This window comes from Ursus arctos, unplaced genomic scaffold (assembly GCF_023065955.2).
Source record: "Ursus arctos isolate Adak ecotype North America unplaced genomic scaffold, UrsArc2.0 scaffold_13, whole genome shotgun sequence".
NCBI lineage: Eukaryota > Metazoa > Chordata > Mammalia > Carnivora > Ursidae > Ursus > Ursus arctos.
This window is the reverse complement of record NW_026622797.1, coordinates 5,249,284-5,493,390: the sequence shown is the minus strand read 5'-3', so window position 1 is coordinate 5,493,390 and position 244,107 is coordinate 5,249,284. Positions and strand designations below refer to the sequence as shown.

Below are 244,107 nucleotides of genomic sequence, written 5' to 3'. Positions count from 1 at the left end.
GTGGCTAAGCCTCAGGCAGGTGGGTTAGACCTGGAAAGAACAGGGAGACGAAGCCCGGTGGTGGAGGACAGGCCCCCTCACGGTGGGAGCAGAGGGGTCTGGCCGGAGGAGGGCCTGGGCTTGACACTGTCCCTTTGTGAAGAGAAACAAGTGAAGCAAACCGGCTCTGGGTTTTCTCCGACACTCGATGTGTTCAGACAACAGCTTACTACGTTACACATACAGAGAAAGAGTTGTTCAAAGAACACTTCACCACACTCTCCATGTCCATAAAAAAATAAATTCTTAAAGGACACAGAGTCTGAACCCAAAAAAGCTTACATTCAAATAAAGTCCAGAAAACAAGAATTACAGAAACAGGGGATATATATATTCTTTATAGCTGCTCGTAAATGTCAAGGAGTCGCCGAAATAGCTGGAGCGACTTGGAGTCCTGAAGGAATTTGATTCAAAAGCTCCTTGAAGGGGTGTGGGAGGTGTGGGAGGAATGTGGGTTGGTGTCCAGAAGGGAGGCAGGCACGCCAAGGGCATGCTGCAGGGGACAAGCTGGGAGGACGGCGTGGCGGAGCCCCAGGGAAGGGACAGATCGGGGGTGTGACGCACCGAGCTAGGTCGCACTTTCATTTGTATTTTAGGGAGGAAGGAGCACTTGGTGGGGGGCTGTGAAGGTCATAACTAAGAGTCGTAGGTTTCATTTGAAAGGACATGGGAAACACCAAGCTTCCAAGAAAAATGGGCCCTTAGCCAGGCAAGTTCTGTAGATGCAGGGTACAGGAGGCTGGAGGGGCCTGTGGACGGAGTTTCTGGGGATTGGTCTCACCTGTGGTGTGCGCGGAAGACGGGGAGAGGGAATAGAAAGGAGCTTCACTCGCAGGGCAGAGATGGGCTGAATCGGGGAGACAGAGGAGAGACAAGTCACAGACAACCCAGAAGTTACAACCAGGATCCTAGGAAAGTGATCGCTGAGAAACAAGGAAAGATTACAGCAGGAGGGAAAATTAATGAGGGTCTTGGATTTAGATATGTTTAGCTTTAAATACTAGTGGATTTCTAAGTACAGATTTCCTACCCAAAGAAAGAGGAGGCGGAGGAGGAACAGGAGGAGGAGGAAGCGAAGGCGGAGAAGGAGAAGAAGAAAAAGTAGGAGAAGGAGAAGAATGGCTGGACTTGATCTGATGAGCACAGTGGAAAACAACAGCCTTAGAAGTGCAAGTTTCTGGAACTAGGTAGACCCACATACTCTTGTAGAAAAGACATTGCAGCTAAAGACCCAGCATCAACGACTCGGAGAAGGACCCTGCAGGCCACCAGCCCCCACCGAGGAAGACCTCTGGTCGGTCTCAGTAGATTGATGATTATTGGACTGATACCACCTGGCAAGGGGTCACTGCAGAATATCACAGATTTCTTGCTTTTGTGAATTGAACATTATTTTTAAAGTTACAGATTTTCCCTTCTTTCATGTTTTAGTAATATGGGGGGGATAATTTAGATATGTAGAAAAGTTGCAAAGATAGAGCCTTTCGTTGTCATGATTCCTTAGTCTCCTCTGCTTTGGGACTGCTCTCAGTCTTGTTTTGGGTGGCATGATAGTTTTGAGGACTACCAGTCAGCTATGTTCTAGAATGTCCCTCAATTTTGTTTTGTCCTGCTTTCTTTCTCGGGAATAGACTGCAGCTGGTGGGTTCTGAGGGGAGGGGGGACCACAGAGATACAAGGTCATCTCATCCTATCATATCAGATGCACACTATCTACGTGACATCAATGATGTCATTTATTCCTGGTCACCTGACGAGGCCGTGGTTAACAGATTTGTCCAGTAGACAGTTACTTTTCCCCCTTCCATGCTCTATTCATATTCTGCTCCGAAGCAGGTCACTAAGTCCAATCATCCTCGAGCGCAGAGGGTTAAGGTGGAGGAGTATCTGTGTAAATTATTTGGAATTCTTCTATAAGGAATATTTGTCCCTTTGCTCCCATTTAGGTACTTATTCAGGCATTTGTTTATGTCAACATGGACTCATATAGATTTACTTTGGACTTTGAGCCATAACACAGTGCTACGTTGCCACGTTATTTACTTTTTTGCTCCAATCATTACAGCTTTGGCCACTGAGAGCTTCTTCAGGTTGGCTCTTGAGTCCCTTCGACATCTGCCCATCCTTATGTTTTGTGAGCATTTCCTCACTTCCTGCCATGACGACATGCTCCAGGCTCATCTTGTGTTTTTCCTGATCCCGTCCCAGAATGAGGCATTTCTCCAAGAAGCCCTGGTTCACTTTATTAGAGAATTGCCTTTCAAAACCGAGATCTGGGCCCTGGGTGTATTTGATGCTACCGGAATATCTCTGTTTATGGGCCCTTTCAGCAGACAGAGCTGGGAAAGATGTGTTTGCACGCTAACTCACGTACACACGTATCTATAGTTATTTTTACCTGCATCTATCCTAAGCTAACTGACGTCTTGGACTCTAATCTAGCAGCTTTCTCACCATGTGTATCCTTAACTTCCTTCTTTCTCCTGCCATCCACCATCCATTTACTCATTTGCGTGACCCCAGTGCACATGTAAAGCTGTTTCAGAATTGTGAACCCGCACCCCTACTGAACATTTTTATCTATGCTTTTGAAGCACAAAATACTCACGTATTAATACTCGCAGTAAAATCTCAGGGGAAATGTAAAGGCATGTGAAGAATAGAGGTTCATAAAAATACCAACCAGCTAGAATAAAGAATCCAGGTAAAAATAAGAATTTCCAGGATACACAAGAGTTTGAACATAAATAAATGACATAAGTAGAGACTAACAGAGAACAGGCTCAGCAGCAATTCACATGAGAGGGGACAGGAGTGGACGTATTTGGTTGACCACAAGCTTGGGACGTGGCCGAGCTGGGAGACAAAACCAACGGACAGAGTCCGCACCGGTGAAAATAGAATATGGTAGTCAAGGCAGGAAAATGCCCCCCAGTCTACGTGCAGGTCAGACACCATGTCTACAGATGCATTTATATCCATCTTTTAAAACAGGGCATGGGAGGGGGAGCAGAGTCATGCAAGAGGGATAAGATCACACTCTGGAAATACTAGCAGGGATTAGATGTACCATGTGCCACTCCAGAGAGAAGAACTAAGATCCAGGAGTCTGGGGATCATCCCCTAACCGATGGGGCTGCACAAGCATAGGGCAAGCGATCTGCCCCAAACACTCCTGACGTGGGGGCAGCAAACAGCACGGTCCAGATCCGGGACACTGGAGAGAAATGCTAGAGGTCACACCCTAGAGAAAGCTTTAAGGAAAAGCTGGAAGGATGGTCCCACTGGGTTTTTAATGTCAGAGCTTCGGTGAAAAGTGCAAATAGGATGAGGAACCAAAATGAGGGAGGACAGGGGACCAGGAGAGTCACGATCAAGGAGCAGGAGGAGGGTGGGCTGGGGAAACTCCCAAAGACCAGCTCCCCCCCTTTCTTTAGCCCCACTGCACTGCTGGCTTACCAGCCAATTCCCTCTGAAGGGCGTGGAGCAAAATGGCCCCGGTGAGGACAGCAAAAGGAAGGCAGAATCTGTGTGACTAGAAGGAAACCTTTCAAACAATAAGAATTGTCCAAAAATAAAGCATAATCCCTAATCAAGAGAGTGTTTCAAACAGGAGGGCAGGCCACCGAAGACCAAGCGCCACTGATATGCCGTGATTGTAGGGGGCAGGCAAATGCTGGGGAGAGAGACCTGGGGTTCCGGTGGTTTCGGAGGTCCCCAAGGAAGTAAACAGTGCTAATCAGAGATTCACGATCCCTGGGAAGAAGGAGCGCGTGCGCATGCCACAGAGCACTGGAAACCGGTTTGATTTGACATGACCTTGGGAGTTGCTTCTGTTCTTCCTTTTACACATATATTTTTAATTAAGAAAAGATAATCTTAAAATAGACCTAGGAGGCCAGGATGCCAATCCTGACTCAGGTGCACACTGTCTGGAGGACCCCGGGCGAGTCACTTGGTTGCTCCGAACCTCGATTTCTCCATCCATAAAAGGAAGGGAGGGGACCAGGAGATTTCTCAGGCCTCATCCACCTCTACATTTTTTAAAGAAGCGATCCCCTTATTTAAAATGAGACTACCCAAACTGTTTCCTCCCTAGGATGCAACGGAGTCCCCTTTTCCAAGCCTGGGTATAGTTTCTTTAACATCTTTGTTAGCAGAAGGAAAATGGATTGCAAAACACAGACATCTGACTTCCCACCAGGGAACGCAGTTTGAATAGTGGTGAGGAGGAAAACTATGAATGGATTCAAAGCTTACAAATAAAGGAGCCAAAAAAGTCAACTCAGATCTATAACGGTACTGTACAATGCGTGCCACAAGGCGACCACAACGTGTGAGAGGTGAGGCTAGACACTATGTCTGTACGAGTTTAGAAAGGAATACGGCCCCACGGAGGCTAGTGCTATTTTGGTTTGCACATGGAAAGACATCCTGTCATGGGATATTATATTCTGTGTGGGCACCTCGGGGCGCAGGAACAGGGAGGACTCCTGAGGGATGAAAAGAAGGACGGGAAGCTGAGAATTAGCGAATGAGCTAAGAGGCGAGTGGGTTTAGCCCAGAGCCCGGCGCCTCAGAGGAGCTCAGCAAATGTCGCCTGAATGAAGAACTCACAACTAAGGGTAGAGTGTGGGGGTGGGCAGATGAGAAAACGTTCAGTCTGTAAAATGTGGGAATAAATAAATCTACGTCCAGGCTGAGACTTGCCCAATCTGACACTGATATACACCTACCCGGATGTTTGTGAAAGGTGTGAGGTCAACACCTGCACCAAGATTCTGAACCAAAACATTTAGATGAAAGTAAATATATACAGAACCACCAACAGGAAGTACGTACTTTCTGGAAGTTTCTGGAAGTTACCAGGGAACTGTGAAATTATTTCCCAAAAGGATTAGGAGCAGCCCAGAGGACAGTGAAAATCCATGTGGTAGGAGCCTGGCCAGAGCTGTTTCCTGGGTCGTTCCTGTGTCTCTGGGGTCTGCATGTGTCTCTAGCACATTCTTGTGGTCCGCCCAGGGCTAAGGGAGAGGTCTCACCTGACCCTCTGCCGTTCTGGGGTTTGGGGAAGACTGTGTGAATAGTTTAAAATGAAAGAAAAAGCCTGGGTTTGGGACATTTTGCTCATTCTGTTTGTTAGCAAACTTCCTGAGAGTCTAAGGTGGATAAAATAAGGAATTGAGGGGCGCGTGGGTGGCTCAGTTCGTTAAGCCTCTGCCTTTGGCTCAGATCATGATCTCGAGGCCTTAGGATCAAGCCCCGCATCAGGCTCCTTGCTCAGCGGGGAGTCTGCTTCCTCTTCTCTCTCTGCCCCACCCCCCATTTGTGATCTCTCTCTCTCTAAAGAACAAATAAATGAATTTTTAAAAAAAATAATGAATTGATAAGGGAGTTGAAAAAGAAAAAACATGTCCTTTTGAAATTCAAATCACGATGTAAGAGGAGGAAAACAGTACAAATGTTATTGTAAAAATTGGCGGCTTAATAAATCTTAAAATAACGGAATAATAAAACATTAGAAGAAAACAACAAAACAATAAAGGGATGTACAGAAATACTCTGCAAATGAGAGAAACAATTCTTAGGTGTTTGGGGATGGCCAAGTTCAAACACACAGAAAACTTCCACCCTTCGGCGAGTCTTTAGAAGGCTGAGCGTAGAGGTGGGCCTTGGCTGGGCACCTTCCAGCAGCCCACATACCGTGTCATCTCCTCTAGCCTCGATTGCCCTGGGAGCCAAGGTGAGGAGGATGCCTTCAGGTCTGGATTTGAGGGAACTGAGCCTCCGACAAGTTAGCTTACTTGCCCCGGTTCCCACAGCCACTGCATAGAGGAGTGGAAATTCAGTCTCAAATCAGCCTCAAGGTGAACACTCCTGGCACGGATCCCCATGGCTATGTGACTGGCTAGTGGCGGGTAGGACAGACATCAATACTGAAACGTGCCAGCTTTGGGTAAGTACAGGTGAGAATGAGGGGAATCCAAGTTTGGAAGCTTTCCGGAGTTAGGTGGCATGGGCAATGCTCCCCGCCGCCCAGAGCTCCACGGCTGGGGTGTGCACTCACAGTCGGCTCCGCCCAAGGTTGAAAGGGCTTGCCTCCAGCTTTTCACAACTATCTTTCTTGCAACTTCAACCTTAGGTTTAAGCAAGATCAACCTTAGGATTCAGGGAAGGCCTAGGGTGACCTCATACAGGTGCTTCTGTCACGTTGTGAATCTACACGCCTCTGTCGCCGTGGATTGCACCTGCTTCCCTTTCCAAAGATTGGGCCTGTCAATCAGACATGCGGGAGAGCCCAGGAGCAAAGTTTTAAGAAAGCATTGCTTTTGTATGCCGTTTGTAAATTGCGTTTTCTTTGTTAATTGGATCTAAAAATAGACGTCAGACCCCCCTGGACTGCTTGAGTGGTATTACCACCCATAAAGAAGGAAAAAACCAGGCTGCTGGTAAGGAGCCATTTCCTCTCTGCTGCTCCATTTTGTGTCCTAGCCTTTTCGCCTTTCCCCATGGAGAATGGGACTGCGTGGATAATTCATCCTAGAGACGAACATTTTATCCTCTCCAAGTGGGGATCTGCTGCAAGCATAGGGTTGAACTGAAGTTAATTCTGAATGGGAATGTCACATTTAAGAGCTTTTAAGGTTATGATATAATATAATATTATATAATATTTCTCCACCGTAATATCAAGTTCTAGAAGTAAGGAATGTGTTAAAATGCAATTCTTTGTTATCATGGTTCCCAGGATGATTCTCTACTTTGGGCCCTCAAGCCTTCCGGAGGCCCTGACTCATAGGTCAGACGCCTGGCCTGGGGGTCAGATCTGATTTCCAGTCTTGCCTGTATGAAGCAACATGGTATGGCACAAGGCACCAAGCCGCTCGGGGCTTAGTTCCAGCTCCAAAATCGAGAAATCCTGTGCCTCAACCTTCAGAGACCCAGCTACCATGCTTTAAATATGGCGTTCTGCATAAAACATGGACACAGGTCATTAACTATCTCATTAAATATCTGTCAAATGAATGAATGAATGAACAAATGAGTGCCAGTCAGGGCTCTGGAACCATTTTCTTGAAAACTTTGAAAGAACAATCAAAGGCAAAGTTCAGCAACCAAAAACTGGAGACTCTGATTTACTGTCACCGAACAAGTTGAAAAATCTTAGTAAGAGACACTTGAACCTTTTAAGTATCATCTTGCGGTAATAATGACCTCTCTCATGCATATTTATGCACTTAGCTTTATAATAACCACTTGAAAGACTAGGTTTTTTCTCCCCCAGGGAATGAAGCTATGTGAAGTGTGACAAAATATTCCAAGTTCAAAGGTCCAAATATGTAAAATACAAAAACGCTGGAATTTCTTCTACAAGAAGCACCTTAGTGTTTATTGACTCGGGGAGCATTTGGACACTCAAGTCCTCCTTGAAAGTCGCCGAATGCTTGCCTGTCCCCGGCATTCCTTCTGAGGAACCCCGGCCTGCCTCGTTGAAGTGTGTGCGGCTCAGCCTGGGTCCAGACAGGTAACATTTGGAGACGGAGGAAACTGTTGGCTGTCGGGTGTTTCACAAAGAATTCCAAGCAGGTTCCACAGCCAGGGCTCTCTGCAAAAAACCTTTCTGCTACCGTGACTCAATGTCATTCATTACCCTCCCAAAGTAAAATCATATGACCCCATTTCCTCAGTAAGTTAATTATTTCATTTCTTTGTATGAGGCAAAACACTACTTTTATTGTTAATTAATATGCTAAAATTAGGTTATGCCATTCTGGACATGTGAAATTGAATTTGGTACTTTCAAATATATTTTTTAAAAGCCGGTTAAAAATAAATGCCTTCAACTTCTTTTCTTTTTCCAACAGCATAAATTTCCTTCCTATGAAATTTCATTTCTTCCTGCTGTTATAAATGACAGAAAGCCACTTATTTTCCAAAGGGAAGGAGGAATAATAATAATGAGACATTCAGTGAGCATTTCAAAATTCAGATATTTCATAATTGAGCAAACTGAAAAGAAAAAAAAATACAACAGAAGAGAGAGAACTAGCCATGGGTTTCAGGAACAAAATAATTAAATAGAAAAATGAGAGGAATTCTTTATTTGTGGACTGATTTCAGGCACTTAACAGGTTTCTTTTTCTTTCTTTTCCCATTGATCAATGCGAAGAGATCATAGGAGATTCAGAAATTTCCATTTTTTGAAGAGAAGCAGAAATCACACGTTCATCCTAGAGACCGCAGGAAAGCTTCCCCGGATGGTGGGCTACAAAATGGCTCCTTGATTCCCTTAGTTCTTCTGCTCTAATGAAATTCCCCCTGATACATCTGCCATCGCACACTGTTAATTACTTTTCTATTTATTTAGTAGACCTACAAGTGGAAAGCAATCTATTGCCAGGGAATTGTTTGACTCCTATGCTAAGTAGACGGCATTCCGATCCGCTGAGGTTGACAGCAGCCCGAGCCCAACTTTTATCTCATTGCCATGTCAAATTAGCACCCAGCAGGCCCTACATACAAGGAGGGGTTTTTCCCTTCTCTGCAAAAGGTGACTCGTTCTTAGAAGTCAATAAACTGATGCTGGTCATTCTCTGTTGCGCCCTGCTTCTTTATCCCTGAAAGTGACCGCGGAGATTCAATGTCGAGTTTGCAGGGTGGGGAGGGGTCTTTATGCTAAGGATCCAACTGTGAAAGGACGGAGGTGCCTTTCAATCTATGCGGTAAAATACACTTTAAAAAGTATGTGGTGTCTCCTAGAGAAGAAGGGAAGAGTGAGGTCACGTCTACACAGCAGTGAAGCTTGCAGGTCCCCGCTATGGCTTCATCCCTTCTCACCAGGTCACCCCCAAGCACATGTGTGATCAGGGCCACGTTACAGCGAGCTTCGCTTCCTTCTTGGCCCCGGGGTCGTTGGGTGGTCGGTGAAGAGGAAAACTGAGTCAGAGGTGAGACTTGTCTTGGCGGTCCGGTAGGGTCTTCCAGGGGCTGTCCAGCTGCACAGCAGTTCCCTCAGGCTAAGAGAGAGGAGCCCAAACCTGATGTGGAGAGAGCAGTCCAGGCTTCTCTCGAACGCCAGAGTGAGGGCCCTCACGTTCAGGAGTAGAAAAATGGCCCTCTCTCTGTTTCAGTCTCCTCTCATTATTTGCTCTGGCTGGGTTTGTTGGTGTTGTTTTTTGTTTTGTTTTGTTTGATTTGGTTTTGGTTTTGGTTTTTTGTCCCCCCCCCCCCCCCACCCGTTCCTTATCCTTCAGTAAGACCGCCAGCCACAGGGTCTCTTTCTGGAAAGTTAAGAGAAGGCAAGAGAAGAGGCACAGACAAGAGAGCAGTAGTAAGATAAGCTAGCAATTCAAATTCGACTTCCCATTTCCATCTTTTCGTGAGACTTCCTTCCTTTATTCAGGGCATCACCAAGTGGCCGAGCTCTGCTCTGTGAACGTTCTGTCGGCTTCAGAAGGCAGTTCCAGCTCTGAGCGCGCACCCGGAGGCCGCGACCAGGGTCTGGCTGTTCCCATCCTGGTCCATCCTGGCCTCCTTGGTCCAGGCGTGTGTCCTTCCCACCGCTGGCGAGTCAGCTGTCCTGCCTCTGAGCCTGGCTCCAGCCCTTCCGTTGTGTCACGGTGGCTTCCTCCCCGATCCCCTCCTCCAAGGCCTCTGTTTCCTTTGACCTTCAGCTCTGTCAAGAAGCATTTCCTGACTCTCCAGAGTCCACACGAGAGAGGCCCTGGCTCCGAGTTCGTTACCACTTAGGAAGATGGGCCCTACCGTCCTTTCCAGCTCGTATTTGCTTTCAAAGTAGGATTCCCATGTCCTTCTGCAGGTCCTGCTACTACACTCTGTGACCCCAGAAAGGGAACAAGTAGCCCCAGGAGGATGCCTGCGGCACAGACTAGAAGCCTCCTCTCTGAATCCATTTCCCTTTCCTTCCCCTTCCTTCCTTGTTGGGATGCCCTGTCCTTGTTGCAGCTCACAGCCCAGGCTTTGCTGCCTACTGCGGAGCTGGACTGCGTCCCATGGGCTCTGCAGCCGTCTGTTTGTCACAGTGCCCCGTCAAGCCTCTAGGAAAGGTCGGACTGTGGACCCTCCCAGAGCACCTTCTCCAAGGCTGACCGCTCTCCCCAGCTCTTACTCTCCTCCCTACCTTGACCCATCCACGAACACATTCGCCATCTCGCTCTAGGGGTGGTACTTTTGTGAAGGCTGGGATTAGATGCTCTCTCTTTTCTTCTCGAGGTGGGAGAGTCAATTATGCATCAGAGTCTATTAATCTTATAAACAGTTATGGAGCTGAAGAGGCTGAATCGAACAGCTGAGGTTTTAAAGAAGTTGGAGTACCGGAGCCATTATTATAATGAAGTTCCGTGATGTATAATCATGTCTCTGGGTGACCAGGCACAATTCTTTAAGTCCGAGAAATTGTAAATGAAGTGCAGGGTTGTTTATGTATACAAAGCAGCCTCCCGAAAGGTTGTGCTCAGAACCAGTAGCCCCGGGCCCCCTGTCTGGGGAGGCGCCTACTCCCAGCCTGACTGGCCCGCCTTTGGTGCCTTCGTCCCCAAGCTGGCAGACTCCGCAGTCTAGTGAGACACCTCTCGCTCCCCCTGGGGCCTGGGAGAGAGGATGGCCAGGATGAGGAAGAGGAATATGCTATGGTCCTTTGCTATTAAGATCTGTTTGGTTGTCTGTCTCTTAAATTTGGTTCAGTGGCATAAAGAAGGGCATTTATCTTCCTTCACAGATGCAACAAACAGATGCTGGGACCAGAGATCTTGCATAGTCAATAAAAGATAAGTCATACAATCTATAAAACTGCTGAAAGAAATCAGAATTTCAGCAAATTCTAGTTTTTTTTTTTTTCAGCTGCTCCTTTTGATCAACTATGGGGAGAGGGGGAAAAGCCAGTCGTGCATAAATTCCATCTGTGATTATAGCACGGTATGAATGTGGCTGGAAGAGGAATAGGGGCTAGAGTGATGGTTGAGCTGCGATATTGACGAAGTAGAATGGAGAATGATGCCAGTGATAAAGACAAAGCTGTCATAATTAGCATTTAACTTTTTGTAAAGATCTTAGAGGCGATGGGTTCTTTAGATTTTAATGTGCATCTTCAAAGTAATTTTGTAAGCTATTTAAATGATGCTCCCTTTTTACAACTCTACATAATTTGATTATACGAACCATCCTCCAATCCTTGGATATGCAAATGCAGCATCAAAATGATTTTTTCCATATTTTGATAGAATCTGACGATCGTTGCAGTGATAAGATGTGACACAGATCGCAGCAGGGCTTTGGTAACCTGTTCATCGGGTACAATGAGGCCGTTCAGATTTTAAACGACTGCGTTTTGAGAATTACCCTTGACAATAGAAATCTGGAAACCAAAGACAGGGCAGTGATTGGGGTTTGGAGTCAAAATGCCTTGGATCTAATCCCAGGGCCACCAGAATTGAATCTGCGAATTCAACTCTCAGATCTTCAGTCTTCCCACCTGTAAAATGGGAATAATAAGACACAGCTGACAGAAATGTTATAAAGGTCAGCAGTTAGAGTGAAAACACCTGGCAGAACATGGAGAGGACCCTCCTATGGTGGCCATCCTTGCTCTGCTACTAAAACTATGACCATCGCCAACATCTGTGCTATATTCCTTTGGCAAAGTTATTCTTCAAGCAGGTATCAAGTGACGTAGTGATGCTGAGATTATGCCAATGGCTGAGCTTCGTAGTGATCTTAGAGGACAGGGTAATTGGGATGCTTCTTTGAGGAGTCATCACGAGAACGTACCAGCCTAGAATGACAGATTGTGCACTCCCTCAACATTTCTTCAACTCCTTCTGTGGATGAGACCATGTGCTGAGGGCTGAGGATTTAAGAATATAGATTTGGAGGGATCATCATTGACCTGTAGGAATTCATAGTCTAATAAACTCGTAGAGGTCAAGAAACTCCAAGAGGTCAAGGGGTAGGGGGAGACAGGCAATTGCACAGCCATGGAACAAGCACCAAACAGGGGTGCAAATTTATAAGGTTCGGTAATCAGCAGAGAGAGAGGACTGCTTAGGGCAGTTCCAGAAGTCTTTGTGGTGGACCTGCAGTCTGGGTTGAGGCATGAGAGAGGAATAGGTTTGCTGACAGACAAGTGCCACGAAGCCCATTCCCTTTAGAGCAGTGGTTACGGACTGGGTGTGATTTTGCTCCCCAGCAGACATTTGGCAAGATCTTGAGACATTCTTGATGGTCATGACTTGGGGGTGTCAGTGTCCTCTTGCAGGTAGAGGCCAGCTAGGGATGCTGCTATAGTGTATGAGACAGCCCCCCCCCCCCCGACAGAGAATCATCCAGCCCCAAATGTCAATAGTGCCCAGGCTGAGACTCAGTGGACTGAGGGCGCCAGGAGGGCGAGCACATGGGGCAGGAAATCACACAGCATGTCTGGGAAATCCCAGCGGATTCGGCGTGGCCTCGTGCCCTTACAGGCGAGGGAAAGGAGTCTGGAGGTGGCCAAATTGTGAAAAACCTTGTCGGCTATCATGAGCTAAGTTTTGGTCCTGTTTTGTGCGCCTTATACTTGCCCTAAAGTAGCCCTAATGTTAGAGGAAAACTATCTCAGTCCACCGTATTGGGAAGCAATAGCCTGAGAGAGCCCAAGTTCCTGTATCACCTTCAATTTTCCTTCTCTTCATAATTAAAATTAAAAAAAAATTAAGTAAGGTGTCGTTCCCCTACAAGTTTAAAATCAGTGCTTTAGGTAGACCGGCACGTATGTGTAATCCAGGATGAGATGCTTGAATGAGCCGGATCGGCCCTGAAGAATTTCGAACAAGGGGATGAGAGGAGCTGGTGTGTGAGTCTGAGGTCTCTGTCATGCAGGGTTGCATACGCGTGGGCCAGTTCAGCAGTGCTGACACAACCAGCTCCCAGAGGACTGATTCCTGATCTGGTGCCATTGAGATCCAGGGTCACAGCTGATTTTGAACCGTCTGCCAGCAGCAAGGGGACAAGAGGAGCAGGCTCCGTGAGTAGACAGAAGACCAGGGGCTTCTAAAGGCTCTGGATCGGCCACTCATTAGCTGTGTGACCTGAAGAAAATCACTTCACCTCTCTGGTCTCAGGTGAGAAGAGTTAGCTGGATGAGAAGAGCTTGTAGGCTCCCGGCCTCGCACTCTGCACTGCTGGGAGTAGGGGAAGCCTTTCTGCAAGGTGCTCACACAGTGGGTGTCCTAGGAAGTCAGCTGCATTTGGCCGGCCCCTGCACACCAAAGACGGTGGAGTTTTGGGTTTGGGGAGGGCCTGGTGGAAATTTAGCAGCAGTGAGTTTAATTTTCCACTTTCGTAACTTCATTCCTTTGAGTCTTGAGAATTCTTTGGCCTTCAAGAGTCCCTTATTGTTATACAAATCTCCGGAATCCCTATCAGCTGACCTCTTAGGCGTTGGAGAAGCCTTCAGTGCAGTGCAGATTAACGAGAATGAACTTGGAAGCACAGGAGAGGCCCGCGTGCAGTACAAGAGCATAAGTACTGTTAACATTCTCTCAGACACATTTACTCACCTGTTCATTTAGGTAAAGCTCTTTCTCTCTGGGACACAAAACATTTTACAAAACTAGAAATGGATTGTTTCCACCTGCCCAAAGGGCCGCTGATGAACAAAAGGCACATACAGTGAAAGAGGAGGGGGATGGGACCAAGCACCTTTGTCCTTGGTGGCCACAGGCTCTGAACCGTCTTCCAGGACATCCACGTGGTAGCCCTGAGGCAGTCCTTAACCCCCTCCCGTCCGTGTCCTCATCTGTGAACTTAGAAGTTGAAGGAGAGGGCCCTGCACCTCCTTCGGCTCTAAACTTGCAGGATTGTGAGGGTTGAGCCTCCGGCTCCATGCTGGCTCCGCGGTAAAAGCTGGGGAATATAACTCTGGTTAGTAAGCGAACTTCCGATGAGGCGGTGACGGGAAACAGGGCTGCTCCATGGGCATCTCTGCACTGACAGTATGGCTATTGCTCAATAAGTAATCGATAAGGAAAAAGAATGGCTCCAGATTGAAAGTTGCCCCATTGAAGGGAGGAAACCAGAAAGCCATGGGTGGGAGTGGGCAGTGGGGCCCCAAGAGGAGGAGAGAGCCTGGGCAGGGGAATGTGGGTCCTGCTGCTGTCGCTTGGACCTCAGGCAGCCAATCCCAGTGTCGTTTGGGAAGGCAGACTTAAAAAGAATTTGGGGACTGCCCCCTTGACTCACCAGAACTTGTAAAATACATTCTTCCTTTTTCATCCTCGTTTTACCGGAGTTATTCACGTAGGAATGACATAGTCCTATCATGGGGCAATTTTCAAAGGCAGTCCACGTGACCTGAGTATGCAGCTTTTGGGGCATTTGTATGTGGACAAGCTCCTCCAGCATCACCCCCTGTCCCCGGGCTCCTTCTTCCATGGATCTGTCTGTTGGTTGGTCCTGCACCCCCCAACCTCAGAGTAACCCCTGATGGACAATCCAGGATGATCCCTCTCGTGCACGGGAAGCTAGTAGAGTCCTGTGTCGGTGAGTGAGCTGGATCGGGAGGGAGACAGAGGTGGGGGTGAGGCAGGCCCCAGCCGATGGCAGAACCCGCCTCCAAGGCTGGCCTCCAACTGAACTGATGCCCTGGAAGGATTCAGGAGGTCAGAGGTGTGTTGACAGACTTTTTATTATTTTTGAGCATTAAAAACGCAAATTTTGTTGTATATGAAATATTCATAAATTGGCCCAATTGCACATTTCTACTGATTGCTGCAGAGAAATAGGTGTCTCAGCAGTACAAACCATGGGTACCATACAAAAGATGTTTTTTTGAGAATCACCTTTGCTGAGATGCCAGGCGGCCTCTTATCTCCACGGGCTGTTCCTCCACCCACTCCTGAGAACAAAGCCCATGGAGGCCCCATGGCACACTCCAGCTACACTCGGGCTCCTGGGCCAGAGCTGGGCTCACTCCCTGGGGTGGGGGTGGGGGTGGGGGTGGGGGTACCTAGTATTAGATCCCCTCTGGGAGCCAGGAGGCCGAGTGTTGAGTCTGGATCCCAAGGCCAGTCCTTGGGCCTCCAGCTAGCCCACCCAACTGGTGCCTCACCAGAGCCAAAGCACCATGACCCTATGCTGGTACCAGGCCGTGTCCTAGTGCCCCCAACAGCCCTATAAGGAGTCACCACCGTTGCCCCATTTTCAGATGAGGACATGGAGGTGCTGGGGGGGAAGGGTGAGAAACTTGCTGAGCCAGCAGTGGCAGATGCCAAGTTCCAAACTCAGGCAGTCTTGCCCTGGAGTTCACATCCTGAACCACTGTGCCGGCCATTCCCCATGTGGTCAGGGACTGAGCGGGACTCCAGGGCCCTTTCAGAGGATCTGCAAGGTCAGAACTAATTTCATAACAACACTAAGATGCTATTGACCTTCATCCCTCTTCCCCTCAGAAGCATGCAGTGGGGTCTTCTGGTGGCTGCCCCAGGTGTGCTGGCATCATCACGCTGACAATAAGGGCATGCATGCTTGTGTTCTTGTGTCTTACAAAGCCTTGGCTTTAATTTCTAATAGGTCAATGTTGATAGATATAGACCACTTATCTCTTTGTCTCTTTATGTCTCTTTGGATTTCTCTATAATTTTTGATGTAAAGAGGTCCTTAGACAAAACGGTTTGAGATGTGCTACTCTGGACCAGGCACCCCCCAGTTGGCTTCTTTGCTCCTGTTTTCTGGTCCCACCCTATGCCTGTCCAGCCCCGAGGCCACCCCCGCCCACCCAGACCTCAGCTGGGGGCACTTCTCCAACTCACAGCCGCCAGGCGTGTTCCATGGCTGATCATTCTCACACTTGGCTGGAGCCAGATTCTCCTTTGGGTATCTGGCACATGAAAGTAGAGCGAGCCCGGGCATTGTCAGAGCAACACGTGTCCATGATGGAGTTCCGCAAAACGCAGCATTCAGTGACGGCATCTGCTCCGGATGCTGTGTGGGTTCCAGAAGTGGATCGTTGGTTCTTGTGCTAATTCTCTGAGCCACCCCAGCAACTGTCAAATATCTTTTTATCACTTAAGGTTGTTTGAATAAACAGAAGCTGAACTCACAGGGAAGTCGTAACATACCCTTCTTGGGTTCCCCTACTCCATCCGCTTAACGTGGTCCACTAATTTACCTTCGGGCCCCGTCAACTGGCCAATTGCTCATCTCCTGCCTGAAGCTGCCGGGGTCTTGTTCCCTGCGGATCACCCCACCCCCACCCCCAAGCCAGTGTCAGGCGGCTTTGTCTCCATGTCTCTGCACCTGTCCCATAGCTCCTCAAGGGAGACATCATGCCTCAAGCTTCAGTGCTAAGATGAGACAAACAAAACCTGTAGGTGGATTGGTCCAGGCACCCTTTGGAATATCTTATTGTTGGGGCTCAGACTCCACAAAGGAACCTGGGTGCCTCTCTCCCCTGAGCAGCCAGACCGATTGGCACAGAATCCTCCTCTAGTAATAGGCTGGCTATTATGTAGCATGAGAAAGTTTAATCAAAAGAAAAACAGCCAACATTCACCATGAAGTAACAGGAAAGATGCAGGAATTCCATGTTGCACCACGAACATTCCCTCTGCCATTTACCATCAGCAGTGTGTTGACCAGCAGCCCACCAAACACATGTCCGCCCACCCAAAAATAGGTCCATATCCCAACCCCAGGAAGTTGTGAATGTGACCCCATTTAGGAAAAGGGTTTTTGCAGATGTGATCAAATTAAAGATCTTGAGATGAGATCATCCTGGCTTCCCAGGGTGGGCCCTAAATCCGGTGACAAGTATCCTTACAAGAATCACCCAGAGGAGAGACCGAGAGAAGAGGAGAAGGTCACGTGGGGATGGGGGTGGAGGCAGGAGTGGTGCAGCCATACGGCCAGGAGAACCTGCAGTCCCCAGAGCTGGAAGAGGCAGAGAAGAGAAGCGTGGTTACAGCCCCTGAGGGAGCACAGCTCTGCTGCCACTATGACTTTGGACTTCTGCCCTCTGGAGCCGTGAGAAACTAGATTTCTGTGGTCCTTTGTGATGGCAGCGGCAGGAGCCCACCACCTTCTATGGAAAGCCTATGATCCTGGGATTGCTGCTTGCTGGCCGCCCTCTGATCCCGGAAGGGGTTTTGGGGAGGGTGGCCGCTCCACTGTCTCATCCGATGTGCGAGGGCCCTGTCCCCTACCTTCCCTACAGCTTGTGGGTGGAGAAGCCGCCTATGTGCTGGGGTGCACTGTGTCCGGGTCCCCTGCCTCTGCTGTGTTCTGGAGCTGCCAGTGACGTCCACAGGTCTCCTCGGTCACTGTGACTATTTCAGCGTTTCACTGGTACGTAGAGCATGACCCACACGAGTTCCAGCAAAAAGCAAGAGGCATTTATTCTGCAGATGAATGGACCCCAAGGGCCAAAAGCGCAGTCAGGTCCTACGGAGGGCCAAGAGCAGATACTGAGAAGCGTCCAGAACGCAGGCAGTCACTTGATAGCTTATCAAAGGTTTTTTTTTTACGGTTCTTTTCGTTTCTCTGTCTGTACCGGCTTTCCTTGCCTCTGTGAGACAGCTTACGAAGGCCACCCACCTGCCTCCCATCAGTTCTGGCTTCCCGATTGGCCTCACCTCTGTCGAGAGAGCTGTGGAGAGTCCGCAGCTCTAATTCCAGCTCCAAATTCTTGGGCGAGAGAAGCTCATCGGGAGAGACCGCGGGCTGAGGCCGAATGCGCAGCATCAGGCAGTGCAAGCGAGGCAAGCGCGCCCGCTGGGGCAGTGCGGACGGTTCTCGGAGAAGGGGTCCGCGGTTTGTCGGACGTAAGCAAGTGCCGGGGCCCTGTCTCTGGCGGGGGTGCAGCCCTGGCGACAAAGGCCACACCAAGGCTCTCTCGGTCTTCAAGCTCTGCACACACTGAGCGCTGAGCTCGTGCAGACGCTCTTCATCTGCCCTCTCACAGTGGCCCTTCCCGACCCATCTCTCCAGCTGTCCCGCACGGGGGACAGAACACATTCTTGTTGAAAACCCGACTTTCAACAGCCCTGTGTGCTTCCAACACCCCACACTGGACTGAGTCTTTTCCAGGAAGCGTCTCCGCTGCACGTTTGCTAACGTGCCCGCCTTCCAAACGCACCTGCCGATCTCCTCCCTCTTCGGCCCGGCAGACACAGGTACCAACGGGGAAAACACCGAATCGCAGAGCCCCCCCCACTCTCCCTCATCCCAAGGGGTGGGGATTCCGCTTCAGGATGATGACTAAGTACACATGTTGGAGACTCACCTTCAGACCCCCTCCAGGTGCGCACGAAGGAGGTCCGAACTCAGGCGTTGCCTCAGCTGGCCAGAGGTCACCGACGTGGACGTTCTCTGATGGGGACAGAAAACAGTGTTCTGTTTCTGTGTATGGGTGTACGTGTGTAGCTGAACCTGCAGCACCAAGATTAATACCCAATTTCCGAAGAAGTGAGAGAAGAAACACAGTAGACGGGAAATGGGAAACACTGAGCCCCCGGCAACTCAGGTGGGACTTCGAATTTCCAACCTCCGCCACGGCCCGCTTCATGGTCGGCTGCCCCTGCATAATGGAATTTGAAAGCGCCTCCCAAGCAAAGGGCAGAGCACCCTGTTAGGTCTGAAAATGAATAATGATGAACCCCAGGCTTAGTCCTGGTTGGATAAGGATAAATAAAATTAAAATTCGGAAATTTGTTTTAAATGGGTTGTTAATTGCTGTTGAGCTTTAAATATTTGAGTTTATTAATTTCTCCCTCACCCCCTGAATTATATTTCAGCAACATTCCCCTGTTATTAGGCTATTAAATCAGACATATCAAAAAGGAAGCATTTATTTATATCTTCAGAGACATGTACATCTAATTAAGACTGTGTTACTGTGCATATATTATATCAGGCAAATGCTGTCTGTGATCTCAGCCTCTTCAGCTCTGAAGGGCCTCCACGAGTGTTTGGAAGATGTAACTTCAGCTGGATGAGGAAGACATCCTGTAAGATTTCTTAAGAAACTTCACCCCGAAAGAAGCGGCTGCTCCTGGACAGTAAAAAGCCCCTTCTTAAAGTTAAAGAATCCAAGATGGCAACCTCCAGAAAACAAGAGATTTGAAAACTGGCCGCACTGCCAGAATGTTCCTGTGTTAATAAAAATAGTGAAACTGGCTAACATTTAGAGAGCACCTGCTGAATGCCACAAACTCTTAGTGAATGTTCATTACCTCGTGTAATGCTCCCAACAGCTCAAGGGGGGAGAGAATATTTTTACCCCCATTTTACAGATGAGCAAAACAGAGGCTTAAGAAGATTAACTGATTTCCTAAGAGGCAGAGGCAGGACTAAAATGAAGGCCTGCCTGACTGGAGCCCAGGCTTTTTCCACTTGATTTCTTTTCAGAGTCGAGAAGAGTTCATTCATTCTAGGACTTTCTCGGCCAAGGTGATATCAGCCCTCCCCCCAACAAGGTGATGAAAATTGGTTTTAGGGATCAAAAATCACGTTAGTTTTATGTATAAAGCACAGATAAGCATACAGTACATAAACTGATAAACAGTATTTCTGTGATACTACAGCTTGTCAGGCAAGGACACTTAGGAAGAAATGTCTGAAAGGGCATCTTAGGGAGAAGTCCATGAAAAGAAGGAGAGAAATGCTGTTTCATAGCAATTGCTGGAATGCCCCCCCCAATCATTCACCTGTCCTTGTGTATGATAATAATACCACTGCATGCCTGTTGCTACGTCTGCTTTCTTTTTACAAGGCAGATAAACTGGACATAAGCAAGCCCTGTGGGCCCTTCCGATGGTAAAGCACCAGTGTCCGAATGCAAAGTCAGAAAAACTCAGGATTGAATCACGAGTCTAGCCCTTCCAGTTCATGAGTCCTTGGGCGAGACACCAACCTCAAAGCATCTCTGTTTTCTCACTGGGAAACCCAGAGTCTTCCTGTATGGTAAGCATTTTACCCATATTCTACCCTAGACTCCTACTGTCCAATATGGAGACCACTAGTCACATGTGGCTATTTAAAATTAAATTCCTTAAAATGAAATAAAATTTAGTATTTAGTTCCTCAGCCACACTAGCCACATATCAAGGTCTCAGGAGTCATACATGGTTACCAATTGGACAATATAGATAAGGGACATTTCTATCACCATAAAAAATGCTACTGGACAGTGTTGTTCTGCAGACAGTAATACCAAGAAGACAGGAAACTTGCCCGCAAAGGGTGGTTACTTTTCATTTGACAATTTTTTAGTGACAATCCCCTTTGTGCAGGCCCTACTCTGAGCACAAGAAAAGATCTATAATTGAACCAAATTTCCTACATTGGAGGAAGCGATCATTGCCATTATTTTTACTCCAGGTTTTTGTGATTTCCTAGTGAGTGGGCAAGAGTGTAGTATTTAAAAATATTAGTAAGTAGTTGAGCAATGTGACTTCGAGACTGAGCAGGGTGTTAGGAGTAAATTTACTTATTCTCTCTAAGACTTACTTTCCTCATCTGTAAAATGGGTATGGTAATAATTTCACAGGCTCGTTTTGAAGATTAATTAAGGACATGGATGAAGAGGGTTTACATACAGTGTTCGAATCTAGTTTGTTCATATAATACGGTATTTCCTCGGCTGTATGGGTTTTATTGGTTTGCTATTAAGGATCTAGTTCAGGATATTCCTAAAGGCTACCTGACAAAATAATACTGAAGTCATGCTTAAGGTGCCATTGGAATCCGGATATTCTTTAGTGCACATTTGACAATGCATCGGTCACATAATAATCTAACAACATTCTTGCTGGGCTTGGTTGCTGTAATGACAGGATGTTACCTTGAAGATGTTCGAGAAAATATAATTGAATTCGCGTACTGTAAAGGTAAGGAAAGTAAAATGCTGGGAAGTGAGAGACAGACTAGAACGGGGGTCTCTACTCATCACATACAATGTGCTTAGCATTTCAGCAAATGGCCTTCAATCTCTGTCTCTCTGGCAGCGGCTCCACCTCCCCAAAGAAAGTTACTACCAACACCTGACCATCCCTCAGGCCAGTCAGTCTCCTCATCCTGGGGCAACGAAGTGGGCATTCACTCAAACTAATGCAGCCCGGAGAGCACTCGAGGTGCACTCGGGAATAGTTCCCGCGACCCCCACAGCAGTCCTGGTGCTGGCGACCTGGGGAGAAGTTTCCCTTCCCTCGTTTTAGGTGCTGCTTTGTGCATTTCGTTATCTCCCCACCAAACCTAAGGAGTCTCTCTCCAAAACTACAGGCCCGGGAGGGGAGGCACTTTCCCCTTTCTCCTCCTTGATGTTAAGGTATCCAGTGCTAGGGATCATCTACCAGGAGATGTGCCCGAGTTACTCCTTTTTTCTGGTCCCTGCATGGAAAAGAATCTTGTGCTTTCTCCCATTTTAAGTGACACATTCAAATTTTGATAGAAAGAGTAAACGTTGAAGAGAAATTGCACATATAGATCCTTGGATACAAAGCAGGTAATAGTATAATCCTCAGCCAGGTTTGAACTTGTACCAGAAAGGGAGGAGTTTTACAAAAGTGATCAATTTCACTTGATGGATGTGAGGCTGTGAATAAAGAAGACTTTTTTTTTTTTGTATAAAGGACTTTTTCTTACTTTCTTGTCCTCCAGCATCCAAAACATTTTTATATTCCCATTAGAAAGCCCAGAGAATGAAAATTACAGCGGACTCTGGATTATTCATGGGCCACCTGGATGCTTCCACCTACTGCCGCCAAGGTGGGTCCCCATCCAATTACATAGTTCAGGCAGTGAGGGAGGTGGGCTCCTTAGTTCTCTCTTTTCCTGACTTCCCCTCTGCCAGGGGGAGGGAGCGAGGGTGGGGAAAAAGGAGCCGAGCAGAGAGAGGGCGCTTTTCCCAGGAACTTGTGCAGAAGGGGGTTGCATCAGCATTTCAAAGCCAAGTAACACAGGAAGAATAACTTGATCACCAAAAGCTGCATTACTAATGTGTGTGAATTTGGGGTAGCCGTATACGTTTGATTTTTCTGTTAAAAATGTTTCTAAGGAATTAAACAATTTAGTGTCTGAGTAACAGGCACCAATATGGTTTGGCCATTGTAGGAGACAAGTGTGCAGTTACAGATCAATGAAGTTGTACAAGTGATCAGATTATGCTTGGGTTTTGAGAAGTTTTCTTTTTTTAAGGAGTATGGGTGAATCTTTATGACATGATTGAATTTGTAACAGAAAGCCTGGCCTTGCAATTGGATGCTGATTGGGATCATCATAAAGTGCTTGTATTTCCTTTGGAATCTTACGGCATTGAGGGCGTACAAAAATGTCCCAACAGGAAGAGGAGGGAAGAGCAGGAAGTGTATGGATCCTTAGATAAGTATGGAAACTGTCACAGAATAGCACACTGTCCTGTCCCCTCCACACCCACGGAGCAAGCAAGCAATCACAAACTCATTTGTACATGCACTGTTGATTGCCTGGCTGCCTTAGCACTTTTAGCTGTGAGGGCTTTTCTCTGCGGACAGGCAGGGCGCTCTGGATGTTCTCTAGGGCTACGCAAAAATGGGGACTGATTTCAATTTGGATAAAGGTAACGTGGCTAAACCTCTGTCTGCATCATGGCTCATTTGGAGATCAGAATAACAAAGGAATAGAATTTCTTGCCCATCTGTGAAGAGCTTTAAGTTAGAGTTAACTCAGAGGATCCCTGGGAGCAGATGGAATGATCCAGTAGATGAGCAAGCACGCTCTCGCCTACCATGTCTCTGGGGGCCTGGCAGCCTCCTGGGCCCCGCCTGCCTGGAGCAGGAGCGCCTAACTGACCTCTGACAGTGTGGTCTGCTGCATTTCTTTCCTCCCTTCCTTCTTGGCTTGTTTGGTGGCTCAGCACCACTCATTCTGGCTCCATAACTCACAGTGCCCAGTTTTCCAATAGTTACTTTAATTTATGACATGGTTTGGACACACGCATTGGCCATGACCTTGGCCCTCAGCCCAGAATATTATTTTCAGCATTTATCCTCTAGCTCTCCCTTTGCAACCACGGGCAGGAGATGCTCCATCCTACCATGGCCCCACGGCCCAGGCCCAGGGGGACAAAGGCCAGGGCAAACCTAGTGCAGTTTCCACCCCCAGCTCCCAATCAGGTAAGAGGTCCACATGGGAGTGGGGCGGAGTGACGGAGTTGGCTGAGTTTGCGGCTGTGCGTCCTACTTTTACAATGACATACCAAATACGTTTCTTCTGGCAGCACTCCGGTCGCTGCACCCATCCTATAAAGAAACTTGGCACTCACTCAGGTTTTACCTTTGAGGGGACAAAACATATCCATGTAGCACCTGGAGAAGATGTACAAAGCTAGGTTGTTGAGCCGTGCCAATGGATATGCTTGGATCACATATTCACCCCAATATAGAAGCACTCTTAACGAGAGAGGGACAACAGAATAAGATCTCTCCCAGAGCACTGAGTTCACGCTGGGCCTGAAGGACATGATGGACATATCCCATGCATGGGCAGTAAAGAATGAGGTTAGACAGTACCCACATGAGCCACACAGAGAAGCGGGATCTGGCGGACACCCTGACGGAACAGAAGAATGGGATCTAAGTCCCCACCACTGGGCCACGGATAACTACATAGGGCGGGCACAGCCATCGCCCAACAGAACAGGTCCCAGAGCTGACACACGTCACCGGAGAGAAGTGTTCAGGAATGGAAAAGCCCTATAAACAGACCTAGAAGGAACAGGGAGGACATTTAAACTAGTGTAGGACCAAAGAGTTTCTATTTGTTGTTACTCTAGTGCTGTTTATTCAGGTGATACTCTAAAACACACTCAACTGTGTGTACAGGATGAATAATGTATTTCGTAATTTACATTTTTCTAATTGAAAAAAATTCAGGAATTGCCCCAAGTAAATCGCATGCATGATTTAACAGGAGATGAATAACATTTTAACTATGAAAAAAGCTCTGAAATGGTGCTGTTTCCAAACAAAATAGAATTAGAGAATGGTTCTAATCCTTGGTTCTGTGCTTTCATGAGATTAGCCGCTGGAAGGGGTTCGCGTACAGAGCCAATGCAGAGCAAGAACTAGTCAGTCCACCTCTTACTGGGGTGGCATTTGAAACTTCTGAAGGCGCCTCTGAATCGATTCTGTCACTTGCTCCTCAGGCCAACTACAGAAGGCAGGAGATGGTTTTGTGTGTCACCGGACAGAAAGCCGCCTCCGTGAGCCCAACGCCATCCTCTCCAGAGAGCGGTGGAAAGACCAGCGCGCGGCCAACCTTCCACGCTCGGTGAGCACTTACTGCTCTGACTGCTTCAGACCTTCCCTCCTTGCCGGGAGCTCCACCTCTTCTTGGGGAAAGCCGCTTCTCTCTCGCTCGGAATCTGGTGAACGCTCCCAGCCAGGGCCCCTGACCTGACCTGAGGCGACCAGAGTCTTTTTTGGGGACTTTACAACTGTGATCAGGCTTGGGATGAGGAGATGGGCAGTTTGGTCAAGTTTTAATTTTCTTTCTTGGGGCAAAATTGTGAGATGTGTGGGGTGAGCTGGGGGGCAGGAGCTGTTGGTGGCTGTGTGTCCCGGGCATGTGTAGGAGGTTTAAGAAAAATAAAAACAATATGCAGTGAGAACAGAGAGAATCTTCCCAGCATTCGAATTTATGGTCCCAGTGGTTTTTGAGACTCTGTTGCTTCTTTTCCATGGTTACTTGAGACTTTCAATAGACTTCTTTTTTTTTTTTTTTTTTTGCTTCAACTATTTCAAGTTGAGTTCATGTCCCTTAAAAAAACAAAGGAGTCCTAACTAACACAGCTGTCCTCAATATTACCCTGCAATCAGTGTCACTTCTACCCCCATGAACCTTTAATAATCTACTTTTGTATAAGAAGAAATAAGGTTCAATAAAGTTAAGTAAGTTGCTCCAAATCTTATGTTGAGTTATTGGTATAATTATGTCACTCACCAGTACATGTTATTAGGACCGTACATGTAATCAATAAAGTTTCACATATACTATCTGCTTTGATTTCTATGAAAAGCCCTTGAAACAGATTGGAAAAGAACTGTGAACCCCAACTTTAGAGGAGACAGCTGACGTTCATAATTGTAGGTGATGTCCCTGTTCTCAATCAGCGAGTGATGGGACGGGGCTTGAACCCATGGCTTCCGACATAACGCCCAATGCTCCTTCTAACCACACCTCACTGTGCATCTGAACATACATACAACACACATAGACATGCCTGCAGGAAAAAGTCCATTTCAATTAAAAATGAAAATCAAATACGGCGAAATAACTGTCCTTCTTAGGATAATTTTTACAAAGTGTTGTAAGATATCGTTGCCCATGATTATTTGTACTTTAATTTTGTGCCAAAACATCGGTTTAGGACCCACTAGCTCCTCTGCAGATCTAACTGGGGTAAAATATCTTCCATTATCTTGAGACTTGATAAAATATAAATAGCTTGTACTTTGTCTCTCTTGGTTTTGATACCTAATGAAATGTGAAAAAGCAAGATGACACATAAAAGAAGAGCAAAAGATAACTAATTTAGAGATTAACTTTGGAAAAGCTCCAAAATTAGATCATGTAATTAGTTCACAGTTTAGAAGCCTTTGGTGGAATAAGATTTATGCAAACAAATTCCATTCACATAGTTTAGGAAGACTGAATGATTTTATAGATGAATCACGCTTAAAATTGAGGATTACATAAGCCTTGTTCCTCATTTTCTCTTTTATATCAACGGGTTTAAACAACCAAGAAAATCCAAGAATGGGCACTGAATTGTTCACTGGAAAAACTGATGGTGGGCACTAACATGGTGGAAAGAAGACTCCAACAAAGCTGAATTATAGCAAGTCTCTAAAAGGCATAAACATCCCTTGAAGGCAAGTAGCCAAGGTTGGTGGGCTCCAAACGTGGTCTGCTCTGGTTTTCACGTCTTTGTGCAGTCCTGTACAGGGGTGACAGGCGTCAGAGGCAAGGCTGGATCACCGGTTTTGAAGTTGGATTTTTGTTGTTGGTTCAGGAGATCTGACATATAAAATGGTCAAAGGTGAACTGCTGTCATTGTATGGGTCAGGGACGGAAACACAGAAGCCCAGGGCACTCTGATAGCCACCGGCCACTTGGAGCACTTATGACTTGATGTTAGCTGTACCACCGTACGCTCAAACACTGATCACAGTCGTGTGATCACAATTTAACACGTTCCTCAATGGCAAATCTTCCTCAGATGATGAGACTTCAGATTTAAGACCCATCTATGCAGATGACGACTTACCAGTATAAACAAACCAGGTATTGAATAAGTAAACTCCCCAAATATTAAAAAGAAATTGTTTTTTCTTTTCATCCGAACTGACTGCTGGTTGTCTGTATGGGCAAAATAAAATGATTATCTCATTGTGCGAATACTTCTTGGACAGCTCTTCCCTGCTTACAAACCAGCCTTTCTTTTGGACAAGTCAGTACGTGTCCACACTGTCAGAGGAAAGGGAAGACAGGTCAGGGGAGTCTCGCACTTGCCACTTGGCCAGTAAACTTTTTCATTCAGTTTGGATTTAGGCTCAGCTGTGAAGCATGTGTCTCAGTGCAGGGCGGTAACAGTTTCAGGTTGGACAAAGATCGGTGTGTACCAGGAGCCTCTCCCCCGGCTTCCATGAAAACAACTGGGGCTGGTCGGCCTGTTCCTAGCATGTTTGAGAACTCTGTGTAAACATTCTGAAATAGGCAGTATTTCTAAACTTCGCAATGAGTTGGGCGAAGGTTTCAAGGATCAAATATTTGAAAATGTTTGAGAAACACAAATTATACCGTGAGATAGACCCTTGAGAAAAATGGCACTGAATGTAAAACCGGCATTTTTAACATTTCAGTTTTGAGGGAAGACTTCATATAGACAATCTCATTTGCTCCTTGCTGTTTTAATACTGATTTGGGTCAGTTCTGGTTTGAGAAAAGACGACGTCCTGCAACGCTTTTCTGTTTGGAGGAAACCTGACAGTAATGAAGTTGCTCTACGAAAAGCAGAGGGTAGATGAGAGAGGAGGTCTACAAGTTGTTGAGAGTGTAAATGATAAGTGTTGCACATTTCGTGTGAATTTGGTTGTATTTAAAAAAGCAAGTGAGAAGTTATAAATCGTTTTCAGAAATATATATATTTTTATTTGAAATAATTAAAGATGTCCAATTTTGTCTACATTTCTCAAAATGCGACCATTTCACTGACATTTTGCATGTTTTATTTTAATGTCAGGAGACACATTGTCTTAACAGTATTGGCACATAATTTTTCCCTGCATCCTTGGAACCTGAGCATTTCTGTGACCCTGGAGTAGTTTCTACGAAGTTCCCGGAGAGGACGCTCAGTCAATGAGACACCAAGCAATTTGCTAATTGGGGACAAACTTTTTTTCTTAACAAATTTTATCTTATTATAGAAAATATAGCTAAGAAAAAATAATAAAATAATAAATAATAAAATGCAATTTCTTTCTTCTAAATCCTCATTAGAAATAATAATATTGCTATATCTTTGCCCAGTTATGATTATTTATATAAAATAAATTCCCAGAAATGATATTATAGCCCCAAGGCACACAAATCCTAAATACTATGATATATGGTAACAAGTTATCTTGCAGAAAACTCCTATGAATTTTTAGTATTATCATTAGTATATGAGAATATCAGTTTACTTGCTTTGTTTATGGTGGATTATATCGATAAGACATATTTTAAAAATTTACAGGTAAAAAGATAATTTTCATTTTCCTGGACAAAACTTCTGCACTGTACATAGTTTTTCTTCAGCTTCCTCTACCCTGCAAGCTGTCACCTGTATGTGCTAGTCTCCCCCTACCCCAAAAAGGTATCTTGGATTCCCAGGGAACCCTGTTCTAGCACGTTCTAGTACATTCTAGTATGTTCCTCTACATGACACTGTTGCAAGGGCCTGAGCTCTTCCTCCCTTAGTGTATTCTGTTTTTTTTTTTTTTTTAAGATTTTATTTATTTATTCGACAGAGATAGAGACAGCCAGCGAGAGAGGGAACACAAGCAGGGGGAGTGGGAGAGGAAGAGGCAGGCTCATAGCGGAGGAGCCTGATGTGGGGCTCGATCCCATATCGCCAGGATCCCGCCCTGAGCCGAAGGCAGATACTTAACCGCTGTGCTACCCAGGCGCCCCTGTTTTGTTTTGTTTTTGAGAGGCAGGGAAGGGTAGAGGGACAGAGAGAGAATCCCAAGATCCTGAGATCATGACCTGAGCTGAAATCAAGGGTCGGACACTTAACCAAATGAGGTACCAGGCACCCCAATTCTGTATTTTAAAATATGTTGGGTTTTTTTCTTCCCTGCTAAGGTGAATCCAATACAATAATTTCAGTCAGAGCCTAACAACGGATGACATGTCCCAGATATACACAGGTTTATCAATAACCGGAATCTTAAAAAGTGCACTGATGAGGAATGTATTTTTAGTAAAGGGAACTTTTCTTGGAGACCTTCAGCTCCATGCAGATCATGGCCTTATCCTGTGGTCTTTAAACAGCCAGCCCTGCTGTTTTCCACTGTATGGTGGGTGGGAGATGCCAGTCCCAGCCTAGGCCTGGCGATGAGTGTGGGGTGGTCCCTTCACACTAGGTGTGCTCTGGGTGACAGGTGCCTTCTGCAGGGCTCCAGCAGCCTCAAGTATGGGATAGAAGTTGGACTTACTCACTGAATACTCACACTGATTTTCCACGTTTTATACAAAATTCCCTTCTGGAATACCTTCCAAACAATGCATTTTTTTCTCAGTGCTATTGGCGGTAGGGAGCTGGAACAATTTTGTGAAGGTTTCAGTAAATTTTTCCTTAAAACCTGGATACAGTTTTCTTTCAACTCAGACATAGCCAAGTGCCTATTCATCCAGACAAGTAAGTAATAGATGACTATGGAATAATGCTGAGTTAATGCCATTCCCTGTCAGCGTCTCAGATGAAAGACCATTAACATTTTCTGTGTGAACGTTTTGTCTTCGTTTTTATTGATGACACTGATTTAAAGACCCTCTGGTTTAAGCTGAGAATATGTAATGTTTAGATTATATAACCATTACATAAATAGACTAGAGTCAATTATTATCTGAACTTCAAATAACTATTAATCAAGTAACCAGTTTTTTTGGGGGGGGGAGTGGGAAATAGTAGACTATGCTCTGTATTTTATCCCAGTGTGAAAGAAACAAATACTAACACTCAACAACTAATTTTCAGTTTGTCACAAAAGTGCGTATGTTAAAAGGGAAGTTGGAGATTTAGTTTCTGGTTTCCCTCCTTCAGCCACAGCAGCAGTGTGGGCTGTATGGGGTCAGAGGTAGGATTTCTTAACTTTTCTTGTACCCTATCAAGATAGGTGATGAGAGCCAGGTTAAGTATTTCTTGAATCAAGCAAGAATTCTCAAAAACAACAAACACAATCTTAGCCTTTTTGTATATTATGACCTACAAATGAAAATAAATACCAGTTGAGGGGCAATATATTTTTTTTTTAAAAAAGAAGAAAAAAGTACCCTTTTAAGCCCCATATCGTGACACACAAGTATTAAAGATAATTACAAAGCCGCAGAGCCCTGGGTGAGTGGGGGCCCTGACTGCTCTGGTCTTCCGTGTTCACAGGAGAACAGGATGGAAAGGGGAGGCCAGGAGGATGATTAAAGGGCTGGAAAGATGACTTTCTGGCAGTGTGATATTAAGGCCATTAATATGTCTGCATTTCAGTTCCAGTGTGCTAATATATTATTTTACCTATTAAAATATCATAAAGATTACCTATAATTAAAGATGATTTAGAGCCTAAGTCATAAGTAGATCCAACTTCATGCAAACACATTTAAAGTGAATTCACTTTAAAGTGGAATTTAGCTAGCCTAATGAAAACAGTATCTACAAGACGCTGAAAAGACAGAGAAAAGAAAGACACTATATATGGTCAGTACGATAAAAACTCTGACAACCCTTTTATGGATTCACACCCAAATAGTTTGTCTTGAAGGAAAGTGTATAAAGCGCTGCTTAAAAGAAAATGTTGGTTAGTTCTTTGTTTTCTAATAAACAATGTATTTCCAATATTGAAACTCTGTCCTTCATTTCCTTCATCACTGGGAAGAGCTGGCCAGCCCGTTCTCCTTTTTCAATCAATCAGCATGTTTTACTTCACATTTGTACCGACTTGAAACAACAGTTACATTTGCAACTCCAGAAAGCAAAGATGAAACTTTGTTCTTGCTTTTGTGTTGAGCCCTACAATTTATTTCTCTCCTGGCAACAGATTTTAAATCTCTCTTCCTCCCCCTCTCTCTTTTCTTCCTTTTCATGGGAACTGTTTGGTGAGTGCCGACAAAGCCCTGTGTGTGTGTGTGTGTGTGTGTGTGTGTGTGTGTGTGTTTCCCTTTGCCTGGTTTCTGTGTCAGTGCGCACAGGCACGCATTCATTAACGTAATTCCTCAACATCCAGCAAGAGCGCATCACAAACCCGGGAGAAAAGCCTCATAAATATTTAGATGTTCCCTCTACCTTCCAAACTGGAGTGAAAAGCTTATTTAGTGAAGAGTTGGTCTCGGTTCATCTGCATGTGAATCAAGATGGGGGACAAAAGGATGAAAAGGTGATGGAAACTCGAATACAAACCCTATGGTCTCCAGGGGGTCATTCATCTTGTTCTTGTCAATATCAGCGCGGGGCTTGGCTTTTTTCTGCGCATGAGCAAACAGAGCCGGTTTCCAAAGACAGCTGGCAAAGGATGTATATGCTTTGTTCTATCTTGTAGTTTCCTAAGGAATGAAATTGCTTTACACTTTATATTTGACTGATTTCTGCATTCTTCTGAGTTGCTGCTAGCCATATGAGTGCTGCGTCTATATTTAGTATTGTATACAAATACACAAGACAGGCAGTATGAACAAGATTTTTTAAAATTGTGATGAAATATACATAAGACTTACCATTTTAATCACGTTAAAGTATATAATTCAGTGGCATTTACTACATCAGTGTTGTGTTGCTGTCACCACTGTCTATTTCTAGAACCTTTTCATCATCCCAAACATGAGTTCTGTACACATGAAACAGTAACTGCTGACCCGCCCTTCCCCCAGTGTAAAAGAGATTTGTTAAAACTCCATACCTAAAACTCTCCATGAAGCGAGAACTCCTGGCACTTGATGTTGGAGGCGTTGCGGTGCTGGGCAATGGGGAGTGAAGAAGAAAAAGAAGGTAAGGGTAAGGCGAGAAAAGTCTTCTCCGAAGTGGGGTTTCACAGAGCTACTGAACTCAAAGTCGGGAAATGAATATGGGGAAAGAAACTTGGATGTCAAGTAGCCAGTCTGCTTTTCACCAAAATGAAAGAAAATGATAGTGAAAAGTTGAGCAGCTTTTGAAAATTCCCCATTATTATAAAAAAATCAGTTTAGGTAAGAATTTCAAAATGAAACTCAAAGATAAAAGCCTATAATACTTGATATTATTTGAGACAAAACAAGCGGATTCTGTATTTTTATAGAACGATTCTGCCAAATACTGGGGGGTATATTGTACTTGACCAAAGACTGACACGAAAGCTAGTAGGATAACCTTATAACTAACTTAAAATTAATATATATTGTTATTTCCCATTTTACGTATCCCTGAGGTTGTAACCATGCTGCTTTCAACGAAAAACACTGCAGAAGCACTATTGGTCAGATTCCATCACAAGGCCACGTGTTGAGGAGGAAATGTGCAACCCCAACCTCCAAGTGCACCACTTACTTTAAGAAATCTTAAAAAAACAAAACAAAACAAAACAAAAAACCCAAAAAACCAATGCCATTAAAAAAAAAAACGGGGGCAGTCCTACTGAGCTTGTTTTAATGGGATCCTGTTTTCCTAGCACCTATAGCCAGGCTCCCTCTTTAAGAATGAGCATTACCAGTTGAGACCACATGTGAGTGACTAATAGTCTTCTTCTTTCAGTGGAAGTCATGCCTGTCATTGTCACTGATTATTTAAGGAATTGTATTATTTTATATAGTGTGGAGACAGCAGCTTTCAGGGGCAGGTGTTGGGGGAGGGGAGAGTGTGTGTGTAGAGCCAGAGGCCCAGGGGGACTGGGGGAAGAGGGGAAGAGGCAAAGCTGGTAAATCGGGAACTTGCAGTTCCCAATACTGGGAAAACGAGTTCTGATTAGCTTAACCAAAAAGGAGGTTCATGGACCAAGGTAATTGAGAAATATGAATCTGACATTAATGCAAGAGCTCAAACGATGTCATAAGGAAATGTTCTTCCAGATCGGCTCCATTCTCCTGCATAGCTGCTTCTTCGGCCAGCTCTTTCTGCGAAGCGATGACCACCACAGTTACTGTATCCTTAAAATATTTTCATCCTCTGCAGCCAGCAGTCCCACCAAAAAAAGGGAGGTCCCTGTTTTCCTTACGTTTCAGTGGGAGTGGTAGCAATGACTGATTTGCTGCCGGGGGTCGGGTGGCTATCCCGAAAGGGCGTGGAGTCCCGTGTGCACTTCCTGCTGATGGTGGCAGAGGTGTTCAGGCACCCCAAAATCACACTAGATTTCCCATGAAACAAGAAAGGCTCTTTAAGGAAAGCAGGAGGAGTAAGGGCAAATCGGCTAGGCAGACAACTACAGCTCTGACACTTCACTGCAAAACTGATCCTTTGTTGAGTTCAGGGCATATGAGTTGTATCGGTGAGGGGTAGTGAGGCTACTGGCCAAATGCATATTAGTTTAACTACAATAAAAGTGTGTTTCTTATTTGAGTAACAGAGCTATACAGATGAAGAGGTCTGCAAAATGGCCTTTCTCCAGGCAGTGACTTGGGGACTCTTATCTTCTGGACCCAAGCCCCCATTTCAGCTGTCCCCCAGTAGGACAGACCATGCTAGAGGACACTGGGAGGCTTCTATGGGCCAGGCAGGGAAGGGGCACCTATCACCTTGGCTCCTATTCTATTGACTAGAACTCAGTCACATGGCCACACCTAAGTTTAAGAGAGATGGGAAATGTGGATTAGCTGTGTGCCCAGAAAGAAGAGAAATCATTTTGGTGAACTGCTTTCAATTTTTGCCTCATCGGTTACCAGGATTCTGCAAATGGACTGGAAACCGGAGGCATGTAGTGGGGGAGACGAACAGTTACTGTGTTCTCACCAAGGGCTTTGCATGTACGAACTCATAAAATCCTCTCATCAACCTGGGGGTTGGGACAAATCTCCTTATTGGAAGTGAAGAAACAGAGGCACAGAGAGGGTATGTACCTTGCCCAAGGTTGCAAAATTAGAAATTGTTGGAGCCTGGGGCGCCTGGGTGGCTCAGTCGTTAAACGTCTGCCTTCAGCTCAGGGCATGATCCCAGAGTCCTGGGATTGAGCCCCACATCAGGCTCCTCCGCTGGGAGCCTGCTTCTTCCTCTCCCACTCTCCCTGCCTGTGTTCCCTCTCTCACTGGCTGTCTCTATCTCTGTCAAATAAATAAATAAAATCTTTAAAAAAAAATTGTTGGAGCCAGGATTTGATACAAAACAGGCTGAGCACACAGGGCTGTAGGGGAGACTAGGTGAGATGATGTTTGTGAAGACCCACGTCATGCCAGGCACTTGGGAAACTGTCGGTGGAACTTCTAATATTAATCTGGTCCTTAGGTTAAGCATAGCGTCTCAGAAGAAGGCTCATCTGGAGGCCAACCTTGAGGTGGAGGGATGATGGGTGTCCGTAGAGGCAGGTTCCAGAAGGTTCCTTCCTACTGAGTATATGGGACTATTAGAGAGCCTGGATCGATTCATTAAATGAGAGCCATTACTGAGCTGGCCAAGTTCATGCTAGGGCGGGACCAGCCATCACTACGGCCTGTGCACACTACTTTCCCCAGGTGGGAATGCCTGGACAACCTTCTCCTGTTCTTGTCCTCAGGTGGAGTTAGCTGCTCCTTGCTCAATACTTGCGAAGGACTTCAAGCACATTAATTGACAGCCAATTGCTTGTAATTTGGGGCTTACTCGCTCCCTTTGCCACCCAGCAAATTTGCTGAAGGCAGAGACAATTTCTTTGTGTCCTCACATCATGCATAACGTACGGTGAGCCATCTCGGTGTGGTAACTGGGTGTTGATAATAATGCCAATAGCCAAGACGTATTGAGCAGTCTATAGATGCCAAGCATATGTCTGGCCTTCATAACTGTTGCCCCATTTCATCCTCATAGTAACACTACAAAGTGGGTTTTATTAGTGCCCCATTTTTCAGCTAAGAAAACTGAGAATTGAGGAGATCAAGGTGTCTGCCCTACATCACAGCAGAGCCAGAGCTTTCCATCATTATATCACCTCACTGGGCCAGCTTTTTTTTTTTTTTTTTAAGATTTATTTATTTATTTATTTATTTGAGCAGGGGTGGGGGGGCGGAGAATGAGAGAGTGGAATCACAGAGTGGGGAGGAGGGGCAGAGGGACAAGCAGACTCCCCACTGAGCAGGGAGCCCAAAGCCTGAGAGAGCTGGATCCCAGCACCCTAAGATTGTGACCTGAGCCCAAGGCAGCCCAGGCACCCCTGGGCCAGCTTTAATTCCATGACAGAGAAACCCACATCCTCTTCTGTGCCAGAGGCAAGGGGACACTCAGAAGGAGCAGGGAAGCAATGGCAAGATCACAGAAGGATGGCTCAGTGGGGAGCTCTGGGGTGTGGGAGGAGAGGCAGTGAGGATAGATCCCTAAGACCTCAACCAGGAGGTGCTCCATTAGGGACCATGTTGGCAAATTGAAGGTCAGAACAAGTAGCCTCAAGCCCAAGAGAGAAACCTGAGAGGGGAAGAAGGGACTCCTTTGTCATAGGGGCAGAGATCGGGGCCTGGATCCCCCGAGATCTAGGGCAGCACACCCAGTAACAGAGAAGGGCACCACCAGGGAACCTCTAACTACAGAAAAGAATAAGAGTGTTCAGAAACATTGGGAAGGGTTGACCTGGGTCTCCACTGAAATGTAAATGAGGCCGGGCTTTGGGAAGCCATGCTGAATTTTTCTGAGATTCTTCAGCAACCTTGTAATTTTTCTCACTGTTTGTAATTTTTAAAACTCTGACCTTTCTATAACTAAAACGCCTTTGTCCTTTTTTAAATTTCTGTTTGTTTTGGAGGCAGCAGGGATGAGGAGAGGTTGAGGAAGCTGTGTCCTTCCTGCAGGGGTCTGTAGGAGGGGCTGGCGAGGAAGAAGGAAACCAGGTGGAACTGAAGGGCTGGGGATGGCGGCTGGCCGGGGACGCAGGGGCATGGAGGAGGCTGATCCAGGTCTTTGGTTACTTCTAGAACTCAACTCTTGGACCCAAGAAGGATCTGTGTCACTCAGAATTTCACGTCCACGTCAGCGGGAAGCCGGGGCACACACTTACCTTTTTATTACTAGTGCAGTTTAAGTTAGGAAGGAAAGACCACAGGCTTTGCAAATCTTCTTTGTCAGAATTTGGGGGTCAGAAGCACCTTACAGCTAAAGTCATGAGAGGCCTACCATTGCAAACGGTGAACCCTAGCTCCTGAGCTATCTGGTTGAAACTGCCAGGCCACAGAAGCTTCCGGATGCTGTGCAGATTGGGCCTTGGTAGAACAAACTGCGGGGTTAAATTAGCATGAAGATTTTCTCCCCATATCTGGGGCTTCCTTTTGATTCTTAACAGGGGAAAATAGATAGTGAATGACGACATGTTTTAGTTTTGTGAAGTCGGCCACGAATTTAATTCAATTCCAATAAAAAAATAAACGGTGGGTCCAAGAACACTTTTATTTTTTCTTCTCTGAAATGCTTCTTAATATTTTCCTATGGTTAACACTATACAGAAACCAGGACGCTTCCGTCAACAATGCAGATCTTGCAAACAATTTCAAACACAGCGCAGAACCTTAAAGTCCTGTTGAGCCACCTGGAACCAACGTGAAGTTTAGGATCCATAGAAGGACTAAAGCCGTGTAAACACCATGGGGCTGACAGACAGATGAGCTAAAACCCGAGCTAGCAGACAAGGAGTGGTATTTTTGTGTTTAGAATTTGAAAAATAAAACTGCCTGGTGGAAGTGTTTTCCTTGTGTGCTTTTCTTCCCCATGCAATTCCCCTTTATTTCCTTTACTATAATGACACCGTTAATGAACACTGAACACTGTTTAGTCTACTGAATACGGGGCCAGATGAAGGATAAATGGCAATGATAAATCTTATGTTAAGTATTTTTATTTATTTATTTACTTACTTATTATTTTTAAGGAGGCTCCATGCCTAGTGTGGAGCCCAATGCAGGGCTTGAACTCACGCCCCTGAGATCAAGACCTGAGCTGAGACCGAGTCAGACGCCTGACTGAGCCACCCAGGTGCCTCAAGTTCACTGACAGACATTAAGAACAAGGTTACAGGCTGTACACAGTGCGCTGCTGATATGCATACGTTGTGTTATAAATAAAAAATTCTATCACATCACGCCAGCAAGTTCCAAGTTTAAAGTAACTCATGGTGCCATGGAGACTGTGTGGAGAGGCTTTTGGGCTGGAAGGAACTGACCCTTTAACCAGAGAAAATGGGAGAAAGCAGAGGCAGGGAGGTGAGCAACTGAGCTTGAGACTGGATAGGGGAGGGGAACCCCCAAGAGGGAGGCCCAAGCCCTGAGCTCAGGTTTGTGTCATTTATGAAGTGACCTGACAGCTCAGTCATGGGACCAAGATTTTGCCTTGGGAAAATCTGGTGTAAAAATCAGTGATTTGGGTTTTTTGCTGTGATCTGTATAGCACTACCCTTACTTAGTACACAATTGTATATACAGGCTACAGAAAGCAAGTTTTGTAAAAATGGATATTGAGAGAAAAATTCTTATCAAGCCCTTGTCAGGGATTCAGTTATCGTTCAGGCTGAACCACAACCCCCCCACTCCCGCCACCAGGTATCCAGTGATAACACTTTGTCCTTTTGGTAAGATATGAGGCAAATGTAAACTTTGTTCAACATCAGTATTATAATGAGGTAAGGGATTCACTGAAGCTGGACTCATAATTATAAAAGTGTTTATTTAAACAATTCCTTTTTCTTCTCGGCTACCTTGATTTAGTTGTGTGTCCTGGCTTTCATCTTGAAATGATTTCATGTCTGAAAGCTGCTTAGATAACCTGAAAACCACAGGGAGAAAGTTTTGGCTCTCTGGGTCGACTTTTCAGAGGTCGTACGCTGGCCGGGTGTGGTGACAGATCCGGAGGCAATGGAAATCAGCCTCAGAGAGCTAGCCTTGCGGAAGCGGAGACTTCTGGGGGTTCACTTGGAGAGATCCAGTTCACTTCAGTGAAGGCCCTGGGAAGCCAGAGCTGTCACCGTCTCTCTAGTTGCTTCATATGTGACCTGATGAAACGGACTTGCAGAAGCCACTTGCGAGTGTGTGTACATTTGTCTCCTCCCACCCTGCTCTCAGACCCTAAGTTCCTCAAAACATGAGCTATTTTTTCCCATGGCATCTGATTTAAAAAGAGGGGGGTGCTCATTGCTTTGCTTACCTAATGTCTGCTGAGAGGCAGGTGGAGCAGACACCCTGCTTGTTCACTCGCCCGTGGTTGTTGGCTGTAGCCGCCTGTGCAGGAATTGGAGAAGGCCCTTGGACTGGCCTCATGCAGCCCAACAGGTGCTCGGCATCACATTTTTAAAGCTGGGGTCTGCCCACAACTGTCGGTATTGGAACACAGCGATGGGATCCTGGGGTCCTGGGAGCTCCTGCAAGTCTGGGAGGGCAGTGCCTGTCCATCCAATCCTGGACCTTCCAGGCCCCCAGCTAACTGCCTGCTCAGTTGTTGACAGGGCAGGAAAGGGAAGGAGGCAGCCTCCTTTTCTACATTCGCCCCACTGCTGCAGAGCTCTTTCTACCGTCAGGCAGCTGAAAACTGGGTCTTGAAGAGCTTGGAGGCCCCAGGCCAGCTTTACATCTATGGTTTCTGAGGCTGACAACACAGCCAGCCTGGGATCAAGGCTCCTTTTCATCAGGTTCTTTGTCCTTTTACTTCCTGGTGTCAGCTGTCCTGGGAACAGGAAATGGTTCATGCAATAGGAAGTGACAGGAAACTGATGACTAAGTACTTTTGAGTTTTGTGGATACAATTTCAATGTAAATAGAGTTATTTACACATTTGCCAAAAACACATGTGCATCGATAAATAGGAGCTATCCGGAGACCTCACTCTTTTCAGGCTTTAAAATGATACTGTTTACCGAAAGCTTATTGTGTGTCAGGGAGTTTGCTGGGCACATGTTCATCCACTCACATGATCCCGGCACCATCCATCGGGTGCATTCTCCCATTTTACAGGTGAGAAGAGAGGCAGAAGTAGTTTAAGTAGCTTCTGGTAAGTGGCAGGGCCGAGATATGAACCCAGGACTTCTGTGGCTGCTGCTCTAGACCCCTGTGCTCAGCTGTTTCCTCCAAGGGCCAGCAAACTCATCATGGTGAATGTTTTAGGACTTTGTTTCTGTGCTTGGGCTTTAAAGATAATTCATCTATGTCATCTGTGAGAAAAGCATTTCTATGGCTTGGCAGGTAGTTATGTAGTGGGGTTAAGGTGCTATTATTTCATATTTTCACAGTGCGGAAGGAAATACTCATTAGACACCAAGTGTCTGAGCCTAGAGAGAAAGGTCTCCTTCCCCCACCAGGCTCAGGGCTCAGCAGCCCTGACACCAAGGAGGCCTGGCTACTCCCTTTCCCATGCCGAGTGACAGGGTCTGGTTGGGGCCCTTTGATTAAGTAAAAGCTGCCTTCCTAAAATCAGGCACCTGCACAGCTGAAATGTTGGAACCTGGTCAGCTGAGGGACTGGAGAAAGTCAAGTGTGGCTATGGGTCCCCAGAGGTCAAGGAACCCGGTGCAGAGAAGGGCCTGCCTCCTCTGCCCACCAGTGGCCCGGCAGCCCAAGAGGAAGCTGGTACTGGAGGGGGAGTAGGATTATTGCTGGCCTGTCAGCTGACAGGACAGTTTACAAGACTGTCTTTGAACTCTGTGAACGCAAGTCTTTTTCTCTTTCTGCATTTCATGATTTAACAGTTTAATGTTCTTGATTCCCCCCTCACATCCCTTCTGTTCCCTTAACAGCTTCACCTGGACAGAGAAACGCTACCGGCACGGGGGAGGCCCCCCCACCCCCATCTGTCACAGTTTCAGTGGGCATTTTCCCACTACTTAATTCCAGGCTCACACTATAAATACAGGGCACTCATTTTAGAACTGTTAAACAAACGTGTTACTCATTTCACTATGCTGCATTTTATTTCCATCTGAAAAACCATGCTTACTACCACGGGTATTGAGGAAAACAGTGTCACCAATGCCCTGCTAATCAGGTTGGTGGCTCTTGAAGGCCTACAAAATGTAACCGTAACACATTTTTCCAGATGGGCTTGGACAGAATAATTAGGAAATAGTAAATGCTGGCATCATCAGTATTACTTGTAGAGTTCAGCAAAGGAATGTGAATGGCTATCTAGCACAGAGGAGAGAGCAGAACAGAGGTACTTCTTATGGTGTAAAATATAAAGAGTTTTCCATAAGGAGAAAGATTAATCATTTTTCAGCTCTGGTAACAACCTGTTTATTAAAACATTATTCGGTGGAAAATAGAAAGTAAAACTGAAAATTTTGGTGTTTCACTGTAACTGGATAAATATGATTTTCATAAATTTTCTTTCTAAACTTGGGCATATGCCCAAAGAGCCTGTACTTGTATACATATTTTCGACCAAAAAATATTCAATTTAGTTGCAATCAATAAAAACTAGTAAAACTCAGATTTAATGGACATGAAGATAGGAAATAAGCAATATTCTAATGATGCAAACAAGCTGATACAAATATAAGTATTATTCAGAATGTTTTTGACAATTGGTAGGGCAGGAGTGCAGGTGACCCGAGTGGCCGTCAGCCCCTCTGGGAGCAGGACACCAGGCATCACCCCTTTGGTTGCTAGGTCGGAGGGATTCCCCGGGCTTCTGTGGGAAAGACAGGGCAGTGTAGCTAAGAGAAGTAACTGTGCCTGAGTGGTGTGGAAATAGTTCAAAATTTAAAAACAGAAAGTTTACTGGTGCATACTGATTGAATATCAGTGCTGCAAATAACTGCTTTTAATCTTATATTTAAATAAAGTTAAAGTGATTCTGATGAAACCTCTTTTATATTAAAAGAGGAGGTTTTCCGACCAATTAAAGATTCGGGGGACTATGGATGCTCTGGCCCCTGTTGCCCCAAATGGTACGTTTCTTGTGGGGTGAGAGGTATCTCACACTCCAGAATGCTTTTTAGGAATCATGGAATCACATAGCAAAAACTGTTCACACAGTAACAGACACTGAGGGTCCTCCTTCCCCTTCTGTTTTCCCTATGTCACCGAAGGCAAGGATTTTCAGATGCTACTATTTACTCAGGTAAGTATTCTGCGCTGGGAGCGGCTTACACAGCTGCCTGCCCTCCCTAGGGACCAAGTAGGTCTATGTTTTTCTTTCTTTTTCTCTTTTATTCATTCAAACAAGTAACTATTGAAAGGAGACTACTTGTAAAGCATCTAGAGAGCAGAAAGAGGAACAGGCCTGGAATCTACTCTCCAGGAACTGTTACGCCCTCTGAGAGGTAAGTTTCTTCACTAGGAACTCTAGAGGCTTCCACAGTCTCCACTTTTTCAGTTGTAACACATTAAAGAAAAGAAAAAAGAAAAGAAAAGAAAAGAAAAGAAGAGAAGAGAGACTATTGGTTTTGACCTTTTGTTAATTATAAAAATGTAAGAATTTCAGTCAAATGTATTATATTATCTAAGGAACACCAATATCCAAAAATACGACTTCTATTTCAGTAAGGAGAGCAAAAATGACACCTATGAATTTTAAATAGATTTCTTATTGCCATTATATGACCACCCATCTGTGCACGGGGTTATCCTAGGCACAGAAATTAAATTACACAAAATCAGTTTGCTGATATGAATGAGAACATCTTATTCGGAATCACAGAAAAAGCCTTCCGAGATCACTCAGTTCATATGTCAGAGAGACTGAATTACTTACTTGGTGTTGCACAGCTCATTAGGACTAATAAGGCCTTTTTATACCCAACACAGCAATCTTTTCTCCATAGGACATCAGCAGTATTTCAATGAGATGTTAAGCGCTTCATGTTTGAAAAGATTCAACATCACCACCGGTTAGGATACTGAAAGAAGACAGACTCAGACAGGACAGTATTTCAGTCATTACAAGACATAGCTCTTGGGGCACCCAAATTTAACTGATAGAAGGGCCAGAAGTGTGCCGTGAGTCACTCAGGACTTCGGAGGTTTGCTTCGAATCTGGTTCCCAGCATTTACTGCGTCACAAGTCACATCACTTGGTTAACTCTCTGAGCCTCAGCTTCTTCACTATAAAATGGGGGTAATAATTAACTCAGAGCTGCCAGGTACTCAATGAGATCATAACTGAAGTGCCTAACAGTTTGTAGGAACTCTATAAACGTCAGTCCTCTTTTTGTCTCCCTGGTCTCACTAAAAACTCAGTTTAGAAAGTACAAATATACAGTAATTACAGGAAAAATGCAACATTTTAGGCTATCAGTTAAATTTTAGTAAAGGATAATGGCATTTGATTAAATGTCTGGGACGTGAGTAGGCACTTTCCTTGCTCATAAAAAATGTCTACTCATGTTAGTTATTTAAAATGAACACAGAGAGGGGTATCTGGCTGGCTGAGTTGGTAGAACATGTGACTCTTGATCTTGGGGTCATGTGTTTGAGCCCCACATTGGGGGTAGAGTTTACTTAAAAAAATAAATAAATGCTAAGCGAAATAAGTCAAGCAGAGAAAGACAATTATCATATGGTTTCACTCATTTATGGATCATAAGAAGTAGGAAGATCGGTAGGAGAAGAAAGGGAAGAAGAAAGAGGGGGGTAAACAGAAGGGGGAATGAACCATGAGAGACTATGGACTCTGGGAAATAAACTGAGGGCTTCAGAGGGGAGGGAGGTGGGGGAATGGGATAGGCTGGTGATGGGTATTAAGGAGGGCATGTATTGCATGGTGCACTGGGTGTTATATCCAAGTAATGAATCATGGAACTTTATATCAAAAACTAGGGATGTACTGTATGGTGACTAACATAATATAATAAAAAAATATTATTAAAAAAAAAGGAAGATTAAGGGAAAAGAGCAAAGAAACCAGTAAACCTTTAACCGACCTTTTAAAAACTTCATTAGGCTTAGAAATGTTCCTGAGGAGAGAAAAATAACAGATCTTTCTGGTTTTTGTTGTTGTTGTTCAGAAATAAATCAAGAAATTATATCCTAATCAAAATAAATAAATAAATAAAGGGGGCATTTAAAAAACAAAACCAAAACAAAACCCCTAATGCATAGATTATGAATCAAACTGTAGCTGTTTAATATGTTAAAAAAATCAAATTACAGGTTCTCCTGAATGAGCCAGATCTTGAAGGAAAAAATACAACAAACCAACAAGTCCAGGGCAACACTATGGAAATCTTTTTGCAATCTGAAACCCATGAATCAGTCTGAAAGTTGATCAAAACAAAATGCATTTTTAATTCACTCCCATATTCCTATAATTAGCAGATGGTTATTTTTTAGTTTGTTTCTGTTTAAGTGTGGAATAAAAATGGGATTACGTGGAACAAGCCTGCATCCTGGCTGAGAACGTTTTTCCCTCTAAAGTTTCATTTAGGGTCAAATGAGTAGAAACTCTACACCATCAGTTCACATTTAACCACTGTGCAGTGGTTTAAGCTAACTGTTAGTATTACATCTGCAACTATCATGTTAGTGGTTTTAAAAGGCAGCACAATTAACAGAACAGCTGTGAAGAGCAATGCCTTTCATTTTACGAATAGTGCACTTGCACTAAGCGATACAAATATGCCTCACTGAAAGCAACCCATGTTATTGTTTGATTGATTCCTTTCCTTGTGTTAGAAAAATTCCCGAGGCTCTTCTCTATGGACACTTTAGCTTGACATTTGAGGCCAACCAAAAACTGGCATCTACTGCTCTCTCTGGAAGCTCCTACTCTGCAGCCTGACCCTTTCCAAGTTTTTGTCAGTGCCCCCCACCTCCCAGGGCTGTGTTCCTTCTCCCAGGCCCCTGGTGGTAGGGCTCATTTTCATTCCAATGGCATTTTGTCTTCAGCACTTGCTTTTATTAGTTAACTTTTCTTTTCTTTTTTTTATAATAATTTTTTATTATGTTAGTCGCCATACAGTATATCCTTAGTTTTTGATGTAATGTTCCATGATTCATTATTTGCGTATAACACCCAGTGCACCATGCAATCCATGCTCTCCTTAATACCCATCACCGGCCTATCCCAATCCCCCACCCCCCTCCCCTCTGAAGCCCTCAGTTTGTTTCCCAAAGTCCACAGTCTCTCATGGTTCATTCCCCCTTCTATTTATTAGGTAACTTTTCATATGTATGTGATCCCAACTCCCAGCTTAGCCTTAGGGTTAGTAACAGGTATTTAGATATACTAGGTACTCAAATATTTGTTAAGATATTCACACTTAAAATGTGTCATTTTCAACCTTCCAAATAGTCGCTGATAAGACATCTCACAATTGAAAAGTACACTTGAGAAATCTACTAAGATAATAAACAAACATAATTAAGACAATAAACACACAAAAGATTATAGGAAAGCCCCATTTCCTTGTAGGAAGATTTAAGGATTAAAGATTTTAAAAAACAAAACAAAAACAAAAACACAAACACGTTTGGGACACAGGCCATCAAAGATTGGATTCATTCTTAAGTCCGAAGAACATTTTAGTTCTTGATAGAACTCCAAGGTGATGAAAAAAAAAATGTTTGGAGTATTCAAATTTTCTATTTTAAATGTCAAGAATAGCAATAAGCAAATAAAGCCAATCAAATTTTAGAGAACAGAAAATATATTTCCACTCATGTTTAATTACCGATGTTAGATGTGGAAATATTTTTAGTGTTAACATATTAGATAACATAGTTTTTCACAGTGAAAAAGCTATTATAAAGATCTTCAAGATGAAACTCACCCATGTGTACATTGTAACTGGTAAATATTGTAAAGATATTTTTGTAACAATGGGATTAAAGAGTCTTTCCATAATAATTTTTAGATTCTTAAGCTTCTTGAAGGCAAGTGATATATCCCAACAATTCTTGCATTCTCCATGCACTTGAAATATGTTTGGTAATTAACAGGGTAAGATGTACCTAAAACGTCTGAGGCAGGAGTGTGAGAGAGAAAAGGAAGGGATATGGTGGATAGCACAGTTGTCTCCAGAGGCATCACACTGCATGGACCCGGTTCCGCCTGTGGGACCAACTACTTACTACTCGAAGCATCAACCATCTCTCCTCTGAAGTCTGGCTATTCACATCTATCTAAATGTCTGCTGTAAGGATTAAAAGAATATAGGTAAGGGGTTTGCACAGTTCCTGGTGCAGAGCTACTTAATACTTTTTTGAATATATTTTTATTTATATTTATTTTTTTAAAGGTTTTATTTATTTGACAGAGAGAGGGAGTACAAACAGGGGGAGCAGCAGAGGGAGAGGGAAAAGCAGGCTTCCAGATGAGCAGGGAGCCCGATGCAGGGCTTGATCCCAGGACCCTGGGATCATGACCTGAGCTGAAGGCAGACGCTTAACTGACTGAGCCACCCAGGCACCCCTGAATATATTTTTAATGAGTGCCTATGTGTAGTGTGCTGTTCCAGGCGTAGGGAATTCCACATAGACAAAATAAAGCCCTTGCTCTTGTGGAGTTTATAGAGTAGGGGGAGGTGAGAGACAAATTTACCCTTAGCTAGAACATGTCAGGTAGAAATGAATGCTATGAAAAGAATTAAAAGGTGGGGGGAAGGAGATAGAATATGGAGGGAATGTATGTATGTGTACTTGCGTGTGTTATCTTATACAGGGTGGTAAGGGGAACCTTTCTTTGATAACATCTGAGGAAGTGTGGGAGGCAGGCTTATAGATGTGTGAGGAACGCTCTGCAAAGAGAGGAGACACCAGTGCAAAATCCTGGAGTAGAAAGCATGCTTGGCCTGTTTAAGGATGGGAAAGGATTCCAGGGGAAGAGCTCAGTGTGCTAAGGGAAGAGAAGAAACAAGGTCAGTGAGGCAGCAGGGTCCAGAGAATGTGGGGTCTTGAAGGCCTTGATAAGGTCTTTGGGTTTTTCATCTGAGAGGGGAAACATGGAAGAACTGTAAGCAGAGAAGTGATCTATGTATACTTGAAAAGGCAATACATAGTAGCTATTATAAATGCTGTAACCACATGAGATTTACTACATGTGACATGAATATTGATTATTGTTAACTCCGATCTGGTTTTCCTATAAGAACCAGGTGAGCCATATGAAATCGTGATTTCTATTCATCAAAATGGTGGAATATCATCAAAAGTTTCAACCTTACTTATTAGATAGGGTTAGTAAAAGGGTGAAGAACATAGGCTTTAGGATAAAATATAAATGGAATTGAATCCCAAATCCAGGACTCATGAGTTATAGGCTTGGCAAAGTTATTTAACCTCCTTCTCCTTGTGTTTCTCCTTACATAAAATAAGGATAATAGCATACCTAAATTATAGGGTTGCCTTGAGAATTAAATGAGATATACACGCAAAGGATTTAGCACAGGGCCTGGGAGCTTAATAAATAAGGAAACTGATTAAAAAGTGGAATGAAACCTGTTACGCTATCAAATTACATTAACAGTTTAGTACCCTTTAAAATACCTATCATTTTGCTACATACTGAAGTAGCATACGTTAGTTTTTAAAGAGGCAACAGGTTTTTTTTTTAAATCAAAATACTGTTTACTGTATTTACAAAATTCATCCTTTAAATTGATAATCGAGTAGGCGAATATTCTATGGCTCTGTTAACAGCAATGGAAGTAGGAAAACTTCTTAAAATATTTTGGAGTTAAATGCTTGTAACTTTGTCTGCAGGGCAATTCCATTTCCTCTACCAAAGTAGGTTCATTTTAGAAACAATGTTCCTTAAATGAACAGGACAGAAGCTACTCGATACTCAGAGTATTTGTTTGAAATTCAGCTAGTTTCAATACAACTCAAACTTAAGTCATCTTCAGAATTTGTATGAAGCAAAATTTTACCAAAAAACCCCATGTAAATTCTTCCCCGTTAAAACACAGTAGACAGATTTCAGCCACTTGTAGCTCTCACCACGGTCGGTTTGATGTTAGATTTCGTCTACATTAATTGAACATGTCATAATAGGCTTGCAGAAAAATGCAGATGCAGAGTTTGCGACTGATAACATTCTATAAAACAAAGAGAACTACATCGTTGCAGTTCAGAAGTCTTTCCCAAACAAACCTAAATATTTGAAATCCATCATACCGCATGGAAAACACTCCTGCCCACTGTATCATTATTTTTACAAGTTGGCAAATGGGAGTGTTGACTTCCACCCTTCGAACTAGGTACATGACCTTATTTCATTTATTGCGGATGCACTTCATAACTGGATGCTGATGCCATCACGGAGGGCAACATCGCCCACACCGTTCACGTCCCCCTCCTTATTTCGTACAGCGCGGTGCTCATTCCTAACTGCAGCTGGCTCTCGGAAAACCGGATGCTGCACCAAGACAGACCCTGTCTCCAGAGGCGCGCTCCGCCTCTGAGACAGGTACAGCACAGGCAGTGGCGACGCCGTCGGGGCGACGAGGGGCGCCCACACCTGACGCACCGAGCGTCAGGCTCCTTCCCGCAGCGTGGTTCTCGAAGCCGGAGACCGCGGGGACGCCAGACGGGGGGATGTTGTCGTGCGGTGCCACCAACGACACCGCAGCAATTAAGAGCCCACCGGGAACGCGTCCTGCGCAGGAGAACCCGACACCGGGGAGCTAAGATTCCGCAGCTTCTGGCCCCCGCCCCACCACTTGGGGGTCCGACAGCCCGGTCATCCCATCGCCTCCCCCCACGGCGCGCCCCCGCGCCAGCCCCCGCCCAGGCCACGGCCCGCCCCACGCAGGCGCGTGGCAGGCACTGCCCCTCCCCCCTTCACTAGCGGGGCCCTGGCAGGGGCGGAGCGACCCTCGGAAGGGGCGTGACCGCCTGACTCGACGCGCGCACGCGCTCTCAGACCTTACGGCTACGTGTCGGGCCACGTGACGCCCACCCCGAAAGTCCCCCGTGAAGCAACAGGACGTTAAAAAAAATTCTTTTCTTGGCGCGGGGAGGATGTGTGTGTGAGAACAGAGGAGAGGTTTAAAAAAAAAACTATAGTAACGGAGGAGAGAATGGGGCTGTGCGGCGGCGAGCGCAGCCCTGGTGCGTCCCGCTGGCGATCCCTCTCACCTAACGCCACAGCCCGACCGCGCCCGCCAGACAAGCCGGCCCAGGCGCGGGGAGCGCGAAGCGGCGCGGCCCCCGCCCCCACCCAAGTCGAAAGCACCGCCACCAGGCACCCCGCCGCCCTGCCCGGTGCCCTCCCCCGTCCGTCGGCCCCGCACCGGCCCCTCCCTCCGCTCTCGCCCGCTTCGGCGGGGACCCCAGCCCGGCGCCGGCCCTTCAGGCCGCCCACCCTGCCGGAGGGAGACGGCGCGGCGGCGGGCACGGCGGCGCCTGGGCCGGGGGCTGCGGGGGGCTGCGGCGGGAGGAGGAGCGCGCCGGCCGGGCCCCGCTAACGGCCGCCCTGCGCGGCCCCGCCCGCCGCCCGCCCCCGGCCCTCCCCGCGCCGCCGCCCCTCCCCCCGCGCCGCCGCCGCCGCCGCTGGCAGCGCCGCCTGAACTGAGGCGAACTCCGCCGCCAAGTGAGTGAGGAGGAGGAGGAGGAGGAGGCGAGGAGGAGGAGGAAGAGGAGGAGCGGAGTCAGAGCGCGGCGGCAGCGGCAGAGGCGGCCGCGGCGGGGACCAGCCCAGAGAGACCCCGAGCCCGCGGCAGAAGCGGCGGCGGCGGCTGAGCGGGCGCGACCAGCCGAACGAGCGGCGGCGGCCCGGCTCCTCCTTGTCCGGCGCCGAGCGGCCCGCGCCCGCACTCGGCCCGCGGAGACCCGCCTCCCGCCCGCCGGCCTCGTGAGGGACGCGCCGAGCCGGCGGCCGAGGAGCGGCGGCGGGCCGGGAGCGCGTCGGGCCGCGGGCGGAAAGTGCCTGCGGGGGCGGGGAGAGCGCGGCGAGCGCGCGGTCCGGCCGCCCCGGCGCCCGGCGCGGGAGCGGAGCGGAGCGGGACGCCGAGTCCCGAGCGGCCGGCGGCCGGGGCTCCCCGCCCCTCCCTCCTCTCCGGCGGCGGCGGCGGCGGCGGGCGGAGTGAGCTGCGGAGCCTGGAATATGGTCGGGGAAATGGAAACGAAGGAGAAGCCGAAGCCCACCCCAGATTACCTGATGCAGCTGATGAACGACAAGAAGCTCATGAGCAGCCTGCCCAACTTCTGCGGGATCTTCAACCACCTCGAGCGGCTGCTGGACGAAGGTGAGTCGCCTCGTCGGCCCCTCGCGGCCCGCGCCCAGGCGGCGGCCCCTCTTCCCGGGACCCGACGCCCGCCGGCGTGTTGGGAGGGAGGGAAGGTCGCGGCCGGCGGGGACCGTCCACCGGGGACGGAGAGGCCCGGGCGGGGCGCATGGAGGCGGCGCCGAGGCCGGGCTCGCGGGGCGCGGCGGCGGGCGGGCCGGGGCCGCGGGCGCGGGCGGGACCCACTGGCGGGACGCCCCCTCCCCCCTCCCCGGACCCCGGACCCGAGACCCCGGGCCTCGTGCCGCCGGCGCCCAAGTTGGTGCGCTGGGGAAGGCTGCGGGGCGAGCCCTCTGGCGTCCCCGGCTTCCAGCCGCGCCTGCGAGCACCGCGACGGCCCGGAGCTTCGCGGGCCTGCCCGGGAGGATCCCGGCCTCGCTCGCCCAGCGCCCCGCGGGCGCCTGAAGGACACCGGCCCCAGGGCGCTCCCGGAGGGGTCTTTCCCGGAGGACGCCGCTGGTTCCCAAAGTGGAGGATCCAGTGGGGCTTTTGCTTTTTTGGAGTTTGTGCGGCTTGCAGATACTCGAGGGGAGTAGCGTGGGGCTTGATAATTTAAAGGAATTCCATAGGAGACCGAAAGTAATGCTGATTTAGCTGAAGGCGAGGACAAAATGACAGCGGAAAGCACTTTTTGTCCTTTTGTTTGGGGAAGCGAGAACTGTTCGGGAGTTTAACTTCACTTTGGGCGGGGGGGGGGGGTGTGAATACGAAATACCGCGAGGACAAATCTAAACGTAGTCCCGAGTTTGAGAGAACTTCGGCGGAGAGCTTTTTCCCGAGGACGCCGCTGCCTTACTTTGTAGGACAGGAAATCAAGACGTTAGAAAGGGCGAAAATAAAAACGAGTAAAAGTTTGCAAAAAAGCTTTGTTGGTGGAGAGCTGAGGGTTGCGAAGAATGACAAGAAGATTAATTTTGGCCAACTCTGGAATTTCTTTAACAAGTTCTTGTAGCAGTGCCTTGGACTATTAAATTCAAGTAGCTGTATTTCTGTGAACGCTTAGAGAGGAAAAAAATGACCAACAAAAGTATTTTGAAAATCGAGTAGCCAGGAGTTCTTTTTCTCTTAGAAGCAATACCGGAGGACTGTTAAAAGGAAGCCGAAAACTGTGTCTTACGAAATTGAACAATGGATTTTAGATTTTTCATAGGAATTTCGAGATCTTTACTATAGAACTAAGGAAAAGGAATCTGAAGCTTAGAGAGTTGGAATGTCACTAAAGAACAAAAGACCGGAAATGTCTCCGTGATTAAAGATGGTTAAAGAAGAATTCCACGAGCTTTTGTTGTCAAGAAAGTCATAGAAACAACTTTAAAAGTACGAAAACTGTTAGTTATTACTGCGTCCTCGCTTTTGCTTACATGTGTTAAACGTAACAGCAGTAACCCTTACTGGAATGGGCTTTTTCCACTGTTGAAACAGCAAATCTGTTAATTTTATATTGCTCCAGAAAAAAATTGAGCTGTCCCTTTAAAGGGTTTTGCTTTTTCTATTTGTGTTGGCATTTGAAAGATTGTGGAGGCAGAAAACTTTCTGGAATGTCAAAAAAAAAAAAAAAAAATGCTGGAACTCTTAAATTGAGTATTTCCAAATGTGAGCGCTAAGGGGCGCCAGTTATTTTTTTTTAAACATGAGCAATGTTCGGAGTAAAATGTGTAACATACTCAATAATCTGATCTATATTAAATTTGGTTGAAATTTAATGGTAAATCATTTTATGTGTCATTTCGTGGCCTAATTGTATTTATAGTACATAATACATTTACAAACACTGAGAACACATTCTTTAAAATTATGAGAACAATTTTATTACATTTCAAAAATAATATGCTTTCTCTGCCTTGGTATATTTTGGTAAAATGAAAAGTTTTAGTAGTATTTGTAAAAATTTCTTTTAAGATTATTTTTCTTAAGAACAGTTGTTTAGAAGGAATCCTTAATAGACATTAAAATGAAAATGTGTTCTCACAATATTTAGGGTTAAAGTTCCATTCTTTGAATTAAAATGTTGAGTTTAATTAAATGACATAGGAGGTTATAAAAAATTGGAAGTATTTTCACCTTGTGTGGATCCTATTTAAAAACATACATAATTTTAGTTTCCCTGATGAGTTCTGAAAGGCTTCTCACTTTTGCCTTTATGTTGATCTAAAATCTCTAAATGATAATTCATAGTTCTCTGTTAAAAAGTTTCTAATGTTGGCTTCAACAGTTTGTAATCTTCCAAATCTAGAGTTCCACTAATGTCAGCTCTAACAAAGGTTTTTTGTTCATTTCTCTGTGGTTGGAAATCATAATCATTTGCATTTTAAAACTTGGGAGACCACTAGCTGAGGATGATATATTCTAAATAATTTTTTTTTCTTTTAATGTGGTTTACGCCATCTCTTATCTTGGTCAATCTTGAGTTTAAGCCTTTTCAACTCCCCAGCCTAAGTAAAGATTGCTTCTGTGTGGTAGCTGGGATGTTAAAAATGGACAGCATATAATGCCTAGGAAGTTTGATTGTTTTTTTGTATCAGACCAGTGCAAACACGAAGGAAAAGGGGCTATTCCTTAGTGTGGAATAAGCTGCTTCCTCTAATTGTTAGCCTTATTATAAACCTAATTTGACTTCAAAAAGTATGGTTTTTGAAATGCATCACGTTTTTTTGCGCCAAATGATTTAATTCTGAAAATTTGGCAACTTGCTTTACCCCTTTGTGGCCTGTCATTGTCCAAAACAAATTAATCATGACTTCTGTTTGTGGTTAGGAATTACATTTTCCTTTTCCAAATGATGGGCGGAAAGTTTTTTCAATTTAGATAAAGCTGTAAGTTTTGTGTTGATGATTAATCAAGTTAAGTTATTGGATTTACAGTAGATGTATTTTCTGATAATTAGAAATTTTGAATGATTATTTAGGAATTCTACTTAAAATTTTTAAAGTAAGTTTTAAAAAATTTGTCAGTCTCAGAACTTATTTGGCTAGTTACAAATTTGGGATTTATGTGTGCTAGATTTTCTTAGTTGATTAAAACTTAAATGCTTTAGATTGAACATTTTAATTCCTTGCCAAGTTAATCTTTAGCCTATATTAATCTTTTTGGTTTTGGATTTATTTTTTTGTTGTGGGGGGAAGGGATGGAGGTAGGAATTGTCAGACTTTCCTATTAAGTATTTTCACAGTTCTTTTAAGTTGTGCTTTCTAGGTTGGACCACTTGAATAAAGGACGTAATTTCAGTTTCCAATACTTAAGAATCTTTTGTTGAAAATAGAGATGAATGCACATAAAACTGAGGTCTTAAGTCTTAAACTGCTCTCTGGAGAGAAGTTTCCAAACTGAATCCTGGGGCCATCCATGGGAAAGAGTAGTTACTACAAGTTTTTTATTAAAAAAAAACTTTCTTTGTTATGAAAATGAAACTCATGCAACAACAGTACTTGAATGCAAATTATGTTTTTGTAAAGTATTGCAATTAGAATTGAGAAGGCCACAAATCAGTTAGATTTAAAAATTCCAGATGGGGGAAAGGGAAGAACTAGGGATTTTAAAATAAGATTTTGAGTTTTCATTTTTTAGGCAGAAGGAGGTTAAAGCTGCTGATGGGAAAATTAAAAATGCATGGTATAGTTTATAAGTAAAGCTAGCCTAAATCTTTTGTGAATATTTGAAAAATTAGCGTGTGGCTCAGAAAAAGTGAGCAAACATGTTAGATTACATTCTGCATTTCTGATTTGAAAAATGCATTTTAATTTTCTCATGGTCTTTTGGGGAGGTAATAAATTTTCTTTCTGAACTCAATTTTCTCTCCCTCTCCCTTAAAAGTGTGGGCAAAAAAATATTTTAAATGAAAACCTGCTTCACTACTTAGCATTTTTCCATGTTAACATTTATTTCCATTTATAATGCATTCAATATTGAAAATATCTTTTAACTTCAGTTTTCTTACACTTCAGAATTTTTTTGCAGGGGACAAATCTTGTCTACAGAAGCTTTGTTTCAAAAATGATATGGCTATTTATTGGTATTGAGAGAACTTGCTATGTAAGTTTATTTCAATTTTAGGGTTTTTTTTCCTGGAGCATTGCTGACAGTAATCAAGCTCTGTAACAAACAGTTTTATTTACTTAAGTTGAAGTAATTAATCTGTTCTTTAGGAAGAAAGACTTTGCAGTTAACACTAGCCCTTTGAATTAATAGTGATGAGAGGAGGACATGATATTTATAATCAGTTGTCCTTCCATTATTTTTCTCCTCACCCAAGAGGTGTCACCAGCTCTGTAAGGTAATAATGGAAATAACTTGTATCCTAGGTCATTTATTCAACATTCATTCTGTACTTTTGAAGCTTAACTCCCCCTTAGGCAGAATATATATTCAAAATTCAGGTACATTCAATGAGGCAGAAGGTGATTCCTTTTTCTTAACTTTATCCAATTCATATGTTTTGTAGTAAAATCTCTATTCTCAAGGATGTAATGTAATTGAATTAATAAAAATAGGTTTCTGCTAATCGCATTTGCTAGTCTGGTATGAGCAGCTTTTCTTAAATGGCTTTGAGACTATAAAGTAAAAACAAGTTAATTCAGTTTTTTAATATTTTGTACACATTTTATTTCTGTTATTATCTCTCACTTCTCACTGTCCTAAAGCTGATTGCAGAGTACATCAGTTTTTCATAGGAAGAAATGGCATTTTGTTTACTTTTTAAAGGGAAATAGATTCCTGTGACAAAAGACAAGTGTGCTCCCTCGCCCCAGCGTGTGCGCGCGCGCACACACACACACACACACACACACACAGCCTTTATTGGACAATATATTTAGATATGTAAGTTTTTTGTTTTTTGACATTTTTTGGCCCCTAAGAGAATTACACCAGTATGATCACAGGGACAGCTTTTTATAATCCGACGGGAACATCTTTTAATTTACTTGAGAAATTCATTATAGTTAATACAATTTGGTTTATGATGGTGCAATTCTTTGTTGGACATGGAAAATGCTGTGCCCTTATTTGAGTTTTGTTTGTTTGATAACTTAAGTGACAGAGTCCACTGAGCAACTTTCTGCCGTTGGTATGTCAACTATTACGAAGATATCCAAGGATCTGTTTTAGGGCCAAGGGATCAGGATCGTGAAAGAACCTATGCCAAGAAGTCAGAATTATATTATGTGCCAACTTTTCATTTTTGTGATTGACAGGACTTCATTGTTTTTTCTGATTCCTCTCTTTTTGACATCAAGATAATGTATTTTTCCCTTCATGGGAACTTTTGGGAAATGCTTATACCCCTTTTAAAAATTGGCATTTCAGTTTTGGGGCCCAAAATAGCTAGGCTGTTTGATGTCCAAGTAAGATATTTACAGTTTTTTTTTCATGTAATAGAAAGCAAACATGGCATTAAACTTTTCATAGTGAATGCATTTTGTTTTGTTAGTGTGACTGTGTTATGAAAATTGACTAAATATAACCCAGTATGTATTAGGTACTATTGTCTATGTAGTTATCATCATACTTCATATTGTAATAATATCTCTTTTTTGTGTCTTCCTGTCCTTATTAGAATTAGTTCCTTGAAGGTGCCAACCTCATAGTCTGGCACATGTACATTATCAGATGTTTGTAGAATTAACAAATAGGTTGACATTGATATCCTCTTGATTTCTATTTTCTCTAAAGTATGAGATTAAGCCAATGATATAATAATTGGTGATAGTTTTGTGCAATTAGAAAAAAAGGTACATGTATTTTTTTAATGATTTTTTTTAGAAATCTTACAATATTATTTGCAATGCCTGTTCTCAAGAAGCTTTTATCTTCATTTTACTTTAATACTATTGGTGTGAATGAGAATTATAGAAAGACAAAATTGCTTTACTTGGACAGTAGTTTTCAGCCAGTCCTTATACAAAGTGTATCAATCCATAAGCAGAGAGAAGCTGTCAGTGCTCATCTCAGCTCTTAAAAGTTTTGGCATTTATGGAATTATATAGGTAAACCTTTTCCCCAGTCAATTACCTATAAAAGTCAACATTCAGCTGATATGTAGGTCTTGTACTCTGTAAAACACAGTATATGGGATGTGTTCAGGATAAATAAGGACTATTTGAATGGTTTTAGTTTAGAAGAAAGCTGAGTATAAACATGTGTGGCAGTTACAGTAATTTAACACAAATAGCAATTTTTTTAAACACAGGTGTATCTTTAAGCTAATTTGAAAGTGCCATTACCTAGAAGACTGATAAGAGAAGTTTTCAGCTAACTTAACCCTCTTAAAAGCAGTCTACTTTTCTGCTTTAGCCCTAACAATGTTTTAAAGTAAATCTGTCATGAATTTTTAACAAATATATAGCTTGTAGAAGATAAGTGATTTATCTAGAATTCTTGTAATTAACAAGCAAATGATTGTACTCAGTGGTTTCATCATTTCTTCGGTTTCCTGAAGCAGCAACTCTAGTTTGAAATTCCAGCAATCCTATCAAGTCTAGCAAAATAAACAAAATTTTACGTTCATAATGTTGCCTTATATATTGATTCTAACCTACATGTTTTATTTATACAAAACTAAATTTTGTGACTTGTGAAATGAATCAATTTATTGTAACATTTCTGTCACATTATTTATGATAAAGCATAATTTGTCAGTTTGGATAATTTTCAAGGGTACTGAAGTGTCAGAAGAAAACATCAAAATGAGGTTAAATCCATAAAGTGGTCTCATGTTATATGGCAATGGTAATAAGGAAAGGACTTGTGTGTGTACACACATGTAGGCACACATGTATATAAAGGGATACATGCAGTGAATGTGCGCTGGCTTCGAATCCTTGGGAGCGGGTGCTGGGGCTGGTCAAGTTCTAGAATAAGGACGGTTTTCGAAGTAATGAAATATCTGCTTAGCCCCAGGATTGAAATGATTATTAATAGTGGAAAAGAGTCTTATTAGTAGGTCCTAACCTTGCTTTTGGCTTTCATGCAGGACAAGTTGTTGTAAAGATTGGGCATGATCACCTGGTCAGTTAGATTATTGGGGAACTTTTGGCTTTTAAGCTAACTTAAGAGTTTAAAATCTATAGAAAAATTTAATAAAAACATATATATATATTCTTATTACATTTAAGAGTACTAAGAAAGTTCTGGCAAAAAGCAACGTTTTATGAAATTTTTATTTGGAACCTTTCTTCATTAATTCTTAGGGTCATAATATCTTATGGGGACTCAGAATGGGTTTACAAAGAGTATTTGAGGAGATGTATATATGAAAAAAATAGAAAAAATGGAAAACATTTTTTGGATGCAGTTTAGTGTAGGGAAAACTAAAATAATATCAAAAGATCATGGAATTTCAGAGCTGCAGGGGAGCTGGGAATCAAGGGAAATATTCATATTATAGGTACAAAAACTAAAGTCTATAGAGGTTGTGACTTGTCCACATCACAAGGCAAGGTAGTATCAGAGTTGGAGCTAGACCCTCAGTTCTGCCTTTTGATCTTTTTGGTAAATGTGTCACTCCATAAGTGGAACTGGAGAAGAAAAACCCAGAATAGTTCCACGTGCTAGAAAGTTTCTGTGTTGCCTTAGGTTGTGGACATGAAGAAGAAAAAGTAAATGGGAGTAGTGTTAATTTTGTGATATGTTGGACTTGGGCAAATACTAGTCAAATTCTTGGAGCTAGAATTTTTTTTTAGAGGTAAATTTTTGTGATAGTTAGGCTGAAAGTGAGAAAGTAAAGGTGTTAGAGGATTTCAGCTCATTTACTTAAGCTTTTTTTTAAATTTTTAAAAAGATTTTATTTATTTATTTGAGAGAGGGAGAGTGAGAGGGAGAAACAGACTCCCTGCTGAGCAGAGAGCCTGATGTGGGGTTCGATCCCAGGCCCCTGAGATAATGAACTGAGCTGAAGGCAGATGCTTAACTGACTGAGCCACCTTAGTACCCTTAAACTTCTTAATAACCATAAGATAGAGCCTTAACTCTTTAATAGGTACAAATCTAGTGTATATTTAGTATTATTGCTGGTATTACTGTGGTTACTATTTTTAGTAACTGCTCAAGAGGAAACCTAACATTTCTGACTGGAAGATTTAATATAAAGGTTTACTCTTGCTAGGTGATTCAAGTCAGGAGTGTACACTTGGTTCACTTTTACATTAGCATAAGGTGGTTAGTAGCATAGGTACCAACTCTGAAGAGTGACTGTCAGGAGGGGGGTGATGATGAATTGAATGGAAATGGGAGCTGCACTAGGTAGCCACTGCATCCCATTCCTGAGACCCTTATCTGGAGCATCAACTGATTCAAGTATATTTGGAAAGAATTAAGTATAAGCTGCAGTCCCTTGCTTGCTGCGTTACAGTAATTGTATCACTCTGAGAGAATTGTTACATGGTAGGTAAATAAATTTTTTAATAAGTAAAATTTCACACCAAAGCCAAATATAAGGTATTTGGAAATTAACTGTACCTAATTCTTACTATTGTTGCAGCTACCATCATTGTTGCAGTGATGCTCCAATAGTTATGACAGCTGTTCAGGTGTCAGCTGTGTAATAAGTGTGCGTGTGTATATATGTATGAGCTGTGAGCCAGCATAAAGATAAAAATATATTTGTATTTCTGTCCATGTACTAATGAGACCATGTTGCAAGTAGTAAGAATTCTTTGACCAGTAGACCTGAGATCTAATCATGAGTTTGCATTTAGCTAGTTTGGTGATCTTGGACAAGATATCTAACCTCTCTGAACCTCGTATTCTTCATACATAAATGGAATTACTAACTGCCCTACCAACTTCAAATTAGAATTTCTGTTTGGAGGCTGGAGAGTATTATATGCAGAAGAACTTCTCAGACTGTAAGGTAGCATTATTTAATTTCTGTCGATATTTTTAGGTTGTTTTTGATAGGATGGAAAATGAGATAAGCAAGGCAGCTTGTAGAGCATGAAAGAAGAAAAGAAAAAACAAAGGTAATTTATCCACATGAGTATCTATTATTTTTTATGTTCATGAGACTCACTACTAGCATTCTGATAGTCTAGAATATACTAATATTTTTTGAACAGTAGAATCTGACTTGGTATTAATAGATGGTAGGATTTAATGAGGTGAATGGGAGGGTGGAGGATGTTCCACGAGAAGAGAAAGTGGTGTAGTGTCAAAACAGTGGTAATGGGAGATTGAAAGATTTTCAGAAAGTGTGTTTAAACTCAGTTGGAATGGCAAATGGCACACGAAGGAGAGTTGTGAGCAGAGCCAGCAGCCTAGGTTTGGACTCTACCATGGTGGGCCTTGAATGCCAGGATGAATAGCATACATTCTATTCTGAGCTTTGTAAGGAACCAGTGGAAGGGTTGTATTATTTTGGGATGTTGTAATGAACTCTTTGAGGGAAAACTAACAAGAATGTAGAATATATGGCTCTAAGGAAGTAGAAATTGGATGCATCGTGAAGGGTTAAGGTAAATGGTTAGGTTAACTATTTTAAATAGTTCTATTTTCTCAAAATAATAAAAATAAATTTTGAGCTTTATATATTTTAGGTTTAAATTCTTTGGAGTTTTTAAAAAGAATGCATTTTAACTAAAAATAAACATATACAAAAATTATTTTTTCCTTACCCATAAGTTCTTACATTAATCCTGAGGTATTGAGAACATGTGGGGTTCATTTGTATAGCTGTCAGCCAAAATTTTGGTTATTTAGAGTTAAGCTTATATGTAAATTAAAGAGAATTGAAGAAGCTCTTTGGTTTAGAGGAATCTTAGAAATTCTTGAATTGGTTTGAGTTGGAGGACATTTTGTCCAAACCTCAGTCATCTAATATTGTTGAATCTAGATGTGTTATCAAATGCAAAGATTTTTGAGAACTTCATTATTTTCGTTATCCATTTTACTTCATTTTTATTTAATTGTATTTATTTTTTATGTTGATTAGGTAAATTAGAGATATCTTGACTTTCCATCTCTATATATTTATGTGTCTCTTTAAACACTAGCATCTTCCTATATAACGGCATCACGCTGAATAAAATGGATCAGTCTTACACTTAACGTAATAACCAGTCCATATTTAGATTTTTGTTGTCATCCCCAAAATATATTTTTAACTGTATTGTCCAAACCAGAGTCTGATTCAGGACCCCACTCATTGAGTCTGGTTGTTATGATTTCACGTCCTTTTAATTTAGAACCATCTTTGTTATGGCACTGCTATAATAACTTCCTTATCATTGGAATTGTTCTTTTACGCCCTGTATATCTAGTATTTCGGAAGTTATGTTTAAAGGATTGAATAGTTTCAAGTATACGTCATAGGTGATGCTATGCACTTGATTTTGCGTCGTGCTGGGGGCCTGCATCTGGTTCCACCATCAGTAAAACTAAAAGACAGATAATATGGGTTAGCGTGGTCATAGATTGATTCTCCTGCTGTAGTTAGGTAAAACTTTCTTTTATCAGCAGGGAATATATTGCTATTCTGCAAATAGTTACTATTGGAAAAGCCAGATATATGCTTATTCTTAATTACTGGTTGGTTCTCGAAATAAAGTGTTGGTTCGCTAGTTGCCTCAAATGGTGACCGATGAAAAGGTTTTATTTCTAAGTAGTTGCAAAATCTCTACTGTAAAGTTTTTCTCCTTAAGAACTTTTAATAGTAAGGAAGCTATGTTCCAGCAGATGGAGATATTAGTATACAAAAGACAGTGTTTAGTGATTAAAATTTGTTGAGAAATAACTCTTTTACGAGAATAGGAAATTGTTTTCCTTTAAATTGTAAGAGGAGAATTGCTCAGGAATGTAAGAAATAACAATTATTAAATTTAATATTTAGACGTGTCATGTAGGTCAGTTGGGATATTACTTTAAATAACTTTTTTTTTTTTTTAAAGAGACCATATGTTAGATGCTGACTATAAAATGTGACTGATTAGGACATTCCGTTGAGTATAGTAATATTCTGAAATACAGTTTCTGCCTTTACAGCTTAGTTGTTTGAAGGTTTTTTTGTTTGTTTTAGTGCAGGAATGAGTCAAGTCTGTTAAAAGTATTCTACTTGTATATTTTCTTTGCAATTCTAAAGTCTTTAACCAGGTAGTTGATTTGTTTACTAATGTAAATCAGGAAAAAAAAATCTGTGCCATAATTGACTATTATATGTTATATGAAGAGAAAGTGCTTTTGGGGATTATAGTTTTATTGTAGTAATAAAAAATTATCAGCAGTAGAAAGGTAATCTTATCTCACTTTATTATTGTAGTTTATAGCATTCCTTGCAGTTTTTTTTAGTTAGGTAAATATATATTTTAAAATCCAGCTTGCAGTTGTTAAATACTGCTTATTTAAATTCCTTCTTAGATATGATTTGGAAGTATGTGTTTTTGTTAATAATGCATTTAAGTTATATTTTCCAAGTTATTTCAAGCTTTTTTTAAATTGCTGTATCAGTTATAAAATACTTTTCTTCCTCAATCAGTTGAAATTGAGCTCAGACTTGAGAGAAGTGTTGATATGTGGAAGACCAGGGAAGAGGATATCAACTGTGATATATACTTTTGTAGAACTTGCATTTTACTTCTTTCTCCCCGGTGTTCTTTTTTCTTTTTTGTTATTCATTAAATGTAGAGAATTGAAGATGCAAACATTTTTAGTTCACCTTTGGCAATAGTGTGGTTTTTGGTCTCTGAATCCTTGGAAAGGTGGTGATGAGGACAGAGAGGTGTCACAGCATATTGTTTTTGAACCTTAATACGAAGTATTATTTTTCAGGGAAAGTTTTTCCCTGTGGCCAATTTTGTGGATACATTTTATAAATTGTTTCTTATAGTTCTTTTAGAGTATATGAGAGGCATAAATTTCTTTGTTCTAGTAATCGTAAAATTTGTTATAAGGAATTAAACATTTTATTCTTATAACAAGTATTCATCTTATGGAAAAGAACTAAAGTATATCAATTAAAAAGTAAAAATTACCCATAATTCAGTGATAATCACTCTTTTTTTTTTTTTTTTAAAGATTTTATTTATTTATTTGACAGAGATAGAGACAGCCAGCGAGAGAGGGAACACAAGCAGGGGGAGCGGGAGAGGAAGAAGCAGGCTCATAGCTGAAGAGCCTGATGTGGGACTCGATCCCATAACGCCAGGATCACGCCCTGAGCCGAAGGCAGACGCTTAACCGCTGTGCCACCCAGGCGCCCCAGTGATAATCACTCTTAACATTTTGGCAAATTCTCTTCTAGACTTTTTCCCCTTCTCAATTTATGGATAAAACACAATTGTGATCCTACTGTAGTGCTGTCTGTGTAAGTAAATTACATCAGGAGCATGTTCCCCTGCCATTTCATATTCTTTGACAATATAGTTTTATGTTAACATAGTTTATCCTATAGAGATGTATTATAATTTCCTTAACTATTCTTTTCGACCTATCACTTAGTTTTCAGTAAGCTTGTGTGATGATAATATCAAACGTTTTCAGAACTTGATTACTCACTGTTTAAAAAGCCTTAGGTTACTAAATATTGTAATGGCCGTGTGAATACCAAGCTCTTTCATTTGTGCAGTGTAGTTAATTGGAAGTCAGCATTTTATACTGCATTCCAGTAGAAAGTGATTACTATTATGTGACATTTAATTTTTGAGTAATGTCAGAGTTGCATATTTTACTTTTTAATGACTTGACATATTTATTTAGAATTTTTTATTGTATTCACAAGTAAATTTGAATGCATACTATGTGTAACATACGAGGTATGCAACAAAGCTTCAGATTCATTCCTTACGTTCAGGTTGTCTGAGTAATAAGGTAGATAGTGTGAAAAGAAAGTAATATAAGGGACTATAACCAAGAGAGGTTGAAAGACTAGTGCTAAGATTGTGTTAGGCTGGGGAGATTATGAAATGTTTCAGAAACAAGGGTAAAATTTCACCTGGCTCTTGCAGGATAGATAGGATTGAAGTAGAGAAAAGGTAAGGGAGTAGTGTTCTAGACACAGGGAACACTATCTTTGAATGTGAGGACATTCTGAGTAAGAGAAAGAAGTAAATTATTCTGTATCTCTTCTGTAGAAAGCTTTAAATTCCTGGAAAAAGATTTCATCGTGTTGATAATGGGAGACCCATTTAAGGCTTTTCTTTTTACGTCTTGGTTCCCCCCCCCCCCCCTTTATCTGCCTCCATGTTTCTGTTTAGTGTAGATTCATGTGATAGATTGCTCTGCTTATTGCATATTTTTAGACTTTCTGGACTTAATCCCTACCTGCCCCCACCCCAGTATTTTGCCTCTTAACTTCTATTTTATCTTTATTTTTTAAACTGTGCATGCTTTGTTTGGCTTTCTATTTTGTTTTACTAGTACATTTGGATATACTTAACCCACCCTTTTTATGATACCATTTATTTTAGTTCTTTTCTGTAGGTGTCTTTTGGTGGTTGTGTTGGGTTTAGGTGCCTGGAGGAAGGAAGTTTATCTGGAATTAGTGAGTGTGTGATTTATAGAACTGGTGAGTCTAAGCTCTAAACTATAGATGAGTTGCTAGCATATCTTGTCCTGTATGTATGGCATGGGTTTTTGCCATATGCTTGCCCGTCATCTTTCTCTCTCTTTGCTTTTGCTCTAATGGCTTGAAAGACCTAACAATCTTATATTGGATGGGAGAGATTGAAGATCTGCTAATTTAACTCTGAATTGAGAGAGGCTATAGGGAAAGTGTTTGCAAAGTGTGTTCCATGTAATACTGGCCTCCTGAGGTAATCTGAGAATAAAAGTAGTCAAAGAAGTGCTGCATATTCTTTTGTGAATTCAACATGTGGTGACATGTTAAATATCCAGGATCTGCTAAAGGAAGCTAACTTTGTTTAAGGGAGTATTTTCTGAAATTACTTGGTAAAGGAATACCTTTTTTCTTTCTTTTCTTTTTGGAACTAGTGGCCTGAGGCTACATTATGATAAATATTAGAAAGAGGATTATAAAGACTGTGGATCCCAGGGAGAAGAGGGTTTAAATAATAATTGTTTGGAAATCTTAACTAATTTTTGGATGAGAATACTCTCAAGTCAGATCAAAGTACTTTCTGAAAAAGATAGTTAAATTTCATTTAGTTTGGGATTATTTCAAATTCCATCTAAAAGGAAGCAAGAAAAAGTATCCTTTCTCAGCAAATGGTTTCAGTAGTGAATTTTGCTTAATTCAAAAATTTAGACTTGCTATTTTTAAAAAATAATTTTGTAAATGAAAGAAAATTAACAGAATTCTGACAACTTAAACATAAAACTTGAAAATACTTTAAAACAGATAACGCACAGAAAAATAATGTTGATTGTTTTAACGTATGCTTGGTTTAAGTCTAAAATTTTTAAGTTGGGAACTACTGAATTGTTAGGTGAAGAGGAATTTTGAACAGAAAAATATTTATCTTTGTTAGATTGTTTAATAAACATTGAGATGCAGTGATACAGTTGTGATATATTAGTTTTGTAAGATCTGTAAGTCAGTAATTAGTTAAGGTTTTTCTGTTAGTTTTTAATCTGTAAGATATTAGCTCTTTTTCTTTGTTGTTACAGCAGTCATAAAGTGAAGTTTTGATGACATTTATAATTAGCAGTTTTTAAAGAAGGGTAAGTGTAAGGGTGGGTGGTAAAATAATAGCATTTTGTCTGGAAGGCCCAACAAATTTTCATTAAAAAATTTTTTTTCTAGTTCAAAGAAAAACCTATAATTCAGAGATTTGAAGTTGGAAATGATCTCAGTGATCACAGTTCTATCTTTTTGTTATATATGTAAGTGTAGTTCATTTATGAAGAGTATGAAGTTGTACAGATCAGAAACTGCTGACTTCAGGAATGGTAGTTGATTTGGCTCTTGTGACAGAAATATGTCTGTAAGTGGTATTATTAGTCAGTCAGAGAGTACCTTTGGGCCCAATCCCCTCTGTGGGGAATGATGTTATGACTGATAATTTGTGTACTGTGATTACCTCCTAAAGTGAGTAGTCTTAATTATTTTAAATTTTATTTCAATACTTGAAATACCTACCTAAGGAGTTTTGTGTTTTTTTGTTTTTTTTTTTTTTTTAAAGATTTTATTTATTTATTCGACAGAGAGAGAGACAGCCAGCGAGAGAGGGAACACAAGCAGGGGGAGTGGGAGAGGAAGAAGCAGGCTCATAGTGGAGGAGCCTGATGCGGGGCTCGATCCCATAACGCCAGGATCCCACCCTGAGCCGAAGGCAGATGCTTAACTGCTGTGCCACCCAGGCGCCCCATGGTTTTTTGAGTTTTTTTGTTTTGTTTTTTGAGAGAGGGAGAGGAAGGAGAGAGAGCATCTTAAGCAGGCTCCATGCCCAGTGCCACAGGGTTCAGTCTCATAACCCTGAGATCATGACCTAAGCCGAAATCAAGAGTCATACGCTTAACTGACTGAGCCAGCCAGGTGCCTCTGTACCCAGGGTATTTTTAACTTTTCCTGTAAATAAGACTAAAATTAAGCATCTAATGCATACAGTGATATTGTCATTAAACTGATGTTAAAGACAAAGGCCCTCCTAGGTTCACTTTCCACCCAGCTGACTCTAGGTCTAGATGCAGTTTAGCGTACAGAGCAAAGGAACTTCCGCTGTCTATATTTTACACAGTGTTCTAAAGTCATTAGTTGGAGTAAGCTCTCCATGTCCCCCTTGTAGATCTAGGTCATTTGCCTTAGAATAATGGGGTAAAAGTCTAAGGTAAAGATAAGGGAAAATGAGAAAGCCACGTAGTGTCTTCTAAATACTCAGTTCAGATTCTCTGTCATTGCGAGACTTAGTATTTAGGCTTGTGTGTGGTGATGTCCTGTACAGGTTGTGTAATGTTTAGTGTAAGTTTATCTAAATTTTGAAGGGTGATAAATTTAGGAGCGGTATCTTTAAAAAACATTTTATGTTGTTGTTTCATGAATCCTGAATAAAAAAAAATGAAAAGGGGAAGAGAGTAGAGAATAAGTGGATCCTGTAAGAGAATGACAGTAATTAGGGAAGGTGAAAGTAAGATCTGAGTTAAAAATCCTGTTTGATTTTAGGTTATAGAAAAATGCATTCATTTTACTGGGTAGTAAGGGACATGAGAGTCTTATTTTTCACGTTTCATTTTTATTTAAGGACTAACACCTTTGATTTTCTTATTTAAATATATGAACTGAACATCATAAAATATGCCACATGGTACTGCAGATGTGTGTCAAGTTGTCCGTATTTGAATATACAAAATTTTTACTCACTTTATCTGTGGATGCTTAAAGCATTGGAGCAAGTAGTAATAATTAAGAGGAACCTCAAAGTGAAATCTTTGATTTTGTGAATCAAGAGTCTCTTTGATTTGTTAATACTATTATTTATTGAATAACAAGTACATATATCCTGGCAGTGTAAACCAGAAAAATGGTATAAATGTGAGCGAAAAAAGGTATATATCAAAGTTTTAGAATGCTACTTAAAAAGAGAAATATTTTGTTATGTGCATACATATTTATATAACCAAACAGCTGAAATGAAAGCTTCATTAAATAATATTTGTGTTCCTTACCTATGGTGTAATCTACTTTTTTCCCATTCTACATCATTTCTTTATTTATTTTAAAGATTTATTTTAGAGAGACAAAGTGTGTGCACACGTGTGCATGAGTGGCGGGGCAGAGGGTGAGGGAAACAGAGAGAATCTCAAGCAGACTCTTAACTGAGTGGGGAGCCAGACACAGGGCTAGATCTCACAACCCTCAAATCATGACCTGAGCCAAAATCAAGAGTTGGACCCCTAACCAACTGAGCCACCCAGGGAGTCCCCATTCTATGTCATTTAAAAAGTGTTGGTTGTGACTAATACTATAGAATTAGTGGGTTATGACTTGTGTAGTTTTAGCAAAACTGATGTTGACTCCTGCTGTGACTTAGTTTTCAACGAACTTTTTTTTTTTTTTTTTAATCTAGCACTTTCCTGGGTGCTGTGAATACAAAAATGAATTAAGGCATAGTCTAGTACTTAAGGAGCCATGTATGGAGAGAGAAATGAAATAAGAAACTGCAGTATAGTGCTTTAAGTGCTGTGTCAGAGGCGTACACAGGTTAAGATGGAAGGGATCACATCATTTTCTAGCAGGTAGATGAAAATTTCTTGGAGGTTCACATATTAAATAACCTGATAATTCCTCTGATTATAGGGTTCATTTAACGTGAAATTTAGTTCTCTTTCTTCTCTAAATTCTAAAATGGATAATTTCAAGTTTACTGGACTAAGAAATTTCTGAGTTTTTGGCATAAAAGTCAAGTTTGTAAAAGTAAATGTTAATTTTATAGATAATCTTAAAAAAATCTAAATCTTATAAATGAGTAATATTGTATTCTCAAATATGTCATGATGACTAGCTTTAATGACTTTATTTGGGAGATACTATTCTTTTCTGACTTTCTTTTACCTCCAAACCTTATATTTGTGACTTATTAAGGAGGTAAAGTTAGGTAGAAGGGTTATATTAAGTATAAACATTATCTATATATCTTTTATTTTTAAAAGATTTTCTTTATTTATTTGACAGAAAGACAGCCAGTGAGAGAGGGAACACAAGCAGGGGGAGTGGGAGAGGAAGAAGCAGGCTCCCAGCAGAGCAGGGAGCCCCACGTGGGGCTTGATCCGAGGACCTTGGGATCACACCCTGAGCCGAAGGCGGACGTTTAACGACTGAGCCACCCAGGCGCCCCTATCTATCTGTGTATCTTATAATTTGACCATTGGCTGTTTGCCCGGATAGTGAAAGTTAAGCTACAAAGCAAATCATGAACTTTTAAAAAAGATGAATACTTAATTATCTAACACTTAAAAATTATTTTGTCATTTTATTGAAATATGGAAATATTCCCTATGTTGACTTCTGGTTAATTCATTCACAATGGCACTGAATATAAAAATTACAAGATTGGTTGCATTTTATCCAAAAAAATTTAGAGCATGGCCTTTCTATAGAGTTTAGGTTCTGTGAGTTACAAAATTGTTAGTTTCTCCTGTGAGTGATGTAGGCTACTACATCAGGTTGAGGAAGCTAATGTCTGAGTGGATGTGGTGGTTGCCTTAGAATGATTTTGCCATTAGCAGTGAAAAATGTTTTTCGTATAGTTCTTGTGCAGCAGGCCATGGAGTAAAGCACATTTTTATAATAAAGGTGATGAATTTAATCGCAAACTGGCAGCCAAATGGAAATTGCAGACCTTGATACTGGGAGAAAATTGCCTATAAAGCAACTCTTGAGGGAACAGGCTTTAAATTTATCCACCCATTTCGACATTGAGGAGAACATAGGAATCACAGGATATTTTGCTTGGCCTGCTTAGTTCAGATGAATGACACTTAGCATTCTGTTTAAGAGCTAAAGGTGGTTGGTTTAAAGTTGCTTACGTTTTGTACATTAAAGCCTTAACCACATACATTTTTATATTTCATTAAATATCTAAAATATTGCTGACTTTATATTTCAGCACGTGATATGTCTAATGAATTGAAATCCATTTACTACATTTATGATGATATGCTTTGTAATATATGTTTCTGCCATTTATATGATGAACTGCAGTCTTAAAGGATGCAGAATACTCTGGGTTTATAAATAACATTCAATTGATAGAATATGTAAACTATCAGTCTTAACTGCTTTATATTGTATTTAAACAGTTTATATTATAAAATTTAAACACAATGGTAGAATTTGTATTATGGGAAATCTGGGCTTTGTCAGTTTTTACTCTAGGTGACTAATGCTTGTCATTTCTTAGAATAACCTAACCCTTGATTCAACATACGGTATTCAGAGTGTTTAATCCTGAATTTTGGTATATTGTACCATGCATTTTGGAGTACACTTTCCTCCCATGGTACATATATTTGTTAACAGATATCTGTTTCCAAATTCAGAGAATTATTTGTGACTGTTGGAAGGTGAGACCTATTTGAAGGTTGGTAAATATTTAAAATGAAAAATGCTAATGTGAAATATAAAAATAATATTTCTTAGTATACTTCCTGAAACTGTTGTGTTCTAAAGGGAATTGAGGATTACTTCTAGGAGGTTATTAGGTTTTACTTGGATACATAACCCTGATTAATAGATTATATAAGGTAACTGTACTACCTAGAAAATTTAATAGGAATAAAGCTGTGGTAAGTCTGTTCTCTTTAAGTACAGAATAATAGAAATGTTTAAGCTTGAAGTCAGTGTGGGAATTTATTATTTGGTGGTTGGAAAAAGCAAGAATAGAAGGAAGAAAAAGTTGTACAAATTCTCTGTAATTAGGAAACAGTTTATTGAGGTTGTGCACATGAGACTGAATGCATGAAAACCTGCAAGAAAGAGTATTACTTCTTGTTGAAGTTAGTTCCAGTTGTCATTGAAAGTACTTTCATTTAAGTTACATTAAGTGCTAGATTGATTGTGATACATCCATATGAGAAGTTAGCCTCCATGTGATGTTGAAGATAAATTAGAATGCTTAGCCATCTCTGACATTTACGAAGTTTAAAATAAATCAGCACCTCTAGGGGCGCCTGGGTGGTTCAGTCAGTTAAGTGCCTGACTCTTGATTTCCACTCAGGTCATCATCTCAGGGTCCTATGATCAAGCCCTGCAATGGGCTCCGCACTTAGTGCAGAATCTGCTTGTCCCTCTGGCTCTGCTCCTGTCCCTGCTTGTGCTTTCTCTTTTGCTTTCAAATAAATAAATAGATAAAAATCTTAAAATAAATCAGTACCTCTGTTTTCTTATCACTGATACAGTTTGGCTTAAATAAGCTGAGGCAAGTTTAGAATTCAGAGATAGAGTCTAAAGATAAATACTTTTTAAGCTAGGCCTTTGTGAGAGAAATACAGTATAATTATTTTAATTCTAATGTTCCTGATCCAGTAAATCAATATGTGGAAAGCTGTATTTTCAATTTCAGAAAAAAATAAAATCTTTAACATATAAGATGATGCTAGAATAAAGCATATGGAATATGTATGAATCGTATACATATTAAGTATTAATATATTTTAGTAATATATTTAATGTTTTATATGTTATACGTGTATATGAGTATATAACGTATATAGTTCATGTATAATTTTATTGATGGAAGTAGTATATATATATACACATGTGTATATGTAGTACTTATTTCATTAAAATTACCACTTTTCTGTAGGAAGATGGCTGTAATTAGTTGTTTATAAGCTGATACTAAATTCAAATTCCATAATTACTGGTGGGAGTTTATTTTTTGAGATGGTTTTTTGGTGATATGTTTAAATTCACATCCAAATCTATTGTGATAAAGGTCGGCACAGTTTAGTTCAAGATTGTTTATGCCAGAATCTGAAACACCTGAAGCATCTAAGATTCTAAGTTTTTCTGAAATGATTTTAGAATCATGTGTTTGAACAGTCACATCACTGAATTAGCTCAAGTAATGGGTTGTCAGAGAGGAGTGAAATAAGGGGTGTTTGCGGTAATATTGTGGTATCAAGGTGACAGTACAAGATGTGATCTTTTCTTATTGTTTTTTTTTAAGACAGCTGTTTTAAGTTATTATAGTTATGAAAATATATATTTATAGGCCAAACTGTTTCCCCAACTTTTCATTCCCCAAATTATTTATTTGAGGTTAAAGTAATCTTAAACTCCAGAAAAATGGTTAAACCAAAACAGGTTAGATCCTGATGCAAAGAGCTCTTAACCTTTTTTAAAGTGTGTTCTGGGATAGTGCTGTAGAGAATATCTGCTCCAAGTATTTAAGAGTCGTTTTTAATAAGCCAAGAGTATTGTGATATTTGTATTTGAGTAGTTTGTAAGGTTTTCTGGAAAACATGGCTGACTGAGGAGGTGCTTACTGAGGAGGTAAAAGTGAGTTGGAAAAATTAAACTGTATCTTTGTTACTTTCTACTTCCATTTTGCCATGTGTGATGAATTTACACGTGAAAAGTCATTTGCAGAGAGTTTTTGTTTGTCGGTGCCTTTTCTCATTGTCTTTTATGCCTCTAGAGTGGGAAAAGACCAGATTTTAGGTAACAGATATTCATTAAAGCAGCAGTTAATATTTTTCAGACCTATCTGTCAAGATAACAGCATTTCCAGAATATATGATTTTAAATCACAATTATCATTAGTAATGATGATATGAACATACATAAGTTTATGTATCAGGTATTTTTTATAAATATATATTCATTACCTCATTTAATCTTTTCAGCAATCCTGTGAGGTGGAACGAATTTCATTTTATAGATGAAATGGAGACAGACTGAGATATTACAATAGTTTTTATCAAAGATCGCATTTTCAGCAGTTTGTTTCTTTGTCAGAGATTATTATTTATAATTTTGTAGTCAGCTGTTCAGTAATTTTTTTAAAAAGTAAAAGTGTATGTGACTTGTGAACTGTTATTAGGTTAGTTATGCACAAAGACCTGGAGACTTGGAGTTTTCCTTTAGCACCTATATCAACGTCAATAGCTTGCTTTTATTTGACATTGTCATTCTTTTCATAAGAGAAAAAACACCACAACATATTCAGAATGCAGGATGTATGTTAAGTTTCTTTCAAAGCTTGTTGCATTTAATACAGTGGTTCACTGAAAGTGGGTTTACTTTTTGTTAAGTCTTGATATTCTGACGGTCCTCGTACTGCAGGTTACTACTTTGCCTCCAGGCACCTGTGAATTGGCCTGATTTTGAAAAATTTTATGGCCTTTTCCACTTCCTTGCTTAAAAAAAAAAAAGTGTTGGGGAGTTCTAATGTACATTTTACTCTTCTGTTGCCTATGAAATTCTCCAACAAAAGATGATATATATCTTGCTGTACTTCTTGTTTCTAGTAGTGTTTGGTTTTAAACCACAATTAGGGAGAAATTCAATTTTAGTGAGTGGATTTCACTCATTTTCCAGTGTGATGGTTTTTGTGGAGTGCTGTTTGAAATAGGTTGCTTTTAGATTTTTTAGATTTTGGTTAATATCAGTAATTTTCCACTTGCCCCTATTAAGGCAGGCCTTGGTGATTTTTCCACAGAAAAATTTGTATTGGTTTTAAGAAACAAATACCTTATTTGTATAGTAACTTCCATGTCTTTAAACCTTAGCTTGGCTACTCTAAAATACACGAGTGTTAAATAAAAAAAAATAAAATAAAATACACGAGTGTTCATTGACCTCTGCCTTTGAGAAGTTTTTGAGTAAATGAAAAAGTACCATGAGTGAGAAAAACAGAAGCATTTGCCTGGATAATTATAGGCATTACTAAAAGTAGCAGTCCAGTACATAGATGGGATTAGGAGTCAGAAGACTAAGATTTGGAAAAAATCCTTGAGGGGGGCAGAAGTATATATTTTAAGCATTTTTCATTTATCAGTTCCATCAACATAAATATGTATTAGTAGAGTGATAAATATACATCATGTTTTTTCTGCTTTTATTCTCCATTCCTTCATAATAAGTAAAGTGAGGGTTTGCATACCTAGAATCCAGTTTTCCCTAGCATGATCTTTTCTACTGTGGAAGCAAAAGAAACCATAGAATTCTGACTTACACTTTAAAAAAAAAAAAATTACTTTGGGGCCCCTGCGTGGCTCCGTCGTTAAACATCTGCCTTCGGCTCAGGTCATGATGCCCAGGTCCTGGGATCGAATCCCACATCGGGCTCCCTGCTCGGCAGGGGGTCTGCTTCTCCCTCTGACCCTCACCCCACTTGTGCTTTCTATCTCTCTTTCAAATAAATAAATAAAACTTAAAAAATTATAAAAAAAATGACTTTTTCCAGTGTTCAGGTCCAGGTATTATACCAGGACACTTAGCCTCATCTATTAATCACTTCTAGCCCTCTAGTCTATTTACATAGAAACCAGTTCTTACTACTAGAAGAATTGAGATGGCAGGAACCATGTTGCTTATCGGGGTCACCCCTAGCACCAAACACAGTGCCTGTTACCATAGAAAAATTGGATATATTCAGTCAATAATTGCAGTTTGAGTATGTGCCAGAGACTCTTCAAATACTATTCTAGTTGAAAGAATTTTTTCTGTGAAACTCAGAAATTTAGGTCTAGAGTTATCTTAGATGGTCCTTATAGGTGAGAGTAAATGTAGACTATGTTGAAGTATGTGCAGCTAGTCCCTCTAGAGCTTAAATGAGACTATCATTCTAGTTTTAATTTGGATTACACTGTTCTTTCTTTCCTTCATTACTGTGTATATCTCTCTACTTTTCCCTCTTTTTATCTATATCTCCAATTTCTACACTCTTCTCATCTTTTTTCTCTTTTCTGTGTGGCTTTTACTGTACTCTGACACTACTTTTCCCATTATCAAGATGGGACAATAACATCGGAGAGGCAGTGTGATATGGAGTCCTAAATTGGGATCCTGACTTTTTCATTTACAAGTTATATGATCTTTGGTCAAAGTATTTGACCCCCAAATCTGGTCTCTTAACTATAAAATGGAGATGAGAATAGTACTTTCCTGTAAGGAAATCCATCTAACCAGACAAGAAAGTGTTGACCTCCAAGGCCGACTTTGAGGGGCCACTCATTGCTTAGGAAGAAGTTAGATCTCATTACTCTAAATTCTGTTTAAGAGGTGCTTTGCCTCCTCACTAGTTGTGTGCTACCGTTACCACCACAGTCAACTGTTTCATTCCCAGTATAATACCTTTAGCATTTAAATCAGCCCCGGGAAAGGTCTAGATAACTAGGGAAATAGAGGGAGAGTAACAGCTGGGTAATTTGTTTACAAAGGGGAATTCATTTTAAACTGTCTTCTATAGAGATGCCTCCTTGTGCTCTGTCTGAATGTCTGGTTGGCTTGCTTTCTAGAGGGGCTTTGTCAAACATGTCTACTCTTATACGATCAGTCTTGAGCTGGAATGTGAAGTCCAGAGGGAGTAAGAGCTCTTTTTGAATCTGAATTTGTTTCCTATTTGAGGACTCCCATTTTCCCTGAATAATTACTTCTAAGAATGTCTTTCTCCTAACCATATCACCACATGACCACTGAATACAATATAATACTTCTAATATTTGTCTGACTTAGATTGTTATAAGATGATAATGAGAAATTATTGTTCATTAAAAGCTAAAATTCTTATTTTGCAATATGAAATACATTGAGGTACTTCTTTGAGGTCATAATTCAGGCCAATCCATTTTATAAACAGTTTCTACTTTTAGGAAATAAAATGGAAAAACTTTATTATATTCTTAAAATTTTTACTAAATAAGCTTTGAACAGATTGCAAACTGTGCAGATTGTAAATATAGAGGTTATAAAAAACAACAACAACAAAAAAACCTCAAGAGGAATGAATCATTATAACCCCTTTGGTGCAGTCCTGATAAGGGGCAGTCTTTTCCTTATGGGTTAGGGTTTTGTAAAGCTAAGCCCATTCATTTAGATGCTTGTGTATTTTTTCTTGTCATTTGATCTAAAACACACCAGAGGAATTTAACACTGATATAATGAACATGTTATTAACTAAGTGTTTCAGATTCTCACAAATCCTGAATAAATACAACAAGCCCTTTTGAGAAGGGAGTGCATTTCTGTTAGTTTTAAAGGGAAGGGGAATAAATCATGAAGCTAATAACCTACTGATGCTTGAGTGAAGTTTCAAGCATGTTTTTGTAGCTTTGCATGTTTTTGTATTGTCCTGCTAAGGTTGTTCAGAAAGTGTTTTTTCCGGGGCGCCTGGGTGGCACAGCGGTTAAGCGTCTGCCTTCGGCTCAGGGCATGATCCCGGCGTTATGGGATCGAGCCCCACATCAGGCTCCTCCGCTATGAGCCTGCTTCTTCCTCTCTCACTCCCCCTGCTTGTGTTCCCTCTCTCGTTGGCTGTCTCTATCTCTGTCAAATAAATAAATAAAATCTTTAAAAAAAAAAAAAAAGGAAAGTGTTTTTTCCCCAAGGATACAGGTCCTTGGAAATATAGCAAAAGACAAAAACAAAGCTGTCTGTCCTCCCGGAGTTTATATTCTTAAGTAGGAGACAGGCAATGAGCAATAAATATGTTCTATGATATATTAAACAATACGGGTTCTGAGGGTACACTGAACAGGATAAAGGAGATAGGAGTGTTTTGGATGGATTGGAGCAGGTTGTGGTTTTAAATAGGGAGATCTGGGTGGGCTTATTGAGAAATTGATGTTAGAACAGAGATTTGAAGGGGGTAATGGAGTGAACCATATTGCTCTCTGGGGAATAGCCTTCCAAGAGGAGGGAAGAGTTCCTGCAAAACTGTGAGGCCAGGACCTGCAGTTCCTTGTGTAGTTGTAGCTGTAGCTGTGAATGAGGGATGGGGGTTGAAGGGAGATGGTGGTAACTAGTTAGGAGAGCAGGTCAGAAAGGTAAGTGGGGGAGGGTAAAGGGGAGCTTCTGTGAGGACCTGGGCTTTTACGCTAATTGAGATGGGAAGTCATTAGAGCATTGGTGAAATGTGGTCTGGGCAGTCTTCTAGGAGTCTGTGAGGTCCAGCTATTTTCCTAATAGTAAGTTATTTGACTTTTTTACTCTCATTCTCACTTGAGTTTGTAGTGGAGTGTTTCAGAGGCTATATGCTGTGTGATACTACAACAGATTGAATTCAGAAGATACGAGGGGAAAAAATATGAGAATTCCATTGTTTCTATTAAGAAAGACATTTAAACAATTTGCAAAAATAGAAGACAGTGCCTCTCCTCACTTTTTTGTTGGATAAAATGTTTTTTGTTAATGGGGCGCCTGGGTGGCACAGCGGTTAAGCGTCTGCCTTCAGGCTCAGGGCGTGATCCCGGCGTTATGGGATCGAGCCCCACATCAGAGTCCTCCGCTATGAGCCTGCTTCTTCCTCTCCCACTCCCCCTGCTTGTGTTCCCTCTCTCGCTGGCTGTCTCTATCTCTGTCGAATAAATAAGTAAAATCTTCAAAAAAAATGTTTATTGTTAAAATTTAATGGGGTTTACTATTATGTTAAAGTGAATCACAAGTAATTTAGATACTTTTCAGTTTTGATTTGTTGTATGGTAAGTATTAACAGGTGTAACTCTCACAAAAGCTTTTTATAAAGGCTCCTTCTGGTAGTTTTTTACGAGTTGAGTCCTGAGACCAAAAAATGTGAGAACAACTCCATTAGAGAGTTTTGAGCAAGGAGTGACATGTTACTTGGATTTTAACAGGCTAACTCTGGAAAACAGAGACTAGGCTGACCGGGGCAGTGGTGGAAACAGGGAGACCACGTAGGTTATTTCAGTGGTGTAGGTGAGAAATGATTGTGGCTGGAACTAGGGTGGTAGCAGGTAAAGGGGGTCAGTGGGATTCTGGGTATATTTTACAAGGTGAGTAAACAGTATTTGCTGGTGGATTGGATATGATGTGTGAAAGAATGGACTTGCCAGTTTTTGAGATCAGGAGGAACAGGTTTGGGGACAGATAGGAGTTTGGTTTTAAGTGTGTCAAGGTGACATGTTTAGAAGACAGTTGAATACAGGTATTTGGGAGTTCAGGAATGTCCTTGACCAGGATTTTTCTTGTATTATTTTGGTAATATTTTTATATGATAACATTTAGTTTCCATTCTAATAAATTAAACTTTTATGGTCTCAGAAGAGTGCTGTATTCTGTATTTTATAAATTCATATTAAAATTGCATTCTAAGAATATTGTTATATGATAGTAAAATGTATACTTTTAAGAGGCAATAAAAATGTAGTAAATGTAGCCAGTAGCATACACATTACTTAGATTTTCTGAATTTAGTTCTTTGTAAAGTAAACTGACTTTTGTTTCATTAAAGGGGATCATATTAAAGTACCATATTAAAATAATGTTTTCAGTATCAATTATGTTGACATCTGAAGGTACTGTATATGTTGCTCTTGTTACAAATTTGGAAGTTTTTTAATTGAATCTTAGTGCTTGCTGTAAAGGATCTTTGCAATATAGTATACAGTAGATTGATTATTATGGCTTAAACAGCTTTTTTACTATGAGGGATTTCTCACGTACATGGGCTGCTGTAACACCTGTGAATGTCATTTGACATTGATTTGCTTAAGTTTATGGAATTAAGGTGATGTTCAGATACACAAGGGGGGGTACATGATTACTGATCTTCCGTTTTCCTCCATTGAGCTGAGGAGGAATTTGGAATACAATTGAAAAGGATAATTGAAAATCAAAGAAATTGTTATGTAGGAAAAGTAACCTACCTCCACCCCTCCCCCTACACAGACATAGTTCCTTCAAAATTTTTGGGAGTTCTGTTTTACTTTCACTCATTTGCCAGATTTCTTTTAAAGTGGTAAGTAATTTGGAGCTTGAGGAGGATAAAATGCATAGGGTGAACCTCTCCTCACTTCCCACAAAAATAAATATGTAGAGCCTGGTTATATGAGTATTTGGTACTTTACAAGGATTTTTAAAATAAATCCTGGTGTCCATTAGTTTAGGACATTTTGAAATGTAAATTCTGAAAGGAGTAGGTTTGACTATCTGTGGTTCTTGGTTGGTTGGTGAATTTATGCATCCCTTTCCTTTGGGGGTATTGATACACAGAGGGTACAAAATGAGGTTCTCAGAAGAAACAGGAAGGTTGCCCAGACTTCTGATTGATAGAACTGATCTGATTTTACAGCAGAGGAAACTGAGACCCAGAGGGTTAAGTTCAAAGCCACACAGCTAGATCTTGCAGGGAATCAGAAATAAAATCTAGGTTGCGTAAATTCAAGGCCAGTGCTTTTTTCCCTTACTACTTGCGGTTATTAAGAAAGGTTCTATTCCTATAGAAAGATCATTGTTTATGGATTGTAGTCTTCATATTTTTAAGACAAGTTTAAAGTACATGCGTTTCTTAAGCAGTAACTGTTAAAGAAAATCTAAAAGATTATTTTGAATTAAGGAGATTATTCTTAATGATTTTGAGATCCTCAGTTTTATTGGTAAGCAGGCATTTTATTTTTTCCATCACTAGAAAAGTAAGACATTTGCATGACTTTCATTCTCTCCCTCAACTATCCCCCCTCAACGAGAATAAGTAACTCTGAGGCCAAAGCAAAAACTTTATTTTGCAGCAAATTTAGACTTATACAAAAATAGAAATATAGCACAGAGGTTGATGGTAAGAACTACTATAACCACAGTACAATTAGGGGAACTGGGGAATTAACACAGATACAATATTACTAATTTGCAGCTCTTACTCAGACTTCGCCAATTTTCCTATTCATATCCTTTTTGTGGTACAGGATCCAGTCCAAAATCCCACACAGCATTTAGTAGTGATGTCTCTGTAGTATCCTCCAGTCTTTGACAATGTCACATTCATGACGCTTTTCTTGATACTTTTGAAGATAACTGGTCAGTTATTTTATTCTTCAATTTTAGTTTGTTTGATGTTTTCTCATGACTAGATTAAGGTTGTGCATATTTGGCAAGAAAACAACAAAATTACTGTTTGGCCTTTCTCCGTGTATTTTATTGGCGATAGTATTTGATCACCTGGTTAAGGTGGACTCTGCCAGATTTCTCCCCTGGATAGTTGCTTTTTTTTTTTTTTTTTAAGATTTTATTTATTTATGTGACAGAGAGACAGCCAGCGAGAGAGGGAACACAGCAGGAGAGAGGGAGAGGAAGAAGCAGGCTCCCAGCCAAGGAGCCCGATGTGGGTCTCGATCCCGGAACGCGGGTCTCGATCCCAGAACGCCAGGATCACGCCCTGAGCCGAAGGCAGACGCTTAACGATTGCGCTACCCAGGCGCCCCCTGGATAGTTGCTTTTTTCCCTTTGTAATTAGTGAATGACTTATGGGGAGATACTCTGAACAGATACCCTATTTCTCATGTTTTTTTTTCACTAATTTTAGCAGCACCCATTGACTGGTTCTCACCTGCAGTACTTAACCACTGTGGTGATTTTCTATGTCTGTATCTCTTTCCATGGTAACTGGAATTCTGTAAGGAACATCTGTGCCTTCTCCTTCTTGAATTTGTTTATTCGGTTGTTTATATCATTGTGGTCTCATGGATAGTAATCTGTTACTATTGTTATGAGTAAAATCTTCTAAGGCAAGTATTTATTTTTAAGAAGTTAATGTATTGAGATGCCTAAGCATTTCAAAGGCGGCATGTGTAAGAGTATATGGTAAACACAAAACAAAACAACAACTCTCATCTACCCCTGTTCTCGGGCACCCATTTTCCATTGTTATGAATTTATCTCTCTTCTTCTAGAAATATCAAAAGGGTTGGGAAAAGAGTTATTAATAAGAATTGCTGGATTCTCAAGTATTACTTTTTACCTGGATCCCAGTAGCATCTGCTGGTTTATGGTTGCATCTTCTTCAGATCTTCATTAATGGTGTTTCTTAACTAGGTTTCTTTACCTTCAGATTTACATTTTAATACAGTGGATATTATATTAGAGATAAGGATTGGTTTCCCCTATGTATTTTAAAAAACTAAATGACCAGAAGGCAATATTTTTCTTAAAAAAGCCTTGACATATATAAAACTAACCAGGTTTAAAATGACCTCTAAACAGAATCCAATTTAAATGAGAAAGGATGCCTAGTCCAATTAAATTATTGGTTTTTATTCACTTAAAAAAATGCTTTCCCCCATTCTGTTCTTTGTAATGGCCTGTTTTGCCTTCTTTGTATGACAACAGCATGCATTCATTCATTCAGATTTGTCACTTTTCCAGGCACCTACGCCTAGATTTCACCCACTGAAGCTGTGTTCTGTTAGCATGAAAAGAGGAGGGCTGTAGTCATTTTTGCAGTCAGTAGTAAAACAGTGGACTGAACTTGTTAGAGCACGGCTGGTAATAAACTAAAATCTGGTTTGTTCCATTTTCCTATTTTCCATTTTCTAATTACCGTCCCCTAAAGTAAGTTTTAAGGGCTTCTTATTCTGGAAAGTCCTTTGTGAAACTCTAAATAAAAGGTGGTTGGTCTTGCTGTGACACTGGACCAAATTCTTAAATTTCTGAGTACTACTTTTTTTCCTTTGTTTCTTTCATAAAGTTGGTATTGTATCTAGTTCACATTATGGTGAGAATCAGGTAATAATTCATGTATAAAGTATTTTAGTATGGTGGAAGATGCCCGTGTTAAACAGGTCTTTGTAGTTTTTTTTAGTTGGGAGTCAGTGACTTAATCCTTATAATTTTATATAGGGAATCCAGTATCATATACAACATTTTGACTTAAAGTACTTCGTAACATCCTAATGAAAATATCTTCACTATTTTACAAAAGTAAAAAAAAAAAAATTCTTACACGAATCTAATGTGAAAGCCAAATAGTCCCTGTAAATCCATCTTCCAGAGATGATTACTGTTAATAGTTATATCCTTTTTTTGACTTCTGTGTGTCTATCGAAAAATACATGTATAAATTGAATCATATAATAGATATTATTTTCTGTAGCCTTTGAAAGAGCTTTTCCAGGGAGGTGCAGCTACTGTTAAATGCCTTCCATGATAAAAAAAAACTGCTGCTGAGAGCAATTATGGAACTAGGATAGACATTTTTATAAGACCTTTGCTATTTCATGTTTTTATGTGAAATTTATCCACAACGCTACACAATTGTTAATTAAATTGCCAAAGCAATTCAAAGGAGAGCTATGATGTTAAACCTAATTTTGTTGTTTTTCTTTTTTTGCTTATGGTTGTGAGTTTAACCTCCCAAGTCAGGTCCCATTAGAGAATTATGGATAGCTTAATTTTCCTTTTTTTTTTTTTTTCTTTTTTTTGCCAGTTTCCAAGCAGTTTCCTCAAAATTAAATCAGATTTATTTGGTTATTCAAGTAAGCTAAACACATTTTACTAAATGTGTAGTCGCTACTAACCTGTATTTTAAATCATTTGCTTTCTGTACCTAGTGGGTATGGCTTTTTAAAATAAGTACAGTGAAGTTATATTATTTTTGCTCTCCTCAAAATATCTTCAAAACTTTCCCTGTATTTAGTAAAACCTGAATTAGCAGTTACTTTTTACAGAAGAGATCTTTGTTTTCTCTAAGTACGTAACAGCCATCGCCTAAAGTGGTGTTTGGTTATAAATAGACTCCTAATATTATTGTTTTAAGATTTATTAAGTTTCATGTAAATAGAAACTAGGAATTTGTTAATTAAGACCTAAAGTAACTAAAATCTTCCTTTGTTTTTTATGTTCCTTTGCCTGATTAGTGTCCAGCAGATAGTGAGGAAATCATAGAGCCTATTTAAAGTTCAATTAAAATGATGAAAGCTGTCATTTTAACTTCACTTATAAAATTTTTACTATGTACATCAAAGCATATATTTTTATAAATAAGTGGCTCTTCACTGAATAAATTAATGGAAAACATTAATTTTAAAAATGAGGCAGTAATGGTCAAATGACAGTGTAACATTTTCATTTCTTTATTTTAGGTCCAGCTGTATTATAATGATAAGATAATTTTTTTGTTGGATTTTAAATGTAAGGCTCAAAGAAAAAGCAAATAGCTGCCCAAATAAAATGTATAGGTCTATAGCAGCAGCAAACTGATTGAACAATTGGAATTAGCTACCACAACACCGGATATAAAATGTGTTTTATATGAAAATGTTTTTAGTGTTTTAAAAAGTTGTCTTTTAATTTGTATTGTTAAAATCCTGAAAATAATTTTTCATGCATTATACTTTTATATTTTATTATTTGTATATCATTAATAGCTTTTTTGTGTACTACTGAGCCAGCAAATATTTTTTATATTTCATTTCCTAATTTTTATTTTCTTGGTTTAAGTTTGTTGAAAAAATTCTAAATCAGTCAGTAAAATAGGGTTATATTCTAGTCTTTATCCAGTCTTCCAACATTGCAGTATTGAATTTATACATAGCCATTATCTATCTGTCTGTCTTGGGAAATAACTATTTAATTTTATAATTTAGATTTCTCAGCCTTTATTTTTCTGTTCTCTAATAGTTCTTCAAGTTATCCTTATTTCTGATATTTTGCTTTTCCACAGAGAGGTTGATAATGTTAGTTAACCCAATACAGATTTTTAAAAAATGTGCAAAATTTTAAGGTGTCAGAGGGTGGGATGCACATACAGTAATTCAGATATAAAAAGAGTAGTGGTGATAAAGAGCCAAAGGCAAAAATGTATTGAGCCTTGTGAAATGTTAAGTATGATGTTAAAGCAAAGCTTTTAGTTTTTCGTGAGTTAGGTAAATTAGGGAAAAAGGTGATGTAATATTAACAGGTCACATAGAAGAGAACTGTGCAGTGACTATTTTCCCTCTTAAGAGCAAAATTCACTGATAATAGAGTTTTAGTTTGGAAAAGGGAAAAATCAAGATTGTTAAAACAGAGGAATGTGAGGAGACAGTAAGTAGTATGACAGAAACAAGTTTTCAGTCTTAAAACAAAAGTAGTTTTCAGGATATGGAAATCTGAAAAAATATCATTACCATATATCAATTCTAGAAAACATGGAAAATGAGAGGACCCTGAATGCTGGAAAGGTGAATGAATACTCTCCAAAGCTGAAAGGTTTGTATTCTAAACTTGATGATACAACCTGGAATCCAAAACAGATTATTTCCTGTTTTAAACTAGTGGATCCAAATGGGGGTTTGGATCCTAGTGTGTCTTGAGATTTCATCAGTTGTTTGATAAGGTGTGCCTTATGCAAGCTGCGGAAATGTGTGCACTATGAAACTGCAGTTAGTTGGATGCTTGACTTAGAATAGTCACCCCGAAAGGATGTCAGCTGATAGATTAATGGTCTGAAGGGATTTGTCTAGTAGAAAACAACCAGGAAAAAAATTTAAATCACCTATTGTATCGGTGTCTAAACAAACAGTTGGGGAAGTATGGAATGGTGGAAACTTGGCTTAGCACCACCAACATTTGAGTCAGATGAAATGCTCATCAAAGAAGGAAAGGTTCTTCAACACACTGTGGACTTGGAGTGTTTGGGACTGGAGGTAAGCAGCCTGTCTGCATTCTCCTTATTTGTCAGGGAAGGATGTGCGTGGTACAGGATTTCCATTTTAAAGGGCATAGATAAATGAAGTGTGTCTAAATGAGTGAGAGGGTATAAAACCATGTTATTATATAACTCAAAGAAGAGGATACTTACATATAGAACTGTTTTAAGTATTTTTGTCATAGGAACAAGGCTTTGGATCTATTTTATGACCTTTGCAGTGTTGAGTGGGGGGGAAATGGGAGAAATTTTCGGAGTGATTTTGATTCAGTAAAATTTGTAAACTTTAATAACTTGAGAGATGTCTAAAACAAGTTGTCCTGATAGTGGGGATTTTGGGGTTATTGTAGTGGTAAGTTTTATACTAGGTGATTAAACAAATGGTTCTGAACTTTTAATCCTCTGAACTACTCTTGTAGGTTGACAAAGGTTAGTGTGGAGATGAGACATTTGAGCATTATCATGCAATGTTTGATACAAAAGTTTATATAGTTGACTTGAACAGTGCATGGAGTTGGGGCACTGACTCCCCTCATGGTCAAAAATCCATGTATAACTTTTGATTCCCCAAAACCTTAACTACTAATAGTCTGCTGTGGACTGGAAGCCTTACCAATAATATAAACAGTCAATTAACACATATTTTGTATGCCATATGTATTATATACTGTATTCTTAAAATAAAAGTTAGCTAGAGAGAAAAAAATAAGAAAATCTTAGGGAAGAGAAAATATGTTGACAGTACTATACTGTATTTATCAAAAAAAAATCTGGATGTAAGTGAACCCGTGTAGTACAGACTGTGTTGTTCAAGGGTCAGCTGTATAAAATATATTAATTATGAAGCACTTCTGTGTTTCATAAATGAACACTTGTAAATCCACCAGTTACAAAGGAACTAAACACTACCCATACCCATGACAAATGTCTGTAATATTTTGACCATTGATTAGATAAACTTGATGGTATAACATTAACAAAAACCTCTGATTGCCAGGACTTATGTACTACAAGCTTTGGAGACAGAACTTTTTAAAATGTGGGGTTAGGGAAGGGGCGCCTGGGTGGCTCAGCCTTTAAGCGTCTGCCTTTGGCTCAGGTCATGATCCCAGGGTCCTGGGATTGAGCCCTGCATTGGGCTCCCTGGCATCAGGCTCCCTGCTCGGCAGGAAGCCTGCTTCTCCCTCTCACGCTCCCCTTGCTGTGTTCCCTCTCTCGCTGTCTATCTCTGTCAAATAAATAAATAAAATCTTTAAAAAAAAATTAAAAATAAAAAAATAAAATGTGGAGTTAGGGGAGAAAATAATAAATGGAGTCCTTGCATACTGAGGTTGGAAAACAATGGATTTAGTTGAGTCATTCAGTAAGCAACCTCTAATTATAATGAGGTACAGGTGCAGAGAGGTTAAGTAAGAGACTACCTAAAATCACACAAACAGTTACTGTTAAACCTGGAATCAGAACTTTTTTTTAAGATTTATTTTTTTAAGTAATCTTTACACCCAACGTGGGGCTTGAATTTAAGACCCCGAGATCAAGAGTTGTGCGTTCTATCAACTAAGCCAGCCAGGCGCCCCAGAACTTGTTTTGACTTGAGTATTGCTAGTGATTTCCTGGTTAGAAAGGTGCTGTTGATAAAGGTAGTACTCAGCTGGTCAGACCCCCACCATGACTAAGATTGTAAGATCTTTGAGAACTAGGACTTGGTCATCTTTTCATTCCCATCAGTACAGTGTTGTTTATAATTTGTATTATTAAATTGAGTGACATATCAGACTGAAAGAAACATGGTAGAAAGAATTTTTATCCTTAAAGTAGAATTTATAATTACATTCTACCTTTGCCTCACATACTGTCATTCGAAAACAAAGGTCAGAGTTTCTTTCCTCTTGACTTCTTTCTTGACCTTAACCACCTGTGGCAGAGTTGATGGTCTTGCTTTGTGCTACCACCATCTCTAATCTATACCTTTTACTCTTCTACTTTAAAGTATCTATTTGTTTATATATATCCCATATAAAACTAACTTCTTTGAAAGCTTGAAACCATGACTTGTTTAACTTTAATGCCTTAGAACCTAGCTCATTTACCCACCCATATGTCCAGTCCACTGAGAATTAACAGAGGGCCCACCGTGTTTAAGGCACTGTTCTAGGAGCTGAGGCTATAGTGGGTAGCAGAATCTCACAGAACTTTCAGTTATTAATCTGAGAATCACACAAATATTTATAGAAATACAATTTAAATGGTAAATATATCTTCTGTTTTATCATCTAAGTGGGTATGTGAAGGTCATTGATTAGTGTTGTATCTATATATTTTTTAATTTAGTCATCTGAATTTTCTTATAATTCTCTTGGTTTTTCTAAGTTCGATAAACTTGTTTACAACCTGTTTACATTGTTTTCTTTTTTATTCTTTTGTATTGCTCTGCTTATACATTTTTTAATATCAAACTCTTGCATTCATGGTATAAATTCCACTGCGTTGGTGCATTATTCACTTGATATGCTGGTGGAGGCTATTTATTTAATATGTTTGCTTCTGTATTTATAAGCAGATTTTATCTATAGTTTTCCTTTATGCTATTGTCAGGATTTTTATATCGGCATTATTAATATCATAAGAATTAGGCAGTTTAATGAGGAGATTTAAATGTAATAAATTAGTATTGAAAGTGCTTTTATATAGAGACCTGGACTAAAGGATATATGCATAATTTTAATTAAATTTCCATAATGTCCTTTGGTTAATTACTTGCTGTAATTATGTAATTATGTAAACAGTTATTTATGTTTATTATTTGGTGGTTGAAAACTTGATTGGAGAATTGCTGTCGCATGCTAATGTAAAATAAACACTAGTTTGATACTGGGCATGTTTAGGACGGATTTTGTTATGAAACTAAGTAGTATTAAAAAGAACTTAATGAAGTCTTGCCTTCATAATGTAGTTAAATCTAAGGAACCTTTTGGTTTTTTAAAAATTTCATTTGCTATTCAGAGATGCACATTTGGTAAGCTTTGACAAGCAAATTGTTATTTAAGAGATAAGACGTGTTATAAAATGAATGTTGCCATCGTTGAAGCAGAAAATGTATTGTAATACAGTATTTTCACTGATTTAAGACTAACTGGGTAAGAACACCTTTGATCATGACTTTTCACTGTGTTGGGTTTTATTTAGCAAAGTGATATAAATAACTAGTTAAGAAAATTAAAGTGTGTGTTTATATTTCATAGTTCCTTAATAGCAGTAGATTGAAATTCCATGTTTGGAAGGCAGTCAAAATACATGATAAAAATAAAAGGCATTTTACTTTTAAATACTAATGGACAGAAGCCTTTTCCCCAAGGAGAATGTAATCTGCAGCATGGAGAGATGAAGAGGCATCCAGCTTATTTAGTAATGATAGCCCTTTTTAGACAGTATGTTCTAATGGACAGGGGTCTATCCTCTAACATATTGTGGAAGCTTAATAAAGAATTCTTGAAAGAATTAATCGATTTCTTTGTGCAAGTCTTGATTCATTGGATTTCTCATATTTTTTCTTGTAAGAAGTGCATTTATATACCTGGGAACTGTCGTAATAATTTTTTAAAAGGTCATTGACTTTAGGTACTTGCTTTTCTTCTTATATTTCATTCATTAACCCGGTGTGGTTTGATCTCTCTAAACCATCTTTTCCTTGAAACTTCTCTGATCACCAGTGGCTTAGTGGTCAAATCCAAGATACCTTCTTTTTCTCTTTACCTTACCATACTTTTGTGGTATTTGACACTGTTCTTGGTTCTTTCATGCTTCAGCTTCTTTGACACCTCTCTTTCCTATTTCTGCTGTCCACCTTCATTTCTTCATGGTTTGGATCTTCTTTACTTTATTCCTTAAATGTTGCTTTTTCTAGGATTCATTCAGTCCTCTTTTCTCCCTCTGTCCTCTCTAAGACATCTTTTCTGTGAGATTCTGCTACCCACTATAGCCTCAGAAGCTTTGACTAACATACTTGTGTATCAAACTCAGACTTCTGCTGAACTTAAAATCTGTGTTATCTATTGGACATCTGTTTGGATATTCCAGAGATACCTAAAATAGCTAAGGAAGTAATCCAGTTTAAAATCTCATTCAGACAGATTGGTTCTGAAGTATAAAAGAGCCTTTGTTATTAGTTTTGTCTGATAGGCATTCTTATTTGATTAAAGCTCTTATTTGGAATGACTGACCTCATTTTAGCATGGAGAAATTAAGTAAAATTACAGGTATATTAAAGAGGGTAAGAGCTTGGGCTCTGCAGTTAATTTAAATAAAATATAGGGGCGCCTGGGTGGTGCAGTCAGTTCACCGTCTGACTCTTGGTTTCAGGTCAGGTTATGTTCTCAGGGTTTTGAGATCCAGCTCGTAGTTGGGCTCCATGCTCAGCGCAGAGGCTGCTTGGGACTCTCTCCCTTTGCCTGTCCCTTCCCCCCACAGTGCGCTTGCTCACTCTCTAAAATAAAAAATAAATCTTTAAAAAAATAAAATATATTGTTTGGATGGTATAAATTTGATTTCTGGTAGAAATTAAGGCTATAGTCCTCTTAAACATAGACTTAATCCAGGCAATGGTAGAATAGGTTAATAATTCTTTACTCTTTAACACTATCAATGAAACCCTACCCTACCTTCTGTTTTTTTTCCCTTGACTAGCAAGAATATTTTTTTGTCTAACACATTTAAAATTTTTACTTTTAACAGAAATTAGCAGAGTACGGAAAGACATGTACAATGACACATTAAATGGCAGTACAGAGAAAAGGAGTGCAGAATTGCCTGATGCTGTGGGACCTATTGTTCAGTTACAAGAGAAACTTTATGTGCCTGTAAAAGAATATCCAGATGTAAGTATATTTTGTTGTCTTATTCAATTTTTTTCTGCTTCAAATACTTGGGGAAGGGATGTATCTGGTGATAAATACTTAACCATTGTCAACTGCTTTAAAAAAATGTCATGTGAGGGACTAGAAGAATGATTAATTTGGTGTGGACAATTAAAAATTTTTAGATATGTTTTCATTTAATTGCTGCTGTGTCACTTTTGGAAATGTACATGGTAAAGACTTGGTTCTAGATTTCACATTGAGGCCAGAATTATGGAAAGAGGTTTGGCCTGAATGTCGCAGAGAGCACCAGATTACAATTCTCTACTCATCTTTAATCTGACCTCAGAGAAACCACAGCCTGGGCTATGTCATCCTTTCAGTAAAATGAGAAGTTGGACTATGTGACAGCTAAGCTTCATTTCAGCTCCAGAATTTTTATGATAACCACTGTCCATAATTTTTATATTTTGTCTTTTTCATTCTTGTTTCTTGCTCAACTGTTCTCCATAAACATCTCATTGCAAGTAGCCTCCTTGTCCTGTGCCACTTAATTTATCATTGGCTCCAAACTCTTTGTGTTTGTTACAAAGCCCTGTGTCATATGGTTCTTTCTGTCTCTCTGACCTCATCTTAAGTGATTTTCCCTCTTCCTCAATACACTATAGTCACATTGGCTGTTAGAACAAGTCAGGTCTATTCCCAGCCTAAATATGTTTATGTTAGCTGCACACTGGCTGGCTTCTTTTTGTGGTTAAGATTTTAGCTGAAATGTTAACTCAGAGAAGCCTCCCCTCTCTATTTTATCTCAGACAATCTGGTTATTCATTGTTTCACATAACTCTCTCCGTTTTTCTGAGGAGCACTTGCTATTTGTTGTGTTTTAATTTATTTTTCTATTTCTTTCCATTGGAATATAAGGTACTTAAGAACCTTTTTTTATGGTTATTTACCATGTACTCCCAATATGCATAATATTTGTACGTAATTGGCTCCAGTGCCTTTTGAGTACGTGAAGGCAAACTGTTGGTATTTTGCTAGGTTTCAGGGAACTATTCTGAAAGCAAAAACTATTCTGCAAGAAGGAGTTGGTATTGTAAGATCAAAATGTGACGTCGACTCTATTGATTAGATGGACCCTCTACTTGTCTAAAGATGGAAAAAGTTGGATTAATGGAAAAAAGCTTTGACATTTCACAAGTTGCATTTCTAATACAATTTTCTTTAAGGCTAATACATTTACTTTGTAAGTATTTTTGGTTGCACGTATATAAACAGTTCTGGATAATGTAGGCAAAGAGTTTGTTGGAAGGTAATTGGGTATCAGAAGATTAAAAGAAATGGCTGGAGAACAAAGCCTCCTGTAAGAGAGGGGCCAGGGTCCTTTGAGAACCTCAGCACTAGGAATTCAGACTTCTCTTGGAGACCCTTGCTTTTAACATAATTTGGTTTCCGTGCCCAGACTTTTATCTTCAAACTTCAGGTTCTTAGGAGAGAAAATGTGTTTTGGACCAATTTACCATGATTAAAGATGGGAGGTTAACTAATATAACCTAGACATGATTACTGTGGTCCCACCCTCGATGACTGGAATGATTCCTAGAGATGGGAAGTTAGGATTTGGCAGCTATCCCAGTTGGTATCTACTGCTGTTTGGTGTTTCAGTATCTCCTAAAGGATATCAACTTTCTCATCTGCTTGTTTAAACTCTAAAGGATAAAGTTTCAGCACTAGTCATTACCGCAGAATATGTAAGATCATAAGACCTTGTTAGAGAAAATAACCTTCATCTTCCTGGTCCCCATTCTTCTGGAGAAAATCTCATTTGGAGAAGGTGATATTTATATTGCATTATTTAAAAGACATGTTTGATATAATCCTCAAAGTGAGAAGAGATATATTTCATAGGGTGGGTCCAGTAGGAGATAACTTGTCACTCTATTCCTGTCTTTCTTCCATCAGTTGGAATTCATTGCCATGGTCAGCTCCTGTTGCTGACAACTATTTGCGGTGTAACATTGTCTAGGTCAGTGAATCTCAAAATGTGGTCTCAGGACTATAGTATCCATGCCTTCTGGGAATTTGTAAATGTTCAAGCCCTACCCCAGACTAGCTGAATCAGAAACTCTAGAGCTGAGGCCTAACAATCTGCCTTCCAGGTGCTGTAGGTAATTCTGATGCATGCAAAAGTTTGAGGAGCACTGCTCTTGTTTATCATCAGAATAAGCGGGGCTAACAGGTGGTTGTTTTGCCAAGCATTGTTCCAGGAGGCAAGTATAGTGGTGAATTAAACAATGCCTCTTCTCTTGTGGAGCAGACATTCCAGTGGCAGAGATGGACAATAAACAAATGAATATTTAAGTGCAGTCAGTACTATGGAAAAATATATGGTGGGCTAAGCATGTAAATGATGACTGTGTATTTATAGTAAAAATATCTCTTATAAGATGGAGGAATGCAGAGACATGACTGACGTGATGGGGAGGAAGGCCTGAAAATTTTCTTTTGGAAGCAACATTCCAGGCACAGTGAACAGCATATGTGCAATGCCTGAGGCATGAGTGCGCTTGGGAAGTGTGGTAAGATGCAAGATTAGAGAGTTAGCAGAGGGGCCGTATCATGTAGGGGTTGTGAATCCAAGTAGGGATTTCAGATATTATTCTGAGTGAAGTGGGAAGCCATTCAGATGTTTTGAGCCAAGGAGTGACATGGGCTGAGTTGGGTTTTTAATAGATTCATTCTGGCTGCTGTGGGGAATGGTGAGAACAGGGACATCAGCTTAGGGGGCAGAAGAGGAAACTTCAACAAGAGGACTTAGAAATTCTTGGATCCTGCAGAGATTGTTAACTTAGGGCCAGTAGCATTTGCCGATAGATTGGGTATGGAGTGTGAGGGAATGTCAGGAATAACTCAAAGGTTTTGTTTGATCAGTTGGAGTAACAGAATCACCAGTTCCTGAGCTAGAAAGACTGAGGCAGGAGCCCATTGGGCAGGTGGGGATTCAGAAGTTCTGATGTAGAGGTGTTGAGTTTGAAGTCAGATGTCCAGGTGTGGGCATATCAAATAGGCAGGTGGGTGTATGAGTTGTGGATGACTTTTGGCACCCAACAACATCTATTTTAATGAAGCTTTTTAAATGAGAAATTTAGTTATAATTCATAAGAGGATTGATATGGATTTAAAACCATTGTGGTTCTCCAGATAATTTTTTTTAATAATTTTAACTCTGTTACAGGAATTTAATTATATTTAATACAAGAATTCTGTTACAAGAATTAAGTTAATTGGAGTGCCTGGGTAGCTCAGTCAAAATTAAGTGTCTGACTCTTGATTTTGGCTCAGGTCATGATCTCAGGTTTGATTTTGTGAGTGAATTCATCCTGTTTGACTCAACAGGAGTTATATTATTTTATATTTATTATTTTATATTTTATATTTATATTATTTTATATTTATATTATTATTTTATATTTATTTGAGAGAGCAAGAGAGAGCATGTGCATGTGAGCCTGGTGGAGAGTGTGGGGTAGGGGAAGGGAGAGAATCCCAAGCTGACTTGCACTGAGCACGGAGTCCAACATCTGGCTCAGTCTCATGACCCTGAGATCACCACCTGAGCTGAAACCAAGAGTCAGACGCTCAACTGACTGTGCCACCCAGGTGTCCCTGCTTATATTATTATTAGAGCTTTGAAGGGGCATGTGACATAATAGTTAAAAGTATGGACGCAAACCCAGACCCTTGGCTGGCTCTGCCAACTTACTTTGTGACTTTGGATGAATTACTTGTCATTTATGGTTCTCCATTTCCTCACTTTTCTAAGGAGATAGTAAGTCTCTCACAGGTATATGAGGAGTTATAAGTGAGTTAATCCACGTAAAGCACTTGGAAAATGCTATAACACTGTGTAGATGTTAACCAGAATGCATGGTCCATGAGGATGGAGATTTTGTCTCTTTTTGTGTCCTCAGTGCCTAGAATGGTGTCTGGTAAGTGATAGATGTACAACAAATATTTGTTGTGCTTATCTGTGTGAAGGCTTCACTCTTTCAAATACTGCTAAACTTTTAAACTTGTCCTTTGCATTTGCACATAGCAACTTCTTTTATAAAAGTGTTAATTTGGAGGTATTGTTTTGGACTTGGTTGTGTATGGCTCTGGGACTTATAGGAGAAGAAAATTTTAGATTTAGTATTTGAGAAATGAGGTAGTGTGGTATAATGTCCTTCACAATGTTTTTGAATCAGTGGCTTAATGATGTGGGAATGGGAAGGTAATAAGAGTTAGCACATTGAAAATGAACTGAAAATTTCTTCAAAATTCACATTCAGTATTTATATTTATTAACAAAGCAGACTTTTACTACATCTCTGCTGTGTACCAAGCACATCCTGGAGATGGGGATATTAACTCTGTTGAGAAAACTCTTTGACATATTTGGATAATAGTGGGTTTTTGAGCCAGACAGGCCTCAGTTTTGAATCTTGGCTTTACTGCTTTATGGCTGTATTTGTCAACAATTGCCATAAACTCCGTACTAAGCTACTCTAAAACTTACTGGCTTAAAATAACAAGCATTGGTTTTTGTGCTCTTCTGCCTTTACTGTATGGTGGCTGAGATTCTGCTGATTGGGCTTAGCTGAACTTGACCTAGGCCAGCTGCAGGTGGGTTCAGATCTTTGTGCTCTTGCTGGGCTCAGTCCAGAGGAGCAGCAGCTACTAGGAGCATGCTCTTCTTATGGCAGGTCACTGGAGTACCAGAGCCAAGCCAGATTGCTTAAGCACCTGTAAGTCCTCTACTCCCATCTGCTAACAGTCCATTAGCCCAGTGATTGTCAACTGTGGTTGATTTTGCCCCTCTCAAAATTTGATAATATCTGGAGATATATTGGGTTGGCAAAACTACAAGGGGAGGAGGTACTGGTGACATCTAGTAGGTAAATGCCAGGGATATGCCTTAAATGAACAGGGCAGCCCCTCCACAACAAGTGATTATCCTATCCTAGATGTCAGTAGCACTGAAATTAAGAAACTGCATTGACAAGTCACTCACTCCACAGTGAGAAGGGGACTGGAATAAATATTTGCTGAAAAATAGTCTGTACTTTTACATGGGCTTTGAGCACATGTTAACTTTTTAGAAACATCCTTGTTCATTAAATTATAAGGTCCATCTCATAAAATTGTTTGGAAGAATAAAGGTAACAAATGTATGGCATCTGATACTGTACTCAGTATGGTTCTTGTGATCATGAACATGAAAAAACATTCCTATCCTTGAAGGAGCCCACAGTCTTGAATGAAAGATAAAATGTATTGCATTACATAATGTAAGAATATGTAAGTTTATCATGCATTCATAAAGTGACAGACATGAAGAAGATTAAAGTTACACATAGGCCATCAGACTACTAATTTGGCTGGTTAAGTTATTAAGGACTTGTTTGAATCCATGGAGATCTTATAAAGCAGCATGTGAATGAAGTTAACTCTGATGGTTATAAATAGAAGATGTTATGTTTCAATAAGTCAATAATAATTCTGTCATTAAATTTGCCTACTTATTCCATTTTGAGTTGTGAGAAATTGTTTTATAGGATCTGGTAGATGAGTTCCAAATATTATCAAGGTCTAGCTGTTAGGGATATTAGTCGTGTATTACCTACATGAACAGATTAGATTGCTAAACTCTTTGCTTGGGATGTGATATGAAATTATAGTGAAACTTTCTCTAGATATTTAATATGCAGATAACTCTGATTTTCTTTTTTTTTTTTAATTTTTTAAAGATTTTATTTATTTATTTGATAGAGAGATGGCCAACGAGAGAGGGAACACAGGCAGGGGGAGTGGGAGAGGAAGAAGCAGGCTCCCAGCAGAGGAGCCTGATGTGGGGCTCGATCCCAGGACTCCGGAATCATGTCCTGAGCCGAAGGCAGACGCTTAACAAGACTGAGCCACCCAGGCGCCCCTGATTTTCTTATGTTTTTAAAATGTGTTTGTTGTTTTTTTCTTTTCTTTTCTTTTCTTTTTTTTGAATGATTGTAGCTTTGAAAGGTATGTCTTGGGTGTAGGTTATCGTGATGACAGTTTTCAAAGGTTTGTAAGATGGATAAATGCATTTTCTTTTCTTTTTTTTTTTTTTAAGATTTTATTTATTTATTCGACAGAGATAGAGACAGCCAGCGAGAGAGGGAACACAAGCAGGGGGAGTGGGAGAGGAAGAAGCAGGCTCATAGCGGACGAGCCTGACGTGGGGCTCAATCCCAGAACTCCGGGATCACGCCCTGAGCCAAAGGCAGACGCTTAACCGCTGTGCCACCCAGGTGCCCTGGATAAATGCATTTTCAAATATTTTTTCCAACAAGGATCCCAGCCTGGAACTGTAATTAATAATATAGGTTTATATTACTCATACAACATAGGTTATATTACTCATCACTTCCTGTAGTCTCATAATAATGATTTATGTTAATGGTAGAGCAAGAGTTTTAAGTTCCCTTTCAATTTAGTTTTCCTGAATTTGGCTGGTCATAGCTTCTGATTTAGTATGTAGTATAAGATTGTTGATTTTCCTATTTCTCAAGGTTGTCTCCTGCAGATTGGCTGTTAAGCTATCATTTGTTTGGGATGGGTTATGAGGAGAACAGGGGTCAGTGCAGTTATCTTTCATTAGACCTTTGCTCCTTTGACTATTGTGGCTTCCTTATTTGTTGAAAGAATTAATTAAGAGTCTTCAAGAATGTTCATATAAACTACTTTTGCCTTTGTTCTTCTGAGAAACAAATGGACATTAAATCAAAATTTAATAATCTGCAAAGTCTCCATTTGCATTACTTAGGTTAAGGCTTAATTTTTGCCTATATATGATCATAATTATGAGTGAAAATATAAAACATTAAAAGTAAGATCTACATATCTCTCTGATAGTTTACATGTGAAACTATTAATGATTGTTGATATTTAGGAATGTTGGTATATATTGAATAGAGTTGTGAAGTGTTTCAGATTATATATTAATCTGTTGAGGTTTTTAATTTGGCAGTACCAGTTGATAAAGTTGAGCATATCTTTAAGATTTAGGTAGAGAAACTATTACAGTTGACTTTGAACTTTAAATAGATAATTTAGTGAGGGTCAATTTCATGACTTTTATCTTTTTGGTTTTGGTTTGGAAGTTTCCTTTTTATTTCCTGCTGTGTATCAAATATTTAATAGGGTTTTTATGGTCTGAGCTATATTAAATTTCTTAGGATGTTAATAGAAGTTATTCCAAAAAGGATTTTAAGACACTCTGAAAACAATAAATTTTGTTCAGCTCAGGTTTTTCTCAAAGTTAAACAATTTTAAAAGTAATAAGCCTTCTCAGAGTCTTAAAATTTAAAGCTTTATTTAGGTAATATATTTTAATATTTAAAAAGAACTAGTATTCAGAAGAATAGATTAGAAAACAGAGTTTGTTTTTAGGGGAGTATTACTTGTAAGCCAGTGTTTTCCAGGCCCACCTGAGATAAAAAGTTTTGTCTGCGATTTATCTTATCCAAAAAGAGTTTATTAGGATCTGATCTGGTCAAATCATTGTTATAAGAGACTTATCAATCAGTTGGGTACCTTATAATTGGTAATCTAATCTCCATATCTCTAAGATTGTCCCTGAAATAACCAAAGGAATGTGATAAAAAATCCAGAGAGAAACGTAATTCTCAGAGCTATTCATATTCCAGAAACATCGAGGTGTTTCTGTTAGATATTAAAGGAAAGGTTGAGATGTGCTTCCCCTGTTGGCCCATCTTGAGATAGCATTGCCCCCTGGAACTGAGTGAAGCAGCCTTTAACACAGTCTTCCTAATCCTGACCCTCTTCCCTCCAAAATCAGCAAACAAAATGGGCTGTGGGGTAGTTGAAGGTTCTACCACTTGAGCTTGACCACCCATCTTAGTGCTTGCTTATAGTAGAGGACCTAAATTTATTTTATGAGTGAATGAACACATCATTTATACTTAACTTTTGGTTTGAATTTGAGTGGAAAACTACTCTAGTTTTTGATGGAACCTTGCCTTAACTTTCCTCTAAGAACATTGCAATCAAACATTTCAACAGCTAGCCTTAGAACTAAATTCAGTTGATTATTTCATTGAGAAAGCATTATATGTCTTAATAAATTCAGCCCTTTAAAACAAATAGTTCATAAATAAATTAGGCACTTCCTGAAATCTAGTTTTGACCTACCATAGGAAACTGTTTTCTCCAAGTCCCAAAACAGTATCATCGGGTAAGCAGACTACCTAGCATGACCTTGACCATCTCCATGTTTCATAGTGGTGTGATAATTTTTTTTTTTTTGGTAAGGAATTGATTAAGCTTTAAAGAAATGTATCTATATTTTATTCTTTGGGTTTAGAGAACAATCATTGCTTTGATTAGTTTCTTGCCTTTTTATTTACAAATTGTTTGAAAGCAGTATAAATTTGCAATTTTAACAGATTAAAACAAAAGAGAAAATGAAAATTTGAAAAGTAATTAGAAAAACGAAAGCTGAAAAGATCTAAGTATAAACCAGTAAAATTTTGGCATCATTCTTTTATTTCATACTTGTGTGTAGCCTGTGCTAGGCACCAGGTGCAAGAATATGAAAAGATGTAATCCCTGCCCTCATAGTACTGCTAAAGCCGTAATCCTGTTATATAGTAACAAGGGCCTGAACTAAGGCAGTGAAGTTGAAATAGAAGAATAGGGGATAGATTAAATAGTGAAAACGTCAAGATTTTTTAATATATATATTTTATATGTGGGGGCTAAGAATGAGAGAGGGCTTTGCTAGTGGTGCGATTCATTTAAAATAGAGAATACAGGGCAAGATTTTATAATTTCATATTATAGAGAAATCAAGAGTAACAGATGAAAAACATACTATAGTAACAGAAGAAATAATTAAAAGTCCCTGTAAACTTTGTTGTTCTTAACAATGTGGGAACATTGAACCAGGGTGGTATAAAAGACAGTTATCACACGTGACTAAAATTTGTGCCAAAAAAAGCAGGTCACTTCAAGAGCTGAATTAATAATTTTGAAATAATGTATGAGGTTGATAATACAATACTTATGCAGCAAAACTTACGTCAATTTCAAAGAGCCTTAGATAGTATTTGTGATCCGCAGTCAGAACTATATATTTAGTCTCCTAGACTCATCTTCTGGGTTTGAAGTGACACTTGTAAAATCGGTTTTGACTCAAATAATCATATTTTTTTCTCTCTCTCTTTTTTGAAGTTACACGTATTTTTCATTGAAATAGGTGGATGAAGTAATAATCACATAAAGGTTTTCATTCATATAAAAGGTTTAGTTATGGTAAAAAAAATGTATAAGATGATTGTTAAGGCAGTAATACCAATCAGTTAAAAGACAGATGAAAATATCAAGGTGTGGTTATGTAACAGTGGTATAGTAATGATAAGTTTTGGGCTGTAAGTGGAGAAGAAATTATAAAAACACAGTTGAACTCTGAAAGTAAACTTGAATCTGAAGAGAATTTTTATAAACTTTTTACCAAAAATTTTGAATGGTTAAACAAGAATGAGAAAACTAAATGTGAGTTTCTGGTGTGATTAGGATATATAGTTTAAGGTCTTTAGAAGAGGGGTGTTATACTACACTGATTAAGTGTCCAAACTCGATATGCAATCTAGGTGTTCTAGGTTTGGGGCTACTTTTGTAACCACTTATGTATTAAATATTAATGATAATGATAACTGTCTTTCAGCAGCGTTATGAGGATGAAGTGACTGAACGCACATAAAGTGCTCAGCATAGAAGCTAGCTCACAGTGAACACTCATAATAAAACATACTTCAGTGTTCTCAACACCTAGGAAATGCTGAATGACATAGTCATTGGACCCGTGATACTTCCATATTGAAATGGAAAGTGGAAATAACATTTTGTTTCTATGACATCATTGATTTTGTCATTTGGAATTTATCCTGAGATCAGTCCGTCAAGCTTATCATTTGAGATATTTCTGAAACGTATGAGAGTTCCTGTGCTGCATATGACTGACTTAGTGATTTAATTTTTTGCCATGAGAATGGAAAAATCACTACATGATTTCTGTGAACGCTTTTAAATTGTATTATCCAATAATCTGAATAAATATTAGCTTCATCTGTGTGCTGTATCTTTTGTGAGGCACTGTGGGTAAAAAAAATATATAACAGAGAGGACCAGGTACTGGTTTCTGGCTCATGGGATGATCTGCAAGAGGCATATATGTACATCCTTGAATACCATGTGATATAGGGGCAGTGAGAGTGGTGGTTACACAGTGCTCTGAAATCCTCACTTTGGAGGAGAAAACAACGGTCTCCAGGAACCAGAGAATACAGAAAATCATAGAAGGAGGAATACTTGAGCTCAATATTGGGTGTTGAGGAGGATTTGGTATTTTTTGAGGGAAGGAAGGAGAAAGAAAGGTGTTTCAGGAAAGAAAAATGAGAAGTACCTGCCGTTAAAAAAAAAAAGTAGTTGCCATTTTTAAAAATAGAACAGTGAATTATGTGTCTAAACATAAGGGGTAACAGCAAAAACAAAGGTTAAAAAGTAGTTAGAGGCCTTTTAAAGGGCCTTGTGTGTAAGAGTTTGGACTTTACACTGTCAAAAGTTGTGTCATAAAACTCTTGTTGGCTTTCATATTTTTAATTGCTTAAGTAATGTTTGTTTTCCAATGCACTTGTTATTTAGCTTCTAGAAAAATAATCATCTATCTTATAACCTGAGTTTGTTTTCAGAGTGGTTTCAGCTTCTTTCCCAATTATATCTATACTCAAAAGATGAAGATTTCCTATAATTTTGGTTAAACAAATTTATATGCCACAAATTTTATATTTTGGTTATTACTAATTACTATTTCCCCCACCCTTACATCTGCTGGTGTAAATGCCTTTTCTTGCATAGCATTGTGCCAGTAGCAGAAAATGATTATGAAGGTCTAATATATCAAAGGTTTATAAAATGGTTCCTGTAATAATCATTATGTAGCATAAGCAGACTTACTGGGTACTTATCTAGAATATATATGGAGATGGAAAAGGTATAAGACATTTATCTCCCCAGAAAGCACAAGACATTTTGATATATTCAGTCTGTTTTTTGCTTTTGGGGTGTGTGTGTGGGTGTGTGTGTGTGTATGTGTATGTGTATGTGTTTTACACAATGCTTTCATTGATTTTTACTCAACCTTTGTATCTCTGGCTAAAACCTATGATTTGAATTGACAAATGAGTATAGTTCTGACATGGATATTGGTTGGTTTCTGCATTTGCATTAATGAGTAGATGAACGTGAAAATCAAAAGACGTGTTGAAACTTCGTTTGTTCATAAGTGACGAGCAACTTCTTTGCTGAATTGGATAATCGATTTTGAATACTGGAAGAACGTTGTGCTATCATGGTGAATGACTGTAGACCCACACCAAACTTTCAAATTTAATCTATATTAATATTTTCTCCTTAAGTGCCAAGTCTAGAGCCAATCAGTGAAACAGTAAATCAAAATATCATTCTGGTATTTTATTTTATGTTGTTTCGTTTTATTTTATTTATATATTTTTAAGGGGGGGGAGATAACGTGCGTTGGGTAGGAGTAGAGGGAGAGAATCCCAAGCACGCTCCATGCCCAGCACTAGAGCTCAAACTGGGGCTTGATCTCACAACCCTAAGATCATGACCTGAGCCGAAATCAAGAGTCAGATGTTTAACTGACTGAGCCACCCAGGTGCTCCCCATTCTGGTGTTTTAAAATAAAACCGGTGGTACTGCCAAAATACCATGACTCTTCTTTCGTCTTAACATACTTGTATAAGATCGGCTTACTGTTGTTGACTACATTAGAGTTGATATATTTTTTGTTATTTGCTAAAAGAAAGACTCCAACAAATACACATTTGTGTGTGTGTTTCCTGCCTGCTGTGTCACGTATGAAATATAATGTAAGGTTGTAAGGTGTCTTACACCTCAGAAATACCAGAAACTATATTTAAAAAGATCATCAGTGTGTTATGCAAAAAACAATGCAAAGAAGTACATGTTCTTTTTAAAATTACTTTTTTTTTTTTTTAAGATTTTTATTTATTTTTTTGACAGAGACAGCCAGCGAGAGAGGGAGCACAAGCAGGGGGAGTGGGAGAGGAAGAAGCAGGCTCTTAGCAGAGGAGCCTGACGTGGGGCTGGATCCCAGAACGCTGGGATCACGCCCTGAGCCGAAGGCAGACGCTTAACGACTGTGCCACCCAGGCGCCCCTAAAATTACTTTTATAAAATTTTAAGCAGAAATTGCTCTTTAATACTTCTTAGAAGTGTTTCACTGAAATGCTTTTGGAAAGCCATGTTTTATTAGTTACCTGTTTTGATGGTATGTCACAGAAGGTTTTATCTTTAATTGTAGATTTCTTAAAAGGTTAATGGAAAGATTTGCCCTATTACTTTATATTTTGTCATTGTGAAAAGTCTATCCTTTCTATTTAAAATAAAGTGAGCAGCAACTAATAGCATTAGACATGATTGTTGTTAACCTCTTCTTTAGAAATTAACGTGCCACTTGGCAGAAATGTAATTGATGAGCCACAGAGAAGGTCTATGCTTAAACAGTGGGGTTAATGAATGTCTTTTTTTCTTCATCATCTTTCTTTTCCTTTTTTGGCCTTTAAAGTTGCAGTTAACTCAGGCTTTTTGAAATGATTTTCTTTGACTGTGTTGTGACATTATTTTAATTGAATGAAGCTGCAGAACTAGCATGATAAATCAACACAGAATGAATTTTAATGCAAAGCAAACGATATTAACTTGGAAATTGGTTGCAGTAGACAAAGCAGCTGCTGTGATTAATTTTTTTTTTTATTCTCTACTTACAGCATTTTGAGAAGGATGACCTTGACAGTGTCAATCGTGTTCGAGTCCTAGTGTGGTGTGCACTTTAACATGCTTGAGCTGTTGTTTGCTGGTTCTTGGGCAGTAGAGATTGTTTCATTTTTTTAGGTTAGGAAAATTTTGTTTTGCAGATTTAATATGTTGGTTTTGACTGGTTTTAAAACATTTCTTGTTTAGATAATAATTGTGAGGATTACTTAGTTGTGGTAGAAGACTAATCTTAACACTGTGATTCTGGAAGGAAAGGTTTAATGAGTGAAAGAGTAGGATGTGTCAGAAAGGGTCTAAGTGTATGTCACGAAGTTCATGCCAAGCAGTTTGATAAAGAACACAAATCAAAAATAATTATGTATTACTTATTTGTACTAAGTGCTAAGTTACCTCTGTTTATAATGTATTTTTCTAGACATTCTTTTCCATTTGTGTGTCCAGTACATGAGTTGCCTTGGAAAAGGATCTGTATAGAGCGCAGCTATTACTGAGGGAGGGAAGAGCTGACAAGGCCACTTATTTTAAGAAACAAGGTAACAAATAGAGTAATAGCATTTTCACAGATTTCAGGAGAGCAGGGAGAGTTTCTCCTTTTCCTCTTCTTCTTCCTTTTTTCTTCTTCTTTAAATCCCTAGTATCTCTTTCACTCTACCACATAGCAGACTTGGATAAATGTTTTAATGAGTTGAGTTTGAAAATGAAAGCCTGTTTTCTGTTGTACTGAAAAAGATACCCAAACTAAACAAAATGAGGGAAGGTGGGATGGCAGATTCTTGTCTCTGTTCAGGTTGTTTTGGGGGGCTGAGGGGCGTGAAGTTTTATAGAATCTGTGACTATGTAAAAAGGTAGAGTTAGGGGGGCTTAGGTGGCTCAGTCGGTTAAGTGTCTGCCTTTGGCTCAGGTCGTGGGATGTAGCTCCACTTCAGACTCCCTGCTTACCATGGAGTCTTCTTCTCCCTCTACCCCTCCCCCTGCTCATTCTCTCTCTCTCTCTCTCTCTCTCTCTCTCTCAAATAAGTAAATAAAATCTTAAAAATAAGAAAAAAGATAGAGTTAGGAAATGGCAAGTTAAGTAGGAAGAGTCAACAAAGGGCCAGTCTTATAGATAGACTTTCTGTGGTATGTGCCTTACTTCTCTTCCTGAGGCCCTCATTGTGATGTATTTTTACCCCATACTGCCTGAAGTTATCTTAGTTCTGGATCTGTTTAGATTAAAAGGCGAGCAACATCTTTAAAAACGCCATGGACTTCTCTGTTTTAAGGGCTTACAGAGTAATTCAGACTAGCTAGTAAATTTGGAGCTAATAATTCAGAGCAGTTCCAGTAAAATAGGACACAAGACAAAGAAACATTTGTTTTAACATGTCAGAGTCCCAGGAGGATCGAGGGCAGATAATCAAGGGTATAAGTCTGGCTTTTAGAAACCTTTCACTGGATATGTTTTCTGAATCTGGAGAAGACAGCGGAGAGGCTGAACTTTGGGGGACAGAAGTTGGAGTCTGTAACCTCTCTGTGTGGACTCCTCCCCCTCCCCAGTCTTTGCTTGGGGGAGAGGGGTGCTCATGGGTATGAATTCTAGGAGTAAAAGTGAACCAGAATCTCTGAGGTTCTCACACGTAGTGCGAGTCAGCATCAAATTGTTTTAAAGAGGTGATCTTGGATTGTTAGTAATAGTAGCTCCCTGGGAAAAGCTGATGCATATCCTTTGTGGGAGAAGGTAACATCATTTTAGGCCTTATATTATTTCTGTAAGCTATGTAGTAAGTACAGTGTCTGGCACCCACTAGAAAATAACCCAAATCACAAGAAGATAAGATGACATTAACAAAAATCTGAAGAAACAACAATATAATAAAAATGAATCCACAGGGACTCTAGGTATTAGAATTGTCAGACCTGGATTTTATAAGAGCTATGCTTAGTATGTAGAAAGAGACAAAAGACAAGTTAGAGAAATATCACAGAGAAATGAGAACTGTAAAAGAAAAATTAAACTGGAATTAACAGGCTTACCAGAAGATTATAGAGGCATTCGAAGAGAGAGTTCGTGAACATGGAAGGTAGCTCAGAAGAAAATACTCAGCACGGAGAGGCAGAGGGATAGAAAAACTGAAAAATGAAAGGAAAACAGTGAGAAAGTCTAATGTATGTAATTGGAGTTTTAGAAGAAAAGAGAATGGCACAGAAGCAGTGTTTGAAAGGAGTGTGGCTGAGAACTTTCAAACCAAAGCAGTAAAGTCAGAGATTTGTGAAACTGAATTGTAAAACAAAAGCCATTCCTAGGCACATCATAGTAAAACTTCTGAAAACTGATGTTGAAGAAATTGTAAAAGTAGCAAATGAGGGAAAAGATTGCCTTCAAAGGAGCCACAGTCAAGACTCATAGCTCATTTTTCAGAATTATGACAGAGGAAAAGAGGAGACACAGTAAAGGTTAAGATGCTGAAAGAAAATAACTGTCAAACTAGAATTCCATACCCATCAAAAATAAGACATTTTCTGATAAGGAAAAAATGAGAGACTATATTACCAGAAGATGTTCACTAAAGGCAGTACTTTAAATGTGACCCTCTTTGGAAGACTGAAGATACAAAAAGCAATGAAAATGGTAAATGTGTGGGTAAATATAAATGCACATTATTTGTATAGTATGATAATCTATTGAGTTAAAAATACATATAAAATATAGAAAAACAACTGGATTGGAATAAATGGTGTTAAATGGTCTGGGTTCCTTGCTTTGTATGGGAAGGGGGTGAAAGTACAAAATAACATTAGTGTTTGATAATTCAGTGATGCATGTCTAGCATAAACAAGCATGTAACTTTCAGGCTAATAGAAAGAAAAAGTAAAGGGAGAAGCATGCTTATTTCTGTCTGTGTCCCTGACCACCCTTCCCCACAAAGAAGACAAGAAAGAAATATAAAGGAACGTAGAGAAGGACGGGCATGTAAAAGGACTTTAGTAAGACGGTAGGTATAAATCACACACTGTAAATGGGCTCAGTGTTCCAGTTAAAATTTAAAGATTACAAGATTGGTGAAGAAACAGACTCCTCTAGATGCTGTTTAAAGAAGTCCTGTTTAAAATATAAGGATGACAAGAGATTGAAAGTAATAGGTTCAAGAAAGATACACTTTGAAAAACAAAGCAAAAGATTTTTGTCTCTTTGTGAATATCCATAGGCTTAATGGCAGAAGGTGCTTCTGGAGATAGAGGGCCATTTCATAATGGTAGTGGTGAAAAGCTACAATAATTTAAAATTTGTATGTATCAAATAACAGCATATAATAAGACAAAAGAGAACTTCAAGGACGACTAGACAAAAGTAATCATGGAGGAATTTGCATTTGTTTTGAGCACCCATGGAATATTTAGAAAAACTGACCATATGCTACACTGAAAAGTCTGAACAAACTGCAGGATTGATATTCTGCACAGTATGTTTTCTGATTATAATGTAGAAGTTAGAAATCAATAACAGATGATTAGGAAATCTCATGTTTGAAATGAGAAAAACATTTAAATACTCACTAGCGATTAAATTATTTGATTTGAATGATGAGGGAAATACTACATATCAAAACTTTGGGTTGTGGCTAAAGCCAGTTTAGAGGAATAGTTAAAGCTTTAAAAGTATGTATTAGAAAAGGAGGAGGTGCAGTAAGCTAAGCATCCATTTCAGAAAGCGGAAAAAACATAACAGATTAAACCCAAAAGGAGTAGAAGGAAGGAAATAATAAAGCTAAGAATAGAAATCAATTAATGGGGGCGCCTGGGTGGTGCAGTCGTTAAGCGTCTGCCCTCGGCTCAGGGCGTGATCCCGGCGTTCTGGGATCGAGCCCCACATCAGGCTCCTCCGCTGGGAGTCTGCTTCTTCCTCTCCCACTCCCCCTGCTTGTGTTCCCTCTCTCACTGGCTGTCTCTCTCTGTCAAACAAATAAATAAAATCTTTTAAAAAAATCAATTAATGACAAGAAACCACAAAAGGAAGAGAATCATTGTATCAGATGGGTCTTGTGGCATTAAGCTGCCTCAGTAACTTATGTTAAAACAAGCATCGTTTATTTTAGCTCCTGCTTCTCTTCTGCAGGCTGGTCCTTTAGGTTGGGTTCAGCAAGGTAGTTCTTCTGGTCTGCATCTGTAGTTACCTGTAGGTTGGTGAGGCAGCTCTGTTTTTATGAGTTGTCTGGCAGTGGGCTGGGACATTGATGGTGACTGGGTCACTTGTCCTTCATTCTCCAGTAGGTTAGTCTGAGCTTGTTTAGATGGGAATAATAGTGTTCTAAGAGAGTAAATGCACGTAAGACTGAGATTTAGGCTTTTCATGGGAATGTCATTCTTCCTACTATGTTGTACTGGAAAAGCAAGTCACAGTGCTAGCCCAGATTCGAGGGTTGAGATGAGCTACAAGTTTACATTGCAGGGGCATAGATATCTTTAGGGATTAAAGCATAACTGTGGCCATTTTTTAAGTCATGCTACCCCAGGCAGCAAAAACAAAAGTAAATTTTTTGAAAAGACTGGAAGACTGATAAAGAACAAGGAAGACCTAGGTAACCAGTCAGAAATGAAAGAGGGGACATCACTACAGGTTCTGTAGATACTGAGAAGAAAATTAGACTTAAGCTTTACATCAACAGATTTGAAAGTTTAAACAATACGGACATATTTCTAGGTAAATACGGGTTACCTAGAAATTGACATATAAAAAGCTAGAAAATCTGAATTAAAGAACTGAATCCATAATTAAAAACCTTACACAGAGAAAAACTCTAGGCCCAGGTTGTTTCACTGCTGATTTCTGTTCAATATTTGGGGAAGAAATAACATGTCTTCTACAAGCCCATCTGGAGAGTAGAAAAAGAGGGAATGCATCTCAGCACGTTTTGAGGCCAGAATAACCTTGATGCCAAAACTTAAGAAGCATATTATGAGAAGGGAATATTACAAGCCAATTCCATTTATGACTGTAAATTTTAAAAGAATCATCTAAGTGCTAGCAAACTGAATGTAATAACTTATGAAAAGAATGATGCATCAAGATTAACTTGAGTTTATTTTAGGAATGTAAGATTAGTTAACATTTGATAATTGATTGTAATCCACTGCACTAACAGAGTTAAAGAGAAATATTATGGATGTCTCAATAGATGGTAAAGAAAAGTGATAAATTTAAACACAAACTAATGATTAAAAAAAAAAAACCTTTAGCAAACTCAGGAATAGAGGGAAGTTTACTTAATCTGGTAAAGTGTGCCTACAGAAAGCCTACAGATTACTTTGAGCTTTATGGTCAACTGTTGAAAACTTAATTTTGAAATCTGGAACAAGTGAAGGATGATAGACTCTTCTTTGACTTTGAACTTGAGATGTATTGGCCAGTGCCATATGGTTGGGAAGGAGAAAGGTTATGTAACAGTCATTATTTCCAAGTGATAGGTTTGTTTACCTAAAGAATCCAAAAGTACCTACAGAAAAATAATGAGAATTAATAATAAAGAAAGAGGCTGCTGGTTATAAGGTTTAATACAGAACATTCAGTTACGTGTTCTTCATATACAAGAAATAAAAATGATTTAAAAATACGTACAATAGCAAAAATGAACCCCCAAATATCTAGGAATAAGTCTAACAAAAGTGAGTAAAGTCACAATAAAAAGCCTTATATTCTTTTTTTTTTTTTTTTAAGATTTTTATTTATTTATTTGACAGAGATAGAGACAGCCAGCGAGAGAGGGAACACAAGCAGGGGGAGTGGGAGAGGAAGAAGCAGGCTCATAGCGGAGGAGCCTGATGTGGGGCTCCATCCCATAACGCTGGGATCACGCCCTGAGCCGAAGGCAGACGCTTAACCGCTGTGCCACCCAGGCGCCCCAAAAGCCTTATATTCTTGATAGAAATTAAAGAAGACCTGACCAAATAAATACTGTGCTGATGGTTTTGAAGCCTCTGTTGTAATAACTCGATTAAAATTACCACCAGTATTATTTCAGAAATTGACCAACTGGTTTTAAAATCTGTACAGAAACAAAGGGAATGAATAGTTGAGACACTCTTGAGTAAGAGCAAGGTAGAATACCTTGGTATACTGCATATCAAGATTTATTATAAAGTTATAATAATACAGTGTGATATTAAAGCAAGGATAAGCAAATAGATTAATATAATAAAATAGAGAACTCAGAAATGGACCCAAGTATGTATTTATGACAAGTAAGCCAAGGTGTTATTTATGTCAATGATGGCACCATAGAGTATTTGGAGAAGAATAGTCTTTTCAGTAAAATATGCTAGGACAATTGGGTGTCCATGTGAGGGAAAGAGAAAAAGCTGTACCATCACAGACATTAATTCCTGGCATACTGTGGGTATAAATGTGAAAGAACAGTAAAGCTTCTGAAAGTTAATACAGAAGGATATCTTGATGATCTTGGGTTGGGGAAAGACCTCACTAACCATGAAGAGAAGACTGATAACTTGAGCTGTGTTAAAATTGATCCAGTCCAATTAAATTCAGTTATACACCACCATGAAAAAACTAGAGGCAAGGGGCACCTGGGAGGCTCAGTCAGTTAAGCATCTACCATCCGCTCGGGTCATGGTCTCGGGGTCCTGGGATCAGGCCCCATATCGGGCTCTCTGCTCTGGGGGTCTACTTCTCCCTCTCCCTCTGCACACACTCACTCTCTTTCTCACAAATCAATAAATAATCTTAAAAATCAAAACAAAGCAAAACAAAAAACTAGGAAGCAAGCCACAGGATGGGAAAAGGTATTTGGTACACCACAAAGTAGAAATCAATTAAGAAAACACTAACACAATAGAAAAATAGTCTAGACACTTCAAGTGTGCTTCAAGAAAAGTATAGATGTGAATGGCCAATAAACCTGAAAAAATGATGAACTTAGTCATCAGCAGAATGCTAATTCAGACATCAGCAAGAGCATCAGAATGGCTAAAATAAAAAGCATTGTTAAGTACTGGAGAGGAAGTGGATCAAAACAAATTCTTATTCTCTTTTTTGGGGACTTATAAATGCATACAGCCATTTTAGAAAATAGTTCAGCACTATCTACAAAGGAGTTCTTTTTGGATATTATCTTCTTTACCAACAGTCTTTTCCCTCAAGGGGAACGGTCCCTTGTCCTCTTTATTTTGTACTGTCTCTTTCATGTTAGCCTTCCCAAGTCTTTGGTGAACCTGCTTTGTCTATTCATATTTCAGTATGAAGCTCTGAACATTTGAATTACGAACTTTCATGTTCATGTACTGGGCTCACCCACTGCAAGCTTCAGTTTGAGGTGATCACCTGAAGTGTGTCAGCTTTGAGAAGGCAGCCAATGTTCTCATGGAGACAAAAACTCAAGCCTGTTACCTGCAGGTTAATCCCTGTTTGTTGGTGTTCTGTATACCATTGGCACCTTTTCTTTCTAGTTTTCCACGGAACTCAGGTTTCTCTGGAGTTCTCTAGGGCAAATTTGCTTATAGACCATATCCCCTTATATGGACATTCCAAGCTGGATATTTGATTGAAGGCCTTAGGTTTCCTAAAGTGAATTTGTAGTGGACTCAGTAGGCTTTTAATTATCCACTATACGTGCCAGACCTTGTCTTGGACTTTTTTTTACGTATGCTGTACACACATACACACCTCCGTACAGCTCTCCCAGATAGTATCATTTCCATTGTATAATTGAGTCTTATTTGATGCGACTTTCAAATTCCTAATTATTATTCAGTATTAGAGCTTGGATACCAGTTGGGATCTGTGTGCTTTAAGAGTTTTTTAAACACTTAATAATAGTATAGTTGAGTTTATTCAAATGGGAGACGTGAAAAGGGATTCTGGGTTGGAAGTGAGTGCATTGTTAAAATGGATGATGGCAGGGATTTAGTTTGATTAAAGAGGTAGATAAAGTATTATTTGCCAAGGAACGAGGCAAGGATAAGGGGTTTTATTTGAATAGAAAGGCAAATTTCAGAATTGGGGATCTCGTAGAGAGAGCAGGTGCTTATAGGATCAGCCTTTGAGGCCTGGGGTGGACAAAGTTGTATCAAAATCCCCTGAGGGAAAGGTGCTTTCTCCCAGCGGGACGTGTATTATCCATCTTTGATTTGCCTATCCCTTGTAAGATGTGGCAATGTTGGTGAGCAGCTTAGTGAGGGAAAGTAAAGCTGCTGTTGAGAGTACAGAAGATTGGAGAAATGTCTTAGCTTCTTAAGCCCTTAACAGCAGTGAATGCTAGCATATTACTTTTATGTAATGATATACTAGTAGTAGGATCAAATGCAAGAAAAAAGTAGGAAGCTGTAAACATCGGAATCAGTACCTATTTGAATAAATAAATAAAAACCACCACGGTGTTTTTGTGGAACTCAGTTTTTTGTCTTTTGTGCGGTAGACCTGTGAATGAAGAAATTTTACTTTTCAGTATTTAGAGTCAGTCTGTGCTTCCCGTTGGCCTTTGTACTAGAAGTTTCTGTTGAGGGATGGCAGTTATTTATACAATTGCTTTTATCACTGCCCTACTTATGGAAAGAATTAAGGCTCCTTGTAAAACTAGTAGTATAAGTTAAAGTTAGAAATGAAAAAAAGGAAGAAAAATAAGATACAGACATAAAATTGTGCAAATAATATTATGCTCTCAAGACTGAAATACTTAGTATAGGGTGGAATCCAAATTTGGCCATTGTTGTTATGGAAGCCAATCAAAAACTACAATTCTCTCTGAATAGTTGCTTTGGAGAAAGTATTTTCTTGTTAGATAAATGAGACCGGAATTTTTCCTAAGGATCTATGTAAAAAATGCAATTACTGTTTAACATAATGAACAATTCCCTGTATGCTGACATTAGAGTATTGTAGAAGGGATTTGTGTTGGGTGGCATCTAAGATTTTGTAAAACTCTTTAATATACTGGTTTATTCTGATTTAGATTACATATTAATGGACAGTTCAGTACAATACCTGTTCCATGTAGATAGTGTTGTTCCTAATTCATAATTTGTGTTAGTACGTATGAAACTTCCATGCTGCACAATGAGCTCTTCTGATTACACCCTCAAACTGGGCTAGAAATTCCTAAGTACTCTAAGATTTATTAAAAAATATTTAACTTGACAAAAATACATTGTAAAATAATTTTAAGAGCTACAAATTCGAGCAAGTGAATAATATATAGTGACCCTTTTTTTTTTTTTTTCCAGTTTAATTTTGTTGGGAGAATCCTTGGACCTAGAGGACTTACTGCTAAACAGCTTGAAGCAGAAACGGGATGTAAAATAATGGTCCGAGGCAAAGGCTCGATGAGGGATAAAAAGAAGGTAAGTCGTTGAATGTGGGGGCAAGTCTTGATGTGAATAATTTACTTATACTTCTGCGTTCTAATAATAAAATATCCAGATATTTGTGCATAAAGCACTATACATTACTTCATATCTGAAACTTCTGAACTTTTTTAAGGTGTTGTCATGATTTTTTCTTGTTGATTATCATGAGTTTTCATTTAGCCAACTAAGGTATCACTCAGTCCATCATGTTAACTTATTTTGGTATTTACGGTTGAAAAGCCGCCAGTTTGGAAACTAGTCACACTATAATGTTGTATATATAAAGCTTTGTCATTAAAAGTTTTAAAAATCTAAAATGTTTCTGTTGATGAGACTTAAATGAAAGTGATCAAATGAACAGCTTTGGCTGTGTGTCAGATCACCGGGAGAGCTAGTAAACAGAAAAAGAAAGCTATAACTAGCCATATGATACTCATCTGGGATTTCACCAACATTTTGTGTTGATTGTAAGTTTTTTAGACATTTTACTTATATTCTTCCTGTTTTCTGGGTTTTTAAAAAATTTCTCCTGCCACTTATTGTCCTGCTAGCTTAATTAATGAATACCGAACTATCTACTTCAAGTACTGTTTTTAGGAAGGTTTTATTTGCCTAGTTTCCTGTTACCCAGTGATACTGTTAGGCAAGATACTTTTCAGTGTGTATCTGTATAAAACAGTGTTTGATTTTTTTAAAAAAAATAACTTTAAAAAAAATTTCACATATAAATGAAATCACATGGTATTTATCTTTGACTTATTTCACTTAGCAAATACCATCTAGGTCCCTTCACCCCTGAAACTAATGTAACACTATATAAGAATTATACTTCAATTTAAAAGAAGAAAAACCTAGATTTGATTGCCAAATATTAAACGTACTGTCAGGGAGGTTATTATTTTTTAAATACATTGCCTTGAAAGGGCTATTAAGTAATAGATCTGTAGTCAGCTTATGTTGGAGTGTGTACATTGAATCACTTTGTGGAGTTTATGGAACAAACACCAGGTCTACAAAGTATTCTGCCTTCATTCTGATGTGCTTCTTTTCTGACCTTCCACCTCATCATTTACACTTTCCCACCACCTGACTGGACTGCAGTCATTTTCTCACCTTACAGACAAAGAATGACTTTGTAGCTAAAAAATTGGCATCCCCAATAATATTATCTTTAAATCTTATTATAACCTGTTTTTGTCAGCTGAGTTTAAAGATATTTGGGGGCAAGTATGTGTGTTCTTCTTCAGCAAATTTAAATATTGTATTTAAAACATTTTTTATTAGAATCTTAAAACACTTAAGCATTTTCTGAATCAGCTGAGTGGCAGTGTTACATTGGCATGCAGTTTTGGTTCCCCTGTTTGCACTTGATAGTTATATTGGCATTAAGCAATGCTAATTTAAGAGCTATGGAAAAATGAAATCGACAGTTGATGGACAAGTAAATCTTTACCTTAAGATTAGTATATCCATCAATTAAACACTCTATAAATGAGTGAAAAAACATGTTTGCCCCACTCTTCAGCCTCTGTTAATTCTGTAGTAATGGCCCTCCCCTTCTCCACTCACACACTCATAGACACCAAGGATTAGAGTTTGGAACTTGTGTAATGAGACATCATGAATTTTTTTTTTCTTAATTGGGGTTGAAGTTTTAGCCTGAGGAACATATTCTGCTGTCTTTGGCAGAACCGAATAGTTAAGACAGTGAGTTTTGTGACCAGATTGTTTAGGTTTGAATCTTGGTTCTGTCACTTAGCAGCTTTGTGACATTGGACAAATTACTTAATCTCTTTCTGCTGTATAAAAATGGAAGTAGTAATAAGGTGATAGTGAGGATTAATTTAGTTATAAGGTCCTTAGAACAGTGCTTTGGATCATAGTAAGTGATCAATTAATGTTAATGACTGTTCCTAATAAGTTTTGTCTTTACACTATTATAGTAGTGCCCCTTATTCACAGGTGGGGGTACATTCTAAGACCCCCAGTGGATGCCCAAAAATGCAGATAGTACTGAACCCTGTATATACTGTGCATTTTCCTATACATACATCTGATAAGTTTAATTTATAAATTAGGCACAGTAAGAGATTAACAGCAATAATTAGAACAATTATAACAATATATTGTTGTAAGTCATGTGAATGTGGTCTCTCATGTGAATGTGGTTTCTCTTGTAATATCTTATTATTACTGTACTCACGCTTGTGATGATATCAGATGGTAAAACGCCTGCATGAGATGAAGTGAGATGAATGATAGAGACTGTAACATTAGGCTCCTTCGACTTGATGATAAGTTAGGAAGATCATCTGCTTCCTGACTTAGGTTGACCCTGGGTAATTGAACACAGAAAGCAAAGCTGCAGATAAGGGGGGGAACAACTGTAATTGGATCGTTAGTGCATTTTATGTTTCAACTCTTAGTGTTGCATCAAGGTGGGGGGACTGCTACTGTGTTTCTAAGTTTTGAAAAGGAGAATACTTTGTACTTTTGTGACCTTTGCGTATCCCATATTCTCACTGCTTTTCTGTTCTCTTTCTCTGCTGGTTGGTGCATCTGTATTCTGTCTTGTCCACTTTGTTCTTAACCACAAGTAGAAGCAGTTTACACTTTCTTTTTATTTTTAATTTGTACTGTTGGCTACCAAAATAAAAAAAACTTACAGGTTATACATAATGCAAGAGAAACAATAAAATAAGACACCACAAAAATTTGGCCACAGATTGTATTTTTAGTTTTATTAAAATAACTACAGATGAACATATTTTAGGCATATCAAGTTAGTTTGAATGACTGTCATATGTTTGATATTATGGTATATGGAGTCTGTGAAGAATTTATGCACATATTTTTAATACACCAGGAGTGTCTCCTATAATTTTAATGTAAATCTACACATAATTGTTAACCAAGTCATTTTGGTTAATGCTATAGTTACTGTATTCATTGAGCTCTAAAAAATGTTAATGAAAGTAAAGTCAAATGGAAAGTGCTATCATTTGTTACTTGGCTATTTTGAGAAAGAACTTGACAAGCAGATGGAGACAAAAAGAAGTATTGATTTGATATTTCTTTGTACTAGGCTGATTTAGGTGTATTTCAGGTGTTTTCAAAGGAAAAGCCATTTGACTTTAAGCTTTTCTGCAGAGCTGTCAATTTTTGTAAAAGCTGAGAAAGCTAGAAAATCTTAATTTACTGGTTGCCTAAAATGTGATGGAAAATGCTGTTTGCTGATCTGCATCCTTCACTGGCTTGGTAAACTCAGTGAAGGCAAAGCATGTCTCTTTTATGGAGCAGCATTTCCCTGGTGCTTGATGAGTACCTGGCACAGAGTAGGATCTGGGGAAAAAAAAAATCTGAAGAAGGAATGAATGTTTAGGTAATAAATGAAAGGCATAGATGCCTCCCCCCATGTCCCCATAAAAAAGTTTGTAAATAGAGGAAATTATAAACCCTTTGTACTTTTAATTCTTTGGGCAAGATAAGCAGTACCATACTATTCCAAACTGCTGGTTTTAAGCAAGGGAGTGAAAATACCAGTTTAATTTTTATTCTGTTGGATTGGTAGTACTTCAGAGTTATTGATGGGCATAACAGCATTGATTTTTGTATATAAATACCCGGTGGAATGGTATTGGGTAAACTTCATGGAACCAGAGATCAGAAGCTGTAGTCAGACTTTATAAGAGACTGTGACCAAAGCTTGGAAAGCTTGTGTGTTTCAGCCAGTACTTATTTGGAGCCGGCCTACTATCCCTCTGTCTCTGATTACATATATGGTACCGTGGTGTCAGCAAGTGGAAACCAGCAGTTTTATGGATAGTTCTTTTTAATTTTCTTTTTTTTTCTTTTTAAAAAATTTATTTGAGAGAGAGAGAGGAATGTTCAGGAAGGGGGAATGGTGGGGGAGAGGGAGTGAGAAACTCAGACAGACTCTGGGCAGAATGTAGAGCCCGATCTCATGACCTAGAGATCAGACCTGAGCTGAAACCAAGAGTTGGATGCTCAACCGACTGCGCCACCCAGCTGCCTCTTTATGGAGAGTTCTTCTGATTCATAGAGTGCGTACTTTGTATCAAGCATTATTCTAGGTATTTTACACACATTTGTTTTAGTTTTTTTTCCCATAACTTCTACTTGTAAGTTATTTTTTTATCATTTTATTTTTTTTACAGTATTATATTTTTTTAGTTTGTTTATATTTTTAAATATTTTTTATATTTTACATTTCTTATATTTATATATTTTTTACAGTATTCTATTAGTTTTAGGTGTACAATATAGTGATTCAGCAATTCCATACATCACCTGGTGCTCATCACAACAAATACACTCACTAATCCCCTTCACCTATTTAACCCAATCCCCACCCCTCTCCTCTTTTTTTTATGTCTAAATGATATTTCATTATATATACATACAACATCTTATTTTATCCGTTCATCAATCACTAGACCCTTGGGCTGCTTCCATATCTTGGGTATTGTAAATAATGCTGCTATAAACGTAAGGGGGCATGTATCTTTTTGAATTAGTGTTTTTATATTGTTTGGGTAATACCCATAGTGTGATTGCTGGATCCTGGTAGTTCTCTTTTTAACTTTCTGAGAAACCTCCTTACTGTTCTCCACAGTGGCTGCATCAGTTTGCATTCCCACTGACAATGCAAGAGGGTTCCTTTTTCTCCACATCCTTGGCAACACCTGTTGTTTCTTGTGTTAATTAATTTTAGCCATTCTGACAGGTGTGAGGTGATCTGAGTTTTATTATTCCTATTTTGTAGGTGAGGAAATTGAGCTTCAGGAGGTTGAGTAATGGGGCCAAAGGTCACATGCCAAAAAGTAGCAGTCCAGATTCAACCTACAACCTGTATTATATCCTGTGGTGTACTACTTCCTAGTTAAGAACTATTTCTGAGAGCGATAGCAACTTCAGGAATATTAGAACTTGAATATTGAGTAGTTTTAAACTTTGACTATGAAGTCAACACGAGTATATTTTGTGAAACTTGTCCGAAATTTTTAGCTTTTTCCTCAGAGATAATATATTTTGAAGTTTTTTTTTTATGTGTCATTCCCTGGATTGCCAGAAATCCTTCTTTAGGAAGGCTCAATCCCATTTTCTGATAGAAAACTATGTAGTTGAGCATATTAGAAATTCTAGAGAAGTAATTTTTGGAAAAGAAAATGATTTTTGGTAGTTTTTTCATTGATGTAGCAGAGGGCTAGAGGGGCCAGGTGGAGAGCTCTGGGAAAAATGTCTGCATGCTAGAGAGAATGGGTTCATCTTCAAAAAACAGAGATGGCAGTCAGCTGGTTTCCAGTGTAGCAGATGAATACATGGAAGTCATTAAAACAGATGAGTGTTTCACGCATAAATTAGATACTTGATAATATTGTGGAGTGATAGTTATTAAAGTGGTAAATGAAGTTCACCTTTGGGAGTCTTTGTGAGTGGTGTTGTAGGGGACAGTCTTGGGGATTTGTCTCTTCAACATCCATTAGCTCTTCTCTGAGAGCTCCCCTGTCATAAATAAGTGGGGACTAAGTATCCATGCTTGTGTTTCTGCTTCCCAGTCCCACCCCCCAGCCAGAAATGTTGATAAGTGAAATGTCTACAGTTGATCAAAGCCAGGTTAGTTAAATGTCCTATCTTCTGGAAATTTCCATTGAGGTTTAGTAATTTCACTTAGAGCTCTTTGCTTGAAATGAAGGGATGTGCACTTAAGGGATCAGATGGCCCTTCTAGGGCTGCTAATAACTATGGCCAGATGGTATCAACTGCTTTCACAATCTGTGCAATGTCTGATTCAGGCCATGCAATAACCTCAGAAGATAGTTTTACTCTTCTAACAGGATTGGAGACTTAAAGAGGTGATGTAACTTAATCCCGTCCCCCATTTCTAACTAATGACTGCAGTAAATATAAATGCAGATCTTGCTGAACATTCAAATTGAACTATGCAAATCATTCTCATCAGAATATCAGCTTTGAATTTAAAACCTGATCAATCTGTAATAAGTTTTTAATATTATTTTTATGAGGGTATACAGTGTTTTGTGGAACATGATTTGTGAAATGTTATTAGAGGGGCATATTGTATAATTGCAAACACATAGAATTTCATAACATTTTTACATCTTTTCATATACATTACAGATTTTTCTTAATTATCTCTTAAGTCCTATTCATTTCTTATGGTTAATATATATTTTAATTACTTAGTTAATATACATTTTTGGAAAGGTTTAAGAATACATACACTCTGAAAAAAAATTAAAGTCTCCACCTCTTCTGTCACTCTACCGCCTACCCCTGTTGACACTTTTGGCATGTCTTCTTACAGATTGTTCTTCATGCAGTTATATATATATATATTCACATGTGCTGTAGATCATGGATAATATTAGATATGATGCTTTATAATTTTTATAGCATTTTCTTCTGCAACTCTGTATCCTGTGTCAATTCACTAAATAATTGAGCTTTATAATGTCTTAAGACTTTGTGCTGTGCAATAGGGAGACACACTTATAAAGGGTGCTTCAAGGCAATACTGACAGCAATATGCAAAGATAAATTTGCGTGATTTTTTGGGGGGTTGCTTAGACTTCTTACGGAAGATGTTACTGCTGTCTCAACACTTTGAAAGAGATGGAATTAAATACAGTTATTTTTTGGTTAACATCCCAAAGTGGGTATGATAGACAGTGACATGACATCAGGTATAAGCATGGTTTAGACAACCAGTTTTAATGATCTTGTCCATATATACGATGGAATATTACTCAGCCATCAAGAAGAACGATTTCTCAACATTTGCTGCAACATGGATGGTCCTGGAGGAGATAATGCTAAGTGAAATAAGCAGAGAAAGACAATTATCATATGGTTTCACTCATTTATGGAACATAAGAAGTAGGAAGATCGGTAGGAGAAGAAAGGGAAGAAGAAAGGGGGGTAAACAGAAGGGGGAACGAACCATGAGAGACTGTGGACTCTGGTTGAATACTTAGCTTTCTGACATCCTTTAGCGTAGGTATAGTTTATTCTTTTAAACTTTTCATCATGGCTAATTTGTAAAAAATTTATTATGTTCAATTAGCCAACATATAGTACATCATTAGTTTTTGATGCAGTGTTCATTGATTCACCAGTTGCATACAACACCCAGTGCTCATCACATCATGTGCCCTCCTTAATACACATCATGGCTGATTTTAAGTAACAATAATCCATCACCCAGCATCAGCATTGCCTGTCTCCTTCCAAGTATGCTGTCACTCCTTCACGGCTCTTATTCCCTCTTCTGCATGCCATATGATTTGGGGAGCACATTCCAGACATAATTTCCTCTGTAAATATTTTATTATGTTTTTTTAAAATAACAGGGCTCTTTAATGCTATCATGTTTATGCTTTTTTTATCACCCCAAATTTTCTTTGTTATCAAATATCTAATCAGTGTTCATAGTTCCCCTCTTGTCTCATAAATGTGTTTTTAAAATACTTTGAATGGCATCCAAGTGAGAGCTGTATATACTACAGTTAATTGATAGATTGCCTAAGCCATTCCGTCCCTCAGCTCCATTTCTCCTTCTTACATTTTATTTGTCAAGGGACTGTGAGTTATTTATCCTAAATAATTACTGTGGATTTTGCTGATTGCATGGTGGTATTTAACAGTGATCTCTGTCCTCTATATTTTTTGGTAAGTGAGAAAGGTTTAATCAGATTTGGATCTCCTGCTCTCCCTTCCTTGTTTCCTTTCTTTTTTTCTTCTTTTTTCTTTTTTTTTTTTGAAGGAATATTTCACAAGTAGTGTGGTGATGGTGAGTTTTTTAGGCCTTTTATTTCAGTAGGAGTTGAAAAATGGTTATATCCTGTTTCTTTATTAATATTAGCTAGGTTTACCTTTTATAGGAAAGGCTAGATAAATGCTCACTTCTTTATTTACTAGTTTTAAAATAGTTGGTTCCTAGGAATCCTTCAAAGGTAAAGAATGAGGTTTTTTTGTTTCCTTTTTGAATATCATTATGAAGGCATATAAACTATTTTGATGTTTCAGTTCATTGCGATTAGTGTTTTTAATGATCGTGTTGTTTGGCCATTGGGGGCCTCATGTTCACTTCTAAGTCCTTCTGACAGTGCCCCAGTGGTTGGGGCTAGTAACTTTGCTTTCTAGTATGGTATGATAGTCCAGTGTTATCTTAGAAAATTTCCTCCCCAGACTTTTCTTTAAGAAATTAGCCATTTCTTTAAGGAGTCCTAGTTATTTTTAGTGAAAAATAGTAATAGAGATTGCATTCGGGACTAAAGTCATACTCATTATTTGTAGACCTTTTCAGGACAGAGCTAGGAGATACATACAAACATACATATACACATACACACATAAACACACATATTCAGGAATATATAGATGTATACAAGTTCATTCTCATTCAAAATCAGGGCTACAGTGTTTTATTTAATTGATCTTATATATCTATTTTCTTTCCCACTGAAAAATCCTGGTTTATAAAGACACAAAATAATGCCTCATTTGCTTTATTCTAAAATATATAAAAGTCTCAGAATAACAGTACAAACACTGCTATCAACAACATGGTCAGTGAAAACAATTTTTCCCCAGTTCATATTGTTTTTAGAGTATATCCCACTAGAGATTGAAATTCTTTTAAAACATTCAGTAATTTCCCAGTGTATAACAGGTACATCATTATATCGGTCCACATTTAAGCTCATTTGCACTTGCTTTTCTAATTTTAATAGTTTTCTTCAGTTATTTTTCTGTTACCTGTAAAATAGTTACATGGTTCAAAGTCACATCTTTAAGTAGGGAATTTTCAGAGAATCTGGCTCTTATCCCTATGTATTCCCGCTCCTTGCTATTGAGGTAAATTTTTTATATTCGTTTCCAGTTTATCCTTACACTTTTTTAAAAATAAACATTTGCATAAGTATGACAATTGTGTATGCCTATGTGTGTAATTTCTCACTTTTCATAGGTAGTTATATACCCATTACACTTTTCTACACCTTACTTTTTTTATTTGACCGTATATTGTTGAGATCACTTTGTGAGGGTATATTGAGACAGTCCTTTTAATGACTTTATTATATTCCATTGTGTGGATATACCATAAATTATTCCAACATTCCCCTATTAATGGGCATTTAGATTGCTTCTCGGTTTTTTTTTTTTAAGATTTATTTATTTTATTTTTTAAAAGATTTTATTTATTTGACAAGCAGGGGGAGCGGGAGAGGGAGAAGCAGGGTCCCTGAGCAAGGCTTGCTGAGCAAGGAGCCCAGTGTGGGGCTTAGTCCCAAGACCCTGTGATCATAACCTGAGCCAAAGACAGACGCTTAACCAACTGAGCCCCCCAGGCGCCCCTATTTATTTATTTTAGAGCGAGCTTGTGAGCATGAGTGGGGGAAGGGGCAGAGGGAGATGGAGAAAGAAGGCAGACTGAGGAGGCAGACTCCCTACTGAGCAAGGGGCCAGACATGGGGCTGTGTCCCAGGACCCTGAGATCATGACCTGAACTGAAATCAAGAGTTGGCCGCTTAACCGACTGAGCCACCCAGGCGGCCTTACTTCTAGCCTTTTGCTGTTACACATAGGGAGAGTGCTGTATTGAATAGCTTTTATATACATTTTTACATGGCCTCGTTAGTTTATCTTCAGGATAGAGTTCTAGAAGTGGTATTGCATTACTTAATTTTGCTAGCTAGTGCTGGATTTCTCTCCCTCTAGGGGTTGTTCTCATTTTGCATTACCACCAACAATGTATTAGAGTTCCAGTTTCCCAAAAGATTCACCAACAGTCTTAAACTTTTATATTTTATACAGGAAATTGAAATCTGTTAAAGGCACTTTTAAAGAATCTATTCTATATTTGTGTGTGTGTGTGTGTGTGTGTGAAAGGTCATTGCTATTATGAGCAATGCAACCATCTATGGTTTCCCAATTAGTCATTTCTTTGCAATATATTTCTTATGTTCCCATCCAACCCATTTATAAATAGTTATCAGACATAGTTGAAATAGTATAATTGGTCTTTTGGTACATTATAATTGTAACAAACTTCTGTTTGTGCCTAAGAAATTAATTACTATTTAAAATATTTTTAAGAGGAAAAGTACTGTGATTTTCTGTTAGTCTATATGGCCTTTCTCAGCTAGTGGTCCTCTTCTGAACCACAGAACATAAAAATTCTTCAGTTTTACCTAAAGTGATTCCTGACAAGTGTCATTATAGATGGGTTAGAAGAAAAGATAATTATATATAATTTGTGCCTTGGGCCCAGCATTAAGACTTGATTCTCTTGTGGAGTCCTTAGTTGGGAAAGGCCATTTATTCCCTGCAAGGAATGGTTTTTCTCTCCCTGCTTTATATCCCTGCCTTACTCCCCCCACTCACCCATCCCCTCTTATTGGTACCTTTGACTTGGTGCATTAGAAAGTAGGAACTTTTACAGATTCTCTCTTAATCTTACAAATCTTACAAATTGTATACTTACAAAGTTTCATGAATCTGATTTGAATAATATATTTAGCCATGAAAACAAATCAACTTGCTTTAGAAGAATGATTATGAAAATTACAGCATTATGTAATCTGGTTTGGAAGGAACCTCATTAAAGCCTTGAAGTCCAACCACCCTTGTGATATATAATTCTGTGATACTTTATTCCTATATTGCAAATGACTGTTACTCAAGTTTTGTTACTTCATAGTTAATTTAATGCTTTCTCAGCCAGCAGATATTTTTCAGCGCTTATGATTTTTGTCCTCAAGGAGATTTCAATGTTTTGACAATGAATGAGTACACAATGTGGTAAATGCTTCACTAGATGTTACACATTGTGCTATGGGAAGTCAAAAAAGTATGTAATGAGTTCTGTTGCAGATTGAAGGTTTTAGGAAAAGCTAAAGAGAATTGGACTGCACCAGGAATTTACAAGACAGTTGAGAAAGAATGGTATTCTGGATACCAGTAAGATCAACCTGTGTATTTTGTCACGTTAATACTTGGCCTGTTGCAGTGGAAGTTATGAGGTGTGGTGGAGAAGGCAGTGTAGATACTGGAGACAAAGCTGAGATCTGAGGATATAAGGACTTGAATACTAAACATTTTTTTTTTTTAATTTTGAAAGCAGTGCATTGGTGCTCATGTTTTTAAGGTAAGAAGTTATATGTTAATTGTTCTAAAAAAGATAACTGGGCAGTAATAGAAAGGATAGGTGGAAGGGAGAAGCATCCTAAGGCCAGAAACAAATGACCAAGTTTGTTAGAAAGTTCTTCCTTAAAAAAAAAAAAAAAAGAAAAAAGTTCTTCCTTGTGTTGAGATAAAATCAGTATCTTTGAAACTTAGATCCTCTGATCTTAAATCTATTTTGAAATCAAAACAAATGTAATCTCTTAAACCTTGGAGCCTTTGACATAATTTTATGGTAGTACTTATGTCTTACAAGTGTGCTGTTGTAGCTATAAACTAATTCCCTAGTAACTGTAGGCTTTTTTTTTTTTTTTTTTAATGTTACAGGATTTGGTCTTGAATTCAACCTCAAAACGATTGGTAGGTTTCTTTTTAGAAAGAAAGGGAGGCCTGCCTTTCTGAAGAGTTAAATTAGTGCTTTTCAAATAATCTGCCCTAAAAGACCATTACAGAACAATTCTAATCCATTGTAGACCAATCCTTTTGTAAATTACAATGAAATTATCAGATAAATAGAATTTGATAAAGACAAATTCAATCCTGTTTAAAACTTTTTATATCAACAGATAAAATTATCCAGTGGGAATGCTGTAAAAGTTTCTAAACACACCTGATTTCTTTACTTGCAGGCTGTACTTCCCAGCAGCACCAGCTTATGACTTGATCTGCTGCTTTACGGAACTATAAACTAGCTTCATCGTGTTCTCTTCCTTTCCACTTTGTTCTTCTCACTCTCTCAGTTTTGCTGTGTCTGCTTTTAAAATAAAATTCATTTTAGAATATTGACTTTATAGTTTTGTTTCTGATTACATGTTTATTATGGACTCAAGTGGCTTAGCCTTATTTTAAGATAGGAAAGTATAAAACAGTATTAAAAGTTAGATGTTTATTTCAGATTGGATAGTATCTCAAGACACTATTAGAGAATAGAGCCGCTGTTTTGCCATATTAATTGCTAAGAAAGATTGGCAGGATTTGAAATAAAAATTCTATTTAAGGTACAGTTATTAAAATTGATAAGGCACTCTTTGAGGAGTAAAAAGATGGATGCAATGAGAATGAACCTTTGTTTTCATTAGTAAAGTAGCACGTTAAGTAACCTGTAAAACTTAAGCTAATCACTTGCTGTAGATCTAATACCAGGATGAGTTAATTGTCCACGTCTAATGAAATGAGATATGAGTTTCAGTGAAAAGGGAGAGTCCATTTTATCACTAGATGCTGTTAATGAGCCTTTAAAATTAAGTCTTGATTGGATTGCAGTCAATTTAGTTAAAGAATATTTGAGCACCTTGTAGTCGTGGTATATATAACAGATTTTCTTTTCAGAGGATTCAGTCTATGTTGACAGAATTAGTAGTGGAACATTGCTTATGTGTATATCATTTATGTTGCATCAGTTGATATTCTTTTTCAAAATCCTTTATAACAAACTGATTGGAAAATTTTTTCTGTCATATTAACAGCAAATTATTCGGCAGTTTCTTAAGCCTAGTTAGCCATCCTGTTCTGTCCTACTAGTTTTAAAATTTTTCTATTTAACTCTAGTATGAGTGGTAATGATTCACAGAAATTACATTGTTACTCTTTTGATTTTAAAACATGGTAGCTTTTATGTATAATTGTTAACTCTTTTGCTTTTAAAGACAGGTATAATTGTTTTGTGGGGTTTTTGGGGGGGGGTATAAATTGTTCTACCAGGTCAATAACACAGCCTGTGGGGCCAGAAAATTAAAACTGAATATCAGATTATTGAAATAATTTTTATTTTGTGAATTATTTGTTACTTAGAAGAGAGTAAATAGAAATTATAGCAGATAGGCATGTTTTATAAAGGTGTTCATAAGTTTTTTAACATAAGGTTTTGCTGAATTCAAATACCTATAAGGTATTCTATATATAGAGGACTAATCATTTCATATTGAAAATGTTTTTAAGAATCTGATGTGAAGAAAGTTTTGTATAATTTCATCTTTGTAACTAATAAGATTAATTTCTGACTAGTAACTTGTGTTCATTTAAATTATGAGATTATGGAATGTTAAGAAACGAGTGAGTAACTGGAAGTATCCTTATACTTGAAGATGTATAATATGATCAAGCTGTTGAATAAAAGTGTTATAAGACATTTAAAATTTAGGGGCGCCTGGGTAGCACAGTCGTTAGGCGTCTGCCTTCGGCTCAGGGCGTGATCCCGGCATTCCAGGATCGAGTCCCACATCGGGCTCCTCCGCTGGGAGCCTGCTTCTTCCTCTCCCACTCCCCCTGCTTGTGTTCCCTCTCTCGCTGGCTGTCTATCTCTGTCAAATAAATAAATAAAAATCTTAAAAAAAAAAAAAAGGACATTTAAAATTTAAAAGAGTTCACAACTTTGACAGAAGTCACAAATAGTAAAAGCAAATGCTTAAGTTTATATCTATTACAAAATAATTTTTTTCTTGATAGTGAAAGCCTTTCATGTTTAGTATGGAAACTATTAGACAATTTCTTTTAAACCGTAAACTTTCCCATTTGGAGGCAAGTGTTACATTTATATGTCGATGCATATTTTAAGACCATATGTTTTTGTACACTGATATATTTCACTCAGTATCTGCCTATGCCAAACTCATGTACCTGTTAAAAACTAATTGTTTTTTTTACTGTGAAAATGTTGTGAAGAACATCTGCATGTATTATTAGGATGAATTTATAGAAGTATAATTGGTTGGTTGAAAACGTATTACCAAAATTGCCTTTTAAAGCTACTGTTTGAAATTATAAGCACTCTTGGGGCGCCTGAGTGGCTTAGTCCTTAAGCGTCTGCCTTTGGCTCAGGGCGTGATCCCGGCGTTCTATGATCGAGCGCCACATCAGGCTCCTCCGCTGGGAGCCTGCTTCTTCCTCTCCCACTCCCCCTGCTGTGTTCCCTCTCTCGCTGGCTGTCTCTCTCTGTCAAATAAATAAATAAAATCTTTAAAAAAAAATTATAAGCACTCTCAACAGGAAGTAAAAAAGTTTTTGTAATGAATCTTCTCTACGATTGGGATACCAGTTTTTTAGGGGGACAAAAATATACTTTGTATTGATTTGCATATTTGGTTAGCAAGGTTAAATCTGTTACTGTATATCTATTTGGACTTTAATATTGACTTTTGTATATAGCCTGTCATTGCTACCACCCCAAACCACTATTTTGTGTTTTCTTTTAATTATCACTTAGAAAAAAATGCAAGTTTATACCTGCATAAAAGTTTAAGGGTGGTACAATGAATCCTGTAGACGCTTTACCTAGATTTGCCATATTTATTAACATTTTGTACAACTTTGTGCACGAGTTTGTTCTCTTCCTTTGTTTACATATGTATATGTAGATGTATTCACTTACATACATACAGTTACTGTTCATTATTTTCTAATTGTGTACTCATGAATTCGTCTATTTGCTAAGATTTATTAGTAATTTCAAAATTAGTGCTCTTGGCCCTTTCACAGTTATTCACGGACGTGTGCTCAGAGAAGCAAAAAAAAAAAAAAAAAAAAAAAAAAGAGTCATCCAGTGCTCTTGTTCCAACTGAAGTCAAGTAAGGCAACACCAGTCTCTTGTTTTAGCTCTAATGCTGTGAATAAGTGTTCTTTTCACTGTCTGCCTAGTGCTATGTTTTTTGCATAGTTGCTTTTTGCTGGTGATTTTGATGTTAAAAATAACCCCGAAACAAATGACTGTCTAGTGTTTCTAAGCACAAGAAGGCTGTGACATGCCTTAGGAAGAAAAAACACATGTTAGTCTTCCTTCAGGAGTAAGTTACAGTGTTGTTGGCTGTGAGATCAATGTTAATGAATTAACGGTATATATTAAATATAGTGTCTTTTAAATATAAACATACACAAACATAAACACACATAAAACTGGATTACATATCCACTGATTGATGGAAATGTTGTGACCAGAGGCTCACAGTAGCATAATCCTATATTTCCCTTAGGAACAATGGTGTAGTATTCTCCAATTCAGTGTTCACAGGACTTCGTAGATCATAACTACCCGCAGTAATGAGAATTGATTCATGTCTGTGTGCACGCATGTGTGTGTATAAAATTAGTATTACCTTTTATTTGCTGAATCATTTGAGAGTTAAGTTGCAGATGCCCTGGCCCTTCATCCCTATCTTAGAGTGCAGTTCCTTAGAACAAGAACATCTGTTTACATCATCAAGGTCTCTTTCTTCACATCTAGCAGATTTAATACTGCTATAATATTATATGTTTTGATAGACATTCTAAACTCACATTTCTCCAATTTTCCATTCATTTCAATTCTTTCTGTCCCAGAAACCAGTTTGGATCACACATGACACTTATATCTCTAGATCTCTAATTTGAAACGGCTACTCAGCCTTTTATTGTCTTTCATTATTTGGGTTTGTTTCATTGTTTTCTCATGATTAGATTCACGCCATGCATTTTGGGCAGGAATATTTTAAAGTGTTGCCCTGTCCTCAGCACACTGCATTGGTTACACAGTGTTAGTTTGCCCCGTTTTGATGATAGTAACATTGATCATTTTGTTAAAATGATGTCGGTCATATTTCTTCACTATAGAGGTACTTTCCCCCCTTTTAAATTAATAACTAATCTAAGGGGAACACTTTGAAACTTTGTAAATATCGTGTTTTCAACAAGATTCTGCCCAGTAGTTGTAGCATTGGTTAATGAATCTTGCTCACATCCATTATTACTATAATAGTGTTTGCAAAATTGTTAGTTTTCTCTGTCATTTGCTTCATATTTATCAGTTGATGTTCAACTGTAATGAAGATACTTCCTATCATTTCTGATAGGTTAAGAATATATATATATATATATTTACCTGCATATGCTAGAAGACTTAGCATTTATTCATTAAAGCATACAGGAAATCAACTTATTTCAGATAACACTACAAGTAATAGATTCTCTGTGTCCTGAATCTAACTAGAATTGTCATAATTTGTCCCTCTCCTTTTGGTTTTCTAGATACATCCAAGGGTGGTGCTACTATTCAGGGAAGCTGGATGTTACAGAGTTCTGTTCCATTTAGACTAACAGCAGAAGCCATCACCCTCCACAACCACTGACCTTTAGATTTCTCATGTCTACCCTTTTAACTGTTTACCCTTTAGCTTCTTTAATCATGATCAGCTTTTTGTTTTTCACTGTCCACTGGCAAAGTTTCTTCTTTTCAGATAGTTCTAATTCCAAAGAGAAGGCATTTGTTTTCCTTATTTATGCTTAGATTCAGGTTGTGTCATCTCCCTACGAAAGTTTACATCTTTAGAGAGCTTCCTCTATATTATATTGGCTTTAGAATTTTTATCTCTCGGTTGGAATCTCCCCTGAATTCCAGCTTGCTTACTTAATAACATCTTGCCTGGTTTGGTGGACGTAGGAGTGAGTGGTGAATGTAATGCTCATTTGTTGGTGGTGGTGGAGGTGGAGGTGGTAGTGGTTTTAAGGCTGCCAACACACTGAGCAATTGCTAGATAGAGCTGCTGCTGTCTATCCTCAGTTCATGTGAATTAACCCATTAAATCCTCAGACAATCCTGTGAGGTAGCTGCTGTTTTTTATTCTAATCTTATCATTGAGAAAATGGCAGGTAGGGAAGTTAAGAACCTTCTCTTAACTGGCTAGTGAGTTGCTTAGTCAGGATTTGAACCTAGGCTGGTTTCAGTGCATGGGTTTGATTACTACATTGTGTGCTTCCTCAGTAGCCTTCCGATTTCCTTATGTCTTGTGTCTGCCTGCCTCCCTCTAGCAACCAGAGTGAAATTTTAAAATGGTCCTACAAGTGTATGTTCAGAGTCAGATCTTTTCTGTGGCTAAATAGGCCCACCGTGATCTTGTCCAGCTGCCTTCCAGGCTTCTCTTTTGTTTGCCATCTCTGTGACTGAGCGTCTTTCCATTCTGTCAACATAACATGCTAATGCTCTCGTTGTAGAGTTTGGTCTTGCTACACCCTCTGCCTGGAATACTCTTCCCCCAAAGCTGCGTAACCCCATCCCCATTTCATTTCAGATTTCGTTCAGTTTCACTTTTTCAGAGAGACCTTCCATAACCACTCTGCTCAACTATGGCAACCTCTGATGCTCCTCCACTTTCCTTTTATCCTTTTGCCTCCTGCATTTTGCTTCGTATCCATCATCACTCTTGAGATATTTTATGTGTTTATTATTATTTATCCCTCCTCCTAGGGGAGTGTGTTTGCTGTTCTTATGAGAACAGAGTGCTGTCTGTTTTGTTCACTTCATTCACCGTGCTGTCCTCAGTGGTAGAGCTGCTAAGTAACTTCCACATAGTTGGTACTCAGGAAATACGTTTTGAAGGAAGGAATCTTTTGCCTTTTAATTTTGCATAATGAAATTTTCACTCGGACAGTCCAGCTACATTTTTTTGTTGTTTTGGTGGATTCTGTCTTTAGGTTTGAAACTCAGCAGTTTTTACATTTCCCAGTAGTTCATATAGGTATTTGCTGTTTTCTATAATTGTTATGGTTTTATTTAATCAATTAAATCTTACATTCTGTTATAAGTTATTTCATTCTATAGGATAAAATTGGAAATTCCACTCTTCCTCAGTTATTTCTTTTTTTCCCAATTACTTTGCTTTTTAAAACAATTTTATTAACTTAAGAAATTTTAATTGCTTTTGATTAGCATAGTTTATTTTTTACAGTATGTGAAAAATGTGAAATTTAAATGTTTTGAAATTCTTTATTCAATAGCAAATCTTTTTAAAACTTTCTAAGGAATATTTTTGTGAAATGATTTAGTTTTTGGAGGAATTAACTTTGTGGTATAGGTCAGAATTTGCCCAATAAGATCTGTTTTGTCCAGCAAATAACACAATGAAGTCCATTATCTCCTTGGTATAATGTTATTTTCCCGTAATGATGTCAGTCCCATCTTCTCGCCTTCTAAAATGTCAAACCATTCATATTGCCCCTACATGTGTTTATTACATGCCTTTATCCACCTAGAATGTTCTTCCACCTTTCAAAATTTATTTAATAATTTAGAAGTATTTTGATTCCCTATTCTGGGCCAGACAAGAAATAGAGAGTTTTCCTGTATTCCCAGGGAGCCTGAGTTAGAGAGGAAGACCTAAAACAAACAGCTAAGTATAAGTGAACTAGACAATTTTAGATAGTGGTAAGTGTCATGAAGAGAATAACATCAGGTGAATACAGTACGTGTGATCAGGATGGAGTGCTTTCAGTGAGGGTGTGTGAAGCCTTTCATCAGGGTTGTGTGACATGGGAAGGCCTGAAGACTGAATGTTTCTGGGTAAAGTGAGAGCCCAGCCCAGTGCAAAGGCAGTCATACTGGAATGAGAAATTACACTGAGGAGTGGCAAGGCCAGGTTGGGGAGTAGGGGTGGTGAGAGGAGGAGGAGGTTGGAAAGAAATGGTGTCTGTCCAGATTTTTCCAGGTAGGCATGGGAACGAGTTGGGATTTTATGGAAGAGCAGTTGAAAGTCATTGGATAATTTCGAGCAGAGTGGCTTGATCTGATATATTTTTTAAAAGAATAGTCTCAAAGCAGTTAGAGATTGGTTTTAAAGCTTATAAATGTGTAGCGAGGTGGGTAAGAGTTGAAGCAAGGGGATTCGAGAGTAGGCTCTTGCGGGTGTTGAGGTGGGAGACAATGGTGGCGTGGACTGGGAACTTTTTTCCAGGTTCATTTTAATGCAGGCTGTGTTAGAGCACTTCAGCCTTCCCTAATCTTTCCTTGATGAACTTCCACAGTACTTATTCTCTAAAGATACAATGTAATATTTAATTTTACTATTCCTGTTTCCTTACCTAGGCTGCATTCTCCGAGAGCAGAGATTTATTTGTATTTCTGATTTCCTCAGTGAAGTGTGGACATAATTGTGCCCATTTAAAATTATGTTGTTCTTACCACAGAGTTTTTAGTTACCACTCTCCCGAATTTTTCAAAGTATAGAAGTTCAAACAGATAATACAGAAGAATCACTTGAAAATTTACTGAAATATAAATGACTGACATATGACTTAAGTTACACAAAAGAGAAAAAAAAGAAAAAGAAAGCCAGCAAGCACTTTATAAGTTAGTGGAGTAGGACTTGAGGTTAAGAAATGAAACTGAAATTTAAAACACAAAAGTAACATTAATTGGCAGAGTAGAGATATTATATTAAGTACATTTTGAAAGAACATCAGTGACCTTAATTAGGTTTTCAAGTCACACCCATAGACATAAGTAACAATTTTTGATCTTCTTAAAGTGCAAGTGTTTTTACCCACTCCCCTCCTCCAGAATGTATATGATTCTTCTCTACATGAAAATCTGCCTATAGCTTATAATGTAAACCCATAACGAAAGATAAAAAGAGTTTCTCAATCAAATGGTTGGAATACTTACTACTATTACTTCTAATATTTTATATTTTGTTAATAATAGGTGTCATTTAATAGAAAGTTTTAAATTGTGTATTTTAAAAAGTTTAAAGCAAATTACTTGAGAAGTTTTGAAGTAACCCTCAGTAGACAATGTGAATTTGGATGTATTCTTTCCTTTGGTCACTTACCGTGTCTCCCCACGTGGCACAAGCACATACACATGAACTGGGTTTTGCCGAGAGAGGTTTATTACAAGGATGTGTTTTAAATGTTTTTGACATTTAAAAAACCCAAGGCATTTGAGACAGAAATGTTTTTTAGACAATAGTTGTTTAATGAGCTGCTTGTATATACAGGAGAAGAGAATGGGCCTGATTACTCACAATCTGATGTTTGAAAAAGTATTTTTCCGGATCTTATACATTTGCATATCTAATTGCCATGTAATCAAAACTAAGTGAACTGTAGCTGCTTGAAACTCTGAAATGAAAAGCAATCATCTGTCCTGGGAGGAGGGGGAGCCCCCTTACATGCAAGCTAGCCTGAATATTAGCATTATAGTCTTCTTGTGTTTAATTATAGGTGTCTGACTGAGCAGTAAATGTATGCTTGTATAATAAAGAAGTGAATGTGACTCTGAAACACCAGCTCGGCTTTTTTGGTAACAGAGCATTGGCTTTGAGAGAAGTTAGTATCCATTGTGTATTTTGGCGATAAGGGATTGTGCCATAATGGCTGTTAATTACCTGCTTTGTTTGATAGGAAAGTAGTGGTTCCACATTTTTCTTCTTACTAGTGGCAGCACTCAATTAAAATGTGTATTAAGCAGCTATAATGCCCTGCTTTATCTATTGGGAAGACAGGAGGTAAAGAAAAGTATCTTGACTTTTTTCAGCTGTTTGTTGGGTAAATCCTTCGAAAATAGAAAATTGTTTACCCCAACGTGTGCCCTTTATACTTCCATAGATTTTAATATTGTATTTTACTATTTTTGCTACCTTGTAAAAGTGTTACTAAGAGACATATTATATTCTTAATATTCTTAAATGTCATTTGGAAGTTTTGTAGCTACTGACTACCAGAGAATTTTAGACTACTTAAAGCTCCTTTTAAGTTTTAAATCATCTGAACTTCTAAATCTAACACAAATTTAAAACTCTCTCTCTCTTTTTTAAGTTTTCTTACTGTCAAATAAGTTAATTACCTGTTAGTTTGGTATTACTTTACCATCCTAACTTGCATCTTGAATCTGTGTAATTTGAATATAATTAATAACCACTAAGGTCTGCTTAAAGAGATTACAGGTAATATATGTAAAGGATGTAAAGCATACATATTCTGTATGCTGTTTGACGCTGCTCTACTCAGTGCCAGTTCTTCTAATGTCGTTTGTCTCTGCAATATTTTTCTTTAAAAAAAAGTGTTCATAAATGTTATTATAGTAAATTGCCAATATGCATGTTTTTCTGTGCTCTGCCTGCTGACATACACTCAGCCAATGAATGCTAGTGTAGTGGATCACGCATTTCTCAGTCAGCATAATGCATCCTACCTGCAATACTGTCAGCCACTTGGGTGTTGTATATTGTATGTGGTTTACGCTGATCTCTCTGCCATTTCTTTTTTGTCCTTGAAATTGGTTTTGACCTACAATGGCTGATAAAAGATACACAAGTTATAGTTCTCGTTAGTCTACTGCATGAGAAAATAAGAGCTTTAATGAGAGTTTTGGGTATTTTCGGTATAAAAAACAGAGGCTAAGGGTCAGCAGGGATAAGTATGTGGTCTAGGAGAATTGAATTAATGAAGGATAGCTGGGAGAAATTGGATTTGGAAAATACTGAATCATTAATACTAGTCAAAATGGGAGAAGTAGAATACATTTAATTTACAGTGTTTTAATAAATACAGTGTATAAATTAAATTTAAAAGTGATGAATGTACTGTGCTATCACAGCCTATATAGAATTTAGGGCTCAGAGAAGATGTGTGTGTGTGTACACATATATATATGTTGTGTATATATATATGTGTGTGTATATATATATTATGTATATGTGTAAATATATGCTTATTGTGTATATATCTATGTGTGTGTGTATAAAACTTGAACATCTGAGCTCCTAAAATTTTATTTTATTTTTTTATTTTTATTTTTTTTTTAAGATTTTATTTATTTATTCGACAGAAATAGAGACAGCCAGCGAGAGAGGGAACACAAGCAGGGGGAGTGGGAGAGGAAGAAGCAGGCTCATAGCGGAAGAGCCTGATGTAGGGCTCGATCCCAGAACTCCGGGATCACGCCCTGAGCCGAAGGCAGACGCTTAACTGCTGTGCCACCCAGGCGCCCCCAAAAATTTTATTTTATTTTAAAGATTTTTTTTATTTATGAGAGAGAATGTGTGACTGGGGGGAGGGGCAGAAGGAGAGGGAGAAGCAGACTCCCTGCTGAGCAGGGAGCCCAACTCAGGACTGGATCCCAGGACCCTGAAATCATGACCTCAACCACCCAGATGCCCCTAAGCTCCTAAAATTTTAAAGAAAATAATTTTCAATCATTCCTGAAATATTTTATTTATATTACTTACTGTTAAGGTGTGGAAGTAGGGTAGAGATTACTGATATATAACAATTTCTTAAGTTTTACTTTGGAAATACACAGTGGGTTAAATAGAGATTATTTAATAGAATCCTAATCTTTGTGAATTTTTTGGAGGCAGTTGATAAATACTTCTATAACTTACTAAGCTTAAATATTTAAATCTAAAGTTGCTTTTTGATAATTTAAACTTTAATAAGAGAGCAGGTTCAGTCTGGGACCAACCAACATTATGAATGATAAAGATTCAGGGTTGGACACTACAAAATATTAAGCACTTAATGAAACTGTAACTATGATTTCTTTAAGAATTCTTGAAATTTTTGCCTTACAGTTTTTGTGCTTAAAAAAGAACTCCACTGTATTTTGAATCTAATAGAAAAATAATGATTATTCTATTTAGGGTGAACTTGAAATGTATATTGTTATCATTGTCATTTTAAATGTAACTTATACATGAATTCACTAATTTTCCCTTCTCTTTTAAAAAGCTTGATACTTCTGAATCCAAACACTTACTCTAAACTTCATTTGGAAAACACTGCTCATTTCTCTCCACCCTCTGAAAATTCTTTTGCCTAATTATTTGAGAAAAAACGTTTCGCATTTTAATAAACTTCATTAATTGAGATGAAGTTACCAGAGAGATGTCACTTTTTCTTGTGAAGTTTTCCCAATTTAAGTGACATTTTTGTTGTGGCATAATTAATATTCTTAAAGTGTTATTTTATAAAAATAAGTAATTGAAGGATTAGTTGGTAATATCTGAGTAATTGAGAGTTTTCTGGTTAAAAAATATTCCTGAATTTTGTGAAGGACATCTATAGCCACGGGAAATTTTATTGTGCAAATGAGGAAGAGTACCCTTTTAAATCACCTGGTTTGTGATCTTAACAGAGTTTCCAAGTGCCTAGTCTATGTTTTGGATCCTATTTGGATTTTTCAAATCCTTTTGTAAGTCTTCAACAATATAGTCAAATGAAGTTATTTGTTTTGTACTCCATCAATCCCATACTAATCTGTATTTCCATTCAGTCACCTAATATATGTTTGATTACAGAATGTTTTTCAGAGTGAGAACTTTGTCTTAATCATCTCTGGAACATGCACATTGCCTGCGGCACATCACAGATACTCAGGAATGCTTAATGTTTCCCTTAGTGTCTTGTATTCCAGTTATTAACTGGAGCTGTTCATCTCCACTGTTGAATTAATTTTCTATTTTCATATATAATTTTCTTCAGTACTGTGTTTTAAGATTTATATTGTCCGGTACTTGTGTTGGCTAATGTGTGTGAATTTTTTCCCCTGTGAACCAGAAACACACAGCTATCAGCAAGGACTAAAATGGAAGACTCACTCAGTTCTGGGATGATTAAGGGCTAGATGGACAGAAAATGGACTCTGAGCATGAGTAATGGGAATTGGAGCCAATTTCACAGAAGTAAACTGGGCTTTGGGGTGGGCTGTGTCATGTGTGAATAGAGACTAAATGCTGTGACTGCCACCTAGGAAATGTTTCTAGTGACAGGAGAAAGGAGAGAGTATTGTAACTATAACCAGGGCCAAGCTGTCTGCTGTTTCTGAATACCAGATTTTCGCCATCGAGTGCTTTGAAGTAAGAATTTGAGGGCTTCTGCTTCCAGTAATGCATGAATAAACGCCCGTCAGACTGACTCACCTGCAGAAAGCCACTCTAAAATATATGTATAATAGAAGGCTACCCCTTGTATTATACAAGGCTACTCCAAGGCACTGGGGAATGAATACAAACAATTTACAGGAGGGAAGCTTATATTGTGCCTGACTTTTTTAACCTGGGATCAAGCACAGTATGTGGCACTAATTCTAACCTAGGGGAAATCCCTATTGTTGGGAAAGGGGAATCCAGGAAGGAAAAGAGACAGGAAAAGAAATCTCCAAATCTTGCTGACCCCTGAATCACACACATGTAGAACAGACTTAAAGGATCTCAGCTAAAGGTCTGAACTAAGACCAGAGTTGGGACCCAAGAAATGAAGTTTGTAGTTCTGAATTGAATCAAGACAGTTGCCTAGTAAAGTAAAAATAGATCTTCAAAAGAAAAATAACAAAATCTAGAATCAGCATATAGTTAAGAATTAAAACTTGAAAATTACATTCTTGAAAGACAGTCAGTTGATCCCAGCATCCAGATGTTGAAACTAACAAGATGTGTATTTTAAAGTAGCTGTTACAATAATTCTCATAAAGTAAGACAAAATGCAAAAAGATAGAAAATCTCAGCAGAGAAATAGAAACAATAAAGAAGACCAAATGGGAATTGTAGAGCTGAAAATAGAGTATCTGAAATAAAAATTTACTGGGTGGATTTAACTGCTGAGGAAAGAGTATGCAGATTTGAATACAGAGCAGAGCAATAGAAACTTCTGTTGTAAATAACAGGGAGAGGAAAAAATCGAGATACGGGGAACAACATGTCAAATGGTCTGTCTAACGTGCAATTGGAGTTTCGTAAAGAAGAGCAAGCAAATGAAACAAAAATAACTGAAGAAATAACGGCAGAGGATTTCACAAACTTGTTGAAAGACATACATCTACAAATTCTTCAAGATGCTTATCATATAACAATCAGAATGAACACGAAGGAGGCCACATTGTAGCACACTAGAGCAAAACTGTTGGAAGCCTTAAAGCAGCAAGAGAAAACAGAGGAGCAATGATGCAGTTAATGGCTGATTTCTCAGAAAGTAGGGAGGCCAGAAATGAGTAAAATATCTTTTACACGCTAAAAGAAAAATACTGTGAACCCTGAATTCTGTAACCATTGAAAATATCTTTAACTGAAGATGAAATAAAGCCATTCGAAATACAAGAAAACTAAGAATTTGTTACCAGTGGACTGGCATAGTGAAAAAGCTGGAGACGAATTTTTCAGACTTATGATAAATGAGAACAGATAGAAAGTTGGTTATTTAGAAATGAACACCGATAATGGTAAATTCCTGGGTAAATTAGAAAAGACTTTTGTGGGGGAGGAATGGGTCTTTTTCCTTCTAGTTGCTTTATAATACACATAACTGTTTAAAGAGGAAAAAATAGCATCGTGCTGTGGAATTTTAAACTTTCATATGGGTAAACATGGACCTCATAGTGGTGGTTACAAAATTTGACATGTTGTGTGAAGTTGTAAAATGTTAATCATAAGCGGACCTTGAAAAGTTGAAGATTTATATTATAACCCTCAGAGCAGCCATTAAAAAACATAATGCAGAGGAGGATAGAAAAAAATACTCTAAAGAAAACTAAAGTGGACTTGTAAAAATATATTGAAATAGTTTCTTTTTTTTTTAATTGGGAAGGGAAGCAGAGGAACAAAAACAGAGGCTACTAATAGAAGCCAATAATAAAGTTGGTAGATGATCCAAACCTAATTTTATCAATAATTTTCATTAAATATCCGCAAAAAAACACCCCAATGAAAAGGCAGAGGTTGCCAAAATGGATAAAGAACTAAGGCACAGCTATAGACTATAAAGTGTATAGCTATTCTAAACTGTATAGTTTCTAGAAGAAAAATGTTGAATAGTAAGATAGAAATAGGTTGAAATTAAATAGGTGGAAAAAGATATAGCAAGAGGGTTGCCTGGGTGGCTCAGTTGGTTGAGTGTCCCAACTCTTGGATGCAGCTCGGGTTCTGATCTCATGGTTCCTGGGATTGAGCCCCACGTCAGGGTCCCTGCTTAGTGGAAGTCTGCTTGAACATTCTCTCTCTGCCCCTTCCCCTTCTCGCACACGTATATGCACATGCTCTCTCTCAAATAAATTAATAAATTAAAAAGATACAACAAGAAAACAATAAGGAGAAGGTTGGAGTGACTGTATTAATATCAGATAAAATAGATTTGAAGGGAAAACAGCTATCAGGTAAAGGGGATGTTTCATAATGAATAAAAAGTCATTTTATCAGAAAGACCTAAAAGTAATCATAAATGTTGATTGTTCATTCCCTTAATACAGTGCCACTTACTGTATGAAACAAGAGTTGACTAAAAGGCAGAATTAATAATTCCACAATCAAATTGAAATTTTACCTCTTTCATCAATTGATAGAATGAGACCAAAAATCATCCAAGACTTAGAAGATCTGAACATTATCACTAGCCACATTGATCTTAATGGTGTTTATAAAACATTACAGCTGACCACTGAGTGAACATGGTGCATTCACCAGTAAGTATAAAATATTTGCTAGACCACAAGGTAGAAAGATTGAAATCATGCAGAGGATGAGCTCTGGCTGAAATGAATTATCCCGAAATATCTGGAAATTGAACAATACACTTCTGTATAGGCCATTGCTCAAGAGATGTCACAAGAAAAATTAGAAGATATTTTTAACTAAATGGCAGTGAAAATAGAACATAAAATTTGTGAGAAGAAGCTAAAGCAGTGTTTATAGGAAATTTATAAATGTTAACTATTTTTAAAAAACCCTAAGTCTGTTATCTAATTTTCTTCCTAATAGGGGACATCATCATGGATCCTACAGGCATTAAGAAACTTCTAAGGGAATATTATGAACAACTAGAAGCCAATTAATTTGACAACTTAGGTGAAAAGTCTTTGAAAAATACATTATTACCAAGAAGTAACAGAAAACTTGAATAGCCTATAATGATTAAAGAAGCTGAATTTGTAGTAAAAACTACTACCTCACAAAGAAAAGGTGAAGCCTAGGTGGCTACACTAATGAATTTTGTCAAACTTTAAGAAAGAGTGTGTATCTACTATGAAGTCTTTCATAAGAGATATGAGAAGGCAATACTTTGTTTTACTTCAGTTACCATAAATTGGTAATTACCACCGGCATTGCCATGATAACTACCAGAAAAAGAAAATTTAAGGGTCAATATTCCTCATAGATGCAGAAATTGTTAATAAAATTTTAGCAGATTTAATCCATTGATACATAAAAAGGATACTACATCACTACCAAATGGAATATATCTTGGCAATGCAAGTATAGTTTAACATCTAGGAATTAATTAGTGCAATTCATCATATCAGCAGAATAAAGGTTAAAAACTATATGATTATTTCAGTAGATGCATAAAGAAGTATTGGACAAAATTTTATGATAAAATCTCCTAGCAAACTTAAAATTAAGGGAGCTTCCTCAATTTGATAAAGGCCACCTATGAAAATACCTATAGCAGCATCATAGTCCACAGTGACAGACTCAGTGCTTTTCTCCTAAGATCATGAACAAGCCGAGAGTGTTTGCTTTCACCTTTTTTACTCCAGTTGCTACTAAACTTCTTAGTAAGTGCAATAAAACAAACAAAAAAGGAATAAAAATGGAATGCATGTCAGAAAGGGAGAAGTATTACTATTACCAGACTTCTTGATTGCTTATGTAGAAAATTTTGAGTTATATACAAGATCAGTCCAACAGGAAGAGATTGTGGTTTTAAATTTATATATACCAAATAGCATAGGTTGAAAATATGTATAAAATCTTACTAGAACTAAAAGGAGAACTGAAATCCACGAGTCGTAATTTTAATATAACTCTAAATAACTGATCAACAAGCGGACAAAGTTAAGAATGTAGAGGGTCTGAACAACACAACTAGCAGACTTAATTAATAAAAAATTTAAAAAAAAAGAATATTGCACCCAACAGTGGCCTAATTCATTCTTTTAAAGTGTGTGTGGAACATTTTCCCAAATTGTGTGCTGGCCAATAAAGAAAGTCTCAGCTAAGTTCAGAAAACTGAAATAATTAGTTGTGCTTTTTAATCATAGTGGAATTGAGCTGGAAATCATCTAGAAGGTAAAAATGAAGTGTTGGCAATAAATGAAGTACATTTTAACTTAAGGGTCTAGAAAGAACATAAAGTAGATCAAAGCAAAGGAAAAAGAAGTAAAGCAAAGAGCAAAATTTAATAAATAGTAAAGGTGCTGAATGTTGACGATTCATAAAAGTAAAAGCTGTTTCTTTGAAAATTCACAAAATAGATAAACAAGGACAAAACTGTTTCGAAAAAGAGGCAGAACTAATTTGATGTCATTAAATGCAGCACTATTATGTACCACCAAGGTGAAGAAACCAAATAAATTGACAGAAAATTTGTTAGTCACATAGAATTTGTATTTATTTATTTATTTATTTATTTATTTATTTATTTATTTATTAAAGATTTTATTTATTTATTTGACAGAGATAGAGACAGCCAGCGAGAGAGGGAACACAAGCAGGGGGAGTGGGAGAGGAAGAAGCAGGCTCATAGTGGAGGAGCCTGATGTGGGGCTCGATCCCATAACGCTGGGATCACGCCCTGAGCCGAAGGCAGACGCTTAACCGCTGTGCCACCCAGGCGCCCCTGGATTTGTATTTATATAGAGACTTAACTTATTCTGTCTTTTCATTATATTCTGTGATATATGTTAAAATGAAAATATAAGTGAAATCAATTTATTTCTAAGAACTTGCCAGACAGTTGTATTACTTTTACTCAGTCATGTTTTTCTTGCCATATATAGTCTAACCAGGAATGTTGGTGATGTAGCATTTTTTAAAGTAGTACTTTATTATTCCCTAGTTTTTTTCCAAACCATTGCAAGTTTAATACACATTGTTATTACGAAAAGCAAAGGGTCTGAAATTTTATCCTACTTGTACGCTAACAGGATAGCTTGCCACCACAGTTTTGAGGATGCTGGTGGAAGACCTGAAACTTCTGGATCAGAGAGCAGTATACATGTGTCCACTGGGATCTGGGGCTCAGGGAATCAATGCAAATATGCTGAGACTCTATATTCAGTGGGCTGCAGTGCTGAAGAGGAACCAGGGCCAAGGTCCCAGCACTTATGGACAAGCAGCAGACAATGCAGTTTGCTCCCCCAGGGGAAGAAGCAGTAAGATGTGGTCTCCTTGAACTGTTTAGTTGTCTGTGTGACTGACTGCACATACTGCTCAGTTAGAGGAGATAGATCAGCCTTGCATTCTGGCACACCTGTGGGATCATGCAGGGAGGCTGAGGGCTTGTTGCAGACTGCCAGTCCCAACAGTAGTTAGGCAGGGACAGCTGTGTAGTACTGCTCCCTAGCATTTACAGTATTAGTAAGACACTTCAGGTTCAAGGATGCTAAATATTTTTAAGGAAATACCTGAGAAAAGAGGACATACTGTAAGTCAATATTGAAATGAAGACCAAATAAATACTGGAGATAAAAAATGTAATGAACAACTTCAGAGCTATAAATTTGAAAACATCTATAACTTAAATTCCATATTTTACAGATACTTGTTTCTGAATCCATTTTTATAGTCAATAAAATCTAACAAGAAATGCTTTTTTTTATTAGAGAATAATTAAACTTCGTGTGTGTGGAACTGAATTAAGAATTTTTGAGATAGTAAAACTGATCATTGGGACAGTTCTAAAAGGAAAGTGTAAAAGCATTTAATTCTGTCATTTGATTAATTGTTTATATTCCTAAGGGACAGCAGGTAGGCCAGTGGAATTAGACTAAGAGCTGTTTTAAATATAATGTGTATATGTATATGTATATTGTAGAAAGAAGTAGACACAGAGGAAGAGCAAATGAAATGTGGACGGCATAACTACTCAGTAAATGATGTTAGGATGATTGGGTTTGCATATTGCAAAAAGAAGTCCCGAATGAATTAAACACCTAAAAGTGAAGAGAAAAAACTTAACCATTGAAAGAAATTGTAGGAGAATATATTTGTGACTTCAGAGTAAGGAAGGATTGCTGACTAGAAAACTCATAAAGGAAGGTGGATAGATAGGCTACGTTAAAAAAAATAATCTCGTTATGTGTAAGACACTGTAAACTGTTAGGAGACAAGCCACACAAAGTGTATTGAGAATGTATAAAGAATTCATTTAAAAACGAAAAGAAGACCATAGATCCAATAGAATACATGAAAAAGTGCTTTCCTTTATTAATACGCAGGGGAATGCACATTATAATGACAGTAGTGTACTACTTGACGCCCATTGAGTTGTCAAAATAAATATACTACTTAGGTCTAAGATGTGGAGAAATGTTAACTCCCATGCAGTGAAGTCGAAGTCAAGAGTGTAAATTGGTACAGCAACTTTAAAGAGCAGTTTGGCAGTGTCTGTTAATTGTGGGTTGTGTGCATGTGTGTGTGTGTTTTAATTAAAGATCTTGGCTGTGAGAATTGCACTATTCTTAAGAAACTCCTAGATACATTTGGAAGATAGATATGAGGATGTTCACTGCAACATTGTTTATAATAATAAACTATTGGGAACAGCATAAATGGCCATTAATGGAGAGAGAGAAATTCTGGTCTCTTCATGCAGTAGAGTATTCTGTGGTAATAAAAAGGAATACATTTGATCAGATATACTTGATTCAATATATACTCAGTCTTGAAATTGTGATGTTCAAAAAAGAGCCCAATTTTTCTTTCGGCTCAGGGCGTGATCCCGGTATTCTGGGATCGAGCCCCACATCAGGCTCCTCCGCTGGTAGCCTGCTTCTTCCTCTCCCACTCCCCCTGACTGTGTTCCCTTTCTCGCTGGCTCGCTCTCTCTCTGTCAAATAAATAAACAAAATCTTTAAAAAAAAAAGCCCAATTTTTAATTATTATTCTAGGTACTTTTCAGTGTTTAAAAATATTAATGTGTTCTTTACACATAGAATAATTTGAAAAGGGAACCTTATCCCATGGTGATAAGGTGATGGATGCATCACTCTGTATGTGAGATGGAGTTTCAAACGATTTTGTGTCTAATTAAACTATCAAGAGGCACTTTCAATATTGAATACTTATTTTTTTGAAGGGCATAGGTAGTGACTGTTTTCTACTTAAAGTACAAAATTAGTCTAGCAATTGATTGTTCATAAGTGACCAAAACTTTTCACTTTTTTTTTTAACCTTTCTCACATCTGTCAGCTCATTATGATAATCTGTTCATTTATATAGGGTGTTATTTTCAAAGACTGTCCCCTCATGATTAAATTGTAACTAAGTACAGTTGTATTCTGGGATATTAGGGTAAAAATGAGATTAATAGCTTTGACTTATTAATATCTTAAGAGTGCAGGCTATTTGTAGAAAGTTAGAAATACCTATGCATACACACAACATACACGGTACATATAAGCATTCTGCTCTATTGCTTGCAACTTAATAATATGAAGGCCTTTTTGGATAAAATGGAGGAATTCTAAAAATTCATCATAAAGTATTATATATCATTAAATTTGGGGGTTTATGGCCCTTTCATTGTGCCTTTAATGCTTTGATGAAATGAAAAAAAGGCTTTTTTGTTTTCCCTATCTTAACTACTATTTCCACCATGGTTATTGAATAAAGGATTAACCCAACATGTTTATTAAAGAAGTTATTTTTTCACACCAAAGTGAATACTTCTTCTTTATCTTAGCAGTGTGGATTTGGTGCAACTTATTTGACATTCTGGAATAGATTTTAATTTATTTAGCCTAAAAATATCTTAAACATTCTGACTACTTTGAAGTACATTGACCAAGGTTAAGTTAGTCTCTTTGCATTTATGCCATAATTATGGCTTTAGTGGCTTAATGGGATTCTTTTATTTTATAATTTTTGTGAAGGTGAAACTTTAATGATAAGTGTACAAGTCAGTGTTCAAAGAAGCAGCAGTGGGACACACACATACACATGGACTTTTTATGAGGAACTCACTTTATGAAGTTGTGCCACCTTCTGTTCGTGGTTGTCCAGAGCAGGCAGTCAGGAAGATCCAGAGGGAAGGGAAGTATAGACTCACTTGCTGTTGGGAGTATATAGAGTTTAGAGAAGGCCTTATCCCTTTTTTAAAGGTTTGCAGCTGAATAACTCAGGCCCACCCAGGATAATCTCCCCTTTGAATAAAGTCAACTGGTTAGGCACTTTAATTACATCTACAGAATCTTTTCACAGTAGCACCTAGATTAGCGTTTGGTTGAATAGCTGGGAGAATACTTAAAAAAAAAAAAAAAAAAAAAGGCCACTGCGTCCTTTTTGTCTTCCAGCTCTTAGGAAGGAATATATCTTACTGCTCAGCCTAACTGGTAACACACACTAGAATGGAATTCTGGCAGCTATAGTTCAGCATAGCTCAGTTGACACACCCAGATAACCAACTTTTCTCCTTAAATAGTAGTTTCCTTTATTTTGGTTATTGATATTAAAGGATAATCTCATTGATAAGAGATATAAATTTGGATATTAGTAGAAGATATACAACTATTTTTAGGAGGTTAAGATCAGTCAGGAATCATGTGGTCCATTTTTGGTCTATATTTAGCTTATATTTAATAGGTTTACTTGTTCCTAACGACCTTGTTCTTTATTTTCCTCCCTTGCATCAGTTTTCCATGTTTAGTGTACACATGCCTTTTAACATTTAATGTGAAGAAAAGTGAATATTCAGGGGTTTTATCTAAGCAAGATTCCAATTTATTACAATTCAAGTAATCTAGAGAGAGATCTGATTCTTAAATGAAAAGGAACTATAGCAGCTGACTAGGGAAATCCCATTTTCTGGGAGAAACAGGTCGCATCAACTGAAAACTAATTTCTTGATTCTTTTATCCAGTAGATACTTTTTAAAATTTCCTTTGTGGTAGGGAATATGCTAAGTCCTGAAGATACAGTTAAATATAAGATAATAGTGCCTGCCCTTTTATAGGCAACCTGAACAAACACAGATTTTAGTTAGAAGAGGTTCAACTAAGCAAGGTTAGAGGATACTGTTTTTCATGAGTTCTTAGTTTTGTTCCAGTAGTGGATATAACTTAGAGGGGCTACAGATTTTAAAGTCATGAGGTTTCCTTGGTAGGTTTTTTAAAATTACTACAGACCATTTGAAAATTTTAAGGAAGAGAGTGTTTTATACTTTACTGGGAGGAAGGCCTTCATTTTGGTTATTGATATTAAAGGATATTTTATTGTAAGCAAGGGATATAAATTTAACTGTTATTAACTATTAAATTTGCATATGTAGATAAATTCTTTGCAGTTTATGAGCTGTAGACTTTGAGGATTAAATGATTCTATTTATTGTGTAATAGTTTCTACTAACTGCTTAAAATAAAATCAGTTCTTTCGACATGGAACAATGAGAATAAAATGTTCTATTTTTCAGAGACAATCAAATTAGTTAGATTTATAAGCTCTCCCCTCCCCCCCAATAGAATGTCAGTTTTGTATTTTAGTACGAAGATCTGGCATGGTAAGCCTAGGAAGCCACAGTTCAACTGTTTACAGCTCTCCCAAATGCAGTTGTTCACAGAGGCCTGCATTTTTTTTTTAAAGATATTTATTTACTTACTTATTTGAGAGTGTGAAAGAGTGCGCGCATGAACCTGTGAGTGGGAGGAGGGGCAGAGGGAGAGAGCTCATCTCAGACTCCACACTGAGGGGAGAGCCCAACATGGGGCTTGATCTCATGACCCTGAGATCATGACCTAAACTGAAATCAAGAGTTGGACACTCAACTGATTGGGCCACCTAGGCTCCCTGAGGCTTGCATTTTATTGGTGCATGAATTTATTTGTTTAGTGTTTTTTTATACTTTTTTTAAAAGCGTAGCATGGAAGTAGTCTCCAGGCTTTGTTTACTGTGAGACTGTATTGTTAAATCTCCTGCTTTGTAGATAAAATTAGAGAGCTGAACTAGAGTTGGTGTATGGAGTTATGTTTATTCAACATGGTTTTCCTCTCCCATATCACTAAATAAACATCTGAGTGTGAAGAATATCCTAAGAAACGTGGGGCAAGAATCCTAATCTTAAGTAGAATTTTAACCCAGAGTAGAAATGAAGAGGTGAGCTCTATATACACATAGGGTTGCCTTATAAAAATGTGTCATTGGTAAGAATCAGATGACTAGAACTGCTAGAGAAGTTCAATATAGAAGAGCTCCTGAGACAGCTTGTCAAAAATGGCCTTCAGGGATACTTTCACATTTCATATGGACATGGAAAACGAACAGGTTCAGTGATGATGCTTCCAGTGGCATAGTGGAGAAGACACGAGAAAGAGAGTCAGATTAGCGTTTGTATTCTGGGTCTTTTACTTACTGGTTAAAGGACTTGCAACAAGTTACTTTCTCTGACTAAATCTCATCTATAAAATAAGGTTAGTGGTATCTACCATTCAGGATTAGTAAATATGAAAGGATTATCTTTAGTATTTTTATATTATTTTATAATATAGGCAGTTGATAGATCTTTAGGTGTATGTGGTCATTTTCAAAGAGATGTTTTCTTCAATTATAATGATTACTAAAAACATTATTTAAATTGAACCCCTCCTCAAAATTAACCGCAGTAATTATTAATGGTAGCTTAATTCATAAGCATTACAGTGATTTCATGTGGTCGTTATAAAGCTTGTTTTATTCCTGAGAAAATATTTCTATTGCGCTCATATTTCAGTTAGATGGGGAGTAGCATCTGTTACATCTGTTCCTTAATTAGCTGAGAGGAAATGAAGCAAAGTTATTCTGAAAGACTGGACTCCTGTGTCCTAAGCAAATCTTGTTGTCGTAGGTAAGAGAAATCTTTCATCTAGTGGATTAAGTGGTGCACCATTCCTTGGTCACTGAAAATGCTATCTTGGTCACTGATGAAACATATTTTAAAGCTGTAATTAAGACTTTGAAGCAAATAATAACTTTGTGAATATACAGCTCTAGTGATGTCAGTGGATAATAGGGAGAGGAATTTAAAATTGCAGTTTAGTTCCATGTCTCTGAAACTTGAGTGTACTTGAAGTAATTTCTAATAAAACAAAACATGGATTCTCTGAACTTTTATTTTTTATTCTGTTGAGAGATCATGCCTTTCTTTGGTGAGGTAGCTGAATTCTCAGGGAATTACAGTAGAGTAAAAATAACAAAAGAATGTGCAACATTTCGCTTGAACATTAATTATTATAACATTGGGTAGTGTCTAAAATATAAAAGTGACAGTTTGTAACAGTAAAGAGTCATGAGTGTAACTGGCCAAGTTTAGTTAGCAAGTAGTTCAGGAATTTTTTGAACAGTTTTTAGGGAAATTATATATGTTGGTTGGGTAACTGTAATTCATGAAGGAAGGTATTCCTACAGCTGTTTTTACCTGTTAAAATGCAGAGTGGCATTTAATAAAGAAAAGACAACAGACCTTATTTTTATCCTATTTTTGCTTGATCACCACCTATTTGACTCAAGTGTTTGAAGGTGCTGTAAGCTGTTTGTTTCCACTTAACGTGTATTCAGACTGTTTCCCCTTAACGTGCATTCAGACTATATTCATTCCAGTCACGCTAACAACATCATTGAAGAATAAGTTTTTAAAAAATGTTTTCAGTTTATTCACATCTTGGAATGTACGTGTCAGTCTTAGTCTGCATTTTTCACAAGTCCCCACTGGAAGTGAAAATAATTCAGTATCTTTACGGGGAAAGGAAAATTGCATTACATAATATACTGTGCCACATTAACTATCACTTTTATGGTTATATTTTGGTGATCAAATTATTGTGAAAGTTTATTAGAAAGGTATCAGTTTTTTAGCTCTGTTTTGTTAGCCACATTTTAAGACAAGATTAGAAGAAAAGTCTTGGATTTTGTAGGTTTTGGATGATAGAGGCAGTGAAACAGGAGAAATGTAGACCTGGAGAACCCAGAATTCACTAGTTCTTGCAATGAAGTAAAGTAATCCTTGCTTTTTATTCTTTGAGAATATAGATAGGTGAAATATGTTAATACTGGAATTATTAGGGAAAGAACTCTGCTCCATTGACCTGTATTATAATGTATATTGGACAGCCTAATATTATATTATACTTTTAATCACCATCGAACATCATGTCATCTATTAACCAGAAATAAGAGGTACGCTGTTCACAGTATTTATACCTACTACCACCTGGGTGTGCATTAGAACCATCTGTAGAACTTTTCAAAATATAGATGCTTCTGACCCATTGCTATGATAATCTCTGGGGTGTGTTGTGGATACCTATCTATATTTTTTCCAATTGAAATCAGAAGGATAAGTTTAAGATACTTAAATATACCCAATAATCATCAATGTTACAAATATTTTAGATAAGAAACACAGAGGGGCGCATGGATGGCTCAGTTCGTTAAGCGTTTGACTTCGGCTCAGGTCGTATCTCGATCCTGTGATTGAGCCCAGAGTCAGGCTGGCTCTGTGTTCAGTGGGGAGTCTGCTTATCCTTCTGCCTGTCTCCCTGTTCGGGCTTTCTCTCTCTCTCTTAAATAAATTAATATCTTAAAAAAAAAAGAAAGAAACACAGGGGCACCTGGGTGGCTCAGTTGGTTAAGCGTCTGCCTTTGGCTCAGGTCATGATTTCAGGGTCCTGGAATCAAGCCCCATGTTGGGCTCTTTGCTCAGCGGGGAGTCTGCTTCTCCTTCTCCCTCTGCCCCTCCTCAAGCTGGACTTGCACTGTCTTTTTTTTCTCTCAAATAAATAAATAAAAATCTTTAAAAAAAAAACAAACACAGAAAGACTCTTAATGTTACATTGGCTTCACTCACTTTTATCATTCTAATCTTAATTCTAAAATTTTCCAAGGTTGAAAGTCACTGCCATGAAAAGAATTAAAATATCCCAGGTAAATTGGGGGTGGGTACCTGTATTTTTTAATCTAGAGGAATCATTGATTAATTGCTGTTTCATTCAATTTAATTAATTTTAGTATTATTTTTTTTACTATGGCTTTGATTTTGGAGCTTCCTTAGAGGAACTAGGACTTGATGTTTGGTTATGTTAACGTAATGACAGGCAGTGGAATTCATATTAGCTGGAAAGTCATCTTTTAAGGAGAACCTAGGAAGGGAGTAGGGATACTAGGGAGGTACATAGTAAAAATATTAGGTACTATGAACTTAGTCACTGTCTTAAACATCCTTTCTTTCATTTAATCCTTGCAACCTTGTAACCTTTACAAATGAGGAAATAAAATTTCAGGTGGTAGTTATTTCACCAAATAACCTAGATCAGTCAAGTTTAGTATGCACTTTGATAGCACAGTGAATGTTGGTGTCTGTAACTCATTTCATTTGCAAGTAAATAGTTATTCCGTTACTACTTTTTTTTTTTTTTTTTAAGATTTTATTGATTTGACAGAGAGAGACTCAGTGAGAGAGGGAACACAAGCAGGTGGAGTGGAAGAGGGAGAAGCAGGCTTCCCGCTAATCAGGGAGCCCGATGCAGGGCTTGATCCCAGGACCCCCGGTTCGTGACCTGAGCCGAAGGCAGCTGCCTAACAACTGAGCTACCCACATGCCCCCCATTACTACTTATTTCATGTGTGTCTTTCTGGCTAGCCTGTGAACTCCTTCAGGGCTTGTATGTCTGTCTACTTAGGTATCATAAACCTTGTTCACTAGGAAAGTGCCTTCGGTTTAGTAGAAAAACTCAAATACGTACTAAGTAAATAAATGAATATGTGAATGAGTTGTTCAGGGTTACAGAGGTAACTGAACTAAGGTACTAACATAAGGCTGGCATTTGAGTCTTCACTTCTTTGAGGTAGGTAATGGGGAGAGACCTTCTTGTTTGTTGTCTTTCTACTTAACCAATTCTTTTTATTTGTTCTCTATTGTACAATGACCAAATGCTGATTTAAAGTTTGGAGCATACTTAACACTCCAGTTATTGTCAATAAATATGAATACTTGGTAGATGCTCAGGACCATGGAATATAAAACAATTATAAAGCATATTCCTTTCTTCCTTACCAAGGATCTTGAAGTTCAGTTATGACAGTAGAGCTCTGTAGTTACGCATTTCTGTATTAGAGACAGTTGTGCTTTTGATGCTGCTTATCACTGATGGGTTCAAGATTACCTGAAGGAGGCTGTGAATTAATATTTGGGCATTATGAATGCTGTGAATATCCACAGTGGCATTAGGTTGGACAGACAGGACGTTGTAAAGTAAGAGCTATAAATAATAGAGCTGTTCTGTCTTATAGTCCTCAAGGACTGTAATATAACAAACCATGTGCTGTTGGTCTCTTCCAGTTTAGAAAATCCTAATTGTATAACATTAAGCCATGGTGTTTGGCTTCCAAAGAAATGAGGCAGGCCATAGCTGTATGTGGATCCTTCAAGATAACCTTTACTTTCTTCTGATGGTAGTTTATTCATCTGGTTCATCTTTTTTATTCTGTATATGTGTTTTTACCTTCATTACATGTTCAATGTTTTTATTTTTATCACGGAAGGCAGGTAGAATATTCTGTTTTGGTATTGCCTAGTTAATATTTTTCTTTATAGGTCTTACATTAAAATTTTCAGATGTTTAATGATTTTCCCATAGAAAAGTACACATGTAGAATGCACAAGAAACACCATATGGCTTAGAAGTTTAGTAATCATTTAACCCGTATATTTTATTTACTTGCTACTTTAAGTTTATACTATAGAAATTTTTAATACCAGATTTTTTTTAAATGCTTACTGTATACAAAATATTTTGCCAAATGTGTTAAGGAAATGATTTCTAATATATAAGGACAGTAGTAAGTAAAGCAAGTGTGTAATTGAAAAAAAAACCTAATTTGAATTTAGTGATGCTTTTGAAGTAAATTTGTATTGTGTTCATTATAGTGGCATGTATATGTGTTGAGAAACAAGTAGTACGTTTGTATGTGACACGTTGTTTCATTGATAAAATACGCGTACGTATAAAATGTCAAATACTCAACAAAAACTGATGAAAACATTATAAAAGAAGTGCAAGCCCACATCTGTGCAGACTGGAACAAAGAAATGTACAGCTATTGGTTATATACCAAACTCTTATTTAGGCCTTTTTAAATGTAATTGAGTAATACAAAAAATGAGAAGGAACCATTTTGCTCTCTAGAGGCATATTACTCTGTATACTGATATAGAAGACTATCTATAGGGGCTCCTGGGTGGCACAGCGGTTAAGCCTCTGCCTTCGGCTCAGGGCGTGATCCCGGCGTTATGGGATCGAGCCCCACATCAGGCTCCTCCGCTATGAGCCTGCTTCTTCCTCTCCCACTCCCCCTGCTTGTGTTCCCTCTCTCGCTGGCTGTCTCTATCTCTGTCGAATAAATAAATAAAATCTTTAAAAAAAAAAAAAAAAAAAGACTATCTATAGTATGGTATTAAGTAGTATTATAGAGCCATGAAATTCTATGGAAGCAAATTGGGGGAGGTAGATTCTGAAAGAGGGGGTGATGGGAAAATATTATGGAAGAACTAGTATTTGAACTCATTCTTCAATTTCATTAATTTTTAATAAATTTCTTTTACTATTCTTTTGGTCTGTTTTGTGTAGAGCTCATGGAACATGATTTATTCCTTTTTCTGGGAAACTGTAGTCATCATCTTTATGTGCTGTTCCAAGTCCAAGCCCTATATGGAAGATAGTTCAGTGCTTTGATTAGCTGAGCTAATGTGTAATGACATAGGGTCATTACACACTTAAATAAGTAGAATTACTATATGAAAACTGGAAGGAGGACATACCTGACAGTCTTTTAGTATTGTTTATAGGCAATAGATGTTTCTTGTGAAGGAAAAGTATTGAGAATAGTCCCTTTGTTCTTAACTTGGAAAATATTTGACATAGAACAATAAAAATTCTTCAAATTTAGTAAATTGTTTCATTGTGCTTAATTAATTTATTTGAGAGAGAGCGAATGAGCACAAGTGGGAGGGGCAGAGGAAGCGGGATAGATAATCTCAAGCATATACTACACCGAGCACAGAGCCTGGTGTGGGGCTTGATCTCATAACCTTGAGATCACTACCTGGCTAAAATTAAGAGTTGGACGCTCAGCTGACTGCGCCACCCAGGCGCCTGTCATTGTGCTTAATTTAACAAGCATTTGTTGAATGCCTGCTTCCTAAAGAATTTCCTGGACGAAGCTTCAACAAACTGAATATAAACATATTCTAATCTTCATATATTATTAGAAAATAATTTGTTTTGAAAATATGATTGTTGGGGTGCCTGGGTGTCTCTGTCAGTTAAGTGTCTGACTCTTGATTTTGGCTCAGGTCATGATCTTGGTGTTACGGGATTGAGCCCCATGTCAGGCTCCCTGCTTAGCTGGGAGTCTGCTTCTCTCTTTCTCTCTTTCTCTCTCTCTTTCTCAACTGTCTCTCTCTCAAATAAATAAAAAAATCTTTAAAAAAGAAAAAGAAAATGTGATTGTTGCTAGGCTCAAGTTCAAGTTAAGAAAATTTTTGAGGAGCTTTGTATCTAGAGTCAGTGAACAGTTAAATTATGTGAAATCTACTTTATGTCCAGTTTCTCAATGAATATTTCTTAAACTAATTTAAGATTATGTATATGGATGAAGATCGTTTTATATTAAAATTTATCTCTTGGCTTAAAATGTATATATTCATAAGTATGTTATTGGAACCTTGGTTTGCTTAAATACGTAACACTTTTGAATTCCTGTCTTGGAAGTTTTGGCATATGAACTTTCACATTAAGAGCACAGCAGGGGCAGAAGTCTTGTGGTCATTTGCCTGACTACAAATGTGTAATTAAAAGAGATTATCAGCAGGGGTTGGTACAATCAGTGTGGTCTGGTGTTTCATGTTATAGAATTACGTTGTTGTTCAGTTAGATACTGTAATTAGAACATAATTTTAAACTTCACAGGGCACTGACTCATTAGGTGTTTTTTGGTTTTAATCTGAAACCAATCAAATACAAAAGTTGTTTCTCAAATTTTGAGAATTTTTTTGACTTAATATGTTTATGTCACTGGATATAGTTGCTTAAAAAATGAAATGTATGATGGGTAATTGAGAAGTAATGGTTAGAACTTCAGTATAATGGTTTGAATTAGCCCTAACTCATTTATAATGTTGGATCTATTCATTGTGTATTAAGACCAAGTTTTAGTTGTAAGTATCTCATCCACTGAAAACTTTTAATAATTGAAGGAATTCTGTGTGTTAAGTGGCCCACAGGTTTACCATTTTTTTATATTTGTGTCATTGAAACTTGATAGGCAGTTATCTCATCTAGAAAAAAAGCATTATTTGTAGATGTAAGAGATCTGTTTTACCAGGTACTTCTCTGCCAGTTCTTGATACTGTTCTTCATGTAACTTATTCAGGAATTCATTTATGGAGAAAGCACGCTTGGCTTGGAATTAGGACATAGGACCAACACCAAAAAACCAAAAACCACATTTACCAAATAATTTCAGTCTCTTTCCTTATCTGCATCCAAAGTCCCTGCTATCTCTGAATGCTGTGCAAACAAGACATGTTTAAAATACCACACAACAATTTTTAAAGGTAAAATGGTAAAATAGAGAAAGTTCTCAAGATTCATGATCTCAGTTTTCTGTTTCTGACTTTTTCACTATTTATGCTATTTTAGGGCAGTTTGCTTAATTAGGGGTCTCGTGTAAGTGATGCTTATGCTAGGAATTATGCTTATGTTAGGAATTAGTATTGCTACTGCAGGCTCTGAAGTCATTCTGCCAGATAGAACTGATAGAATACTTATTGTCTATATGACTTGGGCAAGCCACATCTGTCTCAACCTCCTTATTAACATGTTAGTAAGAATAGTAGTATTGCCCTCATATGGCTGTTAGAAGGATTGAATGAGATGGTGTGTTTATATTACTGAGCATAGTACTTGGCAAGCAGTAAGTGTTTAATAAAAGCTTAGTTACTATCATGTCATCATCACAATCTTTATTTTCATTTCTGAATTTCTTCATCACCTGAGAGACTAAAAGTTATTTGAAATTTGTTATTTCTTTATAGTATACTGGTCAAGAATGTAGATCATAAAGTATCATTGGTAACTTTATCTATTCTATAATTAGGAATGAATGCTATTATAAAGCTTTACATGCTAAACTTTAATTTACTGTATAAATAAAGCTATATTGATTGCCATTTCCTTGAATGTTGTCTTATCATTTCAGCCTCTCTTAAGTCAGGCGATTTGAGCTTAGAACATATGTATATACATAGTAATTATATATATAAGTTGTCTTACTTTGTTCTGTTATATAAAGATACAACTTTAGTCTTGCAGGGGTTTTTTAAAGATTTTATTTATTTTTTTAGAGTGAGAGACCACAAGCTGGGGGAGGTGCAGAGGGGGAGGGAGAGCACGTGGAGCCTGGCCCCTGGCTCCATCTCAGGACCCTGAGATCATGATCTGAGCCAAAACCAAGAGTCAGAGGCTTAACCGACTGAGCCACCCAGGCGCCCCTAGTCTTGCAGTTTTAAAAAGACTTGACCTTTCTGTTACCGCATTCTTCTGATACAATGAAGCACGGTAGTACTGAAGTAATAAAGGAAAAGCACTGTCTTTGAATATGAAAATCACACCTCAGGAACATTATTGTAGATAATCTGGGAAAGTTGACTAGAAGAGAACAAAAATAAAAAAGGTAAAGATTGTCAAATGTAACTGGCAACTTAAATACGAGGTCAAAAAGAAGCAGGCCCAGAAACCAAGATATATAATGAAAGGAGATTATATAGAGGCTTGTACAGATAGAGACACAAAAATAATGAATACAGCAAAGCCCTGTGGGGAAAACTGTAGTGTATTGATGTATTTTAATGACACTCCTCAATAATAAAAGCTCAGTTGTTCAGTAAATATTTGTTAAGGGCCAGATAACGTGTAAAGTCAGCTATATACATATTGTCAAGAGTATAAAAATCAATGAGACATGATTCTGGTATTCAGCTAAGATGGAACTTTCTAATAAGCTAGAACAGGTAATTATAAATTGCAGTATGATACTTAGAACAAAAGATAAATAAAAGCAAATATTTTAAGAAGGCATTCTGGACGTAGGTGATAACTTGTACAAAGTTATGGGTATTAGAATCCATGTTTGTGAATAGGCCAATTTATTTACAACATGGAATGAATATAAGCAAGAAATGGTGCCTGAAATTTGTGTGAATTGAATGGGTATATATATAGTAACTTTTCTCTGTCAAGGCACAAATAACCTTATGACTGCATTTCAAAGATTTTCTACAAAACCAGTTAGTCTTTGTCCTCAAGTTTAAAAAATCTGCACTAATTAGGATCAATAATAACTGAGACCCAATTGTAGACAAGTTTGGAGAAGGGAGATAATGAGCTCCAGTTGAGCCATGTTGAGAGTGCTTTGGAGACAGTGCCGTCCACCTGTCAAGTTGGCAGTTGAATTTGAAGGCCTAGAAATCAGTAGGGATGGCTGCTGGAATGCAAATTTGGGACTATGTCAATTGGAAAAAAAAAACCATGTTCTTCTGTACTGCTGAAGATTTGGTGGCACATTAAAGGACATGACATTGCTCTGGGTGATTATAAAACAGACCTGTAATCATGAGTATTAATGAGCTGTTTTTTCTACATCATATCTCTGCTACTGACTCTTGAAGTATTATTTGGGGGCATGTGGGTGGCTCAGTGAAGCGTCTGCCTTTGGCTCAGGTCGCGATCTCAGGGTCCTGGGATCGAGCCCCGTGTCACAGGTGTCACGTCGGGCTCCCTGCTCAGTGGGAAGTCTACTTCTCTCTCTCCTTCTGCCCCTCCCCCTCAGCCTCCCTCCCCACTTGTGCTTGTTCTCAGTCTCTCTCTCAAATCGGTAAAAGGCTAAGATATTTATATATAAATAAATAAATATATATATAATATATATGTTATATATATTTTCTATATATATATATATAAAATTTGAAATGTAACTGTAGAAAGAAAGAAATCAATGCCACGACCAAAGTTTCTGAGAGATACACTATTTTGGATGTATATCCATTTTGCCATCCCTCCTCCCTGCTTCATTTCAACCTTTTATTTGTCCCAAATTATTTATTGAAGTGGGAAATTTAGGGAGTAGACTCTTAATGTAGGTATTGAGTGCAGAAGTATGTACCCCAATCCTACTGTAATTTCTTATTAAGAGAACATTTATGGATAGGTTTTACTGACTTCTCCTGTAGTATTTGCCAATTCCAGATTGCCTTTATTATCCATTACAGAAACAGAAAAATAATACAGGGAGAAATTATGTTTGTGTTGAATAATTACTAGGCTTAAAACTCACTCTTGAAGGAATTTACTTGACTCTACCTGGGTTTAAAATGGACTACAATTTGATAAATGTGGCTTCTGGGTAGAGTGATCTTAAAACCTTTTTTTGAAAAATCAAGTTTGATAATGTTCATTTTGTGAAGTCCGAGGATGAAAACATGGCTCTCCGCACTCACCCCCCCCCCCCCCCCCCGGCCCCGTCCCTGCCACTGGAGTTTCTTTGGTAATTATTCCCTGTTGCTATCTTGCGTGCTTATGTTGCTGATAGTTGATTTTATTTTTTTAGTTTTCATCTGCTCTTTACATTGTGGTGAGGACCCAGTGGGCCTTTTCATTTGGAAGCTTTTATCCTTCAGTTTCATTGTAAAAGTATGCATTATGTTGATGATTTTTCTCCCTTCTTCCTTTTTCTTTTTCTTGGTAGGACATCTGTCATTTAGTTTCTGGACCTCTTGGACTAGTCCTTTAATTTTTATACTCTTCTTTACCATTTTCCACCTCTCTCTTTGCTTTTACTTGGAGGGAGAGCTTCTAAATTTTTATCTTCCAATCTATCAAGATTTTCATCTTTATTATATTTTTAGTTTTTCAAGTTCCCTTTTATGTTTTGAATTCTTTTTAACATCCTTTATCTGTTTCAAGGATAATTATCTTCTTTTAACTCTCTGCAGAATTTTGAATTTTTCTTCTCTCTGATCAGTGGTTGCTTTCTTGGGGTTGTTTTCTGTTTGTTTGTTGGGCTGGTTGGACTCCCAGAGAAGGGTCTTCCAGTCTCCCTCCCCTAGTGTGTGGGCTGACTGCCCAAACTCTAGACGTAGAGTTGGGGGAGAAGGCTGGACACCTCAGCCTTCAGTATGTAAGTGATCCCACGAACTGCCCCTCAGAACCCAGTCCTAGGGGTGCCTTGTGGCTCAGTCGGTTAAGTGTCTGCCTTCAGCTCAGGTCAGGATCCCAGGGTCCTGGAATTGGGCCCCACATCAGGCTCCCGGCTCAGCAGCAACCCAGTTCTGTAAAGTGGAACTCTTCAGGAATATATTTTTTGTCTTTTGCTTGGGTATTACAGAGTGCCAGCTATCTGGGGAGAGGAGCTGTGGAGATTATCAGCTGCTCCTTAATGAGAATTCAGCTAGTCTTCCAGTCCTAACCCCTTCACCCTACTACTATTGCTGCCATTTCCTTGGGTTTTTCCCTGGGGGATGGGATGGGGTAGCGTTGGGGGAGGGTAGTCTACAGCAGAAATTGGTTCCTTTTCACCTGGGATTAGCTAAATCCCTCACTGCTTAGCCCATATGTTTTGTGGTTTCTAAATTGTTTTCTTTCCCATCCTTATGAGTTTTGTACATTTCAAACTGTGCAGTATTCTAAAATTTTAGGAGGGAGTGAAAGTACATGATTACAATAATTTCGCCATCTTTATCTTTGTCTGCAAGTTTTTGTTCTTTCAAGTGTTTTTAAAACTAAGCAAAACCCTTCATTTTGAAGCAAACATTAGGATAGGTATAACTTTTATTTTCAGTTTTTAACTGGCACTTCAGTTATTGAATTAAGAGTACATTTACCAAGGTGTTTTACAACTTGAAAATTTATTCAATAAACTCAGTAAAGCGCAATGTCAGATTATACTTAAACTTTATTCTCTGTTCATATGATGTAAATAGTATCTCTTCCTTTTCAAGTCCTTTGGTTTTTTGTCTTTCCATGTATAAAAGTTTCTGTGGTAAGTCACTTATGATTTTAGTTTTTATTTTTATGCCTTTCTAAATATTTTGGATTTTAAGTGTTCCCCAGTTACCATTGTAGTAGTATCTATTTTAGTATCTGTATTTGTGTCACATATGCGTGTGCGCACATGGGCGTACATACACACGCACACTAGCTTTTAGTGTCTTTGTCTACTAATTATAACAATTCTAGGTTAGTTTGATTGGTTTTTCTTCTCATTTATGTTATATTTTCCTACTTCTTTGCATGCCTGTTTATTTCTGATTAGATGCCAAATAGTGTTACTTTTACTTTCTTGGGTGGATGTTTCCTATTCCTGTAAGTATTCTTGGGCTTTGTTCTAGGACACGGTTAAGTTAGAAACACTTTTCATCCTTTTAGGTTTTGCTTTTAAGATTTATTTAGGTGGCACCAGAACGGTGCTCAGACCAGGTTTAATTATTTCCCATTACGGAGGCAAGACCTTCTATTTACTTTACCCAGTGTCTGTGAATCATGAAGTCTTTCAGTCTGGCTCTCTGTGAGAACCCAGCACCTTTACCTTGAGCCCTGTGGCTGGTTCTTTCTCCAGCCTGGTATTTCCTCTCACACATATGCACTGACTAGTGTTCAGCTGAGTGTGTGAGTGGACCTTGTGCAGATCTCCAGAATTCTTTCGGTATAGCTCTTTATAGCACTCTTGTCTGAACTCTAGCTGCGTTTTTCTCCCTGGATTTTTAGCTTTGTCTCCTCAACCCAGAGAGGTAGCCTGGCACCCTTCCCAGGGCTGCAGCCTGGAGACTAAGCTAGAGAGCTGAGGTAATCCTGGGGTTGACTTCATTGATTGGCCATCTCTCAGCCTCACTGTCTTCATTAGCTGATGTTCACAGGCTTGAGAACTGTCATTTCTTATGTTTTGCCCGTTTTTTTGGTTGTTTCAGGCAGGAGAGTGAATCTTATCCCTGTTATTTTTATCTTGGCTGGAAGCAGAAGTCCCCTACTTGTGAATATAGACACACTTTTTTAGGTTCATCCAAAAATGCAAGTCATTTTATTAGATCTACCTACCAAAAGAATTGATAAGTAAAAAAAAATACAAATTCTGGTGAAAAAATATTAACATTTTTCAACATAAAAATTAAAATCTGTATTTTTAAAAATTGATTTTTCTTGCCACAGTAGAGATATGTGTATATACATTTTATGTTCTTCGGCATACAGAGAACCCTGAGGTTCTCAATTTTTTAACTCATTGATGCCCTAGTTTCTCATTTTTTCATGGTGTCTGTCCCCTAGGCAAAAGGAAATACTTAACAGGTTTTTTAAATTAAATAGTTACTTCCAAACAACCTCATTAGTATTTATATCAAAATAACTGAAAGTGAAAAAAATTAAATTTTGTTCATAAAGTACAGTTTTTATTCACATCATTTATCAATGGGATCACTTTTTCTTGGGCACCATTCCGATTAGCAAACATTAGGATACATTTTCATACTAATGATATTAACAGAAAATAAAGGCAGAAACATATACTTGACCATAGAATATATTTCCATCCTTATTGGCTAAGGTCCATATATTTTCCCTAGCGTGAGCTCTGCAAACTTGTAAATTGTAGTAGAGGACTGTTTCATTGTATTGGTTCTATTAATTTATGTCAGTTTTTTATCTCCTTTGATTGAAATCTCACTATTTTTAAAAGTTTTAGTTTAATTCAGTTAATTAACATATAGTTTATTAGTAGTTTCAGAGATAGAGTTCAGGGATTCATCAGTTGCACATAACACCCAGTGCTCATTATATCACATGCCCTCCTTAATGCCCACCACCCAGTTACCGCACCCCAGAATTTCATAATTAAGTAAATAGTGACATTTAAGAGGAGAGTACAACCACACATATTATCTCTTGTTTATGTATAGTACCTTGCACTGAGCCAGGTACTTTTATACATACCTTTTTTTTTTTTACTTTTTTATAAAATTTTTAATGTTTTTAAATAACTTATTAATTACATATTACTTGTACATGTGTTTATATATTATCTTTAAAACTTACAACAAGAAGTAATTCTGAAATGATCATATCTTAGGAAATGTAGACAACCCTACTTTGAAACCTCCCTGTAGCTTGACTGTTTCCAAACTGGGGTATTCCTCACTAAGCGATTTGAAGACATCAAGGAAATGAAACATTGATGTTTTCTACTAAACTAGGATTTTTGAGTTGATATAAATAGTGGCCTTATAGTGCACTGTTCCTAAAGGAAGGTTTGATGGGAACATATATTCCTTGTAATGATTATAGTGAAATGTTTCCATAATTATTACTTGATATATTAAATGTCATTTCTCATACACAATAATATTTTTGTGCAAAATCTTATCCTAATCTTGAATTCAGCCAGTGTTGTTGAAAGTAGTTACACAGAAATGGAAAGATCACTGAATCTGAGAATAAAAATGTTGATTCAGCTCCTAAATTGGCATGTTCTTAGCTATGTGACATTGACGGCTGACTTGCTTAAGTTAGCCTTCATGACCTATTTATCCCATAAGTAAAGTATAGAAGAAGTAATATGCTTTTCATGATCACCTAAGGATGGGGACTCCATAATAAGTTTCTTATTAGTACATAAAAACGTGGCAGGGGATCTGACAGCCTTGTTTCCTGTTGTATCTTTAGTTCAGCATCAGGTTCCATGCTTGGTACATGTAGGTGTTCAACAAATATTTGTCAAATTAACTGTCATTTGACCCCATAGTCTCACACCCAGCCTTTTTTCGAGGAAAATAATTCGAAAGGTTTATAATGTCCTCATAGCAAAATGATGCAAATATAGCTTAAATAACTGGCAACAGGTTGGTATTATGAAAAATAAACTCTCTTTGAGAAGAAAAATTGGTTAATGTGTTTTGCAAATTTTTTAGGAGGAGCAGAACAGAGGCAAGCCTAACTGGGAGCATCTCAATGAAGATTTACATGTACTGATCACTGTGGAAGATGCTCAAAACAGAGCAGAGATCAAACTGAAGAGAGCCGTTGAGGAAGTGAAGAAATTACTGGTACCTGCAGTAAGTAATTTCCAGATCTTTGATTTGGAGCCCAACCCCTTTTTCCATTTAATTCTTTTAATTATTGTAATGCTTATGTTAATAAAGAATAGGTTATTTTTTAAAAATTTTATTTAACCTCAAAACATAAAAATAATTTATAACTCGTTTAGTGTAATGGGCAAACATAGACATTGCTCAAATCCTAAAATGTGGAAGCCTAAAATGTTGTAAATAGGGGAGCAAACTCAGTGTCCTACTTTTCAAAGGTGTTATTATTATTGCATCATTCTATTATAGGGTAAGAAAGTAGGTGCATTATCAGTAGGGTGATGAAAGCTCTTTTTTTTTTTTTTTTTTTGAGGTGGGGAGCAATTTCTCATTATAAGCAGGTAAGAGTGTTACCTGCAGAGAAGAGTCTGTACAACTAATATTTATGCTGGAGGACCTGTGTTAGTAGGAGTGCGTTGTTTGAGTTGCCTGTGGGTTCCGAGCACCCTCCTGTCATGTCATTGTCTCCCATAGAAAGATGAATGTTCCGTGGTGAAATTTTCCCATAATATAAAATTTTCTTTCAGAAAAATAGGAGCTAACTTTTGCTGATACATCGGGCACCATTCTGAGCACTTTTCACACTTCAACTCATTTAATGTTTTTTCCTAAGATACTGAAAACTATTAAAGTTCATATTTAGGGATCTTAGATAAAACACTGAAAGTAATTTTGGAGGGTGACGTCTCATAAAGAAATGACCCCAAACACCTTTGTTCTCATTCTTTCTCCCTCCCATCCTCCTGTCTCTCTCTCCCTCCCCAGCCCCTCCTTTTTTGTCTTTTCCTCGTTATTACACAACCCTTTAGTAATTCCTCATTTAGAAATGATGATTGCACTCACTCTCAGAGTATTATCTTTTTCAATGGAAAATGAAAAATAAATTACTATTTTCAAAGTCATTTTAAAAATATTTTTTATGTTGGTAAAAATGATAGAAATGTGGACCCTAATTTGCTGTGGATAAAACTGGAATACTGTTAGGGGCGCCTGGGTGGCACAACGGTTAAGCGTCTGCCTTCGGCTCAGGACATGATCCCAGCGTTGTGGGATCGAGCCCCACATCAGGCTCCTCTGCTGTGAGCCTGCTTCTTCCTCTCCCACTCCCCCTGCTTTTGTTCCCTCTCTCGCTGGCTGTCTCTATCTCTGTCGAATAAATAAATAAAATCTTTAAAAAAAGAAAAAAAACCTGAATACTGTTAGTATTCTGTCAAACAAAAATGTATCGACATTTACATAAATGAGTATGGCGTCTGACGTTCTTTATTCCCCAGATAATCTATTCTGTAAATAAACTTAAAAGCTATAAACATTTTCCATTTACTGGACAAAATTAACTACTTGGAAGAAAATAATTTCACATAAATTTTGTTCAATAGATCTTATAAACAGGTTAAATTATAAACTAAAATTTATGGTTGTGTACTATTAAACCATATACTCCTCCTCCTTTTCCTTAATAATTGTGCAGTTTTGAAAAGTTCTATAGAAAAGGGCTATTTTCTAAGTATATTGGACTGTTAGTCCCATGATCAGAGTTACTTAACATTACTTTTATTGCTATATGTAACTGAAAATGCTCAGCTCACATAATACTATGTACATAAGTTCACCTAATATAGCAAATAGACCTGTCGTCTGATAATTAAAACTCTTACTGACCTATTATTTTATTCCAGCCAGTCTGTGAACTACTATAGTTCTAAAAGTTATTAACCTGGGAAAAAGCATCATATTAGAAGCTGTGTTAATAACTAGCTATGTGTCTTGCAGCAAGTTAGTAAATTTCTGTCTGTTTCCTCATTTACAAAATGAGAACTGGAGTCAATGACTTCTAAGGACCATTTTGGTTTTAGAGTTGTCTTTGAATAGACCGTAGAAGAGGTAGTAGTAGATAAAAAATGGCAAAAGCTTTTTTAAAAATTCACACAATTTACATTTTAAAGGAGAAGATCTCTTTTGGTGATAAATCTGTCTCCCTATGGAAGTACTTTTAGGATTGCTACTAAATACCACCTTTGAAGTAATAAAACTTTCTTAGAATTACAAATTGTAGACTAAAAGTACTTTTAAGATATGGGTTCAATAAAGTGATTTAACCTTGTAGCAATTTCTTAATCCTGTCCATATTGTCAGATATGCTTACTGTAACATGGGTGCTATGCCTGGGAATTTATTTTCATTAAACTCAACATTATTATCCATTTCTGGTGATGGTGCCCTGATAAGCAAAGGTTTAAACAAAACAGAAGCTTTACAATCCTGAAGTATCAAGTGATTTGGGTTTTTACTTATAAATTGTTGGGAGACAGAACACATCGTATTTGAGAGCTGACTTCTGGATTTGAATTCCACCTTTGTGGCTTTTTCTGTCTTCCTTTTCTCATCTATAAGATTGGAAGATCACTGGATTCTCATGTCATTATTGTGAAGTTAGATAATACATGGAGAATGCTTAGCATAATGCCTACCGCATAACTGTTTCCTAAAAGTTTCCTGTAGCTTTTTGATGCTGACTCAATAATACTGTTTTATAATTGTATAGGTTTACATACTGTTCTTTCCAAGTGCTGATTATAAAATGAATGCATTAATTCAGAATTGGATAAAATACAAGTTCCTTCTCAACTCATTATTCTTTTTAAGTAAATTGATTTGACCCTTATAAAAAAATTCACTGTGAGGCTTATAGAACCCTTTAGTTTATTGTTGCTTAAATATTTTCAAAATAATGTTTTTGGATTGAAAATATGGACCCATCTTGATCTTCTGAAAAGTATTCACATATAAATGAATTGGTTAATTCTGATTTATTTTTTCCTGTTCGTGTAACAGATGTAAAGGGAATGATACGGAGACTAGCAATTATTTTGAAATGTATTATTTCAGATGCCCTCCTATTAGATTCAGAATTGCAGAAAAGAATTATTGCCCTAACAGTTGGATTTGACTACGGATTGTCAGCATCAGTGCATGAAAGATAACACATTTCTTATCAGCATTTACATTTTGTCTAACCTCAGATTGTCCCTGCGGTGAGCTGTCAGTAGATCTTTTTAATTTATTCTTGTATTACATGAAAACTTTTTGAAACATTTCTGTGGTTTACATGTCTCAAAGTTTATCTTGAGAGTAGTGATACTCAAAATTCTGTTGACCATTTCACTCTGAAGGCTTACTTAACATGTCCGTTAACAGTAATTTTCAGTTGTGCTGTTTCTGTCTCTTCAATATCCTACATGTGGCTTGGAGTCTCTAGCTGTTATCAGGTGTCCAGAAAAATACCAAATTCAGTCAGGTTTACTTCCTGCATCCCCCAAATATGCTCATGTCCTTTCACTCTCATTTTCTTACCCTTATTTCAAGACAAGGTTACTCAAAACCCCACAGGCAGTATTCGTACTTGTAGTTTTGGACCCCACAAACCCATCCTTACATTGCAGTCTATTCATAACCTTTCCATGCTTAAAAAAACTTCTTGGTGGTTCCCTCTTACTCCAAGAGGAGAATAGAGAATTCTCTAACATGGCTTTTCAGGTCCTTCTTGATTTGCCATAGGTTATCTTTCAGGCTTCATTTTTCACTCTCCCCCCAAACCTAAAGTACACACACGTATACACACATACTACACTAGACCCACAAATTGAATCATTCTGTATTTATTGATTTCTTGAAACTTCAGTCTTCTCCCTTCTGGGCCTTTGAGTTCATTCAATAAATGTTCATTGTGTGCATTTACTGTGTCAGCTGTTGAAGATACAGAGAGAGTAAATAAAGTTGACTACTAATAAAGTGTCTGCCATCTTGAGGCCTACCTTCTGGTTGGGGGGATGGGGCAGCTTGGATTACTGATAATAAGCAAAAACAAATATAAACCATATTAGGTTGTGCTAAAAGGTAAAGAAACATAAAGCAGGAAATCGAGAGCCTTGGATTAAGGAAATACTATTTTATATGGGATGATTAGAGAATGCCTCTTAGAAGGTGACATTTGGGAAAATAAAAAACCTCATTGAAATGTGCAATCATTTGGATATCCAAGGGATTCCAAGCAAAGAGAACAAGCGTGTGATAGCCCAGAGATATTTTTGAGGTGTGTCAAAGGGAGTCCAGTGAGGAGCTTAGGGAGCAGGTGGGAGAGTGGTAGGAGGTGAAGTCAGGGAAAATGGGGGAGATGGCAGGTTACAGAGACCTATAGGCCATGATAAGGATATTAGAGTTTAGTCTGACATGAGAAGCTATTGGAGGAGTTTGAGGAGAGGAATAACACGGTCTAATTTGTATTTTAAAGGATCATTCTGAATAGAGAATAGACACACTTTGAGGGTGTTGGAGAAAGCAGAGATGCCAAGGCACAAGCATTTGTATTTCATGAATGAGGTGAAAGTGACATGGACTAGTGTTGAAGGGGCTGAGTGACAGTAGATGAGGGATTTATTTTCAAGGTAAAGCTGGCAGGAATTTTGATGGATTGGGTGTTGTGTATATGTGAAGACTTCAAGGATTTTACCTTGAGCAGTTGGACTTCCCTCCTGTTTATACTGTTAAGGGAGCAGGTTTGAGAGGGAAGTCAAGACATTGGGTTTGGAAGTGTAAACATTGAGATACCAAATGTTAGGTGGGCATTTGGTTGGAATAATCAGATTAGGTGAGAAGATGGGACTAGAATACGTCAATTTGGAAGTTGTCATCATATCAAGAGCTTTTAGAGCGAGGAAGCTGGATGCACCATCTAAGAATTGGATAAAGGTGAAGAATAGTCTGGGGACTGAACCTCAGGTACTTCACCAAATAAAGATCAGGAAGAAGGGGAGGATCTAGCAAAGGAGAACAAGGAGAGGAGCTGCCAAAGATGAAGGAAAACTAGGAACGTGGAGTCCCGGAAGCCAAGTGTAGGAGATTGTTGCTGAAGATTGTTCGGTTAAGATAAGAGTTGGGAGTTAATCATTGGATTTAGCAAGTAGTGGTCATTGGTGATCTCACCAATTGATTTTTTTTTTTTTGATGATGGATTTAAAAGCCTAATTGGCTCTGGTTCAAGAAAGTATGGGACAAGAGGAAAAGGAGCTGGAATTTTTTCCCCTAAGATTTTATTATTTATGTAAATGATTCTTTCAGTACTGTTGGCCTTGCAGTTCATTTATTGCTTCACTACCTCTGGTCTTTTTCTCCATTCTCCATCAGCCTCCCACTCCATGCTGGCTTATTGGATCTTTTGAGGGCACCTCCCTTAAACATACAACAGCAGAATGTCCAGCAGTAAACCATTCCCTTCTCTTCATTGAGAAGATGCTGCATAACTTTGGCAAACAGGGTAATTAACTTGTGCATGTAAAATTGTAGGATAAATCTCTTGAAGTAGAATTATTAGGTTAAAGGGTAAGTGCATTTTAATTTTTTAAGATTTTATTTATTTGAGAGGGTACTATGTGGGGGTGGAGGGGCAGAGGGAGAGGGAGAAGCAGACTCCCCACTGAACAGGGAGCCTGATGGGGGGCTCAATCCCAGGACCCCAAGATGAAGACCTGACCCAAAGGCAGATGCCTAACCAACTGAACCACCCAGGCGCCCTGTGTCCATTTTAAATTTTAATACATAATTCATAAATTGCCTTCCAGAAAATTTATACCAGTTTACAGCCCTGCCAGTGTTATATGAAAATGACTCTTTCCCAACACAGTCTAAAACCCTGGGTATTAACCAAAGTCCTAAATCTTTGCTTTCCTAATTGTTTAAAAAATAATTATATAATAAGCCCTTTAATTACAAAAATGTGAATAAAATAATTCTCATGGTTCTTATAAATGTTTGGTTTTTAAGGTTTTTATATTAAGCAGCTGTGTGATATTACAGATATTTTTGTAACAAAAAACTATTTTTACCTTTATTTTTCATGTCTTGAACAGGTGCACAGTCCCTAGTTTCATATTGTTTCTATGGAGAGTATGATTCAGATTACATTTTCATTTACAGAATATAGCTAAAGTGTGCAGTTGTCTTTGTATTATTTCGTGTAAATGTTTCTTACCTAACCATGTAGACTAAGTTGATTTTTGGAAAGAAATAGATGTAGAAAGAGTTGCATGTATTTTAATGGGTTTTTTGCCCATTTTGTTTAATGTTATGTAGCAAAAGATCTATCCCTGGTTTGAGGGATCTGGGGGGAGGAAGGGAGTGGAGAGCAGAGACTTTTTGCTTTATCTGAAATTTCATAATTAAATGTAATAAATAGTTGATTTTGTGTCTTGCATTGGCTGATTTTTAAGATTTAATAAATCTGGGTAAAGATTGTACCTATACTCCATGTGACAGGGTTCTAATTTTCCAAAGATTTTGATGATTTTAATTTGTCCCCATTAATTCACATAACACTACACATAACTAAATGTTTAGTAAACCAGTTCAAACCCTTTAAAATCAAATTGGGTTTCAAAACCTTATGAAGTAGGTCTTCTCCCCCTCGCCACCCCCCCCCATTTTTCAAACAAGTACATGGACTCAGAGAAACCTTAGCATCATTAGAGCACTTGGGGTTTGGTTTTGTTTTGTTTTCCTTCAGGAAATAGTTCAGAATTCTTATTTCATTGCAAAGGTAAGGGGTTAAGATGACTCACACTTCATTCATTAGTAGACTCTGATAGCATTTTACCTAAAGAACTTGTTTACTTTGGAAATACTACCATTTTCATTTCAGATATTTCTTTGATTTTAATGGTCAGTTTATTTAAACCTCTTTTGTTTCTTAAATCACAAATCAAACCATGCATAATTAGGGAAGAATAATTTCTCTAGTTACATATAATGTTTTTACCTGACAAGTGTAAGTCTATTACCACCAAATATCTACTAAATAAATCTTTTTATTTTAAGTAGTCTGTTCTGTTGTTTGAATCTCACTTGCATAAACTTGAACTATACTGCTTCAGATTCTGGAAGCCTTCAGTGTACCATTATATAATTACAATGTGATCTTTTGTGAAAATTTAAACTATACTTACTGATATAAAAGGACTATAGAACAGTGTCCTGATTTTGCTGATCTTTGGGCAGAAACCAACTGCTGATATAAATCTACCTTCAAAGTATTTCTTGAGCATATGTATTCCTGCCACCCAATTGAAGTAATCTCTCTGCCCACTGTTAGTTTTACTCCATTTAGTTCTCCCGTAAGTTAGAGTGATTTTAAAAACAATAGGTAAAACATGTTAAAGACATGAATTGCGGGGTGCCTGGGTGGCTCAGTCGGTTGAGCGTCTGCCTTCGGCTTGGGTCATGATCCCAGGGTTCTGGGATCAAGCCCCGCATTGGGCTCCCCACTCAGTGGAGAGCCTGCTTCTCCCTCTTCCTCTGTCTCTTGCCCACCCCCCACTCATGCTCTCTCGCTCACTCTCTATCTCAAATAAATAAAATCTTAAAAAAAAAAAAAAGACATGAATTGCCATTTCACTAAAATAAAATTCGAGCTCTATACTGGCTTCTGCAAGTAGGGCATCAAGTGAGCTGCTATCTGGTATGAAACTCCTATGTGGTGAGGAAGTGACTCAATTGTAAGCAGGTAGTTGTGAAAACAGGTAAAGTCAAAGGAGAATGTTAATGAAATAATTTTAGGATTTGGAATAGCTCCATGTGACCATAAAGTTTAATTTCCACGTGTTATTTTTTTCTTCCTAAGTTATTTTATAAATGGGGAAAGAATTTGGAAGTACAGGGATGGAGTAGAAGGAAATGAGCAAGAAAAAAAAAATCACTTTTTCTAAAATGATTATGAGGAAATCCTCAAACTGACCATTAGAATTTTGCTAAATATGCAGGTAGAATGTTAAGGTTTTACAGGAAGAAACTGTGCATTGTGATGAGCTTTAATACAGTGATAGCCTTCTTATTTTAAGTGTACCCTATAAGGAAATTCGTGTTACATGGAATTATTTAGGGATTTGTGATTTCTGGTTTTATATAACAGCTTTATTATACAAGTTAATTGAGTAGGAAAAAACTGTAGTTTTCGTGATTCATATGGAATTTTATAATACGGATTATGTACTAATTTTTGCTTAATATTTAAGACAGGGTATGTTGATTATTTTTGTTTGGTGGTAGGACTTATTGCAGAGTGGCAGTATTTTCTACAAATTTTTGGATCTTCAGCTGGAATTGTATGATAGTTACTAATTTAATATAGCCCTTATGATGAATTATTTTGTAGTTAGACAAATTATATTTTAAGTAGATTATTTAGTTCTTATATATATAAACCTTAGGCTTTTAAACATACATGTTGAACTTCTTTATTATAATTAGGATGCTTTCTTCAGGTGAAGTTTTAATGCTTGTTCTTATACACATCATAATTCTCACACTTTTTCTGTAATTCCTTCAGAATAAACTGGGCTGTTAAATTTCTTGGCTGAATTTCTTCTTAGAGTCTTAGCATTTCCCTAATATGCTTATACAAGTATACAGAATTCTGAACTGTGGAATAATGACTTTTTCCCTTTATATTATTACTTTTCAAATCACTTTAACATATATTTGATCCTTAGAGAAAGCTTGTGGATTAAATTAATCTACTCATTTACCAATTCTGTCATCAGATGTTTTCATTTCCTTTATAATTGCTACAGTGATACTGTAATGTGTTACAAATTTCCAGTTCATTTTGCCTTTTAGAACACAGTAAACCTGTTCGTAATTAATTTGGTTTTAATATGCTCATGTACATATTAGGACATGAACGTAAATCATAGATCAGTTATTGTCTACTATTTTAAGGACTCAAGCTTTTAGTTTAGGATGGGTGAAGCCATCGGAGGGCTTTGAGTAGAGAGGAATGATATGATCCGATTATTATTTTTCAAAGATTACTTGACCTGCTTTGTTTAAAACAGAGTAAAGAGTACACGTGGAAGAAAGGAAGTTCTCATAGGAGACTGCAAATTACGGCCCATGGGCCAATTCCATCCTCCCACCTGTGTTTGAATAACCTATGAGCTAAGAATGGTGTTTGCATTTTTGAATGGCTGGAGGAAAATCAGAAGAATACTTCATGAAATGTGAAAATTGTATGAAATTCAAATTTCATTGTCCATTAAAAAGTTTTATTGAAACACAGCCATGCTTACTCATTAACATACTGTCTATGGCTGCTTCTGTGCTTCAGTAGTAAGTTGAGTAACTGCAGCAGAGACTGTATGCCCAGAAAAGGCATTTGCTGTCGCTAACTCATGGACTATTGCATTAATCCACATGAGAGGTAATGATGGGTTAGGCCAAGATAGCTGTAAAAGTGAAGCATGGTCTGATTCTGAGCGTATTTTTAAAGTGAAGCTGGCAAGTTTTGCTAATGGATTTTCTATGGGATGTTAGAAAGCAAGGATTGTAGACGAATAACTGGAAGGATGTAATTGCTTGATAAAGAAGACTTGAGTAGGAACAGACTTTGAAGGGATTATCAGGAGCTCAGTTTTGGACATAGTAAGTTTGAGGTAATAGTTGGCTACTCAGTGCAGCTATCCTAGTATTCTTTTCAGATTAACAAATATTTATTCCAGGTTGACTGTGTTTTAGGGCACTAGGATACAGAAAATTATTTAAGACAAGATCCTTAATATTTAGGGCAGTGACCTTTCCCTAACTGTATTCCATGAGACACTTTTCATAGGTATTCCAGGTAAAGGAAGCCTTTAATATGCTAGTAAGTACTGTGAAACTCTGGTAGGAACCATTTCCAAATTTAATTGACCATCAATTTTTTTTGCTGGAAGTATATTCATATCTAGTGTTCTAGAGATATACGTTGAAGAAATAATATGGCAGTTCATGGGTCTGATTTAAATACAGTTGAGCTGTTTTTCAGGGCAGAAGAATAGTCATTTTGAAGACTTGAAGGAAAGGAACTTAAAGGGTTTTTTTCCATTTCTTATTACACATAAATTAAAGCAACTCATTAAGTATGCAGTGTGACTTCTGACAACTGTATACTACGGTCAGGATTTCCTTCACCCCTTTGCCTCAATTAACTATCTCCTCCTGCTGCCTCCAGGAAACTACTGGGGTTAGTTCTCCCCACCCCCTTTTAATGGTCTCAAAACTTTATTTTTCTCCAGCTTTATTGACATATGATTGACCAATAAAAATTATGTATATTTAGGTTGTACAGTGTGATTTTTTAAGGTGTACGTGATGATTTGATCTACGTATACACTGTGAAATGGTTATCACAGTGATGATAACACATCCATCACCTCACAGTTATTTTTTGTGTGTAGTAAGAACACTTAAGATCTGCTCTTAGCAAATGTTAAGTATACGCTAAAGTTAACTGCAGTCACCACGCTATACATAAGTTCTGTAGAACTTAAAGCTGAAGGTTTGCACCCTTTGATGCACATCTCCCCATTTCTCCCACCCCCCAGCCCTTGGCAGCCACTGTTCTACTCTTTGGTTCTATGAGTTCAACTTTTTTAGATTCAGTGTCGCATTTATTATATTTCATATAAATGAAAAAATTTTTGTGCCTGCCATTTTTCATGTAGTAAGATGTGAAAGTTTTTTGAAGGTCATCCATGTTGTTGCATGTATCAGTGGGCTCTACCTTTTTGTTGATAATTAGTATTTCATTGATTACTTTCACCTGTTGTAATTTTAATTTTTATTTCTCCAAAGACAAATGATCTCAAGCATCTTTCCAATGTTCTTCTTGACAGTTCATGTATCTTCTTTGGTGAAGTATCTATTTAAACCTTCTTTTTATTGACTTATTCAACCCCCCCCCCCCCCCGGTTCTAACAATTCTTTCTATAATTTGGGAGTAAATTCTTGGTCAGTTATTCCTACTCTGTGGCTTGCTTTTTTTGTTTTCTTGATTTTATGGGAAGGCTTTTAATTACAAATTCAGTTTTATTCATAAATATGAAACTTGTCAGATATTTTCTTTTTTATATTTTTCAAGGAGATCATCTTTGTCAGCTAAGTTGTTTAACTTTTTGTCATGAAGTTGTTCCCCTTTTTATCTTTTAAAGGTCTGTAGGATCTGTGGTCGTGTTCTTTCTTTCACTGATGACATTAGCAATTTGTGACTTTCTTTTCTTTCTTTCTTTCTTTCTTTCCTTCTTTCTTTCTTTCTTTCTTTCTTTCTTTCTTTCTTTTCTTGATCAGCCTAGCTCTAGGGCTTTATTAATTTTATTGATACTTTCTAAGGACCAACTTTTGGTTTTGTTGATTTTTCTCTATTCTACTTTCTTCTGTCTTAAAGATACAAATTTCTCTCTATAGTGCTTTAGCTGCTTCCAAAAAATAATGTTATGTTGTAATTTCATTACCATTCAGTTCAAAATATTTTTGAATCTCCTTTATAATTTCTAATTTGACCTATGGGTTATTTTCAGATGTTTCCAGATATATGGGACTATTCTATTTATCTTATTACTGTGACTGATTTCTAATTTAATTTTTTTCTTAGAGAATGTATTCCGTAAGACTTTAGTCATTTTGAATCTAATTAGGACTTCTTATAGTCCAGCATATGACTATTCCAAATACACTTAAAAACATGTTATTTTGCAGTAGTATATGTTCTATAAGTGTTGTTTAGATGAAGGTGATTGAAAATGTTCAGTTTTCTCCTGTTCTTACCCATTTTTCCCTCCTTTTGTGAATTACTGAAAGAAATGTATAAAAATGTTCATTTATTGTGAAAATATGCACAATAGTATATTCGTCTTGAAAACACTGAAGTAGCAAACTAATTTGGTGTATGCACATGGGTACATGTGTGTATATGTATATGTGTGTATGAATAGCTTACATAACCTATACGAACGGGATTTAGCATCATTAAAAGATGTCACTCTACATTTTATATAATGACAATTTTCCCCCTTGCTATAATTTTGAAGTCTTTTTTTTTTTTCCTCAAAAAATGCCAGTTGACTTCATGCAACACATTTTCTAGAGAGATAGTACCAAGCGGTATATAGGTGGCAGTCAGTGTTAGAGAAGATGTTAACTGAATTTACAAGAATTCAGGTGCTGGACTGGGTGTTTAAGGAAGACGACTTCATTCACATAGGTAGGTGAGGCTTGACCTGGAACTTTTAAGACACAGAACTCATAGAGACATCAGTGTGTTTGTGTGCCAGGTCATTAAAAGTGGTGACAGATGCAGTAGTAGGGTTGCACAAATCATGCATGGTCAGGGACTGTCACTTAAGCTTGGAGGTTTTATTACCTTATTTGTAAAATTGGTCTATTATTTATTGCTCATTTGCCTTAGAATGACTTTGTAAAGGTAGAAATTATTATTTTATTTATATGGCAATATAAGATTTTCTTTTTTCTTTTTTTCTTTTTTTCTTAATATGTTGTATGGACTGGTTACCTCAACTACATCATTGGCTGTGGCAGTTACAAGCTCAATTTCTGGTCACAGGAGGGACTGCACAAAAAGAAAGTAATTCTATTCCTTACCTACAAAATGTACCCTCATTGCTAGTCCACAGTCTTACTTTATAGGCTTTTGCTTACAGTGGCATAATAAGATTATGAAAGCATATATTAATGTTACCAAAAGTAACATCATACATAAAAGTCTGTTTCCCCTCCCTTCTTTTCCTCCCTCCCTCTCCCACCTCCATCTTTATCTCTCTCTCTCTCCCCCTCTCTCCCTCTCCTTTTCTCCCTCTTTCCATCCCTCTCTCTCCTTCTGTCTTTCTCTCCTGCTTCCCCTCTCTTTTTCCATCTTTCTTCTTCTCTCTCTCCTGTTCTCTCCCCCTCTCCCATCCCCTCTCCTTCTCTCCTTTCCATCTTTCTCCCTCCCCCCCCCACTCTCTCTCACACTTTCACTGACTGTGGGAATGCATCTGTTATCTTAGGTGATCAGATACCATCCCTCTTTCAATTCTCATTCCAGTTAGTTGGAAAATAATAACTATTTCTTATCATTAGCCAAGACCTTCTATGGATACATATCCTATGATGTTTTCTAATCTTCTCCTAAGGAACCTCAAAAACACTAGAATAGTGGAAGTAGGGGGGATATTGTGCTGGGCTTAGGTCGATATGAAGACTGAGAAAGTAGAGTTGAGGGACATATGGCCAAATACCCTCTTTCTCACTATAATTTTTCTTCCTTTTCATGGAACAGTGGTAAAGATTTCTGTTAAGTAAAATACTAAACGGAAAGACTAAACTAAATGAGCAGCACCAACCTGTATTAGAGAAATTAATGTTTCTAGGCAGCTGAAGTTTACATCATCTCATAATTTAAGACAGACTTTGGCATACAAGATGCCACCAATCCCAGACAAGTCATAAGTCGTTTCACTTTTTAACATTACAACTTTTAACTTTATGGTGGGAATAATCATGTCTGTTTGTTCTTTTATTTTTTCTTTAAGTTTGCTTATAGGTATTTGAGAACTTGAACATGAATCAGTTTTGAATATTATAGCTTACTCGTAACTTCATAAAACGTTTATATACGTAGAGCTCAGTAATAATTGATCTAATACATAATAGATTCTGACAAATTTCTAGATGAGGACTTTGAAATTTAAAGTGCTTCTGGTTATTTCGAGGAACATTATGACATTGGGGGAAAAAAATGTATCCAGTAATTTTAATTCACTGTAGTGGTTAAAAAAAACAAATGTTATCAAAATTTGGGAGAGTGGTAGAGAGAAAAGGATCCACGACAAAATGTTTTAAAAGTTTGCTTTTCTTGTTGCCCAAAGATTCTCTTCTTTCTAATGCTATATGCATTTGCCTCATAGTTAACTGTGTATTAATTATAATCTGAAAAGAAATGAAGAGATGACGACTCTGGAGCTAGAATAGTCTTATCTTGGAGTTAAAGGTTTTTAACTGGGTTGTTAATGAACTGATAGTACTACATTTAGTTCTTGACAGTAGTGTCACTCATTCAAGTTGGTGGTATTGTCCTCCTTTTCATTTTATTGGGGGAGAAGGTAAGGTGTTAAAAGATACATTAAAAGATATCTTGCTGTGATGCACTTGGCCCTTGATAGAGCTGTAATATAAGAGAGCATCTCTGTCATGTAAAGAAAGGTGTTGCTACTGTTTTCTGCCATGCACAACCATTTTAATCTGAATGGGAAATCTGTCTAGGGACCCAGAGTACAGTAATTAGCAGTCTCTTCAGAGTGTCAGAGCAGAATTACTATTGTAATGGTTTAGCTGCAGGATAAAAGGATTGAATTTGGGTCTGCTTGTCTGCCAAACTAAAATGAGTTGCCATGGGAATTTTCAAATGTGAGAGGCGTTTACTTAAAGCAATTTGGCAGGTTTGAATAAACTCATAAATTACAGGTTTGAAAAGAGCCAGTCCTTGCTTCCTCTCATATAGGCAGAACTGTATAGAAGGCTGATAGCTTCTTAAATTCTTAATGAGAGTGAGTTGATCCATGCTTTTATGCAGACGATCCGCTTATTAAGCCTTGTTTATTCACTAAATATAGTACAGTAAGCACATTTAAGGAAAGGTACTTTGTTCCAGCTCTCTGGAGGAAAAAGAATGTGATAACTATAGATAGAAATTTTGCCTCCTAAATTAAATATATCTTCAAATAACTCTCTTAAAATAATTGTTTTGTTTTAATAAGCATTGACCTGATACTAACTTTAATTTTGCTCAGTGCATGTAACAAATATATATCTTTACACATGTCATCTTTGTCTTACAAGTAAGATGAACATTTAAAGCTTTTTTGGAAAACAAGGTACTCAAACTTATAAACTGAATTATTTAGTTTGCATGTAAATACTTTCAGAGAGACCTTCAGCTCTCTCCTGTCTCTCAAAAGAAGTGGGTCTTAGTATAATCACTTTTTAGTGAGAAAATGAAATGCCTAAAGTGATGAACATCACTTAGGCTTGTATAACCTCATTCGTCCTCAAGATATCAGTAATAATAATAGTTCTTGTAATAGTGTTTTATATCTGCCCTCCAGAAAAAAACACTTAGTGAAATTTAAGTATTTAAAATTTTGAGACCAACATATTTTCCCACAAATCAGATCTTTGGGGTAGTCTGTTAACATTTTCAAACCACTTTACTTTCATAAGGAAGGTAAAAATTTGGTTGTTGCAAATATTAGTGCCCTGAAAATGTAGATGCAACTTTCAGAAATGTTTTACAGAGAGATACAGGTATGCAGAATGATTGTTTAATTCAGATAAGAAAGTACAAAATGAGTATTTTTTTAAAGTACAATAAATATATTTTTGTTTATATATTAATCTTAAAGTATACTTATATATCAAAGTAGTCTGATTAAGATCCTGTAGTTCTAATATTACTGTTGGACCTTAATAAATTAATAAACCTTGACCCAACGACAGAGAAGATTGTCAGAAATCTCATTTAAATTTAGACTACAAAGACCATCAGAGAAGTCCTTATCAGAGATCTAGAATTGGAATCAAAATAGCATAACACACTATATGCTCTATATAAGGTACTCTGATACAAATGGGTCTGTACTGCTTTAGGAAATATGATGGGGGAGGCGCTTGCAGAAGTTGAAATGTGGTTAATTGCTTCTTACAGAGAGGGACAATGCTAAACAAAATGTAACTGGATTCCACATCATTGTCTTTTTATACCCCACCCCATACTCTGCATTAGAGCGGCTACAGGAGCCTATTCCAACTAGAATTTTCATAAATAATTGAAAGTACTATATCTTTGGATAGCAATCCATATGGACAGATTAAGAAGTGTGACATGGTGTAGGTTATAGGACTTCGATCACTGTCCTAAATCACTGAGGAGCTGTGTTGGAATCTCTTTACTGTCTGTCCAACCATCATGTTGTGTGAAAGTGGGTTGGCATTTTTAAAATGAACAGGGGGCCTTTCCCCAAACTTGGAGCTTCTTGGCAATAATAGTAAGATATGTCTTGTGTAGGGTAGTTGTGAACAAGCCCTTACAAATATAGAGTCTGTGTGAAAAACATCCTCCTTTTCATTATTATACGGATTCAGAATGTGGTTGACACTCTAGATAGCTTATAACTCTAAATTTAAGGTGTTACAAATATAAAACAAGGGATTCTGTGCATAAGATAATAGGTTGTATGTGTTTATTCTCTAGGAAATATTTTTGTAGTTTATATAAAAGGTCCTTCTATTTTAATATTATATTCCATGCATCCCTCAGAAGTTGCATGTTGAATTTATTATGTAACATTTTACACTTAGTAGTACCTATTCTTAATTATTAATGTTTCTATCCCATAACTAAATATGCTGGCTGGGATAATGCATTTTAGTTTAGTTTTTTTTTTTTTTTTTTGTCCCTTACTTAACGTGTGGTATTCTACACAGGTATTCTAAAGTTAATTTACTATATGTTGATTTTTTATTAAAGATGTAAAATTATTTAATAGAAAAATAGGTGAGTGATTTCTCGGTGTATCTTCTTTAGTTCAATTATTTTCATACATCCCTTTAATTTGTTTGCATGCCCTTCTGATGGTTGGTAAGTAGCATCATGTTCCTTATATATAGGTGAAGCATTTGTATTCCATTCATTTTCTATTAATGTACATTGAAATTGAATTGGCAAAAAAAGTTAAGAAAATACCCTTTAATTAACTTGTATTTTTAAACCCTTATATTTAATATTTCTTGACAACATTTCAAATGTTTGAGTGTTATATGTAAGTAAAATTATTCACATATTACCATTGTGAGACTTTAATAGTATTTTAATGAGTCAGATGAGCATTCTAATATTGTTTCAGGTAAACTTAATTTGGTAGCTTGTCATACATAGCTTGATTTTCTCCTGTGTTTTTGATAACTAAATTTTTAAAATTTAATTTTAAAAGTGACACATTAATAGTAAGACTTCTCCTTTATGGGCATTACTCTGAAGTCTGTATTGCATATTTGTGTAAGTAGATAGGCTAGGTTTTTTATTCTCTTAACCTTTAATGCCTTTGTGCAGAAAAAATTAATGTGTAAATCAAATACAAAATATAAAGTGAGCTGTTTTTAAAGTTATGCCTTTAAACTGATATGGCATCAACTTATTTTTGTTAAACCTCTTTGTAGAATATATCTCTGAGCAAGTTAACAGATTCATGAATTAGCTTTCTTTATGACACTAATTTTATGAATTCACTTGTGAAGAATGGCAGTATACTCTTTTAAATAAAAGACTTTGATTACTGAATTTAGCATCTGTGGAATTATAACATACTTGTAGAGATTAAAAAACTCCTTTAATGACTGTCAGAAGCAATTCACTTGACAAACTTCTATTGAGAGACTGCTATTTACCAGGCTAGAAACCAAGACTTTGGTACATATGGAGATAGAGATTTAGTAATATAAAAATGAGAGTAGGGCAAAATTAATGAGTTTCTCAGTTATTTGGTCACTTGATGCTTGCTCTTCAGAAATGTCACGCTGTCACTAGAGATAGATACTTTCCAGAGTGATCTTCTTGCACTCCATTTTGTTCTTCTTGGGCAGTCTCACCCATGATCTGTCTCCAGGGACCACTGCCATGGTGATCGTTCTTCAGAATGCTTTGCATCTTCAGCCCCACAGCTCCCTAATCCATTCAGCAGCTCCTTGGGATGATGTATAGGCATCTCAAACATAACATTTCCCAAACTAACATCACATCCTTCCCTGCCCTCCTCATAGAGCAGTTCCTCCGTTGTTTTCTCTTTGTGAATGACATCCATTGCCTACATCCATCCATTGTCCTATATCTTTAATTCCACCTTCTGTTTCCCCTCTGCTCCTACTTCTTCCCATCCACTTTATCAAGTTCTGGTTCTGCCTCTTAATAGCACCTCTCTTTTCTGTTTTCACTATAGCACTAGGTCAATTGGTACTCCCTCCTAGTTGCAGCCAATCTTTTTTTTTTTTTTTAAGATTTTATTTATTTATTTGACATAGAGAAAGAGCACAAGCAGGGGGAGCAGCAGGCAGAGGGAGAGGGAGAAGCAGGCTTCCCACTGAGCAGAGAGCCTGATGCGGGGCTCAATCCCAGGACCCCAAGATCATCACCAGAGCCAAAGGCAGACATTTAACTGACTGAGCCACCCAGGCGCCCCCAGGGTTATCTTTTTAATGTATATTTGAAGTATCATCATGTTCCCTGTTTCACATTTTCATGGCTTTCTGTCACTGCGTGGTAAAAATGCAAACTAGTTAAGCACAGCATTTGTAGCCCATCTTCATCTGGTGCATACCTGCCTTTCCAGATTTGTTTCATATTATTTCTCCTTTACCCTCCCCCATATTAAATTCCCAGAACACTCCTTGTTTATTTGTTTAGCAGTAGGAACTAAGATGGGAAAAGGCCCAGGAGAAGCTACAGAAAGATTTCTCTTAGTTTTCTACCACTTTGAATAATTTAAAATGCCAGTGAAACACTAGCAAATAGGAAATGTATTCTCTAAAAATACTACACAGTATTTGTCAAGTTTTTTACGTGACTGTATATTAACATGCAATAGTAGTAGTGTTTTGCTTTGTTATTTCATAACTTCTTTTAAAAAAGTTCTATTTTAATTTAACATTACCATTTTAACAGGTGTTTTAAGCATCTGCTTATATTCATTGAACAAATATTTAGTAGTGTTTTTTTTAATATATACTGGGAAAATACTAGTATAGTTTTTTTGTTGTTGTTATGAAATTAAAGTATCCAGTCTGTTCCTCAACAAATGAAGAAGTGTGTTCCTATAATATGCAATCAAAACATTGGCTGTAAAAATCTTTTGATTTATAAAGTTTTTCCTGGGAAGTTAGGAGTTTCAAACTCACAGTAATAAAGTTATTTTTTCCTATAGGAATTTCAGTAGGCAGAGATTTTTGAAAAAGGTATAAATTCAGTGATATAAAACCAAATTATAACAGGTAGATCCAAAGTTGAATTACTTCTAGCTCTGGACAGAGACATTGCCTTTCTTTATACCACCAGCAAATTGTTTCTTAATTCTTCATACCAAATATTTAAAGTATCAACCATCCCAACAAAAAGCTGCTAACCTGTGGAACATCAATCACATTTCAACTAATAGTGGCTAGCCAGAATGTATATTGTTCTCTAATTTATTGCTTTCTAATTCCATTTCTTATCATGAAAACTTATCTGTTAGAAAACTACCAGTGTTTGTCTGTATGTTGATGCTGGCAGTAAGAATTATGCCACCACTCATAATCATCATACAGTACTGAAGCACTAGGACTTGCCAAAGCAAAGTACTATTTCTGCTGTAGTTTAAAAACCAAGTAATGAGTGTTAGGTTTCATAATGATGATAGTTATAAGCCAATTAAAATGTCTTTGAACCACTCAACTTAATATTTTGAAGGTGTTCCCAAATTAAAGAAGTGCATTACAGCAGTTTCTAAAGTATACTTCTGTTACCAAACCCCATTTTAGCTACTGATTTTTATAAATTTGAAGTATTTTCAGTATAAAATCTGTCACTGGAATGCAACACATTTAAGAATATGCTGATTTTATGTATGTTGGATATTTTCTGTGATAAAAAGAATTAAACTGTGAAAGTATTAAGTAACTTTTAAAAACTATATACTATACATATATATGTATACATACATATTTTTTACACATACAGACGTATGTTTTATAGGTATATCTATAGATAGATCTATCTATAGATATATCTATTTATAGATATATCTATATATAAAAGCAGTAAGAATTACTAAAACTGAGTCAAAATACAAGCAATACTTGTAATCTGTAATCTTTGTGGTTACTGGTCTAGCTCGTCAGGTGAGACCCACCAGGCACAGAGAGAGATCATCAAGTTTACTATGCACATAGCCTTTTAGTGAACTCTAGTATATAGTAATACAATCTTGGCAGTTAGTCTGTTTTCATGGGGAAATAAAAGTGGGGAAATCACAGCTCTTTCTTGAAAATGCCTGAGAAAAAGCCCAATTTGAGGTTCCATTTAAGGAACTCAGTGGCATTGTTCCCATTCAGTTAGCAATTATTTTGTTTACCTTTTTTTTCTTTTTCTTTTTCTTTTTCTTTTTCTTTTCTTTTTCTTTTCTTTTCTTTTCTTTCTTTCTTTCTTTCTTCTTTTCTTTCTTTCTTTCTTTCTTTCTTTCTTTCTTTCTTTCTTTCTTTCTTTCTTTCTTTCTTTCATAAAAACAGGTTATTGAAAAGGCCATAAAATGAATACCCATACCTTCGTAACCATGTACATTGCAAAAGCCCTTGCAGGGCACAGCTTAACAGGGTATGCATCCTCTGGAATGAAGCGGTAGAGTAAATGAATAAATGCACTTCTTCTTAGTTTATTCCAAAGAGGTAATCCCCAATCAGGAAGAAATTTGTAACAATATCTTTGTAAAAGCAAAAAATTAATGTAAAGCAGTGAGGAACTATTAAACTATGGTTTAGACTTGAAATATCGTAAATATTTAGAATATCGTACCAACACACACACACACACACACACACACACACATACACACACACACTTGATTCTACCCTTTGTCTCACACTTCTCCATCCCCACTGGAATTACCTCAGTTCAGAATATCATTATGTGTTGCCTGGATTAGGAACGTATAATCTCTGCTTTATCTGTATGATCTTTCTGTCTGTCTTAGTCTTAGCTTTCCAGATATTCTCCACATTGGAGCTAAAGTAGTGCTTCTAAAAATAGAAGTTAAGTCATGATTCTCCTTAGATTAAGACACTCTAGTGAGTTCTAAGTACTCCACAGAGTATGTCCTTGCTTCTAAGCATGGCTTGCAAACTGTTACCACCTTATCAACCTTATAATTCATCTCATACTCTTGATTCTAGATTTTTAAACATGTTCTTTCTCTTCCTTGGAACCACCGTCACTTTCTGCCCTCTTTAACTCTTACTCATCTGTGAGTCTAACATTGTATATTACTTTAACATATGACTGTCCCAGAGCCTTCCCTGCTCTGTTCATTACTAGCCCAAACTTAGTTTGAAATCCTTGATGTTTGTTCTTATCAGTTTGTTTTAATTGCTTAATTGTCTGTATCCAGCTCCATCTTCCCTGCTGCCAGTTTCCAGGAGGGCAGCCTTTGTTAGTTAAAACCTATCCTAGAGATATAATCATTTTTTAGAGGTTTAAGGACTATAATGTAAAAACTTTTCATAGAATATTTCATAAAAATAGTAAGATAAAAAAAATTGCATATCAACTGTAAAGGATAAATCCAATTTGTAATAAAATCTAGGTGTGAATAAAGCCATTAAGTTTCCCCCAAGTGGTAGCTTATATGTAAATTTTAAAATACAATTTTAAGGATGCCTGGGTGGCTCAGTCTGTTAAGCTTCCAACTGGTGATTTGGTCTCAGGTCCTGATCTCATGTTTTGTGAGACCCAGCCTCACCTTCGGCTCCTCGCTCAGCAGGGAGTCTGCTTGAGATTCTCTCCCTCTGCCCACCCCACTCCCTTGCACACACGCGCACCTGCTCTCGCTGTCTCTCTTGCTCTCAACTAATCTTTAAAATACAATTTTAAAGTAATATGGAAGCACCTAGATTTGGAAAGAAAATACCTAAGTCTGTTTGTTTGTGAGTCCGGATCATTTAACAGCATTTTCTGCTTTCAGCCCCTGGATACCTCCTACTAAATATTTATGGTCCTGCCCTTGGTAGCTTAAGACTTTGTCAGTGTTTTCAACCCCCTTGGTGGTATATCATTGGTACCTTCTTCAAAATAGATTAGTTTGGTATAAACGTAAAGAAATCTGTTGAGGTAGTTGACTCCCTTACTTAATGGAACTCAAGTTTCATAGGGAAATCTTTGGCAGCCTGAATATACCTGGCCCCTTCCCAGTGTTCCTATTCACATTATGTGCAGTGTAAACAATTCACCCAAGCCTTGAGGTCACACCACACAACTATCATTTGTGACTTATAGTAGTAAGTTCCATCTTGGTTTTTTAAACCCTTGGTTTTTAAAATGCTTTCCACCATTTAACATTTTCTCACCACTTTTCAATTTTTGTTTCTCTTGATAATCGTATATTACTAGTTTATGGGCTAATTATGGTCATACTTACTGGATATAGTGTGACTTTTAATATTTATAAAAAACTTCAAAATACAAGGTGAACATGGCAGCCACAAAAATTACAGGAATACCCAAAAACCAAATGTCCGTGCATAATCAGCTTGCTTAAGGAGAGTGGTTTTATTAACTGTAAAAGTTAATAAAGTTCAAAGTTCTTAAGTAGAGGACTTGAGAGGACTTCTTATATTGCCTTCCTCTAAAATAATGTCCGGCGTACTCTAGAATAACAGCTGTTTTGCTCAGAAATTACTCCTGCAATAGAGGAAAAAATTTCTAAGGTTTTAGTTCTAGAATTGACTCCTGTTCCTAATAGTCAACTCCTCTACTTAACACTCCCTGATTTATTTTATGCCTACTTTAAAATGAGGTTTTTAGGTTGCTAATATAGTTACCCACTTAAGAAATGCCAGAGTATTTGTGATTTATTTCAGAAGTACAATATTCTTCATCCCTAAAGGAATGTGTTGTTTGCATTCCATGTTTTGTTTATTATTAATTATAATTGTATATTATTATATATAATATTATTTTATATTATAATAATTACAATGATTATTATTGTTTTATTCTTCAGGTTAGACTAACCCTTACTTGACTTCCTAGCTGTGGGATAGCTAAGCAAAAGAAGTCTTCAAGTGCTTTATTAACATATAATGGCCCAAATTCCTGTCTTTTGTTAAATTTTACCCTGAAGTGCAACCAATGGGAGAGATAACTGTGTTTATAGACCTTCCAGAGTTGTTGAGAGGGTTAAATCAGATAAGAACGATTAAATTCTTTAAAAATTATAAACACTTGAAATATACACTTTTGTTTGAATCCCAGAAACAAATGACCTTTAAAAAAATGAAATATTTAATTGGTTTATTTTTTTCTCTGACCAAGTAAAGATGCTAAGAGTCTCAATCTCAGAACAAAAATTATAGCACAAAAACTTAATCTTATTTGTCTTCATTGCAGTTGTTACACATCATAGAGGTCAAATGCTACCAGATGATATTTGAAGAAATTACCTGCCTTTTTTTCTTCCCTGCTCTGTTCTCCCTTGGCCTTAATGTGAGGTTCAAAGTTTTAGTCAGCTATTTACAATGAAGGTATGCCTTTAGATATCTTACAGAACAATAAAGAAAAAAATTAAGGTGCGAAGCAATCAAAATTAATGGCTTCAGTGTCAACGTAATGACTACATCCAAAAATAGTTTGCGTGTTAATGAAACTAGTGGTAGTGACCTCGCATTGCTCTGAGGAACAGACAGTTTTCTGCCTCTACTCTAGACTTAGAGGTCATTATGCTGTGCTTGATGGCTCAGAAATCTCATCAATATTTCCTAGTGCAAATAGGTTACTTTATAGAATCCCTGTAGTAGGTTGTCATTATACAGTAGCATTACCTGGAAGTCTTTCAAGACCATAATTAACAGTTTTATCACAGATGTTTATGGGTGAGCTTAGTTTTCTATTAACCCACTAACAGTGTAGGTAACATTTTACCTATGTACTCTGGATGCTTTTTAGACAGAGTTGCGGTTATCTTCAAATCCTTAAAGTGGTTCATGATCCTTTCCCCATAGTTTTCTATTTGGTCTTTTACTACATCCTGTGTGAACTTCTTCATAGCAGCTATTTCACTTTATTGAACTTGCTTTACTTTTCTGTCTCTATGCAAACTAAACTATCAGTCTTAAATACAAGGGCCACATTTAATTCTTTATATACCTAGACTAATGATTGGTCTTTTGTATGTAATCGGTATTTTGTTAGAAAAAAATAAATTCCTTTTCCTTCCTGTAGACTCATTGCTTAATCTGAATCCATATGAATTTAATATGTTACTATTTTTTGAACTTCTTGTCAGGCATTTGTTATACACCCTACAAGTGTCTACTCACCTCTCTTCCACCATTACCACTGCATGTATACTTTTCAAACTTTTTACCTTCTTTTCCCTATACCTCCCACAACTAACCCATTTTTAGGTCATCATCATTTTTAGGTATCTGTTCTTTATCTTCTTCTGTAGAATCAGGCTCTCCTAAGCTCAAAATTTGTAATTATATGTCCTTCCTTTTATTGTCCCAGCCATATAGTCTGATAATGTCCACCTAAAGTAATCTATTTCAGAGGACTTCTTTTTCTATAAAATAATTTTGTGGCTTGACTGATACTAGTGTAGTATATAGCCCAAGGTGTGGATCATATAAATCTTTCAAAAGTTTGTCATTCCTGTTAAGCTTACCACAAAGAATAAAATTTCAGATTGTGTCATACTGTGTTTCACATAGGAAGAAGTACTTCTGAGATCTTTACTACTTTTAATAGATCTGTTTATACTTTGTTAAGAAAAGGACATATTAAAGTTAAAAAAAAAGTATTTATTAGGGGCGCTTGGGTGGCCCAGTTGGTAGAGCATCTGACTCTTGGTTTTGGCTCAGGTCATGATCTCAGAGTCGTGAGATCAATCCCTGCCTTGTGTTCAGCACAGAGTTGGCTTGAGATCATCATAGAGTCCACATAAATTTTTGACACAAAATGACAGGTTGGTGACATAAAAGAAGTTGGTGTGGCTAAATGCCAGTCTGGGAAATTCAGACCCTACGAAGTAGTAATGGGGAGCCATTTCTATATCAGGAAAACAAAAGCCACAGTAGGATTTTCAGTGGAGAGAAGCAGTAAAGTAATTGGTTAAACAGGTGTTGAAAACTGCAAGAGGAGCAGCAGGGTGTGATACAGATTTAGAAACTATAGGCAGCAGCTATTACTCCAGGGCTGGGAGAGAAAAGAGAGAGATTGGTACTGTTGTTAGATCTTAAGCACTTTGAGAAAGTCTGTGCAGATGTAACTGAGACCTCTGACAAAGTGGTGCCTCCTGGCTGGTAATAGAAACATGGTAGCTCAGAGGAGTAGATGAACTGGTTGGCTGGTGCTATTCCTCATGGGTGAGACACAAGAAAGCTGGTTTGAGAAGTGCTGGGAAGGAAGCGTGGAGCCTGAGAACAACTGGCTTAGGAAGGAGCATCCCTTCTCCCCTCCTCTGGCTCTTCAGTCTTGCTTTAATGCCCTCCACTGTGCCTCTCAGTTGTGAGAACCTGACAAAATCAGCCAGCAAAGAAGAAATGGTAGTATACAGAGTCCTAAACCCAGTATTGAAAGCATAGAGCAGGTCAGTTTGGAACTTAATAATTGCTACATCTTCTTGGAGAAAAATACTCTAAAACAGTGCAGGAGGTTAATCTTTCTATTAGCATCACAGGATAAGTTAGAGTAAATAGATTCCAGATTTATATTCAGCTCTGTACCTGACATCTCCACTTGGCTGTTTAAATAGCCAAGGCATTAGCATTTTCAAACTTAATATTTCAAACAGAACTCTTGATTCCATTTCCCTCAGTCTTTCCCTTCTCATTAAATGGAGCCACCATTTTACTTGATTGCTTAATCCAAAAACCTGAACATTATTCTTTCATGTCTCCTTTCCCTCATGTGTTAACATCCCAACTAGCTATCAAGACCTTTCGAGTTATCTTTGCCATCTGCTACTACTTCCACCCCAGTCCAGTACATCTCTGTCACTGGGACTGAAGTCAAGCTCCTGACTGGTCTCTCATCATACTCAAGCTCCAAACAGTCCATTCACAGAAAAACGGAATGTGCCTTTAAAGACAGATTCTGTTCTGTTTCTGTCCTGTATAAAACCCTCTATTTAAATTTAAGTCAGTTATGTTCTTTGTAAAACTTTTCTTTAGCTGGCAGACCAGATACAAGTGATGATTGGTATTAAAATTTTTTATAAACTTTGGTCATTGTCCCGTTTTCTCTTTCTCTACTAATTTCTTGTTCAGCTAAGTGAATTAGTCATGTACTTTTTCTTTTATGTTTGGAAAACCTTTTCTACTCATTTTCTTTTCTTTCTTTCTTTCTTTCTTTCTTTCTTTCTTTCTTTCTTTCTTTCTTTCTTTCTTTCTTTTTTGAGATTTTATTTGAGAGAGCGCACGCACAAGGAGGGGGAAGGGGCAGCGGAAGAGGGAGAAGCAGACTCCCCACTGAACAGGGAGCCCAATGTGGGCCTCCATCCCAGGACCTGGGGATTGTGACCTGAGCCGAAGGCAGATGCTTAACCAACTGAGCCACCTAGACATCCCACTATTCATTATTTTAAATTTATAGAAAAGAATAAATTTTTTTTAATGTCAGTAAACAAGTTCATCTTTGCAAGGCGTTAGAAGCTATGAGAAGACCGGTTTAATTGGTTATTCGTTAATTTATGGATACAAGTCACATGAGAAATTTCCTAAAAACCACGTGATAAAATAGAAAAAATGAGATAGTACATGGCTTTTTACTTTTGAGTCTCCCAAAAGGAGCAACATAGATTTAGGAAAATGATACCATTATGTGAGGGTGTGGTTAGGAAAGACTCTGGAGGGAACAGTCATCTAGGCTATCAAAAGAAGTATGCAGAGGATGCTTCTGGATAGGATCTTGTCTAACTTGAGGGCAGAAAAACACAAGTGCGCTTCTAGGGAACAGTGGGCAGATGATTTTGACTAATGCAAAATATTTGCAAATATGGCTGCTTATAGAAATTGCTCAGTGCCTTGATTGCTAAGCTGGAGAGTTTAGCTTTTCTTATAGGCAATTTATTTTACTAATCACATTTTGATGATTTGGAAATATTCATACATTTGCTTCAGTTCTCTTTTGTAATTAGTAGTAGAGTTTTTTTTTTTTAATGTGTACTTTATAAATTTAAAGCTGCCAAATAAATATGATTTTCTTCATTTCTTATGTGAGGTCTTTGATGAATCCAAAAGGTAATTCCACTTACAGGCACTACATAAAGGAGACGGTATGATAAAGAGTTTAGATCAGCTACAGTGGGTTGGAAGCCAGTTTTGCAGTATGACCATATGCGACATCGGATAAGCTGCCTAACCTGTCTAAGCCTCAGGGATAACACAGAACCAGTGCCATAGACGTGTTATAAAGCGTTAATGTGTAGATGATGAAAATCTGATATCTAGCTTTAATAAGGTATAGCAATATATAAATTGTTCTACTTCAAAATGCTAAGACCTCTGCACTCCCAATCTAGTATTAACCATGACCTATTTCTGTCACTTTAACATAGCTGTTAAATATAGCTGATAACATAGCTGTAAATTATTATAGTATATGTGTAGATTATTTATACAGATCTGTAATCTGTCTTCCATAATTGTAAACCCCCAAAAAGTTCAGAAAAGAAAAGAAAAATAATTTGTCTTTATCCTACTTAGTGTATTTTTATGTTTGTCACAGATTGGATTTTTGGAGTATTCCTCCAGACCCATCGGGGATGTTATGTAATCCTTGGTATAATATCTTTATACAAATCTGAAAAATTCTCAAAATACTTCTGATGCCACAGGTTTTAGATAGGGGGCAGTGGACCTGTAGAGAAGTTAGCAGATGTTTGTTATATTTTTTAAACTTTTATGTTTCAAACGTATGTTATTCATAAGTTCAGTAACCTTTACATAATGTTTTTCATATAAAATATGAGAGAAATATTCATTTATCCTGTGACCTAGCAATTCCACCTCTAGGTGTGTATTCAAGAAATGGGGAAAAAAACTATATTCACAAAAATACTTTGTATGAGAATTTTCACAGTGGCTTTATGCACAATATCCAAAAATATCCCAGTGTCCATAGCAGAAGAATGGATAAAGAAATGAAATACTCCTCAGCTTGTCAAAACAAGTGTACTACTGACACGTGCAACAGTATGGAAGTTTCATAAATAATGCTGAGAGAAAGAAGCTGGGCACACAAAGTATATACTCTGTGATTCCATTATATGAAATTCTAGAATAGGAAAAACTAAACTGGTGATAAAAATCAGACCGGGGGTTTCCAGTAGCAGAGGGTGGGGAGGATCTTTCGTGAGAAGAGGCACAATGGAACTTTCTGAGTTGATTGAACCATCCTGTGACTTGATATGCATTCATGAAAACTGACTGAATGTTGCACTTAAGATCTCTGCATTTCACTGCATATAAATTATATCTAGGATTTTAAAATATAGAGCAAATAGTTGAGAAATGAGCATTTATAAAGTTCTAGATGACCACTTTGATTCAGCATTTTAAAATACCTTTTATGATCTGAGTTTTGGTTAAGAACAGCTGCTTTTGTGCGTCCCATCTCTATAGAGGTGTTTGTTCCTGTGCAAGTTCTACAAAAACGCCTTTTGAAATGTCTAGAGTTGAGATACATGATTTCAGAATGCCGTATTTGATCAGCTTTTATCTTTGAGAGAGAAGGAAACACCAAATAAACTCCTGATATGAAGCCTGGCTGGTAGAAGCTCCAGAGCTTCTGGACTATAGAAAAAGCTTAGTAGAGAGTACCTAGGAAATCAGCACATTTTCTTACCTGAAGTTGTGTTTGAAAGAGAGGTGGTATACACCTTCAACAGCATTCAGGTGGGTTATGATGTCAAGTTTCATTGACAAAACCAGGACAAGAAGGTTTAAATAACTACTTCTGTGTTAGTAATTCTGTAATGAACTCTGTAAACTCTTGAGACACAGCATCATGCTTTGTGAGTGCAGAATGGCGGGCGAGGTGGTGAGAAGTGATGAAGATGCCAGAGTGAAGCTTATTCTGGAGTGGGACCACCAGGTTTAAATTCCAGCTTCGCCAGCTAAGTTCTGTGCTCTGCTAGGAGGTGTTAGTGTAACCTGTCATAATGTGATGTAATCAGTGTGCATACTGTAATTCGTAACTTGTGAATCATAGTGGCCTCCGGCGAGGTCATTGTGGCAAAATCCATTGCTGCTTCCTAATGAAGACTGTGCTGCTCTGGGTTTTATTCTCCACTTGGGTGGGGTAGGGAGGGGGTCTCTGCTGATGACACTACATGTGTTCCGTATCCTGCACCCTGTAAAAGGCACACACATACATGCACAAACCCTGATGTGCACACATGTATTTCTTCCATCATCTTTCTCTTTGGCTTTCTCCTATGTTTTTTGGGTTTTTTTTAAAGATTTTATTTATTTATTTGACAGAGAGAGAGCCAGCGAGAGAGGGAACACAAGAAGGGGAGTGGGAGAGGAAGAAGCAGGCTCCCAGCAGAGGAGCCTGATGGGGGACTCCATCCCAGAACGCCAGGATCACACTCTGAGCCAAAGGCAGACGCTTAAGGACTGAGCCACCCAGGCGCCCCTGGCTTTCTCCTATGTTTTAACACTGCATCACCAGCTAACGAGTGTGGTTATATTGTTATCCCAAAAAAAACAGTTGGGTGAAAACATGTGCTCCAGTATCTATCTCTTCCCTGTACAGCACTCTCTGATGGCATTATGTCACATCACTTTTAACATCTTTATTTCTCTTACTTGATGACGTTTTCAAACATGTACCATTGTTTCCCTGTTGAAAGTGACTGAAGGTATACCTATTGCTTTTTTTTTAATGTAGAGTATAATTAAATACTTCTGGTATTCTATTATATATAGATTTAAATTTGAAATGACTTGAGTTTTTAATGTCACTAGTTTTCAGGGAACAAGTTTAAGGAATTTGGGTTAGATAATGGATTGCTAATTTGTCCCTTTTGTTGCTGATGCTTGCTTATTTTTATCATTAACAAGTAATTGCTACAGCTTTCAAAGAAATTGTATTCACTTTTTTCTCAGTCATCTTTGTACAAGTCCATAGGGGTCAAGGAGTAGTAATTCCACAAGCATTCAAGTATCTTCTCTATTTTCTCCTACAAAGTAGGTTTTTGAAAAGTTGGCAGTGACGCCTTAAACTTTGTCTTACGATGGTTTCACTCGTCTTTTTAATTCTTTGTGATTTATTAAAAGCCGGTTTAGCAGTTCTGTTTACTATATAGTATCCTTTTTGCTATAGTGCCAAAGACAGAGTTTTGTATATCATTAACAGTTGCAGTAGAAAGGAAGGACAGAGAAGCTTGTCATCTGGTCCTGCTCCTTTCTGAATCAGGTCAGAGAAGAGTGCCATTGGTTACTTTGTTTTTAAATATTAGGTACTGAGGATTAGATAATGCATAAAATATGTGAGTAGTGTATAGTTCACCATCTACTACTGTCTTCAGGAATGAACCTTGGTAAATGGACCTTCACCTACTGCTCTTTTGCCGTAGCTAATGTTACCCTATAGGATTTAATGATACTTGAGATTTGGAAATAAAGATTTTTTCATACCAGTCATTTAGAAGTCCTAGCAAAAATAACTTTTGGGACAGGGTAAATGGGAATATGGGCAGTGATAAATAAGAAGTAGTCTCTGTTCTTAAGGAACTTACTTTGGTAGTGGTGACATACATGAAACTATAAATCGGGATAGAAACAGTATAATCTACGGATGGCTCTTTGAGAAGGTAGCATTTGGGTTGGGTTTGCAGAGATTAGGATTTAAAATGAGGGTAGAGTGGAGTGCTGAGGAGCATTCAAGATAGGGGAAATAGGAATATGCGCAGAGATGCGTAACAGGGAGTGATTTGATTTGATTTATAGTATATGTGTAAAAAGTAGTACAAGAATAATTGCTTTAACTTGAGAAGATAAATTGGTCCCAGATCCACAGATAGCTTAAATGGTTTATATTTTTAGATAGCAAGAAACTATGAAGGGTTTTAAGACATGAAAATGTTAAGGAACATTAAGAAGAAAAGTTGTGTTTGGTGCAGTTAATCTTACCATTGTATAGATTGATTGGAGAACAGATACCATTAACATAATACTGTGGTAGTTTTGGTAATACACCAAAAATGACTAGAACAAAAGTGACAACAGTCAACGGAAATGGGGCAAGTCCAAGGTAAATGGGATGGCCAGACATTTTGATGGTCAGAGACAATCCTGGTTTTTTAAGCCTGTCACCGTCTATAGTTGTTAAGCGCTTTTACTTTTAAATGTCTCATGGGTTGGGCACTGCATCATATGGTGGCGCTAAAGACAGTTTTGCTTTAGAATGATGATAATATTTACTAATTGAGGGGAGAGAGGGATGTTGGCATAAGAGAGCAGAATATATATTCAAATTTTAGAAATTCATATGATTGTGATTTTATTAAATTTTCCCTTTTGGAAAATTAAACAAAATTCTCATACGTGAATACCACCATCATATGTTGTATATTTAAAATCCCAGTTTGGCGGGGGGGTTGCTTGGTTTTTTGTGGGTTGTTGGTTTTTTTTTCCCTTTAATGAGCACATCGAGTTCTTGAATCTGCTACAAAATGATGCTGAAGTGAATAAATATACTGTATTTAATCTTAGCTAACATTTTTATTTATTCCATTTTGCAAAGCTTTTGGGGGAACTTTAATAAATCAGTGTAGTTTACATAAAAAATTCCCACACAGAAGTGTGACTAGTGGCAATTGAGAGCATCCTGTGTATCAGTATGTCAGCACCTTTTGGTTCCCTGGTGTTTTGTTTTTGTTTTTGTTTTTGTTTGTTCCCTGATTGAAGCAAGTGGCTATAGTCACATATTCCCTATTTTAAGGCTTGTGAGTAGATAAGGCTGTGATGTACGTGGACCATCTTAAGTGCTAACTGCTCTTGTGTTTTCCATGTATAGGCAGAGGGAGAAGACAGCCTGAAGAAGATGCAGCTGATGGAGCTTGCAATCCTGAATGGCACCTACAGAGATGCCAACATTAAATCACGTAAGAATGAGACTGAGGTCTATGGTTACAGCCGTATCAGCTGTTTAGTCCTCACACCTTTCTCCTTTTGGCAGTGCAACACATGAACAGTCATACAAAGTGAGGAGTCAAAATAATTGTCGCTTGATATGGGGCTAACAGTCCCATTTTTACTGCTTTCATGAATTGGGGACATTCTCCTTCATTTTATGGCAGCATGTCTTAAGTTTTGGGTTTATAAATTTCATTGTTTTGGTGAAATTTCAACTTCTAAATATGAGTTTCAGGAAATTTTCTATTCTGTTAACTACAGATTTAAGGCTTCTAGCTTATTTTGTTATATTTATGCAAAAGACACAATTTTTTTTAAACTTGTTTTTTAAAAAGCTAATTTGGAATGTATCTGAAAGCAGTGACCCTTCTGTCAAATTCTGTCCTTTCACCTTGCTTGCTAATGTTCCCCTCCAGTATTTTTCTCTGTTGATTTCGTATGTGAATGAGTTCACAGAGAGCAGTAGGTGATACTATTTCTAATCCCATTTTTCCTTAAGATGTATTTGTGGATGCTTTCATAAACTTGAAGAGGATTGCTTTTTTATATTTTAAGGCAATTGAAGGTTCACAAGTTTTTTTAAAGAACATAATCTCCTATTTAAATTACTAGCTTTTTTTTTTTTTTTTTTTTTTTTTTTTTTTAAAGAAGTAGAAGTTTAAAGTCCTGGCCAACTTTCCAAAGTATAGGCAGTTTAGTGGGTTCAGAAGTCATTGCTTCGCAAAACGGTTGGCTTTAATTTATTCATGAAAATGAGTAGATTATTAATAGTATTATATTCAGGAATGGGACTTTTTTACATTTTTTTTCTATGAAGTTTATTACAGATGCAGGAAATTTATATAAAACTAGTAGTGGGTTGACTTATTACAGTAAAAATTATTCTTCTTTTACTTTGAAACTTAAGCTATTCTTAAGAAATAAACCAAAACTGTATTTCTGTGGACTCCAATTCCAAAAAATTTCTTAACATCTTTTAATGCGAGTGTTTTCGTGTGCTTCTGCATGTACCTGTAGTCTCATGAGATCGTAAAAACAGATAGATCAAATATATGAACTGAATATAACCTATTTTAATGGTCTTACTCTTTTTTGTTTTTTTGTTTTTTGGGTTTTTTTTGTTTTGTTTTTACAGAGGCTTGTTAATTTTTGCACATTTATTCATAATCACACTGGGAAAGGGGAAGCTGTTTGCATTTGATCGGTGTGCTTTGGCATTTTGTGTGATCAGCGCATGTACTAATGATTTCCTTTTATTTTTCTTCTTTCCTGCTTTTCCTTTCTTTTTCCTACTTCCCTCTCATTTTCCATATTTTATACTGCTGTCTCTACACTTCCTCCTACATTTCTTTGCTTACTGTAGCAGCCCTTGCCTTTTCTCTTGCAGCAACAGCCCAGGCTGCTCCAAGGATTATCACTGGGCCTGCGCCTGTTCTCCCACCAGCTGCCCTGCGTACTCCTACGCCAGCTGGCCCTACCATAATGCCTTTGATCAGACAAATACAGACCGCTGTCATGCCAAACGGAACTCCTCACCCGACTGCTGCAATAGTTCCTCCGGGGCCCGAAGCTGGTTTGATCTACACACCCTATGAGTACCCCTACACGTTGGCACCAGCTACATCAATCCTTGAGTATCCTATTGAACCTAGTGGTGTATTAGGTAAGTTGTTCTTCCTATGTGGCTGGCAGTATTCTTCTTCATAACTTCTGTGCCTCAGACTTTGAAATGATTGTATTAGTTTTAGAGAGGCAAGGCAAGTTTCCATTAGGAAGACGGAAGTCTGGAGTGTTTTATTTCAGCCTCTCTTAATGGCTCCCCTTTTGAAGAATTGCATCTTAAATTTGCTCAGATTCTCTTTGGTAACTCAAATTCACTTTGGGTAAATCAGTTAAGTTATAAACATTTTAAACAGAAAATACTTTTCACCATTGATATCACTGAGGTCATTCTGAGTTTGGCCTAACCCCTCCGTTGGCTCCACTGCCTACAGTAAGAGTCCTTTCATCTTAGGGAGTTACTTAATTGTCAACAAAATTTTAAATTTCTGTGTGGAAATGTTTTGAGATCTTTTTTAAAACTGTTATTATTGTCTGTGTGTTTTCTAATATTTGTGATCACTTAAAATATGAAAGAGACCAGGTATATTAGTTGGATTCTTCAGGTTTCCTCAGTTTTTCTCTTTTGAAGTTCTAGTTTATATCAGACATAAGAAAAACTCCTAATTTCACTAGTATAGTATGGAATTGATAAGTAAATACCAAGTCACTGTTTTAGAATCACCTTTGAGGCAAAAATTAAGATCAGACTATGAACGCTTGGTTTTACATGAACAAAAAGTGGTGTGCTTGAAAAAGACATTACTGATGCCTTTTTTTTATAGAGTGGATTGAAATGCCAGTCATGCCTGATATTTCAGCCCATTGACTTGCTGGATGAAGGACTAGAATACAGCAGCTGTTATAACACGACCAGTCAATGTGGGACAAACTGTTTCCGTGCTGCCCCTTTGTTTTACCAGACAGAATTTGAATACTTTTTTTTCCTTGAATTGTATATGACCTTGGTGCTGCATGCATGCTGTTGACTCTTAGGACTTTGATCTTTTAAGGTTTTTTTTTCCAGCATTAATACTGATTTATAAAAATTTGAAAGTCTTTAATGAACCCGGACACTAAGATTTAAACTTGAAAATTATTTGTTCAATTAAAGAAAGCTGCAGTGCTCTGTATGTTATCTGTGTGTGTGCACGCACTCAGGTGCCTTTTGTTTCATGAGCAAATATAGTTTATTGTACATGTTTTCCGTTTATCTCTAAATCATTGTATAAAGTGTCACAGGTTAGAATTATACTATAGAATTGTTTATGAGAGGCTTGTTTCTGTTGCACACTTCTTGAAGCATTTTTAAAATAACATGTAACATGTAACCTGTTTACGTTTCCTTTCTGTTAACGCTCTGTCCTGTGGCCCCATGCCTGCTCCTTTCCCCAGAGCTCCTCTCTGCTGCACGCACAGCGTCTGTTCGAGGAGTTTGTTGCTTCCTGCAGGGCTGGCACTCTTAGCCACCAGCTGCTGTTCCAGCACTCTCAATGCAAGATCTCGCTGATTTTGCCTCGTGGAATTATACTTGTCTAAGATTAGTTTATCTAAAATGAAAAAGGGGTGATGGACCAGTTTACTGCTTAGAAACAGCAAGAGGCACTGCAGTTTCTCATTTTAAGCAATGTGTTTTTTGTTGTGTTGGGAAATTTTTATTTATAATAATAATTAGACTGACAAAAGCAAAATGTACAGATACCTAATTGGCATTCATAAAATGAATAATAATGAGTACTAAATTACCAAAATCCATTATCAATCTTATTTCTTGCTTTGCCACCTAAGCAGTAAAACATGACATTGAGCACTTGGAGAACTGAGAAAATTATCTCAAATTGCTAAGTTATAATAAATTTGCACACAGATAACATGCATGATATATATCACGTCTCACATAATATTATTTTAAAATAAGCAGTGCCCTTCAAAACAGATGCAGACATGTGTGTTGGTGGTAGTGAGGAGATTGGTATTAGCATCAAATCTTCATTGATGACTAATTTTTAATTCCCTTCCTTTTATCTTTAGGTATGGCTTTCCCAACGAAAGGCTAAGAATTCAAGAACGGTCTTAACTGAACCCTCATCAGATCTGAATTTAACAAATGCTTAGTCTCAGCAGCCTCCGGGGGGGGGTGGGGGGGAAAGCTTAGCCTAGCAGTCAGTGACTTACTTGCACTTTTTGCACACTGATAGAAAGTAAAAGTATGTTATTAATTTGGTTTAGTCTGTAATCTTACAAAGTAACGGTAATTTATAAAGGAGTGTATAGTAGTATACTGACTGCTAAGTGTACTATACTGTTTGCTTTACTAATCACCTAATTCATTGCAGTTCATACTTATTGACTCAAAGTTTAAAACCACAATCTGTAGGCTTTAAGAATTGCTTTTAAACCTTTTTAAGTGGTAAACTCTGGAAGTGGTCTTAAGGTTAGCAAATAATTGTCAGTATTAAACATGGCATTATTTAAGTGGTCCTGCTGCAAGAAAGGCACTTCAGTGAATATGTGACTAGTAAAGCTTAAATATGTTTGGATCTAATAGAATTCATGAAATACTGTAACTTGGGATTGTGAATGAATGGATAAAATAGGTTAAGGCCAAGATGTTTGAAATGAATGCAATATTAATAGACGCATATATACACAACATACTATGGTTAATTTTAAAACTACTGTGCCTTAACGTATTTCTTAAAATGAAACTTTTGTAGTAAATGAACATTTGAAATCCATTTTGATAAACCTGCTGTTAATGTTTGTTTTCTTTTCCCTTGTGAATGTTTTCTAACTTTGTCTTGGTGATTGCAATTTAACTAGGTGCGGTGGCTACTAAAGTTCGAAGGCACGATATGCGCGTCCATCCTTACCAAAGGATTGTGACCGCAGACCGAGGTTAGTGTAGCTCTGCAGCTCTTGTTTCTAAGAAATGCGCTGGGTGTCCATAAAGTTTGCAACACCACACCTGATGGAAAAATATAACTGCTTACCTGCACACCATTTCTTTTCTTTTCTTTTTCTAAATTGATTTGTCGTAATTGACAGATAAGGGTTGGGATTTTTTTTTTCTTTTTCTTTCCTTTCCTTTCCTTTTTTTTTTTTCCTCCCTATTTTAACTTATTAAATCCTATATTAGTATGTACTGTGATTTATTCCTACTAAAACATAAATTAGTCCATTTGGGGAGCTATTAAATTTTGATGTCGCCTTAATTATTTTTCAGTCCTAATTTTTGCTAAAATTTACCTTTTACTTGTTCTGAAATTTTGGGTTGGTTTTGCAAAATGAGCTGAGCGGATGGTGCTTTAATGAGAGAAGTAAAGGAATATATGCCTCCTGTGTCCTTATGGAGAAAACTGAAGATTTAGTTTCCATTTTCCTTTTTCATAAGATATTTGAGCCACTTTATAAACATGAGGTTATACATGTCAAGTACTTAGCTGAAATCAACAAAGTAAGGACTGTGAAGATAACTTTGATGCAGTTGGATTTTTTTTTTTTTTTTTTTTTTAGTAAATGAGAAAATCAATTCCCTTTTTTTCTTACATTCTCCTGCCAAAATGGATCCTTTGATTTTTGTCATTTGCTGCTAAAATATATTATCTGAAGGTAAACTATCTCTTAAAGTTCTGTGGAGACATGAATCCAGCTTTGAATATCCGTTTTGACTAACCTGTGACTGGAAAACAAGTCTTCATTTTTCTCCTTTTCAACATTTGTAATTTGTGTCCTGTATATGCCCTTGGACCCTTTTATAAATTATTTATGTTTTTGAGGAGTGATATTTTCGGTTTATTGACATTGAATTGTTTTCTAAGTTTGTCATCACAGGTTAAGAATCCGAAGCAAGGTAGAAAAAGATTTTTATCAAGCTTCTATTATGGCACATTTATTACTTACTAATTAAGTTGATTGAAGTCTCTAATAATTAGTGGGAAAAGTGATGGAATTTACACTCCTGTCCTACAATTTACACTCCTATCCTTCATCTTCTATGAACTTCTGAACGACCTACCTGCTTCACATGGTTCTCCTGAATACTGATGATAAATATTGGACACAGCTCTTGTCCACATCAGAATAAAATACTTTCCAAAGACATTGATGATATTTATTTAGCATCATACATAATTAAAGAGCCTTGAATTGAAGACTTTTAACTAATACGTACATTACTTGTGATTATTCAGTGAACAAAATAAATAGACCCCAAGCTCAGTGATGATCTGTGACAATAATGCACCTTGTAGGTGTGTCATGTACAAGTGTATGCACCACCTTCTTGCAGAACAAACCTCCTAGTGAAGGAGGAAATTTTTTTAAGTCACTTTAGATTTAAGGAAACCAGATAATTCCATGAATAATTTGAAGCTTTTTTTTTTTCCTTCACATTCTTAATGTCTGTAATAGTTTAAAAGAGTATTTTAAAGTAGTTTTTCTTCTATTGATCTTTCTCTTCCTGCCCCTTTTAGGAGATTTCTCATAATTTTGTTTTAACACAGTAATTATTGGCTATTCAATGTTGCAGTACCTTGAGATAGTTGAAAATATTAGGAAGATTTTATAGTATTTGGAAATGACTACACATTCCATGCATGGCTCTTTCGTAGTTATATGTGTTTTTGATTAGTCTTTTCAGTTTTATTCAAAATGCAATGTCAGCAAACCGAAATGCTACTTTTTTTATTTTCCTTAAATAACAGAATACTTGTATACTGCTGTTACTATCACTGTATGCACTCATTGGGTCTAAGGGAGATGTCTGAAGTCCTTCATTTAAATTATTTTATGATACTACTGTTTTCTCTATTTTTGAGGTTTTTTTTTTTTAATTTTTGAAGGGAAGAATAATATAAGCATTCATTTAATGCAAGGAAACTCAGCCCTTGGACATATAACCATGTAATTTTATATAAGTATTTAGAGTACTGCATGGTTGACAAATATATCTAGTTCTTACTAAAAAAGAAAACCCACTTCTACACATATTTCGAAACTGAATTTGAAGCCTGTAAAAGACCAACTGACGTTTTAGTTGTAATGAACCCTAAGTGATTTTGCACGGTCGATACACCTGTGTGTGCTGTAGGAGGCCAGGACTTGGCAGAGGATGTATTCTAGGTGTACTGGTATATAGATATAAGTGGTAATTTGCTTCGTTTGTATATTCCACACACAAAAGAAACCATAATCAGAATCTGAGTGATGATTTATGAAAACCATCATTTACATAATTTGTATAAGAATCTTAGTACAATTTTAATCAAAATTTAAAGAAATATCAAAAATGCTTTAAGATTCTGTATTTTAGGAGTACTTCCTATGAAGTGGTATGACTACATCGTGTTAAATATTTATTTTCTTCTTTAATTTTGGAATAGCAGTTTTTATTTTAAATAAAATTCCACTTATTTTTAAGAAATTCAGGGAAGATTTGGTCACATTGAAGATACAGTATTTTTGTAGTATTTATAAACTATCCTAAATGATAGACTCTAGAAAGCATTTTTGTTACATGAAAGTAAACCAGTCCATTATATAGATCATTTCAGATAACTCTGTGAACATTATACCTACTGGGTTATGATTTATGAAATGGCATGGAATCTACCTTTGCACTGAATATTTTTTCATTCATATCTCCTCTGCCTTAGTCACAATGGCAACAGTACAGAAAATTCTATCAAACCTCAGAATATAGTAGAAATAATTAAGCTGTTGAATGAGTCTTAAAAATCATACTACTGTTAAGTGGACCAAGTTTGGTGAAGCAGAATGTGACAGAGGTTGATTATAAGGAAGGAACAACTCGAGGACACTGGGGACGATAACTTTCCACTTGAGAACTACTTTATGTTTTACTGTAATTTTTTAATTTTTTTTTTGTTCTGTTTGTTGTTTTGCAAAAGAAAATAGTATTTACAGGTGGCTTCTTTTAAAATATAAAATATAAAGCAGGAATGTATATGAAATGTCAGATTTTATTGTATTTGCAGAGTATTAGCTTTGAAATTGAATAAAGAAAGCTGTTTGTAGTTTTAAAATGCCTTATTGGTATCAATTAGAAATTTCTTCTATTTTTTGATGTACTTAGAGCTTTTTGAGTATAGAATTTTAAATGGCAGGATTTTACAGTGTTTACATGCAAGTGCATTTTATAAGTGTTCTATATGTGTAAAATAGTATTTTCAACTGGAAAATGTTGGCTAGCGCAAAAGGCCTGGCCTTTTTCTGGTTCCCATGATGTTGCCTACACTGCTAGACTGCAGTTTAGTATTGCTTTGTATCATAAGGCCAAGAAATTCCATGTTGTTTGTAAATAGAATAATTGAAAAAGCAATAAACATTTATTGAACAAAAGAAACCTTGTTTGGCCCAGAGTTTATGTTGAACCAAATTGTTCACAGAAATTTAAATTTCTTTAGATTCATTTCTGTTAATCATCAGTTATTAATAATCACATCCATCATTAATAGTTGCTTTAATGCTTGCATCTGAGAGAATACTAATGCTTAATAGCAGTCAGATACTGATAACTGCACTGACTGTTTCAGAATTCTGTATATCAAACCTATTCATTGTTGTTCTCCAATTTCCTTCATTGACTGCTACTAACTATTAGTTGTTAGTTGTATTTTATTTCTATTTTTTCTTGTTAACCGGTTATTTTTTTGTTTTTTGGTTTTTTTTGTTTTGTTTTGTTTTTGTGGGAGTGGGCTCTCCTTCATTTGTTCAAATCATGATATGAAACTGTCATGATTTTTATTGTATTCTGTAGATGGTGTCAATCAGTTTGTCAGAATTAAACATGCTTTTTTTTATTAGTTGTGATTAGTTTTTCATGTTGTCATTAAGCCGTCACTAGCTGAAACTAATCTCTTCTCTATCTTTTCTTTTCTTTTTTTTTTTTTTTTTTGTTTTGTTTTTTGTTTCTAACCACCCAGCCGCCACCGGCAACTAACCTATGACCTTCTGACCTCTGAACTCTTCACCCAATGATGACCTGACCATGCCTGCCTGCTGATCAGTTAACTGGTAATCGCCTTTGCTTGCCTGTCGTCAGTGCAGCGAGCTGAGGCACTTGTCCGTTCGTCTTACCATCTAACCAAACAAAAGACAAAGAAATTGTTGTCCTCCAACTCAGCTTTTGGTTTTTCTTTCTGTTTGGGTGAAAGTGGTTCTAGAACCTGCACTGAATAGTAGTAAAGCAATAAGGCCCAATTCATCCCACGGCACTGATCATCTTTTCATGTCCTACCCTAAGCGAACGGTAAGAAGGCCTCACTTCAGAAGGGGAGACAGATGGCCCTTAACTACTCAGTGACAGAGGCAGTTACTGTGAGAGACTTCTAGGAACCTTCTTCTCATAGCGAGTCACAGCTCTCTGAATGTACTGTGTGATGATGCATCATGCATGAACCTTTGGTCAGGGATGTCATTGGTGAAGTGATTTCAAAAAGTATTCAAAATTTGATATGCTGTTTAGTCACTACAGTGCCCTCAAAGGGCAGAAGTTGCAGCCTTTTTTATATTGCCTGCCAAAATTTGAAGTATTAGAAGTGTGCCATGAGAGAAAAAACTTAAGGAATTTTGAGAAGTAATGCAAAGAGCAAAACTGCAACACTATTTTTAAAAAGATAAATATCTGAGTTAAACTTACTGAACTTTTATTTTACAACCTCCTTTAAAAAATATACGAGAACAAGGTACATGCATTATGTGTCACATTACTGGGCAAACTGTTCAAATATTTTTTTTAAACCTCCCTGTATAGAAAAAAAATCATTAAGGATGTAAAAGCCATGCTTGCCTATTTGCTGTATACATGTAATGAAATTGTAGATAAAGTGTAGTGCATTGAAACAAATGAACAAAAAGTAGATACTTTTACTATACAAGGGTGCTGGTGCAGAAAAAAATATATATATTTTTGGAAATGTAGCATTTTATACTTTCAAGTGTTATAAAAAAAAAAAAGAAAAAGAACAAAGAAACCCTTTATTTCATTAAATGATTTTTTCTGGTGGTTGTCAAGAAACAAAAGACCAAAAGAGCCTTTTTGTCTTTCTTTTTTATTTTTTAAGTATTGGAATAAGTCTAAAGAAAAGAAAGTGCCTTATTTTCCTTCATGGTCATTTAGTCAAGTGTCTTGTAAGATCAGCTCCTCCCTCAGAATACAAGTTAATGCATGTTACTCAGTCGCCCGCCCAGTATGTGAAAGAAGATTTGAGGGGAGACAAATGAGTTGATGGTTTGAATTATATGATTTTTGCCACATTACCTTGATAGAAATTTGCCAAATCTGATACTGTGAAGAAATTTGATAACTTTTCTAATGTCTGACAAGTAAGTTTTAAAACATCATTCTTTTAAAATCGTAATTGAGTGCTTTTGGTTATTGTGATATTTAACCGCAGCCCACAAGGTTCTGAGATAAAAATTATGTGTGATCTGAATATCAGTTTACAGACAAAAGTAGAACTTTATTTTATTCAGAGAAGGGGGAGGGGTGTGTGTTGGATTTTTTCTTACGGAGATAATAGTATTCTTAGTGAACTTTTTCACAAAAATGAATCTTTGTGATTTTCATTCTGGATAACAGTATATTTTAATGGCCCACATTTAATCAGACTTCTTTCTACCATACCAGATCACTTGGGTAGTCTGTATCTTTGGTGGTTTTAGTAACCTAAGAGGCCTCCCACCCCCGACACACACCTTTTTTTTTTTTTTTTTAACTTAAAAAAATAAAAACTGGCATCATTGTGCATATAAATGCTCAACTACATGTGAGTTTAAGCTTCCAGTTTCTCATGAAATTCAGTTAGGTTTGTAGTTGAAGCGATTTGTGCGCAGAGCCGACTACATCTAAACACTCAAGTTAAATAATCCTTAACTGCTCAGTACCGGATGTGGCAAATACCAAGTGGCAGCGGAGCCCCCGCTCATCAGCTCGTTCCCTCTTGCACACCTTCACAGCTTCACGGTCACAGGTCAGCAGTAAGCTCAGTAAGCACCTTCGTGGTGACCTCCTCCATCATCTTGTCTCACTTGGAAACCGTTTTCAGTTTATTTACTATGCAATAGACATTCATTGTTTTGTATTCAGCTAGCGTCGGTTTAATGTGCCACTGCTTTGTCTTTCTGTTACACATACAGTTGTTTTGATTTATTTACAATATATGCTGTGCCATTTTGATTTTTATTTTGTTTGGTTGGTTGAATAAATTTGCGACACTCGAACACTTGAGGTGATAGTAGTTTAAAAACAATACCAGTATTTGATCCAGTTTCATCTCAACTACGTTATGCCTGGACATTTTAGATGTTTATCAAAGGTCTTTTATGGGGAAGAAAGTAAATGTATGAAATAAATGTGTGACATTTATGAGTAATGTTGGCTCTGAACAAACTTTTGAAAACTTAGTTGATAAAATTTTGGATCAACTGAAAAAAGCATGACTTTTGAAATCTCTGAATGCCTTGGTTCTCAGTATTATCATTCTTTATTGAATTTATTTCTTATTAAAATATGTAGTTTTTAAGACTTCTTTTCTGACAGTATTATGTAATTTTTTAGCGTGGGTAGATGGGAGTGTCGCTTGTATGTTACCGTACAGCTGACATGTATTTTTGTCAATTCTTTATTATCTTAGTAGTTTCATGCTATGTATGTATCATAACCAACCTATTGCCTATGAGAAACATGTAAGATAATGTATTTACAGCCATTGTTACAAGTTTATAATGTATTTTTCTATCTTGTTTTATATGTATGTTATATAACATTCAAAAAGAATTTTTTTCTTGATTGAGAAAAGGATACAAAATGCAGAATCCACAATTTTGATAACTGAAAATTGCCAATTGTTTTGCAGTACTTTATTATATTGGGCGTCTTGTCTTTCTTGGGCTTTTAGTTAGCTAATGAATGAATACATTAGACACTTTTGGGTTTTAGTTGGGATTTTACATAGCTTGCATTTTAATTCTTTGGTTCTTTGCTGTTTCTATTAACCCATAGCATTATTTTAATAAATGTTATAATACCAACCTACTAACTCTGGACTATGTCTGTTTATTAACCTTTTCGTGTTTAATTAAAATAAATAAAGACAAAAGAATGTAAAGTCTTGAGTTACTGGACTAACCCTGAAGAACGTGACCACAGATAACATAGCGTGACTTGTTTTTATGTCGTTTGTCAGCTGACAATTGCGCACACTACTGTCAAAATGGCTTTGGTTATTGTGGCCTTTTTACCTTGGGGGGTAGGTGCCAGTAGAGATGGGAACAAAGTAGCATTGGTTTGAGGCTTTCTTCTAGTCTTGCCACTTGCCTTTCAGCCTCTTGCATTACTAATTCCACACTTTCTTATTTTTCCTTCCCCAAAATAATCACTGTCTGCTCAGTGTAAAGAGTAAAGAGATTCGTTGTGATGATATACCCCAAAAACCAGTTTGATTCTTTGTTGAACCATTTCTTTTAATTTCTGTTAGAAATTAATTAATTTTAATTTATGGTCATACTACAAAGCAAAGAATCTGATGAGGCTTTGCCTTTATTCACATTTGTGTTTTAATTGGACATTTTTCCTTTATAAAGTGTTGAACTGTTTTAGTCACTGTTCCTTTTGGGGTGGGGTGGGGGTGGGGGGCTCAACCAGGTAAAGCCAAAGGTGGAGTGGCCCTGTTTCTCAGGACAGTCCAAAGTAAGCCATTAACAATGACAACGCACCCCGCCGCCTCTTGTAACCCCCTAGTGAGAGATGAGATAGCATCCTTGAGTTTTCCTGTGGTGGTCTTTCTCTCTCACCCTCTTCCAAAATACAGCCAGAATACTCCCATTAATACAAGAAGTTTAAGGGAGAATGACAGTGGCATTTGAGAAATTATATCGCATTCTTTCTTGCATGCAAGTCAATTTAAGATTAAGTATCTTCATGCTTTTCTTGGCTGCAACTTAGGTAAATTGACCTCCACACGTGAATTTTTTAATTTAACTCTTGACGTACATTTTTATTTCACAGATATTGGTAATTTCCTTTTCTGTGAAACAGTTCTCCTGAGTAGTAAGTTCTCAGGATGAATTTTTATGTTTGTAAATATTGGCTTATTTTTGTAAATTACACTTTATTTATTTTAAAGTTCTAAAACTTGGGGCTGAAATGAGTTACATGTCATAAAAGACGTAACTATACCAATATGCCATTAACCAATCAGACTGTCAAAGTACTCCCATATTTATATATTCCCATAGTATATCTACATAAATGAATTATATAGAATAGCGATAACAGCTAATTTAATCATCATAGAGATAGTTGTTTGAATCCAACAAATGTTTCTTTGATGGGGGGTCGTATATTATTGTTAGGTGGAGCTTTAATATTCTATCTGTAAATGTTCTCATTGCCGTACGTTTCATATATTATTTTGTAAAAATTTGAAGATCTGTCAAGCTGCTAATCTATAAGTCATCATGGTACCGTGTCACTTAAATTGATGAATTTCTATGCAACTCACTACACATTCTCTGAAGCCTATGAATACAGTCTCATCTCATTTTCAGTTAATGGTACTTCATGTATAAGTACGTCATATTGTCACCTTTCATGTTGGAAAAGTTGTAGAACACTTTTTAAAAAGTGCAAAGAACAGTACAAATCCTATTTTAATACAAGTTGTAATAGTATTAAAAAGGAAACTACCAAATTCTTAGAATGATAAAATGCTAGTCTGTTGCTTTATACTATCATTTGACAGAACAATTGAAAGTTAAGCTTTCAGTTGAGAAGTTGGTAAAACTAATGTACTTAGTAGTTAAGCATGTTTTTCTTGGGCAAAACGTCAGGAAGAACGTAGCATGAAAGAGGACACACACCCTAGTGCGGCCACTTGCCCACACACAGTAGCCCCCCCTGAGCTGTTGAAGCACCCTGTTCACAAAGGCAAGATGTGTACGTTCATACACAAAAGAGGTGGTTAAGATTTTCTTCTGAAAAGAATTAAAAATACTAGGTAAATAGGATCTAAATTTTCTAGTGCAGTGAAAGCAGACAATAGGTTTAAATGAAATTGCTCATTACCAAATCAAGAGTCGTCTTTACCAGTGAAGCCTAACACTTTTATATATCCTATATGACAGTTCACGGTTTCTCCAGTTTTTTGTTTTTCGTTTGCTTGTTTGGGATAAAATGTGTTTTTCTTTGGTAACGATTAACTATTTCAGGATTTCTAGCAAGTGATTTTTAGTAGAATGAAATGTAATGCTAAATTATAATAGCGAAAATGACTTAGAAAACTTTTTTGACTCACGAACTTTCTAAGAAGCGCCCAAGGTAGTTTTTTAACATTGTCACAATCCCTTAATACCTTTATCTAAAATAGAAAAAATACTACATTTTATAGGCAACATTTTTAGAAATATTCATATGGTACACACATGTAATTTTGTCTGTGGTTTCTTTCATGAAAAATTAATTTGAAATGCCTTTGTTACAAAGAGACTTAAAATTCTGTGCATACCTGGTACTCAATGCTGAATCAAACTGGTTCACCTAAGCGTAGTGCTCTCCTGTCTGTGTTTCTGCTGCACTAATTGCCAGGGGCGGGAGAGAGAGAAGGAGGAAAAATTAATTCAGAGTAGAAGTGGATGGCAGGTGCAGCAAATAGCAACACAATGTTGAGTTCGCATCGCTTAGATTTTGCTGTCCCTTCTTGGCAAAAGACATCACCTGTGGAAAAAGCTCAGCTCCCAGGGTAAAAAACTATATATATATATATATATATATTTTTTTTTAAATGCTATTATTAAGTTTTGATTACCAAATACATCTTTTATGGTTTATACTGTAGTGGTGTGTGTAAGACATTTAGAACTTGTGGAAATTGTATATATAGAGAAAAGTTTGCATAGGTCTCAAATCACATGTGAATGGAGAACCACGTATGACTGTACATGAAGTGCAATAAAACCAACTGGAAAAAGTGCATGTGCTTCATCCTCTGCAGCCACCTGCGGCCCACAGTGCTGCTTACGCCCCCTCCCCCACCTAGAAACATCACCATACAGACTGCACATTTCCGTTTTTAGTTTCTGATGCTTTTAACACTACTTAAAAGATAATCTGACATTATGGAGCTCTGTCACTTCACTGGAAGGTGACCATAGTATTTGCCTTGATTTCAGTGACGAAGAAAAGGAAATCAATAAACAGACTTCTACAGTATTCCTCAGCTGGGTGTACATACAAAATAGTTCTCGTTACTAATTGAGAAATAGTTTACAATTTATAGTCTTTACACATAAGAAAGAAGAAAGGAATGCTGCCAAATCTCGGTCTTGTCAGCTATGTGAAAAGGACTAGTGTCAATTTCTTGAACAAAGCAGAAGAATTGATAAAAAGATTGCTTCTGGTAGTTTGAAGCCTGTTCTCTAAAGATTTCATCTTGACATCCAAGTTTTATGACTCCCCTGTACCTGCACTTTCCCCAGTTCTTACTTGTCCGTATGATCTCCAAACTTCTTCTTTCTGATCCCAAGAATCCTCTTTGTCTTTGGCAGTATTTGTCTCACACACTTCTCAAAGTAGCTGGCAGAGGTACGATCCTGAGAACAACTGTTCCAGCAGCCCACAGCTGGGGTTTGAGCTGGCCTGGGCAGTGTTGCTGTTGTAATTGCCTTCCAACATTTAAAGTCTAAAGATTAGACTTCAAAAAAAAAAAGTTTTCACAAGGTCCGCACTTCAAAATACCTAGAATGCTGAAGGCTGCATTGTCACATGGTAGCCATCAAGTTGAAAGTAATGTTGATACTCCCTTAAAACCATGCACTCCCAAGTTTGTCATCACCCCCCCCTTACGCGCACGCACACACACACTCTCACTCCCACTCCTTACTGCCCTTGGTTTCACAACTAACTCTTGATTTCCTTAATCCTATCTTGCTTTAATTTTACCCTCAACTCCCTGGTTCCTGTAGGTATCTGAGCTTTCCTCTCCAGATCCAGAAAATAATTCTGACTTCAAGCCTCAAAGTAGCTTCTCAAAAGGTATAATTTGTAAAGCAGGTTTTAATGTTTTTCCTCCTGGAAAAGTCAGATGAGTATGTTTCTAAATTAATAAAAAAAATGATTAGCCTATCATTCATGTTATATTAATATTTAATTAGGAAGGAATTTCTATTAAGTGAGTGAAGGGGGTAGATGATATTTGGGTTTCCTTCCTAATGTAATTTTTTATAATTATCAGCTACCTCTTTATAGTAACTCTCTGTGGTCTTGTTAGAAGACTGTTAAACCAGTGGAACATTTAACAATTATGTTAAAAATATTCCACAGCTAAAAGAGAACAGTAGTGATAGTTTGTGATTACACTTTTCCAGAAAATGTGTATTAAAATTAAGTTTTTCCAGTCATGCTATATTGTGAAGTATATGGAGCACACACCATCATAAAAGTGCTTATTTGTATGTGCGTGCTATATGACAGTTCCAGAGAGCATCTCAAAATTAGGGGGGAAATGTAACTTTTGTTTTTGTTTTTTAATGTATTCTCCTGTTACGTAACTGGATATTATTCTCTGGTTACTTAACTGGATACTAAGGAAAGTCAGGAAAGAATGGTTAAGATCAAGTAGAGAAGAAAATATTTGCAGATGAATCCACAAGTATTTTCTTGCAGAACTGTTCGGGAGTTGATAATAAAAATTTCATGATCACTCATTTACTTAGAACTTCTATCAAGGTTGGGAATGAATAAAATAACGTGGTTATGCTTAAAACCTGAATTTTGAAAGCTGCTCTTATAATCACAGTGTTTGAAATTTTGTCTTATAAAAGTGAGACAGATTAGTGGTGTAAATGGAAGTTTGCCTTGAATACATTCTAATTAAATGACTTATGTTAATGAGCGATGCTTTTGCCCATTGTTTGCTCAGTGAGGTAAAAAACTGAAAAATTGTTCAAAGCTTAAACTTAAGATTTCTAGGTGGTGGGAAGACTTAAAACTTGAAGTTAGTGGGTGGAGTGCATATGAACACACCTACCTCGGACTCAGGTCTGAACTGGAATGTCGGAAGAAAACCAGACTCACAAATCGAACATAAAAATGCCCCGCCCTAAACTGCTGTTCAAGCATCAGTTTGGGGGGGGGGTGCTGGTTAACAGTAAAGTTGGATTTTATGTCGAAGGAAAAACACTGGGAAAGTCTGATTTCATATCTGGAAGTAGTTGGTCATCACTAAATTATCAGTGTCGGTTCTAAAACGAATTAGATACCTCCCATTGCTCTCGGGGCGCATAATAAAAGCAGCCTGGTAAGGGGACACACAAAAGGAAAAATGTAGTTTAAGTGTTCGGTATTCCAAAGGCCACTGCATTTTCATTGAATTCTATGTATTTGACAAAGAGATTTTGTACTATTCAAGAAAAATCACTGTTGTGGACTCCAGCAATTGCCTGTATACCATTAAACTAATAAATACCAAAAAGTCCTTTTATATATATCTTGACTCCTTCAAAGAGCCGTTAACCCACATTTTTCCAAACTGCTTGTTATAGTCTACTGAGGATTCTCTGTCTCCATACTTGGCTCCATTCTAGACACTTCCGAGCACAGAAAAGTTGAATCACATGGCATGCATAGTAATCTGAACTAAAGCTAGTGAGAAGTGATTGCCAGGATGCACAACTTGTTTTAATTACTGGAATCCACGTGTAATATTTTTATCTGGAGAACTCCGCATCCCAGCACGTGCTCAATGAACTGCAGCCAGCAAGCGTGTGCGTTTTTACGGGGACTGCTGGGAAGCTCCTTCTTCCCTGACCTCTGGATCCCCTAGCTTCAAGGACTGTGTACTTTCAAGACCGAATCGAACAGAGCTAACAAAGCAAAAAACACATAAATTTAAATAATTTACAAACGTGAAAAATGGAGTTGGTCCCACACCAACTCCCATTTCTTAAGTGTTGTTTCGTTTGTCATCTTACCAGACCCGAAAGCCATACCCTAACTCTGCTGCAAGGTGTGTCCCACCCTCGGAGCTGCTTGCTCTCTTGAGAGGTGGGTAATAGTGTCACAAGGAGCCCTCAGCAGGTGGTAGGAATGCCCCCCGATTTTTATGCGCCATAGGCCCTCTTGCTTCTCTACGGGCTGCATCACCGCCTGTTTTCCCTGTGAGAATTTCTTGTGTAGAAACTCTTTGTGGAACTGTGGTGATGACATTAAAATACAGAAATGCCAGGGCACCGTTGGTGGGCTATACATGAGTTTGTTGTGGTACCAAATCGTATAACAATGGTTTTAAAAATCAACTATTAGCTCAAAGACACTAAAAGACATGCCCATCAGGCATCATGTCTGTCCTGCCCTCTGTTTTAGTCCTATGGGTGACTATCAGCCCTGCAGTCAGCTCTCTGAGCGCTTAACTGGCTCGGACGCATGGGGTTCACCTAGATGCTACGACCAGTGTATGATTCAATAAAATCAGTGACAAAAAGTTAACAAAAGTAACCATATCTCTCTATATCAAAATGCATTAAAACCAACCTTGTGCATAAATGTTGTTATCCAAAGATGGTAAAGCCATGTAATAGCATAGATTAACGCGTTAGAGTCAGAAACCAAGAGAAACCCATACACACTGAATATCAACGTCCTTTCAAAAACGCTCCCCTGGTGACGTGTTTGGGAGATTTTGCTGTTGTTATTTTAATTACTGATAAGTCTCAAATATGTGGTCTGGGTAGACAGCATTATAGGGAATTTTAATCGAAGACATCTTTCATTGTCCTAGGAATTTTGATTTTTTAAAGATTTTATTTATTTGAAAGAGAGCACAAGGGAGAGCACAAGCAGTGGGGAGGGGCAGAGGGAGGGAGAGGCAGGCTCCCTCCTGCTGAGCAGGGAGCCCGACGAAGGGCTCCATCCCAGGGCCCTGGGATCCCGACCGGAGGCAGACGCCTCACCGACTGAGCTGCCCAGGGGCCCCGCTGTACGTGGAATTTTTAGAGACAAAATGTATGTATGTTTTACTGTCACCCTTAAGTTAAATGCTCATCAAACAAAACAGCTCTAAGAAATTTAAAGGTAAAATATTTGTGAGAGGCCACGAATGAAACACCATGGAGATAAGTGTATAATGTGTACGCTGTGCGTTAATTTTTTAATATAGGTTTTAGAGCAGGTAAGCTTGCTTTCCGCAGTCGCACTGTGGGCTTACGTTGCCAAAAGCAACCAAGTGTCAAAAGCTTGGTGTGTTGCAAACCAAACTGGAAACCTAACCTGTTCCTTAGGATTTTATGTTCTTTGTCAAAAGGAATATAAAACTGCATTCATTGTTAGAATAAAGATTTCAGTTCCACACTTACATTATAACACAGCAAGTTAATTTGGAGTATGTGTCTTTACAGAGATAAGTTAGTATTTTTAATTGAGGCTGCTTGATCAGGGTCCTTTTTCTATGTTTCCTTTTATCATAGGAAATGTTACAAATAAATAGAGGTTGCTTTATTTTATTAATTTAATACGCTGGTGATTCTGGCAAAGTGTTTTTGTTTTGTTTTTAGCACACTTTATTTCTTAGAGCAGTGTTAGCTTCGCGGGAAAACTGAGCAGATGGTGCGAAGATTTCCCGTATCCTCCTGTGTCCACACACATACAGCTTTGCCCACGGTCAACGTCTTGCACCGGAGTGAGACATTGTTACAACCAGGGGAGCTACACAGACGCGTCATCATCACCCGACGTCCCTAGTTGGCATTATGGTTGTTGTACGGTCTGTGACTTTGGACAAATGATCATGACAGGTTTATATCATTACGGTCGCATACAGAGTCCTTTCGCTGCCCTAAGGCCCTCTGTGCTCCTCCTATCCATCCTTCCCCCAACCTCTAGCAACCACTCATTTTTTTAATGTCTCTATAGTTGTGCCTTTACCAGAATGTCTTATAGTTGGAATCCTACGCTATCTGGCCTTCTTATACCGGCTTCTGTCACTGAGTGATATGCATTTAAGTTTCCTCCACGTCTTTTCATGATTTGATGGCTCATTTCGTTTTAGTGCTAAATAATATTCCGCTGTCTGGATGTAACCACAGTGTATCCATTAACCTACTGAAGGACGTCTTGGTTGCTCTCATGTTTGGGCAGTCATGAATACAACTGCGATCGACATCTATGTGTGGGTCTTTGTGTGGACGGAAGTTTTCCCTTCCTTTGGGTAAACACCAAAGACTGCAACTTCCGGATCATATGTTAAGAGTATGTTTACTTTTGTAGGAAATTGCCAAACTGTCTTCGGAAGTAGCTGTGCCATTTCGCATTCAGAACGTAATAGAAGGATGATGATTAAGGAGGTAGATAAAAATATATGTATAAGAATTTCAAGACGGAACCATCAGTAACATTGTTTCATTAGACAAATCCAATTGGAACTCGTGCTGATTTATTCAAATTCCAAATATGAGTGAATGAAGAACTTTCAAAATTGCTAAGCTATTTTATTCATGCAGGAAGTATTCATGTGCTAGGATGATTGTGCTGAGCACCACATCTGGCCTCTGGTAGACAAGAATGAAAATGCAGTTCTTGCTTCAAATATTGCTTGCGGTCTAGGACTGGGGAAGAGAAACAATATAAAAGTCATAAGTTAGTTATCCAGCCTATAGAACAACAGTATTCAAAGCCCCAATTCTGTGCAGAACATCTAGTAAATTTATGATTCTCTCTTGTGAAGAAGGGAGCTAAGGGTCTGTTCATGGTAAAGACGGCTGTCATATTTTAATAGAAAGTTTTGCTTCTTGGTGTAGCCATATTTGAAGTAACCCCATTTCGTACAAGCCTATCTCTCTGAATTACTATCCAACAAATATACTTTCAAAAAGTGACTCTGTTTTGATTGTTCATTGTTGGGGAAAGACACCATTTGTCTTCAGCGAGCTTTGACTTCTGTTCAGAAAGGTATTTCTCAAACTAGGGATGTACTGTATGGTGACTAACATAATACAATAAAAAAATACTATTATTAAAAAAAAAGAAAGAAAGGCATTTCTCAGACCCAAGCACGATAGCTTAGGTCCTGACTCCATGTCCTAGAGGCTCTAGTGTGAGGTAGGTCTACCAGGGTAGGGTGCCTGTGCGCCTTGTACTAACTCCATTACTAATCTCTGAACTCTTTCTTACTCCCCTGGGATACAACTTATTAGTAACTTTGAAATTAAAGAGACTTCGGTGGTCATTGGGAAGAGGAATTTTATCTAAAAAGGGCAGCCTTGCACTTAATCTTGGTAATCTGCGTTCATTCAGAGTACGATTATTCTTTCTTACGATTGTGGGTCCTTTGGTCGGCTCTGTTCTTTGAAAGCAGCCTCAGATGTGGGTGAAAATATGTCTAGAGGGGTCTGAAAGAGTGGAGCACCCAGTACTTTTCTCCTGTTTCACATCTCCGCATTTAGTTGCAATTGGAACCTGAGTGCTCAACAAACATTTGCTGAGTGAATACGAGCCATTCTCTGTCTCCTTTCCAGAGCCTTCCCTAGAGAATTGTAAAATCAGCTGATAGACTTAGGCCTTGAAATTGGCGTGGGAGGCAGTCAGTGAACTCACAGTACTGGAAAGGCATCAAGCCGGGGGGAAGGAGCTGATGGATGAGCAGGCTCTGAAATACAGCCACCTGCCCATGGGTGGTGGAGAGAGGCAGTGCCAGGCGTGTGTGGCCTGGCTGGTCGGGCCCTTCTGTCTGAAAATCTTAGACCGCGCTCCTCACTCACAGTCTAGGCTTCAGGACTACCTCTGATACATGCCAATGCGAGCGTGTACTCACGTCAATTACTGTAGAAAAGGCAGGATACAGAAAGCAGTTTATCCACGTCGCCATATCTGAGAGAGAGGCCAGCATCTTATCCCCAGAATCATAAGTAAAAAGATCTAGGACAAAAGAAATGGATCAAAGCCCCTTCGAAATAGAAACAACTTGGGTGACCATACAGACAGACACAGATGAGGAAACAGACACCCGGAGATGATACCCCTAAGTTCACGAACGTGGGTGACGGAGCGGTATCGAACTTCAGCAACAACCCGAATTCAAAGGCATGGTTTTCTCACAGGACTCGGTCTAGTTTCTTTATCGTTTCAGGCAGCATTTGCTAAAGACAAAACTGAAAACCAAAAGGGGCATGTTTTCCAAAAAATGTGTTCTATGGAATTCCACTGTTCTAGAAATGCACAGATGCTGTCTAACCGCTCAACGGTGAGGTGGGAAGCGGGTACGTGGAAAATCCAAGCAGGGAGGCTCTTCCCTTTCCCCAAGTGCGCACGGTCCCGACAGGCTGTTGTGCAGAGCGTCTGAATGGGCAGTTGTGCCGATCGAACTTCGTCCCTTCATGTCTGATGACTGCCCTGGCCTCTTGGCAGATTCCTACTTCTGGCTTATCCCAGAGTCCACCCATCTTTACGCTCTCCGGCTCGCTACCCCGTGACAGAGTTCCCTCCCGCATCGGAGGGCCCCTCCTAGATGTCATATCCATCCTCCTGCACAGTCCTGATGAATAAGGGGGAGAAAATGGTTTGCAAGGAGGCCTGGTCCCCGGCCCCAAACCTGTGGCTCCGTTGGTTCCCCAGAACAGGGCCTCCCAGAGTTTTTCCACTCACTAGGTAGAGAAAGAAACAGTTTTCTCCTACAGCCCAAAGGCAGCCCTCTGTCCCACCTGACAGAAAAAGGATTGAGCTCCTAGTTACTTTAAAAAAAAAAAAAAGGTAATTTTTTTGGAAGCAGTTAGAAAGTACTTGTCAATCACTCAGAATTTCCGGTTCGAATCCTACACGATAGGGTGTCCTGTCAGTATTTTTCTCATGCAGAAGCGTGCGTATGGATCAGCACCGCGCAGGCTTGTGTGGTGATGGCTCCTTGCCCTCTGGTGATTCGGGCAGGTTACTTACAACTCAAATCTCAGATTTTTCGTGTGGTTCCTGGTGCTGCATTAAAGGAATGAATTTAGACCGGAGTCCCGGGGAGGGGAAGCTTTGGAAGCCTTCCCACCTTATCGTGGCCTGGAGAGGACGGAGCACGGCTTCCTACCACCTGCACACGTGTAAACGGGGCGCTCAGACTCCCCGCGGTGTTAAGCAAGATACGTTACAAATTTCCTACATGATTAAAATACTTTGTGCGTTTTATAACTAAGCTGAAGTTTTCCAGAAAAAGCCAGCTACACTCTGCTCCCACTTGTGATGGGCGTATACAACTGGGATGGCCGAAAAAGTCACGATTATTAAATGATATTTAAACCTTGTCCACGTACATATGAAATTCTACTTTGTATATTAAACATCAGTGTACATGAACTGAAAACTTCAAAGGTAAACAATACCTACCTACACAGCCCCTCCCCAACAGTTAGATTAGGAGGGTTACTCCCAGGCGTTTTCGCTCCTGTTATAGGAATATTATTCAGATGAGGCAAATACGTGCAACCCATTTGATCAGGAAGCAGGAGGAGGACTGTGGCCCAGCCTAATGCCCACAGCCTCCAGCTGATGGCCCGGAGACCTTCACGACAATGCTTTCTAAACTCTTACACTCTGCTCACCCTGTCCATGCACAGGGGACACAACCTGCCGTGACCTGTTCTCCTAAGGTCCTTCTTTTTTATTTAAATTCAATGAATTAACATACAGTGTATTATCAGTTTCAGAGGGAGTATTTAGTGATACATCAGTCTTATATAACACGCAGTGCTCATTACATCATGTGCCCTCCTTAATGCCCATCACCCAGTTACCCCAGCCCCCACCCCTGACCCCTCCAGCAACCCTCAGTTTGTTTCCTATGATTAAGAGTCTCTTATGGTTTGTTTCCCTCTCTGATTTCATCTTCTTTCATTTTTCCTTCCCTTCCTCTGTGATCCTGTTTTGTTTCTTAAATTCCACATATGAGTGAGATCATATGATAATTGTCTTTCTCTGGCTGGCTTATTTCACTTAGCGTAATACACTGTAGTTCCATCCATGTCGATGTAAATGGTAAGATCTCATTTTTTTTGATGGCCGAGACTCTTCCCTTGCATATATACCACATCTTCCTTATCCATTCATCCATCCTAATGTTCTTCACTGACCGTAAAACTTGCTGCAAGTGTCTTCTTCTAAACACGAATGCCGGAGAAGTGCAAGCAAACACTAACAAGGAAAGATGAAGGCGGCTTCCCTGATCATGACTTTGCCAGTGTTCCTGCAAAGGGAAACCCCACTGCCTCTTTACCAGTTCTCAAAACTGCATGCATTCCTTTCTCAGGAAATGACTGGCTCCGCTCTCCTTGTCGATAGAGGAACGAGCAGCCGAGGAACCCTCTCCCGAGAAGTAGCAGGAAGCCAGGAGGAGAGTATGCTAGGTCAACCGCCCTTTGTCGTTGAGGGGTTGTGTGGGGTAAGCAGTCCCGTCCAGGCTTTGTCTTTACCTGCCATTGTGGAGCAGGGACCCCACAGGGACCGGGCCATGACGCAGACGTAGAAGCCAGGCTTGGAAAGCACCGTGGACTTGGTTCAGAGGGCCAATCGTTACACTATGGATCATCTTAAACTTTTATGTTGTCTGTGTGAATACAGCTTCGTTTTGCAAGAAACCTAACCTCTCTGAAAAAATAGGATAGAAAAAATGTAATAATAACAATAACATGCCCTGGAATGTTATATAGATCTGTTCTTAACGAAGTCCGAGAAGGAAAGCCAGGGTGAGAGGGAGCGAGAAACCAGGGGCCTGGTCACGTGGTGACAGGAGATTCCGTAAGCATGTTGATAAACAGACCAACCCAATCATCCTCCTGTTCGGGCAGCTGGAGAGACATGGGAAGGAGGTAAAATTGCTGGTGCCAGTGGGGCTTTCTAATTTTTACTTGTGATCTCTTGCATTCTTGGGTTTTATATATTATACTTCCATAGTTAAGCACGTGCTAGAAGTATTGTTTTTTCTTAGAGTAGATTTGAATGCCTGTCAGAAAGCAAGAGCCTTGTAACTGGTCTTACAGAAGCTCCCTGGCTCCAGACTGCAGAAGAGGGTCCAGACAGGAGCTCAGCTGTGTTGTGGAGGAGACGGGCTTGTATAAGCATAAGACTAGAGTAGAAATCATTCCCATGAATGGATCTCCAAGGTGGAAACCTGTGTTTTAAATAATAAAAGTGTGAAAATGATGCCAGCAGTCAACTGACTGCAATAGTGAAATTGAGCTGGGAATAAAGCTGAGGAGAATGTAGAAAACCAGCCATGTGACCATGCTGGGAACATTTTTTTCTCTAGGGGAAATGTCAGGGTCTTGGGGAAATCTCCTTTGCATGACATGTGAATTTAAGAGTCCTGCTAAGTTACATGATGGCTCCCACCACCTGGTTGTGAAGAAACCCCGGGAACAGGAGTGAACAGAGCTTAGTGGGCTTAAACCCAAAGTGGAAAAACAGGGCACTGTTCACAATCACATGGCATTTCATGAAGGCTATTTCCATTTTAAGTTCTTGCCCACTGTTGAGACTCAAATTCAATATATCTTCCTCCCTTGTGGTGGATGTGCCCTCAAAGCTACAGAAAAGGATGCAAATCCAACATGGACTCCATCACCTTTCCATTTAGATATTTTTACCTCACCATTCACTAGTTCCCATGAACCTGGAAGTCAGCCCCGACTCCTTTCTCCCAGACCCTCCGACTTCCAGCATCCATCCTGTTGGTTTCCTCCTCTGTCCCCTTCCTCTGCGCCACACGGCCGCCACGTTGGCGCCATGCCTCACTGGGACACTGCCCCAGTGCTGTCTGGGCAGCACCTCTGCTTCTGTCTGGTCTCCAGACAACCCCCCACGTGGCTCAGAAGCCCTTTCAGTCTCACGAATGCTCATGCCTGGGTTTTCCCACTCCCATCCCTCATTTTCCTTTGGAGTCTACAGCCCAGAATATTCTATTTTTGGTATTACCCTCCTTTCTGCAAGCTTCTAACATGCCAATTACAACTCAGCTCCGCAGACAAACTATAGTGACTACAGTTGTCTTATACTCAAAGCAGCAATTCTTCCAGATCACTCTTAGATATTTACCTCTTTCACACAAAGCTCATAACCCATCAATAGCCACCATAATCCCCTTCATCGCCCCTCTGCCCCCCCGACTCCAGCCTCTCCAGCAGCTGGAATTGAGCACCTCTTCCCCAAAACACCCACCTCTGTAATACATTCTTCTCCAAACGACCTCAGCATGCACTTATGTCTGAAAGTCTTCTCTGAGTTGCCAACTGGGTGTGCAGCCCCTTCCAAGTATCTCATGGCTCCCAGAAAGCAGAGTAGGAAAGTTTATAGCACTTACCACACTCTGCTGTGTCTGTCTCCATGCCCACCTCCCCACCATGTCATGATGTCCTTGAGATACGAACCGTGAGTTATTCATCTGATATCATAACGCTTAGAATAGCCTCAAACACTTAAAAGATAATTAATAGATGATTGTCCTAAACTGAATGACAGATTTCCATTTCTGGTCATATGGCAGGCTGGGTAGTAAAATGTATGTTTCCACTGAAAATAGCAAAATATGTTGCATAAAATATATTGTCAAATATTTTAATATTAAACAGCATTGCTAAGGAGTCCTCTGGCCAAAATTTAGATGATGATATGAATCTAGCAGAGTAACTGGAGTTTTGAGACTGGCTCTTGCTAAGGGGTTATTTGCTAAGCCCAGAAACCAAAGTCTCAAGTTTATCACTGTGTGAGGCACAGAGTACAGGACGTAAGACCTGGAGCCAGCTCAAGGTGGGGATTCCAAGAGGAGCCCCTCACTCTAGAGAGCTGGACTCCTTAGTACAAGGGTAGCTAAGAAAGGATTTTCCACACAACAAACAAAGGACCACAAGGAAAAATGCTGCTTGTAACCTTGAGTCTGACTGGTGGAGGAAGAGAGAAGCAAGCTGACCATGAGAAGTGTATCCACAAGCTGCCTTCACACCAATTTGTTGCCTGGCTTCAAACCTTCTGGCTGGATTAAAAAGTCATCTCAAGCCAAATATTTAGTTTAAAGGAGTACCTTACCAGCACCTTCTAGGAACAAACACAAATGCATCCTTTCAGGAAAAATCTTCCTTCATCCCAAGCCTCAGACTTGTCACAAATACAATTCCAAGAAAAGCAAATGCATAAACCAATAAGGAAATAAGGCAGCATGGTGTGTATATGGATATAAATACGCAGAAATACAGAAGGAATAGTCACAAAGACTTCAAGTACAAGAAGTACCAAACACATCATACGATCCCTATTTTTAGTACATTTAAGGAAATAAAAGACAAGCTTGAAAATACATGTGGAGAACACAAAACTATAAAGAATAACAAAGCACCTATAATAAGAGACAAATAAAATTAGCCTATTAGTGAAAATGCATAATAATTGTAAGTAAAATCTCAACGCACAGATTTGACAAGAGTTTGAATACAGCTGAAGAGACAATTAAAAAGTGTCCAGATGTCACATGGATAGATAGTGTAAATGAGACATTGAAAAATATGAAGGGCGAGTGAGTTCCACTATAGTCAGGCTCCCAGTAGGAAAGAGATGTGTCAGCAGGCAAAGCCAGTAAGTGAAGAGACAGTGAAGGCATTTCCAGAACTCATGAAAAACACCTCCTTGTAAATTCAATATCAGTGATTAAAAAGAAATCCTCATCTTGACTAAATGTCATATTCAATCAATGAAGATCTATTTCAAGAATAAGTGTGACATATATTTTCAGATTAACCGGAAGCTGGAGAGTTTGCCGAAAGCCACATACTAAAGGGAATTCTAAAATATGTGTTTCAGGCAGAAGACAAGTGACCCTTAGTGAAATATCTGAACATTTACAGTGGAAGTAAAGATCACGAACGGTTGTAAATATGTGTGTCAATCTAAATAGATCTTGATCACGTGAAATAATATTTTGGGGTTTACAAAAAGCAAGATCAAATTAAATGCCCATCAATAGTATACGCATAAGAAAGTGGTGAATTGAACCGTTCAGATTAGGCTAGGTTATCCCAAGGAACAAACCCCTCCCCCCTCCTCCTGTGGGCATGCGCACACACCTGTGATTGCTCTCTCTCTTTCAAAGTAAATAAATAAAATCTTTTTTAAAAGCTAAGAAAAAATAGAAAAGACAAAGAGTTTGAAGATTAGAAGATGGGAAAAAAACATACCAGCAAAATTCTAAGCAAAAGAAAGCAGGTATTTCTATATAAATATCAGACCAAATAGACTTAAGACAGAAAGATATTTTAGAGATAATGATACAGGTTTGTCAATAATAAATAATGTAAAAATTTGAGGCAGACACATAAAATAAAAAGGTATCAGACCTATTAGGATAATTGAACCAAGCCACATTTAGACTGAGATTTTCATGTCATGAACCAATAAAGCAGGTATCCAGAAAAGCAAGTGAAGATATAGTAAAAAGGTAGAATATTTGAACAATATGATTAAAAATATTGACCTAGTGCATCTACTTAGAACACCGTATCCAACAACTGCTGAATATAAATTGTTAACTGTTTTCTGTGTCAAAGAGAGTCTTCAAAAGTGTGGAAATGTCCATGTTGTCTTTCCACAATATAATTAAGTTAGAAATCAATGGCAAAAATATAACCAGAAATCTCCTGTGTGTTTGGAAATTAAGAAGCACACAACAGAGGCGACCATGGGTCACATAAGGAATAATGATGACAATCAGAATAATGATAAAATCAGAATAAAGAACATTTTGAACCGAATGACATAGCAGTACTGAATATCAGAATGTGTATGATATAACTAAAGCTCAGAATGGAGGGAAATGTACAGGCTTGGATGCTGAAGCTACAAAAAGAAAGAAAGAAAGAAAGAAAGAAAGAAAGAAAGAAAGAAAGAAAGAAAGAAAGGCCAAGTTACTGAGCCCAGTTCTGTAGGGAGAGGTAAGGGGGCAGCCATATATTCGTGTTCCTCCTCCTGAGACCATACAGGGCAGCAAGAAAAATGTTTGCAAAAACTTTAAGTGTATACCTTTTGGGAAACTGTAAAGTAGAGGAAGTCTGCAAATTCCAAAACATCAGTAAGTTTTGGGGAAAAGACATTAGAAATCACCGTGACCAATCCAGATAGCCACTATGATGTGAGTGTTCCCAGGAGGTCAGGGAAGCAGCACAGATATTCATCCCAGGAGTAAAGGGCTCCCACCTGGATGGAGATTCCATGGCAGGTCTGAGAATGAGCAGGTCAAGGCGTGAGTCACAGGGGAGAGAAGAAAGAAGTATGGAAGGGAGACAGACAACAAAGGTCTCCAGATTAAGGAAATTGCCTGTCATTCTGGCAGCACGTGAAGTAGCCCCTGATGTGGGAGACTAAGGAAGCAGCCCGTTAGCTGAGCTGAGTACTGCTGTTAAAAGCTTTTCCAGTGAAATCCAGCTCAAATGAATGTAGATCATGAAAGTAAAACATCTACATCCATAGAAAAATACCATAAGAAAAAATAGAATTTAAGGCTTTGCAGCAGAGGAAAACAACAACAACAACAACAACAACAACAACAACAACAACAAAAGAATTCACAAAGTAAAGGATACTTGACATACAATATTCCAAAATGCATCTTAACTCCGTTGAAACTCTGGAAGGACATCATAGAAAGTAATTTTTTAAAATGCAGGGATAACTGGAACTCAGGGAAATTTTCGAGAAAAATGCAAAATCATTTTGTATGGCAAAGTACTTAAGGGAGAATAGATATCATGGAAAAAGGGATAAATGAGCTCATAGAAATGAGAAAAGAAAGTGGGGAAAACAGATTAATGGGATTAGATAAAAAGGATAGATTCAGGACTATCAAAAGAGGTCCAACATTTGTATAACTGCCACGTCCCAAGAAATAGAGTAACAAAATAGAACAGATATTTTAAAAACTCTAACTGCAGAAAATTTCTTTAAATTTGTTTTAATTGGGTAAAATGACCCCAGTGTTTATATGGAAGAGATACATTCCTGAGAATATTCAAGACAAAGGTGAATAGTGAAGGAGGACTTGACCCACTGGCTAGCTGAATTAGAAAGCCATGGTGCTCACAACCCTTTGTGAGCTGCTATGGGTCATGGAAGGGATGGTGGACCCAGACACAGATCTCACCTATGTGCGGATTTAATACATGACAAAGTAGCATTTCAATTCAGTGTCATTTAATAGATGGCAAGGTAGCATTTCAATTCATTTAAAATACCCTGGTCTGGCACAACCAGCCATTTAGTTGTAAGAAAATATAAATAAATAGAATATATAAGATTCTCATCTTGCATCATAGAAAACCAAATTTGGGTACATTAAATGATAAATCTAAAAAAAAAAAAAAAGAAAAAGACACTTCAGGAAAAATAAATGACTCTATTCACAATCCAGGGGTGAGAGAGACAGTCTTATCTGGCAACCTTGAAAAAATAAAAGAACAATGGGTAGACTCATGTGAATATGTAGAAATTAGAAAGATTTTTATGGGTAAAGAAAAATGAAGAAGACTTAATAATGAACAAAAACATAGGCTAAGCATTGCTGGGGTTTAATCTCTATAATGTAGAGACTTCTTACTAGTTCTCAGGAAGGGTGCAAATAACACAATAAAAAACAGGCAAGAGATTTAGAGAGGCAAATCACAAAAATGCAAATCTAAAGGGAAAAAGTTTGAAAACATGACCAAACGTAAAATGAGGTCTCAGTGAAGTGACAGCCTCGTGAGAGGGCATTTCTCGGTTATCAAAGCATTGGCCATAAAACAGAAGAGAAAAACACTGCAAACTGCTGGTGTGGAGGTAAGGGTGGGGTGCTTTTGTACATTGCTTGTGGGAATGGAAAAATTCACAATTGTTTTGAAAAACTAATTGGCAATACCTGTTAAAATGAAAATATATAAACCCCTTAATTTGGTGGTTCCATTCATGAGAGTCCATCCCACTGAAAGGAAAGGCTCGGTTTATGGGAATACTTGTACGAGGACATTTACTGCAGCGTTGTTCATAGTGGCAAGACCAAGTGAAGACCCAGAATTCGGGAAATGATGGAATAATTCTAGAACAATCACTTGGAATATCATGCAGCTCTTATACAGGGAGTGAGTTAGAATTGCAACAGTTGAATTGAAGGAATTTCTTGCAAGGTATGGTTGGGTATCAAAAGCAAGATTCAGAAAACTCTCTATAGTGTGATGTCCATTTGATAAATAATAACCAAACCCTTCACTATCTATGTATAGGTATGTGCCTGTGATAAATACATGTGAATACGATTATATGAGCACTGCAAGAAATAAAGACGTACAATAAGTTGTTGACATCGTGTAGCGGGCACTTCTTCCTGGTCCCCAGAACTCAGCTCGCTACATTGATTTCCCTGCCATCTGCAACCTGACCGTTATGTCCATGCCACGTATTCTAGGCTTTTCTGCGCCCTACTTCCGGGTCACAATTTCTAGATTAGGTAACACAAGCAGCTCTAAAAAAAGAGACCGAGAAATCTAATGGTTCAAAGGAGGTAGACATTTACTTCTTGTTCACGTAACTGCCCAAGGCAAGGTTGACTAATTGGCTCTCGTTCCAGGGGTTCTCTGGGCAAACGGATGACTGGAGAGCTGGTGGCATGTGATGCCATGGCCGAACTTTGGGGAGAACTCCTCCTGCGGGAACCTGGAAGGTGGAGCACAGGCCTGTCCAGCCTGCAGCTCCAGGAGAAGCAGCTGGCGGGTACCGGGCACCTCAGTGTGTGTGGTGTCCTCCCTGCTGCTTTTGGCAAGGTGTTAAAAGAAAGAGCTTAACTCAGGAAAGAATGAACTGGCTCACAAGGAGGGGTGGCAGGGAACAGAGTGGGGTATCACGATTGGGGGCCAGGTCTGATGGACAGCCCACTGCTATGCACCGAACAGCGCGAGATCCGACCCCTGTTGCTCAGCGAGCACCCCCTTTCTGAATGGCTTCTCTCTAGGGGCAGAAAAAAAGGAGGGCTCTACTCCTGTAGAAAAGTTGATCGTACAGAGAGAAGGCTGCTGCCTTTCCACCAGAGCCTGTGATTTCAGCCAAGCTCAAGTCTCCCACCATTAAACTGAGAGAAGAGCATGTGTTGAGCCAGGAAGGAAAGAATGTAGAATTGCAGCAGGCTTACGAACTACAGTTAGGAAAATATTTTCAGTGTAATTAGCACATGGAAGAGGCTAAACAGTGGAGCTCAGAAGTCTAAAATGGATGTGCAGGGCTGCATTCCTTCTGGAGCTTCTAGGGGGCAGCCTGCATCCTTGTTTTTTCCAGGTCACCCGTGGGCCTCGGCTCGCGGCCTCCTCCTCCATCTTCAGAGCCGGCAGTGCAACTCCTTCTCTGCTCTCTGACTTCTGCTCCAAGGTCACCGTGAAGGTCCTCCCTCTCCTACTGACCCCAGGGATTACATGGGGCCCACTTGGAGAATCCAGGACAATCGCCCCATCTCAAGGTCCTTATTTTAATGACATCTGTGGAGTCCCTCTTGTCGTATAAGATAACCTACTCATGAATTTCAGGGGTTGGGATGTGGGTATCTCTGCAGAAAGACATCATTCTGTCTCTTAAGAGGGTAAAGAGAGGAAGGAAAACGTGAGCGGAAACCAAAACACCAAAAACCGCAAGCTTTGGTGAGATTATGCAAAATTATGTGTGTGTGTACACGAACAAGCCACTTTTAAAAGAAAATCGGTACTTGAAATAAAATAATAAAGGAGAGAGTACAGCTGGAAAAAAGGAGGACAAGTAAGAAGTGGCGAGAGTTATTTTCGAGGAACAATTTACGCTAGTATATCCATTCATGCCTCTGGGCAGGCAAAGGTATTTCGTAAGAAATCATTTCAAAATTTGATTCTATTTCTCATAGTCTGAGTTTTGGTTCCCTCGTTGGGAACAGAAAAGCAAGTGAGGGCATGGATGGGGATTTTCATTTTTAAAATGTTCCCAAGGTGTTCCCTTTCTAGAACAGAAACCCGCTACTCTCTCTTCATTATAAAATCAAAATCTTTTTTTTTCCTCCTGAGCTGGCGTTCATTGAGCATTATCCCCCTGACAGACAAGCTGGGCTTCCTGTAATGCCTGCCCATTGCCAGGTGCTGGGAAGAGCCTTCAGACAGCCAGATATCTTTTAAAGATGGTATTGAGAAAAAGTAGCACTTAAAATAAAATTCTTAGAGAGAGAATCCCTTGGAGAGAAATGAGGTGAAATTAGACATAATACCTATTTTTATCCTCTTGAAATTCAAATTTTCTGGAACCAAGAACGAGATTACTGAGCGAGCCTTTTTCTTTATTTAATTCCTAAGGAGTTTCAAGAGTAACCATTTCCTTGCCTTCCTTTGTTATTTCTCTCCTGTTTGAAGCAGAACGTATTTCACAGAGACCACCAATGAACTAATTCTACTTGGTGAGTGTCTCTGGACAAGGATGCATATGTGATCGCAAGTGACATCTTCTCCAGGCATATTCTCACGGGCATCAGACTCCTCCACACAGTGCTCCAATCCACCGCTAGAGCCGGCACTCCAACTGCAAATCTACCTGCCATCCTGACATAGGGAGTCGGCTTGCAGTGGGGTAGGGGTCCAGATGACCCAACGGAAGGGAGACAGGAGGACAGCAGGAGATGGAGGAGTTGGGGGAGAACGGTGAGGAATGGAATGAATCGCAGTTAGACCTACGTGTGGGCCGTGTTTGTAAGCGCAAACGGAAGTGGCTTGGTGGGATTCACGAGGTTCAAAGCTCATAACGGATCTCTGGTGTGCATTTACTTCTGTGTTATGTAGGTCAAGGCTTCAGGTATTGGTGAGAGGTCTAATTTTACTCCTTGTTTTCAGATTTGATTAGGGGCCCTACACAGATTCCTGGTGGGATGGTGAGCGTGTGTGTGTGTGTGTGTGTGTGTGTGTGTGTGTACTGCTACTGTCCAGTGCTGGTGGCTACAGAAGAGGTGCTAAGCGCTTACTATCGTGATGAAATTGACAGCAGCCCTCATTTTTCTCAAGCTTTTCTTGGTTTAATTCAGCCACCTTGATGGATTCCACAGAGACTTTCGGTAGGAATTCCCGAGATACACACGGGGCAGCGTGTGGCCACAGCCCACACACTCAAGGATGGCATTGTGGGCAAAGTGCTGTAGTTGGAGAAGGACTCTAGGGATGGCGTCCAGTCCCAGTTCTCCTCTGTAGACGTGTACGTTGTTGGGCACATTAATGCAACACACACCCATTCCTTTTGTTCTTAAGCCCGCGTGTGATGTGGGGTAGATTTCTTCACCAATCAGTACATCTTCCAGCCTGAATTATAAATCAAAATTTTTTATGTTCATTGAAATCTGTCTTTCTAGATCTCCCTCCTGGTGGCCCTGGAAATGCTCTTTGGAGCTGCAGCCACTAAGTCTCTCTCTATCCTACAGAAGCCCTTCAAAGGGCTACATGCTCCCAGGTACTTTAGCCGTTTTTCTTTGTACATGACAAATGCCGTTACGATTGTATCTTTAACTGATGAAAACATTTCCAAACTTCAGTCAGTAATGGTTTAATTCCAAGCAGCCCTCGGTATGAGAACGTCATAGCACAACACCAACATAAAAAATAACTACTTAGGTGATAGGACTTACATGGTTTTTGACTACTAGCTTGTTCCATTGTTGGAAAATAAGAAATGGCAAAGGGATTGATGAAAGTCAAAGAATGTTATTAAGGATAAAAAATTTGCCAGCTGCCGAAAGATGCCAGATTGAAGTTACGAACAGGGCTATGTAGGAATCAAAGATTACCAGGAAGCAATACAATAAGAATGAAAACAAATGGGGGCGCCTGGGTGGCTCAGTCGTTAAGCACCTGCCTTCAGCTCAGGGCGTGATCCCAGTGTTCTTGGATCGAGCCCCACATCAGGCTCCTCCGCTGGGAGCCTGCTTCTCCCTCTCCCACTCCCCCTGCTTGTGTTCCCTCTCTTGCTGTCTGTCTCTCTCTCTTTCAAATAAATAAATAAAATATAAAAAAAAAGAATGAAAGCAAATGTGTTGCATTATGGAAAATAGACTGTTTAATAATAACTTTATCCCATACTTAATATTGGCCTCTGATAGCACACATAATGTATATTTATATGTTTCTTGTTGTCTGTCTTCTGTTTCTGACAAAGGAGTTCATTCCACTCATAAAACTAACTCAAAATGGATTATAGGCTTAAATGTAACACCTGAAACCACAAAACTAGAAGAAAACATGGAATAGTTCCTTGACATGGGTCTCAGCAGTGATTTTTGGGATCTGACACCAAAAGTGTAAGCAATAAAAGCAAAAAAAACCCAAGTGGGACTAAACTAAGAAGCTTCTGCACAGCAAAGGAAGCCATGCACAAAACGACAAGGCAGCCTGCTGAGCGGGAGAACCCTTGCATGTCATATATCCCAAATTACATAAGGCACTCCTACAACTCAATAGCACCCCCCCCCCGATAATCCAATTAAGAAATGGGCAAAAGATCTGAACAGATACTTTTCCAAAGAAGACATAGAGGTGGTCAATAGATACACCTGAAAAAGTGCTCAACATCACTACTAACCTGGGAAATGCAAATCAAAAAACCACAATAAGCTATCACCGCACACCTGTTAGGATGGCTATCATCAAAAAGATGAGATAACAGGTGTTGGTGAGGGTGTGGAATCAGGAACTCTAGTGCACGTTGGTGGAAATGCAAGCTGGTGCAGCCACTCTGGAAAACAGTATGGAGGCTCCTCAAAAAATCAAAACTAGAGCCACCAAAGTCTATCTGAAGGAAACGAAGTCATTATCTGCACCCGCCATGTTCACTGCAGTATGACTTACAACAGCCAAGACATGGAAACAGCCTAAGTGTCCCTTGACAAATGAATGGGTAAAGAAGATGTGTGTATAACACACACACACACACACACACACAATGGAATATTGTGCAGCCATGAGAAAGAAGGAAACCCTCCCATTTGTGACAACATGGATGGACCTTGAGGGCATTACGCTAAGTGAAATAAGTCAGACAGAGAAATACGAAGACTGTATGCTCTCACTTATATGTGGAATGTAAAAAAAAAAAAAAATCAAAAACCCCAAGTCACAGAAACAGACAGTAGATTGGTGGCTGTCGGGACTGGCAGGGGTGGAGCGGGATGGGAGAAGTAGGTGAAGGTGGGAAGGGCACACACTACTGGTTATGAGAGGAGTGAATTCTGGGGATGTAATGGCAGCCAGGTGTGTAGAGTTAGTTAATAGCACTCTACTGTATGCTTGGAAGTTGCTAAGAGAGCAGATCTTTAACTTCTCACAATGCACACAAAACGGTAACTATGCGAGGTGAGGGATGTGTTAATTCCCTTATGGTGGTAATCACTTGGCAATACGTATGTATATCAAATCGTCACATGGTACTTCTTACGTGGGCACAATGTTATATGTCAATTATATCTCATGAAAGCCAGGGAGAAAAGCAGATTATATGAACATTAGCAACACTGCTAACAGTATTGAATCTGAACTTGGAAGTTCAGATTTACTTTCAAGTACTCTTAATTAGACTCATTGAAATAAGGATAAGGCCAAGAAAGAAAGTTAGCATCACTCTATTTAAAAAACTAGGAAATTGGGGCGCCTGGGTGGCGCAGTCGTTAAGCGTCTGCCTTCGGCTCAGGGCGTGATCCCAGCGTTCTGGGATTGAGCCCCACGTCAGGCTCCTCTGCTGGGAGCCTGCTTCTTCCTCTCCCACTCCTCCCTGCTTGTTTTCCCTCTCTCGCTGGCTGTCTCTCTCTGTCAAATAAATAAATAAAATCTTAAAAAAAAAACCCTAGGTCCTCTCGGACCCTGAAATTCACTCTATTTAAAAAACTAGGAAATTGGGGCGCCTGGGTGGCGCAGTCGTTAAGCGTCTGCCTTCGGCTCAGGGCATGATCCCAGCGTTCTGGGATTGAGCCCCACGTCAGGCTCCTCTGCTGGGAGCCTGCTTCTTCCTCTCCCACTCCCCCTGCTTGTTTTCCCTCTCTCGCTGGCTGTCTCTCTCTGTCAAATAAATAAATAAAATCTTAAAAAAAAACCCTAGGAAATTAGAAAAATAGGAAGAATGAAAAAGGTTAGCAATTTTACATCCTTTTTACTATTTTTCCTAAGCTGGCAATTGCTACATTCAAACCTCGTAGGCGGGGCCTTCACTTGGTGGAAACTACAGCATTTCTCATACTTGAGGTGGGAAATTGTCATGTTTAAAGTTAAATAAAAAAGATTTGGTGCATTGAGGAGGAAGACTTTCATCAGCAAAGAGCAAAAAAAGAATTTCACTTTTTGCTAAAACTATTTTATAAACGATTCATAGCACATATTTAGAGACATGGAGAAAATAATTATGAGAAAGGAGCTTTCTTGGGTTATTTTCCAACCTTCGGCCCATAACATTCTGGAGAGCGCCAGCGTTCTTCTGCTATTCTGTTTTTCAAATAGCATGTAAACAACGCCATGGTCTAATATCGCCATCACTTAGGCCAGGCTGAGTTGGAGTAATAGGTTGACGCCATACTTGGAATGTGGGTGCCAAAAGTGCATGAAAATCCCCCAGTAAGAACATCCATGCCAAGACTCCTGGAACCTGGTCTGAGAGGGTTGTGTTGGGTCTGAAGAGTGGTGTGTCTTCTCTGCGATCTTCCCCATGGGCATGGTGCAGCTTCTCCCCGTGCTGGCTTCTCCCAGGACCTGTTCAAGTCCTCTCTTGAATCATGGTTTCCTCACAAACCAGACATGGTTTCTGGAGCTGCAACACGTTCTTGACTCCTTGTGGCCCATTCTTTCCTTCATCACCTCCCCACCCCATTTCCACTGTGAGCATCTGCTTGGCCCCTGTTAGAATAGAGCTTTGCGTTTGCTGGCCACAGCTCAGGCTCTCAGTGAGCCTAAGATTAGCGGCTCTTGGCCTGTGTGAAGAGCCCACCCTTGATGGAGTCATCAGAGGTTGGAGGAATGGGCTCCTCTGGTACAAAGCACGGCCATCCAATTAGGAGGGGCGACGGGGATGGCCGGTGCCACGTAGTTCTAGCTGGGGAACTGTGACTAGTTAGCAGCAATGCAGATCGGAACACTCCATGATTGTTCCTCGAGCCTGCAGTGTCCAGGGAGTTGATATTCCCTCTCCAGGAAGGGTCCTCTCGGACCCTGAAATGAAGATCTTTTGAGGCTGTCTTCTGTGAGTACATTAGTGACTTTATCTCAGAGCCTGACTTGTCTTTGCTTACCAGGGCTGCTCTTGCTCCCTGGTCTGTTGTTGGTGGCTAAGGACTTGGGCACCTTCCAGCTGGGCACGGGCACGTGTGTGCCCCGCGAGCATTTACTCAGCACCTTGCTCTCCCAGCTCGGACTCTTTCTCTGAAAAGTAGAGACAGATAAATCCAACACTATGTATTCCCCTCAGTAAGATACTGTTATCTATCCATGAGCCTTTCAAAATGTGGCTTGCTCAAGAAGGCATTAGAGCTAAATTATCATTTATGTTTGTCACCGGGTTTGCAAGTGTGTAATGAGATTCCAGAGTTAATGTTTTGTACAAAGCACTTAGGAGAGCCAGAATGAAATTGGTTCAGAATTCTGATGTGGTGTTTTAATTAAAGGTAGTTTCTAATCAAGGGTGGAGCAAAGGCTGTTTAGAAAATGTCAGTTTATTGTCCAATCCACTGGTGCAGCGAGGGTCAGGCAGCCTGTGTGCTGCTCCTCCTGGCAAGAGGGGGAATGCAGATACGCCCTTGAGACATGGGAGTGAGACGTTCTGCCCCAAGGTGCTGCTGACACTTTGGACCCCAGACATGTGGTTGTGCATGGCCTTGGTGTCCGTGGCTCTAGAGTTCTAGAGAATGCTAGTTGGTCAGCGCTGGACAGCACCCCCAGGTGAATCCCTCCAGGCCAGAACAGAGGCGCTGGGAGTCTTTCTGCGTCTGCACAAGGTCAGCTGGGAAGCCCCCTCCTCAATGTCACCTTGTCCAAAATGGAAGGAGTCAGAACAAGTGCAAGGACCGTCCCAGTTATTGTTCTCTTCACCCCCTTGGCTCTTGCATACTTCAGGGATCCTTGCTCTGGAAAAGCTGTCCTGTAGTCTAGAGGCTCTTGACAGGACTAGCACAGAAAATAATAGCAAGATGCCAACGCAGGGATTGGATGGAAAGGCCATGACTTGGGGCTTTTGATAAGTAAGAACCATGTGTTTGCTCGTATCATGCTGGATGTTTTCCTATTTCATTTTCCCACATCATTTCAGTGAGTCCTGCCGAGAACAGGAAGTGTCTGAGTTCTCAAGCTGTTTTGTTTTGTTTTTTTTAAAGATTTTATTTATTTATTTGACAGAGAGAGAGACAGCCAGCGAGAGGGAACACAAGCAGGGGGAGTGGGAGAGGAAGAAGCAGGCTCCCGGCAGAGCAGGGAGCCCGATGTGGGGCTCGATCCCAGAACGCCGGGATCATGCCCTGAACCAAAGGCAGATGCTTAACGACTGAGCCACCCAGGCGCCCCTCTCAAGCTGTTTATTAACGTCTTCCAACTCATGGACGCAAGGTCTCCTCTGAGTCTCAGTGGGAGATGCTTTCTAAGGACCTTGGGGCTGCCCCTTCACTCTGCTCTTGCTCCCCCTCCTTTCCTGGAGGAGCATCAGATTAGAATTGTGGGCATCGGATTAAAATTGTTTGTGAAACAACTAAGTCTTTGGTGTGTTTGGTTCAGAACTACACATGAATAGGAAAGTCTCCCATCCATACTTGGAGGTGGAGTGGTGACTGAGGCAGGGGAGGTGGCTGGGACTTGGAAGGTGGGGTTCTAGTCTGGGTCCTGTCCAAATTCTCCTTACCTCTGACTGCACTCCCTGCTTGCACTCTTACTAACATAATCTATTCCCATTCAGCAGCTAGAAGGATCTTTTTTTTTAATTTTTAAAAATTTAAAAATTTTATTACGTTATGTTAGTCACCATACAGTACATCATTAGTTTTTGATGTAGGGTTCCATGGTTCATCGTTCATTGTTTGCGTATAATACCCAGTGCTCATTACAACACGTGCCCTCCTTAATACCCATCACCGGGCTAACCCATCTTTTAAAAAAAAGAACAGGTGAATGTCTTCCTTTCAACCCACTATTGGCTTCTTATAACACCTGGAATAATAAGGACAAGGTGAGGCCTTTCCTAACCTCCCTGCCCACCTGGGAGCCTACCTGTACTCACCTGGGACCCCAACTGGAGCCCCACTTAGACCCCTTTTGGGTCAGACCTGGAGCCACCTGGAGCCTACCTGGGACCACTCTCTGTCTTGCTCACTGGGCTCTACAACCCCTAGGTCCCACTGCAACTCCATGGGGCCGTGCTGCCTTCCACTTGGGGACCTTCACCACCAAGGGCCTTGGCCCTGAACTTTCTCACACACACTCCGGTGACTCCCATCTTGCCATTAACGTCTCAGATGTACTGTCTCCTTCCTGGTGTCTAAAGTAGCCTTTACAGCGAACCCTGACCCATGGGGTTTTATGTGTCTGAGCACTTACTTCTACTTGAAATAATCCATTATCAGTTTGCTAGTTCATTGCCTGCTTCGTCCAGACTATCAGCGTCGCAAGAGCAGGGGCCTTGCTTGGCTGTGTCACTGTGCCCTCAGATCCAAGGGCTCTGGGTGGGCGGGATGGGTTCCCGTGCCCTCCATGAATGGCTGGAACTGGGCAACGCGCAGCTTCATTGTTACGGACTTCAGTCCTCTCACCCGGGTGGCAAAGGCGGTGGATCCCTACCTGCTGACCACATGCACAAGGGAAAGAGGAGAACTTTTACCACTGCGTGAGAGCGTCTGGAGCTGCCTCCTTCGCGCATTTGCTGCTCTCCGAAGACGTTCTGCTAATGCTGGTGTTGGAACAGGAAGACCACAGCCACGGGCTGAGGCCACCTTACGCTAGAGCTATGTTTCAGGGGCGTTACATCGTCTGGAGGAGGATTAGAGATTTTGTTTTACAGATTGAGAGGCCAGGGCTGCGGCCGTGGGCAGGCAGGTGTGACCTGCACTAAGTCCGCTGCGGCGGTGGGCAGACAAGTGTGACCTGCACTGAGTCTACTTAAATCCACGTAACCACGAGCCTCAACACACGGGCTGCTCCGCACTTGGCGGATCGTGGGGAAAGCCCGGCGCCGACCACGCTGGCAGCTTTGTTCCCTGTCCCAGTGGGAGCCAAGAACGTTGTTTCTCACTCTGCTCCCTGAGGACGGGATGCCTGTGAGTCCGTGCTTGCGGGGACTCGAACACTGAGAGGCGACCCGGGCTCCCCCGCACCCCGCCCCGCACTGCCCATAGCGCTGCTTAAAGCACTAGCATTCGCGGGCATGTCGTGTTAGTGTTCGAAGAGCGACCACCTCCCACCTCCGAAAAGGGTTGATGCAAAACTATAAGGTCTGGGCGGGAAGCAGCCCATTGATATCTGGGCGTGGGCTCTGGTCTCATTAACGTGGTTGCCTTGAAGCCCAGTGAAAGCTTAGGAGGTGAAAAGAGTAAAACACGGAGAAACAGGCACCTCAGCTTCAGGTCACAGTGACTGGTGGGTCTTTTGGACATCGCTAATACATATATTGAGGAAAATGATTTATAGGGATTTCCTTGAATATTTAATATTAGAAATGTAAAGTTCTAGAAAGTCTGTACAGTTGTTCTGGGACTGCCCGAGAACAAAATATACCCTGGTAAGTTGTAAAAATCTTTTTTTTTTTCTTTTTGGTATATCACAGAATAGTAAAATCTCAATTAGATTTTTTTAAAAATCCAGGTCTCAGCACTCCTGTTTTTTAAATAATTATTTTACTACTAATTTACAGTAATTCACATCAGTGCAGGCAAAATTTTTGGTGTGTGACTTGAACCTGTGGATGAGAATGAGGTTGGAGTAAAACAATTCATCTCCTCTCTCCTCTCTCTTCTCCCCTCCCCCTCCCTTCCTCTTCAGCCCCGTCCCCTCCCCAGGGCTGGGAGGTCAATGGTTAGCGGGGCGGCAACAGGCAGCAGAAATCCTGGGTGGGTCATACTGGGCAAGGATCTGCCTGGGCCCTTCATCGCCACCCCATTTCCACCCCATAATAGCTCAGTTTTCTGGCTCCTCCTACATTAAGTTTGTCTTTCACTAAAGTGCAAATTCCCTGGGAAAGGGCACACACACACACACACACACACACTCTGATCCTTACGGTTCATTCTTTCATGTGAACCAGAGGCTCTCAGCTTTCCTGAGAGCAGAGCTTAGACGTGGAGGCTGGAGGAGGCGAGGTGGGGGGTGCCGTGCAGAGGAGAGGCGGGGGCCACGCCTGGCTCCACCGACCGTCTGCAGAGCCGTCTGGCCGCGCACACCCAGCCCCTCTTGGGCGTGTCCGCATGTCCACGGTCCGAACATTTCACCATGAAGCGTCACTCGTAGGATAACGTCCCTTTGAAACTGTGTCTTACATCTTAATGTGTTGATTTACGTCATCTTGTCGTTTTGTCTCATTTGTATTGTTTTAAGATAAAAAAGCCAAATGATTTTTCCATTTTCATGCATTATAGTCACTGAGATTACTTAGCGGTAGAAGTTAATAACAGTCTGTCATCCAGAAAACTAGTTTGCGTTTCATTGGAGGAAGAGATTTCAATAATTAAATATAATCAATAGTGGAATTTTCATTCTAGCCAATATCCGAATCTGAGAAAGATGCTGTCGATTTGCACTTTAGTACCAGTGCTATTTATTCCATTAACGGCTCTTACTTTAACAAGCTGAATCATCTTTATAGGTTTCCCTGATTCCATCTCCTCTCCCTCTTTTATTGCTTCGCTCATATAAATGCTTCTGTAATTTAGTTAATATGGGGCGGGAGAGAGATATCTTTTTCTTACTTGATATTTACATTAGGTCAGCCCCTCTGGTGACCTCTTGTTCATTCAGATAGTGTGTGGGCTATCCTTATCTTTTTTAAAGTGCATTTGATTGAAGGGAGAAAGGGTAAATTCCATGGTCTTAATTTCTGGACCTGGAGGAAGTGTTTCATTTGTACCTAGTGAGGCCTTCACTTCCTTCTCTTCCTCCTCTTCTCTGATGAAGGTGGAATGGGAGGGTATTGACGGGGAAGGTGTCAGCAAACTTCTTTGGGCTGAATCCGGCCTGCAGTGTAGCCTGGTGCAAATGGCTCCCAGAGCTATCCTCCTCGTGTTTATCCAGATGAGAACGCTGCCTTGCACCCCCTCCCCAGGACTGTGTGTACAACCACACTGTCCACTTCCTGCCACCTCCACTGGTTCCATGGCTCTTGTGCAAGCAGACCACAGGTGCAGGCGGACCACAGGTGCAGGCAGACCACAGGTGCAGGAGGACCACAGGTGCAGGCAGACTGCAGGTGCAGGTGGACTGCAGGTGCAGGCAGACTGCAGGGGCAGGTAGACCATAGGTGCAGGCAGACCACAGGTACAGACAGACCATAGGTGCAGGCAGACCACAGGTGCAGGTGGACTCTGGGGTGCTCCCCTGGGGGGAGGCAGACAAGCAGGGTGGTGGCTTTTCTTTCTGCATTTCATGCACTTTCCTTAGACAATCTTTAATAAACAGAACGTCCTGCAAAAATGAAAACACAGAAACAAGCTTCTCTGCAAAGCTTGCTGCTGCTCCTGGCTTGCTCTGCCCCACCGCTGGTGAATCGCGGGACCGGGCCAGGCAGCCCCTGGCCGTGGGCTTTGTGAAGCTCCGTGCTCATCTGCCTAACACCCCACCGCCCTGCCGGCCTTTCCAGGGAGGCTGTAGGGTTGGAAGTGACTGGAGCCCAGAAGGAAGAGGCTCTTCTAATTAAGAGGAAGAACACAAAACGAAGGTGGTCTCTCTTCTGTTTATAGATTAGTGGGGTGGGGGACGGTGCCGACTCCAGGACCCCATGCACGCGGCCCGGTGCCCCCGGGAGCGCGCTCAGGACCCTGCTCAGCGCCTCGCCTCGGTGGCTGCCCGCAACAGAGCCCGGGGAGGCGGTCTTGGGAGCGCGGCCGATCGCTCGGGGCACCGGGACTTCGTGGGTTTTGTCCATAAAATCTTCTGCCCAAGGTGGAGCAGGGGAAGATCAAGAGAAAAGGAGTCTCACACACGGATTCAAATGAATTAATGGAAAATGTTGTGTGTCTTCACTTGGGAAAAAAGGTGTGTGTATTGGAATGAGACCGATTTTAACTTTGAAGTTGGGGGATGGACGGACTCTTCTGCTTTCCAGAGGTAAATCCGTCCAGAGGGTGCGGGTTGTGAGCGGCTCCCGCATCAACGTCTCCAAACCGCTGCGAGAGAGACATGTGCAGACTCGGGAAACACAGACTGCGGGCTGCGTCCGTCCCCGACCCAGCAGGCCTGGTGGCGGAGGACCTGCATTTCTGGAGCGCTCGGGGCTAGCGATGTTGCTGACTCAGGACGACACTTGGAGAACCACTGGTCTCCAGGAGCTGATTTAATCCTAACAAGCCTTTCAGCCGTCTCATCCTCACTTCACCTTTTAGAAAGGGCAGGTGTAGAGGGTCGGACGTGTCAATGTTCCAGTCCCAGTGGGTCCCCTCTGACGCCTGTGACTAAAACCCCCGTGGTGGATACCCCGCGAATGCCACACCTGCCCAGAAACGGTGGCAGGCGCCAGGGTCCCATCTCAGATCCCCAGCCATGTCAGGGGTCCAGAGGCGGGTGAAAGCCAGCAGTTGACCTTGGCCTTTGGAAAGGGCCTTGGTGTTTCCTGCAGGTATCTGTCCTTCTTCTCCTGCCCAGGCACTGCGAGATAATAACACACTTGCACTCTACTTTCTGACCTGGTCATAAACACTAGTCCTTCTGCCAGAACTTGTCTCAGGGTCACTGCTGCTCTTTGGGTCACCAGGACTGGGAGAATCATACCCTTTGCTGAGAGACAAGAAAGGCACCAGATTTTATCTCTACTCTGTTTTTCCCCTAAAAGTAAGTATCTACCTCCCTACCCTCACACCAAGTCGTTTTGAAAGGCACAATAGTTAACCATCGCTAATGGATTTAAACTTTCCATTTCAGATGTAGAGCTTTGATTCTGTGTCACATTTTAATTTTAAAAAACTTTGACTCTTCACATCAGTCTTTAGACACCTGGAAAGGCACTCAAACTTTAAAAGCCAGTGAACTGGGGTGCCTGGGGGGCTCAGTGGGAGAAGCGTCTACCTTCAGCTCAGGTCCCGATTCAGGGTCCTGGGATGGAGCCCTGAGTCGGGCTCCCTGCTCAGCGGGGAGTCTGCTTCTCCCTCTCCCTCTCCCCCTCCCCCTGCTTGTGCTCTCTCTCTCTCTCAAATACATAAATAAAACCTTTAAGAATAAATAAATAAAAGCTCATAAACTGAGCAGGCCCATTATAACATGAATCCTCTGGAGCTGGTCGGAGCCCAAGAGCGTGCTTTGTCAGTTGTAAACCCGCACTGGTTGTTTACCAGGGCTTCCTGGTTATCACGAAACATCTATTTCCAGGCTCTGAATCTGCTCTTCAGACAGATGACAATGTCTCCCGTTTCTCTGAGGCATTACCGCTCAGGTAACCCAGGTGACGGAGCGCCGACTTTCTATGTGGCCCACCTCAGAAGCAAAGGCATTCTTTTAGTGGGGATAACCTTTCTGATTTGCAAAAAAGGGATGGAGATGAATTTCTAAGAAAGAGGCATAAGAAGGCTTCCCCGCAGCACACGTTTACCCCACATGCTCCGGTGGCCGGGCCGCCGAGCAGCAGCCGCTGGGGTCCTGCTTTCTCGTGGTGCATCAGGAGGGCACAAGAGGCGAGCCGGCCAGCAGCACAGGGAAGGCCTCGCTTGTGTCAGGCCTCCCAAAGGGCCGAGCCCACCGCCGAGGGCCAGGACGCTGCTTTGTCCCCCAGCGGAAGGATGAGGGGACAGAAGCCTTGCAGGACAGTGGCCCCACACCATCGATCTTACTGTGTCTTGTGGTTCCATTAAAAAACAAGAACAAAAGCTCCATCAGTTGAATGAGAAATAAATTGAACGGGTTATTGTATAGTTTTAATTTTCTCAATGGTTGTTTTCCTACTGCAGAAATGGAGGTCTAGGCTGATTTGGTTGCCGCATGTTGACAATTTCAATGTATTTCCATAATTTAATATATTTCCATTAGATTCAGTTAGTAGTTAGAAAACTTGCTGAAGGGACAGCCCATGTCTCTTCATCTACTTTCGTTTTACAATAATTAGGAGACACAGGTTTTGACTACAGGATTCCCAAGCTGAGAATTGTTTCTGGCAAAAATATCTATGATATTATTAAAAAGAAAAATATCATACTACCTTTTAGCTAGAGGAAACCATTGTGTTGGCCTTTTTTTTTTTTTTTTTTTTTTTTAATCTTTGGCTTTTTCTAAGGCTTGGGCTCAGGTCGTGGTCACATGGACTGACTGCTGTCTGTCCCAGGTGCAGGGCACTAGGCGAGGGCCACAGAGGGGCTTTCTCTGACTGCTTAGCTCAGCCGCTACTCCTTCAGCTTGGTGACCCTGAGCCCAGATGCCAGGAGAACAGTGTGTGCAGTGTCTTCTGGGTCTAGGGCAGCTCTGAGCCGTCTGGACCTCTCCTGTGTGATGCTGGCTCTGAGAGCCACTAGGCTGAGGACTCTTCACTTTCTGTCAGTCATGGGCCTCTTTGAGAGTCTGAGAGAAGGCATGGATTTCCTCTCCAGAAGAATACACATATGCAAATAAACCAACGTTTTAACATTTAACATCTTTACTATCCCTTAGAAATGCGACCTTTAAATCCCATATTCTGTTTTAGAATTTTAGTTCCAAATTGATGTAGACACTAAGATTTTTTTAACTACATATCATTTGAAGCCCCTATTTAATTAGATTTGCCAACATGGTTTATTGATTTCTTTCACCTGCTATTTGGGCTTATTTTTTCTTCTCGAAGCATATTCTTGAAGTGATTTATTTGTGGTAATTCGTATCTGTGTACGCATGCAAAGACCTTCATTTCACCCCCATCTTGCATCATAGGCTATGTGGACGGGCATGCTCAGGTCACAGGCATCCCTCCCTGGCCCCACAGGTATTTGAGGGTGTTATTCTGCCATTTTCTGGCCGTGTAGCCGCCCGTCTGTCTGGCTGTTTGCACGGTGGGTTTCTGCCAGCAGCTGGATTTCCCCGCACTCGTGTAACTTCTGTTTGAGAGCTTGTGCTTTTCAGAATTTCTTCCTGCATACACCTCTTCCAGGTTTCTGTTTGGGCTGTGTTGTGGTTTTTGAGTCATGTATTAGTCAAGGTTCTCCAGAGAAATGGAGCCCAATAGATTTATTATTAGGAATTAAATCATGCAGTTTTGCAGGCCAAGTCCCAGGGCCTGTCGTCTGTACACTGGAGGCCCAGGAGAGCTGGCGGAGCGGTATGATGGCCTGAGAGCCGGAGAGCCGACCCTATGGACTCTGGTCTGTGTCCCAGGGACTGTGAGCCAGGGGTACTGATGGTGTAAATCACAGTCCAAGGCAGAAGAAAATTCATGCCTCAGTTTAGCAGTGGGGGGAGGGAGGGGAGAGAGGGGGGCAAAGAAAGAGTTAGAGAGAGAGGGAGAGAGGGAGGGGGAGAGGAGGGGGAAGGAAGGAAGGGAGGGAGAGTAAAAAGAGGGGGTAGAGAGGGGGTGGAGTGGAGGGGAGGGAGGGAGGGGAGAGAAGAGGGAGAAAGAGAAGGAGGGAGGGAGAGAGAGAGGAAGGGGGAGAGAGAGCGGGAGGGAGAGGAGGGGGGAGGGAGGGGAAGGAGAGTGAGAGGGAGATGGGGGGAAATGAGGAGAGAGGGACACAGAGTGGGGGAGAAGAGAAAGAGAGAGAGAAAGAGAGTTCTCCCTTCTATTTATTCCATTTGGGCCCTCTCTGTATTGGATGAGGCCCCCTCACACTGGGGAGGGCGTCCACTTGACTCAGTCGGTTGATTCAAATACTAGTGTCACCCAGAGACACCCTCACAGACACATTGAGACGAATACCTGACCAAGTACGCGGGCAGCTGAGGCCCCGTCAAGGTGACAGGCACAATGAACCATCACAGGTCGGTGGAGCTGTTTGAGCGGCTCAGGAGTGGGGCCGGCCTAGTGCCGCCCCAGTTTGCAGCCGGCATGGCCCTGAGCTCAGCTCACCCTCTGTGCGGCTCACGGACAGGCTCCTCTGCTTCGTGTGTTTTAAAGACATGTGTGTTGTGTATCTGTACACGTACACTCACGCGTGTGTACGTGTGCGGGTGTGCACATCGGTCTGGTTTCAGTGCGTTTGGAGAGCGGCACCGGAGGGGAGGTTTGGGGTACGCTTCTAGTGGTCTGCACCCGGCAACCCCATGTCAAGGGACAGTGACCAGGGACCAGTCAGGGTGTATGACAGGCTGCTGTGGACCTTCAGAGATCTCACCTCGCTGGCCCGCCAGGGAGCGGCGGTGAGGGATTCCAGTTCAGACGCGCAGCTGGGTACCTGTGGCCACCTTCCCTGCACCTGCCCTGCCCCAGGGTGTCCGGAGCTGAGCCGCGTCCACGATTCCACCTGCAGCGGCCCATCCCTGTATCCTCAGCTTTATTATTCTCAGTTAGATCCACAAAATTACTGCCTTTTATCTAAGCTCCTTGAGCCTCTTTAACTGGAAACAGACAGTCTAGTTGCAAGAACAAAAAATTGCTGCATTTAAGTTTCTAAACACTTTGATTTTTCTGGAACCACGACTTCTGCGTGGGAAATGAACAGTGCCGCAGGAGCAATCGCAGCTCACTGGTAGGAAGCACGGCAGATTTCACGGCCTTGCCTTTCTGACTCTGTGTGTTTCGGATGGCTTCTTCACATAGCTATTTGGCAATGCCAGAAGAAGGAAAAATAGGAAGTCAAAAGGACAACGGCTGCCAAGCGTTTTCTGATGGCTTCCTGAGGGGCACCTGTAAAATTTGGCTGGTTCTATAGCCTCTCCTCCATGAGGATGTGGCTTCACACATGGACCCAAGTTTGCTGGCTGACTACACTTTTCTTTCACAAGACTTTGTCTATCATGTTAGATGTTAGATGGAAGCCATTGGTAAGCAGTTAGTGAGAAAGTCTCAGGAGTAATGCCTATTGGTGTTCACCCAGAACTTCCAAATAAACTTACTTACTTACTTTTTTTTTTTAAAGATTTTATTTATTTATCTGACACAGAGAGACAAGTGAGAGAGGGAACACAAGCAAGGGGAGTGTGATAAGGAGAAGCAGGCTTCCCGCAGAGCAGGGAGCCCAATGCGGGGCTCGATCCCAGGACCCTGGGATCACGCCCTGAGCCTAAGGCAGACGCTTAATGGCTGAGCCACCCAGGCGCCCCTAAACTTACTTTCTATGAAAAAAGAGGTCAGGGTGTCTGGAAGACTCAGTCGGTTAGGCATCTGCCTTTGACTCAGGGTCCTGGGTTCAAGCCCTTGCTTTGGGCTCCATGCTCAGCAGGGAGTCTGCTTATCCCTCCGCTCCTCGCCCTGCTCAGCTCTCTCTTTCTCTCAAATAAATAAACAAAATCTTTAAAAGAAAAAGAGGTCTTCAGAATTCCTTTACTTTGCCCTTCATAACAGCAATAAAATCATAAAACCCATTAGAATAAGTTAATGATAAATACAAGGTATATAAATACAACTAAAGTGCTATTTATGGAGGGCCACAGAACATTACTAGAGTAAACAAAAAAGTATGCATATATCATGCTATTTGGCAACAGACTATTGGAAAAAGTGCACATTTACCTCAAAGTAGTTTCTAAATTTAATGCGATTTTTAATGACAATGGAGTCTTTGTTAACTTGACAAAATGATTTCAGAATGGTTCCAAGAGAGAAAAACATCCAAATAAATTTTGAAAAAGAAGAGTAATGATGAGGTCATTTTTAAAAAAATAGTTACTAAAATAAATTGTAAAATGACTATACTCAAAACAGTATGGCACTGGAGTGCATACAGGGGTCCGTAGAACAGAGCATTTAAATACTATCAGCATAAGAGTTCAACACTTTGAACAGTTGAACACTACATCAAAAACGAATGATGTACTATATGTTGGCTCACTGAACATAAAAAAAAGGTAAAATCAAGGCAAAAAAAAAAAAAAGAATTTAACACTTTAAAATGTTGGGATACATACTTGCTTTTCAGATGATTTGACATTTCAGACCAATTGGGAAACATAGTCGGTAAACACCCTGGCAACTTTGTTAACTATTGGAAAAAATCAGATCAAATGCCTACTTCCCACCATGCAGACCATACCCTATAATAAAGTCCAGGGGGCCAAAACATTTCAACATTCAACAAATGGGCAAATATTTATCTGAATCTGGAGTGGGGAAAAAGAAGGACTTTCTAATCATTGAGGAGTTAGAGGTTTGACTATAGGTATGTAAATAAAATCACTGAAAATGAAAGTAAGTAAAATAAAATAAAATGACAAATTGGGTAAGCAGATCCCAAGTCAATTCCTTAATATCTAAAGCTTCTAACATCAATTTTACAACAATGACAAATGCAAGCAGAAAAATGGGAGGATAACTACAAATTCATAAAACAAAAAATGTAAATGGTCGATAGATCTTAAACATTTAAAAACCCTGGCTTTAAAAAAAATATAAACTAAAACATCGACATGAATTTTTCCCATGAAACTAACAATTTCAGCATGTCAACAGCCCATGCTGATGAGGGTGAAGGAACTGGACACGTTCATGTTTGATGGAAATTGAGTCATCTCTCAGGGCACACATTTGCCAGAATTCACAAAATGCCTTTATAATTTTCCTTTGCCTGAGTAACTCCACTTTTCTATAAAGTTGAATCAAATGGAATAACCAATATCTGTCATTCTGACCTAGAAAAATGGCAATTTCACGTGGTTGAACCTAGTAATTTATTCTAAGATCATTTTCTAGGGGTTTAGGACAAAGATTTAAGAGCAAAAATATTCACAGTAGCATTCCTTACAGAAAAGAAAAATTATAAATCAAACATAAACATTCAACACGACGAACTGTTTAATAAGATACAGAAATTTATGTGGTGGGATATGAGATAACTACTAAATTATTCATGCAATGTATGATCTTGGACTGGGTTCTGGATTGTGAAAAATGAAAGAGCTCTAAATACAATATTAGAATAATTGAAGGAATTTGAAAATGGACCATGGATTAGATAATAGTATTTGTACTGATATTCAATTCCTGGATTTTGATAATGATGCTGTGGTTTTGTAAGAGAATGTTATCATTCTTAGGAAATAAACCTTGAAGTATTTGGGAGATAAAGGGGCATATTTGCAATTTACTCTCCGATGATTCAGGAAAAAATGTGTGTGTGTATGTGTGTGTGTGTGTATGCATATAAAATATGTTCTTTATATATCACCATATATTTGACATTTGTTCTCTCTGTGTAATTATATGGTCTATATATAAATGTTCTGTTATTCTCTATATTCTCTATATTGTATAAGGAAGAATATATATACTACATATATTCTCTCTCTATATATGGGAAGACAGCACATGCACATAGCGAACGAGGCAAATGTTAATTTGACCACTCGAGATAAAGGGTACAAGAGTTGATTAACCTGATTAATCTGGGGTAAAGCATATAAGAATTCCTTGAACTACTAGTCTTGCAATTTTCCTCCAACTTTGGAATTTTATGAAAAAGTTACAAAAAAGTTCTCCAAAACAGAAATTATGTTCTTAATTTAAAGATGGGAAAATTCCCACTATATTTTTAGGTAAGGAGAGCAGCTTGCCAAGCTATCGGTCTCTGGGGCTGTTGCTCTTCATACATCTAGCTTCACATCTGTGCAAGAGGATCTTTGTATGAATATCATTGGAAGGCTATGTACCCAAATCTTAATAATGTGTGTTTGTTTTGTATGGGTGATGGACTTACACCGCAATTTCCTCTTACACTTGTCTATGTTCTCTGAATTTTCCAAGTAGGGGAAAGCAGAAAGCTAAAATCCCATTTTAAAAGAATGGGGGAAAAAAACCCTACTTTTGTATTTGGATGACTTGATTTTTGACCTCGTGTCTCCTTGGATTTTGAACTTAGTCTCATAGATGAAAAGTAAAAGTCATAACTAGATTCACAGTGTGATGTTGAGAGATGCTTTAGGACTCAAAGATACTGTGACCCTTGATGTTTAAACTAGTGAACTTCTGACAAAATGGTTGAGATTGTGTCCTGCAGAAGTCCCAGGGTGTCTCCAAAGCAAACCTTGAATTGTAGCATGTGCTCTTACTGGAGCCCAGGATATTGTCCCAGGAAGCTCTTGGTGAGGATGTCAGTTCCAGAGGGCAGAAGCCTTGTCATTAGCTTTATACAACCGAAGAAAGGGACAGCAAGCAGGGCAAGTTGATCCTCAGGGAGCCTCATGAAAGAGGGGCCAGAGATTAAGAATTAGAGTTCACCTGGTTCTACTCAAAAGAGTGACACCTTGATTTTGGTAAACTGTAGGTATTATGATATATAGAGGGTCTATTGACTCTTGCACTGTTCTCTCTAAAAGAAGCAACAGAATCAGTGAATCTAAGAGGACTCCCTCACCTGCCCTTATTGTGTTTGAAGACTTTCCCATCCCTGTCCAGTCCATGTTCTTTCTATTTCTTCTCTTTTCATGGAGGCGGAATCAACCACAGGATTGAATCAAAATGCTGTTAAGAGTGGCTCTAGATTTTCTAGCTCATTAGGGGGTCAATTCAAACTCTACGTACTGAATAAGGGAGCAGGGAGGGATCCACATGGTCCCTGGGTACGAGGGGTCTCAAGTTGGGTAATCATCCTTCTAAAACGACTGTTACTATTAAGCATCCTATTGGAGCTAATAGTTTCCTGCTCAGTGTCAACCTTCCTCTTTCTGTCATAATTTTGTTCAGATATTCTTCCCTCTCCCACACAGCCATCCAATTCAGAAGATGTTCAGCATATCCCCAGATCCAGGCTGCAGTCCAGAATTTATGTTAGCCAATGGTACATAAAGTTCTTCTGGGAACTATTACAGTCCCATGGGGGCCCTGATCTAATTTGGCTAAATCAGACCTATATCTGTGGTTTGGGAGGAGGTTTTCTCTTATTCTCTTCTGCTGGCCATGAACAAGAACTAGTGGCCACAGTGGGCATCTTGCAATAAGCTTTGAGAGGAAGTTGATGTTAGAACAGGATAGTGGAGAAAAGAAAAACACTTGATCTGAGATTTCTTCTCTACTTGTCTGGACCAAATATGGGTTCTCTGTATCTCCTTACACGAACCAATAAACTTCCTTGTTGTCTAATCTAGTTTGAGCTATAATTTCTGTTATTTGTAGCCAAAAGTATCCTATCTGAAGCAAACACCAATCATCTATACCTGGAGTGGGAGATCCTCAAAAACATATGCCCGTGTCCTAACTCCCAGAACCTGTGAATGTGACCTTATTTGGAAAATGGATTTTTGTACATGTAATTGAGTTAAGGATCTTAGGGTAAGAGTATCCTATATAATCCAAGAGCAAGAAAATAATCCAATTAAAAAATGGACAGAAGAACTGAATAGACATTTGTCCAAAGAAGAGATCCAGATGGCCAACAGACACATGAAATGTGCTCAACATCACTCATCATCAGGGAAATGCAACCAAAATCATGATTAAATACTACCTCACACCTCTTAGAATGGCTGTTATCAAAAAGACAAGAGATAACAAGTGTTGGTGAGGATGTGGAGAAAAGGGAATGCTTCTGCATTGTTGGTGGGAATGTATTACACTATGGAAAACAGTACTGACATTCCTCAAAAAATTAAAAATAGAACTACCATAGGATATCTGAAGGAAATGAAATCATTATCTGCACCCTGCCATGTTCTTTGCAGGATTATTCACAACAGCCAGGACATGGAAACAACCCAAGTGTCCTTTGACAGATGAATGGATAAGGAAGATGTGGTATATATGTATATATTTAGCCATGAGAAAGAAGAAAATCTTGCCCTTTCTGACAACATGGATGGACCTTGAGGGCATTATGGTAAGTGAAATAAGTCAGACAGAGGAAGACAAATACTATATGATATCAGTATATGTAGACTCTAAAAAAACCCTAAATTCATAGAAACAGAGAGTAGAGTGGTGGTTACTAGGGGCTGTTGGGTTGGGGAAAAAAGGAGATGTTAGTCAAAGAAGTTAGTAAGCTTCCAGTTAGAGGATGAGTAAGTTCTGGGGATAATGTATAGCATGGTGGTTATAGGCAACAGCAGAGTAGATCTTAAATGTCACTACAAAGGGGAAAAGGAATTATGTGATGGCATGGAGGTGTTAGCTAATGCAACGGTGGTAATTACTTTGGGATGTGTAAGTGTATCAAATCAACACCTTACAAATCAAATCAACGTGTTGCGTACCTTAAATGTACACAATGTTTATGTCAATTATATCTCAAAAAAGCTGGGGGAGAAAATGAGTTCAGCCTGGATTATCTAGGTGGGTCCTTAATCCAACAGCAAGTGTCCTTACAAGAGTCAGAAGAGAAGAACCACACACAGATAAGGCCAGTGGATGATGGACACAAAAGTTGGAATGATTTGGCCACCAGCCAAGGAACTCCTAGAGCCACCAGAAGGTAGAAGCAGCAAAGAAAAACCCTCCTCTAGAGCCGTTGGAGGGAGAGTGAGCCTGCGGGCATCTTGATTTCAGATTTCTGGCCTCCAGAAGTGTGAGAAGACAAATTTCTGGTTTTTAAGCCACCATGTTTGTGGTAAATTGTTACAGCAGCCCCGGAAATGAACACAACCTGGGTGAGAGATCAGCTTTCATGAGCATTTAAATGAACAGAG

The 244,107-nt window shown here is 38.8% G+C and overlaps 1 protein-coding gene and 4 long non-coding RNA genes across 12 annotated transcripts; 3 read left to right on the top strand and 2 right to left on the bottom strand.

The window, feature by feature from the left end:
* Nucleotides 1–26,321: 26,321 nt before the first annotated feature.
* On the bottom strand, nt 26,322–34,406 carry LOC123001370 (uncharacterized). Its single transcript, XR_006410186.3, has 3 exons — nt 31,221–34,406; nt 30,725–30,867; nt 26,322–26,427 (listed from the first exon to the last, which is right to left on the bottom strand). It is a non-coding gene; the product is annotated as an uncharacterized LOC123001370 (long non-coding RNA).
* Nucleotides 31,180–36,142, top strand: LOC123001369 (uncharacterized). The gene is made up of 3 exons (XR_006410185.3): nt 31,180–31,309; nt 32,362–32,434; nt 35,905–36,142. It is a non-coding gene; the product is annotated as an uncharacterized LOC123001369 (long non-coding RNA).
* Nucleotides 36,143–37,097: 955 nt separating this feature from the next.
* LOC130543562 (uncharacterized) lies at nt 37,098–42,030 on the bottom strand. The gene is made up of 2 exons (XR_008959005.1): nt 41,135–42,030; nt 37,098–38,110 (listed from the first exon to the last, which is right to left on the bottom strand). It is a non-coding gene; the product is annotated as an uncharacterized LOC130543562 (long non-coding RNA).
* A 6,245-nt stretch (nt 42,031–48,275) lies between these two features.
* Nucleotides 48,276–204,176, top strand: QKI (QKI, KH domain containing RNA binding). 8 transcript variants are annotated; one of them, XM_026505180.4, is made up of 8 exons: nt 48,277–48,566; nt 86,300–86,442; nt 108,547–108,663; nt 157,609–157,752; nt 189,467–189,554; nt 190,949–191,248; nt 194,008–194,082; nt 198,132–204,176. In XM_026505180.4, exons 1-8 carry the CDS (start codon nt 48,425–48,427, stop codon nt 198,146–198,148), a joined length of 1,026 nt encoding a protein of 341 aa, XP_026360965.1. In that variant the 5' UTR covers nt 48,277–48,424; the 3' UTR covers nt 198,149–204,176. The 8 variants fall into 8 exon arrangements, with proteins under 8 accessions (XP_026360966.1, XP_026360965.1, XP_026360968.1 ...); XM_026505178.4 differs by having other exon boundaries at nt 48,335–48,566; nt 190,973–191,248; XM_044386464.3 differs by having other exon boundaries at nt 48,335–48,566; nt 190,952–191,248.
* LOC130543561 (uncharacterized) lies at nt 108,672–133,129 on the top strand. The gene is made up of 2 exons (XR_008959004.1): nt 108,672–119,863; nt 120,528–133,129. It is a non-coding gene; the product is annotated as an uncharacterized LOC130543561 (long non-coding RNA).
* Nucleotides 204,177–244,107: the final 39,931 nt, after the last annotated feature.

Coding starts and splice junctions, on each gene's coding strand:
- QKI (XM_026505180.4), top strand. CDS start 48,425: ATGGTCGGGGAAATGGAAACGAAGGAGAAGCCGAAGCCCACCCCAGAT. Junction 189,555..190,948: donor AGATGCCAACATTAAATCAC/GTAAGAATGAGA, acceptor TGCTTACTGTAG/CAGCCCTTGCCTTTTCTCTT. Junction 191,249..194,007: donor TGAACCTAGTGGTGTATTAG/GTAAGTTGTTCT, acceptor CAATTTAACTAG/GTGCGGTGGCTACTAAAGTT.